This window comes from Scatophagus argus, chromosome 4, assembly GCF_020382885.2.
Source record: "Scatophagus argus isolate fScaArg1 chromosome 4, fScaArg1.pri, whole genome shotgun sequence".
NCBI lineage: Eukaryota > Metazoa > Chordata > Actinopteri > Scatophagidae > Scatophagus > Scatophagus argus.
Window position 1 is genome coordinate 4,432,114 of NC_058496.1, and position 288,358 is coordinate 4,720,471.

General features: G+C 41.6%; 5 protein-coding genes and 2 long non-coding RNA genes across 27 annotated transcripts; 2 read left to right on the top strand and 5 right to left on the bottom strand.

Moving 5' to 3' along the window:
* Positions 1–11,570: 11,570 nt before the first annotated feature.
* Positions 11,571–34,481, top strand: LOC124058107 (ras GTPase-activating protein 1-like). 2 transcript variants are annotated; one of them, XM_046386983.1, is made up of 25 exons: positions 11,571–12,842; positions 23,587–23,739; positions 25,474–25,609; positions 26,582–26,652; positions 27,417–27,534; positions 27,799–27,830; positions 28,246–28,298; positions 28,458–28,608; positions 28,732–28,810; positions 29,196–29,319; positions 29,444–29,600; positions 29,717–29,804; positions 29,914–29,994; positions 30,444–30,601; positions 30,727–30,803; positions 30,929–31,101; positions 31,187–31,346; positions 31,614–31,756; positions 32,130–32,245; positions 32,395–32,481; positions 32,635–32,702; positions 32,794–32,882; positions 33,033–33,110; positions 33,192–33,326; positions 33,410–34,481. In XM_046386983.1, the coding sequence occupies exons 1-25, from the start codon at positions 12,298–12,300 to the stop codon at positions 33,491–33,493; spliced, it is 3,156 nt and encodes a 1,051-aa protein (XP_046242939.1). In that variant the 5' UTR covers positions 11,571–12,297; the 3' UTR covers positions 33,494–34,481. The 2 variants fall into 2 exon arrangements, with proteins under 2 accessions (XP_046242939.1, XP_046242940.1); XM_046386984.1 differs by having other exon boundaries at positions 29,199–29,319.
* A 119-nt stretch (positions 34,482–34,600) lies between these two features.
* Positions 34,601–39,358, bottom strand: ccnh (cyclin H). Of its 2 annotated transcripts, none has more exons than XM_046386986.1 (10): positions 39,144–39,358; positions 38,892–39,016; positions 38,680–38,802; positions 38,529–38,602; positions 38,017–38,230; positions 37,733–37,896; positions 37,316–37,386; positions 37,111–37,216; positions 34,935–34,998; positions 34,601–34,851 (listed from the first exon to the last, which is right to left on the bottom strand). In XM_046386986.1, exons 2-10 carry the CDS (start codon positions 39,006–39,008, stop codon positions 34,825–34,827), a joined length of 960 nt encoding a protein of 319 aa, XP_046242942.1. In that variant the 5' UTR covers positions 39,009–39,016; positions 39,144–39,358; the 3' UTR covers positions 34,601–34,824. The 2 variants fall into 2 exon arrangements, with proteins under 2 accessions (XP_046242942.1, XP_046242941.1); XM_046386985.1 differs by having other exon boundaries at positions 39,139–39,357.
* Positions 39,359–78,600: 39,242 nt separating this feature from the next.
* LOC124058110 lies at positions 78,601–83,326 on the top strand. The gene is made up of 3 exons (XR_006843214.1): positions 78,601–78,807; positions 78,927–79,007; positions 79,588–83,326. It is a non-coding gene; the product is annotated as an uncharacterized LOC124058110 (long non-coding RNA).
* Positions 80,965–98,193, bottom strand: tmem161b (transmembrane protein 161B). 2 transcript variants are annotated; one of them, XR_006843213.1, is made up of 13 exons: positions 97,955–98,193; positions 93,920–94,023; positions 92,683–92,763; positions 91,099–91,196; positions 90,837–90,993; positions 88,839–88,990; positions 88,678–88,738; positions 88,423–88,563; positions 86,622–86,735; positions 85,624–85,798; positions 84,177–84,273; positions 82,511–84,083; positions 80,965–81,961 (listed from the first exon to the last, which is right to left on the bottom strand). XR_006843213.1 is itself a non-coding variant. In XM_046386987.1 (12 exons), exons 1-12 carry the CDS (start codon positions 97,955–97,957, stop codon positions 83,788–83,790), a joined length of 1,479 nt encoding a protein of 492 aa, XP_046242943.1. In that variant the 5' UTR covers positions 97,958–98,193; the 3' UTR covers positions 80,965–83,787. The 2 variants fall into 2 exon arrangements, 1 of the variants encoding a protein (XP_046242943.1); XM_046386987.1 differs by having other exon boundaries at positions 80,965–84,083.
* Positions 98,194–112,750: 14,557 nt separating this feature from the next.
* On the bottom strand, positions 112,751–147,273 carry LOC124058111. The gene is made up of 4 exons (XR_006843215.1): positions 147,120–147,273; positions 134,498–134,593; positions 116,520–116,618; positions 112,751–113,083 (listed from the first exon to the last, which is right to left on the bottom strand). It is a non-coding gene; the product is annotated as an uncharacterized LOC124058111 (long non-coding RNA).
* A 9,290-nt stretch (positions 147,274–156,563) lies between these two features.
* mef2cb (myocyte enhancer factor 2cb) lies at positions 156,564–236,735 on the bottom strand. Of its 18 annotated transcripts, XM_046386991.1 has the most exons (12): positions 236,482–236,735; positions 226,239–226,363; positions 202,663–202,876; positions 192,641–192,844; positions 170,898–171,041; positions 170,582–170,719; positions 167,836–168,025; positions 166,993–167,040; positions 161,819–161,991; positions 160,236–160,365; positions 159,671–159,806; positions 156,564–159,397 (listed from the first exon to the last, which is right to left on the bottom strand). In XM_046386991.1, exons 3-12 carry the CDS (start codon positions 202,714–202,716, stop codon positions 159,049–159,051), a joined length of 1,566 nt encoding a protein of 521 aa, XP_046242947.1. In that variant the 5' UTR covers positions 202,717–202,876; positions 226,239–226,363; positions 236,482–236,735; the 3' UTR covers positions 156,564–159,048. The 18 variants fall into 18 exon arrangements, with proteins under 18 accessions (XP_046242947.1, XP_046242952.1, XP_046242951.1 ...); XM_046386996.1 differs by lacking the exons at positions 226,239–226,363; positions 236,482–236,735 and adding an exon at positions 223,894–224,545 and having other exon boundaries at positions 156,564–159,301; positions 167,836–168,022; XM_046386995.1 differs by lacking the exons at positions 226,239–226,363; positions 236,482–236,735 and adding an exon at positions 223,894–224,545 and having other exon boundaries at positions 156,564–159,301.
* Positions 175,698–181,157, bottom strand: LOC124058112. The gene has a single exon (XM_046386988.1). It carries the CDS (start codon positions 180,371–180,373, stop codon positions 175,703–175,705), a length of 4,671 nt encoding a protein of 1,556 aa, XP_046242944.1. The 5' UTR covers positions 180,374–181,157; the 3' UTR covers positions 175,698–175,702.
* Positions 236,736–288,358: the final 51,623 nt, after the last annotated feature.

The following is a 288,358-nucleotide window of genomic DNA, read 5'->3' on the forward strand; positions in this document are numbered from 1 at the left end:
CGCCATGTGGCACACTCACACAGACGCACCGTGACTGCTGGCATTGTTGTCACTTTAGGAGGACGTGACTCTCATCAACACTGCCATTGTGAGGCGAGACTCAGATAATGTGACTATTTCATCTAAAAAAATGCATCACATTAGGGTACATCTAATGGGAAATGGTGTTGTGTGCATTATTTACTATTAGCCACAATTACTTCATGAATATTTTCAATCAAATTTCTGATAAGTGACAGGCTATATTGTATACTTTTTCCCCCCAGTATTACTGAGACAAAACAACTTTTGTGTGAGGGTTGCAAGATCTGACCAGCAGAGGGAGCTTTATTCACACTTTTCCTCTGATGGGAGTTTGATGTAGCACAAAGATGGCAAGTCACAATGTCTTGCTGTTAGCTGATACTTCAAATGAAATTATTGAAAATTACTGAAAAGAACTTCCATTCCAGTAAAAGCATCTTGTAAATATGTTTAAACTGTGCATCTTTTTATAACTGGAGTGTTATCGTACCTACGTTACCTGTAACATCGACAGAATCTAACTATAATTAATAATGTTGGTGAGCAGCAGGATCAATATCTCTCTCTCTCCTCACATCAGACCATACGTTGTCCTCTTAAGAATAGCCTGTGCTTTTGTGTGTGTGTGCGTGCTGCGAGCGTCCATCACGCCCTTTTATCAACCCCTCTGAATGGGGACGGGACATGAAACTAAGCTCAGAAATGCAACAGGCCCTCAAGGCACGGCTACTGAATGCAGAGCTTTACTTCTCATTATGGTGCTCATAAAGAGGCTTTTGGATGCTGCTGGCCTGCGGAGGTCTGTGGAGGAAAGTCATGAAAAAAAAGAGAGAAAGAAAAATGAAAAGGCAGATAGGAGCAAGAAGCAGCAAGACTAGCAAGTCTGGATTTGCCAGTCACAAGACAAACATAGCACACAAATAAAGGACTGATTTCCACATAATGAGTTCATGAATCTGTCTGTCTGTACACACTCTTTACAAGTGCAGAGCAGAAGGCCACAGCAGTCTTCTCTTCTCAGGGCTCCTCCATGTGGCCTTTCATGACAGATGGGAATCTGTCACTTTCATTTAGTCTGATTAGCAGTTGATTCACTCTCCCAGACTCATTTAAATTTTATATACTTCAACATCACTCTCAAAAACTTACTAATGTTATAAATGATGCCATAATTGCAGCAAAACTCAGAGAGAAAAGTGAGTCCTCAGCTTACACTCTATACCACAACATGCAGTATGTGTATATTTATCCAGCCCTGGACTATGAATTCATAAACTCCCATTGTCTTGGAAAGTGAGAGAGGACGGATGGTGAAACAGCATCTTTCACTGCTGCAGTTAGTGTCTAGAGGCAGTTTTACAGCCTTTTTGGAAGTGAAAGAAAGGACGGATAAAAATAGTTCCTGTCTAGCCAGTAATGATAAAACCATACCTGCTGAGCCGGAAGCTAACCTTCATCCCCTTTGAAGACAAAAAGCCAAGAGCAACATCGAGAACTCCTAGTCTATTCAATCATGCACAAAACACACAACAAAAGTCTACAGGGAACACTTCTTTGCATTGTCTTGAACTCTTATTTTTGATCTCTGTGCCAGAAGAACAACTATAGATCAATATATTTAATATGCAGCACAAGACTTAAATTAAGTGGGCTGGGATAATTTTTGCACTCTGATTAAATTTGCTGAAGGGGCACAGGAGCTCTGCAGCTGGAGTTCAGAGGCTGAGAGAGTGTGTTTACAGTACATGTGCATCTGTGTGAGGGGCTGCAGGAACATTAGAGCAGGGAATAAAGCACTCTTTAATTAATTGCAGAACAAGTTTTGCCCTAGAGCAAAAAACTATGCCTGTTCCTGTTTTAGAAAGGCTCTGAGAAAATTGCCACTGGTGAAAATACAAGGACTGCGCTGTAGGCCTTTTCCAGTCAGAATGAGATATGTCTGAACATCAGCATTAGGATCATTACAGCAAAGAGTCAGAGAGGCAGGCTACAGATTCAGCTGCCTGCCTCAGTGGATAACAACACTTAAATCTATTTTTCCACTCACTGTTGGCATTTATTGACTTTTATTTCACATGTATTATTCTGATAGATCAGAGCTGTACATTTATGTGTCCAACTAGGATTAATTTGGGCCAGTGAGGCATCTGGGAATATGAGCAGAGCAGTGGAGGAAGAGGCATTATATTAAATAAAGTTGATATTTCAAGCCTGTTTCTGCTGGAACACATAGCTTAAGTGCTGAAGATGAATATCTCTCCTCATCTAATGGCTTGTCCTAGATTTCCCCACCTGCAGTGCCCCTATTTTTCGCTGTGGTGTCTAATTCACCATTGCTCCTCCACTTAACACAAAACAAAGCTTCCTGCAGCATTACTTTAAGCAGCTCATGGGAGCTGGCCTGTTGAGACCCAACTTCATCACCTTGCAAGTAACATACTTTGTATGACAAGGAGAGCATTATGCCAGACAGATAGCAGACACTCACCTCTTCCCTCCAAGCACTTTTTTCAGCCAGATTTGTGTGAGTTTATTAACATCTCCTGTCATAATGTCACAACCAGCAGTGGAAACTGCATTTCTTGTCATGCAGAGGTCTCTTGATCTTACAGTGGTTTCACTTCATTGTTCAGGACAGCCTCCACTGCTGTACATGCAAAAATATCAATAATCATTGCAAAATCTAACAATTTCTTCTTCTTCAGCTGCTTCTGGCTGAGGGAATTTATTGGACTAATTCAAAAACTACTGTGAGTCATTTACACACCAAAATGTCGGCCCAGGTTTTATAATACCAGAATTCACCTCTAACAGACCCATAAGCGTATGTTATACTCCATAGGTGCAAACCCACGAAAATCCACTATTTCAAACAAGCAAATAAACAAAGGTAATCATGAGTAGACTTCTGAAACATAACAGTTCAAAATCATATTTAAAGCTGCTGTTTTTTAGTTTTAAATAAAAAAAGTCAGAAAGTATCATGATCACAGAGCAAGTTGAGTATGTTGTGTGAGGTGCTAGCTCCTTTTTTGGTAAAGAAGCTGATGTGTATCATAGGAAGTAAAGAAACGAACTAGAGCAGACATTATAACATAAATGCTATGTTTACTCATACACACACACACACACACACACTCCACTACAGTATGTACATCCTGAATAGGCCGCGTCGACAGCCTCAGGGAGCCAGATCAAGCAGAATTAAACAACATTCACCTCAGTGCTGAACAGTGGGGGGGTTTCACAGGTGATTGTAAAACACAGTCAGCCCAAGCAGCGGATTTGCTGAACATAGCACGGATCAATAAGGACACGGTGTGTTGCCAGGTTGTTACTCCAAGAGATTTCCTTCATTGGTGCAATCATCATGACAGTTAGAACGCCTCACTGTCTCTCTCTTTACATGACACATATGAAAACACATTTACATATATGTGCAAACATGGCACTTAATTCTGATGGGTACTCACTTCAACTCAGTGGAGACACATTACTGTAAGGAAGCTGTTATTGCATGTCATCTGTCTGCATAAGCGAGATACTAAAAATAACAGCATCACTGGTCAAATATGACCAAAGCCCACTGCAAAGCTACAACACACACACACACACACACACACACACACACACACATATACATCTCTCCTGGTGTGTCTTTTAAATAAGAAACATTCAGCCCCCGCAGTTATGAAAAGTGGTTGTAAAAGGTTTGCAGTTTGCTCCATTGAAGATTGAGGGGGAAAAAGAGCCTATCAGCCTGGTGGTGGCCTTCAAGGTGGTTTCAGTTTATTTTTATTCCATAGTTGATTCAGTTTCTATCTGAGTTTCACAGCATTAAGCCTCCTTTACATTGCTGTCTTGTTTGCCTAAACATGCCTGATACCCTGAAAATTGATCACGGACAAATCCTGCAGGGTTAGCGATGATGTTGCAAAGAAAGACATTATGTTTGACTCCTGGAGCTTTACTGTCCTAACTAGGCTCATTCGCCCGCCCTGTTCAATTCTATATTGATGTACGCAGAACAAATAACCTAAAGGTAGATATCTGAGGAGGGCTAAAGGATCTTTGTAGTGTTTGAGGAATTGAATTGTTCTGCTTAACAAGCACATCATTTTAAGACTACGCCTCTAAAGACTGCCGTGTGAGAATTAAATGAGGCCCTTGCTTCCTTACCATAGCCGCAATTTCTCATTTTGTCTCACAACAGTATTGATCTGAGCATCCTGCTGCGGGCTTTAAGGAAGGATTTCACAGAGGACCGCTTATGGGATGTTGCTTTGAAACCAGCTCTCTTGTCAAAATGCCAATAAAACACACAGAGATGGTCAATGCTAAAGATTTTAGCAATAGGAGAATGTTGCATGTTTGATAAATGAGCCTGGGGTTGTTTTAAGGAGGGGATATGGGGTCATGCAATGTTGAAAGAGGTGCACACTTATTTCTTTACATTTTAATTTGTCTGAATATTTATTTATGTATATTATGCAAGCAGCAAAATATCTGAGAAAGTGAAACATGGCACATCAACACGACATGTGCTTACGGAAGCTGGTTGCCCTACTGCAGCTACACTTTCTGTTCACCATATGTGTAGAAATAATGTTATGAGCATGGCATATGTGTTGGAGAGGCACAGAAACACAGTCTGTTGTCCTGTCCTCTCCATGGGAGCACATGGTGCGCTGCTGTGACACTCAGCATTGAACATGTCTTTGGGGATGCTCCATTATTTACACTGTGCCTTCCTGTGGCCCAGATGAGACATGACAGGAGCCACAGGAAGCTTATGAATTAAACAGAGTGGCCTAAAAGCACAAGGGGAGGGTAGAGGGTGATGGGGAGGCCCGGGGAGAGAGCAGAGCACTAGGGATGCAGATTGCAATGCACATGTCGCCACAGCCTGAGGGGCTGGAGGGAGGTGAGGTAGGGAGGGAGTAAGAGACACGCAGGGACAGGAGGGGAGAGGGATGACAAAGCAGAGGGAAAGGATTTTGTTGAAGATGAAGTAGGAAGAAGAAAGAAAGTCTCAATTTAGTCAAAAAAGACATTAATCCCTCACTGATTCATATAAAATACAGGACTGATGATGTCAGGTTTCCAGTCGACAGTTAGTGAGGTGTGTGATGTCTCAGGTGTTGCTCAAATAGGTTGAACAGTCAGAAGTTTCTCATTTCATCCTGCGTGTACCAGATAGATGGGATAACCTCATGTGGGCTGTGACTCATCACTTTATGCAGCAAACCATTACACAGTAGCTGTGTTCGATAAAAGACTCCCATTTTAGCTCAGTGAGAACATTGGCCAACGTGTATTGAGGACGCAGATGTGGATGTTGAATTTTGATGGTGAATTGCCTGCACATACGTGAGTATACAGAGGGTGTTCACTCTTCACTGTGCATGTTCTGTGTTTATAATTATACTATGATGTGGATTAGTACAAAATACAATGGTTATTTGCAGGATAAGACCATGCTTTTATGTTTTTCTTTTCTCTCTCACACACAGACACACATGCTGACACACACTTATATGTTTTATGAGTCTGATATTTACAAGTAACTTTTTACAGGAAGTGCCTCTAATGACAAGCCCTTTCATTGGCCCCTGGGGAGCTGCTGTCCATCTCTCATGGCAACCCCAGACGGGAAAGGATCCGCCCAGACCATTGGTGCCAGGGTGATATCATCTGATCATCAACCTCAAACGTGGGCGTAGAGCCACACAGTACATTTTGATATAGTGGAAAGTCTTCATCCATCACTTTCCCCCTTTTATATTCAGGACCCTTTTATCTGTAAATATTAATCCTGCAGAACAAGTGAAATTGACTTGTCATATAAAAATGGGAATTTGTGAGCGTTATATATCTGAATGGGAGCCAAGTGAATTAGGCTTATTAACTTGAATCTGTAAAATCTTTTTTTAAACCTCAAGATGAATGTAGCTTCTCTTATTGATGCAGTCCATTAGTTGTAATAGTAGTCTGTCTGTGGAGTATCAGTTGTCGTTCTGCTTGTGCTTGAGTGCTGTGAATTCCCTCCAGAGCCCATCTGGACAAGCATCTTTTCATACAATATGACAAAGTGGTCGCAAAATATAGATGCAGGCATCGCATGTGATGGACATTTCAGTTGTTCAAACTAAAGAAATAAAGTGTGTATGTGTGAAAAAGAGAGACAGAGCAATACAGAAAGTTTTTCTAAATGTCTACATGAGTGTTCACATATATTTTAGCAAGAGAAAAAAGCTGTGATCACATGTTTCACCCTATCTTTAACATCAGCCCTTGCTGCAACAGAGCTCTACTGATGTGTTAAGTTGTCTTTATTAGAAGAAAGCTTTAGAATGACATTTAGAATGGCATTTAGAATTTAGTGCTTCCCCTACTATTCAATTTATGTTCACACAGTTCAAGAGGTCAAATGTGGTTTTCATGGCAGTGCAAAGTCATTCAACTTAATCAGTTCCTTTTCTTACAGTTGCCTTCATATCACAAATTGAAAAGTTGTGCATGCAGAAAGCTGCTCATTTTTAACCACTATCCATCTCTAAAAGTGTGACTGAGGGGGCCATGTGCTCTGTCCCCCACCCCCATCTCATTACCACTCTGCCCATAAGTGCATTCGATGGGCAGCTGCAAACACCCCCGCTTACTCTCTGAAAAAAGAAAGTGAAAAACAGGCCCCTACACCACAGCAAAAGGAGGGCAGCTTTTCTGTTTAGGAGGTGACTGGCCATGATTGTGAGTGTCAGGAGGAAACACCTAGAAAAAGCTGCTGGTGTCTATTCTTGTGGTAAAAAGTTAGCCTGTCGTTCATGAGGACTCTGGTGTCTGCTTGTAAAGTCTCTCTCTCTTTCTATAGTTTCACACTGTTTCTTGATGAAGTCGTTGAATTAATTTTGTGGTTGCGTGTGCACAGCATCACATACTTGCAGCCTGCAGTTATCCACTAATAGAGCAGAACAGTGGCCTCACCATCTGCCTTCGTCAACTCCTTTTGGGGGCTGCAGAAGATGTAGAGCAGCAAACTGTGCCTGCTTGACGCATTTGTAACTCAGTGACACGAAGGCCGGGTGAGCACATGCTGAAGCAAGGCCAGTGGATGTCTCATCCTGCAACAATTAGAATATTACAAGACAAGTCTGCAGTCAGAGAACACATGCAAGAGTTTGCTGCACACACAGGTATGAATATGAAGCAGGCCTCATACTTCTGTCTCTTTCACACAGTCTGTTTTACATACACCACAACCCTCAATGAAATATCATCTTATACATACACACACACCACATCTGTTAAGTCACAGAAGGACCTGCTGCCTCCTGCAGCATAATACCCATCTTGTGCGAAGGAGGAAGAGAAGTCATGTGGATTCTGAGTATACCAAACAGACCAAACTAGATTTAAAAACAAAAAAGTTAAAGCCAACAATGCACTGATAACATGAAACTTAAGAGGGAAATGTCTTGTATGGGTTTGCATGATTGATTCCCTTGGATTTTCCATTAGATTTCGATGTGATCTAATGTATATGCATCAACAGCAGCCATTGCATGGTACCTCCTGGCATGAGCTGAGACATATTTGCAGTTTGAGGGTTTTTTTTCTGTCCGATGACAACTGAAAATTTCATGGCACATCTCGAGATTCACATTGGTAATTCACATTGGACATTAAGTTTTAAGCATCTTAACATTGGACATGGTACTGGAAGGTTTCATAAAGGCCATGAATGTTGGAAAAACAAGCCCACTACTCCCAAGGACCTTTGCTCACGCTATCCATCCATGTGTCACTCACTCCCTTGTTTTAAATTTTTAAGTTAATCTGGTTATTTATTCACACAAGTCCTCTAGTATGGAGTCATGAGAGTGCCGTAACGAAGAATAAATCTGTAAAGGAATAAGAAAATGAATGAGGAAATATAAAAACAAACTAAAGAATAAATAAGTAAATGCAAAAGTGTTAGTGGTAAGGAGAAATAAAATCATATAAAACGTAATCATAAGCATCTCTATTTTCTCATTTATTTTGTATATATTCAGTTATATATTTTAAAAAATATGTTTATTTGTTGCATACATTACCAGAATTCAACTTTTATTTATTTGTATTATATTTATAATATCATATTGTTTTCAGCATTTCTCTCAGGGGACAATCAGTCAATTAGCTCTCTTTGGACAGTGAATTCCTGCATATGTGAATAATTAGTAAACAACAGAACAACAACTTTCACACTGGACATGAACTCTGATCTCCTTGATGAAAGTTCTGTGCTCACTAAGCAGATTTTGTCTTTTTACACTACACCACATAACTACCTTTCAGCCTTTCTGAATAAAAGCCCTGAAAGGAAAACAATATTTTGTGTCTTTATATTTCAACATTTATTTATTCTTTCATGGATTTCTTTTTCCACATTTTTATTTACTTATTTATTATTTTTATTCGAAGGTAACTGTATATATTTCCACATTTATTTTCCTATTTTTTCACAGATGTTTTCTTTTTTTATGGCAAGCCTTTGACTCCATATTGTTCCTACAGTTATCATGTTCTGGGTTTTGTGCAGTGATGCAGGAACCTGGAATATATATTAATGTGTGTACTTAAATGAGACACCAAGGAGTGAGTCGGTTGTAACCCATTATGAAGATTTTGCTAATGAAGGTGTATATAATTATGCTTTTGTGTGTGTGTGTGTGTGTGTGTGTGGTCCGTATGTGAGAAGAATGACAGAAAGAGAAACTGAGAAAATAACTCTAAGTGAATGCATAGTGGTATTTAACTCACTGCCATGTCACACTTTTTGTCCAATGTGTGACTTGTACCTTATATATTGTCACCATACAGGGTGAAAGACAACCGACACACCGAGGCCAAGTATATCCAAAAGCAAAAATAAATGTTATTGTCTTGTGTGTAGGTGGGTGGAGATTTTCCAGTGTGTTGTCTCTGAGGGCACTGAAGTGTTATGATAACATGATAATTAATATGGCTGAGAGCCCTCAGTCGACACCCAGTCAGGCTCCTGTGGTACACATATCAGTGCCCATCCTCAAATCTGACAAAGCAGTTATGGTGAAACAGAGCAGAACAGCCAGGCTGCCCGGCTGTTCTCTTTCACACATGCTTCCTCCCCTTTGGCACACTATCAGCGTCAGCCCCCCTCCTGTACATGCAAAGATACAGAGATGAAGACAAAGACATGAAGGTTTACACAGGTCCAGGCAAAAATTCAGAATACACACATGGGCTGAACTCTTGAGGTTAGATTCTGGATTTGATTATTTAACCTCTATGGCTATCAAATGAAATCTTTTGTCATACTATGTCACACACGTATGCAGAGTCTGCAGCTGAGGCCAGACTGGAGTGGTTACTCCACCTCTGAGCAGGTATGAGGCAGTGACCCTCTCATATGATTTGTCTGCCAATGAAAAGTGATTAACCACATCCTGTCTGCAATCTCATTACGCTCTGGGAGGATCCACAGGACACAGTAGCACTGGCACATAGAGACAGAGGATGACCACAGCGCTCCAAATTACATCACCATATAAGGCCAAATGATGAGTGGGGACTGCTGGACGTAGGCCTGGCCATACGGTAAATTCAGGGGCGATGATGATGCCTTGATGAAAAAAAAGACCAGGCTGTTGTGCCACTTCAGCAGGCCACTTACATTGGAGTGTCCTACGTGCCTAATGAGCATGCCTCAGTGTGTGACTGTGGGTAGTGGTTCATGTTTGTCTGCGTGTTTACATCTGAATATTTGTGCGTTTTAAGCTGAGTGGCTTTTATGGTTATGTGTCAAGTCAGTGTCAGCCTTAAGATTTCACAGTTCACTGATCTTCTGTGTCATAGGACTAAAGGGAAGCCTGTGCTTTAGTGGAGAAAGCATCAGCTCCCTGAGTGACCCATGGGAATGCCAGGTATGCTTTCTCCTAAGTGGCAAGATACAGTTTTTCACACCCTGGCCTTTCCACCTCTGACATGGCGCATGTCGAGAGACATTTGTCATGAGAGGAACACTCGGAAAAGAGTTGGAGTGGAGTAGAGGAAAGGGACTGTCACTCACGTTAGACAAGACAACACTGTAAATCAGCAAAGATTTGGATACACAGATGGACAGTAGATGCCACCCAGATCTACTTAAAAATCCTCATTTATCTATGTATTTATTCATCCATCTAGCTTGTAAGGATAATCAAATCACAGTACAAAGAGACAGAGCAGAGGGATGGGGGCTCCTACATTGTGAAAATGACTTAGAAAGTAAAATGGTAGCAATGAGAAAGTGATCCAGACATCCCTTTTTACAGTGCCAGTTGCTCTAAGACGGATCAGTGTGGAGGTAGAAGTGTGGCAGCTGCACCAAAGGCATGACCGGAGGCAGTGGGTGGAGAGCAACACTGCTGTATCAGGTCAAAGTTAGCACATGGCTGACTTACTGCAAATTACAAATCAACTTCCCAGCTTGCAAACATTTGAATGTTTAGTTAGGTGTATGTGTGCTAGACAGAGCAACATCTCAGTGCTCTGTTGAGTTTCCATTGGGTTGGTTTATGTTTTTTTTAGTACTCTTTTTGAAACTGAGCATTGAGGAAAATCAGCAGACATTCGTTATCTTGTCTGGTGATGTGCTTGCTTCTGTCATGGGGCATTTTTATCTTCAGTCTGGTCTTTAGTTTTACTCTGGCTATACATCTGACTTAGCCAGTAAAGCATTTTGTTATAAAAACCTTGATGCCTTGCCTGCATGTTTAGGAACATTGTCTTGAGACGGGACAACTACGTAGCCTACATAAATCGGTTCAGTCTATCACTATCTTTATACAGTCTGGATGCATTTTAAGCCGCTTGTATCTTTGCCAGTCTGTCGAACAGAATACAGATAACAAATGAATGAAATTTCAATGAATTAGGCCTAATCAGGCATCAAAATGATAATCAAAATCTCCCACTAGAATATCATCCATCCATCCATCCATTTTCTGTACCGCTTATCCGCCAGGGTCATGGTGGGGTGGAGCTTATAGAATATCAATATTTGATCTTGTAATCAGCTGTCACAAAAAAGAGACTGAATATTATGTAAAGTGCCAGGCCAGGAAGACTGAAAGATAACAGCCTAGCAGACTGTCAAGCTTTACGCTGATCACCTAAAAATAAGAATCCCTGGATTGAAGCAGAATAAGGAGCACTTGTAAATAAATCCTTTTGTCCCCATTCTTCAGTTTTCCAGTTCTTATTCATGGTATTCATGGTAGGCCTGGGAAATATGCAAAGAGTCAAAGTACCAAGAAACATCTGTGCCTGTCCAGGTATGTCTTCTGAAGGTACACCTATGACAACGTTTTTTAAAAAAAATTATGAAGCTGTATTTTAAGCAACCGCCATCATATTAATTCTAACTTCACGTCAATTAAGATTTAAGTCCAAATTTCTAGAGTACACTGAGTGAAGATGTCATGGATTGAACCTGTGCCGCCGCTCTGTGTTCACTTGGCTGTGTCTGCTCGGTGACTGGAGAGGAGTGGGAGAGGGAGGGGAGAGAGAGCAGCGCAGCAGCGGGCAAGCCACCAGCCCTGAAACCCAGAAATAAAGGCGAACTTGCCTTGTATGCGCAGGAATAATTTACTGTGGTTTACGATATGGTAGTTTGCGTAGAACAACACACCGTTCCGGCATTTAGGTGATAGGGCTGCTGGATCATTTGTGGACTTTACCCGAGACGGCTGGAAACTGAGAAGGAAAGAAAACAACAACACTGGAAAAAGACGGGGGTTACACACACACAGTGACAATAAAACAACACTCCGCGACAAGTGGTCTGCCTGGTGCCGAGGGTGAAGTCCGAACAGAACAAAAACAGGAAATATTGGTGAAGTGATATTCTATTTGAATCGTTTTTAGTGCTAATTTTCAGATAGCGTTTCTGTGTGAACTTTAAACTCAGGAAACAATGAAGACATAGCGAGCAAGAACTCATCAAGTGTCTCGAAGCTGCTAGCCATCCCGCTAGCGTTAGCTTGGCTATCTCGCAGCGAGCGAATGCGAGGTAAAGCTAACGCCTGCTAGTGGAGCCAAGTAAGCTAAGTTAGCTTGTCGGCTAATGATAGCTGGCTAGCTAATCGCATTTTAGAGAAACTTTTGCTGTTGTTTCCCCGGAGCCCAAACACTGAAGGAGTATTGTAAGAACAGAGGGGAAGGGCAGGTTCCCTTCTGGACTTTTTCCCCTCTACACATTTTCCTAATATGATGGCTGCGGAGGTCAGCAGTGAGGATACGGGCTCGGTCACGACAGGGACAGGGGTGGCAGGCGGAGGAGGCCCGGAGACGGCCCCTTTTCCCTACTGTCCCAAGTCGAGCAGAGTGCGAGTCACTGATTTGGGACAAGGACCAGCGCCAGCCCTCCGCCAACATTCAAACACCTCTCCGGACTCACTTCCCGAAATGAGCATAATCTATCCCATGTCTGCTGGAGATATGGCCGGATCAGTGTTGTCCGCAACAGGGAGTGGCGGAGGAGGAGGTGGACATTTAGTTTTCCAAGGAACAAGCTCAGGGACTGTGGGCGGCATTTGCTGCTCGCCCTCTTCGGAGGGTCCAGCTAGTCGGATTTCACCCACATCAACAGGCCCTGATGGGCACAGTGACTTCCCCCCACTGCCACCACCTCCTCCTCCCCCTCCAGGCTGTGGGGGGCTCGGCGGCACTATGGATGAAAGCGACATGCAGGATGGACCGGAATACGAAGAAGAAGAGGTGGTGTTCCCCCTCTCTGCACCTCCCTCCAACCAGTAAGTACATTACCACTAAAATGACGTCTTATTCATTGACACCTGGAAATCATCATATACAAGCATCCTGTGCTTTTTTGTTCACTTCCTTCCTGTTAACATTTGAGCTCACAATTTGGCAGTTTCGACTCCTTCATGTTCAGTAGTAAGATATGCTGCTCACAGGTATCATAAGTCTGATCTACAGTTTTAGTCATGTACAGGGGATTTTTATAACCAATTGTCAGAACAGCTGTAACCATTAAACAACCCAAATTCAACAAGATTTGCTAGTATTTTTTTAAATTTGCAAACTTGTACTTTTCAGAAGACTCACATTTACTCAGGATTGGATTGATTTCAGTATGTAGAGACACAATGCATTGGTGATGCATTGTGTCTTTAAGAACCTAAGTAACTTAAAATTGTTGTTGCTTCTAATTGTTATTCCTCTGTTCAAAATGAAGGTGACAGGGATAGTAAAAATGCCTTTTTACAACCAACATCAAGAACCTTACCATGAGAGGCATAAAAGTGGAATAAAAGTGCCAAATATAAACATTCTGAAAGACTAAAGATCCCATTATTTGTCTATACTTGACCAAATATAAAAATTGTATTGAGTGTGCTGAAGGGCATCTCATTATGCATGGAAAGCTGCATTTAAACAGCAACACAGGCCAAGTAATTAGTAAGTATACAAATAAACACAAATGTTTTTTTGATGAATTAACAGGGAATAAAGCAAAAATGGTCATCAAACAAATTACTTTTCTGCTTCTTATTGTCTTGTTATTATTCAACAAATGGGCTAAAAATGTAACAGAGTCAACATAGTAATTGTGACTAATATACAAACTTGTGATTACATAGGTGAGAGGAGGCTAAAGATACAAGACACTTTAAACAAAGCCTTACTTGGGTTACTCTAGAGATGCCTGTATTAGGTAGAAAACTGAATGGGTTGTTGCATTCTCCTTACATCTTACTGGTTTTTGTTCACAAATAACTGACCAGTTTCATAAACAACAAATTGCCCAAACAGTGTTGCCATAAAGAAATGGTAAGAGGAAATGGCTAAAGTGAACTGGTTTAATAAAGAGCTGCAGGTGACAAGTACTTACATCAGTGTGGGTGATCTCTGGCATGTTTTCTAAATAAGCAATAACTTTATCTGTGCCTTTTCTGTTATATCAAAAACCAGTTTTGTCACAGTTGCTGCATGGGCTGTGATTACAATTGCACACAAATTCATGAATTTCAGGTACAGGAGACACCAGCATAGATAGAACTAATAGTCAGTGGATACTCAACTTCCTGTCCTGCCAAAGTTTAAGATGGTCTGTTCTTGATGAATGGATCAGCACTTACACTGCTACATTTGTAATCTTGAGTAAGGTCAATCAGTTCTTTTTTGGCTGACTAATGATTGCAATAGTGTCACTCTGCAGCACCATAAAACATCTGTTAGTATATCACTGCAATAGTAGCTACTCATCTCCAGTGAAGTGCTGTGCTCTGTCATATTGCAAGGGAGATAGGAATAGATTGAGTAATGTTTCTGCTTGTCTGCATGATTGTCTTCTTACAGCAGATTGTAGTCATCTGATAGGCATATGTCAGAAGTATAATATTTTGCTTGTGATTTAAGTGAAACAAGCAAACAGCACCGTATTTCATTGTAGCATGGCAAATACATCATAAGTATTGTATTTTAGAACTGCATCCCTAGTTATAGGCATTTCTATGAATTTACTGGGCATGTACACAAGCGCGTGTCCAAACCCGTGTGTGCTGGTGTTGTAATAACGTAAATATGGCCCTCCCATTTGTTGAAGTCTCATTAGAGAACTGCTGAGCTTTGTCATTTCTGGCCCTGATACTGTAAGATATGGAAGTGACTGGGCCTGGAGTGTGGATTCAGCTCTTATTTTAGGAGCCACCCTATATCTCTCTGTCAGATTACAGAGGAAAGGGAAGGCCATCATTTCACCAGTCTTACTTGTACCGGTAATGAACAACCTAAATGGAATTAACTGTGCTTGAATCAAAGTTCTGTTGTGGAAATAGTACTTTACCAAGATTATACTGACTTTTTTATGGGTTTGCATTTGGATTCCAGTTTATCAACTTGCCAGGTTGCCAGTGAAGCAGTCAAATTCAATTCAGTTTATTTATATAGTGCCAAATCACAACAAAAGTTATTTCATGACACTTTCCAATCAGAGCAGCTCTAGACCAAACTGTTTAAAACAGTTATCACTTGTGTATGAATGGCATTTATTTTCTTTGGGCTTGCTTGTTTCACAATGAAAGACTTTTAGTGGAATGTTACATTGCCAAATTCACTAACACATAACTTTACACGTTGGTGAGAGTCAAAATGAATCTGCTCACTCTCCCACTCTGGCCTACTCTGAAATGTTTTACTCCACTGAGTTGTGCAACGCATATACACAGCACAAGCTTTCTCTCTATTTTGGGTTTGTGGTTTCAGTGAATTGCTTATGGTGGTGATGAATGCACTCGAAAGCTGGTCCACGTATCTTTCTTTTCTGGTTATTATTAGCCTGCAATTTCCTAGTAGGTGAGGTGAAGTATGAGTCTTTTATCAAAATGTCGACTGCCCTTATGGTCTTTATGGGTGTTGAACTTTGTCCATATCAAACTGAATGATGCAGATCTGTGGAGGGACCGGTGTAATACTTTCTTTTCACGGCTTATATTTAAAAGAACAAAAACAAAACAAAACGAACAAGAAACAGAGCCTTCAGACATCCACTTGTCGAGCAGGCCATTGATTTTCTAGAACAGACAAGTTCTAAGTTGCTGTCTTTCATTATAATGATGACCCAGTTAAGGCAAGGGTCTGTCCCTTTTTCAGGATGTGCCACTGATCGACTAATAGATGAAGCTTATATGTGACCCCTCTGCAAGGTTACTGTCTAATCTAGTTATGCTGTCCTATAGATGATGCCTGATCTCTTATGCAGTAATTCAGGCAAAATGCATCGCAGTCATTCACATGGCTCAAGTTCATGCCTTGAGGCAATAAGCTTTGACTCATGGCCACATTTTATGGCATAAAATCAACTTATCTAGTCTCACGTTATGTATGTGAGCATCCAATCTACGTGCAATACACAACATTCTTACATTTGTTATTTCGTGACAGATTTTTTTTTTTTTTCCCCACTATGCCTATAATAGCATATGCCAGTGGTAAATCTACCCCTGGCAGCTATGGGCTCTGCATTCACAGCTGACTACCCTGAGTGATTCCTATTCTCACCCTGTCCCTTCAGCTGTGTAGCTAGCTGTGTATGCTGTCTGTAATCAGGCTTCTAGACTGATCTTGTATATCTTTTGAGTTATGCTAGCAGCCTATGAAGTGCATGTTCGACAAGGGAAAGGGGAAACTTCCACATTGTTGGAAGTAGTCCTGCTGTGTGTGTTGCACAGTGACTGTGAAAGCTAGACCTGGTTGGATTTTCACAGTAGAATGAAAATGCTTGTGAGAGTGACAGTACAGACAAACAGGAGTCACATTTATTAACAAACTTGGCAACATTGTGTCCTTCATAAACAATAGATACATAGGCTAAATACAGAGACAAGAGCAAAAATATGCGGTGGCCCTAACAGTGTGCGTTCCTGCTGCCATTAGAAACCTCCGTCCCAGTGCCTGAGCTTAAACAAACAGCACGTTGGGAAACGAGTCGCTGAATTTGAGTTTCCACGAAGATTAGTGAGGATTTTAAGTCATAAAGGGTTTCCCTGAGGAGGTGGTGGCAGGAGGAAGGAGAAAGGGGGAAGGAAAACATGGAGTTGAAGATGTGAATGAATTTAACAGCAGTAGGTTGTGGAAACATCTCTTTAACTGCGGTGTTAATTACATACCCACACTACCTAATTACCCTCTGTGTTGGGTGGCAGAGAATGCCATTGAATTCTGAAATGGCAAAAGAATCGTGTCAAATAGCTTAACTAGGCTATTCCCTGATGGAGATTGTTCCCACTAGCCAAAATATTAGAACACTTTTGTAACAGTGCATGGTCTTATTAATGGGATTGAATCAGTCATTACACAGTTTTGATGACTGGTGAGCCCAGCAATTAGTATTAGGCCTGTAGTTTGCTGTTATACATTTATGAAATTACGGCAATCCCCCTCAGTCACCCAGCCATTATAGCGTAGGATGCACATGCTTACTGTTGGTTTGCTAGACCCACTGATTGAAATGCCAGTCCCACTTTTATTAGTGTAAACTCTGTGCTGTACATTGATAAGGCAAAGCCTATGCTTTCTGTGCATTTTCAGTGTGTTACACAATGTCCTGCCATGCCCTTCCAATACCCACACTGCCCTGCCTTTTCTCTCCTGCATCCTGTTTTCAAGACTTCTGAGCCACTCATTGTGGCCTTAACAGGATCCTCAGAAGCATTTCAGATAGTTTTGACAATACCCAGGACTTCTGATCCTGAATGACTTTTAACATTAGTTAGGTGTGCTGGATAATAAGTTAGGCACTTCTTGTAGAAAATGTCACAGTGCTGGGTTGAATGAATGTGATTTACCAAATGTTTTCTTTGCATTGTCCAAAAGAGCAGTTAGCCTCACAAGTGAAAGCTAGTGTTGAATATTTTCATTTAATTGAGACGTTCTGTCTTTTTTGTAGGATGTTTGTATTAGTTATCCCAGATTAAATTTGACAAGAAATGATTAAATTCTGCGGGAAGATAATGCTCTTAACTGGACACCCCTGCTTGTTGAAATCAGAAGCACAGAAGGAATATGGGTAGATGACAGTGAGGCCTATTATCACTGATGTAATGATGTTATTTCAGGGAGGCTGATTCACAGCAGGAAAGTCAAGATGTCAGCTTTGGTACCTGCGTGTCTGGATGAGCATTAAAATGATGATAGTGGGTTAGCGTTCAGACTGAACAGGGATCAAGATTCCCATCTCTCCATCTGTGCAGTTCAGTTTCACCCCTGCATGCTGTCACTATCCTGCCCCGACTGAGAAGCTGTGGCAGCCCGTCATGTGCAGTGCAAAACAAAGCCAATTCACAGCGGTGTTTGGACACTGTACCGTACCTCCCATTTATGTTTTAACTGTGGAAACTTGAGCACCCAAATACATTTAAGTACAAATAGTTAAGGGATTACAATTTCCGTTCTAGTTTTTTGGCTACTTGGTGAGTGCTTAAATTCAAACTGTTTTAAATTAAAATCTGATGTTCGTTCTTTTACTAACAGAATGCTCGGTGTACGCTTGAAACCAGTCTGAAAGTGTGAGAAATGTTCACATCGCTGTGTGTTTTAATCTTTAAACATGGTTGAAGCAAGGTGAATATAAGGTGCTCTCTGAGGCCACTGCAGGTCACAGGTTTGTTTCCACTAATGCATCTTTGTGTGTTTGAGTGTTCATGGGCAGCACATCAGTGTGCATTCATAGAGTCCTCTGCGTGTGCAGTGATGCCACTCCCTACCCTTGCTGTCCCACTGCTTCAAAAACCAATAGGCAGCATGCTCATGATGCATGGCTTTATGAGAGAGAAAGAGGGAAGGGTATGAGAAAAAGAGAAAGTCATCGCAGGATGGAGTGGGACCAAAGACTGCAGGGTTACAGTTTGCCTCAGTCGCTGAAAGATCAGCTTCTTCAGGTCAGGGTGTAAAGAACGATGGAACCAGACACGATCCTCAAATTTTTTTCCTCAAATTAGTTAGCACAGCTAAATAGATGTGGGCTCTCAGTCTGCCTCTCTGTCGTTCTGTTCATCTCACGTCCATGGATGTTGCTTATTGACCCCTGTGATGGGAGATGACTGTATCAGGGCGGCAGCAGGACATCATCATGCCTTGTAAGGATTTAGAGCTGCCTTTGCTCTGCTTTCCACATCGGTGCTCACTGTTTTTGCCTGGCCAGCAACCGTATCAGTGGAGTGGGTGCACCTTGTGAGACCACGGGACACAGGAGAGAGATGCAGCAGAAGGCGAACTCGGCGTAAGTGGGGCATCAAATCACCCATAACTTTGCCTCTTTAACCATGGGCTGGTAGAAACACCCGACAACTCCTGCTTTTCAGCCAACTTCTGTCTTAGATCATGTTTGTGTGCTTTGGTTTATCAATTTGATGTAACAGTTTTGTCAAATCACACAATTCTCACAAGTCAGGAGAGGTCATATTGCATGTACAACTAAAGTACAGTACAGTACATCAATGGTTCTATTTCATAATGTTAGTAATGTTTACTGTGCATTAAATTTGTGTGTAGAAAACGTGTTGTGAACAGTACCCCCTATAGAAAGTCAGCAGCTCCCCTGAGGTGCATTGTTAATGTACAGTAATGCAATGTTTCATTACTTTTTGATACTGATGAGGACTGACAGTATATCTGTGGAGATGTTTGAGTACAGCCGCATCCATCAAGACAGAAGAAGATGAAGAGAGACAGACGCTGGAGAGACAGAGCTCACAAAAGAGCCCAATGAGAGACTAGGAGACGAGGTTCAACTCACACTAATCTGTGTCTGTCCTGTTAGTCTTCTTACCATTAGAGACAGAAAAAAGAAATGTAAAATAACTAAAAATCAGTGTATTGCAGCATTTTAAAGAATAGATAATGTACAACTGTCTCAGCAATCCATTAACTTTGGTTTATTAAATGGTTAAATCCTACCCAGCATACTCTGGGTATCATTACTTTTTAAAAATGGTTATGCTTGACTGACTTTGGTCAGTACAGTATGCAGCGTCCTTATTTTGAGCACACAGTTTTCCAAAGACTTGGTGTCCTTTTCAAACCTTAGCTTTTCATTGCTTTAACTTCTGCGCTGTTTTAGCAATATATCCACTGCATTATAATATTCTCAATCTATTTACTACTGTTAATCCATTGCTTAATTTCTCCTGTGGGGAATATACTACATGCTTGCCTTCATATAACCCCTGTCTAAAAAGTTATAATCATGCGTTGGGTGCACATTAATGAATCAAACGATGCAAGCTGCATATGCTGTTTAGAGAAAACCATTGTGAGGGTTTGTGTGGCTCAAAACTACAGGCATAATCTACAAAAAGTATGTCACGCCTGTCCTGTCAGTGCTCTTGTGATGCAATATTTTTAAAGCATTCATTCAACCTTAAATATATAGCCAGAAGGATTGTACACACAATAAGTCATGTTTTTATGCTTGCTGGGGCCTAAGCCCTATGTTTTGGCATTTTGCCTTAGATCGCTAGGCTTGGGCATGTTTGATTTCAGCAGTGTGCGGTAATATTCTTCTTGACAGCATGACATAGTTAGCTGAAGTATGCATGTATCTTAACCTAGTAACTGCTATACTCACAGGAACAGCTGAAAGGATTGCCTATGTCTCTTTTCTCATGGTGAAATGATTGAATCGTTGTCCCGTGTGAAAGTGACACAGGATGTGGGCATTGAAGGTGGTGAAGAATAACACTGTGGGTGACTCCCCTGCTCACTCATCTCGACAGTTTGAAATATTTTGCGGTGGTGTCATTCACAAATAGTTGTGACTTGTTTAGTACAGCACGCACCCTTGTTTGGTAAATATCCTAGTTTCCACGATACCATGCATGTAGATTTATATGTACTTATCAGTTTGCATGATTTAGTTTTCTTTTAGTTGACCATGGGGGAACTGTATACAGTGAGATAAATGCTTTATTGTGAGTTGAGCGTCAGTAGAGCAGAGAACGTCACTGGGCTTCTTGCTGTTCGTGTACTGACATGACAGGGCATTCCTCAAACTGATGGCAGCACTCTGTGCTATCACTGCTATCATGGCTTATGCTCGTAGTTTGTTTATCATAACACCCTTCCTGCCTTGTTTATCCTCTTTCATCCCATGCCATCATGGACTGTGTAATTTAAGAATTGGTTAATATAGCACATAGAAGAATTATCTAAGTAGATTGTTCTGTACATATATATATATGTGTATAGATAGGTAAATAGACACTATATAGACAAAAGTATTGGGATGGGCTGTCTTTCAGGGGTTATTCCAACATGACTGCGCCCCAGTACACAAAGCAAAGCTCCATAAAGACATGGTTGGATGAGTTTGGTCACAACTGGCCCACACAGAGTCCTGACCTCAACCCCATCCAACACCTTTGGGATGAACTGGAATGGAGATAGCGAGCCAAGTCTTTTCATCCAACATCAGTGCCTGACCTCCCTAATGCTTTAATGCATGAATGGGCACAAAGTCCCAAAGAAACACTCCAAAATGTTGTGGAAAGCCTTTCCAGAAGAGTGGAAGCTGCTATAGCTGCAAAGTTATTTAGAATGCAATGTCACTGAAGTCCCTGTTGCGCCCCCCCCCCCCCCCCAAAAAAAAGAAAAACAAAACAAACTCATCTTACTTTATCTTACAGTAAGCTAAATCAACAGGACTATGTAAATAATGCAGATGACCTGAAGGCACTGTACAGCAACAAATCCACATGGCTGTGGTTGCTATAGCAGCTTAGAAAACATTGTGTACAGTGGTTAAGTAACGGAGGAATACCACAGCTATAAAATGTATGTTTTAGTGAGAGGAATCGCAATCCAAACCGAAAATACAGCCATGCAGCCCCACCCAACATGTGGAATGTTTGCTTATGCTGAATACTGCTAATCAGTTCTGGATTAAACTACACCTTTATGCATTTTATGCACCTGCTTGATTCAGCAAACCAATGAGTGGCATAACAAGGTTATTAAAGCAGTGGAGAGTGGAAACAAGCTGTTGTCATTGTCTGCCTAAAGCTAGAGAAATACACATGAAGTATGTTAAGTGGCAAACAGATAATTTGATAACTCACCTGTTGCTGAGCTCCACAAAATACCAGCAGTGAAGCCCCACTGCATCCTGCACATAAACAAAGCACTGTTCAGTGTTGAGTCCTGATTTGAATGCATAATGCAACCAAAATATCCTTTTTCTTCTACACTTGGAATTAGTGTTTTGGAAAAAATAATCAGAGTGGAGAGTCTTCTGCTGTTTTAAAGTCCCTGTATTGTCATATAAGTCATACATCAAAGGCCACATTCAGAAGAAACTACGGTAATGAAGCAGCAGTTGAGCAAAACGTATTATGTTCATCATGATATGACGAATGATCATCACACCTGTATACTGTACACTGTGCAAATTTCAAGGTCAGGAAAATACCAGCACTTCCGCCATGAAAATATGGCCTGCTCCTGTGTGTACAATTGTGTATGGGTAACTGTTTGGACTAATGTCTGATAAAGGGTTAACTTAACAACTTTGGTGTGCCTGGCACATATACCACACACTCCTCTAACAAAGGTCTAAAATTGGTGCTAGTACATCAGAAATGGTTTTGTAGTTGGTAAAATGAGCTGACCAAAAAACAGGACAGAGAGGATAGGCTCTCATTAGGAAGTATCATCCATCCTGAGGCATAAAGCCTTGTTTCTTGCCAGTCTCTCAGTTGCAGGCCTGACATTGGCTGCTCCTTGTATTTAGTTTTTACTGTGGCTAGGTCTGACCATTGAACAGATTTGTTGATGTTGTGGTTCGGGCAGTTTGGTTCTGAGACCAAGGGTCGTTTTTGGTCAGGTTTAGGATTAGTTGCCGTAGGAGTTTGTATCCCGAATGTCTTTGATTGGGCTTTAAATGTCATTCTATGAAAGGTATAATGGGTGGTGGGTGTATGTGTAGGTGGGCAAATGTAATAATTAGAACTCAGTTAGTTTGAGTTGTAGGATGGTGTGCTCAGCTGTTCTACTTCTATCATCTTTCCTTCTTCACTCCATCTGTTCCCTTCTGTGTCATTTTCCCCCAGCTTCCCCAGCCCCTGAAGGGCTGCTTGACTCTACTCTCCAACTGCTCTCAATTGCCCTCTTCAGATCTCTTATCACCCAAATCCCCCCCAAAGCCCCTTCACAGATACTTAACTCTCCATCTCCTCTTCAGCAAGCCTTCTCTAGCTTACTCCAAGATAGCAGACTTCATCACATTTTCTTTACAAGTAGAGATCTCCTCACCTAAACCAGATGGGAGCCCTTTGGGTCTCCTGTGAAAAGAGCTCCTGCAGAAACTCATTCATCTTTTCACCGTTGGATGTTTTTTCAGTCACTATTCCCTGTTCTGAGAGGCACCAGTGGCCTAAATTTGGAAAAGCATGTTAATTTTTTACCCCAGCTGGCAAGGCCCAGTCAAGTTCAGCTTTATGTGCTGAAATTTTAACCAGTGTTGTTTCTAAGGCTTCTGTTTAATTCAGAAAGCAGCAAGACTTTAATGGTGTGCTGGAAACTCAGAAAAAACTTTTGATTTTAAGCTTTTAGGTGCCTTGCTCTTTCCATTTGTTTTAGAATACATGACCTTATGAGTTATGCTCTCATCTAAGTAGGTTGTATTAAAGCTTCATATAGATTTCTTTAACAGTCTATCAGTAACTTTTGATTTTCCTCAACAAGTCAACAGAACTAATCTGAAAATGCAAAAAAGCACTTTTTACAAGTTTGAAGTGGGAATTTATTAATTATTACACAAGAACTTGCTTGTTTGGTGTGTATTATGTTTCTATTGTTATTACATTTTTGTGTTATATTTTCCGAATGCGCAGCATTTTTCCAATCTGCCATATAGCGTTTTGTATTTGTAATAAATATTGTTACACCATGATATTTTTAAACATATATAGTGGTGTAATGCACCATCCATGTGTGTCTCCAACTCCTGATTGTTTCCTCCTTGTCTGCTTTTCGCAGGTGGTACCATGGCAAGCTAGACCGAACCATTGCAGAGGAGCGGCTGCGCCAGGCCCGTAACCCTGGCAGCTACCTCATCAGGGAGAGTGACCGCCGGCCCGGTTCCTTTGTCCTGTCTTTCCTCAGTATGACCAATGTGGTCAACCATTTCAGGTATGACCGAGACCATGCAACAAGCAGCAACAACTTAATCTCAGTGATCTGAATCTGAATCTGCACCAATAAATGTAATAGGGAGAAGAATGTTCACATTCACATTCAGGTGTTACCCGACTCGGCTTACGGTGTCTGTCCGGTGAACAGTTTTTCTTTATCCACCAACAAAAGTTGGTAATCCTCAGTTGTTTCTTTAATCATAGTAATTGTGCAGTGTATGCTACACAGACTGGCTGTTTTGTCTAATATTGTTGTTCTAACCTGCTAGGCAACTGTGAGAGCTGTGTGAGTGGAATAGTTAGAATAGTTTGGTGTGTCATGGACTGTTGAATCTCTATCTCTAGTCCTGCTAGTAGGTGAAATAGAACATTGTGGTATCTCTCACTAAGTCTGCCTCAAGTAGAAGATAAGGATAGGGGAACCACATGAAGTTACTTATTAACTGCTAATCAAAAGGGCAGAAAGCCACTAACACTGCACTTCAAAGATAAACCTCCGAGATGAGCCAATACTGAGGTGAAATTGTTGAAGTTTGTTTCCCTCTCTCGAGGCTGGTTTCCGGTGGCCTTTCATGCCATTTCAGACTTCAGTCTTTTCACGTCAAAGTCATTCACACAGACACTACACACTTTTTGAACAATATTTTTCGAATGCATTTCAAAGTGGATGCCAATACACATGACTGTAAGTGTGTTTGAAATGCAGAAGACCTTTCTTACGTACAGTTTGTGTGGATGGGCCTGAAATAAAAGAAAGAAGCAGCAGTAGCAGCAGTATTTTCATGTATTTTACAACCTTATAGTCAACAAAACAGATTAGGCATTGCAATCTCCCGAGGTCATTGGTACAAGAGATCAATAAGCAGGCTACTGATAATAACATTCACATGTAATACCCAGGTTTCACCATTCCCTGATATGTATTTAATACGAACTGCAAGTGCATGAAGACACAGTGTGGGCGTGTGATGAAAGTCTGTCTATCAGCACGTATCTGTCTGAGCCATTGTGCCAGTTTGGTTGCACTCTACCACCTCTTTTCAAGCGCAGAGGAAAAATGTGCAGATTTTAATTCTTGTTTATCTTAAGCTTGCTTTCTTTTCCATGCACTTACAAGAATATGCATTTCCCACAACTACTCTGCTGTTCACTTAGTCTTTTATTTTGCACTTCAAAAAGCAAAAGATTTGTGAATCCCCCCCCCCCAGGAAATGCACTTTTCTAATTAAGTAACAATGACATCATCTCCTTCACTCACACTGGTTTAATATGGACTCGTGATGTCATTGATGCTGGAGAGATGGAGTCCTTCGGTAAAGGAATTACGAGTGTAAGGTTAATTGCGTGACACCTACACTTCAAAAGGCTGATGTCTTTAAATTGTGCATCCAAGAAGTATTAGCACACATGGCTTTATTATAAACCCTCAATAATAGATCTGCTCAACTGATGAGCAGTGAATTAGGATTAGTGGTTCTTCAATGGGGTATGGTTTAGAGCAGAACTTAAAGTATACTGTTGCAGTCAGTGTAGAGATTCACAGGTTTTTATCTGAGTCCGGCATTACAAATGACATGGTTGTGATAATTGGATTCCAACAGGGCAACCTCAATCTCAGTTTTATTGCTGAAATCCTCTTTATATGGAAATTATAAGGATTGTGGTACATTGTGGTAAATTTTTAGTTTTGTTTTGTTATTTTGTATTTGATTATTGTGTTTCTCCTCAACAGGATAATCGCCATGTGTGGGGATTATTACATTGGCGGTCGGCGGTTCTCTTCTCTGTCAGACCTGATTGGTTACTACAGCTATGTGTCTTGCCTGTTAAAAGGAGAGAAACTGCTATCACCAGTGGCGCCCCCAGAGGTGAGACTGACTCCATGGCTGGAAGCATACAGTTTATTCCAAAATGCTAAGTTTAAGGTCAAGTCCAGTGTATTATATATTTTGCTGCATTTCTTCCCAATTTTACATTATTATAAACTTTTTCCTTTGCGTGTGTGAGATGACATTACTTGATATTTGTTATTTTCCCCTTGTAGTCGTTTTTAAAATTAAACACTGTGAAATACACATTGTCTAAATGTTATGAGGTACACACAATAGGTTACTGGCGTGAAGTTTGAGCTGAAATTGTGCAATCTTAGATATTCTCTTTATGTTTCATTTTAAATATATATAATATAAGAAACATCTTTTTTTGGCTTTTCTGTTGACTTGACTGGGTTGTGACTGACTGAAGTAATGTCATTAATGTGGTTTGCTTTGAAAATATAAACCTTCTTGTTGTCAATACGGGCTCACGTTGACTGAACGGTCTGTAGTGCTGTTTGGAGTGGAAAAGGAAGGAACTTTCTCTAGATATCTAGCAAAACTGAGTTCGAACTTGTTTAAATATGCAGAATGCATGCAAAAACTGTGACAGTAAGGTATTCAAAATGAAACATTATCTCCTGAGTTTTTGTCCAGTAAAAATACTTAAACCTGATGGAATGTTTCAAGGTTGAAAGATGAGTAGAAAAATGTACCCTTTTGAGTTAACTTGAAGTCAACCATAATTCCTTTATTCAGCCACTTGCTTAATGTGCAAGAGAGTATTTTTCACATCTTCCTTTTCCCATTTTTTGGTACCTGCAGGCAGTAATCAGAGCTGTTTAAGGCAAAGCTCGAGCTAATGCTAATTACCTTTTTTAGCCGAATGTGATGTCTCCCTAGGGTAGCTGTAGTAGAATTTTCTTTTTTTCTTTGTCTGAATAATTGGAGTATTTAAAATGGATGTGGTTTTGGAAGGTCAGGGCTACAGCTGAGAGTTTTATTCTATGTGTGCATGTTCCACAGCCTGTAGAAGACAGGAGGAGAGTCAGGGCCATACTTCCGTACACCAAAGTGCCAGATACTGATGAGATCAGGTAAGCACCTGTGTATATCTGTACAAGATGGACTTTTCTACTCTCAAAGCTGTAGTATACCATTTTCACACCATATCGGTCGCTTTCTTAAAAGTACTGTCACAAATATCATGCATAACATTAAAGACATAGACAAGCACTGATGGTTTCCTTGACTTAAAAGGATACTATCTGACTGAATTGCTGCCAAAGAGCAGCCTAGTTTCCCCTTTGATTTTGTTTTTCTTTGGCATGTCAGAGGCATGCTCTTCCCATCACAGCAGCCTGGAAAGTACATCATCTGACTTGTTAATGAAAAACAGTCTTGTCTGTGCCATTATGCTGCAGTGGGCACACTTACTGATGATCCCAGCTATCCCTGATTTCCTAAATCTGATAAACATCTGTCTGAAGTCAGCCTCTAGACTGTGTCTGCCAGCAAGCCACAGTCTAAACTGAGTGGACAGACATTCAACACTTACCTCAAATATGATGAGCTATAGGGGGCACCTGCTGGTGAAGCTTTGGTATTACAATCAACACAAAATAATTAGACACACACCAGACAGTCTCTTCCACTGGAAAATTTAAATTGGACATCTGCTGATCCTCATATGTCTTTCACGTTATGAAAACGACTGTGCCTAACAGAGCAACAATGTAACAGAGATATTGTAACAATCTGTGTACAGCAGTTTCTTTATTTTACATTTATCATACAATCTGCACCGTGTCATAGTGCTTCCCTTTCTCTCAATCTCCATTTTGACTCACTGCGTTTTCAGCTTCCTGAAAGGGGACATGTTTATTGTTCACAATGAACTGGATGATGGCTGGATGTGGGTGACCAACGTTCGCACAGAGGAGCAGGGGCTCATCGTGGAGGATCTGGTGGAGGAAGTGGTAAGTGCTTCATGTTTTAGAAAAAAACGTATCGAAAATTCTAAGAAAATTTGGCAAAATTGATAGAGCAATCTACACGGGGTAATGTGGATCAGAAGAAACCAGTGTGAGGTGACAAGAGTATATCTTAGTAGCATCAGCATAGCACGGGGGGGTGATAAAATGTCTGACTTAGTATAACAGTCCATAGATGTCACAAAGACCACATTCATTGGTCCATCAGGGTTGGTGTGTTGACAGACTTATGTTTCTGATGTTTTTCAGGGGCGGGAAGAGGATCCACATGAGGGAAAAGTGTAAGTTGTGTCTCACAGGTCTCACTTAATGCCCAGTATCTGATCAGTGGGGAAATTTTCCTGCATTCTTCATTCTTTCAGACAAGATATCAAGACAGGATAATATGCACCCTGTTAGCTCAGCCTCTTTGTTTACCTCCATTCACACAACCTTGTTTGCTTTATCCTTAATGTATTCATTTTATTTTTATATTCACTTTACCAATGAGAATAGCAAGAATAATACTTAAATGTTAGTGGACCCCATTCGTTAATTTTACAAACATCAGACAGTCATTTCATGTCCTGTCAGTAATTTAGTATTTCTCTGTCGCGAGATGTTGTTTCTCCAGTAGGTTCTGCATTTTGTTGATCAAGCTAATTTTATCGTCTGCTCCACTTTTGTTTTGTCTCTCTTGTTCGACCTTCTGAGCAGCTGGTACCACGGAAAGATCACCAAGCAAGAGGCCTACAACTTGCTGATGACAGGTACCATTCCTCTTTGCCTTTCATTAGGCAAAGGTTATTCATCACTTGTGACATTATCATGCATTCTCTTTGTCAGAAATAAGTTGTGAACATCAGAGTACATTTATCAAAATATACTGCTGAGCGTGCGCTATGTTGTCTCTTTGTTTCTTTAAATAGTTGGCCAGGTGTGCAGTTTTCTAGTCCGACCATCAGACAACACACCTGGGGACTACTCCCTCTTTTTTCGCACCAATGAAAACATCCAAAGGTTTAAGATCTCCCCCACCCCCAACAATCAGTACATGATGGGGGGGAGGTACTACAACAGGTATGTCTGCCAATGTGCCTGTCTTCAGCAGTAGCATAAAGAAAAGTTATGTTAATCGTAGCATTTTGAAGTTATAGCTGCAGTCACTGACTTTCTTGTTTGCTCTCACGCTATCACTGGCAGCGTTGATGACATTATCGACCATTACAAGAAAGAGCAGATTGTCGAGGGCTACAACCTGAAAGAGCCTGTTTCGGTGCAGGTGGGTACAAATGATTACTGACATTATTTAGCCTGTTGGAGGGCATATATTTGACTTAATTGGATGATATTTGACAATTTAAGGGGTTTGATAAGACTCTAAGAGCTTATGTATCCAAATATTGATGTCTGTGCTTACTAAATTTGACAAAGGTGAGAAGCTTGATACCTGAACTGCAAATGTATACACTGAGGAAAATCTGTTGCATCAGACATTTTCCTGTTTGTTTTCTTCAAAATTTTGGATGTTTATTCAGGGCAGCATAGGCTATACAGTATAGCCCCTTATTTATAAGAACATTGTAATGTAAGCTGTCTCTTCAGGTAGAACTGATTTTGCCTTTGTGCTTGTGTGAATGCTTGATTTGTTTTTGTATTTACTGTAGCAGCAGGAACAAGTTCTTACTGACACAGTGGATGGGAGAGAAATTTATAACACTATCAGACGGAAAACAAAAGATGCTTTCTACAAAAACATTGTCAAGAAAGGCTACCTCCTGTTCAACAAAGGTAGATGTAACATCTGTCTTGTTTAGGATTCTTTATAAAAGACTTTCAGTGGCACCTTGTGATGTCATGAATAATATAATCTCAGTTTTGTCATGTGATGGCATTTGGTTCCTCTTGCCTTCAGGCAAAGGCAAACGGTGGAAGAACCTTTACTTCATCCTGGAGGGTAACGACGCCCAGCTCATCTACTTTGAGAGTGAGAAGAGAGCCACCAAACCCAAAGGGCTGATCGACCTAAGCGTGTGCTCCGTGTATGGTGTGCATGACAGTCTGTTTGGCAGGTGTGTTGGGAAATACATTTTCTTAGTCAAATTCAGTGAAGTTGACAGGACATGCTGTCACGTGTCATTCAGTAAAACATTATTTAAAACTTTGTCTATATTTCCAATTTTTTCAGGCCAAACTGTTTCCAGATTGTGGTCCAGCACTTTAGTGAGGAACAGTACATATTCTACTTTGCAGGGGAGGTTCCAGAGCAGGCCCAGGTAATAAGAAGGCCAGCACCACCTTGTCACTAATGTCTATCAAACGGGCCACGTGCCCACATGTGCATCTGTGTTTTGCAAATGTTCTGAGGGTGGTTTTTTTTTTCAGGATTGGATGAAATGTCTTCAAACTTTCTGCAGTAACTTAAGGAAAACCACTCAGCCGACCTCCAACAAGAGGCTTAGACAGGTGTGTATACCATCGGCAGGTGTGTTTATGTTGACCAACTGAAGCAGGTGATAAAATCCAACAAGCCAGTAGGAAGGTATTCATCACTCAGCTGAAAGAACATCAGCAATGAGTAATTGTAAAATCAAAAATTGAAGATCAAAATTAATCCAAGTTGAGCATAAGTGTGATGACAGACTTTTAATGGTTTCAGATGTCCTAAGATCAATATCTGAAACAGTGAAGTGCATTAATCAAAAATACTAGGACACACTCAAAAACTAAGTGACCTTGTATCCTGGCTGACTTGACACACATTAAAAAAGTTCTTTGTGCTACCATTGCCAAGTCAGTCTTAGTACTGCATAAGTTCACCGTCCCTGCACTTAGCTTGAATCAGATCGTTTGTTTGCTACAACCCATCACTGCACATGTGTGGTTTCGTGTGTTAAATCCTTTTTTCCTCTCAGGTGAGCAGTCTGGTGCTGTATGTGGAGGAGGCCCACAAGCTGCCAGTGAAGTATTTCACCAACCCCTACTGTAACATCTACCTGAACAGCGTCCAGGTTGCCAAGACACACCCCAGGGAGGGGCAGAACCCCGTCTTCACTGAGGAATTCATCTTTGAGTGAGTCTGTCACATGTTTAGATGCATATTTTCATTTCCCACTGTTCTTTCTCCCTCTTTCTTTTGTTCTCTGTGCATACATTTTCTCCACTTGTTTACAGAATTGTGCTAACCTTTTGTTTCAGTGACTTGTCAAGTGAAATCAACAGATTTGAAATCAGCCTGAGCAACAAAACAAAAAAGAGCAAAGAAAGTGACATTTGTAAGTATATCCGTAGAGTTTCACAAGTTATTTAATTCTAAGTCTCCTACATTCTCCTAATGTCTGTTTTTGGCATCTCTCCTTTTCTGTCCCTCTACCTCCATGCCTAAATCTCTCTCCATCAGTGTTCATGCGTTGCCAGTTGAACCGTCTGCAGAAGGGCCAGATGATTGATGAGTGGTTCCCTCTCAGCTCCCACGTGCCTCTGAAGGGCATCGAGCCGGGCTCCTTACGTGTACGTGCCCGGTACTCCATGGAGAAGATCATGCCCGAGGAGGAGTACAGCGAGTTCAAAGAGGTCTGTCCTACTGAAAAGTGGTTTTTCATTGCAGTGTCCATTAACTGCCGTCATCCACTGAAAATGACACTGATGTCCTCTACAGATGATCTTGCAGAAAGAGTTCCATGTCATCTACGCTCTGGCCCATGTGTGTGGTCAGGATCGCACCTTACTCGCAAGCCTCCTTCTGCGGATCTTCAGACATGAGAAGGCTGAAGCCCCTCTACTCAGGACACTCAATGACAGAGAGATTAGCATGGAAGGTAAGCTTGTACAAGTAATTAAAAAACCCTGTGATGTAAAAACAAACAGAAAGCACTGCTGAGTTGATGGGTTGGCTTACCTTTTATCTCAGGATCTGACAAAATACAAATGTTGAATAAAATGACTTTTTGAAATTACTGTTTTTGCAATGTTTTACAGGGTTAAGTTTATTGTTTTGTTTTGTTCCTTCAGTTGCTTCAGCTCAGAAATATGCACCACCACAAACCTGTGCACTTATATAACCTCTGCTTGTGTACCATTACCAGATGAGGCCACAACATTGTTCAGAGCGACCACACTGGCCAGCACACTGATGGAGCAGTACATGAAGGCCACAGCCACACCTTTTGTCCACCATGCTCTCAAAGACACTATCCTCAAGATCATGGAGAGCAAACAGTCCTGTGAGGTAAAGACCTGCAAAGGGCTTTTCTGTCTTAAACATACCAATATAAACCTCTGAGTTATTTGTCCCTGCTCTTGCTGTGGTACAACAATAAGTACATGACATTTATATCATATCAGCAAAGAAAAACAGCACTGGCACAACATCGACATGGCTTCAAGGCTGCTGTGTGAGCCTTAGTTACAGATATATATGAAAACACTGCAGTGGAGTTCAGAGTTGTAGGGTCCATACATCCATTGAGACAGATGTCTACTCAGTGTATAAGAATAAAATAAGAAGTATCCCATGTATTTACCAGTCACGGGTCCTTATCCACAAACCTATAATTCATTCTCATTTGTTTTCCCTCGTCTCTGCCTTTGCTTGTCTTAAGCTGAACCCTTCCAAACTGGAAAAGAATGAGGATGTGAACCTGAACCTGACTCATCTCCTCAATATCCTGTCGGAGCTGGTGGAGAAGATCTTCATGGCTGCTGAGATTCTACCACCGTAAGAACAAACACACATACTGTATACTCACAAACAGCATTATCCTGTTTTGTGGGTGGTTCACTTAAACTGACTGATCAAATGGAAAAACAAAGCCAAACCAGAATAATCAAGCCTCTCTCTCTCTCTCTCTCTGCTGACCCTTCCAGGACATTGAGGTTCATCTATGGCTGTCTCCAGAAGTCTGTGCAGCAGAAGTGGCCCACCAACACCACCATGCGGACGAGAGTTGTAAGGTACACAAACAAAAGTAATCAGTGTTGGACAGACTTAAATATCAGTCAATGCATTGCTTGTCTGTCTTTCCATTTGGATTACAACTTTAATTTTAGCACATTATTTAGTGTGTTCTTATTCAGCGTAACATATACCATCACTTCTTTTCCCAGTGGCTTTGTCTTTTTAAGACTGATCTGTCCTGCCATCCTCAACCCCAGGATGTTCAACATCATTGCTGGTAAGCACTGTTTGGAAAAAGCACACGAAATGGCAGCTTGCCATGTGACATGTAAACAATTTCTATTTCGCACTTCCATCTCTTTTCACAGACCCTCCATCTTCAGCAGCAGGCAGGACCCTCACACTGGTGGCCAAGTCTGTCCAGAACCTGGCCAACCTGGTTGAATTTGGTGCTAAGGTATGGATTTTATGTACTTATGACAATAGCATGCAGGTGAAGTATTGTTTCAACAGTGGCTATACATCAGAGGAGTCAGTCACATCGGTCAGAATTCACCGCAAGTTATGATGGACTCATTGAACAACTGGCTTTGATGTCCTCAAACAGGAGCCCTATATGGAGGGGGTGAACCCTTTCATCAAAAACAACAAACACAGGATGATCATGTTTCTAGATGAGTTGGGGGTGAGTTGAACGTTCTTTGATTAAAAAATTAGCCTTACAAAAGTCTTTCACACACGTTAAAATTGTCCACTGTGCTGGCAGAATGTCCCTGACCTCCCTGAAGCCATAGAGCACTTTAGGACAGACCTGTCCCGGGACCTGGCTGCGCTGCATGAGCTCTGCGCCACACACTCAGACGAGCTGCGGACGCTGAGCAACGAGAGGGGAGCACAGCAGGTCAGAGCCAGACGATGTGTCACCTGTGCACAGCCAGGACGATCCTCTTTCAGCCTGATCTAATTCCTGTTTCCTCTCCGCAGCATGTGTTGAAAAAGCTGCTGGCCATCACAGAGCTCCTCCAGCAGAAGCAGGCTCAGTATGCCATGTCCAACAGCAACAGGTAGTACTGCACTCCTCCTCTCCTCCTCCTCCTCCTCCTCCATCTTCCCATCCTTCCGTCAAGTAGTCTCCTCCGCCGGACTGCAACGCAGAGGAGACGTAGCATGCTCTGCCCTCATCACCATGGCAACCCCCTCCACCACCACCCTCCATCATGTCCTCCTCCGACAGTCCCGCCCATCCCCACCCACGTGCCATCTTGTCCCGTTCACCACAAGACAGCTATGCAACAACAGCAACGAGTACAACAGCCGACGCAGTACTTAAAAACACAACTAAAGAAAAAGACAAAAAACTTGCACCAGTGACTGACAGCTGTATGCGCAGCAAACAATATTTTCCCTTCATAAACTGAACTGTGTTCACGAGTCTGACTTGGGTACATTTCATTCCCTTCATCGCGAGGGCCAAATCTTAAGATTTCAGGAGAGATTTCTTTGTACCCGCGATGTGTTTTGACAGCACAGGTTGCCAAAGTGTACCCTCCCCCCTTCCTGCTCAATATGAGGAAACTGACATGAAGAAGCTAGTTCTCAGTCCCCCCCCCCCTTCTTGTAACTGGATTATGAGCGATAATGCTTTTTATACTGTAATTGACTGATTCATTTTAAGGTTATGACAATATCCGCAAAGTGCTGAAGCTAGCCTTTCTGTCTAACTGTTCTTTTTTTTTTTTTTTTCTTTCTTTGTTTTCTAGATTGGAACAAAGTCTTTCAGAAAAGTATGGTTATTTTATATTAAGAATAAATTCTCTTGCTGGAATCATGAGTATATAAGCGAGATGAGCGGAAATTTTTTCTTCTAATTGTATCAGCCTTTTTTTTTTTTTTTTTTTGATTATTTGGCCTTTTTTGAAGTTTTCTCAATGCCAAACAAGACACATAATCAGAAACCAAGTAAAATGAAAGTGTTTACAGCAGTAATTTTTTTTTTTGCAAATAGTACAGACTGTATCAGACATGCATGCACTTATTAAACAGTTTTTGTAAAATAGATTATGGAGTTGTTCATTGTTCTCTGATGAAGGTGGAGAAAAAGAAGCGTGCAGTGACATGTGGCCTGGTTACATGTAAACATTATAACACTGTTTTTAATCTGCAGAGGCGAGAAGATAACATGTAGAAAAATAGCTTTATTCTTCCTGCAGAACAAAGGCAAATCCAGGTTTCTGTTACCATGTAGAAAAGTAAATATATAATAAGGTACATTTATGCAAACTGACTGTGCCATTCTATTCCAGGCTTGGTCAGCTAACCTTTACAGCTCAACACTGGAATTAAGTAGTACAATAACTTAGAATTTTGTTTCAATCTGAAACAAGCTTTGAAGTAAATACTCATAATAGGTCTTCATCAGTCCATTCCTGCAATGGAAAAAAAAAAGTTCATTTCAGAATGACAATGAAATCATGAACAAAGTTTGCCTGAATGCAAAATGCTGTCCCACCTCTTCTGTCAAACGTGGTTCTTTTGCAACATGACCATCTTCTTCATATCCTCTCTTTCGTTTGCTGTAATACAGAAAGTATGTTACTAGGAATTACCTATGTGGATATCACGTTGGTCAGAACGAACTTTGCAAGCTGTAATTAATGGTGATCTCTGTTCCTCACATTATGTCTGTCACCAATCCCTTCAAGTCCATTGTCAGCACTCATGTAGGTACAGAATGTGGCATCCAGTTTCCACTACACCTTCATGTTCACCAGTAGCAGCTGTAGTTTCACGAGTCTTCATTTAGATTAGTTCACACCGTGTGTGAATATGCAGAATGATTCTCCAAGCTCGTGCCCTTCACAAACGTGTCCACTTTACCTTACAGGACCGAGTGCACCATCATGTCACTGGCTGCTGCCATCCAGGTAATGTGAGTTTTACAGATTTCCGCCTGTGAATCGAAGTGTGGTGGTCAGACCACACAGCCAGCCAGCCAAAGTGATGTCTCATCCCACGAGGTGCACGACTGAAGACTAAAGTGACTTTGTATTTATAAGCATGTGGCCTAGATTCCTGGCAGTTCAAACGCAATATGGCTGCTCTGTATGGGAAAGCACTGGCCGTATATCTGAACACTGTCCTTCCAAAGCCCTCCCCGAAACGCTTCAGACACCAACAGTGTGTTGAACTGATTCAAATTTGACAAGAAGCCTTGTCACGCAAGACTTTGAAGAGACGATTTCTATGAAGATGGACCTGAGCTATGCTTACTTCTTTCATTCTGGTATGCCTGCCGCTCCCCTCAAAAGTTTGACTGGTTCTGGTTCATGACTGACATGGAATCAGACAAAAGGGGCACCCTGATCACTACTTTCCTACGAGACAACCTGTGAGGATTACAGGGGAGGCCATCCAAAGCACTGAAGTAGCGTTTTCTGCCGTCATCAGGGAATTCAAACACAGCACCTCTCTCCAAGATGACACAAGCCTTAACTCCCTTTCTACGCACCAACAGACTGCCCACCTCACCTGGTTTTATGACAAGCTCTTCCTTCAAACCATCAACTTCCACTGTCTCAGTGTATGAACTACCACGCAGCACTGGAACCACTTGTTATGTTTTTATACGCTGCTTTGTTTGTTAATATTATATACTTAAGCTTGTATAGCAGTAGAAGGTGTTTGTGTATGACAATAGCTGAACAGAGCTGAGAGAAGTTTGTAGGAGATAATCTGTAACCTGTCCTGTGCATGTGTTAACCCTGAATGGATCCTGCTATAGTGTGTGGGCCTACATACATACATGCTGCTCTAACAACCATCACCTGAACTCCTTCTGAAGCCTTCGGACGTGATTGAAAGCTTTCATGCATTTGCAGTCTCTCTTGCTCTACCGCCAACCACAGGAGGTGTTTTGCTACACCTCTGCACCGTCTGTTTTCATACAGATTCATCCTGCGAAGTCATGCCATGCACAGATTTATCAAAGTCATAGTTGTAGAGGTGGGCCTTACGTGCCTCCTGATGATTCAAGCAGCTGCAAAGTCTGAATCTGTGCCTGTCATAGCTTAAGAGTTTACCAAACTGTTTACTGTAGTTGCACTTAAGATACCACGGACCTCACCAAGTGTTAAACAGACAACTCGCGTCAGACATGTGATTATGAATGAGCCTAAAAGTCTCATCAGCAATACCAATATCAACTGTGCTACATGGTATGGGTGGTGTAGGTAGGAATGTGGCGTGCTGTTGTTCTTCCTTTCTGTATTTCATACAGCTGATGATGTGTTCCTTTTTTATTTTTCTACCTGATACTGAACCTTGAACCTTTTTGCATCTTAGATACAACAACCTGGCTAAAATAAAACTGTTATTACATATGGCAATGGAAAATCTGAGTTGCTCTCTTGGGTGTGTGGGATTGAAATTGCAACTATGCTGCAGAAACGCATTTTAAAATTGTTAAATGTTGAAGCTAAATGTGTGCACAAAAACCACACCACTTTGGTTCTGTCTGAGTAAAAGGAATGGATAAAAAGACTTTTCAACTCCACACTAAAGCATATTCTGACCTTTAATATGAGTGTGACAGTATGTTGTGGGGAGCTCTGATTATTAGAAATCTCTAACTGTCTTGTAAAAAAAAAAAAAAAAAGAAGCCCAAACAGGTCACTTCTTCTCCTTACTTGCTTGAGGTGGCAAATTCAGCATGAACCCTCTCCAGTTTCTGTTTGTAGGCATTAACCTCATCTGCTTTTGGAAGTTCATACTTCTTGAGGAGGGTTTTCATCCCTGGATGAACAGAGAAAATGTTTATTTGAGACTTGTGAAGCTCAGAACAGCCCCATATCGCCACCTTGTGGTGTCATACAGAAGATGCAGTTTACTCACGTCTCATTGAGTCATACATCTTTGAGAGAGTCTCTTTGTCCCCTTTCAGTCCCAAACATTCAGTCACGTAGCTAGGCATTTGAAACAGTTAACAAAAGGTTTCCACTTTAGGTCAAATCCAGGGAAATACACCCTTATACTATACATACTAAACATTAAAAATAAATAAATAAACATAACATTTGATTCCGTGATTAGGATCATAACTCTTATCTGACTGTGACTGTCTGCAAATACTGATACTGAAAGCCGTATTAAAAAAAAAAAAAAAAAAAAACACTAAATGATACCAAAGTGAAAGTAATCGGTTCTCATCAGACTATTTAAGTAAATTTCTAAATCTAAATTGCTTCAAAAATGACTTTTAAAAACTCTGCAGTGTTCCCTGTGATAAGCTGAGCTCAGCTGGCGACCCACCTCTCCATGCTGAGTCCAGCTCTTGAGGCGCTGTTCAGAATAGCCGTCAGAGCGATCTGAGAGGGAGAGAACAGCAGACCGGCGTCGGTCATGGCCGCCTGGGTCAGAAAGTCATCAGCACTCTTCCTCAGTGTTTCTGGGTTCTCCAGTGTGGGGTATCTTGTCTGAGGGATGACATTTGTGAAAAGGTAATAATTCAGCAAGACAGGACAAATAAACTGAACTAACTGAAGTGAATTTGTAATGAAAGATTGACATCGGAAGCTCTCCAGGTGTTCACCTACCTTGAGGTCAATGAGCAGGCCCTCCATGGGTCTGTAGGGGTTGTGGACCACCAGGTGAAAGTTGAGCTGTTGGATGAGCAGCAGCTCATACTCCAGGATCTGCTCCAGGACCCTCTCCTGCCCTGCGGGGCTCTCCTGCAGAAGGTTGCCTACAAACTGGGTGCTAGACACGTTGAACTCATCCACTTTACAAGACAGGTATGCACATGTCAGCCTGAAACAGGAAGGTGAGCCTGTATTAGGTTGCACAGACCATATATATTCCTTATAGTTGTCCCACATACTATATAAATCATAATACAATAATAATATAGATATATTAACGTGTCATTCACATGACACCACTTATCCTCATCAGTTTACCTGCACCAACAGTAAAAGACTTTCCCAAATGGAGCCACAGCAAGCGTTACATTATATAATCAGCTCGACTGTGACTCCTGTGACTATTACCCCCAGCCAGGACAGCTAATATGCTCCCATCTCATCTCAGTTATTACCGTGACACTCACATGATAATGCGAGGGTGGTGCTCCATGATGGAGTTGTTCAGGTAGAATCTTCTGAAGTACATGATGGCTGTACCCTGCACAGGTGAGAAGCACATGGGTCATCTATCTGCACACATTAAGGTCACATGCTACAAGCAAAGCGCGTACGTACCACGACAGACTTGGGCATGGCCGGCTTGAAAGCATTGCAGAAGTCCAGCATCCTCCTCTCATAGTGTCTGAACAAAACGTCTTCCTCATGGCGACCCAGGAAGGCGGACTCACTCACCCCAGGCTGACTCACACAGAGAGATGACCCGGGAGGACGTGAGGTAGACAGTAACGTATTGTTCTCTTTTGCTCTTATCTTCGTGTACTACTTACCTTCCCGCTTTCTAGTGTTTTCTTACGGAATTTCTGATTTGCCTTGTATCTCATGTGCTCAATTTCATCTTCACTCTTAAAAATCCAGTATTTTCTGTGTGAACTATTGTGGAACATAACTGCTTCTGAAAAAGGGAGATCAAAAATGGCCCACAGAAGAAGAAAAAAAAACAAAAGTGGTGACGAAAATGTTCAAGTTAGCCTGCTACTGATTCTGACAGGTTTGCACTAGCATCAATTAGCTTACTTTACTTGGGTCTACAAATACGATCGTCCATTCAAATCCGGATAACGTTGTCAACGAACACGATGATGTAGTGAGGCAGTGTGCAGCTCTCAGTACAAACAGCCTCTTTGGTTCCTCGTTTAACTTCGAAATTACAGCTTATTGTACAAAAACAAGCTAAAAATATAAGCGATGCGCGCCGCCACTCTTTCGCGTCAACGTCGTCCCTTTCTGATGACGCGCTACTGCCGTAATTTATGATACAGTGCGCAAAAGAAATGTACGCCTCATCAGCAGCTCCTCTCTCTCTCTCACACACACACACACACACACACACACACAGATAGATAGATAGAGAGAGAGAGAAAAAACATCGATCACGTTTCTTCTTTCTTTTCATTTTAAGCTATAAATACATAGTAAAACTGTACGGATAAATAAATACACAGATAAATACAGAAAGAAACAAGTAAAGGCCGCATCATATTTTTCTGGATGTTTTCCCGTTTGTTTTATGCTCAGGTCTTTGATTTTGACTCAATTTAACTTCAGTTTCAACTGAAACTTCAGAATAATTGTGCAGGACTATGTTGATCAAATGCTTAGATTTTTTGGATCATTTTAGATGGAAGAGTGTAACATAAATCGAATCACACAGTATGTTTAGAAGGAGCCACTCAACCCCCCACCAGTTTTTCCGTATACCGTAATTTGCATAAACATGAGTAATTTATGAATAATAAATGCACTTGCATTCGGCGGGAGTCGTTAATTTGCATATCGCCACAGCTACAGTTTTATTTCCTTAGTGTGGTGTCATCATGAAGCCCTTCAAGTCCGCCTAAACCAGAATCAAAGAAATAACGCTTTAACAGGTATGTGCTGAGGACTGATTTTTAAAAATGTCTTAATCTCCTTGTCTCCAGGCGGACAAGATTTGAACTTTTCCGTCTGTCTCTGTCTGTGACGGGCTTGTGAAACGCTTTGCGCTCGCTGTGCGCCAGGCTTCACACCTACAGTATCCATCGCTCGGTCTTGCTCTGTAAATTGCATAAACATGAAGTGCCGATGCATTATTGATGAGTCCGTCGCAACGTTTACTGTATTGAGCCCGCGTGTGCGCGCACCGACGGGGCGTAGTTGGGTGCGTGCGTGCGTGACTGTGTGCGTGTACGTCCGTGCTGTCAGTCGAAACAAACACTTTCCTTTCTGCTGTTTCGCTCAATTGCGCAGCGTGCTGCAGATGACTTATTTGTGTCTTTTGTTGTAATGTCTTAAAACACGTTTTGTCAGTAATGAGACTTAATGCAGCCTCTGGTTTTCTCACTGATAAGAAGTGCATGGATGCTATTGACACTCTGCACTTGTGTGTGTGTGTGTGTGTGTGAGGTGTGTGTGTGTGTGTGAGAGAGAGAGAGAGGCGGTTTGGAAGAGAGAGACAAAATGTTAGGTCAGACTTGTGTGTCTCCGTGACTAAAGATTGTGCCTATATAATCTGACAGACAGTGTGTCATGAGAAATCATAGCTGGATGATTTTGTGGCATCACCGGATCAGCTAAATGATCTTTGAGCCTCCCTGATCAAGTTAGCCTCATCCACCCAGAGTCGAGTCTGCACTGTCTGTTTCAGTTCAGCTGCATATTAAAATCTGTCCAAGCATGGTAAAATGATTGCAGTTCACGGGCACAAAGTCAGCCGTTGGCCGATGGATTGGTGCCGCGTGAAGCATCACCTTGGCTGTACGCAGCTTTGTAAACTATTCATGATGATGATAATGTTTAGGAGCATTAGGTGCAGAAGGAGGAGGAGGAGGATCCTCACCCTATGGCCCACCTCCCCACTGTCGCATCCATTAAGTTACTTTCTTGTATGTAAGAAAATAATTTGGCAATAACCTTGACAGCGATGCAAATGATTTCTCTGACCAATGAGCTTGCTTAATCTCTTTTCTGATATTCCTCGTTTTTGCTGTGGTGTTCAATCCATTTCAGCTTCACACACCAACAAATACAATAATCCTCATTCAAACTCCCTGTATGTGCATATTAATTATTCTGCCCCCCATCCTTCTTCACCACCAACACCACCCCCTGCCCCCCATTTTGCAGCGGTTGCTGTGGCAACCAAGGGTGGCAGCGCTGATGTCAGAGACTCCTCCAAGGACACTCATGCAGGCGCTGGGTCAGGTGATATGCACTGCTGCTGGGCATCGACTAACACCCAAGAACAAAATGGCTGTCTCTCTCCTCCGCTCCCTCTTTACTTTTTGCCACACGGGAGAGTCTCTCTTTGAACTTTAAGCACGAGAGGAAGTGCACCTATGCTTGCCTGATACCTTTTTGTTTTGATGATAGGTGTGACATAGATGATGTGGGATATTCTCAGCGTGATTGGTGAGACCGAATCGCACCACAAAGCTGAGCTGTCTGAGCCCCTCAAAGACCAGCTGCCTGTCTGAAGAATTTAGAAATATGCCTGGTTATTTCAGTGCCTTCAGTGCCTTTGTGTTCGAATGTGGCTATACATTGGTCTCCTCAGGTTGGCATTAAGCAGCCAGGGGTTTTTATTCCTTTCCCCTCCCCCTCCCCTGCAGACACTTAATGCTCCCCCACAATCTCTCTCTCTGTGTCTCTAATTGAGCTTTGTGTCTACCTCCATCTCCATTCAAATCCAGACTCATTTGCATACTGCCGCCGCACGCCGGACAGCTCCCCAGCTGTACAGTACAGAACTAAATGAGGAACACAGACCCACTTTACGTGATGTGAATACTAAGCAGTGAGGAGGAGTCATTTTCCCGTTTCCTGAAAATACAGCTACCTGAGAGATGAGGGGTTGAGAGGAAGGAGGATGGTTGTATCGAATCAGTGCATTCGGAGCAAGACAGGCATTACCAGTCTGAAGGGAGATGCTGATGTAGAGGCAGAGTTTGTTGTTATTAATGCAACAAGACGCCGCAGAAGCTGTTGTGATTATAATATGACATCAAAAGAAGGCAGATAAACTGTGATATATTAAGGACGCTGGTGATGGAAGTCAGTTTCAAATCCATGTTAGCATTCAGACATCATTGCTTCTTTTGTGCTCCAGTTCAAATGCGACTTTTTTTGGAGAATTGTGCTTTAAGTTCATATCAGAAACATTCCTGGGGAAAATACAGGATTTACTCAGCTTTATTTTTTGGTACTATTCAGACACAATAGCTGCGTCTGCTTCGGCCAAACATTTCCCGGTTTAATTTGCACCCAGCTGCCCCTTGGCTTTCCTCTCGCCTCAGTCCTGAGCTCTCTTGCGCTGCACCAGAGAGGCTCGGCTTCAGTATATTTTAGAGACATTTTGCTTGAGTGCACGTGATTATGTTGTATTTTTGATGCACTCCAACCACACTTAACAGAATGTGTTAAGCACACCCTTAATGGGAACCTTAAAACCCCAAGGCCAATTTTCATTTCTAGCATATTGGCTGGGATTTGTGACATTTCAACTCATTTCAGGATTCAATCAAAGCCATAGCCCCAGGGAGAGCAAAAATGGCATGCTCTTTATGGCAAATCCAACTGTCCTTGGTGTGCTGTATGCATACATCTTCTTCCTCCACACTAAGACCAGTGAGAATTGAGTGAAATTTAATGACCCATTTAACTTTACCTTGAAGACAAATGCAAACGGTGCAAAAATATTTTAGATGTTTTTTGCCTTGGTGAGTTTAGATAGAAACGTTTTATTTAAAAATCAAAGCAACTCATGCTCATTTGTAAAGGCGAGGATTTAAATCACGGGGGACTGAAAAACACACATTGTGCTTCATCATTCTGTGCACCTTAACTTTGAATGAAATGTAGAGAAGGGCAGATAGATTGATGTTAAAGTGAAGCCATTCTGGTGAAAATCCAATCCTTTGCAGTACGAAGCTGCAACAGGCCTCCAGATGACCCTTCATATCAACATGCAACGTCCTCAACTTTCCAAATAATCGGGCCATTTGGGTGAAATGGGTGCATGTACAGTGTGCTGAGAGAGCACGCTGTTCCCTTGGAACGAGAATGTTTCACTGTTTGACTTGCGTTTTGTACTGTGTAATTGAATACCAGATTTTTTTCCTCTTTGAATATACTGAATTTGTTTCCATCACATTTGTGAATTTTTTTTTATCAGAACTACAAAGATAAGCTTGAAACTGAAAAAAAAGCCTAATTTCACTCTAAAATAAACCTTTTGGTTTAAATGTTACATTAAAAAAAATTACATTCTTTTTACAAATATTTGGTAATTACATTAAAAATTATATAACCAAAAAAATAAATAAATACATTTTTTGCTGCTGATAGCGACACTGTTAAAGCAAAGCTATATATATAAATATATAGTGTGTGTGTGTGTGTGTGAGTGAGAATGAGAGTGAAATGAGAGGGAGTGAGAAATCTGCACATACAGTAAGTGTGAACGTGGGGTTTTTTGCATCTTAATCTAATTAAGAATTAGATGTCTGAAATACAGAGGAAGAATTATGAGCTGGAAAATGGGGGTGGGGGACCATGTTTGATCAAGCCAGGTTGCCCAGCAACCCCAGCCATTTATTTCAGGCAAAAAAAAAAAAGCCCTTGAAAATTTAATAATCAGGTTGTCTGCATTAAAATGCAAAGGAGGCTGTCAGGCTGCACCTGAAGGACAGCAGAAATTAGGCAGGGTAATTTCTCGACTTACAGGTGAATTGCTGACCTTCTGCTGTGAGTGCCTGTCAAAATCAACACTCAAACACGGCAAATCAGCCAAAATAAGCCTTTAAATGTAGCTTGTAAAACTTCGGATGAATCAAATTGAACCAGCGTGAGCACACAGTGTATTTTTCTCATTTTGAATTTTGTTAATTGAGCAAGCTCAAGTGTGTCTAAACGCAGTCATTATGAATTAAACACGATGTTCGTTTTTAATTTCCCACTCAGGCAGGTTCACAGTTTGCATGCCTCGTTGATTCCTGGGAAATACAACCACATTTACTGACAGGCAGATATAATAACAGACGGGGAAGGGGAAAGAAATGCCAAAATATATATGACATGTAGAAAAATAAAATCCATTTTTGCTAAACAAATACATACATGCTATACAAATATATTTCAGTCCTTTGCTCTTTGCTGCTTCTCTAATTGACAGTGTGGAAGCTGGGTGTCGGCTGCTGAAGCGCTCCTGCTAATAATCACTGGCACCCTCCTCTTTTGTTTTCCTAATTGCTGCCATCTCTTTTGTTAGAGCATTCTTATAAGTGCATCAGTCCCTGCTGGAGAGCCCTGAAGGCTTCCTGTGGACTTCCTGTGGACTTCAACAAAAAGCCCTGTCAGCCATTAGTCTCCAGTCTACAAATGTGATGTTTAAAGTACATGCAATTCCAAAGCACCCCGTGTGCTCCACAAATTGCAGACGTTTTATCCAGGAAATGTCATGCATGTTGTGCTGAACTTTTTTTTTTTTTTTTTTTTTTCATTTTTAGCTGAAAACATGTTGATACAAAATGCTGATTTGAATTTTTGCTCAGTTAAATCTCATTGCATCAAAAGTATAGGAAGAGCAAAAATCTCTGTTTCGGCATTGTCAGCAGTGTTTGATGTTATTATCAGATTGCTCTGGGATGAATTAGTGATTTTTTTTTTAACAGTTTTTTTTCCCCAAAGAAAAATTTTCAATTGGTAATCTAAATTTAAATTCAACAAAAATTGTGCTAGCATTTATAGTATTCTGGAATTTGTTTTCTCTTAATAATAATAATAATAATAATAAATATTTGTTTTCAGCCATTTGAAACAGTCACTTTTTGTCCGCTTATCTGAAAAGGTTGAAACTACATTATATATTTGTACAACTTCTGTGTAATCTGGATTACATTTTGCTATATTGTCCTCATTAAATAATGCCCTCTTGTGGTCTTTGTGAAAGGAAAATTAAGCGGAAGCAATATAGAATTAATATCACGCTAATCGTTCAGATGCGTTTTTGTCTGCGCTCTCTTCGTTTTTATTTGTCTCCAAAGTAACTCCTGTACTTAAACTTTTGAATTATATCCACATTTTATTTCCTTTTTTAATTCTGTTTCTTGGGCGTTTTGAGAGGTTCATTTATGAGAAACTCCAAACACACACACACACACACACACACACACACACACACAGGCTCTGGCATGATGGGAATTACTCTTTCCTTTCACTAGATGGGGTAAGAGCATCATTTAAAAGGCTTTGAAACTGACCATTTGCTGCTCCACTGCACATTTGCAAATAAAATTGATAAAGCTGATAAAGCTGTACTTTAATTCTCATGGCTTTCTAGAAATCCAGGTTGTTTGTGAAGGCTGAACTTGCATCACCTTGACAAGTTGCACATCTTTAAAATCTCTTAAGAGGTGTTTGAATTTTGATTTTTTTCCTCTTAAATTTGTTTCTACACACGGCTGAGGAGTAACCACTGCCAAAGTCTCTAAATACAAGGAAAAATCTAAGCTGTGTATTGTGTATGTGTGTTGCATTGCATTTATGTCTTTGCAGCCTCTCCTGCAGTGTGTGAAGGCCCACTGCAGGTATTTGTATATAGCTTCTGTTTGTATTAAGCAAAATAACTTTCTGAAAAACACACTTTAACCCCCCGCAGTACAATATTTTAGAATTTTCATTGCATTTTTTTTGCATATATATACAGACTCTCAAAATTGCATTTCTTTGGCATCCACCGAGTTTTTCCTCTCGGTCCCTCTTCTTTCCCATCACTCCCTCCCTCCCCTGCTTCATACATTCATTTCAGAGCAGCATATCATTATCTCATGGTTGTGTTATGGCCCGCTGTTGTTCGTCCCGTCCCAGCTCCTTAGTGTGTCTGAATTGGCATGGGAAAGAGAAGGGGAGAGCTTAACCATCGAACTGTGAGGCTCTGTGGAGTTGACAAGTAGCTCCTTGATTAACCCGCAGGCTGGTTGAGCGGACACACTGTGTTCTTTATTCATTTCCCTTGTCCTTTTCTTTCAGAAAGAGACCCAATAGGGCCCAGCAGGTGAATGTAAAGAAACGCGAGAGGACTCCCCTCCGATCAGCCCTTTCAGACCCAGACAATGGGCCGGCCCACCTCTTGTACAGCTGCATTAAAACCCTGATTAAAGTTCTTCCTGTTAGCGATTGATTGAGGATGCAAAAGCTAAAACCAACAAAAACCTGCACTGCTGAGGTCTGATAATGACCGAGTCCCACCTACAAAGGCTTCAGATGATTAGTGGGGTTTTGTTTTCTTAGTAGGTGTGTGAGTGTGTGTTTGTGAGTGAGTGTGTGTGTGTGTATTAGAGGAAGAATGAGAAGTGAGAGAGAAGAGGTTGTCTAATCATACCAGGAGGTCTTCAGACAGATAGCTCTAATTAATCAACGGGTTCTCTGGAAAAAAAAACAACTCTTTCTTTCTTTCTTTCTCTTTTAGAAACATCAGCCTGTGTCTGTTTATTAGTGAACGTACATGTTTGCGTGTAACGTTTCAATATTTTGATTGCTGTGCCTTGACCCAAAGGGGAATAAAAATGAATATTGTATAATACCTAACACCAATAGCCCATATCAAATAATTGATGGTTCAATTGAATTTATTTTCCTGGTTTTCTTTACCAGGATTTGTACATAATCTGCTAATAATAAGAAAACAGGAAGAAAATGAATGAATCAAGGAAAAACTGACTTGCATGTAGCTGAGTAAAAACACTAATCACCGTTTGAAGAGGTAAATATGTTGTACTGCAATCGTAGTCCTATCATAACGGGTGGTAAAAGAACGAAAATTTCCCACATATGCTAAAGGTCTGTTAGGACGTTCACATGCTCATCATAATCATGTTTTGAAGTGTGGATTTTTAAACAATCTTGTCATTGTTATGTAAACTGCCTCTTTTGCATGTTAATCCTTTTATGAACGAACGCTCAGGAGACACATGACGACGTGGGAAATGATTTGTAGAGAAGAGTCTGAGAGGAGTTTAACAATATGCATGCATTCGTGTGTGTGTGTGTGTGTGTGTGTGTGTCTTGAGAGAGAAAGACAGAGGGAAAGAGGTTCTTCAAGAATCCATAAATATTGCATTTCTTTGTTTGACGGATGTGTGACACATTTTCATGTTTCCTCAACAAATTCCACTGTCATATTTTTCCTTTTGTCACTCATCTTCCAAACAGCAGATCCTGACAATTATTCCAGAGAAACTCCTGATCAAAACCACCTTATTCTGTCTGCCACTCAGCCCCATCTCTCATCCGCACACACACACACACACACACACACACACACACACACACACACTGATTCTGCATCACTCTCTTCTTCCTCTGGCACAATCTTTATTTGATTCCAGCTCTGTATATTGCACCGCTCATCAGTTCAAATGCAAAAAATTACATTTACAAAGTGTTTGTGTCATCTGTATTTCGCACATTTTATAATGTCTGTTTGTTGCTGCGGAGCCCAGTTATTACAGTGCTGCTGCAGAGTGATTGTCGTGAGGCTTTGTTCTCTCGTAACGAAGCAGCTAATTCGCACTTTGAACGGAGGAGGGCATTGTGCATTTGGCCTAGCTTATGTTAGACCGCTCTTAATGATGGGCATTAATGACTTGGAACAGTCTTATTAAAAATATTTTTTGTATAACTGTTGACCTACGTTACCTTCAAGAACAGCCAGTTAGGTATGAATTTAATTTTAGAGAATTATATTTCTTGCTCATCAAGTCAAATCGCAAAAATGACAGCATTTTTATTACTGATTCAAATGACAAACCATTTTCAGAGTTATTTAGTCAGAATTTCCTACAAATCCTTTTTTTTTTCTTCTTTTTTTTACAAAATTCACACATTGGAAACTACAAGAAAATCCTTTTTATTCCATCAGTCCTGGAGTGTTTGAATAGCTGGCGAGTGAAAAATAGAGACAGACAGGTAGAGGAAGGCACTGAGGAGGCCCTCAGGCTACAGTGAGGGTCTTGGGCAGATTGGCTCTGGGGCTCCACAACGATCCTCACATCCCACACATTTATCAGAATGGGGTTAGCGTGCCACACTGTGCCTACACTTACACTGTGCCCTCAAACAAGCATGCACACACACACACATTTCAACACCCGCCTACACCCACTGGAAGCCTTATAGCCATTTTAACGTCTCATCTGCGCACCTCTTCCTCCCACTCTGCTGTTATTAGCCTCAGACAATCAGACTACCTGACTCCACCTCACTGCATGTATATGAGTCAGAACGACCTGCAGTCTCGGTTATTTTCAAGATCATAATTGTTCCATGCGTATGGTGTGCATCAGATTGCCACTGCAGAATCAAAGGAAAGGTGCAGGAGAAAGACATTAGGAAGATATTAGTAGAGTGTCTAAGACAGTGAAATCATTAGAGATTTTCCAAAAAATACACAGGGCAATATGTTAGTTAAACAGTTACAGGAGGTTTGCTTTTATTCTTGCAACTTAAAGCCTTTGCAGCTCAGCCAAAGCCCTGAGATTTTTTTTTTTATTATTTCATACATGACCAGGGAGTCTTTCATGAGGCAAATGTGGCCTCAGGCACATGAAAAGAGAAAATGTAACTTTTGACAGCGAGTCGATCTCTCTTTCATTTGCACATTGTACATGTCTTTGCTCTTTTGAACCTTTTTGCTTATAGAAATGGACATTTACCACACCTGGCAGGCAGCGAGTGGGATAAGAGCAGGGGTCTGTTGATAAATCCAGCTTGGTTTGTAGTCAGACACTAACAATGTCTGCACCAAGCCCTTCGAGTGAAAAGCTAAGAAATGCAGTTTCTGTGTACCGCTGCTGTTCTGCATTCAAACTGCTGATTTATTATAGATAGGATGCAGCGTTACTCTCTGACTACAGGTCTGCTTTTCATGTAAATTTGTAGTGGGTCAGAGACAAATGACCCAAAGAATCGCATGATGAGAGACGTAGATAAGACATGTACATTTTGATGAAACCTATCATTTAAAAATATTAAGAAATCACTGTTGTTCTGATTTATGTGTTTTCTGGGATAGATCTGAAAATCAATGTGTTGTCAAAATGGTGGCAAAACGCTGTGTGTATTTCTATGCTTTACAATAACCACAAAGACTGGCAGTCTCGACACAACCTCTGTCCTCAGCTCCAACCCCCAGACTCGTCCATGCCCCACCAACCCACCCTCAACAAACCGTGGTCGTCTGCAGCACAAACAGCAGCACGTTGTCACACACTCGACCCTTTGTGTCAGTACTGGGGTCATGGAGGCTGGCGAGAGGCTGTGTGTACCATCAAACACACATGTCAGTGTGAGGGACTGCCAGATTGTCAGTAACTCTTTGCATCTGACCCTAAAATATTGCATAGTCCACTTCCTCCCCCTTTCTTTCTCTCTCTCTCTCTCTCTCTCTCTCTCTCTCTCTCACACACACACACACACACACACACACACTCACACTCAAACAGACTGGCTCAATATCCTGATCTGTCTGACCCCGGTGGATGTGGATCAGTGCGGAGGCACTGACAACTCAGGCTCTGACTTGCCAACAAGTCTGGTGTCGATGAAGTGATGCTTTGAATTAAAAGTACGTTTGACGCAGCTAACCTGATTTGACTGGCTAACGTGATTTGAGTGGGCTCAGACAGAGATGGAGCACTACTGTGTGTGGAGAGAAATGGATCTCTGCCAGTCGGATCTGCTTATTCAGTTGATAATGGGAGTAAATGCGACCAAATGAACCCAGAGGTTCAGCACGGAGCTAATCTCAAATGTTAACAGTTGCCCTTGAATTGATTCTATTTTAGGTTTTGTCACAATGGTTATCCAATAGCCGTTGCTAAATGCTCTGGAGCGTTGCAAGTATTTAGTGTGGTGCTCTTAGATTTGTTTTTTTATATATTGGCATTCAGTAAAAGAAAGAAATCAAATGTAATCCCAATGCACTCATATGTGTGTCAATGGTTTACTGGATTGTATTTTGAAAATCTATGTTTATCTCTAAAGCTATATTTGTTTATCACTGGATATATTCACTCTTAAAATAGTTTTTCTCGCCCATACTGTGGATAATTTTGTTATAAGAAAAGCTTTCGATGAGAGAGGCCGGGGTGTTTCCAGAGGTGAGACAGTGTCTGAAACAGTGAGATACAAAGAGCAGAGGCGTTGATTGGGGAGAGGTGGGTGGATGTGGAGATGTGGCAGAAAAAGATCTGACTATCAGGAGTGCACATTTATATCCATGTCTACGAGGAACCATCAGCCTGTGTATTTTCTCTCTCTGGCACTTTTTCTGTGGCATCACTGTTTGTGTAGGAAAAAGCAGAGTCTTTTGCTTTTTATGTAAAGAAGCTGAGTTGCAGTGCCCTCCCCCAAAAAAATAAAAGGACATTAATCATTGGTTCTCAAAGACACAGTCTCTCTGAGGAGCAGTCATTCACCCCACAATGATGAGACACACATGAAAGCTAGCAAGAGGGGGGTTCAAGATAAGGTATAGTGAACTATCCTGCAGGAAGAAGAGGGGGAGGATTTCCCCTCTCATTAAAGATCAACTGCTTGGCTCTCGCCTAACGAGAACTCCTTCTTGAAAGCAAGCAAACAAACAAACAAGCACTCACATAATAGGGAACCGTACAACAGAGGAGAGGCTTTCCACAGTAGACAACTGCACATTGTCAGCTCTGTACCTCCAATAAACTCACCGGTGAATGGGTACGATGTCTGTGAGGTCATAGGTCACAGGTGGTCTCAGGAGGGAAGCAGACCAAAGCTGAGCCTTCTTCTGCTCTTCTCAGAAATGCCTTCATGATCTCCAAGCGTGAGGCCTTGCTCCTGAAGACCACCCCCTGCTGGGCCTCTAATCCTGTCAAAAAGAACCAGGAAGATGGCTGCTCCTTCTCTGGTCTTTGGGTCCTCCCAGCACCTCCCTGTATATGAGGGGATTAGCAAAGCAGACCTCAAGCACCCCTGCTGTCTCAGTGTGGAGTTGACCCTGCAACCCTATGGCCAGGTGGAGCACTGTGATGGGTGGATACCAAGGACTGAATTATTTTTCTCTTCCTCTCTAAATGAGGTGTCCTGACAGGCGGCAGGTAAGATAGGTCACAAGGGGTCGACAAACCCCCGTGGTCTGACACAAAAAGAGGCAGAGGATCACCTGCCGCTTGCCAGATCAAATGAGGGCTTAAATAGGGGGCTCCTCTCTTGTCAAATCTCTCTCCATGAATACTCAGGAAGGCCAGAGACTACTGTATAGCCTCCCCCCAGTCTTGGCCTCCTGTAGACCTGAGACCCTGTTGACTTCTAACTCCCCTGTACTTCAGCCCAGGTCCCCTCGCAGTAGCCATCAAGCTCTTAATTCCTACTCTCAGCCCATCACTAAGTACTATGTGCATAATGGACCTATAATCAACCCCTGGCCAATGGAGCCTTTTCTCTCAGCATGTCTGCACTCATGTTGAGCTCGCATGTCGAGTTGCAATGAGATGCTAATTAGACTTCATATCTACAGGGCTAATCTGTGTGTTCACATTCAGGTGCTTTTAATCCACTCCATAGCCGAGCAGCTTGCTAATTTGCAGGTAGTATTACCATAGTGGTCAAGGCAAAAGGGTAAAATTATCTTATGAATTGTTATGATGTAGATGGGTTTGAAGGTGGCTATTCTGATATAATGCGAGGTACTAATTTCTAAGTGTATGTACAGTGTTTTCTGTGGTTGTAAGGTGGATGGTCAGATCCTGTTCTCTCTCACCAAATAACCTCATCAAACTGCACCACATGACAGGGTAAGTGAGGGGTGTGGCGAGCTAGGTGCCCAACACAATGCCCCTTGTCACTCAGCCTCATTCCTGGGGGGTGAAGAGGGACGAGGGAGGGTGCGATGGAGGCAGCCACAGGCCATTGGGTCTTTGCGATTGGCCTTAATCCGCCAGCTAATAAGTTCAGAGAGGGGCCATATGCTGCGGTGCAATGTGTGGGGAGGGGAGTGTTGCCTCATGTTACTTACACCAGGCCGGCGCTTTCTCAGGTACCGCCCTCCCACGGTCTGTTCCTTTGTACTGGGGGATCAGCCCTCTCCACGCTGTGAATGGTCCGAATTGATTAAACCCCACCGTATAATTGTCAGCAAATCCCAGCGAATCATTTCCCATCCATTTGAAAAGTACAATGTGCGTTTCTCTTTTTCTCCTCACCCCCTTTCTTCCCCACCATCCCCACCCCTCAATGTCCTTCCCCTCCTATTTTCTTCTTCTGTTTTTAAGTCTCAGGTTTGTCCCTGCGTGCCATTCCTTCCTGCATTAGAGAGAAAGCAGAGGCAGAAGGAGAGAAAGCAGAGGCAGGAGGAGGATGAGGATAGGAGGAGGCAGGGGTGAGGAGACATAGGGTATGCTTGGCTGGATAGTTGGCCTTAGATGAAAGTGGGCAAAAGGGAGACCTGTTTTAATCTGGGGCCCTGGCCAGCTGATCTGAGCTGGTACCTGCCTGGGCACAGCCTGGGCTGAACCTGGTCACAGCGCCAGGTCAACGCTAGGCAGTCAAGGTTTGAAGGAGTCAGAGAAAGTGGAACAGGTAACACTGTAATATATTATTTTTTTTTCTTCTGTGTAGTATATTTTTCCAGTCTGTCCTCCTTGGAAGGTTTGCCCTAAAATGACAGAATCATATGTTTTAGCTAGTGTGCTAAAACAAAATTGCTTTTGCATTCAAGTGACAAATCTCTCTAACAGCCATATTAATTATGACATGAGCAGGGGAGGAAATCAGGCGAAACTATAATTAGTGAGAATTCCAGCAAATCCAAACATCAGAGACCACACTTTGAGATGACTGTAACCACAATGATAAAGATCACCTAAAAACCTTTTTAAACCCAATGCATGATCTTTCTGTGACCTAACGAAATAATGTTGTCCTTCTGGTAGAGGCATTAGTGCAAAAAATGTTTGTAAGTGCTGTTTCAGAGGGCAGTTACAAACAGCACATGTTGCCTTTTAAAGTTGTTTTTCCTCTGCATGGTAGCTTACAGCTCGACTCGACTTTTTGTTCTCTTTCCACTGTGGATGGTTACCAGTTTTTGCAACTCAGTTGATGTTGAATAGCGTGAAATGTGAAAACCCTGTTGACCACTAACTGGCCAGAGAATCGTTGTGCAGCTGTAGCATACTGTATAAACCCTGTTTTTTTAAATGCTACTTAAACTACTTTTTCTTTTTTCATTCAACCCAGATTATAATAAAAGACAGCCCACAAAACCGTGTCGTGTTCAAATGAAGTGCAGACATATCAAGAACACTGTCCCTTTGATATCCTCTCTTGTAAGGCTAGCGTAGCTACTTTGTGTGTGTGTGTGTCCACAGTGTGTGTGTACCTGAATGAGAGCAAGAGTGCGAGCAGCACAGAGTGACAGTGAATGTGAGCAGAGGAAAAGGTTAGCAGTGAAGTCATCAGTTTAGCAGTAAATGTACAATCTATGAATAAAGGCTGCAGCTTCTCAAGACCAAAGTAATAAGGCCCCCGTGTGTTGTTTCCCATTTGCAGGAAGAGTGAAGGCGGGCAGCACCTCCATGTGTTTCTGCACTGAAAAACGAAGTAGAGAAACGAACCAGGCAGAAAAAGCGAGTAAAGTTGAGTCAAGTAGAGTCAAACCTTGCAGCAGAAGAACAGTTTAAAGAGACATTTTATGTGAACATTTCTTTTAGCATTCAAAATCTTACCTTATTTGTAAACGTCTTTAGTATTACAAACTTATTTACACTTTTTATATTTTTGGACAAAGAATGAACAACTAAATCACTCTCTTTGACACTAAACAGAAAACAATCAACCCCTCTGACAAGCCCCCATTATGAGTTCACATGTTCAACACCCTTTCATTGATCTGAGAGGTCCCTAGGATGAGAGGTTCAAGGCCCTCTGACCTTAGCCATTTAACCCTTGACCTTGGCTAAGGGCTAAAAGCATGTCCCAGTCTGGGTATTCAGTTCATTTCAGGTAGCCTGTGAGTTTAAAAATATGTTTTTTTGATCTGTTGATGAATTAAGAGGCCCAAATTTCTTTCAAAAAAGTTGATCACCTACCAGTTTGAGCGTTGTACAGAGCAACCCGTCATAATGGATTGTACCACATATCGCATTGCTCCGGATCCACACCCTTTGAAATTCCTCTTATCATATAGGGTCATATACAAACATGCAGGCCCCACAACGAATCTCGTAACCTGACATTGATCTTCAACTTTGATGCCTGGCTTTCAATACTGGCTGAAGGGCGTTGTTTGTGAGAGTGATCTTCATGTAAAGTGCTCATAAACGATCACAGGCCATGCAGGCAGATTTATGATCATGGGGGTTACAAGGAGACGTGGGACAATGCAGCATCTCATCTATACTCGTATAAATAGCCCGGTGGTGTAAGTTTGGGGCTTGTATGCGGTCATGATAATCATGATGATGGTGATGATCAGGAGGAGGAGAAGATGGAGAAATATGAGGAGACTGGAATAAGAGTAGAACAGTGAGTAGGCTGTATCACAAGAAGCTGTGGTTGCGATGCTTTTGGATGGATACTAGAACCCAGCGGGAGCAAATTTATGTTAAAATTACCATGCCAATGCTCATATGGATACAGAACACAAATTAACATGCTAATTCTGGAAGTAGCTTGTGGTCAGGAAATGCTGCACCTCTGGCCCCCTTATTTCCATGCAGAATAGTTAACCTTGAGATCAACACTGGAAAATGCAATCCTCAAAGAGTGTTCCTCTACAGACCCCATCTAGAGTTAATTATCATTTTCCCACTCACAGTTCTGCATTGTTAATGACTTCCCATGCATATTTTTCTCCCCTTTTTCAAACTAAAATGCTTTCTATCGTGGTGCTTTATCTAGGCAGGTGACTGGGAATTCAGCGGCTACAGCGTGGACTTATTCCTCCTCTGTATTAAAACTAATATTGTATTTGCCTATACTGTAACAGCATAGTATATCAAACTCAATGGTATTCCCTCTTGACATGAACAATGCACATGTGCAACTGGTGCGATACTTTAAAGCATGCAAGTGCCATGCATTTATGGCTTCAACCTCCTGGTTATTTGCTGTCATTACTGCATGTTTTTCAGAGCTGTTTAGTCATAACTTTGACTGCAAGGCTAGAACCTCATCATGGCAAGGATCAATAATCCTTCACTTGTCCAGCCAAAGTTCTTAATGATGTCCTTTAACTAGCACTGGAGTCCATCAGCAAACGTCTCCCGGGAATTAGGTCGTGGGGTTTGGTTCGCGAACTGTGACCTCCGGTGACCACAGTGGCCTGACCCACACATGTGCTCTTGTACCAATGAGGTCAGCAATGGGACCTTGTCAAGGTCCTTGAGCAAACAGATTAGGCCCATTGTTTGTCAATAGGATGACCTGCTGCCTCACTGCCCATCACTGTAATTACGTGACCCGTGAAGAAGAACACTGACACAAGGTCCAGTTTATTTGGAGCTCAATTGCTTGTCCAAGTAATTAAAGGGAATCACCTGATAATTTTTTTTCTGCTCTAATACAATTTTTAACAGAGTTGATATGACACCTTGTTATTAAGAAAAAGCTGGAGAGCATAAATATTATGTTCTATCCATGTTAAGAGACCAAATATAAATTAAAATTTTATTGTTCCACAATTATAGCATTATACAAATATAAGAAAACAGCCCCTATCAAGAAGATGAAATGCACAATCTCTGTAGTATCACAACTCAAATGTGACTCTCATTAGTCACACATGAATCTCAGCAAAAGTCATAGCCAAGAAGGGTTAAGTCAAGTGTTGCTTAGTGCCAGTCATTCTCTCGTTAACCCCCCACTTCCCAACAAATTGCCCTCCTGCCATTGCTCAGGACCCACCCTGCCTCTGGTCCATCCAGTGCTGCAACCCTTCTGACCCCTTGGAGGGCGCAGTGTGGCTCACCATATCCTCATTTGACCTGCATCTTCTTTATGGAGAGAGGCAGTGGACCGATTGTGAGGAGACACTGCCAGAAGGTCAGAGGTTAAATGACCAGGACTGTTTACAAGGCGATGGGGAGTTCAAACAGCAGACGCATGTCCAGTCTTTGTCCTTATCCTGCTAATGGCTCCATTAAAGAGTACTTGAACCCTTATTGATCAGCTAAATGAATTTATATTTTTTAAAGAATAATCCACAGTGAATGATAAAGATTATCAGTAGCGGCTAATAGAAAGGAAATATAGAGAAATGCAGGAGGAAAAAAATCAATAAACCCTTCGGTCTAATGAGTAAGCAGCTACCAGTCCAAACCTAAAGTTTCCACACTTCGGCTTCCATGCATCTTCTCACATGGGTTATGAATCTGATTAACACAGGGTTTGCTTTTGTTTGGACACCCTGTGTTTACATAAAGAGGCCCAGTGGGACCAGCCCCGGAGGTCAGGGGGTCGAACCTCGGTTGTCAGAGAGCCTTGTGACATTTCTTTCCCACGTTTCCCGGCTCCCATTGTCCACAGCGAGGAGCCCCCGTTAACGTTTGGCCCTGGGAGGTAGTGTGGCGTGAGAGGGAGGCCTAGGGGTATTGGACCCTCAGCGGGTCCCTGGGAAACGGGCGTAACCAGGCGGGGCTGAGGCGAGCGGGGACAGCATGGGGTCATTTTCCGGCTTGCTGCCCCTCTAAAGGGCTTTGGAGCACAGTATTGGCCCCTGGAGGAGAGCTGGTGTGGAAGACAGTACAAAGGGCTTTGTCTAAGAGAGAGAGAGAGAGAGAGAGAGAGATGTGTAACTACACACTTCAGCAGGTTGGTGTGAGTATCAAAATTAGTATTTTACATATCAGCTATAAATTCTGCTCTCTGGTTTTATTAACATCTAATTGTGATAATGGATAAGGGAGTTCAATAATGTCACGGTGATTTTAGCAGAGCAGAAGTGCTGTTAAACAAACTGACCAAGTTATGTGATCGCAGAATATGGTGTGATGTTGCAATAACGATGGTAGCTGTTGTTGACTAGTCAACTTTGTCATGTAATTTCTGATTACTTCTAAATTAATTAGAGCACAATGCAGGTAGAATGCCAAAGTTGAAATCAAACGCCTTGAATAATAAATCTGATTAATATTCTGTATGGGAAAACTAATTTCAGAGGTCACAGGACAAAATATTTGCAGTCTGACACAGAATTGCAGTATTATAAATGGTAATTTCTTTAATAAAACATGATTTATTAACTGATTTAATCACTATAGCTGGACTGTTGGAGAGTGATTACATGTGTTTCTATCATTCAGATAAGAAAATGGGGACATTTCATTGTGAATTGCACACCTTCTTTTTCATCTGATTATAATCCCTTTAAAATTTGTTTGCTTTAGCTAAATTTGGGAATTATGCAATATGTGTATTTATATGACAGCATGATCTTGAAATATTAACAAACAAGTTCCTTCTTCCTTACACCTTTCCTCACTAAGTAGACGCACATTTACATTTTCTCTCTTGTAGTTATAGGATGTCATTTGAAGCTAACACACCGAGCTATTGAATAATAAATAGACATCAGCAAAATGAATAAATAAAACATATCACCCTGCCATTATCACCTTTTTCTCTGTCTACATGCCAGAAAAAATATAACCGACGTTCCTGCTTATAATAAGGTCATCCTTTTTTAATGTTGGCCTGCTCGTGTCTTCAAGGTCTCTGACGGGTTTTCAGGGGTCTGGTTTTGCAGTGGAATCGATGTGTACAGTAAGCGTGCGACTAGGGCTTTGTTGATCTGAGAGGGGTGCGCAATCGCTAGTTTTGAGAAATGATGGCAGAGAAAGACCTCCCTCCAACCCACAATGCTCCCGAATGCTCACACACACACACACACACACACACACACACACACACACACACCACCACAGCTCCCATAGAGAGCGAAGCAGCAGAGGATCTTGAGGGAGAAAATGATCTCTGGTGTACAGTGTGCAGTGTGGATCTGCACCATTTCTCTCCTCTTGGTGCAGCTTGCTTGTTGTGGTGACGGATGGCAGCCATTTTGTTTTATGCATTAAAGGTTCACTGCATCCCACTCATATGTTTACATTTTTTGAGGTCATCCCCAGGGAGTAAATAAAAACAAAACCCACTGATCTGGTCATTTATGTCTTTATTATTTGAGAAATGACTTCACATCTTCCCATTCAACATCATCTCATTTCTTCTTCATTAATTGCATTTAAATTGAGTTTTTTTCTCCAACACAAAAATACAGGTTTGGCTACAATCTGCTCAAGGTTGAGAGGGAATGATAAAGAAGAAGAAAAAAAGAAGAACACTGGCAGGGATTGAAATTTTTACATGTGGAAAAATAGAGAAGCACGCTTTGTTTGTCTCTAATAGACCATGCTAGCTCCTGAGTGCTATGTATAAAAGTTTCAATAAAATGTCTATTCATCCCAAGGCTGAACATATTACCAGTAGCATATCAGCCACAAGAACTAGGCTGATAGAATCTCTCCACTCTTCCAAATCGCAGACAAAACATTGCAATCTAGTGGCTGATTGCAGCTATTTTCTTGTTTCTCTCCTTAGCAGAATTGTTTCCTGGCCCTTACGAATTGAGTTTATCAGGTGTTGAACAATGGAATAGGGATGGTTTGTCAGGTGTTAAACAACAGAATAGAATATTGTGGAAAAGGTCACAACTTTTTACAGAACTCAGAGCAAAACTTTGTTTCAATTTCAACGCAGGAAGAGGACACAAAACCTTTAGATCTAAAAAAAAAAGAAAAAGAAAAGTGGTTTGGATGCACTCCAGCATTTCCACAAATTTCTTGTCGAATGGCCCTGACGCGTGGGAGGGTGCCATTTTATTTTCAAATGTATTTATTCATGGATCTGACATTTTAAACAACCTCTGCGTGCCTGCAGAGTTACAAAGCAAGCTAATTTTCTATCATATTCCATAGGTTTAAAGCTCTATCACGTTCCATAGACTGTTAGATCTGCGGACTATTGACTTGCTGTCTCTCTTTCTTCGCCTCCTGCACTCCCAAAGCCTGAACCTGAACTTTGGGAGTGCATGCATAGATTTATATGCATGCCCCTTCTTTGATGACAGGGTAAATATTCACACAGACAGCCAAGGTGCCCCCGTCATTACCCATGTGCTCTGTGTTTGCCCACCAGTTAAATTCTTAGGGGATTGTTTGGTGAGATGAATGGGGCCAAAGTGCTGAAGGACGTATCGGAGTTCAGCAAACAAAACCTCCCTAGATTGGCTCAGCAACAGCTCGGTCCAGTGGGCAAAGTTAGCAGGGAGGAGGTGTGTGTGTGTGTATATGTGTGTGTGTGTGTGTGTGTGGGGGGGGGGGTTGTAGGGTTTTGCCTGTCAATTAAGGCTGGTGTGAATGGCTGGGAGGTGGAGAACGCTCTGCGGTGCTTGCCGGTCTCGTTGGATCAGTGGAGATAGCTGAGGTGCCGTTCACCTCAAATGGGAAAAACCCTGTCAATATTCAACTATTTAATAACCCTGAATGTGCTGCTCGCAGTGCCTTTTGAAGACTGTGGGGTCTGCATTTCCCTTTGATGTACTTTCATTGTCAGACTCTCTATCTGAAATCTTCGAAGATGGAATTGGTGACATTTTCTCTTTTTTTCATTCATTCAATCCAACCTCAAAGGTTTCCTGCAGTATTTCTCTAGTCCAGGATGCTTTGTTGTATGGGTGGGGGGGTTGAGGAGGGGGCATTCAAGTTGGCTGTAGTCCTTCACTAGGATTTCTATCACTGGGTAATGGAACACCAGGAGATTTAACCATGGATGTTACTGACAAAATATATATTTTTATGTGCCTTACCCACTAAAGCACAGTCCCTGGTGTCTAGATTGCTCCAGTTTAGTTCCCTTTTCCAAAGTCAAAAACGCGAAGATACTCTGAAGCCCATTTACACACGTGAACATTCTTTCTCTTAAACGCACATGCAGCAACTACGCTTTACAGTTGACTTTTGTACTCACCTTGACTGCAGTTAAGGCATGCAAACACATGCCAGTTTAAATTTCACCTTTTATGCCTCCATGCCACGATATTCACTGACAGTGATAGCTAAAATAGTTAGTTCGGTCGTATTGTATTAAGACAAATTGAAATTGTTACTGGATTGTATTAGAGCCTTCATTGTCTTCTCAGACTTTGCTCGTATCTGCCCTTAAAGTTAACATGTTCCACATACAGGAGTTTAATCATGAAACTTAAAAGAGGTGGTAATCTATTCTTTGGCCCCAAACATTGCAGATGAGAAGACAGCTATTCTTGATGTGTTCACATATTTTATTATTATATCACTCACTCGCTTGTGGCACAAAAAAGGTGGACACTGTTTCCAGGTCAGTCAGGGTTGTCAGTTTTCCTCCAGGTTGGGTCACTTTGCCTTAAGCTTCTGTTCCATTAAAAGCTTTTTCCTCTGTAATTTATAGAACTGAGTTCAGTGGTGCACGTTTTTGATTAAAAAGGCAGTTCTCTTTCTGTTTAGTGTGATGCAACGTTCACACCTGATTTTTTTTGTTTGTTTGTTTTTGTTTGTTTTTTTTTAATAAATTTGCAATCAGTGGATTTTGCTCATTTTTTACTTGTTGAATTTGTGGTATTTATGGTACATTTGTCATAAATGAAGTCACAGTTGCATACAGTGCATACTCAAAATCTATCTTAGAATGACATATTAAGATGAGTTTTTAGTTGCAGCAACTGCAGCCACAGTCACAGCAGTGTATTTCAAGACTTTGTTTATTACTACTGGTTAATGGTGGCAGCTTTTGATTTTGCAGTGAGGAAAATCACTGCACTCACCAGGTAAAGTGACCACAAATGCAAAGCAAATGAAATTAAGTTCTCATTTGGTTACTAAAATGCCACTAAATTTACCTGATTTACTTTATTTGAACCATTTATTGTAGGTATGGAATAAACTAAACCAAACCAGACTGATGTGTCAGACTTACTATTAAGCAAACTGTTAAAGAAAAAGTGCATTGAGGAATGGATTTAAATGAAGGTTTGGTACATTTTAACAGCCAGTGCCTTTGAGAACTTTAAACTTTACCACAATGTGGCCAAAGTGTATTATATGAATAATGTACACTATGTAAGTGTATTTTTTGATGTATAAAAATAGAAAGTATAGAAAGAATGTTCAATTTCTTTGGGTGACTGTATAAACACTTTTCTCCCTTTTACCTTGGATTTCACCTCACTTTTACATTTACTTCAAAGGTAGGCTGTTATACAGTTTTCTTCAGTTCAATGATAGCAGCCCCTCCTTGACCTTTCCCTTCAAAATATCCAATAAACATACAAAATGTGTTTATTAGGGCGCTATAAGACACCTGAAAAACTCAAAGCAGAACCCTGAGCCAAGGCAGTTATTGGAGTCTGTGCAGTACCAGTACAAGCAGAGTCCCTGTGAAATGAATAGTTTGGACTTTCCCCCACTATAAAGTATCTTTCAAGGTCTGTCTGGAGGAGGACATAACTAGAGCCCACACTCCAGAGCATGCAGCTGTAATGTCTAACAACTTCCTCCATTTCTCCTCATCATATTCAGCTAATTTGAGCCTTGCCGTCTCTCTGTGGTGGTGTGTGCTCTATACATCTTCACCCACCATTCCCTCACATTTGCACTCCGTGCACTCTCACTCTGGAGGACCTATACACTGCCAGATAAGAGGAAATGAAGTCTCGTCTGCACAATTTGAAGCGCTGCTTTGAAGCTGAATGTGAAATAGCAGCTCCGCTCCTCTTCTGCTCCTCTCTGGCTGGTAAAATAAGGGCCCTCTCGTTAAAAGCACTTTACCTGTGCTCCTTCCATGGATCATTGCTCTCATTAAACAGATTTGGGGTTACATTCAAATCACAATTACTCCAAGCACTAACTGTTAATGGGCACAAGGGTTGAAAGCGTAAGAGAAATGTTTCTGACATTTCTTTTTATATCTCTCTTTGAGCTGGGATGAGACCACATCAGAAGGTGTAAGGTGAAGCATAAACTAACCTAAACCTGAATGGGGATTGATTTCAAATATGTGCAATACTGAACTTGTACCTGACATCACAGTTAAAAAAATTTAAACTTTACTCTAGGTTTAATCTCATGGTCTGCTGGAAACAGTTACTTATATAATGAATTTATTCTTAAGATACTGAACTGTATTTTCTCTCCAGACTGAACTAGTAACTGGAGCACCTTCTTGACCTTTCAGTACTAGAGTAAGTTCTTCTGTACCTGAATATGCGGTAGTAGACATTACTCTGTGCGTGTCTGGGGAGTGTTGTATATGTACCAGAGTGTCGAGAACACCCCCGAGTCCTACTGCTCAATGCTAAGAAGAGTGCAGGCAAGATACTTTCATCTGCTCACCACAGAGATCCTCCTGTGTCTGTGTGTGTGTGTGTGTGTGTGTGTGTGTGTGTGTGTGTGTGTTGGGGGGGGGCATAGATGTGTTTGTGTGTTTTTGTGTGTGGTGTTGGTCTCAATAGTAAAAGAAGGAGATATTTCACTTTGGGCTCTACAACACTGTTCTGTATTGCAGACATAGTAACTCTTCTAATTGTACACCTGATAATTTAGATTTAAAAAAATATTTAAATGATGGTTTACAATTTACATCAACTGTTCCTCTGATGAAGATTGTTTAGGGCTCACAGACTCATTGCGTCCTCTGAGAGTTTCTTTTAGTTTGTAACCTGCTGACTGCCTCAGGAAAGAGACCAATATGAAGTTTTTCATTAAAAAAAGAAATCAGTGTGTGCGTGTGTGTGTATGTGTGTTTCAGAAAAAAGGACAAATACAATTTTGCAATTGTGTTTGTTTGTGAGCATGCATGTGGTTGCACCTCACCGCCACTACACTGCATGTACTTGCGTCTGTTTTTACTGTATGTGTGGGGGCCTCTCCCAGTGACTGCCTAGGGCAACAGCACAGGATGTAATCCCATGTATGCCTCCAGTCTCTTAGCTGCCTGCGTAGATGTGGAGGAACGTTTTAGCCCCTGCAGTGTGCCGTAGGGCATAAGTGCTCACCCTTCTGTACTGCTAACAGACAGCAGCTGCCTGGTGCAGTTTCAGCACAGTTTCCTCCAGCTTTCACCATTTTTGTGTGACTTTCTCTGCACTCCTTGTCTGTGTGGCACAGTTCAATTTGCAGCAATGAGAAATGTCTTAAGGAGGGAGAAATTTGCTTTTGACAGCCAATATATTAAACCATGCACACAAATATGTATCAGTGTCTGGAGGTGAGGAGCACTCTTTTCCCTGAAAATCAAATCATCTACTTAATGTATGGCATTATCTTGAGTGGCACTTGGTTGTGCAAAAGCTAAGAAATATAGTGAGTAAAACATGCTTAAAGTGAAGCCAAATGTCATGCATTGAGTGAAAAAAAAGAGTGCAGACATCCTTTAGTACTCAATTCTGGCTCCATGACAGGCAATCAAATTTCATTTGACAAATGAATTCAAGGCAACAGTCTGACATGAATAGCTTTATTCAGGAGATGCATAGAAATCACATCGCTTCAAATAAACATCAAGGAGAATTATCCAGGCCTTTTTCTGTTCTTAAAATAGTTGAAACAGGTTTTTTGATAAAAACTAAAGCTACGCAAGCAAGATTTTTGTGTGAAAATGCACACCTAAATTTGGCCTAAATCACAAAGTGGGGCTGCATCATGGAAATAATCCCATCCTCCCTAACTGAGGTTCCATAGGTTTACCCAAAACGCATTTCACTGAAGCATTCACTATAAATATTTTATTCCATTGGGTGAATCTCTGGACTTTCCTTTATCTATTACATCTCTTATCATTTCTGCACTGTGTGAAATTAAAAGCAATCACATGACTGGTCTGCACAGCATCCATGTTGTAATGTGTGCTTTCTAGTTTCTGAAGCTTAAAATTTGAACATAAAGATACTGAGTAAACTGGCAGAAACACCTTCACCATCTGCATGATCAATATCAAGGTGTTGCTGAATTAATAAGATGGAAGAATTGCATTCTCCTGATATTGTCACTGGGGCTTTTGCCATTTTCATTAAAACCTGTCATAGCCTATTTCCTTTCTGACTATGTCCTTATCCTTTCAACTGGCTTATTGTTACCATGGCCTGACCCCCCACGGTGTTCATCGAGAGTTCTGATGAGGTTGTCGAGGAAGGCTGAAGGAGTGACAGGTGGTCCTGATGATAACTATCCATCCACCCCCTTCTATCTCACCACGGTGCAAGCTTCAACCACTGATCTAACCTCTGATGCCCACAGGTGCAACAGAACACAGCAGAAAGGTAGATCAATAGGTGTCATGATCGATAGGTCAGAATGAGGAATCACTGAAAGGTCAGTGAAATCGATACCCACATTTTTGCACTGCAACCCCTTTGCTGCTGCGTGTTGGTCATTAACTATGAAACCCTGCAGGATGCCAGCACCCCCTGCCTGCTTTTAGTAACATCAACTAATCCTAATTATTAGTTCCTCTCTGGCTGGAGGGGTATACCACGACATTTTCTTCATCTGTGTGATGTGTTATGTTATGATATCTGCCTGGCCCTTACACCCCTGACCCGTCTCTCTGTGAGACAGTTCCTCGTTAGGAGAAGTCAGCTTGCCCCCTGCTGCATGTATCCGCTGCCATACAACCATCATTAGTGAGTGACAGTGCTGTATGTGGCTGCCACGTTGTAAGGTTCTTGGACCGGCATTCTTGAGATCCAGGAGGGCTGTCCTGGAGCTGTTTGGGGTCCAGATCATGAATCTTACACCACTCAGCCTAGACCAATCTTGGTCTGCCATAGAGCTTAGCAAGACATCACCTAAGCTCTCAGCTCTGTAGGGGAAGAGGAAAGGATCACCCAGTTGAGCCAAATCTGATTTTCACCTCTGTCTTGACTGGTGTCAAACTATGATGGAGTTTTGACTGGCTTGACAAATGCATTGTCATGGGGGTGAGAAAATGGATGTCAGGAGTCAGTTTAGGTAAGATTTTGTGTCTTTCCTCTCTGTGTTTTTTTGGGATCTTACAGCTCAGCTTTTGTCTCTTTACCTATGAGAACTTCTGGGGTTAACAATCAGAAGTTTGTTATTTTTATTGGCTGTTTCTCTTCTCTTGCCAATCAGAACTTCTCACAATAGGGGAGAAAATGACTTTGTGCTTCTACCCCCCCTCGATGAGCAGTGACCGCAAACACACTCCTCTTTGGGCAGCCACGTCAGTTTGTGCCTTCCTGTTTCTACTGCAAGTCCGCGACAACTGAGTTTCTGGTCAGGTTCAGTCTTTGTTCTATGTCTGACACAGTGGAAATATTTAGTCATTTAGAGTCTCTCTAAACTGTCTCTCTCTCTCTCTCTCTCTCTCTCTCTCTCTCTCTCTCTCTCTCTCTCTCTCTCTCTCTCTCTCTCTCTCTCTTAACTCAACCGGTCAAGGCAGATGGGTGAATAGGTAGCTTGTTTCTGTTTGTTTAAACTGTTTTTCCACTGTACTGTTGGCAAGTCAAGTAAATTAAAGAGCGTGATCTCGACCTGCTCTGTATGAAAAGCGTCATGAAAAACTTGTTATTTGGCACTATATGGAAAAAAATGACTTGATTTGACAGTCGAATGTCCAAGCTTCACTGTGTGGGATGTTGTATAAGCAGAGTCTGACACTATGAGGCTGTTTTCACATTCCTTGCTGAAAGTGTAAATCTCACCATCACAAGTTTGCACGTCCTTCTCCAATATTCAGCATACAAAAGTGTGATGTGGAAACTTGAAAGTTCCAGTGCACATACACTGAGAATATTTAAACTTGTGAAATTAAAGATATTTGCATATTCATACATTCTGGATTTTTCGATCAGGCCAAAGAAATAGGTTCCATTTTAAGGGTTTTAACGTGGTTAAAAAAAAACATGTCTGACCCACATAAGAGGATTTTTATGTCTGCCTTAATACATGTGTGGAGAAGATCTTTTATAATCTTACACCAGGTGATCATATGACACATCAAAGAAGAGCACAGATGTGAATAACCTTAATGGCCTGTGAGTTTGTGTGGAAATTATTCTACGATACAAATTCAACAAATTGAAAACCAGATACTGACATGCATGTTCAGTGATGGAAAAAATCATGCCTGTGCCATGGCCAAGCATCTACACAGCTTTTTTCTGACCCTCTAAACCCCTTTTTGTCCAGCACTTCTTCAGTGAAATGGCATTAGCATAACTCTCCAGCCCATAGAGGTAATGATGGCGTGAAATTATGGCTGCCTCAGCAGACCTTATTCCCCTCTCTGCTCTCCCTCCCTCTGGGTCCAAGGCCCTAGCCTTCGACTGAGACCATCTCCCATGTCTTCCCTCTCTCCTTCTCCTTTGCTTCCACGTTCCATTCAAAGGGAATGTGTAACTGAATTTGAAATTGAGTGCCCTTCTTTCAAGGACCACAGCTAATGAGACGTTTTGCCTTGAAATCTAGGCTGGATGGAGGGAGACCCTGATGGGTGGAGATGATAGCTGCCCTGTACGTCAGGTGTAAGATGGTCCAGATCACTCACCGCTGAGAAGGAAAAAGGTGGTTTCTATAGGGGTGAGAAATAAGGATAAGCCTTTATAGAATGAGCACCCTTCGCCAGGTCACCTGGGGCTGCAATTGTGAGTCCAAGAGCCGACCTGAAATAGTACGCCTGTGTGATCTGCATCTATGTGCAAAGAGAAGACCGACACCAACCAGGCCTCCCCCTTTTGCATACATGTATTAGGAGCTGTATTGAAAAAAAAGAAGCCCATAAGGGTCTAGAGAGAGATAGGAGGCGACAATTAGATTGAGATGGAAGAAAGTACACTGGAGTGGGTCAGAGTGAGTTGAGGAAGGATGGGGTGTGGAGAGATGGAGAACAGAGTCAAAGAGATGGAAAGGGGGTCGGGCCCATAGAAACAGGTATACTTGACAGTTTGCGGTCCGGGGATCATCCGTGAGACGCCGCATGGGTGCAATGATGAAAGGAATCGAGAGCTTTGCGTCCTAGGGGTTCTCCCTTTAATCAGGGGCCCCAAGGAGAGAACCTTGCAGCCTATGGGCCCCTGGCCGCTGCTAGCCACTGTCATGCTAATGAAAGAGGCTCAGGGTGTGAATGGAGAGGCTAGCTTGTTACCAGCGTGCTAATTAATGCATGCAGCAGGGGTGTGTGTGCGCGAGTGAGGGTTTTATGCATTTTAATGAAGTGTCTGTGTACGTGTGAGTGTGTGTATGCATGTCAGGATGACAGGGATTTGAGGCATCTAGTGAGACGGATATGCGACCAGTTTTAAAAATAGGGGCTCAAGAGTGCAGAACACAACAGATGCATCTGGGAACAGTATGGAAATAATTTTTTGGGAATTACCTCAAGTTGAGATTGCTCAAGTCCGCCTCCATCTTACTGCTGTATAATAAGATACTCTTAAAAACACCCCAAGTGCACCACTAGCCTGCATTAACTAACTCAAAACAAAGTGTGCAGATTGCGTATATTTTTTGTTATTAACAAAAACCGATCAAGAACTGTGCTAAATCAATATTATTATTACCTGTATTATCTAAGAATCTCGAGAATCTAGCTGCAGGCTCTACTGTCTCAGTGTGGTGGAAACAAACCTGTCTGATTCACTTTCTCACAACCAGCTACATGTTGACTCCTGTTTATTGGCGCTCCTGTGCTTGTCATGCCCCAGACTATATGACAAAAAATTATTATTGCAGATCTTTTAAGGGTCTCAGCCCAGACAAACCTTTCTGTCTACCCGGCGTTCCCACAGACGAATGGATGGGGCGACTTGTGGATGGCCATAGACACAGCATATGGCCCTGGGCAGCAGCATTGTCTCAGCTGTTTGGCTAAGAAAGGAAGAAAAACCCCGCATTGTTGCACGTGTCACTCACACAAGACGTAGGGGCGTGTGTCAGAGCAAAGGGAATGTCATCAAAGTGCGTGACCTTTTAATTTGCTGGTGGCCTCTCCCACAGTCCTCTGTGGCGGCAGTACATGCCCCATTCTGTGATATGGGCCTCTATCAATCTCTTTGGTATCGACAAGGGACACGTTTACTAGGATCAGTTTGAATGATGTCACCGAGGAGGAAAATAAGTTGCAAGTTTGATTTAAAAAAAAATGCTGATATGTATAAAACTATTTTAAACTAAATTAGGTTAAATGCTGCGAGGTTACGGCCTGTGAGAGAATTACCACAAGGCCTGAAATATGAAATTGTCATCTTTGAAGAATTTAAATTATTTTCTAGAGCATCTACATGAATTTCTCAGAGGATGTGACCCAGTGTAGATGTGATACACTGCTCTACTTTTCCCCATCAATCAGTTTATGTGCAGTTTTGAATAGCCACTTGGAGTTTTGAGCAGCTTTAAGGTTATGTTATCCTCAAAGGCTTCAACAAAGCCAAACTTTCATTCATTTTATTGAACATCGGAGTAATATTAACATATAAATTATTTGTTTTTGGCAACACCCTCCATGCATTTCCAATCTGTCCACATTTACTTTTGTGTGAAACTGTGTATAACAGAACATACTGTAGGTGACTGTCTTGTATCACGAGTGTTACATCTTATGTTTTGTTCCAACAGCACTGTCGCCCATATCCAATCCCACCCCCAGCCTTGTCCACCCTGTAAAGTGCCATTATAAAAATGTCAAGGGGTCCCTCTCCCTCTTCCTGCCTGTCAAAATCATGTGCCATTATGCAAATCAATGTGCGAACACACTCTAAAAGATTTACATAGGCTATATGGGCTATAGGCAATGATGAATTCAGATGATTACAGAATTAATCCTAGAGATACATATTGCATATGTACATTTATGAAAATTAGGGAATATTTTACATTTGCCCTTGAAGGTTAACACATTATCATTGCATTAACGTGTATGTGACAGCTGTGGCTCAGGAGGGAGAGCAGGTCGCGCACCGATCACAGCGTTGGCGGTTCGATCTCTGTGGCTCCTCCCGTCCACATGTTGAAGAGTCTTTGGGCAAGTTGCTCCCGATGTGCAGGACAGCCCCTTGCATTGCAGCTCTGTTGCCATCAGTGTGTGTGTGTGTGTGTGTGTGTGTGTGTGTGTGTATGAATGGGTGACGGTTTAGGTAGAAACCATTATATAGTTGCAGACCATTAACCATCATTTTTAACAACTTAATTGTTTTCTTTTTCACCTAAAGGATAATTGCTGTAAACAAAAATTTCACATTTCTTAAATCTCACATTTGTGTTTACAGTATTCCTCCATTTTCTTCAGCTCAAGAAGAAGCAACTGTTCACTGTTAATTTTTCAATGTAAGTAAAACTGTCCTCAAAAAAGGCATAGCTTTAAAGATTGCAAAATCTATAGCTTTTTAAATCAAAATTTTAAGCAAAGAGACATATGAAAAAAATCCACATCTGTTTGGCCTTCAGTCAAATGCAAGGCAGTCAGATGCATGCTCAAATTTGAATATATTCTTCAAGTTAAGAGGATTTTCATCCATTGATAGTTTTTATTGAAGAGATCATACTAAATGGTCCAATGCCACCACGCTTTTAAATTGGGTTTAAAATGATTTTCTCAGTGTCTATTAGATAGAAGTGCATATGTGATTTTATCCTTTTACATTTCTTAACTCTTTCCTCTATGGCTGGTCTTAAATGTCTGCGTTTGAATTGCAGCGTCTGGAGTGGTTATGCAGCTTTGCAGAAATGGAAATAGTGTGCACGAGAAAAGAGGGATGGAGAGACATAAGGAAATATGTAATTTTTGGTGGAAAGCTTGAATGTGCTTGAAGTGGAGGTCAGCCCTATAATGTAACCATTTTGAGGGAGAATCATTAAAGCCATTTACCATGACTTTCACTGTGCTGCTTCTTAAGTAATGACAGAGGTCTGCCTATTGAGGGCAAGTGAAAAGAGTTATGTGTATCCTTCTGCTGCACCTGTCCTATACAGAACGTTTCACTGCCGGAAATCATGAAAGGACAGATAACTTCACTGCTCTATGACACATCAGGGTATCCATTAGCTGCAGAAAGAGCATAAGAGACAGGAAGGCAGAGGGAAAGAAATAGAGATCAGGCCTTCTGTTTTGACAGCCCTGAACCAGATTGTTTGTTTCTCAGTGCAGAGGAGTCATGGATGTGGTTTGAGTGACAGTGAGTCCGATGTACACTGACATGTGGAGCTGCTTCACATTTCCTCTAATTGCTCCGCATTGCCCAAGCTTGGCACACATGTAGAGCATGGTAAGAGGCGCCTCTTTTTAGGTCGAAACAGAGGGTGCTGTGATTTGGCATACAAAGAGAAAAGGAGGCAGAAGGGGGGGGGGACAGGAGGAGGAGTGTAAGAGCTTGAAGAGGTGGTATTCTATTATTCCTGATAGACTACTTTGAAGGACAGAGAGGTGATGGCCTTGCTTGTACAACTCTGTGGCATAATAATGTCCTGCATTAAATCTCCGGCCAGTTAAAGCATAGATGTAGTGCCTGCACACCTGATATATGACATCAAGTGCATCCCACCAATCAGGTGTCAGTGATGCCAGCTGTACGTTTTGCGGAAACAAGCAAATGTAGAAACAAAGAATGTGGGGACGTGACAAGTACAATACACTGGCATACATAGCGTCAGTTTTGATTCATGGTGTGCTGAAAAGCACTGAGATTGGAGGAAATCCTTGCAAGGGAGGGAAAAAAGCTTCTATCCTCGCTGATGCTATTTTAATTAAATAGTTGCTAGGTTACATCGTGCAGAACGACAGGGGTGGGTGGTGTGGCACAGGCGCCCGGGCGAGTGGAATGGTGTGTGTGTGTGTGTGTGCGTGTGGTGTGTGTGAGGGGACATGTCCCTGAACAATGAAAGCACATCCCTTTTTTCCACACCCAATCTATAATAAGGATTTCAAATGTGAGACATATTGACATGAAATACAGTGAGAGCGATTTTACACTCTCTAAAACTCTCTCTAGCTCTCTCCCTCTCTTCCCATATTCATCTGCCTTTTTTCATTTTTCTCTCACAGATCAGAGGGTGGTGGGGGGGAGCCCCCTTTCATCTCTGTGACAGCGTTTTTCACCTCCACTGGTGACTTACTGAGCACTAGTGCTCCTATTGCACCCTGGGATGCCAGACGGTGGAGAATGCCACGGGCCTGTGTGCCCTGGCAACCGCCCCTGCTTCAGATACCCCCCTCCCCAACACACACACACACACACACACACACAGACCTCCTTCGCCGTCCTTTAGCTCTCCACTCCGTGGCTCCATCCAGGACTCTGACCACACAGAAACCCAGACAGGGCACTGATGGATGGGGCTGGAGACAGCAGAGAGTCCCTTGATGTTGGAAATAAATCTGACAGGCCCTACTGGATAAGGCCAAGCATAATCTTTCTCATTGACTTCAGGCCGAAATGTGTGTGTGTGTGTGTGTGCGTGTGTGTATGGGTTTGTCCTTTTTTCCACACCCTTTTCTTTATTTTCACCCTCCCTCATCTCTACCTCAGCCCTTCTTTCTTCTTCCCCTTCTTCCCTCTATGCCAGCAGAGATAATGCTATAATTTACAGCTATGCATTGTAGAAGATGAATGATAGTTGCTTTTCTTGTTTAATATGCATTCGCCACTATCAGATAATAGTCTTTTTGTAGGAAGAATAAAAGAAATACCTTCAAAAGGATTTGAGCTTTTTTATGTTATATTCTCCCCTAATGTGCTAAAAGTGATATATAATTCTCAGTCTTTCATTAGAAACAAAATTGATAATGATGAAAGTGTGCTATGTTTTTTTCTTTAGCTGTTCATTTTTCATATTCTTGAGTGAAATATTACAGATGGAAAAAAAGTTAGCTTTCAGTTTTTATCCCCCAGTCTCCTGAGTGTATATGGAGCAGACTTAAAAAAATAAAGCATGAAAAACACACACACACACACACACACACACACACACACAAATAATTTTGTCTTTTGCAAAAACATCCACTATACAACATAAATATGTATTCCATGTCTCAGTCAAAAACAGCTATTTCTCTTTTTAGGTTCACTTCCAAGTCTCCCCAGCCAATAGTGTAGAAGAAGAGACCTGAACTGCAGTATGTGTGTGTGTTTCTGCATCAAGACAAGCTGGGACCTGATGTCCAGGGGCCACTTTCCCTCGGGACTTCCCTAAATGACTCCAGTTGCCTTCCTCGGCGGACGGCATGTGATCCAACAGGTCACAGCGAGAGGTCAGGGGTCATTTGAAGCAACATGGTGTCAATATGTGTCCTTCTCACACACAAATGGGATCGAACAGCAAATTAACTCTCTGAACAAGGTCATGGTTTGAATCCTGACTGAAGGATTGACAGGATTACTGAGTTTATGGAAGTGACCTCAAGCACAATTATTCATGTTCTTTTGTTGCTGAATTTGGCTATTTATTATAACACAACACAACTCACATCTCAGGAAATGCACAAAGCCTGGCTAAATTTTGCTTTAAACCAAAAAAACACACCTTTGTGTAGCTCCTTGGGTATATCCTGTTTGACCCAACATGGTGAAATTGGATATTATTGCTGAAATGACCCTATAATGTCACACACTGTGCCACCAAGAGTTAGTGAAACACAAACACAATGCTTTATTCTCAAACATGTTCCAAAAGAAGTGTCACTACATTCACACTGCACGTACATCAGTGTCACCAGAACTGATCTATAAGGAAAGTATTCACAGGCATGCAGAAATCATTTATGGTATTTAAGGTACAAGTGACAGGCTTAAAATACATTTCTATTTATATCCAGAGTAATGATCTGAATTTGCTGCCTTCATTCCAATCAGTTTTACATTTCCTGAAAGCAGTACGCAGTTGCATTGTCTTAATTAGGAACGCAGGCTGGCTTTCCAACAATCTGTGTGAGGACCTGGAGGTTGAAGTGCTCCGCGAATGCAATGTGCATCATCAGCTTAATGAAATATAACACTGAAAATTAAGTCTGTTGAACCGGAGGCACGCAGAACAACAGGATCCCTGAAGCAAAATGTTGCAGGTTTCAGTCGGGAGTGTGTGTTTATGTAAGTGCATTTGCTCCAATGTAGAACCACAAAGAAAGCAATTATAAAGATATGTTTGTTGCTGTATTAATTCTCTCTTTGAAATAGAAAGCGGGCAAAAAAAAAAATCCTGCAAAGAAAATGTGATGGAGGCTGCAGCTCCTTTGTCCTAGTTTAAGCACCACATTCGCCAAAGTGCATCAAAGTATCAGCAATTCAAACATGAAAAATTGATGGAGACAATGGTGCATTCCTCACAATTTTTCTAATAAACTGTCAATCAAACTGCAGCATGAATGACACTAATATCATATGATGCAGCATTCCATATCAAAGATCCCATCGATGCTCGTTCCCCCTTTGGCTCAATCTGAGGCCTGTCCTCCCCTCTTATTATCACCATCATCATTCGGACATGAAAGGAGAGAAACAAGTGCTGCACCATTGCCAAGGAGAAACCTTGATCTCGGAGCATTTGCATTCGCCACCTAGCTTCAGTGGATGTGTGAACGTGCTACCCAAGGTGCTCTCTGATTGGATGGCACTGAAAAGCTGGCATTCTACTAATGCTCAAAGCCAGTGGGCTACCCCCCCCACCCCCACCCCCACCCCCCCTGCACTGTCACACTCAGTTGGTGGCACTAGGGGGCAGTCCACTCTGTTGGTTGTTATTGTTGAGAAGGCATCCTCAGTAGGATTTTCATCAAGAGAAATAGGACACAAGGAGAGTTAAAATAAATAAAATAAAATAATATATACATATATAAATTATTTATTAATTCGTGTTGATTCCTTGGAAAATCTGTCGGGTTTCTGTGAGCTTACAATCCTGCTTTTTTACCATGAAAGACATTAAGCTGTGTATAGTCACGCTGCTTTTGCTAATTAATTTGGAATGTAATCAGTTGAGTGGTTTTGTTGTAAATCATGGATTACCTGTACAAACACAGAATATAAAATTCACTCCTGTTGATGTGAATATTCTTCTGCATCTTAATGATACAATATGACATAATTGATAGAAACACATTGGCTGTCTGTGAAAAGGGCTGCACTCTTATCACATTGCATTTCTCTTTAATCCTCAATAATATTGAAAAAGGTGATAGTGTATTAGGAATAATAATGCAAAATATAATCCATATTAAATTAAAAGAAGGGCAGAAATGTCATTGTTGGTTCACACTAAGCATCAAAGAGAAGCAATTCATTTAATCACTAAATACACAGATACACACACACGCACACACACACACACACTTTTGAAGGAGCTATACTGTAGCAGTGTGTCTGTGCTGTAGTATCAGGAGGCTGCTGATTAAAGGCCTGCAACAATGAGGCATGGAAACCCCAAAGGAACAATGTTCATCTGGAAATGAATTAATGTAAGAGCACTGGTGATTACCACGAGGGCAGTCAGCCATTTCATATTTCTAGCACGAAGCGGTGGACCTCAAATTTTAACCATGACGAGATTTAAATGTACTTTGTCTGGTGAGAATCTCAGTTTCATTCTTTTTTTCATTCTTTCTTTTTATTTGTATCTTTTTATGATTTCATCCTGTGTTCCACTGTTAACTGGTGCACGTTTAATTCCATTAGGTCATAACACACAGACAGCTTTATAGATGACCAATATTTCCCACCTACAGGAGTTGCGAATGATGGGTCAGAAAATGTTTGTGTGTCAGTGGGATAACGTGGACCAAAGTAAAATATAAAATCGGTCTTCTACAGCGTCACGTCGTCGTTTGGCTTTCTGATTCTGATTCTGCCTTCTAAAAGGCAGTTTTTCCTCGCCACCGTCGCCAAGTGCTTGCTCAAGGGGAATGTTGGGTTCTCTGTATTACAACTTAATTAAAGAGTTTGGTCTAGACCTGCTCTAATTGAAAAGTGTCATGAGATAACTTTTGTTGTGAATTGGCGCTATATAAATAAACTGAATTGAAAAAAAAAATTGAATTGATTCTTGTATTATGCTCCATGTCAACTGATTTGTCAAGACAGATTCATGTAACACTGGATGACACACCTGACCCTGTGTATTTGTCTAAAATTATTTGAACAAAATCCCAACTTGTGTTCTCCATTTTTCATTATTAAAAATAACCTTCTCACTGTCATATTTCAATACAGTTTCAGAGTTTTGTTTTCTCTGAGCATTACTCAAACACAGCTTGAATACACTGTGAACTGCTCGTATATTGGCTACCTGTCAATGAACGGCACATTCATTTCAATTATCAGCAAAATTGTACCGGCAGTTTTTGAATTGTGTCATTGTGCTTCTCTTTTCTAAATTCTTTCATGCGTTTTTGCAGAATTTAAGAACTCTTTTGAATGTGTGCTAAATGAAATGTCAGCCAGCCCACTGCAGCTAAAGTCACTTAAATGTTTTGTGTTCTAACTTTCTGTCTGTTGTCATGGAAATGATTGTGAAAAAAAAAAAGATAATTGCATGTATTGCATTTAAGGTGACTGCTGCGTGCTGATCTCAGTCAACCCATCTGTAACTGCAGCTCTAAATTCAGCGGGGGCCCGTTGTGTTCTTCTTATCTTTGTCGTAATTTGGAGGTATCATTGAAAAGAAAGTAAAATTAACGTAAAAAAATGGGTCAAAAGCTTTGAAGCAATGTAAAATGTTCTCTCTTAGGCCATTCACGATATAGGGTCAGGTCAGCCATGAGGTATAGCTACTGCTTCTCACAATCGCCATGAATGTGGGATCACCATTCTGTGTCAGACAGAAAGCCCACTATTGTAGAGTCACCCCTCCAGAAGCTTCTCAGTTCTTCTTGGCTGTGCCGGGGACGAAGGGTGGGGGGTCTCTGCTCTCCTTCTCGAAGCGGAGCTCCACGCAGCTCTACAGAGAGAGGGACCTCTGTGAATAGGCCCCACTCAAGAGGAATAAAAGAACCTCTCCACTGGTTTGTTTTGGAAGCTGTCTTATTGATCTGTCTACCTATGAATGAATGCATTGGCCCAATTTTCCCGCTCATGTGGACAATGGCACTCAAGGCCTGCATTAACTGGCCGCATGTTATTCTCAGAGAATGGCTTGCAATAAGAAGAGTTTGGGAGCGTTTGTCATCCCATCTCTTAATTCATTCCACTAACCTTTCCCACAATAATACAGAAGCCAAGCTTTAAAAAAAAAAAAAAAAAAAGCGAATCGATGCCAGTTTGCACAAGGACATATTTCATGAGTAGAGTATCTACCAAATCACAATCACAGTATTATTGACCACCATCATTTAAGAGACTATTAAGTCTACTGAAAAAGATGCAATTTTAAATCTTTCCTGAGACCTTGAGGACCCAAAAAGAATCCGATGTAAATGCAGAGAAAAGCTTTAAGTACAGACCTAATGAGCTTGTACTGCCCAGATACAGAATAAAACAGTTTGGAAAGAGGCATCTGTGTGGGATCTTTTTTAAAAACCTCAGTATCCATCATTTGAGTTTGAATAGAGCATATCATATCCTTCAAGCACATTCAAGAATGTATTCCATGACAAGGCCATACCACAGAAAAACAGCTCTGCAATAAAAGCCAAAAGGATATTAAAAAAACAACACCACTTTATTCAACAGTTTTCTACACTCTATTGTTGGCATGATTTAGAGAAAATGAGAGACTCAACAAGAGAGATTCAACAAGGAGACAGACTGAGTCAGTTGACTATTTCACAGACAAGCCTTTGGAGAGGCATCATTTCTGAAGTTGTTACATTCTCTTGCATGGGACAGTGTGTCATCAAACTTCAATAGAAATACCAACTTGCTGTCATTTCGGTAATTTATAGACTCTTAAATTTCATCAAAGTGAATATAGATATATTAAATATCTAAATTTAGGTTTGCTTTTTAGTCATCTGCAGCGTTTAATGACTGTGACCAGCCTGAGAGTTCTACTAATATAAGATTGCAAAGACAGTCAAAAAACAAAAATACTCTTACGCATCCTTGCTCTGACTTTACAAGGCGGTCATAACAAACACAAACCTTAAGAGCCAAACACTTCTGAAGCTTCATAAATGAACCCATCTCACTGTGTGACTAATGCTAAGGCCATGTGTGAAGCCACACTGTAAATGCAAACAATGTCCTGACTTATGATGAAATAGTGCATTTAACTTAATACATACTAGTTTTTTAAGTTTACTTTTTCTCATCGAGTTTTCCGCACTTTTTACCCGCATTTATACAATACTTGTGTTTTCTGAGTGTGTATCATGGTTTGTGGTATGAAACCTAAGTTACAGAGCTGTGCACCACAGTGCGCATGTCCATTTCCGGTTAACGCGCATCTACCGCTACCGCCAAACTCGCTCAAACGCAAGAGGTCAAAGTCGTGCACCTAGCCCCAGTGCTCTCACCGAAGGCTGCCTTCAACGTTGATTTCGATAAGTTTAAAGCTTTGGTTTCTAATCTTGTCAATATAATTTAATGTTTGGAATGAGAGTTGTTCGAAGAAAGCCGACATCTCTGACTTTCCGACATCTTGTCGGCATGTTAGCTTGTGTGTGTCTGTGCGGGTTCACAGAGCTGACGTTAGCTGCAGTTCAGTATGAGCGAATCCGATTAAAAGTGCCTTGACTCTGTCTGGACCGAGCCCCAGTGTAGTGTTCATATTTAACATGTCTCCACCGGTTCCTGTCTGTTAGCTGCTGGATTACGACGAGCTGCTAATTTAGCTGTAGGAGTTAACCAGTTAGCTTAGCAGGCTATGGTCGGCGGCGGCGGCTCCGTGCTTCAGTTCCAGGCAGCAGAACTTACAAGTGTGTCGGGGTGAAGTCATGCTCGTACTGGGACGTAAACATTAGCTAAGGTCAATCCAGACGCTGTGTGTGTAACGTCAGTTAAGGTTTGTTCGTCGCAGTTTATAAACACAACATTCAAACTGAGCGCTTCCTCTCGGGCTCAGTACACGTCCGATCCACGGCCGTCGCCGGCAACTGGAGCCGCGATGAGCACGGAAGTCGAGCGCTGCCGTCGTACTTTGCTAAAATATCATATTATCATAGCCGTTACACTCAGTAATTTTTACACTTATTTATAAGTACAGTATTTTGATAAATGCTGACGCCTGGCACAGACTGGTGACTTCACCCAGTTTGGTTTATTTCATGCAAGTGGTATGAGACCCTGAATACCAACAGAGGAACAACACATTTTGTCTGAATAAGGAGGTTTTCATACACGCTGCTGTCTGTTTTAATACACTAATCTGGAAACATTATTGAAACAATATTAACCAGTTCATCATTTAATCTCGCTTAGATATGAAGGACATGAAAATGTGGTGACACATGACTGTTAAAATTGTACTGATTTAATACATTTTTTAATTTTACCTACCTTTTTGCCTACCTTAGGTGGTGTCTGTGACAGTGAAGTTGGTGGCAGTTGGAAAAGAGGTACCCTCAGTCACCAAGACTGTATTGGCCACCAGAGTACCAGGTAGCTGTCTTACCAGGCCAGACCAGACCAGCTCAGCAGCAGCCGCAGCTTTTCGTCCCACTGCGTCTCCTCCCTCACTGCTGCTTCATTGATAAGCTGCTACTACAGTACAAGTAATTCTTTAGTTCAACTTTGTAACTTGAGCACACATATCCACCAATTTTTTTTTTTCCAAATAAGTTTGCTTTCATATAGTCTTGTGCTTATTCTTTTTTGTCATCTTTTCCATGAGACCAATGACATCACCACAGTCCTGCAATGTCTGCACCTGTATCTTGGAGATAATTCCAGCAAATTCTTCCTCAGCAGCTCAGTAAGTACATTTATAATTTAGGACATCATCAGACCTCAGGTTTAGCCAATAGTAAAATTCCCAAAAACCGAAGTCAAGTTTGGTTATTAAAGCCTGTATTCACACTTTGCAAACCAAACATATTTAAGTGGGGATGTCACAACATTAAACAAGTGACATATTTTTAATCAGTTGGGAGCTACAAACAAATTTGATGCTTCACATGTGATGCTGAAGGAAAGTAATTTTCCATCTTAGTCTATGGTGAAAATGTCTCATTTCAATTTCTGCCCGATATAGAATTGCGTTTAGAAGGTTATATCACTAAACTGCAACAGCACATCTATGTTTTATATCATTTTCAATGCATTCAAAGTTTGAGCCAAATCTGAGCTTCCCAGATGAAGTTGTATAGCCTTTTTTATTTTTATTCTTTTTGTTAAGACTTGGTGCTGAAATGCAACCATTTCTACCTGCTCATAATCTAGAGAGCTCTCTAAAACAGTATTCCAGAGTGCTTGTTTCTATGTGATGTTGTGCATCATAAGAGTGAACACACTAACTACCTTAATTTATTTATGTTCTTTTATTTTTAATGCAGGATTCGGACTCTGCATGTGACTTCACCCAGGTGCCTATTGGGGTTCTTAGAATCATGACTGAGGACACGCCACCCTTGATTAACAGCATTGCAATCATCCTTGAAGGAAACATTGTGATTCCCACAACCTCTCAAGCACTCTTCCTGTCGGCTTAATGTATGCACCCCATCTGGATTACAAAGGTATGAAGAACACATTTGAGTTCATCCAGAAGATGTTGTTGAACCTCGGACAACAGAATATGATGTTTAGTATTAGAGTTTAGTGTGCTTCTGCAACAAAGTTGTTAAAGAGCTGACTTACATTTTATGCTGCTTTGAAGGTGTATGTATAAGTACAGTTCTATGTAATAATCCAGTTTTAATTATAAGGTTTTATTCAGATTTTAAATTTTTACAAACTAAATGTTGCCAAGTCTGTCTGTTGCTGTGAGACATTCAGGAAAGTGTCCATTGTGAATCAAGGGCCTTCTGTTAGCTTATACCCAGACTAGTCAGTACACCTCACTCATGCTCATTCTCACTTTTAGGTCTCACTCATACTCACTGACATACACTTTCTGTCTCTCTCCCAAACACATAATATTGAGGAAATAATTTAGAGAAAGGCATAACTTAGCAGGAATCTGAAGCAATCGGCAAACTACAAGGAAATATTTTACTATTATTCAAATTACAGTATATGTATTTTTTTGATAGAGGTCAAATTTGGTAAATCCCATTAAAAACTAAGTATATGTGGTGCTAAAGAGATATTCTGACCTTTTATTCACTTATCCCCCCAATTGTTCAGCCAAACTCAACCTTTGATTATCTCTTTCTAGACAAGTTTACAAATGAACAGCATGTTGATTATTATTGTTGTTTACAGATACTGAAATAAAAAAAACATGTTTGTAATGCCATTTTGTGAATTCTTATTTTTAAGTTAGCTAAACTAAGGTATGTTAAGGGCATTTGTTTAAAATTAAGTACTGCTCACTTTCTTTGGCACAGTATATTAAGTTAATGTGACTTATCTTTATTGAGTTTCTGTCAACTTTATTGAAGTTACAATAAAATACCTCAAGTGAAATATATTACAAATTTCAAGTGATGTCCGCTTGTTTTGGCAGAATATATTAAGTTAACGTGACACAGTATTTGAGTTGTAACAACTTGATTTGAATTTAACTGTACTGAGATATATTAAGTTCTTACAACTTCAAAAACAAGTAAAGCTCACTTAAATAAAATAATTTCACACTACTTCACACAATTAAGTGTTTACTTACTTTTCTCAAGGTAATCGGTTTCCTAAATTTCTTTAAGTAAACTCAACTTGTCAGAATTTACAGTGCAGCAGAGTGTGAGGATAAAATAAAATAAAAAGACATAGTAAAGAACATAATTTATTTGAGACAAAACCTAAAGCAGAAATAAATACATGAACGATCAACAATGTGTGAAATTTACTTGGTGAACCCAAATAATAAACACTTGGTAATGGTAACAAACAGAAGAAACAATGCCTCCGTAGGCCACTGAATTCTGAGCATCAACTTCAGCTTCTTAACAGACCAGATGGGACCATTTAAAAAAAAATCAAAACAAAAATGGCTTATCTGCAACTGATTTGTAAAACACTTTTTCAAAACCGACTTAAGCCATCATGCACCCCAATAACAAAACAAAAGACATGTTTGCAGGCCAATATGTGTAATAAATACAAAACAAAGATAAACCAATCAATAAAAACAGTCATTAGGACAAATTAGATTTTGTTCGAAAGGTAGATTAACAGATGGTAGTAGACTGGTAATGAGCCGAGAAAGTGTGTGGGGGAGGATTAGATCAATTCACCGTACAAATCATTTTAATGGAAACAATCTATAAATTAGGCAGGATTGATACATTCATTATGTGCATATTCCCCAGCATTTAAAAACAGACAAAACTAAAGCTAAGACTTTCCACATCAGGAGCATAAAAATGTCATATGGTGCTGCTTGACTTTGTAAAATGTTTCCTGTACAAAACTCATAGAGCTGGGATTCATAAATTACAGCTCTACGATCATAATAATAAATCTAATGACAAAATGAAATGCCAGAGAAACATCAGATCACATATTCTGGAATTAATCTGACATCACATACCCTACATTCCTGAACAGACCGGACAATCACATTGGGCCAGTGCTTCACAAGCACAATGACTATTTGTGCATACATTTCCCACTGGAGAATTACAGCATGCAAAGATGCTGTAAATAGTTATGTCCTGTTGTGAACCAGGGCTTGTGATTCCCTCTTTATGAAGATGGATATACAGAAAACAGAAGGCCGCAGAGTTGTAGTTCAGGTGTAGTTTCAAATGCTAGCAGACACCAAATCTACAGACATTGGGACAGGGGAACAGAATCACTTGGCACCATTTTAAAAAAAAAAAAAAAAAAAAAAAAGGAAACGTGTGTGTGTGTGTATATATATATATATTTAGAAATACTCAATTTTATCCATTAGAAAAAAGAATAACAGATTTTTCCCCCAAATGATTTTAAAATCAATGGATGAGTTGTTTTGTTTTGTTTTTTTTTTAAAAAAGAGAAAGCGACATGAAGGCAGTAGCTTATCAACTGTAGCTGACATCACCTCCTTGTGATCACAATGCCCTTCCAGATTACAGCTGACCTACAGTGAAGATCCTACACATGCAGACAGACACACGGACACAAGCACATAACTTGTCTTAGCCCTAAGTGCTGTCCTCCCTTTAAATGATCGCTGCTGCTCAAAAAAGAGCTTAAAATTCTCTCTTAGCTTCTAAAATGGCTCAGATAAAACCAGGGAGGTCACAATGCAAATGAAACATCACAAATCTGGTGGAACACCGTTCATTTAAAAATCTCAGGTTGTCCTTGATGGTAAGTTCAATCAGATACCTTTAAATACAGCTTCAAGTCAATGTGATGACTCCCCATGAGTCTGACATCTCCTCTTCCTCCTCTGCAGGCTCTTCTTCAGTTGTCCACTCTAACCCTGGTTAGCTAGACCCAACCAGACGTTCTGGGAATAATCCATGGGCTCCTTCCTCCCTCCTCCTCCTCCTGCAAAAAGAGATGCATCGGTCCTTGCCGAAAAAACTGTAAGACTCTCAGACACATTTGTGGTCCGTTCCAATGGAATTTAGACATTTGAGTAATACAAGCTATTTTTGCGTGAACACAAATACCTTAAAGTTTTGATCAAAGGACAAACATTGGGCACATGCATGCCAGTTAACAGTTCTCCAAAAATTTAGGAAAACAGAAGGGAAAAAACACTTGGACTAATACAAAATCACACATTAGCCTCCATGAACGTCTCCAGATTCAAAGGTAATCTGTGATCTAAATCTTTACAAAGTATCCTACTACATGGAAACTGGCAGTACCTTGACTTGTGATACAGATTGAATACAGATAGTTGCATGACTCTGTATGAAGACCCTGCACATGCGCACCAACCAATAAAACTTAACAGCATGTACCCGGTCATGCAGAGTGACCCACAACATTTTTTATGGATACGTTGAAATATAATCATTAACTTGAAGGAGCCTAAGTAACCACTGAAGACGAGGGAAAAACAACAGTCAGACACGCATGAAGCTTTAAGAGGCTGCACCTTCCAAAGTAAGAAATATCATGAATCTGAAGATGTTCATGGAACAAACTCATTACTTGAGGAATTGTTAAAAAAAAAAGCATTAAAAAGAACATTAAGTAATGTTAATTCAACTCTCCTCACAGGCTTCCCTAAAACTGGTGGAACTGAGTCAAACTGCCACATCATATTTCAACACATCATTCAAATTTACCAATTTCTCATCATTATCCCAATACACCACTGACACCAATTAATATTCTTCTAATTTGTACTTTAGTCTGTTATTAAGTGTTATAAATCTTGTTCTCCAAAAAAAGGGAGTGTTTTTAGTTGTAAAAACAATGACGAGTTCACTCGTCATCTGTGGAGGAAGCACTGGAAGTTGAACCAGGAGCTCTGATGATATGGTAAGTCATTGTGAGGTGGTCAGAGGGAGGGAAGAGGGAAAGGAGGAGTTGTGGAGCACAGTCATTAATAGGCCTCTGTTGCCCCCTCGCTCAGTCCTGTCTGATTAGGTCAAACACACAGTATCCCTGTGGGGGTTTGGCTGCCGCTGCTGGTTTTGGTGATGCTATGCTGCCATGAGATACTGATGGTAGAAGAGGCCGAAGAGGGAGGTGGAGAAGAGGCAGGCAGCAATCCACCAAGCAAAGAAGGAGAAGAGGCCCCGGAAAAGCAGGGGGCTGAAGACAGTCCGCAGGCCTCCCAGAGCCACTGACAGCTGGGCTACTGACACCCGGGCTCCTGTTTCTACCACCGAAGCTGGGGTTGGGGCTGCTATAGGGGCTGCCCTCATCAAAGAGTCAGAGTTCATTTCATGGGTGCAAGGCAGGTCTTCCTCAGGATAGACCCACCAAGAGTGTCCACCTGTAATAAATAAGGCAAAGGACGAAATTAGCCTGAGCTTGAAGGCAAAGACATTTTCTAAGTTGGAAAATCATGAAGTGGTTCATGACTCACCTAAGGTTTTTAGCAGCAATGTTGTATGCAGCAGCATCACCAGTGGTGCCACATACTGTAGTGCGATTACACACAAGTAGTAAAAAACACGCGCAACCTGGGTGGGCACAGTTAGAGAAGAAGAATCGCATTAGTATGGGGGAAGAAGAGTCAAATTTGACGTAAACAAAAACATGCCTACCCGCACACCCTTGTGCCCTCATTGGACATGACATGGTTTTCCACAAGTCTAGGAGGACATGCTAGCTTGACGGCTGTCAGCACTAACAATAGCTGTTTGTTATGTTCATTACGATAATGTTAGGCATTTTTTTAATGAATTAATATTTATGTAATTAATATTTTGGCTATGGTTAGCATTCACAATGATTCACTGCACTCACAGGGCAGCGTTTTTTGAACTTGCTCGCATTTATCAGTTTATGTATTTATTAGACTAAAAAAAGCTAAGAGAGCTTGTGGAACATAGGAAACATACCACTCACATACACTTCTGAGCCGGAGAGCAAGCTACAGGAATTTGTGTTTTGAGGGAGTGGACTTGGAGGTAGGTCTGAAGGGATGGGGTGGGAATTTTTTTTATTATTGTTATTATTATTTTTTTTTTCTGTTAAATAGGATGTTTTGAAAATATAGTTTGCTCTCACTGTTTTCTCCAATGTTAGCTAGTTAAGCATCTTCTAATGTAAGAATGCAACCCATTGGCCAATGTCAGTTTTAATCATGTTATATCTTATTAGATAAATGACATTTTTACTGACAACAAAGCCCACTGAATGCATCCATTCACACAACAATCACATTAGTGTTAAAATCAAGCTGAAATAAAAATCAGTAACTGTAATTTTACAGAACATCAACATTTGACTACATGTACTGAGTGTGATCAGTCATGATAACTGACAGAAACTTTCTTTCGTTGTTATTCTAGAAATGAAATTCCACTAATTATAGACACTGGTGATAGCATACCTGTATTTGCAGTGCCATATGTTCATCTGTGTCTGTGCACATCCTGAACAAGAGTTCTAACACAGGAGAGGCTGATCTGCACTGGACCAAAATGTCAGTATTTCATATTGAGGAGGGATTTCAGAGGCAGCGACAGGAGCTGATGTGTTTGGCCACAACTGATGTCAGTCATACACTTACTCACTTTCTTTTTTGGCTATTCTTTCATTTGCAAAGACCAGACCCTAAATGTGTCTGTATTTACTTTTCATAAAGCAAAAAAATTGCTTACTCCTGAATTCATCCATCTCTGAAAATCCAGTGAAGTGGTTCCATCTGAGAAATTACTCTGAATTACTGATATTAACAGTGCTCTGCCTTTTAATCCCTTCAACAGTATGCTCTGTGTTAAATGGGATAATGATATACTTTTCCTTGAAACTGATGAAGATTTGCAGAAGGATATAATAAGGATTATTTTATCTATCTTATTCACCATCTTTTGCAGGTCAACAGTACTTATCCGTCCTGCCTCCTTCTTCATCTGGTCCACACCCTTCTGGGCCAGGTTGAGGTAGGCCTGCAAATGATGCCTCATCATAGCGAGCCGGAGTATACACATCAGTATGATGGTCCACAACCGCAAAGTATCATACGTCTGCTCAGTCATCCTGATAACAGTAGAAAGACAGCAGTGAGTAAGCGAGAGGAGGTGAAGGAATGACGGGATTTCATCACAAGAAAGTTTGACACATGATGACATTCAAACTTGAAACAAATAAAAGATGTTATCTTTGAAAGAGCTAACACATGAGGTATGACTAAATTTGTTTACAGTCTAATTTTAACCCAAGCTGACAATGTGTGTATTGTCACTTCATCTACAGGATGAATAAATTCTTTATCTCACTAAATCATTGTAAATTCCATTTTCATAACTGCTGTTGCATTTTTTTTTTTACATCCATTTTCTTCAACAAAAGCCAAATTACTTTAATTTTCACAGCTTTGCAATGTTGTTCTGTCCCTCTTGTTTGAATGGCAGGTAATCAGCTTGTAAGATGTCAGGGGAGCCCAACTGGCTTGCCTACCAAGCACAGACCACTCAACAAAAGGTGTGGGCATGACAAGATTTTTTTAAGCTTTATTTATTCATAGAAGGTTCTCTTTTGGGGTTAGGGGTCTTGCTCTGAGGAACTGAACAAGCCACCTCCAAGTGAAAAGCTCACTTTGCTAACCTTATGGGCATCGCTGCCCTCCTACATGCACAACAGAGGATGAGCTCACTGTTCAGGCTCAATCATCAGAACTATTAGCAAAAACTCTAACTGTGAACTTTCAAGTCACTAGATACATCTCCTACAAATAATGCAATAGAAAAAGTTTAGTCTTTGTTTTTGAGTACAATTTCTATAACTGTATAGACAAATTATTTAAAGTAGAAGTTGCAATTTATATTCCAAATTTTGGAACCAGAGAATTACTTTTACTTACAAAGGCACACTCTCCTTGTCCAGAGCGGGGTTCATTATGTAGTCCTTAGTAATGGGCTTCACCCACAGCAGGACCATGATAAGAGGGGACAGGAAGTTGATATGAAGAAGAGTCCTTTAGAAAAATGGAGGTAAAGCAGAAGACATCCAGTTAAACCAATCCAAACATCTAACAACTTGCACCTCCCCTTTACAACAAGTATTTCAGAGGAGCTCTGAAAATTAAAAAAAAAAAATCTGAACACCGACTCAATTACCCCTGTGTGTTTGAGAACAAACAAAAATAGCTCACTGGAATCTACAAGTTAGCATAGTGAGAAATAAGGTCCATGCTATCAATGCAACTTTTCCTGAGAGGGGTGAGAAGATAACCATAATCTGAAGAGCTCGGAAATAATCCCCGCTAGTGACAGGGTCTGAGGATGTAAGCTCATGACAGTTAAGAGTGGGGAAATGGAAGAGGAGGCCATTTTGGAGAGTCTGCTATGCCAAAGTGGATTATCTGGATGCGACGTCCTCCCTGCTCTGCACCTCCTATCATGGTCGTAGACATGCCACCCAGAGAGTTCTGAAATAGAAATCCGCCCCAACTGAGGAAGTCTTCATCTAACTCACAGGGTGCTCGCCATCGTACCTGACACATGGTGAATAGTAGGAGACAAGTACAAACACACCATATTTGGCACTATATTTTTTGGTTACTATTTCAGCACTGTGTTTGCAGCACATCATGTATGCATTAAGTGTATTATTATTATTATTATTATTGTTTTTTTTTTTTTTTTGGGGGGGGGGGGTTATCATAATATTGACATATATGTTTCCAGTAAAATAGTTCCAGTGAACAACATGCTGTCTTCACTTAGAAGACAGCATGTTTTTACAGAGGAGCACAGAAGACTGACAGTGAGCTTTGTCACATGGTGCAACAAGATTCACCTGAGGCTCAACTGTGGTGGACTCTTGCTGTAAGTACATTAATGTGTAACTTCACTGAGAAAAACAAAAAAAAACAGTCAAATTCTTTGGATTCTTTACTTTGCAAACTTGGCCAGTAAAGCTGATGATAGACAATGAAGAGGATACAAATTCTAAAACATCTCCAACCCAGTACCACAGAAGATCTAAACAGTCGCCACAGTTTCAAGTATATGCAATCACCAAGATTTGAGTCACCAGTTCCAGTTACTAACATTTTTTTTGTTTTGTCATTGAAATATGTTTGGTGTTTGTGTGAAATTGCATATGAAATACTTTAATATGGACAGGTTTTTTTTTTAGGTCACTGTAACCATGAAGTTTGACCTTTTACCACCAACATTGAATCACTCCATCCTTGAGTCCAAGCAGACAAAATTCCCTCCAGGTGTTGGAGGTGTGGGATGGATGTGAGGTCACAGTGGCCTTGACCTTTGACTGCCAAAATCTAATCAGTTCAGTCTCAAATCCAAGTGGATGTTTGTGACAAATCTGAACAAATCCCCTCAAGACATTCCTGAGATATTACTTTCACAAGAGTGGGATGTATGTACAAACACACAGTATGTACAGACTGAAAACCTGGAAACATAATGTCGCTGGAGTGGAGGCATGCAAACTAGGGTGCAACTACCAAACGTAGAGATTAAAACACATTAAAAATTTTTCCTGAACAGGAACTGTACTCAAAGATCTTGCTTCAAGATTGCCACAACTTTTCACCTTTTACATCGTTATTATTAAAGATAAGCAAGACATCCAGTATTCAATGAAAAATACATAAGTGACCACAGAAGCGAGGACAAATACTGCAGTAGACTCACTGTGTAAATTTGCCTGTGGTCAGATTGAGTGCATCAAGGTGCATTTGGGCCAATCGCAGACCAGGGAAGGTCAGAAATGCTCCAATCAGGGAGCAAAGCAAGGCCAGGATCAGCTTGAAGGTGAGTTTAGATATAGGACCCCTGTGAGAGAGAAAACACGTAGTGAGAATCTACTGGAGTTTCATGAGTCATAAAGAATTCATGAAGGCAGAGAAAACAAAAACGATACAGTGAGAATACTGATTTCATACTTACTGGGACTCTAAGCCCTGATGCTGTAGAAAGTGTAGGGCACTGTCAGAGAAGTTTGCAAACCCTACAAAGAAACATTTGACAGTGACTAACTCTCTGGTACTACATGTAACAAAATTTGGTTGTGACTAACGGAGTCATTTGCGAGAACGTTGAGCACTAACCTGTCTCCAGACCAAACTCCAGGTAGTTTTCAGTGACGATGAGAATGGCCATGGCTTTGACAAAAAAGAAAAAAGCAAAAGTGATGCAGAGTGAGCGCTCCCCTCCTTCCTCCAGCTTGAAGTAGTGAGCCGTTAGAGAAAAAAGGGTCTTACTGTGGGGACAAGGTCAAGGAAAAACATTTCCAGAAGAACACTGATATAGACAGCAAATACAAACTTATTTGCAGATGTATCGTGAATTCCAGGTAAAGGGAAACAAAATAACTGTACGCAATAAACACATACAACATATTTAGAAAAACAACAACACTGTTATCCACCTCACCAAACGCGCTGTGTTTACACAGACACACAGAGTCCACCCATTAAAAAAGGACATTGAGCATACATGGGTGGGGGTCTTTGGCACAATGCCTGCTACTGAGGTTGTAAAAGTATTTGCTTCTGACTCCAGCAACAGAGAGCAGAAGGTGAAGGACAGAGCATGTTCCTAAGCAAACTTTGGTCACCATGGAGACGAATCCCTTCAGTTTCTGCAACAATTCAGGTGACAACATGGCAATTCTTCAGTCAGTTTTAGTCTATTTCAAGAATCTATCCAATGGAGTTTTTCCCTTCTATTCAGCTCTGTGAAGATAGCTGTGTAAATACTCACCAGACAAGTTCAAGTCAACATGAGGCTAAAAAGAGAACTTCATGTTTGAGATATCATGTGGTTGGCCACAAGTAAAATACTGCTGGAATGGCCTGTCAACATTGGCCAAAGGTGAGGATGTGCAGTCGAATTTATAAATTTTGGTAATACAGTGGAAAAAGTGAGGCACCCGAAGATGTAGATACTTGAAGAGCATGCTGCTCCTGGGTTATCAGTGAAGGTTGAGGCAGTACAGCTGATCTCCAGGGCAAGAGTCTTAAACATATCATCACAGCTGAAATAGGAAAACTGAAATCAAGTGTCCCATTAACACATATATTGAGCCAACATATTCCCTCATCTTCATAGTCCCATTTCATCTGTTCCACGGTCTGTCCTTTTCCCCAAGCATAACAGTCTGTTGGGCTGTGAAAATTGGGCCTCCAATCTCCGACGTAGGCAGGAAATGACATACCATCTGACCGCAGTGAGCCGGGCCTGACCAGGAGCACTGGAAAGATTGATCCCTGCGGTTGGTGGCAAGGATAATGCATATTATTTAACCATCATTCACCGTAGCAAAATAGCAGGTAGCTGTGGAGCATAAAGGCACTGGAAGTCAAGCCAGTAAGGGCTTTAGCCGTCACTTTGTACTTTCTCTCAGCCGCTGCTGCATCCACATAATCAAGCCTGAACTATTTGGTCTCTTTAAGACAAAGAGATGTTGGTGGACGGTGGTGAAGAATGTAAAGCAAAAATAAAGGATATGAGTGATGAGAGGAGTCCATATAAATCTTCAAAATGTGTTATCAATTTACAGGACAGGCCACCCCACAACCAAAAGTACATATTTTTCTTCTTACCGGCAATGCTATTAATCTATCTAGATTGTTTTGGTGTGACCTGTGTAGTCAGCTCAATAGCAATGTCTCTCAGTGAATGCTAGTGATTCTCCTATAATTGTGTAAGCCAACAGCGAACTGTTATAGGTGAAACAATCATAGATAATTGAAATTTTAGCTGGTTCGGTAGAGATAAAGCAGCTCTCACAAGGTCTGAGGGTTATTTTGAATAACCTGGTCATAGTTTCTGGAAAGAGACACTGCTATCGAGTTTTCCTAATGCATTTTCTTAGCGCTTTGAGCCGAGTGACATCTGGTTCCACTATGTTGAAGAGACGGCTGACATGTTTACAGCCAGTGACTCAAAAACTTGGCCACTCACACACAAACAGTCTAGATGGATAAATAGCCCTGCAGGTAAGAGGACAAAAATTGTATTTTTGATGTTGGGGTGAACACCAGAACACTGATGAGATGAATGAATAGTCAGTCAGATATGAATCATCACTGATGTAAGGATACATGACAAAAGCGAGTACTAGCAGGCACCAGACCACGCTGATGTTCATCTCTCCTGAGGCCTGAGCCACACTGTAGTAGAGTTCTGTTATCAGATACACCACAGTTGCCGCTACTGTGAAGTCCACCAGCCACTGGAACTCTGGGAAGTAGTGCAATGCTGAGGACATAAAAGAGTATAATTCAGCTCAAACCACAGAATTTAAAAAAATGTTAACCGTGTGTGACTGAAAGGTTACGATTCGACTTGTCCTCTTATTTATACCTAACGTGTCGACTTCTGTGATACATTTCGTCTCCAGCTGTAAGTCTATGTCCTTGGGAATTGTAAGCGGCTTATTGTCTATGTGACCATTGTACTTCCTGAGGCAAAGAGGAGAAAACAGTAAAACAACAGACAGCATCAGCACAACAGAAAAAAAGCAACATGAAAATGTGAGTAAACCAAATAATAGACCATTTAAACTGAAGAGATGCTCATTATCAATTTGCTGAAAAGAAATTCTTTTAGTGCAATCTGTTCCAGCAGACATTTTGTTTAGGTTTTTTCTTGCCTTTAAAACAACTGAAAAGATGTAGGACTTCCACACATTTTACACTAAAGATTTATAACATTGGCTGGTTTAGGGAGATGGCGTCCGAACTGGAGAGCTGTCCTTCAACTTGAACTTTACATTTACTTGTAAAAGTCAAGTTTCCTACATCCAAAATAGCCACTGGCAGAGTTACTTTTATTACAGCCAACCCTACCCAACTCTTCTATGACAAAGAGGGGCAATGCATAAGCAGTGCTAAATCGCCAACAACAGGCCAACAGAGAGCTGTTCTTTAGGCCTGAAGAACTGTCCGTTTGGCCTCGACAGTTCTGAGTTTTGTTTGTTCAGCCCTGTGTGAACGCTGGATTCACAGGACAACACAATAGCACTGTAAGACTCTAGGGCCAAACATGCCCTGAACAGATTTCATCTCTGAGGCACCTGACAGGAAAAAAAGGAGGCTCAGCTTCGCCTCTGACTGCGGGAAACAGACTGTTAACAAAGGGAGTGGAGCTGCATGGCACGAGCTGGCAAAAGGACAGTGGGCCCATCTTTTTCTTCAAGGGATTACTGAACATGTGGTGCTAGAGAGCCTTGACCTGCCTCATACAGGGTCAGAAAAAGGACTGCGACACAAAACCGCCTTAAGTTAGGAGCAGGACACCACGAGGAACAGTAAGGATTAACTTTCAGTTCTGACTTCAATTGAAATTCACATTAAAAAAAGGAGAGTACAAAGGAAACGGCACGAAATTCACGCGTTCAACATATGGTTCAGCTTCCACCTGCAGCTCTAAAAATTGAACAGTAGTTTTTTTGAATTGCAAAGTAGCCTTGGAGGAAAATCATGTTCCAGAATCAATGCTTGACATCTGACCACTTTGAAGACATAATGTTGTTTGGAAAATTTTGATTTCAGAGAGGATGCAATCCTTTTAAACTGTCACCCCCTAAAATAGCCTAAATAGTAATGGCTCCAAAGACAAAACAGGACGAACTTTCCTCACATCAGCGAGACAGAGCCACTTCTAAGCCAAGTTGCTGAGCCTCGATGAAGAGCCATACAGGAACAAAACAACAAAAACAGACTTCTGTCTCCTTACTTCAAACAGGCCTTAAATGAGCCACATAAACACATCAGCTTCATCTGTTTGCTGACATGCCTGTGGTCTCCATCCATCTCAAATGTCTGCTTCTCATCTTTTCTTTCCTCTCTGATGAAAGGGGCGCCTTTCCTACCTGCTCTGTTCCACTGTGTTTCCCCAACCCCCAAACAATGACTCTTCTTCATTCAAGTCCCCTATCCTACCTACCTGTCTTTCCTCTTCTGTCCTTTTTGTTTCCCAGCTAAGCTCCTCAACTCATCTTCCGTAGGGTGCTGATACCACCGCAGACTGCGAACAAAGAAAAGGACAGAAACGTGAAATCAGGCTCAGACATGGACAGAAGAGGAAACAGTAAGAAATGGGACACAATAAAGCAGCTATTTCAAAGTTGTGGAGGCAGAACAAAAAACAGACAGCAGAGCTGGAGGTGTCGTCCTAGTATGTATTTTTTTAATTCACACAATATAAAATAATCAAGCATGTTGATTCTCAAGTATGGAAAGATTAGGTTACATAATTAGGACTAAAACAAGAGACACATTGGATAATCACTTGTCAGTTCATTTCCATTTCTTTTTAATCATAAGAGGAATTTGCTTTGGTGTTTTAAACTTAAATACACTCCTTAAAGCAAAAATGTCAAAAATCTGACGGAAAAATTCTCTTAGAAGCAGTCCTATCAAGTTTCAACTTTGAACATGGAAAAAATAACTTAATTCGGAACAGCTCTGAGCTGTATGTTTAACTCGCAAACTACACACACAAAACAGACATTTCTGAAAGTGTTCCTTTATATCAGCCACTCAGCTACACATCACTACTCAGCTACGCTTTACGACAGCGAGGTTATCTGTCCTTAAGGACTGAGTTTGAAACAGGAGCTAATTTAAGAGCACCCTTCAGAAGACAGCATTTTAGGCACCCTCCTTAATTTTGTTTCTCAACGCTCATTCCATCCTGAGAAGCACTCCGTGTTGTAGCGGAGTACAGCTTGTTTTTCCACTATGAACATTTATTTAATACGGAAAATTAATCACAAAATATTCTAGGGGGACACTCCAGGCCTCCTGCTTGGGGTAAAAGTTTTCAAAAAATGTCCACAGTGCCCTGAAAAAGAATAATTAATTAATTATTAAATGTGTTCCAAGAAGCTGTTGAAAAACATGTGTGGCACTAGTTAGAGGAAATGAGGCAAGCACTTTATTTTTATGCACCGTCCTCTCGGGTCATCCCAATATTTTGATGTCGTTTGGTCTTTGCAGAATGATTTAATGATTCTTTTTTTCCTTCTCCTTCTATCTTAATTCCTTTGAACACTCTGTCATTTGAGTAAACATGTTGATCCCCATTGTTCTGGACTCTTTTTGAAATAAACTTCTCAGAAAGCAAGTGAACTGTAGGATGGAGAAAAACAGCATGTACACTGTTCAGGATACTACATTACCTGCCACTGCAGAGTAGCCACCTTGCAAAGGAATAATGAGGTATGATTTTCTGAATTACACTGGCCATAACCATGGTAACCACCAGCTGCACACCAATCACACCCTGTGGAAATAATAAAAAGCAGTTAGACATAAGAAATATATATTCATATACACTTTAAAAAGTGTCCTAAACTCTTTGAATAATCTAAGATCAAAAGTGATGGAGCTACACTTTGCAAGTGGGGATAATATTCAATGATATATTGAATATTCATCGGCTACTTGAAAATTGCACTACATGTTCGCAGAAGAGGAAAAACGTTTTAAACACAAGAAAACCTTATTAGAGAATATTAATATAAAAATTCCCATTTCAGGGCGTGATGATGATTTCTCTGTCCAATCAGGTCCATCCCTGGTTTTCAGGAATGTTAGTGTGAATGGAAATTAGAAATTAAAAATAATTAAATATTAAAATGCACATCCTGACGAGCGTGATGCATGAACTTTCCTACAGCTCCACCACCAGGGGTTCCACTTAGAAACAAAATCTAGGCGTGCATTGATGTGAAATGTGTTGAGAACATTCACAGTCCCAAGAGGATAAACGCTTTTGAACTGCAGGGCCACATGGATTTTTTTTCCCCCATGTGAGGTGCCAATACAGCACAACCTGATTTCAACCACTCTACATGAAACACCCGGTGAAAGCACGTTTTCATGGTAAGTACTGTAAAAGGATGTTGGAAGATAAAAGCTCTACCACCTTGATTAAAATCCAGAGTTCAAACACAGAATGACCTTCATTTCACTACAAACACATACAGGAAGTGCACAGCGTAGAACTCAGGAGTTAATTGCTGCAGTGTTACTCAGTGAAGCCAAGAACATACCTTCGGCCATAACAACACATCAGTTTTTATTACAGTTATAAGAGATAAACTATTAACTACCCAACTACAGCAATTTGAGCAAATACTGTTGTGTAAATACAACAGTTAATAAATTCTGTTTTGTCTGCCACATTCGTCATAATGTCAGCATCTGTATGCCAAGAAAAATGAACAGCCAGTACTGCTGTGGTAGGTACCAAAAGATTTAGCAACATAAGGAGCTCAATATCAACCCAGCACACTTAGATCAATATTCACTTAGGCTTAAGAGGCCAGAATCGTTCCCATCACGCTGCGCTGTTATCCACTCACTGTAGGGTAAGGTCTGCAGGCTGCCCTATCTCTTTGCTAATCAACAGGAATCGTTGATATCTGTGCCTACACACATTTGAGCAAACAGAACCAATTAGCAAACTAATCCACAGTAAAACAGTTTTCTCTTTTCCAACAGCAGTCTTAAAGCAATCTTATAGTTAGCGCTACGGCTTGGACCACTGACTCTGTACACAAACCAAAAACTGCTGTAGCCTTTTTTATTTTCACAAAATTATGTTTACATATTATTACATAATAGTTAATATTAGGCTGAACAAAACTCTTTCCTGTCACTCAGTTCAACTAAAACAACAATTTCTAACATAATTTCCATTGTGGCTAACATACATCTTGGTGGAAAATTTGCCAAACCTCAAACCATTATGGGGTGAAATAAAAAGCAGCCAGACTTCAGTAAGGGCAATACAAGAAAAGACATAAATTACTGGTGCATCTCAGCGGTCAACTGTCCTTCTGCCCAAGTCACTTTGTGAGGCAGCTGGAATCACAAGGTTAAGATTAAGTGAGATTATTGGTAATGTTTATAGTGCCTGTGCACAATATTCTCTTCTCCCACACACAGACACTGATTAAAAAGATGCCCCATTCTTTGGTTTCTGTGCTTCTTCTACTCTAAGCGCTTCCTGTAACAAGTCCTCCTTTTTATTAATCAGCATCTTTGCTTCAACTTGCGGCTTATTTTTACATTAGCCTCACGCAGATATTTCCTGAAGTAGTTGTCTGCTTTGTGATTTTCTGAAATAACAAGATGACAATGAATTGGGTTTTGGGTGGCACTGTGGACAGTTGAACATGAAAAAGTGAGCTCACACATATCCTGCTTCTAACATAAGGTTAGAAAACAACCTTACATTCATCATAATGAACAACCCTGCACATAATAATATATCAAGGTCAGACCTATGTCCGACTACAGTAGGTGTAAAAGGGAAAATGAATGATGTGTAAACAGGAGAGGTGATGAGGCCAGACCTGCTTACTAGACCTAGATTCTGGATTTGTCATGGGGATACCCAGCGTCTCCCAGCATGGGGTAAGCTCCAAAAGCTCAAGTCAATACCTCTTCTGGAGTCACAGAGGGGAGAGCAGGCACCATTAATTTGGCAATCGTGCTCACTCAAGATGTGACGCGTGACCAAACACAACCTCTCTGACTCAAGACATTTCTCCGTGTGAGTAATGGTCAGGATATATAGGTCAAAAGCACACAGACTTCGTTCGGTGGATGCTGACCATTCCCTGTGGGGGCCCTGCAAGGATCCCAGGCCTGGGGGAAATTGAGCCAGCATGAACTCTCTTATCTTGCTCAGTCCGCTTGACCCCCTCCACACAACAACCAAATGAAATCTGTAGGGGGTGGGGAGAGGGAGCTGCAGTGATAACCACCATCCATAAGAGCTCAAACACTTCACTACTATTTTGTCCAAGAAACTAACTCTGAAGCAGTGAAACCCCTTACTGACCGAGGATTCCCCAGTTTCATTCATCTTGCCCACTCTTGGTGCATTTAATCTCCCTCTGTTCAAAAACGAATTGTTAAGTGTATGCTTTCAAAAAGAAAGACTGCACCTTTGATTAGAGGTAGGCCAAAGTGTATATCAAAATTGTAAGTGTTGTATCAATATTGTAATAAGAGACTAAATGCCATCCTGGATACGTGTTGTTTCTGTGGGGGGGGGGTTAGGGTGTATGTGTATGCATGCTGTAGTTCAACTTTTTCCATTTTCCCTCTCTCTTAGTTTAAGTTTTAAGTTTAGTATTAAAATATACCCTGGTGACACTGCAGGAAACTGAAAATGCTTGTGCGTTATCTGTTTGTTCTACCTGCTTGGAAAAACGGACAGCTCTACCTGTCAACTAAACATTTCCACAATACTAATGCTATGCCTATATTCTATCAAGTCACTATTGTCCTGTCTTACCTGCCGTAACAGAGGAAAATATTCAACAGATTAGGCCATTCAGATTATCTGAATAGCACAAACGACCACATCTAAATATTTATTTAACACAAGATAAACTAACAAAAATAAATGTCATCCTGTCCCTACTGCGGACTTCTCAGATTTACTTGTGCCAGTTGCTGTGAGATTGCACATAACAGCTGTGTTTCCCAGGAAAATTTAAGTAGTATAACAAATGCGGTGGTGGATCCCCATTCTATGACCAGGGTACGATATATAGAAATATAATGAAAAATGAGCCTGCATTTCATGTCTGTCTACTTCCCTCAAGTAAAGATGCAAGCATTTCCATGACAGATTTCAATAAACACTTGGCTTGATATTAGATTGAAGTATCACAGTGTTTTACATTACGGTAATCGGTTTCCTCAGAGGGCATCCTGAGGTCAAACTGAGCAGGTCCGGTTTGTAACACACCTTGACTTCTCCCAAAGGTGTCCTGCTGCCAGCCCAATGCTAACTGCATGTTAATATGATTCATTCAACTTACCTTCAACATTGTTCCCCTGCAACTTGAGCTTAAGTCGGCTTCCCAAACACTGCAGGTCATGGGACTGAACACCACTCAAAACTGTAACCATCGTATACTCTTAACGTCACAGGACTGCAGACATTCACTTTTAGCTAATACTAGCTAAACAGCTACACTGACGAGCCGGATACACGCACCTGCTATGGCTAGCAAGCTAAGCTAACGCTGCACTGCAATCACAGTAACAAACAGGCCAAACACATAAATGGGCGAACAAGGTCGAATCACATGTACACATAAAAGCCAATGTTAATAACTACTGCTCGAATACAGTTGTACAACAAATCAGAGACATCTTTGCGTTCAGGTGCTCGCTGCCACACTCACCATGTTGATGCAGTGCAGCTGAAACGGACTCTTCCCCGACAACAGTGAACACCCCGAGTCGGAAATCGAGCGGCGAGGAGCACATAAGCCCTTCTTGCGATGGCTGTGCACAAATGAAGGGGTTTCTCATTCAAACTGTCATTGTATCATTGCAGAGATGTCAAAATTCAATGGATCCAGTCTCGGCTTCCAAGTATTTTCAACTGCAGTAGAGGTCACGCTAAAATTTTGGGTAAGAAGGTGTCTTCAGATATGCCTGCGTAGATAGAATAAAATACGTGGATTTATTTATTATATCCTCTAAGACTAAAGTTAAACCGCGGTCATAAAATATATTAAATACATCTGTATAGAACTGCATTTTTATTTAGACTGAAATACTGTATAGATTTCGTAATTTTCTATAGGATTTAACAAGGCTGATATAAGTAGGAATTAGGACCCCTGCAACCGGAAGAGAGTAAAGAGTCACCACTGCACATGACAGATTGGTACCTCCATCAGATGTATTGAGGAGAGTTCAGTTCAGTTGTCCAGTCAAGGCAAACAACTCAGGCTCCCGATTTCTGCTTTGCGATTATTGTTACGTGGTTATTGACACTGACATGGATGTATGAGTTGATGAACGAGCCAAGCACTGGAGACGTCTCTGCCCTTGATCAGTGTGACTGAAATTAAATGTAACTGATTACAGCGATTTAGGTTTAACTAACGGAAAAGTTTTAGAGGGAAAACCCCATCCTGTATGTATCTTAAAGCTTGTGGTCACAGGAAACCCACAAAAACGGCAAAGCGTTGCCTTTAGTGATTGTTGTTTGTCGTCCATTTCATGTTATATGTGATCACAATTTATCAATCACAATTTTATTTTAATTTACCTTGGAAATTCATTGTAGCAATGCAGATAGGCCTAGGTTGCACTGTTAGGAGGAATAATGACTGCCTCATGCTTATGTAATCATAAAGTACCATAAGTATTCAATTAACAACAGTGGTTTGTCTTTCTTTTCCGTTCAACATGCAGGAGGTGAAAATCAGGCCTTTCCTATTTATTAAAGATGATCCTGAAATTTGCTTTCTTGAGTGTCAATGTTTTGTCTTACTTTATAGATTTCCATCACTATTTCTGGAATTTATACATTACTGTGTACTCCTATATATGTATCTGAATGATTTGCTTTGCAGAGCGCAGTTTAGGACATTTGCAATACAATTATATTTTAGATTAGATTAGATTAGATTCAACTTTATTGTCATTACACATGTACAAGTACAATGCAACGAAACGCAGTTTGGCATCTAACCAGAAGTGCAATAAGCAGTAAGTGCTAGATACACAATAATTTACAGTATGTACAGGGTATGTACAGGTGATATTTGCATCACATACAGCATTAAAAGAATGAATTATTTATTGAACAATTTTAAAAAATTAATACTCAAAAATGGACAATTTCTCTGAAATCATACTGTTAATATGTAAATACATTGCAGGCTATTGCTCATATTATATATATATATATATATATATATTCTAAAATGCAGCACTCAGCATACTTCCTATAGAATATTTTTTCCACCACTACAAATGAGATTTGGTTTGTTTCATATTGCAATGAGGTGGAGAATGAGTGAAGATCCTAATATAATAATCCTGAGTGTGGAATTATCTGTAGAGTTCACCAACACTTTAAGGACAGTTTCATTACTGACAGAAGCTCGTCTGGTGAATTCAGTAAAATTAGACTTTTTTTGTGCTGCTTTAAGCATTGGATGACAGTTGTTGTTCTTCACTGTATTTAGGAGAAGATGCGACACTATAGTTTCAACACCTAAATATATAAATTGAACAAAAAATTCTAAGAATGATTATGATCACTCATGAACAGACTACAGGTGTTTGTGCATTTGTGTTTACAACTGTGCATGTACAGTTTCATCACATTTCACATGTACATCAACATGTGGATATATAAGTGCTAGGCTGCATTTGCACATGCGCATACATTGGCTAAGCCCTCCTCTGTTATTGCAGGGATACCTACCCCACACCCTCGATGCATCGTACCAGCCCCTCATGGCATGTAGACACACACAGACTGCAAGACGTTGCTTTCACATCGTCTCTATCTACTCTTGCATATTTCCCCTGTTAATTACCATTCTGCCCTGAGGCCTAGGAGGTGTACCTCTAAAGATGGCTATTCAATAATGATGATGTCAGCAATGAATGCAATTAAGTTAAAGTGATCTAGTAATTCACATGAGAAAATAAAAATGACGCTCAGACACATGAAGTCTTTACAATTTTGAAAACACTACAGTGTTTCACAAAAGTGGCTCCAGAGGGACACAAAAAATGTTTTATTTCCGTATGTGGGTTATTCCATACATTTCACACTGATTTCCTTTTCATTTATAATTGAAGGGAGTCTCATACTGTACATTCCTGTTGTTGTATTCCATGTCACACTCAGCACTATTACTTCAGCCGTTTGAACTTTATTCTCTCTGGAGCTTGTTTTTTTTCTTTTCACATTCAGTGTTGTCTGTTCTTTTTAGTCAAGCTTGTTATTTTTAGATGAAACATAATAGCCAGGATCTTCAGTGTACTGTGAGAGTTTCACAACCCTTCCTAGTGTTTAATCCATATGACATCTCCTTCGTGCCTACTGGTTCTTTTGAGTTTCAACTCTCAAGCCTTACAATATAAATAAAGATGATGAGAATGTTACAGTAAAAATCTCAGCCTAGTCAATCAAATAGACTCATTGTTCAATGTCGCGATTCATTTTTAATGGCAGTTCTTTTTGGTGTGTGAGTGCTGGTGAGCATTATACATCGTTTCCTTCTTTTATTAATCAAACAACAGTTTGAAATGTGTGTCACTGATCTCAGCAGTATACCTCGAAGCAGTGGAGGAAAATAGAACAAAAACCCATGTCAACTCCTCACCAGTAAGACTGAAATTGGTTCAGAATGTAATTCTCTTTGGTGCAGCACCTCCTTCTCTATTCTCTGTAATCTACAAGAATGCAAATTACAATGCAAATGCAAATACTACTGAATAATTTATATGTAGCGTAGAGTTCCTCTACAGAAAGCGGGAGCTTTTTGCCTGAATCGAGTAATGTGGCATTTGGAGCTCACATGTGGCTAACCACAAAAACACACCATAGAAATTCATTGTGTGAAATTCAGTCAATAAAGTATTCTGATTCTGACTTTAGTGAAGGTTTTGCACAACCTCCATTTCCGAATGATCTCGAATGCAGTACCTTATATGTGTTGTTGATGTGGACACATTAACAACAGACATTATGTTCTACTGGTTGAACATTAAATTTAATTTTACCTATCCTTGATTTGTCTTTGGTGTTGATGTGTAATTTGGCCCACTCTGTCCTGATGAAATACAGGTTTGCAATAGCAAACAAAATTTTACCTGAGGTAAAACTGAGGTACTGCAGGTTATAGTCAACAGCAGTTCAATCAAATGTTCATTTATTCCCATGTTCACTGCAGTTGATAGTTAAGTGCCTCCAACATACTGTGTGTAAATGTCAATCCAAACCACTGTTGACATTAGATCCAATTCTCAGATACTGCAGTGCTTCTGCAGCCAACACAGTAACAAGGCTTTTCAAGAACCTCATTCACTATTCACTATTCGTCAGTCTAATTTCTGTAAATCAAACTGAAGCACACGCAGAAGGCCTCCGTATTTTGGATGGAGGCTGGGAAAGAAATTACGACTATTTGCAATTATTGGCATTCATATGCACTTGAACACATACCTTTTGTGTTTTTAATAAAAAATAAATTAAATAAAAGCTTCAGGTTCTATCATAACGTGTGGCTGCGTTCAGGCCTTTACAGTCGACGATTCTGGCTTCTCCCTCAGCGATTTTTCCATTAGGGATTGTAATTAACCAACAGCATTCATGAGTGGGCATGCTCATTTAGCTTGTGTGTGAGCTTAGAGAGCTTTAGAGGGATGAAAGAACAAATCCTGGTGGAACAAGGAAACGTATGCTATAGCCAAAGTGCATACATTGCATGCAGAATAACAATTACTCCAAAAGTTTGTATGAATGTTTTTTAGTAACATTACATATTCTGCACTATCAGGGAAATGCCCATCTACTCTGTTGTTGTGTGTAAGACTACATTCTATTGTTTTTAAAACAAATATTAAGTCATCCATATATTCTGAATTATTTCAGTATTGTTGCTTGGGCATCATGTAGCACAAAGAACCTTCCGTTTTATAAGTTTGGTTTCATTCATTTGTATAATTTTATGCCATCTAAAATTGTGACTGAGGTTAAAAATGTAAATTGATAGTTGGGCAGGAGGAGCAGTTGATTTGGGATGATAACATTAACACAATAACATAATGATAAACAAAAATATGTAACCGTGCATTTCTGTTTCCATTTGAAAATAAAATACCTATGTAATTAATTAGTTAGATGATTTTGGCTCTTATCATAAAACATAAATATTAAATTATAATAATTTTCCGGGGTTTTCTTTTTTTTAAACCATGAGATTAATGTGTTAGATCACAAACTTTGACATTAAATGGTCCTGCATCTATTTGAGTCTCTCTTTAATTGTCCTCAGGATTTTGAAATTACATACTAAAAGTATTCAAAGATACCAGGCCTTGTTAAGTGTATGTGTATACATTTTACTTTCGCTAGTTGGGATATGGAAAATATTGCTATGCTGACAGAGTTTATGATTTTAAGGTGTACCAGAATGCTCAATTCAGAGCTTTAAAGCAATTAAACTAACATGATGTATGACTGACAGCTCCCGAATGCATCAAAAGAGGCTGTAGACTTTGATTTGGTTCTGTGGTAGGTCAGATTAACCATGTTTACTTTTTCATCCTCATCTGTCTGAAATTCACCAAATCAATTAACTGAGTTTTAGGTTGAGTGTCACCTTGACTTGTTTTATCGTATTTCATTGCTTGACTTCATATTTTACTTCCTCCTCTAGAACTCTTTTGTCACAGGGTTTCACCAAACACTGCAGGGCACCGCTGCAGCACCAAAAAATATTAATGCTTGGTTTTTTTTTTTTTTTATTCAGACTGATTTATATCAGAATTAGGCTACAACAGTGTGTGTGTGCATACAGTAACAGACACACTGAGAAATAAAGGCAGAGCTATAGAGAGAGAGAGGGAGAGAGAGAGGGAGAGAGAGAGAGAGAGAGAGAGAGAAGCTCATTATAATCAGGCAATTATGCTGGCAGAATTAGAAGCGTCCTTATTTTCTCTTGTGGCAGCCTGAGTGTCGAGACGGTTTTTTAAGTGACTGCAGACTAATCCATGGATGTGACTGACTATCCTGTGTTAATATGGAGCATCTGTAGTCGCATATGACAACAAGATTTGGAAGTGAAAGCCTGTGATTTGGGCTTTTTTGGAGAACCGGTGATTCAAACAAGGCTCCCCAGGTTCTGGGCTCTAATTTGCATTGATGAGGATTTTTTTTTCTTCCTCTCCTGGTTGAGGTCTTGGCTCAGCGGTAGTGAGAGACAAGGGCAGTTATACACGCCTACAACTCAGGACCATGGCTGTACACAATCAGTTTCTTCACAGCAGTGGTATATAATTATATTGCATGTTTTTTTGAGGCATTTTATTTATTGTGTTGTAGTATGAGCATTGCTGCTATTGTTGATGTTGTTAATGTCAATGCCAATGTCAGAGAAAAAGCTTGTGTGTGTGTGTGTGTGTGTGCAAGTGAGTGCATTATCTATACTTTAATCCCCAAAACTGGATACATTTTTCAAGTTCATTGTAAATTGAATGAATCTGAATAAAAACCAAACTGTTTTTTTAAGAAATATTGTAAAAAAAAAAAAAGTGATATTAATGACTCTTCTCATATAATAAAATGTGTAAAAAATCCAATAAAAGGGTCACAGTTGTCATTACTGAGTCAAGATTTGACACATATGCGATGCACCAACGGCATGTTCACACTAAAGACTTTGACCTTAGGTCAAGGGTGTTTGACCAGCATTTGACTCTTGACCTCTACTAAATGTCTTATCAACTTGCCTGTTAATGTGTATTGATCATACCTCCCTTGAGGCAGAATTTCCTTTTTTTCAGTTTTCATTATTTTCAATCTTTCTGTAACACAGCCGGATCTAGTTTTGTTCTTAGTTTATACATGCACTTACAAAGATATAGAAAAAAAATCCCCTCTTCCTTTATAATTTAAAAAAGCCTGACAGTGAAACAAACAATGCTAATTTTGTCCAAAATATGACAGGGTATTGCAGACAACAAAACATTAACTGTCTGTCTTGAGAACACACAGACCCAACACCCCACATGTCGCACCCATTTTCCACCAACAAAAATGTTGAATTGTGCATGGAATTTGGTAATAGGGATTGTCTGCGTGTGTATGTGTGTGTTGGGGGTTTGTGAGGGGGTGTTGGTGTTAAGATGAAGTGGAATGACGACTCCCTGAAAGTTCTCAGGGAAGTGCTTGTGTCTGGCCGTGGAGCAGGCAGCTGATTTGGGATAGGGTGTTAGCATAACAAAGGGCCTGAGCCTGTGAACTTGGGGCACCTTTCGACCCTGGCGCTGTGGGGATGAATAGTCTCTGGGCCTCCCCATAGAGCACCCCCATGGCTAGCCTGATCGTGGCTAAATTGTTAATCAGGGTAATTTAATATAGTTTTCAATATGCCGCATCTCTCATTGGGAAAGCATTCACCGCCTTCTCGCCTTCCCGCCCAAAAAAAGGCCCCTTTATTGAACCAGGCGAACCAGGCAGCTGCAGGTCTTATAGCCTCCTCGAATGAAATGTTCAAACAACATGTAGGCCTCAGCCCTGTGTTTGTGCATGCATATGTGTTTGTATGTGTGTGCTTGTGTGAGCCACTCCTCTGTCTTGACTATTCATGCGTGCGTAAATGCGGACACACACAGAGAATTACACAGAGTTAGTGAATGACAGTGTGTGTCTGAGGGTGAGAGACAGAAGACAAAGAGACGGGTAACAACTGTATAGTTTCCAGCTCCTGGAACAACTTTGTTTTCACAAAGTGCAATGCCACATATTTACTCTGACCTGTGCTTGGAAAATGAGGAAATGAGGCAGTGTCTTTAGGCTCCCACATGACAGACAATCGCTGCCCTGTAATCTGTAACCTGGATCAAAGTGAGGTCACTGCGAACAGTAACTCATGGTCTCTGGACAGGTGACGTCAGCTCTCCTGGTCGCAGCGTCCAGTAGCAGAGATGAGTCATCGGATTCAGGGCCCTAGTTTTGGGCAGTGTGAGTTCAAACACCCTTACACTCACCCATCTACACACACAGACATGCACACATGCACACACAGACACTCTCACACATGTATGCACGCAGGGCCTGGGCCCTGACTCTGCTGTCTATAAATACATACTGTAATCGCGAATGACTCAGACACTTCATGGCTCTCTGTAGGGAGGCAGGAGATGGAGTGGGGACGACAAGGAGTCTGTAGGAAGAATGGAAGAAAGCTAGAAAGACCATGCGTTGCTTTTATCTCTGTGTGCATTTTGACTCCAAGCTCCAAGCTGGCATGGTGTTATAAAATGGAGGACAAAGAACAGGAAGTGTGGTTTCCCACCTACTGTCGTGAAATGCAAGGTGCCACTTTTGTGGAACTTACTGATTAAGAAGTAAACAACTCAAATGCAGCTACATTTGCAATATTGAAACAAAAAGACCTTAAAATTTTTTTATTTGAATTCAGCTTTGTCAATTTGTTGCAATTTTATGATCATGAACTGCTATATTATTCTTTTTTGTTTTTATTCATTCATTGTCTGTTTTATTACATATGCTGTCTAAGAAACTGTGGTTTCCCGAGCAAGTCTCACCCAACATGACGGGAGTAATAACAGCAGATGATACAATGGGATGTTCTGTCAGATTTTTAATGTTGGCATGCTGTGGTTGACTTAATTAATCACTGTTGTTTTCACAGTATCTCCCTTTGTTCTCAGATTTTCTCTCTGTTTCTGTTCCTGATTGTAGGCCATTTATGCAGGCCACCTTATGTTTTAAAACTCTTTGCTTCCACTCAGAAAGAATTGAGGTAGATATATATATATATGTATTGATTGCAGGGTGCACACATGTATGTGCAAACACTAGCTAATTAGCATAATACCTAGCCATAAGAAGGCCGGGTGCTAAAACAGACACTATGAAGAGTCTCAGGCCAGCAGACCGTGTTCCCTTGTGGGCAACTGAATAGATGTCTCCTGCTCTGGTGTACTCTGTCTAAGGCTGTATGTTAATTTACACCGTGCGACTAGATGATAATTCACGCCTAAATCTCCAGGCTGCACCCCTCCACCCAAAAGACATTATCCACACGTGCGATTATGGGAACCAAGGACCCGTCGTCAACATTACACAAGACGTATTCGCGTGACCTGCACGAAGACAAATCTACTCAGTTCACCGAAGTAAAACAAACAAAAGAATTATATTAAACAGTTTTATTAAAAAGATTATTTTTTAACATCAGAATTTAATGTTGCAAATTGTTGGTACATTAAATAAGCAGAATTTACTCAATGTGTTTTAACTAATAACAGTGTTCTCAAGCTACTGTTTGGCATCATATAGCTTCTAATTTTTTCTGCTCTGAGAGCCACTAAGTCATTTACTGCTGCGTACATGCCTGTAGTCCAAGTTTCCAAGTTTGGATGTCACAGTGTTTGCTGTGCGGCAAGCAGGACAGGAAATAGAATTTATCAACATGGAAACAAAGGTATTATAGGCCCCTGGGGGGACAGGGTCTAACTGGGGTCAGGACTGTGAGGCCTTGTCTAGACAGCCTGCTTTTGTGGTTCCAGGGTCTCAGCCTCTATCTCACCCTTTCAATAAGAGAACTTGACCCGTGTCGAGCTGCCGTGGGACTCAGAGACAGGGAGACAAGGAGACAAGGACTGGCGAGACAGTAGGACAGGAATAGAAGAAGTACATCTATGGCAAATGAGTATTGGTGAGACTTTTTAAATTACGACTTTTGTGAAACACTAGATAAACTCTAACAGTGTGGAAAAAAATATTTTGACTTTTGAACTCTCAAGTTTTTTTCACAAAATGGACTTCAGATCTTCTTTTATCACTTAGCTTCTAATTTTTTTCCAGTTCCATCATGTGGGTGTGCAATACGCAATACAGAAAATATCAGTCATACACGGTTAAAACCAACCAATGGCAATACCAGCACACAGGAACACCAAAACACCCATTAAACACCAAATTCAAATCAATCCCTCCTACTCTCTTAGGTCCCGTCTCGGTGTGTGTGGAGGGTGCAGGGTGCTGCTGCGGGGCATGGTATAATTGAAAGGCTGAAAAAGAATGCTGCTTGTTTAAACCAACCAGCAGGCAGCAAGGGCATGATGGGAAAACAAAGCCGGAGCCCCAGGAGTGGGTGACACGACATCACTAATGGCGGAGCAGAGAGGAACACTGCCTCTGTTTTGTTACCCTCATCCTTGTGACAACCAGCAGGTTGAAGATACTACACAGTACAATTCAAGAATCCAAATGTGAAGTTTGCACAGCTATATTGAGTTGGTTCAGTAGAATATAACAGGGCTCTCTTGGGTGCTGTTTCCAGAGTTATTTTCTTTTTATATGGGAAATATATTTCAATCTTCAGTGCAGTTTAAGGATCAGTTAAAAGGAAATTTTTGATTTAAAAAATAATTAATTTGTATTTTTGTTGCTATGTTGGCTTCACAAGTGATGATGTAAATTGAATTCTGTATTCTCATCTGTGATTTAGTTTTCAGGCTGCCACAAATATATGTTATAAGGGCAGAACGAGCACGTACAGATTTATTTTCTACTGCACATATAATAGAACCTCTTTATTTATTCACTCCTGTGCACGTACAGTAGCTATACACTGTAAATACACACAGCTGTGAACACTAAGTGATAGGTGAGTGAATAGATTGTAGTGAGTGCCAATATGGTATTTCATTTAAACATTATTGAAAATCTGAAATGTTCCCTGAAACCTTTTCACTTCACATACACATTTCTCTCTTCCTATGGATGAAAGTTTGACACTGACTAAATCTCAGCAGTATAAGCTACAGCAGCTGTGAATTCCCTCACAGCAAATAACCAGGCATGTCTGTCGCTTATTGACCCACATCGGGAATCCCAACCCACCACCTGCAAGACAGCAGCTCATTTTAGCCAGCAATAAATATCAATGTTACATATCAATAAACCCATCAGTGAGGTTGGTAGAAATAGCACGGAGGAAAAGGGCTTAGATTGAAAGGGGGGTGATGTGTGGAATGAGAGAGGACAGAGGTGGGAGAATGGGGAGAGAGAGAGTAAGGAGAATGAGAGAGAGAGAAGAAGAAAGTGAAGGCTGCTTGTTTCGGCCCTGTGGTCTCGTGCCTCCTGGGATAGCTGAACACTCTGTCAAGATTCTACACTTCAGAATCAATCACTCTCGACTGAGCACAAAGACAAAAGATGCACACATTCACAACCATGTGCACACTTGCACACGCATACAAATATACATTCCCACAACATGTTACAGGCAATGTCTTCTGTCCTTGTCCAGCTGCAACAAGGCAGCCTCAGCATGTCACGCCAGTGTGTGATTGTGGGCTCTTGCGATTTCTTGACAAGAGAAGAGGACGTCAGGATCGCCAACATTCTCCAAAAACAAAGACACTTCAGGGCTGTGTTGCCTGTTAGATGCTCCGATGAAATGCCGAGATTGTGTACGTATTTCCGGGGTATTTCTGTGGTTGCCTGTGGATATGCAGAGAGTGTGCGCTTCAGCTCAACTAAATTAAATTAAAATAAAAAACAAAGTCCCTATACTGAGTCAGCTGTAATATGTGATCACTATGTGCCGCGAAGAGCAGATGATTAGCTAAAACCATTGGATAAACAGACCCAAACACCTTTGGAACATGAAGTTTGATGTTAAAGAAGGGGTACCTGAGTTCATCTGACAGGCATTTGGAGGTACATAAGACAAAATAGGTTCTGATTTAATTATCTTTTGTTGATGTAACTGATCAGGACTGATCCGAAGCCTTTAAATTAGGCCAACACTGAATAATCCAATCAAACCCCAGCACTAGATTTCACAGGTCATCTTAAATAAGCTGCTTTTGAAAATCTACACACATCCTGATATTGCGTTTCACTGTAGTATCGTAACACCATGCAGCCAGCAGCCTCTTTGGTTTCCAGATCTTCCAAGGGAATAACGTTAGAGTTAAACACACACCAAAGGTAGTTTCAGTAAGACCTCATTTTTCTCAGAGTTTCCAGACTTGGAGTTCTGTATCTTGTCGTCTGTTGGGATCATGGGGCGGATAGTACTTGAGAATCTTCTCCCAAACAAAATAAGATAACACAAAGTCCTGGTATCTGTAGATAAAAGTGAAATACTGTGCCGTCTAGTGGAAAAAAAGAAGAGGGAGACAAAGAAAGGGGTAAAAAAAACCTCTATCACATAATGGAGTTTAGAAGTTTTATTCTTTACTTTCCCTCACCAGCAGCAACCAAGGTCATGTTCCTGAGCCAAAATAACACCTTCATATAAAAAAGAGGTTTTTTTTTATAGCTCTGAGTCAATAGAAGAATTGTTGCACTTATTTTTTTTGCTACCTTCAGGAGATCAATCTTAAGTATGTGCCATCTGAGATCTTTGTGGTCCCCAAATGCTCTTGGCTCAATTCAATTGTACTGGAAGATGTAGAAAGCTGCACTGTGATTCTAGGAAGACCTATTTAAAACTGTGATCCATGTCTTCACATGTTTGAATCTGTCTCTATTGGATTTCACTTTGCATCCATCCAGCAGCCAGTGTAATACAAAATGATCTGTTGTGAAGTTTCTTTCATGGATAAAGTATTCATCAAGATACAAAATCATGTTGTATAGTACACATGACTCTTTTTTTGCATATTTTCCAACCTTAGGTCCTAATGAGAAAATATTTTTTCCATATTTGCATGCTGGAACCCAAAGTCATTAAAACGTGATAGTATTCTTGTCATGTCAGGAAAAAACAGAAACAGGTTTGAAACTTATTTTTGGCTCTGATTAAGCATTAAACAATCCATGATCTTAACAATTTCTACCTGCTTAGAAAAGTCAACGCAGCCAAATTGCTGTAATTATATAAATTTATGATGGAAACTTTCACAATGGAAGTTTGGCCTCAATTATATCAGACAGCTTGTAGTGTATGGATATTTAAACTGATAAAACCAAAGGAAGCAGGCCTGTCACTTACTGTATCTCTTGCCCTGATTCAGTCCTCGTGTTAACAAGCATATGTTGCACACGGTCACTCCTGTGCACATATTGTAACGGGAGCATTTAGTAAGACTCTGCTCCGTGTTTTAAGATAGATGTTAAAAATAAAAACATTACTAAACAAAACTACACGTGCACACACTATGATCAGGAATTGTTTGACCTTTTTTAAGACTTCAGAAATAGTGGTACAGTATATATAATTGTTTACCCATAAACACACGTGTGAGCAGGCTTCAGGTTCCACTGGTAAAACAAGATTATGAAGACCAACAATAGGATAAACCATGTAAAACTATGCTGTATAATTATACTGTATATCCACTCTATAATGGTTCCCAACCTGTAGCCGACCCCTCAAGGTGTAGCAAGATAACTCTTGGTGGTCACATAGTGGATAGTTTTACATCTTTATTATTCCATCATTAGTCATTGATTAAACTGCTCAGAAGTCATACTGGAAAACCACTGCTTTGCTACATTACATTACCTTCATTATGATGGAGCATTTCTTCAGAGGGAAGATCTTAAGGTTGTTCAGCTGTGTGACAGACTGTGTTCTGTACTGTGTGCTGTCTGTGTACTGGAATTTGACACCAGTACTGTAAAACTTATAAATAGTATCCAGTTCACTTACTATTGGTTCATACTAAGGTTTTGGGCATTCTAAAAATCTTACATGCTGTTTTAGTGGACTAAATAATGTGGAGTTAAGGGATTTGAACCCTCCATGAAATTGGTGCCAGGGAACTTGACTTTTGGGCTATCAAACATTGCACACTCTCTGGCTTTTCGACGTATTTTGTGCTTTTTCTCCTCAAGGTTAGACTGTTGTCTGCATTGAGTTTTGAAATCTGTAACTGTTAGCCACATTTGGCACAGTGGCACAGCATTGCTCTCTTTCCTTTTCTCTCCAAGTTCCCCCCAGATCTGCTTTCAGGCACCGATATGTGACACTGATAGAGTTAAGGTGAAGTGGTTTTCGGCAGTACCAATGCAACTCTATTGGTACCCTTAAAAGAGTTCAGTACCCAACACTATCAGTTAATTGTTACAGTATATTTTTGAAATTTAGCATTTTCTGCCAGTAACAGGAATGACTGTGTATCTTGCACAAGATTTCGTATTGCATCCGTCAAGTTGATGTCAAGACATGTTGGAGCTATTTTAGCACTCGAGAGACACTTTCGTTGATGTTTCCTTTATTTTGCTAGTTACCTGTAGATGTGACACTGCTGGCTCCAGGGCATCCTTTGTTTCATCACAAAAGCCACTAGCAGTTGATACAAACATCATTGGGCACTCTTGGAATACACACCATCTCACCTGTCAAGCTGTAACAATCACATCGGCAACTTGGTGCAAACATGAGGCGTAAAAATGTGCACAGACACAGCCATCAGCTTGGATTCCTGTCCCATACGACCACTGACGAGTGTGTTTTTGTGTGAGCGTGGTTGTGTGTTGCTGTGAGTCTACAGTATGTGTGAGTATCTGTCTGTCTGTGAGGGGATAGGTGGAGGCCATCTTTCATCTTTCGCTGTGATCAGATATTCTACATGATATGATATGATGATACAGGCCCAATTAAGGGATGGGGTTGTGTGAAAAATGTGATGACAGGGCAAGCGGAAGAGTAGACTGTGATCTGACATCTGAGAGGGGGAGAAAGAGAGCGAGAGAGAGAAAGGTAGAATGAGAATGGGTAAGGGTGGGGGAAGACAAGGGGGACAGACAGGACTGAAAGTCGGTTGTAGGAAAGAGGGGAAGAGTGATGCGAGTAAAGGAAATGAACATGGGGAAAGTGTGAGAAAAATAGTGAGAATGAATGCTAAAGTAGGGAGAGAAAATTAATATGATTAGGAAGGAGAAGGGAAAATGGAAAGGCACATACAGATGAATGGAGAGTAATGAAAGATAGAAAAGGGAGAAAAATTAGGCTTCATTCCCACAAGAAACAATTTGTCTGAGATTTTATGGATCCTACTTTTGAGCTTTCTTGTTGTAGTTTGAATAGAATTCAAGGGAAACTTTGACAGGGAGACAAAAAGTCTGATTGTCCTATTTTTCTTTAAAAGTGACATGCAGCATAGAGAGGAATATGCGACCAAAATATGTGCAGAAAAAGCATAGAGCTTTCCAGTTTTTAATTGTTGTTTCGGTGTGGATTGGAGCTGATTTTAAGCAGGGAGGCTTTTTGGTGCTGTCTGAAATCTGTTTCCCCACATTTCGTAAGTCTGTCTGGATAAAGTATGACTGTGTCAGGTGTATGATTTTGATCAGGGCGCATGGTGCTTTGATCGCCCTGCCAGCTTTTATCAGCACGCATGCTCTTTTCATAACCAAATAGGACCCAATTATGTCAAGCACATTGTTCTTTACCTGGAGTGCCAAAGCACTACACAAAGAGGAGGAAATAACTCAACTGAAACATCACTTAAAGGGAAAAAAAGCTTTATTTAGCTGTCAAAAATATACTTGTTAGACTCAATCAATTACATGAAATAAATACAAGTTTCAATGTGCAAAATATTTTCATTCCATTTTGTGTCATAGTGTTCTCTATGTAAAATTAAATAAATAAATACTTTTTTTTATATTAGTGCAAGGTCACAGTAATTGTCAATGTGGGCAACAAGGTTATAAAACCAGATGACAGAAATACAGAAATAAATAGCACAGTCTTGGTATTATTGTGAGTGGGTATCTCGAAGCTCCTGTCTTTGTGAAATTCAGGCTCTTCTCCAGTTGACTGAGAGGACCTGTTGACCTGCAAAAGAGAAATATGAAAATGATTCAAACGATTTAAAGAGTAACTGAAAGTTCCATTAAAAACTTTCAGTGACACACTGAGAGGCTTAATTGTCATTTCCAGTCAGAAGGTACAGTATGTTACAGCAGCCTCTCAGTTACAGTTTTTCTGCAAGAGTTTGCTGGACTGTGTGTACAGTTTGCCATTGCTAAAGCTTGATCCACTGCACATGTTGTAGAGTTTCATCGCATCCCAAAGCAAATCTTTGAATGAAAGGAGTTCAGTAAGCTGTGAGTTCCCGGTGTACTTGACGTTGACAAAGGCCTTGACAATAGCCGCTGACATCAGTCCCCCCTCATATCACACTGCACTTTTCTCCCATTGTTCCTCCTGCACTTCTCACATGTATTGTCTTACGTGATATCCTTAGAACCTGATAAGACGCCGGGTGAAGGTTTTTGTGGCTGAGGACACAGACCTGGGAGTGTCTCAGGGTTACAACTGCTTATTATTCTCTCATAGAGGATACCACAAGACTGCAGGGTCTTGGGAACGCCTTATCGGATCCCCTTTACACCAAGTGTAACCTGGGTTACCTGCACCTCTAGCCCTTCCTCCATTACTCTTGCCATACCTGACACTCCCTTCCTCCAGAAAGACATTATGGTATTATATTTCCCCGAAACTATAGAGTTTGTTGACAAGCATGGGAGGTATTCTGGGGCCTATATGAATGTATAGGCTATACAGAACAACTGGGATCATTTGAGACAGTACGGAAGCCTGACCGGCTCAGTTAAATCTTCAGTGTACGGTGTTATTGTCTGCATCAGACAGCAAAGGCAGAGCAACACGTCTCTTTAGGATCCCATGACTTCAATTGAGGTGTTTCCTAAATGTTTACTCCAAATGTATTTGCTGATTTATCTTGTCAGACACTTGAAATCAAGTGGATGTGTCCCTTGCAAGTTGCTATAAGTCAGCAACTCCCCTCAATTTTTTCCAGGAATTCAGAATGTACAAATGAACTTTTTTGGCCAGGCTGTCTACTTCAACAAATTTCTTTGATGTTTTCTTGACAGTACAGAACAGTTCACAGTTGGCAAAGGGTCCCTGGGCCATCCACAGCGAAAACTCAACCAAACTCAAAAAGATGAAGGGTGGTGGTTTCAGACAATTCAAGCACACCTCAAGAGTGCACACTCCTTACCTGGCCTGCCTGTCTTTCTGTAACAGCTGATGTTAGTCAAAGTTACATGTGCCTTTCTCTGCATTCCCCTCGTCTTCTCTGCTGACATTGCAGTTTAAAGTTAGTGTGGTTAATGTATTTTAGAAGCATTTCTTTGGTATATTTGTTGATATTCTCTTCAAATCTTGACAGCAATCAGTGAACCAAATGCTCTGACAAAAAATGCAGCCCATCCAATAATTTCATTTGGCCCAAATGAAATGACTGGATGCCGTACCTGCCTGTTAACCTACATAGACACACACCTGCCTGTGTGCCTACTTGCACAAACATTGGCAGCTCTCTGTCTGATCAGTTTTTAAACATGTGGCATTTCTTGCTGTCAATCAATGGAGGATGTCAAATCAGATGTTTTGCCATGCATGAGGAAAATTACATTGACTTACATGTTTCTCACATCCGCCTACATGTACAAGTGGTCAACAGCAAAACTTACATACCATCGTGGCCTGAAATGAAACTTACTGATAAACTTCTGACTTGCATAAAGTATTCAAGTCAACAAGATGCCTTCCACATACCACCTTCATAACACATGACACAATAATGGCTGTCGAGTCATCTCTTACACACTTGGCCATATTTTTAGATTTTTTGGCCTTCAGCTATCAGTTGTGTAAACATTTCATTAACTAAGTTCACTGCAGAAATTTTCACACAGCTCCAGAAAGAGCTTTACAGCAGCTAAGAGTTAAGTATCTGTAAATACATTTTTCTAAATTATCCAAACCACTTACACTACTTAGAAACGAGGGCAAAGAATAACAGTAAATTTGCTATAAGTGCCAAATTCACCCAGTTTATCTGAATCAAACTGGTGTCTAACAGTGTCATTGTCTTGGTTCCTTGACAATGAAAGTGGTAAAGACAGGCCCATATAAAACTCCAAAACGTGGAAAAGGAAACTTTTGTCAACACATCTTGTAACTCACCAAATAACACATCTAGAATTTAACTTTAATTTTAAAAAAATACAATAGTAATTCTTTTGTCATTATAATTTTGAAACTTCTTCATTGTAGTAGACCCAGATTTTCCCAGACCACATCCACAAACATGGATAGTTGCCATGCGTTCCATCACAATGCGCATTTATGTGGAAAAATACAAAAATCTTTGGGAGTGGTCTCCCCTCATCCACAAAAAAGGATTTCATGTCAAAGTGTCCCTTGGGAAATTGATAAAGGCAGAAAGTAGTGCCTGGCGTAGTGCCCTGAGTCTGATAACAGGGTGGAGGATTTGTATGCCTTGCTCTCCTTCTGCTAACTATTCCCAGTAGAGCAGCAGTCAGATGCCTCCACTCTCCATGAGGAGGCAACTGATGCTACTGCTGATCTGCTGAGAATAAGGCTCGACTGAAGCCACTATCAGAGCTGGAAGAGACTTATATCTACTCAGTGCAGGAGAAACCAAATGACTGCACATGAATGCTTGCATACAGGTGCAGACTGGTGTTTGCACTATGTGTAAAACTACTTAATTTACATTATATGCAATCTAGGACTGGGTTCAGTCTGGACTCACACAACTGTACATACAGATACCAACAAACAGACCAGGGGGAAAGATACATGCACGGAAATGCACAGATACAAACACCAAACATGCACAAATACGTGATTGACACACACCCAAACACATCTCACCACCATCTCATTCTCTCCCTCTCCTTCTTTCTCTATCTATCCCTGTCTGTGCTTCTGAACCTTAGGGAGACATATTCTTTTTCATCTGTCAGTATGGATGGAAACAGACATGTTCAAAACACACAACAATGGCCTCCCCAGCACCGAGGAGGCTCTATGTTTTGTATGCTTGAAGCACTGCATTATCTCCTAAGTGTCTAGCAACCCCAGTATAGTAAATAATGGATGCATCTCTTCCTTCTGAAAACCCCTCTTTCACTTCAGGGACTAGTCATGGTTTACCTGTATAAATGCCCCTTCTGTGTCTTTGGAGAGATGGATAGTACTAAAGGATGTGGGTCAGACGATTTCATTAGCACAGCATTTCTCTTTGTGTCTCCTTCAATCAGCCGTTTGACAGAAGCAATGTCATTCAAAATGTCTTACAGACACTTTCATATAGAATTCACTGAGAAAAAGGACGCAGACACTGCTGATCCGTAGCAGGGAATTTGTAAAATATAGCCCATATAACAAGAGGGCAGAAATGGTAAGGCTTGAAAGGAGAGAACTCAGTCACCTCTGAGATCAGCTGGATATCCTTGATGTCTTTAGCCTCGAGACTCCAGTCATTATGCCATTTGTTTCTGGGTCATGATCTGCGATGTCTCCATCCAACCTAGAAACACAGGACAGGCATAATGTTTAGTGCTGAAGATGTACATAGCACATGTACAGTAGATGACATTCGTGTCTTTGTACACATTTTACAGAGGCTGCATGCATCAGGCTTTATTAGATGCTAAGAGTCCTGTATGACTTACTGGTTTTTGACCTACTTGTTTCTTTATGCTTTGTACACTAAAGCCAAAACACCAAATCGGATTGGACCGGACTATTGTGTGCCACTTTTTCTCTTTGGTCTCCCTCCCCCCATTCATTCTGAGGTTACATCGAAAGAGTTTCAGCTATTGTGAATTATTTACTTGACTCACCGTTAGGGCCTTTAACCCCTGAGCAAATGCGCAAGCAGGGAGGGTTAAAAATACACTCCCACAGGATCTGAGTTTGACTGTACATGCATGTGTATGTGGTGTATGTGTGCGTGTGCTTGTGTGCATGTGTGTGGGCAGGGATATGGGTTTAAAATATAAAACAGTATATAACCTGTGACACATAACGCGCCTTTCATTCTCTCCTCTCTCTCTCTCTCTCTCTCTCTCTCACTCCTACACACACACACACACACACACACACACACACACACACAGAGGAACTCATCAGAGCGTCATTATGTGGATACTTTCTGAGTGAGAATCCAGGCCATCCCAGGTGGGATTATTATAACACAGCTTGATCGGTGCAAGAGCTACGAGTGTGATTGTGTGAGCCTGTGTGTTTGCCACAGTGTGTGTGTGTTTGTTAGACAGTAAGTGAGTCCTGACCTGTGCTTCATGACCTCAGTGAATGTGAGGGAGCACCTCTCTGTGTCTGTGAAAGTATAAAATGTATAGTACAAGCATAAAACTGTGCCATGCTTAACCATTAGTGAGAAGATGTTTTCTCTGACAACTGTTACAAACTGCAGAATCTGACTTATATTCAGCCACGAGTGAGTACTTATGAAGCGAAGAGTAGTCAAAGGCTGATATAAAGGTGTCTGTGATGCATGCCTGTCTAACAGCAAACTGACGGAGGCTGCACCAGCTTCCCTGTCTGACTGAGTGAATATTAATATCACCAAGATATGTGGGCCTTAATGGATCTGCACACACACTCACACACACACAGCATCCCTACTCGGCCATGTTGCCGTGGTATGTCCCTGGCATGCAGCAGTGTTGTCATGGATACCTCCAGACACATCCGCCATCCCATAAGCGGGGGGATGCTGAGCACTTCAGAGGGGCTGGCGCCAAGCACCCCCCCACACACACACCCACACACACACACACACCCTCCTCCCTCACAATATCAACCCCCATTTTTCTATCCCCTTCCCCCCAAAAAAACTGAATCCCTGTCCCTTATTCTTCCCAAAAACTGGCTCAGCCTCAAAAAGCCTCTTTGCTTGTCAGCTGGGGAGGCCTGGAAGCACACAGCACCTATCTCGTCCTAGTGCTGGGGCCTTCATTGCTCTTAACTTGAATGGCTCGTACTGTGACTGGAACATGGAGGCAACAATGACAGGTGAAATAAAGAGAGAGCCACTACTAGTTTAAATCTTGTCTCAGAAAACCTAAAATAGATGTCGAACAGGGGAAATGAATGATGTTCTCTCCCTCTGTCTCTCTCTCTCTCTCTCTCTGTGTGTGTGTGTGTGTGTGTGTATTAGCCCTCAGGGCTATGGTTAAGCCTGTAGTTTATCCTGAACTGATCCTTTTCATTAGCCATTATCAATAATTCAGGATTGCACTTGCTTTAATGGTTTAATGTGGGCAAACCCTCAATCCACACACACACACACTACTTAATAGTGCTCACTGGCTTGGCCTGCACCCGGTGCTGCTGAAGTGAATATAGACGTGTAAACCTGCACATAACACAGTTAGTGCACCTAAAGCTTTCAAAGGTAAAAACCTATCAATCGGAAAAACATTTTGCCCCACTAGGCAGTCATAGGATCACTTGATTTAGAGAAGAAATCATTTATTATTCCCCTACAAAAGTCTGTTTTTAGTGTATATCAAGTTATATATCCAATAAAAAGGCACATCAAATCCTCCACTCTGAGACGAGGAAATGAAAGGGTTAATCTTTTATGACGCATCCCCTCCCATTTGTGCTCTCTTTTGCCCTCCCTTTCATATTCTCCAGTATGGCAGTACTCAGTGCCTGCACATATGCTGAAGAAAAGAATCCTCTTTGATTGGAAGGCTAATTTGAAGTGTCAATTATTCTTATGCAAATAAAGGTACAGTTTCTCACGTCTGAAATGGGTTGGAGGGCACAGATGGGTGCGCACATGTGCGTGTGTGTTTGTGTGTGTGTGCATGCACAAATCTCCCTCCAAAAACATACAGAGCCAGTCCACCCCCACCCACCATCCAACTCTTCATCTATACTCTTAGGGAAGAAAGCTGACATACAAAGACAGCCAGTATAATAGGACGAGGATATTTGCATGCACATTGTCCACAGTGAACGCCAAACGGATCATAAATTGAGAATACAATGCCAGAACAGTAACAAAGGCGTAAAAGTGCAAGTCAGCGCCCCAAAACATTCAACAACACATCGGTACGGTTCTACGTTGTGATGTAAATAATAAAGAGCTGTTGGGTAAACAGGAACAAAACAAGAACTTGGATGTATCACGGGAAGTATTGTGGATGAACAAAACAATTTACTAGAGCTTTTGTCATTTAAACACTTTGCAGCATCATCCTCTTTTGCTACTGGCATACCAGAGGTGCAAGGGAGAAATATAATCCCAGTGTCTGCATAGAGAGAGTGGTACAAGAAGATCCTGTTTAAAGAAGGAGTGAGACAGGAGTGAGAATGAGGCAGAAATCGAGAGCGACAGTGTGCCCTGTATAAGTACAGTATGTGAATGACTGCACGCTCCTCTTTATGATAATTAAAGCTTCAAACTCAAACCTAAATCTGGATGAGAGGTTTAGACTGACAAAGAGAGAGGATGAAAAAGAAAAAAAAACTAAGCAGAACAGACAGAGGACTCTACAAATAGAGTCTGTTGTCTGACCCTCTCAGCTGATGTGGTGGCTCAAGTAAAAAAAAAAAAAAAAGCCTTTTCAGGCCCAAAACAGGATCAAACAACCTGCTGCGGAGTCCAGTTACACCATAACAATGGCTTACATTCAGTCTCAGCCTCAACACACAAGCTTTTACCTCAAAGTGTGTAGAGGGAGAGAGTAAGTCTAGTTTGGAGGGTGGGTGCATGCGGGTTTGGAGGGGAGTATAGTGATATCTTAGACGATAATGGTGTTCAACAGATTAGTTGGTATCAGCCTACCATGTTTGTTTTTAACTGTCAGCTTCTGCAGCTCTGCTGAGATCTATGGTCAACCCCACAGGCACTCTCAATCTCAAGGAAACTTTTAGATATTGTGCTGTGATAAATAGCATTCAAAACTTAGATAGAGACAACTGGTGAAAAGAACACATGTGGACACATCAGTGTCTATAAGAGATACAGAGAGCTCTTTGAGACCTTTGAGAATCTGCCATCGCCAAAGTCAGTCATTGTCTAACTGATTGCATGGAACACTTGATGGACTTTTAATTGAGTTCTGGATCAGTGAGACATGTTTTTACTCTTCCATTCATTAGCTCAATACTTTAGCCTCAGACATATTGATGGATTCCTGAAGATATCCTATAGTTAAATATAAAAGCTGTCCCTCTAATCTTCTCTTGTCTACATCAGACAATCTGATTAATCACAGACAAACAATAGACAGCTACTATCTGCTAACCTCCTACAACCCTGCTTCTCGAGCAATGGAGAGCAGCCGTGGCAATTTGTATTTGTTTTGCATTGGTTTAGCAGCTCTGGAGAAATTAGTATGCAGTCAGGGATGGGAGAGCTTGTCAAGATCAGGGGGAAATCTCTACCCACCCACTGGGTGGATCTACATTCATGAACAAGGTTGACAAGAAAGCTGGCTAGTGTAAAGACAAGGAGCAAATAAAATGGCGGAGAACACCATGAATATTCTTTTTCATATGAGTGCACCTTCATAGACAGGCCCTTTCTCTATCTGTCTGTCTTGCATGTCTGCTCATCTGTCAAGACACAACACACGCTCTCCCTTTTTCTTTCTTGCACTCTCTTGTCTTTTCCAAAAAACTGTGTGTCATGCGTCTCAGAATGCTAAGGCCAGTCCTTTTGAGGGTGTTCTGCTGGACCACAGGGCGAATAAACATCCATGTCGGGAGAAAGCGATCTGGGGCCCTTCTCTCACTGAGCCCGAGCTCTCCTGGGAAACACACAGCTCATACAATGGATAGAGGAGGCCTTTTGTTGAATCTCTGGGAGCTGCAGGGCTAGCTCTGGATCAAACAGTGGTGCGTGTGTGTGTGTGTGTGCGCATGCGTGTGTGTACATTTCTCCATTTCGCACACACACGCACACACATGCACAAGCAAATCGCACTGACACGCGAGGGTGAACACACACACACCTTCGCCCACACACACAGAATCACAGACTTTCCTCATCTCCCTAAAGTCACTGTGACTAAGTAAACTTCTTCACCCTTTTGCAGTAGTTACCGAGGGCAGGAAGATGAATTTGAAATAGCCAGCAGGAGAAAAGAGAAGAGACAAAGAAGAGAATGGTGACGTAAATCAGTGTTGGACTGATTTAGACTGGTTTAGTGTCAGTCTAAAGGGGCTTTCTGTTGTACTATATACAAATCACAGTTCAAAGCCTGTGACTGGGTTCCCTCCTGGGGTCCAAGGCAGGAAAATCCTGCAGGGAAGTGTCTAATACTTATGGGTTATCTCTGACTGTCCGTATGTGTTTGCACAGTTGTCTATTACATTGGCTTAAGGAATATAAGATCTAAAATTATCTGATATGTTTACTATTAGCATGAGACGATGGGGGATGGGCTGCACAGAACTCAGTATTACATGATTGCAATTTCAGGTCTACAGAAACTGTTTTTAAAAACCTTAGGGCAGAAGTTGAGTGAGTGCACTCTATATCCACATGAGTAAAGTGTTGTCAGCTGGCCATGTCACCATTGTCTAAGAATTGTGTTTTTCAAGGCTGAATTGTGTGAACAACTGTGACACAGATGCTAGAATACCAAACTGCAATAGTTCATCCCTTCTTCCCAGAATGTATTTTAATACATTTCCATCTGAGCCACTGCCTTGCTCCTGGCCTTCTTCCCCTGGTGTAGGATCTAAGGGAATTCTCCTCGCTGAAATGAACTCACACACTCTGACCCTATTCATCCCCAAGACTGCACTTTCTCTGGGACTCCCCCTTTTCCAGTCCCCCGGTTTCCCACAGACCCCCCCACCCCCCCCAATCCTCTTCTTTCTCCCCTACCTTCCCACCGCTTGAACCCCTCCCAAATCTCTGCCTTGCTTTCAACTCCAATTTTGAGCACAATGAAGTTGTTCTGGCTGACAGTTTGGCCAGTAGAATAAGTGTTGTTTGAGCCTGCTGTGTGGGCCTGTAGTGGGCTCATTCTCCCCCTCGCCGGCTCAGTTACCGAGAGCCATGTTGGTGGGACACGGAAGCCATCCGTCCCCACGCTCCCACCCTGACCCAAACAATTAGCCTCAAACCACACTCAGGCTCACCTGCGTCTGCTCTGTTACACTCTGGCATAGACACATGGTTACATTCAAATGCAAGCACACAGAAATAGTTCTTTACTATCTAACCCTACGCTTCTCAGCAAATAAATGACATTTTTGCATCATGAGATCTGAAAGCGTATAAAGCTTTCAGACTTCTGTCTCGTTTCCTCTTGTGTATATTATGACTGCATCAAGATACCATGTGGTTCTCCTCCATATCACATCTGTTATGGTGTAGACACTGCTACACCACAGCCAGGTTGGCCTGATTTACTCAGTTACTCCATGTCTTGTAGGACGTGTCAGAAAGGATTCTGTATTGGGGTCAGCTGGAAAGACAAAGCCTGCAGCCCTCTCTCCTCTGTCGCTTTCAGTAACCATCAACCAGCCTCTCTGCCCCCCCCCAACACCACCCTCAAACTCTCTGTGTTTCTTTTCCAGTTCTCTGTTTCTCTGTTCCAATGAGTTATCAAACAAATAAAAAAAAAATCGCACTATAAATATTCTTCTTGTGTGTATCCCGTCTGACACAAGCACAGACAAAAGCACACATTCACACACACACACACACACACACACACACACAAGAGAGGACATGAGAAAGTGGCTGGGAGAGGCCGTGATGGGGGGACCATATGTCCAGGCGTTGTATATCAGTCGGCTCGCCCTCAGCGCTCTGCCAGACCACCATAACTTAGTTTGTCTTCAGCACAAAGTTTGGTCCAAGCTTGGCTGGGTTCATTAGGAACCTATTCTCTGGAGCCAATGAAGCTCAACAGACCTCCAACAAAGGAGCTAATCACACCCACTGCTGCTCTCTCTTTCTCTTTCCCTCCCTCACCTTCGCCCTATCTCTTAAAATCCTATCTCTAGTTTTTCCACAAAGTTTCAGTCATTTGCTGAATAGAAACCAAACATGAGTAATCAGTCAGTGCTAAACAATAACCGTTAACCAAAAATTTAGACAGTACATCAAAATTTGTAGACTACCAAGAAGAAACAATCAGAGTAAAAGAGGTGCAGAATAACTAAATGAAGACAGAAAATAGCAGTTGTCCAACAGTCATACCTTTCATTCTTTTGTGTCTGAACGGTTTATAGTACAGAGACAAAAATGGATAACTGTGTCTCCAATGAAGATTCACACCTGCGACTGTTTGTGTATGTGAGCGGACCTACGAAGTGCCATCTTCTCACCTGACAGACACTTCGCCGTCTCGCTTATGAGATGTGGTGTGTTGAACATACGCCTACAACGCTGTGTTGAGCACGCATGTGTTTGTGCGCACATTTGAGTGCATGTGTGAGCAAAGGGATGCGGTGCTCTGACAATAGAGAGCCCCAGGCTGCTGAATACTTGAAATGACCTTGAACCTCAGCATTCTCCATTCCCATGGCTGCAGGGACGGTGAGCATGTCTGTACGTTTGTGCATGTGTGTTTGAGGAGAAGAAAAAAAAAGGAGGGCTTCCACTTTTTGCACATAATAGCCCTTCCAAAAATTCTGTAACACAGTCAGAGTTAAAATATTTCCAGAAAATCCTTAATGAATAAAATGTAAATTTATGGCCAATGAATTTATAGAGAAGTTAGTGTTGTTGTCTTGTGGAATTGCAAACATTTTTTAACAACAAAGATATTTAAGACAAATTTGTCACATTATCACGTCACACTGAGCTATGCACTTTCTCGTGTGCCCTACTAGCTCCCAGCCTGTAGAGACTGTATTTGCTCACTCTGCTTCCAGCAGAGAAAGAGGCTTGCTGCATACCATGTCCCCTACTGTGCACACAGGCTACAGGCTAGCATGAACGTGGCTGATCTGGACATGGCTTAAACACACAGACACTGTACACAGAGGATGGTCCCAAAACACACAGATACACACACAAACATACACACATTCATGAGCACGCTGATGAAGAGGACTTGGTGGGTTAAGAATGGCAGTAGGGGGTAGAGATGGTGAACGGCCACCCGGTGAGGAGTGGTAAAGGCCATATCACCGGGCCCAGCTTGGACACAAATGTCAGCAGCATGACTACCTGTACATGGAGACCCAGCAGTGAGAAAGCAGGGGATAATCAAGAGGAAACAGATAAAAAGGAGAGGGAAAAAAAAATTACTGGTGAAAACAGACGAGATACACAAGGTGGAGCGAGTAGCTTAACAATATTAAGACCATATTTTGAGACCAGATTTAAAGAATAATTCTACCATAAACCTGAAAGGCTGAACTGAAAAATGCAACACTTCACAGAAGTCAAGCTGCCTTTGTATCATCCATGCTTTCTGTGCTTTCTGATTGATTTTCAGAAAGGGACAGGAACTATTCAAAATCGAAAGTGACCTCTCTTCATGTAACACCTACAAAACAATTTTATTAGAACACCTAGTGAATATCAGTTGATCTGACTTTACTCATCAAAGCAAAGGTCTTTGCAACATCAACACACGAGGTATTATACTAAAACCTCAGTCAGATGCAATACTGAGTGCCTCGCCCCTCCCTCTTATGCCCTGTGTTACCATTCCTGCTCCCCATCCATTAGATGTCGAACACTTCAACTTTCAAAGTGGAGAGAGAACACAATGCCCTCTGCAGTCTAAAAACACTGAATACATTATAACCATTTTGCACTTGCACTTTAATATTCCAAGAGACACAAACAAACAAGCATGCATAGAGTACACACTGTGATTGTAAGGAAAACATGTTTTTTTTCTCTCTCTCTCTCTCTTTTAAAGGTCAAACCACAACCCCGTACTACTCTGAGGCACTTTGAAGACCAGCAAAACACTTCTACACATGCAGTCAATGTTAAAAGAGATAAAGTCCACTTTACAGCTCCTCAGGTAACAACAGAAGGTATGTACAGTACATTGTGATGCGTTTTCTATTCATCCATGCACTAATGAAGAGCTCTTATAGGCAGTGAATGCAGGCTGTAAGCACTAGCCTTGTATTTCATGTACAACGTCATCAATATGTGTGTGTACATCTGTATGCGGATACAAAGCGCACCAGTGTTTAGAGGATTTAAGTGAAAATGGGAAATAGAAACACACACGAGCAAGACAAACTCAAAAACAGTCACAAGGTTACGAACATTCAGACGCACAAAATGGAAGCAATACAAGCGTGGGACAAAGAAGGGGCAAAATCAGAAATTATAATACATAAAATAAGCACGCACACACTCAGAATTTCCAGATGGCCATAGAGTGTAAACACGCTGCCAAACACAGCAAATAGCAAACTCCTTCAAGCCAAACCTGAGGCCATCTTCCTCTCAGTAAGCACCACCTTCGAAACAGAAACAAGTCCTACATCCTGACTGACTGAATGCAGTTCTTCCTTTCTTGCTCCACCTTTCCCTCATTTCCTGTTGTTTCTAACCTTTGCCTTGAATCACAGAAAAGTAACTCAGTGAAAGCAACGCGTTCTACTCATCACTCGCACTTTTACAGATCTTCAGTCAGACAGTGGTGATTTGTGCCTGCGTTAAGGCAGAACTACTCCTTGCCTCTTTCACAATACAGATTGCTGCCATTATCTGGAGCTATTCCTCTGGCCGACGCAAAAGAAGAGGAAAACATGGCAGGAAAAGGATGAAGGAATTTCACCCAACCGCTGTATGAAATGCTGATGGGACCTGAGTGACAATTTGGTATGCAATTGTCATTGTCGGTCACAGAGACATTGTCACGTCTGATTCCCATCTTGTGGAGGCAAGCTTTGGTGAGTACAGTGTGCTGTCAGAGGACAGTTTTCCACTGAAGAAGTTGAATCAGCATCACAATGAATTTATTAGTACAAATAATGAGGTTTGGGGATTAATTTGGTTAATAGATGCGCTATTACTTGAATAGACACATTCAAACACACACTAACAATTTACACTGACTGTCGCAGAACTTGACTAATGTATAATGTGGAGTGAATGTGGCAGAAATGCAAATTCGATGCTGTCGCCTTTCACACTGAGGAATTAAATCAAAGCTTTTAGTGATGGGCGTTGAGGGTGGGAAAAACTGCGAGGTGAGGGGTTCCTCGGTCCACTCATTTGGGCTGTGAATGAACCAGTGCCCAAACAGGAAAGATGGTGTGCCAGTGGTGTGCTCTCTGCTAATTGATTGCGTCTACTAACAAGAACATAATGTATTCTATTGTGATCATCCTCTGCCCATGTTCATTAAGCCAGGAAGCAGCGTGATCTTTTCTTTCAGTCTTCCTGCAGCCCCTTTCCTCTCCCCTGCCTCTCTCATCCTCTCTTCCAAATCCCCCCTTTCTTTTTCTGTCCTCTTCTCTCTGCTCCCGTGCTGGATGGGAAAAGTGATGCAAAGATGCTGTGACAGGCAAAGCATCCCTTCACCATCCCAAATGTAAAAACGAAGAGGAACAAAGGACAGGTGGAAGGAATAGAGTAGGTGGCTGGTAGGATGTTGGATGAAAGGACGAGAGGAAAAGACAAGGAACGGAGACGATGTCTGAGAAGATAGAAGACTACGGAAACAAAAGGAAGATAGTGGGAGAAGAAGACACAATGCAAGCGTGGACAAAAAAAAGCAAGATCTGAAGCACCTCTCACCATCTCTCTCCATCCCTCTCTTTTTCCCCACTTCCCCCTCCACCCAGTCCTCTGTTCCTGTCAGGTTCCCACTCGCTCCTGCTCTCCTCCACACCTCCTCTTTTTACTCCCCACCCCCCTTCCCCTCTTGCCCCTTTTTCACCCACCTCCCTTCCCCGCTTCTGCTCCTCACCCCATCTCTGGTTCGTCTCCTAATAAGAGCAGGCGGGACAATAGTACCATTGTTGCCTGTGTTTGGGAACCCTGGACTGAAACAATCGCTGTTTACCCAAGCAGTGGCACAGCCTGGACCCTCTCCTTCATTACAGCCGGGCCACTTCTGATTAAGTCTGTTCCACAAGTGGTCCAATAAGCCACTGAGGCAGTCACTACAACTCATCCACTCTTTTCTGTCTTTTTTTCTCTCCCTCCATCTATTTCTCCAACACTTCCTCTTTCCTCTACAGTCATAACTTTATTAGGATTTTCTCTCTTGTCTCTCTTGCATATGCTTGTCCTTGCTTTCCACTTGCTAGCACTGTCGTCCTGTGATTTACATATCGTTCATCATCGGTGACCAGCAGAATCGCATTTGCCATAAGAGGGGTATGAAAGGGAGAAATAAACACACAGAGGGAAAGGAAACAGGGAAGAGATGGTGTGTAAATGACAAAGTATTTCAAAAAACATTAGCTGAATCTGATCTATTTTCAAAATGACCTTCATAATCTAGGACAAAGCTAATTTCTTTATTAAAAATTCCCACTAGGTTTGAACATGCTGCAGGCGCTGGCAAAATGACTGACTGCATGAAATAAGAGAAAACTCACTCTCCATAATGGTCCCAGATCATAAAAAAGAAAAAAAATATTCGCATGGAGGTAACGTTATCAAGCTGATGCTTGTGGCGGAGACACACTGAATCAGTGGATTGAAAGCCTTTTCACTCAACCACATCCCTCAGCTCTGTGGCTTGTAACAGAAGCATGCTACCAGCACTATGCAAAACAGCATCATGAATATGCGTAATTAGGTGGGACTGGTGTAATTTTTCTGGGTTATAGGATGTGACATTTGTGGCGCAGGAGCATACATCAGCGTAAGCACGACTGACAAATGCATAATCCCTTTCACTGCAATAAGGCACTTTACACTTTGCAATACAAAATATACAGTTTGGCTTCATACACTTAACAGCTGCCTGCAAAAATGCACAAAGTCATTTGGATAAACACACACACACACACTCACACAGTCACGCAGGCATAGACATACAATAAAGACACTGAGAAAAGCACTGTGCATATGGCACAAAAAGAATTCTGTCCATTTGAACACGTATAAACTCGAGATCACACCCCATTACAAAAATAAGCTACGCACAGAAAATACAACATCAGAGGATACAGATTTAATGCACCTGTGGTTACCACTGGAAAGGACAACATTAATGTTGGGTTGTGTCTTAAAGTAGCAGAGGATATCAGAGGGACACAAATACTCATTGCTAATGGAGAAAACCTGAAATATATAAATAAAAAAACTAAATACAGTAAAATAATACCCAACCTTGGAAGGCATAGGGACACAAAGACTGCTATTGCCAAGCAACAAGGTTAAAAGAAGACTGATATGCACAGATTTTTAAAATAATATGCTACTAGATATCAGCAGGTAATGAGCTTGAGACATAGACGCTAGTCACCAGGAAATGCAACACAGCTGATGAGAGAATCAAAGAAAATTTCTCTCTACACATGACTGTGATGTTGAGAAATATGTGGAAATCTTGGAAGATTTTCTGCTTTTGAATTACTTAGTAATTCAATGCCACTGAATTACTAAGCATCTATTATAATATATGGTATGTTTTTTTTTCTTTTTTGTTTTGCATTAGAATTCAATTTAGGTGAATCTTCAAAAGAAGTGAACATGTGAATGCACAAATAAGGACGGGCACATGGGAACAGGTACACTGACAAAAGCATCTATTAATAATTGGATCATATTCTTACACACACACACACACACACACACACATCCACACTTTCAACACACCTCTCTAGCTCTTCAGAGAGAGCCAATTTATAGATACTGTACTGAACCCCCCCACACACCACCATCACCACCTCTCTCTTTGCCTTGCCATGCCCCTTTTCCTTTCCCCATTCACCCATACAGACATAGACACACACACACACACAGAAATACACCGGCACACACACGCACACACACACACAAATACACCCCCCCCTCACACACACACACCGCTCTGCCACAATCCACCACCCTGCCACGCATACCGAAAGGGAGGACACATCCCTCATAGCACCCAGGAAATTAACTTGACATTTGATGCAGACAGAAAAAATATATTTTGGTCGGGGGGAGGGGAAAAAAAAACAAAGTGTACTAAAGCAGAGATAGCATAAACCCATCCCTTGTTCACCCTTCCCCACCCCACCCCCCCTTAAGCCCAGGGACGCATTCGAGGGGGATTTCAGCGATCTGCAATGCAGACGCCACTGGGTGCCCGTGGAAAAATGAGCTTCATCTTTTGCCTGTCCTTCTCAGTGTATGCTGTCTGTCCCTCTTTGTTTCCATCTTTTATGATGCTGGCACTCCATTTTCATATTCGCTTCCCCTCCCTTTCAGTTTGCGCCTTTCTATTTGGGAGGAAGTTGAAAAAATATATATAAAACAGCACTGGAGGATCTCTAGATGGTGCTTGCTTTTGAAATTAAGGCACACCCTTTAAGCCACTCCTTGTGAATACAAAAAATCAGATTGAGGATATTTTAAAATGTTGTTGCCGTGCAATTTCTTTCAATATAGAATTTATCTTCTAAAATCCTGGCCACTGATACATGTTAATATCCATTTACCGTGGTGTTGTATTTAAACAGCTGTATAAACTTGGGCAAAATGAATTGAGAAAATAAACAACGTAAGCATATGTCCACCGGTTACAATTTTGTACAAAGCAATAACAAGAGTTGTTCCTTTTACCCAGATTATAGAGCACCTGCAATTTCATACGAGCAGACTGGAAAATAAAGTGCGTTGTGATCTTGCATATGTTTGATAAGATTAACGATCGCATCAAAGGCCATGTAGTAACCTCGGCATGGAGCCCAAACACCACAAGTGAGAGCAGGCCACAATTAATACATCATTATGCGCTGCTACAGTTTATATTCATGAATACACACAATGCACAGCAAGACCGCCGACCAGCTAGTGTCTGTCTCAATATCCCCTGCATTAGACATGCAGGAATGTTAACATCATTATGCACAATTGTCAATGTCTGTCTGTGCCCTCCCCCTACCATATTGTGTCTGCCGGTTTGTCCACGTGTGTGTGTGTGTGTGTGTGTGTGTGTGTGTGTGTGTGTGTGTGTGTGTGTGTGTGCTGTCTGTAAGAGGACGCAATTATTAAAATCTGGGGTTTTTTTGTATGCAAGTAGAAACAAATTACTGATTGTTGTACGGCCACGAGAGCCTCTGAATGTAATGTTGTTAAACCATGTGCGCATTGATTTCAGCATTTTGTGAAAGGAAGTGATGCTGCAGGAATTACTTTCTGCTTACATGCTTACAAATTGATTCAATTTCTGTTTTTGGATTTTATGACATATGTCTTTGATTTATCTACAAATTAGGATTGAATAAAAGTGTTGAATTAATATGTGATGAAACACAATGGTATGTTTCACACACACACACACACACACACAATATGAACACTGTGCTGTATCATGATTATAAAAATGATATGTAATTTTATAATGAAAGCAGATGTATTTTTAACTTCCAAGGACACAAATGAATCTTTTGGCATTTCCTGTGCAGATGCATTTGTGATATTATCCTGATGCAATAATGCACTGCTAGTGCTTTAAATATTCATGGTGAGAACCAAGTCACATATACAAGCAGATAAATGTAAGTATGTTTTTCTTTTCACGGCTAAAGGAAAATGGAAACTGACGTAGATCATCAATACCTGATCCCTACAGACACTGAACACACTGCTGAAAATGTCACACCTTCGATAAAGTTCTAAGTGGGAGGTGGAGAGGCGACTTTCATTAGTGTTGGCGTTGCTAATATCTGCTCTGCGTTTCTCTGATGCGCTACGGTCAAAATACTGCATCATCCCAACACATGCATAGGCACTGCAAAGCTGTTTGCAGCCACTGTATCGCATTTGACTTCACTGTGTTTTGGAAGAGCCTTTTGAATGAACACATTTTGCTTCATCATAAAAAATGAAGAACAATTTCCAGCAAAAAAGGAGAATGATACAAAGCCACATATTGTTTAGCCATTCGGAGTAAACAGATCTATCTGCTATTTACAAGCAGAAGAAACTCAACCAACTCTTGCTTTTATGCCAAACAGCGTGCAGAGGAGATTTAGAATCAGATTCAAAACCAATATATTTCCAGTTATCTGCCACAACTTAAAGGAAGATTGTCCAGCAAGTGTTGTATACAAAGCCCTTGGCATCCCTCTGCTTATACAAACTCCCCTCCTACCACCTCGCTATTCCTTGCTGCCAGCGATTTGCATTCATTTGCATGATTTTACGATGTGCATATCCTTTGTTCTGACTGTATGATGATGCAGAAGAAGCCCTCCCTACGCAGCACTATTACACAGCCCCCTGAAAGCTACTGGATATTAAATTAAAAAAAAAAACAAAAAAAAAAAAAACTGTAGTTTTATCTGTTTTAATTATAAATTGATAAGAAGTGATTTCCACAAATACCAGACTGATCCCATGGTACACCAGTGATAATGTAGTGCATCTGAATGAGAGTAAAAAAAGATGAGTATGTTCTAGTTTCGTGGAATTTTTGAGCAACCATGGAAAGGACATATTGTGCTATCGCTAAGAGGCATGAGCATCTGCAATATATAGAACGGGGAAAGGGCTGCATCCAAGCATGAAATATGGAGTTACTTGACAAATAGGAAACAGGAAAATTATAGATGGAAACTAAATCATTGAAAAACACCTTTCACATATTTTCCAATATTTTCATAAATAATGTACTATTTTTCCCTCAGTTGCCTGCCTGGTTTTAGTCATCATTTCTAATTGTTTGCTGCTGCATCAACTGATCTTAGAAAATTTTGAGGAATGGATTTTGCATTTAGCATGCAATCTTTACCGTGCAAAATTGTTCATTTGGATGTTTGTGTAAGGACCTACTGAAACGTCTTCGTATGCTGCCATCTTTTGTCCTCTGGTGTTGTTTTAGCTGTGCAGACAACACACACACACACACACACACACACACACACACAGTGATGCTTTAGCACTCCTTAATCATGCAGGCACATGCAGACGACTTCATTAATCGCTGTGGGCTAGCACTGGTGATACAGAAGCCAGCCTACAACACTGGAGGGTTTTAATTCACGAATGTGGTTGCCGCATTATAAATACTCGCCCCCACAGGCACCCTAATAGTAAGCAGCTGTACTCCAAATATGCACGTCTGATAGATGATTATGAGTACAGAGGCCATGCAGTGTAAACAAACTATACTGTATGGTAAACCTTCTGAGTTTTCACAGTGTGCTTATCTTAGTGTTTAGCAAATGGTACTAAGACAAAAAGGGATGTAACCTCTCAACAAAATCTGTGCTCTCAAAGTCTCAAACATGTCCTGATTTCCTGTTTCAGCTTCGAACCCATGACCCTGGCTGATCTGAATAAATAAATAAATAAAGACTGCCTTTCCAACTGAATAATGCATATATAACGTCACATATAACGGTCTAATGACCCTGACACACTATAAGGGCTGGGCTTTCAGCAGAGAGTGATGTCCATCTATGGTGACAGCTCTGTATGTACATAATGTTTCCAAATATGCTCCACATATCTTGTGTGTTTATTCTTAAAGGATTTGCTAGAGAGAACTATGAACACTGAAACTGATGAAAACAAGATTTTTTTGAATTTAAAAAGTCAGCTTTTTAATGTTATTTAACAACACATTAAATGTATAAAGCTGTTGGCCAACTTTCTCATGCAGGTCTGTTTCACAAAGGGCTAATGATTTTCGCTTTACTCCTTTGACTCCTTTAAGTCCTTTGGTCAAACTCATTAAAGCTACACTCACAACAAGCCGTATTTCAACATGTTGATTTACAGTAAGTGCAGAAAACACCAAAATATTCACTTGACGCAGAGCTATGGTGGCGTGAGTGTTAATTCTATACAAAAAAAGGTAATTTGTGGAAATGTACTGCAGAGTTCTTCATAAGACGCATCTCTCTGTGGTACAGTCAAGATGGCTACAAACTCGAGCACTTTTCCTACCCAGTGACTTGCCCTGCCCTTCTAATTGGTCCTCCTGAGCAGTCCACAAAATGTGTGTGAGTAGTGGGGGTAATTAGGACAAGTAACACCACCGCACGCTGAGGCCCATGGGCGCTGACATACCACCACTTCTCTTCAGCCACTTTTTTTTTTTTAGCATTGTCAAGAAATAAACTTTAGACTCAAACTTGCAACACAGAACATGCCGTCACTGGGGCAATTTCATTTGGTTTTTCATACCAAATGTGCCATGGTGTGGCATTGCATCTCACGATCAGAGCATAAGCATGGCATAGTTACCAAGGGCTACTGTGTTCCTGCTGACAGTGACAGATGTCAACAGTTTCAGCTAGGTGTAAGAAAAATGGGTTCAAAGTCAAAATGAAGCAAGCACAGATGGTGATCAGATGCTGCTGCTGCTTGCTAATTTGATAAATATTTCCCTGTCACAAGAGCAAGTTCAGCTTATTAAAATGTTTGCCTCTCTTCAAAAACATAAAATGTCACATGTAATAATAGCTGGAGGTCTAATTGATGGAGCAAGATGTCCTACATGCAATGCAAACAATGCCACTTACTGTTACTGCATGGGTTTCAATAACTAGAGGACATTTTTGAAATCACTTCCTGGTTGTAGTTACTGTTGGTGTGTCTGTGTGTGTGTGTGTGTGTGCGCGTGTGTGTGTGTGTGCGTGTTGTTGTGATGATGAACAGTGAACAGTAACCTCTGTTTCCCCTGTGCTTCTTGTCTTTGGTATGGACCACAGGGCAAAGAATGGGTCATGGGATTTGATATTGCCCATGATCACATCGCCTGAGCTCCTTTCAAACCGCTGTTATTCTGTTTACTGTGTCCTCTGGACCACTGCTAACATCCATGCCTTCATCCAACACACACACGCACACGCACAGGCTAACTTTGCTGCAGGCAAACAGGCACACATGGACACAGACTCACACATCAGCAGAGAGGGGAAAAACATTCAGTCAAAACCCCTGCCAACAAAGAAATCTGGCAAAAATTTCAAAACTTCCAATACAATTGGTATTTACGTTTTTCAGTAAATATTTCAGGGCTAAGTGATTTGTGAAGTGAATAAAAGAAAGAGGGGCACATTCCTAGAGTAAGTTTCTTTTAAATCAGTCACTGGGCTTGTTCTACCAGGGGTCACAGTCAGAACAATACAGTTTTGGTTTGATTTGGATAAATTTGAGTTGTTGTTGCTTAATAAAAAAATGGATAGCAGGCAAATACACAAAAACTAATTTGGCCCATATTGGGTATTATGCTGTAAACACACAAGCGCACACACACACACACACATATATGCACACATTCTGGTTTAATAACCCAGTCTTACCTCGTGTGGGTCCAGTGGAGAGCAAAATCCCGGAGATCTCGGGTGGCCCTCGACTTCCTGCAGCCTGCACTTTTCCACAGCTCTCATTCTCCATCACTGCAGCAACGAAAGACACACACACACACACACACACACACATACGGGGAGTGAATACATTTACCGAGAGGTAACCTTCCTGAGCAAATCACAATTAACGTGTTTCCATGAAGAAGAAAGGAGCAGAAAGCAAATGCACAGTCATATGGTTGAAAAACGAAACAGAGGTAGCATTTACCATAGCTCAGTTTAAGTGCAGGAATTCAGATTGGCAATAACTTTGTGCAAATGTCGCCTCAATCTTTACACTTTGCCACAAATAGCAAGTCAAACTCGGGCCCTTGATGGCACACGAGCAGCTGTTTTGCAGATCATCTGAAGGTCATGGGAGAATGTTTTTTCATACTTCAAAATGTTAATATGAAATCTTGTTTAAATGTTAACTTAGAAATCTAAAACGGTTTTATCAATGTATAGATACTTCAATATTAAATAATTCTGGTCTAAGTAGTAACGTATGCCAGCCTAACTCTGGTGCATGATAAAACTGTTGGCAGCCATGTTGTTGAACCCTTCACCTCTGTCTCCTCGCGCTGAGGTGAGGAGGTCAAAAGTCAAATGTCAAGGCTAAAGGACAAGTCCATTTGAAGTCAAAGGTAATCATTATAGATTGTAGCAGCCTATGTGGTGAGTTGGAGACCCTAATGTTTGACCTCACACAGCAGCATGCCATTGAACTTGAATGCATCTGCTGACATTCTGCTCATATGAAGACAGCTTTAAGCCTGTCTTCATATGAGAAGCCGGTCAAAAAATGGTCAGATGTCAAAAATATCATCACTGACAGTGTGCACTTCGTTACAGATTTCTTTTTACATTTTTGGTTTTTATTCAGTGGTTTTGGATAGTTATTATCCAGTTAATATTTTTTATATTCATGTTTATTCATGGTTATGACTTATTAGAAGGTTATATATATATGTGTATATATATATATATATATATACACACACGCAGGAACATCTAATATGCACTGTACGTAGTTTCTTTCTTCTGGATCTCTTTTCGTCTTTGTTCCCAAGTGATTGTGAGGCTCTTCTGGCATGTCAGTATCAAACTGACAGATGCCACATTTTATTAGAGCTCCATATCAAAGCACGCACATGCGCACACACACACACATACATACATAACCACATACTTGCACTGGCACCGTCACACACACACCGTCAGGATGCTATTGTATGTGGCAATAATCAGTAATACAAACACACAGGATTCTTCAGATTCAGATGTTGATTTTATTTATGGTTATATTGCATCAAATTAAAAAAAGAAAAAAAAATCAAGATTTTTTGGAAAAAAAAATACATCAGACAGACATAACCTTTAAAATAAATTAACACTTCAAGAGTAATAAGAAAAGCACTTGAAAGCAGTTAGGATATCCTTATACAGGGCACATTCTCATCCCCCCATTGCAATGTTCTACACTGTTCTGACTCTGTTTTGCGGTTGTATGGCAGAACAGGACACGTGTGTGTGTGTGTGTGTGTGTGTGTGTGTTTCTAGCCCTACGGCAGGGTTTAGGGTAACTATACAGCACTTCCCCCTCCACCTTCACCCCGTTCCCTTTGCGGCTTGTGTGGCTTGTCTCATTCCATCTCCCTCGTGCTCCTCTATCTCCCTTCTCCCACTCCCTTCTTTCCACCACTGCTCTGCTTCTAGTGTACACGTGTGTCTGTAGGGTGGGTAGGGGGTTGGTTGTGGTGGTGGTGGTGGGGGGGGGGGGGGACAGGCTACACTGCTGATGACAGCGCCAAGAATCAACCCCTACTTTCTCTAAAGCATCAGTGTCGTGCTGACACGAAATCTCATGCTAATTGCATATGTATACATATCACACACACACAGGCAATATGAGATAACATAAAGAGGGACGTATGTAAGACCTATGAGGATTGTTTTGTATTGAGTGGGAAATTATACGTTTAACTGAGCTGAACTGATTCGAAAGCACGGTGTAAGAAATTTTAAATTGGAAAAAACAACATATATCTTGATTTAAGTGATGCAGAACTGACTGTGCCTTTCTCACACTGTGTGACTCCTAACCAATTGTACCTACCCACTGCATATGACAGAAAGAAATAGTCACAGAACAAAAGCATTTCCTTTACAAGAGGTGTGTCTACTCTCCACCTTGGTGGCTTTCAGTGTTTCATTATCCAAAGTCAAGGTCTGCTTTGCCACCCAGCTCCCACATGCCGCCTGTTTCATTTCCTCCTGGTAACAACCCATTAGCCAACGCCAGGCTCAAACATGCAGCCGCTTAATTATTCTCACTTCTTTGGCAGCATGCCGGGGTGTACCACTCATCAGAGGAAACAGGGAGGTAGGGAAGGCAAACAGCTGATATTGTATGTATATGTTATGCGCGCCAAAAGGGACAACAGGCTGGCTATGCAAGGACACACAGCTCACACACGACGTAATATCCACACACACAAAACACGCTGATTACGTCCAAATGAATACACACGCACGCACGCTCAGTGCAATATAGAAGCACCTGCAAAAAAATGTACAAATCAGCAACTAATTTTAACCAAAATTCTAATTGTAACGTCAAATACCTCCTGTAACATAATCGTGTGTCTGTGTGTGTCTGTGTCAGTGGGTGCATGTGTCGATGCCTGAAAAATGGGGATGATGTGTGTTATAATTCATCTTGAATAATTTCCTGCACATTCTTCTTCATGCTATGCCTCCGAAGCACTTCAGGATGAAAGGGAATGCTAATGCTGTGTCTGTATCTCACTGAACAAAGTGTGTGTGTGTGTAGTGTACTTGTGTGTGTCTGTGTGCGCGTGTATGCCGCATCACTAAGCACATTTATGATAATTAACGGGTAGGGGAGGTCAGCTACAGTGTGTGTGTATGTGACAGCAAGAGTGAGTAAGAGAGAAGAAGACACAGAATGATAGGGGGGACAGTATAGCGCCGATTAACATTAATGGCCAATGTTGTCAGTGACTTCCTTTCTCTGCTCTGTAGCATTCGCATTATCATTTTTGGTAGAACAGCTCGAAGAAAGGTATGATCCATATTTTCAGAAAAAGAGCACATTTTATCAGTGACTGCTCACTAAAGCTAAATTGCTGCACCCTTATCCTGAAGGTTAAGTACATTCATACATTTATATGTTGACTTTTGTGTAAAACTTCTAACTAATTTATTGCTTCTCTCTGTAAATAAACACAGAAGTAAATATAACATGAAATATTTTCAAATACAAATGTGTTGTGTGCCCCATCAGAATGTTTTGTCAAGCTGAACTCAAAGAAAAGCCAGTGCACAAATTGTTTCTTGGGTTGAAAATACAAAGAAATTCATTACATTAAAATTCTTAAAATATTAGCAAAGAGCAGTTTACTCCTGATAGTCCTGGTTCTAGTTGTAGCGCTCATACCCAATAAACGGCGCAAAGCAGAAAGCTAAACGCGGGCCGATCCTGTAGGTGACAGTAATCGAGGGAATTAATACATGCAAATGAAATTCTCAGCATGCATAGCTGCCGATGACAGTAATTGAATAATTGACTTTCAGAGCTCCGCGTTCCTGTCCACATATCGCACAGAAATTTGTATGCGTTAATGTGTATGCGTGCGCTTGTCTATGCCAGCGGACATTTTAGGTCTACCCTCCTCACACTCTCACTACTGCCAAACGCCTTAAGATGGTGGCACCTTGAGGCAGAGAGAGACACTCATAGAGAAAGCCAACCTCCTCCTCCTCCTCCTCCTCCTCTGTCTCCCCCTTCTTCCACCTCGGGTCCTCACGACAACACAGGACAGGCCCCCTTTCCTAACCCTTAGCCCCCTAATAAATATTTAATTCACCCCTCTCTAATAAGGATATTAGGCGAGTACACCCCAGCCCTGGCGTATATGCATGAGTCCTTTCTCATCAAATTTACATAAAAGGGCCAGATGCTAATGCGAGCGTAGCAACTACTGCTCACTATTCTATAAGCACTGGCACTGGCTCCCCAGTCCGAGAAACCCATATAATTTAATTGCCGAACAGCATATATTTTTCAAATGGTTCCCCATATTCAAATTGCATCTAGGCCTCGATAGCATATGCTTTACAAAGAGCCAAAAGACGGACATATTTTAATTGTCGTGGCGGCACCTCTACAGTATTTATGCTCATTCAGTGTTTTCTGAAGTCCCGCCTCTTAAGAAATGGTAAATAATACAGACATGCTTCGGCACAATATAAAAAATAATAAAACCCGGGTGTTCAGATAGTGACTACAGATAAGTTATGTCTCACAGATTCTGAGCTTGTTCAAACAATAAAAAACAATTAAGTTTCAGAAACTACATTAAGCTGACAGTATTAAGAGCACACTATAGTGAATACAGTGGGAGACAATTGGTCATATAAAATGTAATTATGATTTAGAAACAGGCACCTTGTTTTTGACAGATCGTGGACACTGTGCATGTGCACTGTATGTAACAACAACAACATGCAGTCCACTTGAATGTAAAGTATAGCATTAAGGCATGTTCAGGCTGAGCGCCCCATTGTTTGTAATTAATACAGGATGAATAATGCAGTGACACGAAATATATTATTTACACCCTTTCATCTTCAAGGAAGATTCAAAGCATATTTCAGATGCAATTATACTAATTTATTTATAGTTCATGGTATTTGCATAATCAAAAGCCAGTGGAGCACAGATATCCTGGAAGACAGACCAGCCAGCTTTAGACATGTAGAGCAAAAATAACATTTATGCACACAGCCTTATGGTGCTCTGCTGCTGCCAAAATATTGATATCAAATCATCAAGCTACATAGCTGAAAGAATACTAGTCGGTAACATTATTATTGGCAGTATACTTACAAAGTGTACAGTGTTCCATTTTCATTTTCTGCTGAAAGTACTACAACTTCTTCAGTTTGATTTGATATCAAAATTGAAGCAACAGTTATCATAAATTTGGGGCATTTCAAACATTATCATCAGATCACACAGCACTGCTTGCATTTCACATTGTGATCATACAAATATTTTTGACAACACTATTACATGTGGACACACTGTAAAAAAAAAAAAACCTACCACCTACCACCATCTTAATGTGCGTCCATCTTACTGTATATATATATATATATATATACACACACATGTATATACACACTAAAATAGCTTGTTATTTCCCACAAATCAAAATAATTATAAGCCTGTGGGAGAGGTTAACTTATCTCTAAATATCTCATGTTTAAAATGAGCCTTTGTGACAAACAGTGGCCAGGTCCTGTATTCAGCGCTAAAATATAAGAGAAGAGTAGGGAGTTGTGTCAATTTATGAAGCATACTGATGACGATTTTCAAATAGTGAGGCAGACTTAGGGAAAATATAGACTTCAGTGTTAACAGTGTCAAATGTGGGACAGCAAAATTTTGTCTTTGCTTAGGCCTTAGATGTTACAACTGTCAGCCTGGTAGATAATGAAGTGAATAAACGCAAGTTCACGTTTTATATTTATAGATAATCCTAAAAATAGTCCTGGGAACATCTGAGTCTTAAAAGTATTGCTTCACTGATGCATTTTTTGTCATTTTTAGCTCACTTAGTGGTAAAACTAAAAAAATCATCTATGTATCCATTAGTTGCATATTATTCTCTCCTTGTGCCAGACAACTACAAACCTACACCATGCAGACAAGACAAACACAGTCACATTAAGTCGCATATAGAAGAGATCTTTGACAACGTGTAAGAGCCCGAGGTGCCTGTCTAACATGTCGGCCATGCATATCCACGCAGTTAGCTGAAAGGGAGGGCCGTACAGCGTGGCAGAGCACAGCATGCCCGCTGGTCCCCACAAGACGCTCAAGTGGCCATGCATGATGTCATTAAAAAGGGCCCAACCATGACATTCTTCAGTGGATTATTGGCAAGTTATGGCTGGCTGGTCTGTTATGGAGGGAGGTCGATCACATTCCCGTAAATGGGCAATGATACCATTAATGAAGCCAATGACACCTTTTCAGTGTTTGTGTGTGTGAAGGGCTAATGTGGAGTCCCAGACCTTGTTTTGTCCTATATGTACACCACAGCCTTAGACTCTCTCAACTCATCCCGGCGCTAAATTAACATTATGACCTCAATTGATAGTGAAAACTAGAGAAACTTCAATTAACCAATGGATGCACGGTTACCTGACAGGAAGCACATTTGAACGCTGTAATATGTGTCTACGTTGAGCCATGGAGACAGGGAGTGGGTGGCATTCTAGTTTTCTTGCATAGAGCACTCTACACACACACACACATACGTGCATATACACACACACACAATCACAGAAACCAGGAATCTGTCCTGCATTGGCAGGGGCTGATGCTGCCATGCGCACGGTGATCTCACCTACCGTTGCCGTGGTGACACCAACCAGAGGGAAAAGCCTTATTGTGTGTGCGCATGCGTGTATGTGTATGTGTGAGTTGCTTGTGATTGTGACAGAAGCTTGAGCTGGAGGAAGAGAAAGAGGAGGAGGAGAAGGAGGGCCTGCAGGAATTCACATTGTGCCTGGCTTGTTTAAGGTTTATGCCTCATTCACTTACCACCCTTTATCGAGGGGAATACTGAACCAGCCCTTTCAATTATCAAGGCAATAAATTCAGCATGGCTGTGTCGTTAAAGTAGCAGTCCACTGCTTTAAGAGGGAAAGGGTCAGTGTTTGGGAAGGAAAAGGGTGTATGACAATAAATTTGCACAATTTGTATGGTGAGACAAAGATTAGGAAGAAGGAAAACATGCAGGGCTTTAGGCGTTCACGTTCAAACACTGACAAGCATACAGACGCATGCAAGCACGCGTACTGCACAAATGCATGTGAGCTCCACCACTGCTCTTATTTCTCTCAGCGGTCAAAATAAACTCCCCTTCTACCAGCTGGTATTGTTGAATTCTATTAGTGATGAAGAGCTAACTCAGACTATAGGGGTCATCTGCTCATCAATGGGTGGCGGTGGCCTGGCTTACTCTGCAGTCATGAATGCACTGAATTCATTACCCCTAGTGCACAGATGGTGTCTGGCTGCCTGTCTCAAGTTCAAGTTCATGTCCATGAGACACACACACACAGCAAGAGAGAGACATGGCCCAAGCCAGACAGACAGACGTTGTTGACTGAGACACAGCTATTGTTCCCCTTCATCAACATGATGTAGTGGCCTCACTAGCTATCCAGGACGCCTGGGTCAGTTAATCGCAGAGGCAAACGCACGGGAAATCATACACACATGCAAAGGCAGACATGCATACGTTGATGCACATGGAGCTCCATGGAGGATGAAACAAGGCCCTGAATTTCTGTTGATTTAATCTGGACAAAAATACTTTGGCTGTAGCTGCTCAATAGAGCAGATGATGCTTCACGGCAGTTCTGAATATGACAACTATCCCTACTGAAAGAGAAGCTACATATAGCCTCTGCCTACTGCAAAACAATCTGGCAAAAGGCCACAACGAGTAGCAAAAAAATACAGCCATGAAACACATTTATTAACAAATGGCACCCGTATGATGACTATATTCATATCCTTTGTCTGGCACAGAAATTACCCTGAGCCGATACATATTATAAACCTGCAACTGCACCTGCCATACACAGCACAGAGGCACAAGGGAAGCACATAAAAACTCCGGGCACGCTCACATAAAATATGCTGATTGCCCATTCAGTGAATATGAAAACACCTTCTGCGGTCGCCATGGTTTTGTTACTCAACATATCACGTGACAACAATGGCTGCGGCACACCGTGTGCGTGAGCATGGAAGAAGGGTACAACCAAGCACGTAGCCCCCATTTACTCAGGAGAAGGAAAACGGACTGTCACCACCCATTTCCTCACGCATAGTCAAATCACACGCCTATATCCATAAATATATGGAAATGGGGCGCTGCTGGGCCTTTCTTTTCCAGCACCAAGCATGTATGGCATACGTTTGGCCACCTCACACACTACAGGAAACAACAATTTAGCCACATTTATAGACACACAGGAAAGGAATAGAAACGCCCCTTTACACTGTCAGGTAAATTTGAAATTTAGATATGCGGGTCACGTCATCATCGCCAGGTACAAAACACAGGTCGTTTTTTCAAGGACTCAAGAAAGCTGTGGTTGTCAGTGTTCATAAGAAGCACTAATGTGAAACTAATTGTTGAAATTTCCTTCATCTCCAGAGACAGGCAGTAAAGACCAGGCAAACCACTGCCAACCAACACTGTGCAGCCCAGAGAGAAAATACATGCAAGTGTGTTTTGCAGCTGTGTGAGCCATGTGATGACGCTCTCTCCTGGTGACATTACATCTCAGCATTCAATTGCATTTCCTGTTGATGGTTTGGATTATGGTCCCTTTTCACTTGATGCTTTGAAGGATGGAAGGAAGGATAATTCAAGCACGTAAATATCTTGTGCACAAAAAGTCTTGACCTCCAAAAATATTCTAAATCTGTTAAATATGAGCTTCAATATAAATATACAATAGCACAATTTGTTGCAATTTATTTCTGAGTGAAAAACTCAGTAATAAAATGTCAGAAATAATAAGCAGATTTTCTTTTTATTACAGGTTTTGTAAAAGAAGCATACTGGATGTACTGCTGCAGAAAATGTAGTGACTGATATAAGATGGTGTCATAGTCCTGTTGTCCCCCTACTCTGGGCTGACATTTAGTGTGGCCAAGAGACTTGAAAACAGTGTTTCCTTTCATAAAGCCAGACGACGATTTCAATCGACTTAACTGGGCACAGTAAGACTTGTTTTATTCAGCCCTGCTCAGCCCAAATTGTGTTCTCAGATTTTCTTTCGGGTAAACGACCCAGTATTGTGTGCCTGCTTTGACAGAGGTCAAAAACAAGAGACACTAGTTTTGTCTGACGGTGTGAGAAAGTGAGAAAGGTGGGGTTGAATTCAGCCACTGGGGCTGCAACCCAGATCTATGTTTAAAACTTAAATAAATCTTCTGCCTCCTCTCCCCTCCCAAAAACGCCAGCTTCACAAATTTCTGAACGTATGATTAACTTAAATGGATATTTTGGAACCTTAAACTTATACACTGCCAAAGAGGGTGCAATAAGTGAAAATAAATTCTTGAATTGTCAAACCATGTCATTAAAACAATAAGGCTTGCTTTACACACCTTGTCTATACTGGAAACAGCCTCTCGTCTAACAGATCCAGCAACTGTAAAGTGCAGAACTGTCACCTCAAGCTGCGTATGAGCTGGGAAAAAAACTTCATCACATATGTTTGATAAAATAAGTGAAACACAGCTAGACGTGCACATTTTTTTCATTAAAACATTAATTAAGCTGTACCCAAATAATAGGTGAGATTTCTTGATATCTGAGAAAGGCCATATTTAACCTAACACGTTGGGCTCGTTCTTGAAGTACAGATCTAGCAATATTCCCATGTTTTCTCACACAGTTTCATGCTGCCCATGGCACTAGGCTAATGATATGCTCCAAACAAAATTTCTTTCAGCAACCATCTCAAATCGCTGCGGTCACGGTCAAGTTCAAATACAAACAATGCACCGATGTATGTCACCTATTCAGTTGGCCCAGACAACATTATCTGCGCTGTTACTAATTCTCAGAAGTACAACGCCTGGCACTCAAGTGGGGCCATACAGGATCAGCCTGCATGGTTGGAGCACATCCCTTTCAAATTCATAAACCCGTATAGTTTTAAGATAACGACCCAAAGTCCTCATTATCAGTACAATTGGTGAGACATTAGGCATTCAAGACCGTTACTACTCCAAGTTTAGGAGTGCCGGTCGCGTCAGCTGGGGCTGGGAAACGTCGCCTCTTTCTTTGGGGATGCAGATGAGTCTGGTGCACTTGACGTCTTTTCATGACCCCTGTCGGCCCCCACCCCTCCCCCCGCGCTCCCAGCTCCACAAGGCCCTCACAGCGCTGTCTGTCATATTGGGCCGGGGCATGGCATTGCCACTTGCCCCACCGAGCGTGGGAATGGGATCGTCCAGTCGTTCACATCTCCTGCACTGCGGTTAACGGAATCAATTAAGCTGGGCCGACCCCCCCACCACCACACACACACACACACACACACACACACATCTCCCTAGTCCCCACACTCCCTCCCTCCCTCTTCTGCCACCTCCCTCCTTCTCCTAACCCCATTCCCCACCTTTCTCTCTCTCTCTCTCTGCCTCTCTCTCCTTTTTTGTCAGTTCAGTATACGTCCTAATTATTACTATTTGGGATGCCAGCGCCGTTTCCTGGCCGGACTCGATCATGCTGAAATAAAAAGCATGAAGGCGCACACGTGGGTTTCTACAGAAACCCTAAATGTCACTCTTTCATTCCCATGAAATTCTCAGGATGAGCCTACGCTGAAATTTCATCCAAATTAAATAAAATGTAAAATCACACCTCATGTTAAAGGATCAAATAGGCTATAAATATTAACATGCAATATCTGGCCTGAAGAGAAGTTCAGTGTGTGTGTGTGTGTGCAGCTGTGCGAGTGTGTGTGGCTGTGTGAGTGTGCGTACATGTTTAAATGTAGCTTCATGAGCTTGCCTGTGTGTACAGTGATACACTTTATGCTCTCTGAAAAAGTTATTAATTAAATAGGGGGAAGTTCACAAACAAATCGGCCCATCACTGGTGCAAAACAACACCCAACAAACAAGCTCCTGAACTTAAATGACAATCGAAATAATAGCCACATCAAAATAACGTCAGTTACATGAATAGCATCTACAATCTCTGGTCCGTGGGAAAATTCAGTAATATGTCATGAGTGCTCCACAAGTCCCCGACGAGTCTGGAAGTAGTTTTTACTTTCGGTTATCTAGCTTTATGACGAGCAGAACACTCATACAGCTAGATAACCAAAGATAACAACCCACTTCCCAATCTTCAGCAATAATCCACATGTACATTTCCTCTTCTGGTCTCCAAGTTTCCATCTCTCAGCACTAAGATTTATTGAGCAAAAGTCATCAGTATCCCTTTTCAAGTCACATTGTGCATTATATTCCTTATATTCCCTTTTTGCCATTGAGGGAGACTACTGCACAGCACATAAGTGCCATACACCCGGTGTAAAAAAGCCGCAATTCTTCGAAAAAAAAAGATATATTATCCCAATGTTAATGTCATATTCACTTGACATTAACCAATATTACTGAGTTGAAGTAGGCCTTGAAAATCGCGGGTAAGGTGCAGTCATCCTTGCACAGGGGCCCTAATTTGCAATGCAAATGGATCCAATCCCACAAAAGGCTCTTTCGCCTCTATTAAGTCGTTGTGGCAGTAGCAATAGATATCCTGTGAGGCCGGCGGAGAAGAAACACGGCAGAGAAGGGGGGAAATCCGGTTTCCTGTGGAAAGTGCAATAACGGCACAGGGAATTACGACGCAAATGTTTCGGATTATAAAGACAGGAGCTTGCTTTTTGGCCAAAGAGTGTCAAGTTGTCCTTTCATATCCAGCATGTACTTAAGGAGAGATAAAGGCGAAGACTCTGAGCCAAAGGGTCCGTTCTGCAGGTTGCATGGTCGGTCGGTCTGAAAAGAGTGGGGGGAAATAAGGGCCATCCCCAAACGATAGGGGGGCTGGGGGTGGCCAAAATATGGACCAACCCCGGTGAGGTCAAAGGCCTCGGACCACGACAATGTAACAGCGATGATGTCATGAAAAAAAATCGCAAATGCACCCTCCTATCCATGCACAATCTCCATCCATTACACAGAGCGCGCTGGAATAAGTCCGCCTTGCATCGAGCAGCCTGCACGCCTTCTCTCACACAGGGATGAAAATGGATGACAGGGAAACCATATGGGTTTTTTGGGGATTTTTTTTTACACAGAATGAGAACGATTCAACTGCTCTTAACAAGAGACGCGGTCAGCTTTAGCACCAATTGAACAATTAAAATGAAACAAGTTAATGACGAGAGCATCCTGGGGCTGCCTGGGCGCCAGCGTCTTCTCCGTCCGGTGTGCCTTATATTTTTCTGTTCGCAATAACACGCTGCTCGCTTGCTCATTGCTCTCCTTCTCATAGACGAGGAATCACTGCAGGAGTTCACTTGCCCTCACGTAGTCGATTTTCCGTCGAAATCCTCACTGTCCTCGTCCGTGTGTGTGTGTGTGTTTTTGTCATCGTCGCATCCGAAGAGGTAGACTACAATGCTGCTCAGGCTGGCGAAGTCACCTCACGCGAAATGAAGCCCAGGCGCTTCGCGTGTTAACCCGCTTACTTTTCCACAGAAATGTAAGTAGTTAACCGACAGCTCAGCACAAATGGGTCAATATGTAGGGTTTTGGTAACTGAGTCAACAATAACAGGCAGCGGAACATGTGATGGATCATGCGCAGGAGCCTGCGACTGCAGGTTACCGAGTCAGCACACAACTTTGACTCTGTTCGACCCATAAAACACTCAGTAAGCCAATGAATGAGTGTGTGTGTGTGTGTGTGTGAGACGAGAGAAGAGTGAATTACCAGGTGAAGACAAATTAACGCCGTATCGCTTGTCAATGGCATCATCAGCATTTTTCTTCAGGTGTCCCATTCACTTGCTACAGTTTTCGACCAGTTTACTCTCGTTTGGTCGGTGGGCGGGGCAAAGCACAGGTGTTTTAATGAGAGCAAATACGAGTCACACGGCCCGTGAGGGATTACTTTCATTAAACAGCACCTTGTCCCTTAAACGTTTAGTCGCAACTCACTGCGTTCTTGTTTCTATGCTTCGGTCATCACTTTGTGATACACACTCCACCTGCGACATACGACACGAGCTAGCAGCCTGAAATTGTCAACTGGACTGTGGAAAATACTCGAACAAAATCACGAGTTTACGCGCACATTGTTCATTCCTTGGAATCCACAGTCATTCTTTCCTCCTGATGTGGATCTGATGGATGGCAAACCGCAAGGCCAACTTGACATCATTAAGGTCCACATTATGAAGCACACCTCATTAGGGTAAAGGAGGCTTCAGAATAGGCCTCCCACACAGAGGCCACGCTTTAATCACCGCACACCATTTTTTTTTAAACTTACAACCTGCTGATCCCCTTGAAATTATAACAAGCTGTATTTCCGTGAAGATTAATGATACAGTGCTGAGAAGTCAAAAAACACAACAAGAGTGTCTTTCTCTTCGCGTTATTGGTTATAATATTTAAACAAATAGTGTCTTTCCCGCGTAATAACGCGTGCACACACACTGCAAGGAAGGCTATTGTTTTCAAGACATTTTGTGACGATTTTGGTGACGTTATTCATTCAATGCAAAACGAACTGTTTACTTTTGTTCCAGCACCACGCTTCTAATAATCTCGCATTTTTTATGGGCTTAGCTGATGTGCCTTTTGTACGCAAATGTTTCCATTTTTAGTTTTTCTCTGAAAGAAGCTCCAACACCTTGCTTCCGAAATCACATCGTATTTAAACCACACTAACAAAACAGAGTGTCTTCGCTGATGTGCCTTTTATCGGCCCGATAATAATGAGAATTTCAGGCAACAACAGTTTTAACAAGATAACAGAGGAGCAGAGGAACATTAGCAGAAAACTAGATACTCTAGGGATAACGCCGAATTAACTCTAAAGTAAACTTAATTGCAGAAAGCAGAGTATAGCGAGACAAGTCGGCCATAAAGTGCACAATATTGAAGCAATCGGTTTTAGTAAATACCACAGAGCTGAAGCAGACTTTCCTAAGATACTGATTAACTGAAGCATATGTACCTGCTCGTATAAGGTGCCAAAAAAGTCTGATCAGTGCGCCCTAATTCCAAAGTGTGTGAAGAAACGTTCACAGTCACAGACTTCATATTTCCTTCTTAATACGTGCAGTCTCACCGCAAACCATCACTCCTTATCAGCTCTTAACAAAAAAACAAAAACAAAACAAAACTATTAATACTGTTTATTTCTTATCCATAGCCTCTCATTTAACTTTTGCGCCCAAGGGAAACCTTTACGCACACAATTTGCCTCTACGCAGCCTATTAAAGCAGGCACAAAAGTTGCACTTACTTCCTAAGGGTGAGTAAAATCACTGCAGTCGACCAGAAAGCGTCCCAAGCAGGAGAAGAACAGCGCTGTTCAGTTGGGTCCGTGTGTACCGTGGTGTGGTATATGTTCCCCTCAAATATCCCAGCCGTATTATGTGGTGGGGGGGCTTCACTTTAAAATTGCCGCTAACACTCAGTAGCCTGCATTAGGCGTGCTTCAGCTGCTCTGTGCAAAGCATAAGCATATCCCAAGCACATGATAGACGAAGAGAAGGAGAAGGAGGGAGGGATGGGGAGAGGGAGAGACAACTTTCCTATAACGTCTACAAGCACCAAATAGAAAAGTGCATGCACAGTTGAGCTCTCAGAGCAAGTTTTTTTCCCCCTTGTTGGTGGTGGGGTGTGATGAGGAGGGAGGGGGGTGATGATGATGATGATGATGAGGAGGAGGAGGAGGAGGAGAGGGGGGAGGATGTAAAGTCCATCCTTCTGTGTGAGGAGAGGACGTGCTCTGAAATCCAAACAAGTTCCCTCGGTTCTTTTGTTGCACGCACGAACTGAGGCAGCATTGTTCGCGGTCTGGCGTGGACCTCTCCCTCCTCTCCCCTGACCAGGTTACGAAGTGAGCCTCGCAGTTGGCTGGTAATGAATTTGCCGCAGGCGCTTCTCTAACACACTTTGACAAACGGAACGCATTTACCGGTTTGCAGACAGAGGGGAAATGATTTGCTACATGCAATTCTCGAACTAAGACTGGAATTAAGTCTGTAATAAAAAAAAAAAAAGGAAAGGAAAAATTGCAGCACTTTAAACTTCACCCAGAAGGTTTGGATTGGATCTGTGTGTACAGTATAGGCCTTATGAATTCACCTTTCTCCCCGTAGCCTAATAAGAAGGTAATCTTATAAGAGTCGTACACAAGCGCGCTTGCCCCCTCCCAAAACTGGACACACAAACACACACACACACACACACACACACACACACACACACACCAATCCACACAACCCAGAGAGAGAAGGGAAACGACAGAAATGAGGAAAGCTTTCACTCAAGAAAAGTTAGAATTGGGTGACCTACTTGTCAGTAGCCCACCAGTAGCCTGTGTCTTCAGCTGATTCTCTTGGTGATGATATACGTTTTTGTTGTTTTTGTGAATATATCACAGTGCTCATCGTTTTCTGCAAAACAAGTTGCAGGGCTTTGCTCTCTTTGCTCTCCTCTCCGTCTGTGGTGCAGAAGCCCTGCTTACTGCTGCACCTGCTGCATTTTCACCGCTCACAGTTTTCATTATTAGTTTTTAATGTTATTTATCAGAATGTCTTAAAAATAGTAAATGTCAGAAAGTCGTCACGTGACTAAATGCAAATAATCTTTTCTTACCCCCCTCCCCTCCCCTCCCACGCACACACATACACACACACACACACACACACACCTCTTTGCCTAATTGCAGGCGTATCCATTAGATTCAACCGGATTCACGTTTTAGTTTAACAGCGAGGGCACGTTCAATGACGTAGACAAGCATATCAGCTACGTGCAGCCATATTTAAATACATCAAGGCAATTAGCGCATCAAAATATGCAAATCCCGCTTACTACAGAGTCCGCCCGGCCGCAGTCGGAGTAATTTCCCCCCCAGCCAGTTCTTGGGTGTTTGATTGCCGTTTTGAGAGCCAACACAGCCTTGTTTGTTTTTCCAAGAGGCTTTGTGAACGGGACAGAAGGGAGACGTGAAGAGAAGGGGAACCGTGGCTCCTGCGCGGAAAGCCGCCCATGCGTAATGAGACGACCCGCTTCGCCATTCTCACTTCCCCGACGCCGTTGGCTCTGGTGTGCGTATTATTTTTAATATTGATGCATATTCAGTGGACAGATTTGCATTACATACTTATAGCTCAGTGTTTATTTTACATGCCTTTGCGTTTAGATAGATGCAAAACCCTTGTTCAGCCTGTTATAGCGGTGGCATTTATTGCCTAAAATGTCAGTCCTCATATTCAAATTGCAGATTAATGTGATATTTGCTGCAGTGACACGACGTCGGCGGCACTGTGGTCTTAACAGCTCAGTTTAGGGTTGAACGACGGAAATCGTTCGAAAGTCTTTGAATACCCAAATACAGCATGCATGAACAAAGAGCTCGGTGGGCAAACAATAGAGGAGATTCAGAGGTGATGCTGAGGAGGTGATGCTTTAAGATCGAGATGGCTCGTGGCAAGAGAATGACACGGGCTGTGCGGAAACTAACAACCAAAAAAAGTCTCCTGCCCAGTTTGTAAGAAATCCAGTGACGCAGCGCTGACATTTAGGCTACAATTGCTCAGGCTGTCTCTTCGGTGTCCGTGCGCGCGCACAGCGGTGCCAGCGGGGCGAGCGCGCGCCTGCAAGTGCACCGCATTTAGGGAAACACTGTATATCTGCAATTCTACCGTAAAACAGAAAAACATTTTCCATTCAATCATCCCTACTTTGGCATTTTCCTCTTTTTTTTTAAAACAATCTGCACTTACTGCGTCTTTGTGATCTCCAGAGAGAAAACCTGTCCTGAATCAAACGTTTTAACTTACCTCCAATTAACTAAAAAAAAAAAAAAAGAAATCCAGTGGTGTCGCTGCTGTTTCTCGGTGTGACCTTCCTATCAAATCTGCTTGTTTTCCAGGAGGGCAAACTTTGTGGTATCAGCCAGAGCAGATCCAGTCCCTATAGGCTACTCCCCTCGTCATTGAACCTTGCTCTTAAACTGCTCGTGGCTCAACACCACTGGTCAGACTGGCTCACGTAAAGATATTCAAAGCCACGGGAGTCCGTTAACCCACCTATGCTTGGCTCCTCATTCTGAAAAAGTGTTATTTAGGCCCACTCATTAGGCTGCTTGGACAGAAATGTGAGAATATTTCGTTACTTTTAAGTTGCTCCCGGGGAGCCTAAAAAGTCTGCTCATCATCCTTTGTTGTGGTGCCCATGTTTCAGTTAGAACCTCCCAGCATAAGGGACACACACACACACACACACACCTTCGTTTACCTTCAGAAATCAAAAAAAAAAAAGAAAAGAAAAGAAAAAAAAGGAAGCTCGTAAAGGATCAGCAAAGTGTTAAGGGTGCGCAGAGTTTTTGCTTTACACAAATCAAAATCAATTTCTTCCATGTTGTTCTGTTTGATGTGAGGAAGGTGGTGATTTGTAGATAATTTACCCAAACTAATGTAGGCTCGTATTCTTATCTTTCGGGTTGGGGGTTTAATATTCTCAGTTAAAAATAATAAAAAAAAAAAAATCAAGGTCAAGTAATTCGTTAACATCACTTCGTTCTTGGAAAGAGGTGGGGCAAAGCACGTCTTTGAAGAGCCCTGAGTTTGTGGGTTTGAACATTTGGTAGAGGACACAGTTTTTAATCGGGGCTGGAGAGCACAGCAGTCTTCATTTGAACCAAGTGCAGGAAACGTCCGGGTTTTCTCTGCGCTCTTCAGCTGGTTAAACCACTCGGTTGTGTTTAATTTGGTGTGATAACAGAACCGCCAGGCCTCGTGCTCGAGCCAAAGAAACGACGAGAGGACGTGGTTTAAAACAACGACAAACACAATAAGACTGTTGCTATTATTTAGATTTTTATTTTTATTTTCAGATCAAAATGCTCTCACGTGGAGATGTGATGTAAGCCAATAATTCAACTCAACAACAAGCAGATTTAGTAAAATATAAATCAAAACCAAAAAAGCAAAATAAGCGTGGGTCGTCATTTCTCCTCGGAAATCATCACTGAGGCGAAAATCATTTATTAAAATCCATGTTTTTTCCCCTCCCAATTTCAGGCCACACATGAGCCTACGATGCGGGACGTGATAGGAACAGGGGAGCTCGTGTGGCAGTGGAAACAGCATTTTTGAAAATGATGTAATGAAACACCTCCAAATTAAAGAAGCAGCCAGACCGTTTCCCAGGATCGTACCTGTGCTTGTCAAGGTGTGAGGCGTCTCGTGTGCTTTGCATCATTAATACTTTTTGTCCTTTTAGGGGACAAACAGAAAGCCAACTTAAATGTGTGTGTGAGAGCTTCAATAGGTTTACATTACTCCATCATTAATATTATTATTATTTTGTTGTTTTTCGATTGGTGTCCCTCTTTTTTTTAATCGGATCCTCATAATGCGTAGATTTCAGTGATGAGGAATGAACGATGAGTAATATTCTCACGCTAAGTGAGTCAGATGAGCAGACAGGCAGGCTTATTTATGTTTGTTCTATCTACATGAATAGCTTTGGAGACTGACGAGGATGTGTGTGTGTGTGTGTGTGTGTGTTGGGGGGGGGGGGGGGGGGGGGGGGGCGTGTCGACTAGATGACTAAAGGGTGACATCTAGTGGTGATTCTAGAGAATGTTGCTGATTAGAACGTGGCCAGCCTTCACGGTCCATGGAGCACATTCACACCTGCGGGCCCCCGCCAGCCCACCTACCTCTCATCATGCAGTTGCTGTGTGTAGAATTTCAAACACAATACATGTACATGCACAATCCTTAAAAAAAAAACCAAACAAACAAACAAACCAAATAAAACATAGTTCACCTCGATGAGATGTCACACTTACTACAGAGTCTAAAAAATACATCTAAATTAACCTGAACTCGAACACGAAAGGACACTTGTTTTACTGTATTTTTTCTTTTCTTTCTTTTGCTGTTAGTAAATGTAAGTAGCCTGTGTGCTGACCTTTTTAAAATCACAGCCAGAGGCTCGTTCTTCCGTATTTTCCCATATTTTCTGTCCTCCATCTTGGCCGTTGGTTCTCTCGTATCTGTCCAGTTTAGAGGTGGAGCAGGTTCACACATCGTGTGTGTCGCGGAAGTCTGACCTTTTGAGAGACTGTGAAAGGTGTTGTCGCGACAGATGATTTCTGAACGATACTAAATTATATTGTCCAGGCAGCGACTGAATCAGCCTTCTTTAATTAACCCCACAAACTCCCTGAAACCTTCAATGACGAAGCAACAGAGGGAAGAAATGGAGTGCGGCCTAATTAAACACCTGGACGACACATTAGAGTACGACGGTTTAGAAGGATTCATTTACGGCAGGAGTGCAGTCGAGATAAACATTTACCAAGAACTGTAAAACCACAATAGTCGCCGTTTAGCAGCACACACACACACACACACACACACACATCCCTCTCTGAATACTGCAGTAATACAGCACATAAAACACACCGTCACCATAATGTCATGTAAACTGACTCTCGAGTGTCGTAAATCACAGATCTTATCATCGGCTTTATAAAGAGAACATTAATAAAATGTGTGTGTGCGTGGACTCTGAAAGGATGAAAGATTTCGTTGTGTTGTGTTCGATTTTGTCACAATGAAGATGCGTTAAATGTACTCGTGATTTTTCTTAAAAGAAAAGAATCGACCCAATCTACAGGGCGTAATGGGACGGGCCCGCTTGTCGGATGGAAAATCTTAACTCCCAGAGGAATAAATGAGTCGCAAAGAAAACTGGAGTTTAATGTTGATATTTCGAAAGGAGAACATCGCTGCGTTGTAATTCCTTTAAAATTAAAACCTGAAATAGTGACAATTAATTTTAATCTTCTGAAATTTAAATTTCCTCACAGAAGAGGCAGACCTACGTTTACAGGTAGGCTACCTTCAGTGAACACGGTTTATCCTGTGAATCCGTTTTTGCTTTTTTGATCTGATTGGCGGGACGTGTGGACGAGCTTGCTGAACAGTCAAATGTCAGGAGAAAGCTTTGATTTGAATAGCTTCTTCTGGAGCTATGAGCTCTGCTCACAGGATTACTTAAACCGGATTCTGACGAGAAGAAAAAGAAAATCCCAGATCGGCACAGGCCTGAACATAAACTGCAACATGGACACTTTAGGAAAACGGAAAAAGCTCGAAAAACTCGAGCTTAAAAATTTTAAAGACATTTCGGGTTTATAAAGAAACACGTTTACTTGAATTGGTTGATTTTATCTTTGTCCACCAGTCCTTAAACTGTTAAAGAAAAAAAAAATTAGATAAGAAAAAAAAAAGACTCCATGCAGTGGGTAGAAATGAAATACACGCTTAGCAGAGAAACACAAAGGCCTGCCGGAAGACGCTCAGCTGGGATAAAACGTGTCTGTTCTTTTTAGAATTAATGCTTGCGTGTTTACAACGACCTGCGACAATTTCAGCAGCTCTTAATAAATGTGTAACTATTGTTTCTGATTATTGTAATTTCAAAAATGTGTCATTCACCGCCATTATAATTTAACAGGCCCACGCAGCTCTTATCTGCCATTCCGTTGCATCAGAAATTCCCACCTGATTGTTACAAGTGAACCAGACAGAAGAAAAGAAATTCATGGATTTTACTGAATGAGCTCTTCCTTCTTCTCCGTTGCTTTTCTCTTTTTCTTCCTTTATTCAGGAATGAATGAGTAGGCCCAGATCATTAGTGTGTGTGTGAGGAGGATTTTCCACAGCCCTCTGATTTATAGGAGCAGATCACAGTGTTTGGATTGTTTATGAACATATGTATTTCCCTGTGAATATGTGCTTTATGTGCAGCATAATGTATCACTGTGAGACATGATGCCACTGTAATGTTAAGTGAGATAAACCTTGGATTTAAATGTCAAATAAATGTCTTCAGTATGAATACATGGCCCATTTTTTAAACGTGAGCAGAAAGAATCAAATGTGAAAATAATGTCATTGCCATTATGTCAATGTCATTCAATTTTTCTGTGGTCTTAAAGTGAGGCTGTTGTGGCACCATAACTTCCACTCATGGAAGATTTTCATGTTTTATTTGTTTGTTTTGAGTCTGCACAGTGTGAAAGGAACTTCCTTTTAGAGATGCATGCAGAAACAAGTCAAACACAATGAAATCACACACCAAGCCACATCAGGATAACTAAGAAAGCCAGTAACTTTACTGAAATCTCTGTAAAATACAAATAACCTTTCCCTCCAGCACAGGAGACTTTTTATTTCATCCCCATACATTGTCACTACATACAGCTGAATCAAGTCCCTTGAGTTACAGAGATGTGGATTTAATTTAATACCATCTTCGTCTCAAGTGGCGACAAAGGCCAGCTTATGCCGCTGAAAGCCGCTCTTCCAGAAAACATTAGTTCCAAACCTCCCTCGTTTTCAGGTTTATACAAGCTACATTTGATACTACAGACTGACTATTTTTTTAAGCAATTTAACATGTTATTCCTTTTTTTAAAAAAAAAAAACAAACAAACAAAACCAACAATTCCTTTTCAGCTTTTGAATACAACTTAAACCACAAACACGCTGGGGCAACAAAGAGTCCCGTGTGACTGCAGGGACCTTAAGCAATGGTGTTACATGGTTATTACACATGGCTGTACAGTTGTATGGTCTCCCCTTTTCACTGCAAGTGACTTATCAAAACATCAGCTGAGGTACTGCTTGACTGGGTCAATTCTGAGGTACCGACATTTAGTCTATTGTAATATTAACAGAGAAAAACTGATCAACAGGTGCTGAAAAAGAATGGCTTCAAATTTAACACAACACAAAAAGAAAAAAAAACAGCTATAAAGACAAGTTTTCCTCCGTGTGTCTTTGGTTCAAATTATTGTCAAAACGACACCACTCTAATTAACCAGCAGGACACGTTGGCCTCACTTCAGTGTGCACGATAATAAGCGTGCAATGCACTTTCATCAGGTGGACAGCAAGCATGCGTTTCACGTGATCAGGCCTGAATGCCTCTGCTGAGCGAAGAGCAATTTTGAAACACAAAATAAGTTTTGCGTATAACCTTTTCAATGCAATGCAAAGGGGGACAAATGTGCAGAGAAACGGGGAAACTGTTGTGGTCGGTACCGACTATGCAGCTTGACACCTGAAGCTACACTTGACTGACTGAAATTGAAATGTGAAACCAATTGTACATTTGAACAAATTCTTTTATTGTCTTGTTTCAATGCTTGCAAAAACCATAAATGAATGTGAAAATAAAAGTTCAGATTACAACACAGAAATGCCACTGGCTTTGGTTTCTCCACACTTACGCTGCCTGAAACATCATGTTTATTTTTTTCTCAGCCTTTTTGTATTGAATTAAAAAAAAAAAAAAAGAGAAGAACACCATTATAGAGGCTCTGCCCCTGTTTGACTACACAGACTGTATACAGTAACAACATAGTGAACCTGCATGAAATATGCACATAGAAATATCATAACACTTAAGTGACAGCAGATACGGGAGTGGGAGGCAGAGAGATATGTGGCTAGTTTCATTGTTTAAAAAAGAGAAAATCAAAACAGCTATTTATTTAAAATAAACAATTGTGCTTCTTTCATACCAGCATGATCATTTTTGTCTTTTTGTGTCTGACAATGAGCTGTCAGTGACATGTGGTAAATGATGTGGAATCCTGTCCTGAAGAGTGGAACATGAGGAGTCACAGGATGACACAGAAGCGATTCAAATTCGCAAATGATTGGGGATACTTACTCACAATGCGCTTTCAAAATTATATAAATATGATCCAAAAGGAAAACTGAGTGGACTGCGGCTCGGTTTGTGGAACATTTCGAGAACGAGCCAAAATTGTGGTGAAGATCTGTGACGGAGCAGATCATCGATGTCAGAAACGCGAGCTTGACTCTTAAATTAGGCTGTTACACTTTGACTGTTAAATTAGATCATTACACTTAAGAATGAAGTCATCAGATGCATTGAATTGCACAGACAATAATAATATTTCCTCATCAGTGAGACAATCACGTACACCGTGAGTCAACATTTATCTCTGTGTCATCCTCAGTTCCAGTCTCATGACATTTTCCACTAACAGGTTGATTTTCAGCATTCAGGCTTGTCCTGCCCTCCATCACACAAACCCTGGCGATGCTTCCCAGCTGGTTTTTAAGGTTAGACTAAATACACCCCTGAACAGCTCTGTTCAGGGTTCAAATTAAACAAACCAGACAACATGTGCAACTGCACATAGAAACTCCACTAAGAAACCAACAAAAATCATTAGTATATATATTTATATATTAGAAAGCTATACACAAGCATGTTAATTTCACAGATTTTTTTTTAAAGATTCTTAATATTACCATTATTATATATAATTAGAAATACACGTTTAAAAACAAACCTCTACAAAGATAAAACAGTTCAGCAAAGCATTGGATCTCAGTCTGTTTTTCATGGCTTAGGGCTTCAGAGCCCTGTCATTTCCCCTCTGGGTGAACTAACCATCTCTTATTAGCAAAGCTATCAAAAAACACATTCTGGCTTATAGAAACTACAAAAAGCCACAAAAATGCTTTGCATTGTAATCCTTTCATATGAAAATATAAGCAAGTGTATCGTACAATTGTTTTTTATTTTTCCTTTTTTTTTTGTTTGTTTATTAACACTGAATATTAATACTAGATCCAGAGTTTTCTCGATTACACTAATGTAGCTCTTAGATCAAAGGGTGGTCCTCGCTCGGCTCCGTTCCTTAAGGGGAGCGTTAAAATCAAAGGTTCCACACGTCTAACATTGGGTCTGCCTGTTGACCTGTACAATCCTTCAAATGTTGCATAATAGCTTTTTCATTTAGTGAGTAAATAAATCTTGTAATGTCTGGCAACTTTTGACCCCGGCCCCTCCCCCCCTCCCTTGACCCTCTATTTACATAAATACGTTGAACCTGCAACATGACATCATCTAATGTTAACACACATTTTTGCAAGGGAGAACTGCAGAGAAGGTATATAGCAATGAAACTGACACTGTACACATGTATTGTTTGTCCAACTCAAGTGCTAAGGTGTCTTCCACTGGACACACTCACTCTCATGTTAATGTTTTTTTTTTTAAGTTTTTCTTTTTTTTCTTGTCTCTAGTCACTGTTATATCGCTGAGGCAAAGTGTAAGTAAGTTGTATGAAACAGAGTACCTGACTATTTTTTTTTGTTTATTTGTTGATATGCATATATGTACACATACACACATGTGTAAAGATATATGCATACATGATTCTTTTTAGCCACACACAATACAATTAATGCATAGTTCCCCAACAAAAATAGCCCCAGATCCCATCCCATCCAACACCCACCCTCCCAAACCCCCATTACAACACCCCACTGCTTTATATAATGTCAATATGTATAGCACACTCAGCAAAAAGAAAAAAAGAAAATTAAAAAGGAAAAGAAATTACAAACATATTCTTGAAAGGGGCTGTCCCTTTTTTTCCTTCAGCGTTAAAGAGATAAAAGGAGGGAGGCCATGGGGTTGCGTGGTGGGTGACTCGTGATATCGAGTGAGAGGAGGAAGAGGAGGGAGTTGACTTTGGGAGCATTGAAACGCTGCGTTGTCGGGAGCTCGGGGCAACACGGGGCACCGCCGGGGAGAGGACAGAGCTATCATGTCGCCCATCCTTCTGACAGGCGCACCCGTTTGATGGAGGGGCTCTCGCGCTCGTCCAGAGCGGGCCGAGCCAGTCCCAGAGGTGAGTGGAACTCATTCCTGTGCTCATCACGGTCGCTGCCCTCGTGGGAGCTGCTACAACTGCTCAGGCTATCAACAGGGGAGCGTCCCGAGTCCTGGCGGGACGAGGGGTTCTGGGGAGGTGGTACCCCTCCACCGTAGCCCCCCGGCGTGCTGCTGGTGCGATCTCTAGGAGGAGAAACAGGTTCGGACTTGATGTGCAGGCTTTGAGCAGAGGGCAGGGAGAGATTTGAACCCTGACATAAGTGAGAGCTAGAGCAATTTCTGTAGGAAGGAAAGGAAACGCAAGGGGTTACAGAGTTACAGAGCAAGAATAAAAGTGATTTTTGAGTCAGTCCATCACACACAAACATGCATGCAAGCACGTATACACACATACTCATTGAAACAGGGAGGTGTCGTATTTGTGCTCGACTTCGCAAACAAAGATTGAAAACAGTGAAAGACTCTCGGTGTCTCAAAAATAATCTCTAGTGATCATTGATGTGTTACATCATGCATCCACACAACACCTCAAATTAAGTTGAATGCACTCACCCTAACTGGCCAAGGGCTGAATGCTGCATGTTCTGAAGGTGTTGCTGTTGCCACCCGCTCATTGAGCCAAGGTGAAGGGAGCTGCCGCTGTTGAAACCGGACAGGGAGGACAGGTCTGCACTGTTCAGCGAATACTCTGTGAACAAACGCGGGGGAAAAGATGTACATTATAGATTTGTTCAAAACAAAGTTGCAAAGACAATGCGGCTTTGATAGAAGTTGATGAGATGATGCCACGATTGTGTTCTGTGTCAGTTGGTGTGGCAATAGCACCCTCTGCTGTTAGACTGCTGTATGACATGTAAGTTTGGGAAGGAGTTTTCAAAGGAACACATAGCAGCAAAACATCAAATCCACTTACAGTTATTAGCCACAACAACTTTTTAAAGCTGTCCAATGTATAGTCGAAATCAATTAAAACACAATTTATGGTTTCATTTGGGTATAGAGCAGGATTTAAATACATATATTACATTATCTAAAACATACCACTTAATTACAGAGAATGAGTCTGTGTTAATTGGCATGTGAGAGTTTAATGTGTATATGTATGTGCGGTACATACCGGTACCATAAGAAGTAGAGATGGCAGATGGGTAACCGCCCATGCCTTGTCCTGGTAGAGTGGGAGTTGCTACTGATACCACTGGGGTGGCCAATGACTGCGCAGACTGAGAGTTGTTTATTCTCTGGTTCTGTGACAGAAGAAAAGAGGACACAGAGAGCAAGAGAGAAGGGAGAGGGTTGAGAACAGGCAATCAATTCCCAGACAAAACAAACAGAAACCTGCAATAAACCAAGAAAGATCTTTTTTTTTAATTTCCTTTCATTTCTTTTTTTTCTCACTCAACAGATGCTGAGAGAATGAATGTGATGCCAACTTCTGGGGAAATTAATCACTTGACATGCGGCGCGGCTGAACCCTGCCAACCCTATCATTTACCACCCTTTCCGAGGGCCCACTGTCGCTATAGTAACACCATCGGTCGCCACAGCAACGCAGGGTAGCGGCGGCAAGGGAGAGGCACTTTGTTGTAGCAGAGGGGAGGGTTTGGCAGAAAGCAATGAAGGTTTGATGCAAAATGAACATACTCCTTTCTTGTTCTTCATCTCTACATTCTGTGTAATAAAAGCTGCGAGTTGTACGTGTGAAGCGCAAGCCTATACGCAGGTGAAAAGATGCAAACGGTGTAAGGAAGAGGGGAGTAGACACACGAGCGCTGAGGCAGAAAAGAGGCCAGGCTGTTTTTACTCTGACACACCACTGGATGGCACTATGTGTCCTCACAAAATGTCATGTGAGGTGACTTTGGAGCCTTCAGCACAGTCAGCAACAATAAAGGTGAAAGTTTCTCTGGAGTCGGGACTGCTTTTCTTTAAAAAACCACTGCACCTAGCTGCAGTGATCTCAGTAGCAATAAGAAAATCTGAATGCAAATAAGAGGTTAGATTCAGGTGACTCTGTTCCGCTTGGCACATTATGCTCTCGAGAACTTTCTGATTGGAAAACCTTTCTTTGGATTCTTAAGGTTGTTGTTTAGATTTCTTCTGGCAGTCTCACTTACCAATAGCAGATCAACATCCTCGGACTGACAGCATTGAAAGGGGAGGGCGATAAATTCAAATTAGTGAGTGTGAGTGAGAAGATAGGAGGGTGGCAAAGCGTCCATATAAGAATGGGGCTGTTGTGGGACTAACCAAGGAAGAAAAAAACACTAAAGTGCAAAGACGATGGCTAAGAACTACTCTTACTGTTCTAACTTAACTTATTGGACAGACAGGAGAAAGAAATATCAGGGGCTGTAAGCGCCAACATACGCACACAGACACAGCACAGGAAATATATCTGACATATCCGACTTGGGCCAAAAGTTAATTTTAAAGAAGGCTGTTGATTTAAGAAGGCAACAACAAACAACAAACATTCAATGTACCTAAACTCAAGCTTATCAGAAACACAACCTCGTCAACCCAAGTCTGATATGAAGAGATGAAAGCCGCAGAGAGGACTTGAAAGGAAATAAACAATAGCTAACAAACCGGAAAGATGCACACCCCCGCCCCCCCCCATAGATAAAAAGATATCAGATGTGGGGGTGAGGAAGGGAAGAATAATGACATGAACAGAGGGACAGAAAGATTACTCACAATGGAGGGCATGTTGTTCTTGGCACCAGGGGGGATGAGCACACGCAAGTCGGGTTTGCGGTTGTTCATGCCTAAGTTCATGGGTGGGGGAGACTTAGCCTGCATGTTCTTGTTCATGCCACCTGGAGAGACCAGCAGACCTGGTGAGTTGCGGTGGTTCCCATATCCATTTCCTGAGAGAGCACACAAAGGTTGGCAGAAAGACAAGAGAAAAACATTAAATACGCTGGTATTCTTGAACGATATTTGAACCATAAACACAGCTAGGTATTATTAAACCTGTTTTAAAAGTTTAAAATCCTGCTGCCCATGATGGTGTAGCATAATGAAAACCTACAGGAATCCATTTTTAGCTTGTGCGCTTTCTCAGTGCTTCTGTCTCATCTCCACTTCCTGTGGTACAAATTTTATTAGCTCACCAGTCTGAATAGACTTGTAAATTGTGTTTCACGAAAAAGGTACACACCGGCAGAGGAGATAGTTAAACAGACATCCTGTTTTTGTCTTGGTGATCACCACTGTTTGCTTGGTAATCATACACTGAAGGCATCCACTTGAAAAGACCTCACCCTCCACCTCTGTCAGTGTCAGTTAAGGCTACATGTGCCCTGCAACAGCCAGCCAATCGTGTAAAAACATCTAATTACGGGTAGCAAGACCACAGAGGGATGGGGCCCATCATTTGGCCATCAGAACTAAACACATGTGTGATTCTTTGAGACAAAGACCCTGCCTTGGGGTTGCCACCAGATCTGCATTCCCCTAAATATGGACGGTTAAGTGCAGCACCCATTTCCTCCTAAAAAAAAAAACTGGGCGAAATCCCAGCAATATCATTAAAAAAACTGAGAGTGGAGTATTCTTGCAAGCAACATAGTCTTTGTTTCTAACCCAATCCCACAGGCTGTTTTTCCCCTTACTTGTCCTTCCTTCTTCCAAGGGGTAGAACACAGGGCACTGTGTGGACGTTCCCACTTGAAAGACAGGCAGGAATTATACGTTAGACATAAATGAATTTCCTAATCATATACTCCAGGGGAAAATGAGTCGCAGATGTCTTCCTGGGCAATTTCCCTCGCTGATTTTTGTTTAATTTGAGAGCGAGGTTTTTGTTGTTTGGAAATGAAAAGTCTCAAAAGCTCAATTTGAACAATCTGAAGAGTAAACGACCGCTAGCGGTGAGAGAAAATGAGGCCATCTGACAGAAAACGAGAAAAACAGTGTGTGTGTGTGTGTATGCGTGCGACTGCTGTTATGTGTATGTGTTTGTGCCTTTGCTGGCATGTGTGATGCGTGAGCTTGTGTAAGTTGATGTTAACAACATAGTCTCTGTATGCTATTGCATGTTTTGCCATGTACAATTTTGCATGTGCGCGTAAGCACAACTTTTCTGCCACACTGAGCGTACATAAGCGCAGTACAACTTGAGAGGAGCTGCGCGACTGCTTATACACGAGCCATGCATATGGATGCACGTGTGTGTTTTGTGTTGGACCCTCTTAGTTCCAGTGTCAGTCTCACATTAGCAAAGAGGCAGCTGCCTCTTCAGTTTTCCCGCTCTCCAATTCTCGTGGCTGCCCCTTTGTGAGATTGAGTGGGTGCATGTGGAGACAGATGAATGAGGCCTCACACACACATAAAACACACGCACACACCATGCATACACACACTTTGGTAAATAACCCAGCAGGAAGTACATCAGTGTTTCTGTATAGATGAATAAAAAGAGATGGAGCTATAGAGAGACATTAATACACACTTTGGTCAAGATGACACGGACTTCATCTTGGTGACAGTTAATCAGACATCTGTGTATTGCTACCCTGTGGAGATGGCTGCAGTCCAGTCAATTATCTGCTAGATGACTATGATTATGAGTGGCATAGGCCAGTCCTTGCACTTGAAAAGTAAAATCATTAGCTAATTAAGCTAATGAAGGAAGAACTGTGACTCAAATCTTCCTATTCTGCAGCTTGATCACCCTGATCTTGGGACAATTGCGTTCAATAGTGAGATACTGACTTGATTAAGACATCAGCTTAAGACTTCCACTCTCCTCCTCTAATGCAACTGTGCATGGTCGAGCAGCGGCGCAGGCTGCCGTCAACTGTTTAGAGGAAGTACCAAAATGGAACACAGCTTAGCCAGGAGTGTTTTTCTGCTGTATAGAACTCACACATTGAGAGCAACATCTGATCTGAGATTGAGATAAACAGCTTTTTGCTATTTCTGAGGTGTGCAGGGACAACTGAGGTCAAAGCCAAAGGACTGCGATCTGTCTCTATGGGTTCCATGGTCACAACTCGCAACTTAGCGCACTTCGAGATGCATGTGTCTGAGACTCCCACTCCATCCCCCCAAGAGAGTTTGTTCTTTCTCCTTCTCACACACACACACACACACACACATGCACGCACACACAAACACACATACCCAAAAGAGAGGTGTGGTTAAACTACATTTTACTGTTACTGAACAAATTTCTGATGTCCTGTTGTGGTCTAACAGGCGCGCTCCATTCTATTCCCCATACACACACTCTTCCGTTGCGGTTTGGCCAAATGTGCATTCAACCCTGAATTCTCCAACTGAACTAAGGTGTCACACTCACACTTACAACTTGTACAGTTGGTGTGAGGTTGAGACACACGCACTGTTTGATCTGCTGAACCTGGCTTGTCGTCAGTTCTTGCATGTTTGCTTTTAGTTTTTATTTCTGTGTGATTTTGACCACTAATGTCAGAAAGATGCACCTTGCATGTAACTTATTTAAGGGAGTAATTGGTGTGTGATCAAGGTGAGAGGTGACATGAGTTTCTCGTTAATTCCTCGCAGTGCTGTGGCCAGCAGAGTGCTGATTGGAGAACGGGTGACAGCTACATAATTGCACAAATGGAGGTGGGAGGCCTTCATCCTGAGCTTCCTTTATCAGCTCTCTTTCTCTCTTTCACTCATGTTCGATTTCTTTTCTCACTTCACACTCTCTCCCAGCCAGCATAAGAGTTGACAGACTGAACACATACTATATATAAATGAGCAAACATACACACGCATGTACACACTTCAGGTACACACAAAACGAGACATGGTGACTCAGTCTTTCAGTAACGTGCCCTGCATGCACTGGACCAGAACAACCTGGGGAGCCTGTGTCATTTAGACTTTACCCCCACGTCTGGGGTCTATGTGGCGTAGTTGCACAGAATAAACTACAACTAAAGTCCATGTTTCAGTCAGGTTTACAGATCAACTTCCAAGGATTTTGACCTCCACATGTGACTGAAACATACTGAATCTTCATGCTAATGTTTCAGCGAAAAGGTAATTTGTATTTTATACTAGGGAAGTGGAGTATACGATATGTTTGGAGTTAAACTAGCTGTTGCCAGGCAACTAAGAACAAAAATGACTTTGCCCTGTTCCTTTTTAGCAAAGGTGAGTGAATTATTATTGATATTTCATAATTATTAATAGTATACAAAAAAGTAACTTGCATCTGTCGACATTTTCACAAAAGAAAAGAAACAATACATAAGACTAAGACATGACAATTTGCACTAATTCAAAATTACCTGAATACTTCGGTGAAATATGGCAGGAAATCAATGGTGAAACCGACAATTGGACAACATGGCAGACTGTTACAGGATTAATCCACCTTGGGGGATCCAATGTTAATTTCAAGTGAATTGTCATTTGTATCTCTTTACAGACAGTGGAAACATGACATCTGTGGCACAAAAGAGGTGTTGTGGTTTAGTGCATGTCTAAACCACACACACATACACATACACACACACTCACACACACAGGACCCTCTGATGTCATTTAGACCATGCCATTTAAGACACTCACCCAAGGGAGAGACAGCTACTTGTACAATGAGCTTATCAAAACTTACGGTGAGGAGAAGAGGAATATTAAAATAGTCTTTGCGGTGCCACAGCGGCTGGGCCACCTCACACTGACTCACTTAGAGGAACATCATTAAAATGGCTGACCAAGTTCACAGAACACTTCCATCTGTGTTCCCCGACTATTTCATGTTGCACACATGCTTCCACCATATTCATCACCCCCCCCCCCATATGCTCTTTCTCTCTCACCCCTAGATGAGATTTAAGAGAGCTTTGAATGGAATCTTTTAGCTCCTCGTGACTCTCTCTCTCTCTCTCCACGTCGTGTTTTTTGCTGCTGCCGAGCGACACACCACTCTCACAGAGCGCCTCTGTTCCTTCATCGCGGTGACACAAAGGCTACATTTGAAGCATGCTCTGCAGCACGCCGTCGACGGAACACACACCACAACAAATGGTCCTGTTGTGTGTGTGATGAGTGACCAGACAGAGAAACCAGGCATTGACCCCTTGTGATGGAGCCCTAGGGGCCAGACAAGACTGCCCAGCTGTGCTCCACTTTCTCCCCCCCGCTCTCCATTTTTACACTCAGCACTGTATTTCCAGGCAGTAAAATGTAACCCTTTAAAAGGGAGTCTCTTTGCCATAAACTGGGCCTGACGTGTCCTCAGGGACAAACCCATTGACACACAGAAGCTAACACATAAGATTCCTTACACGTGTTCCTCAAACATGGGTTGCTCCACTCTCCACAGGTTCATTATGGCATGGTGAGCCACTCTAAACATTTAATTAATTTTGTTGCAGACATATGATAGCTATTACTGTGTAGTAAATTTGTGTGGCAAAACAAGTTGCTCTAAATGGGAGCTGTGGGTGGTGACATTTAGAATTTACATTCAAATCCAAGAGGCAGTAGAAAAAAAGAGGGGGCTCATCATGCAGAAAAACAGACACAACTCAAATGTACATTCAGAAGTCCAGCATCTCTTCTGACTGCCTGTCAGTCAATGTGCTGCTTCAGTTTATAGCGCAATTTTATTTCTGTTTCCCCCCCACTTGTTTTACCATTTTATTGCTGAATGCAGGCAGGATGTGTCACAGCCCAGCACTGGGCAAACATTCCCAGATGAACTCCATGACCACAAACATCAACACATCATGGACAAAATCTCCACTTGGGTTTGGGCTACTATTAGTCATGCATTTTATGGCCCAGAGTGGGTGAGTGGGTGCCATGTATGTGTGTGTGTGTGTGTGTGTGTGAGCATGTGTTAAATCAGACAACTGCGTGTGAAAAGAGAAGGCCATTCTTACCAGCACTGGTGCCTGCGCCAGTGGTGAGGTCAGCACCCATGAGGCCACCTGAAAGATGAAAGCGAGAGCAGAGCAGAAGAGAGAAACCCATTAGAGGATAGACACCCACATAACATCCACTACGCCTCCTGTCTCTTACCTTGCTGGCCTTTGAGAAGCTAATTCAATTTAATCACAATCCACTGTGTGTGTGTGTGTGTGTGTGTGTGTGTGTGTAAGCGTGTGTTCATGTGTCAGTACATCACATATGGACTGATACCACGAGTAATGCTCCTTTGCACTCAAACCTGGACACTCTGAGCGACTGGACGCTGCGAGTGGTTACATTAAGCCGCCGTCCAAGAAAAATGACACATTATTATTTTTAAGCCATGTGAGGTGGAAGAGTGGGAGGGTCCAGAACGTGTGCGGTTTGGTGTGGATGCTGCGAACGCCAAAACTCATATTTAGTTTGTGCTGGCGCTTCTAGTATCCAGTTGTAATGACAGGGTGAGGGTGTGGGCAGCAGCCTTCAGACCAGAGGGACAGAAAAAGGACTTTGGACAACAATAACAAACCAACAGGCCTGATTTGCTTATGTCACCAGTGACTCAACGCCAGTACACAGGGCCAGACATCCCATGTGTAGAATCTCACACTAAATCAATGAGACTGCGGACTGGGATTTAATGTGATATTAAATCATCAACTTACTTTGAACAAAATGCTGAACAGGCAATATATGAAAGAGGAGTAGGGAGTGTGAGTCTGTTGGTATGTCTGACAGGTGCGCACACAGTCAAGAAAATAGACAGATGGGATAACAGCATGTGTATGGGTGCGTGAGTGCACGTAAAGCCCTACCTGTATTACCTGCACTGGGGGGTCTGTGAGTAACTCCAGGAGACATGCTGTTTCTCTGTAGGCCATGGTGCGCCAGTGGCAACAGGTTGTGATTGCCTAGGGAACCTCCGGGATGACTGTAAATGAGATTGTTCTGGTTGCTAACGGGAATGGACACGGGCATGTCATAGTTGGATGGGGGCACGGCCTGCTGAGAAAGAGAGGGAAAAGGAGAGAGAGACATGGACACAGATTGGATTAGACTGCAGTGAGTGAACAGACTAAAACAAGGCCTTTGAGTGAAGAGATGGACTCCGAGAGAGGGAGAGATAAAGAGACATGGTGATTCAGAAACACTCCAGGAACACAAAGGAATTTAAAATCCTACAACAGTATTACTCTGAAGCACTCAAACAACAAGAGAAAAAAAAGACAGACAGCCAAGTTCAAAAGGACAAATGGACAGCCGTGCACAGATGAATGGTACAGAGAACGACTGCTTAGAACAAAGGCAAAACAAACCCAAAAAGTATGGTGATGGGGACCGCTGCACAGAACCGAAAGGGTAAGCGCCTAGAAAACTCCACTCAGAGTTACACAAATTGCTCCCAAGATGATATATGGTTTGGCAGCAGTTAGTCATTACAGCTTGATCCGGCATAGGTAGGTTTCTTTGGAGGATACTAGTATCTTCCTGCTACTGACATATTGTGACATTTGTCACTGTGAAGGCACGAAGTTGACCTGAAGAAATAATGTGATGTGGTCACTGCATTTATATATCCTGTGATGCATTCCTGGTTTATTACACATAAGAAATAAAAAGGCTTTGGTTTACTGGGAATAAAGCCAGTGGCATCCCACTGTTCTAAAAGAGCTAAAGATAATTCAGTCTGTCTTCACCTCACTAAAAAAAGGCTGCAGTGTTTCTTGCAAAAGTAGCTTCAAGACTGGAGAACTGAATGCAATTAGGAATAATTTATTATTCCATCACACAGAGTTAATACAAAGTGTTTTTAAGTGGGAGACTCAGATCAGTCAGCAGTCACATCAGGAACATGAGTAGAGGTAGCCTGTCAGCCCCAGGCGTCTAGTTTGTCATGTTTATTGTGTCACTTGGCAGAAGGGCTTAACCTTGGGAGTGCCCTGGAAGTGGTTGATCTTGCATGTTAGCTTTAGGAAGTAGAAAATAGGGCCCTAAATTACTGCCATGTGTCTCAGAACCACGGAGGGAGCGCATCAGTGGGATCATCAGCCTGGCTTACATAGAAGTGGGATATGCGCACTGCTTTGTCTTCTCCAATTTTCTCCCGTTTGCTAATGTACTTTTTGCAGGCCAAATATTATTTCAAACTACAAAGATGATTACTTTGAGCATTTTTCACTGTGGGCCTCTGCACTTTTTGATTTCACTGCAACTTAACACAGGAGTGGGCTAGCCAAAAGCTATGGATGCTTTCTTTTGAAAGCAGCAAAGAACTGTTTCTGGTTTTGTTTTTTGAGGACTTTCGGAAATTTCTTCCATCTCAGATTCCTCGTTGGAGTTTATACCTCTTGACTTCTCTGTGTGGTGAGGGAGAGTGGGGGAGCTGCGTCTGTGAACACATTTGCGTGTGCCCACACCCCATCGCTGGGTGTAAGGGCCCTGTGTGTAAGCTGTCCTTTAACCGGTGCCATCCTTCCTGTTTTCACTCATCTTCCTCCTCCGCCTCTCCCCGCAGTCCCCTCAACAGTCCCCTGCAATCCAGAGGCCCATTGCTTGGCAGCCACCCTGACCACACACTGAACTGCCACTTGTTGTGTGCAGAGTTCCCCCCCAACACCACCACCCCTGCTGTTTCACCCCCACCTCCACCCAGCTCCAATCCCAAACCCACTCCACCCCACCCCACCAGCTCACCAACCCCTGCCTTGCTTCTAACCACATCTCCCCCTGCTCCACACGTCTTAGACACTACTGTTCTTCTCTGAACTATCTACCATGGAATTATCTCTTTCTCTGTAAGGCTAGGCCCTAACTATTCCAATATGGTGTTTTCTGAATGAAGGGTGGGCTCAGTTTACATAGAGAGCTGCCTTTATTTTGTGGTTTCTGGCAGCTGGTTATAGATTAGTTTCTTCTGTGAAATAAAAAATATATGATGTAAATGTAGCAGTCAGAATGTCTTGACATATCGAGGTTCATTAACAAAGGTGCTTTCATAAACATGATGTTAGGCTACACAAGACTTTGCTTTCAATTATTTCAGCGAAGATGAGAGATAATTAAGTTTCGGGAGGTGCTGCGATGTGCTTAAGATTGCCTGAAAGTCTGCTGCTGTTTCATTGGCAGTGTCTGTCCTTGTTGTTGCGGGTGACTGAGCACTGTGTTTTGGTGCAGGAAAAGGAAAAGCACATGCAGACCGCACCTCCCCTGAGAGCCAGGCAAGGTATTATGGGTAATGGGTTCAAGGAGGGAACCCAGTAAGGTTAAAATTTGTCATGAGCGAAAGTCTGCAATTACTATAGCAAAGATGCCTGCTGGTTATGGTTACAGTTATGTCAAATTAGAGGACTATTCCTCAGCTGTAATCAAGCAAAATCAAAGAACTGTCATTTCTTTCACTGTAAGTATACAATGTAATCCCACTCTAATCTTACTCTCACTCTCACTTTGTGTATTTAGTCTGGTGGCAAACAACAGCGGTTAGCTGGGTTAGCTCAACAGTTACTGGCCAGTCAGCATTTTGTTAGCCTGCTGAGGGTGCAGTGTCAACCCAGTACTTACAGGAATCTTATGAGTTTTAATCATGTGATCAAACTCCTCATTAATCTGTTTGTACTTCTCCTCAGTGCGTGGGGTGAGGATGAGAGCGGACTCGAGCTCCGGGCTCTCGCCGCCTTTGTTCTCCTTCTTGCTCAATGCCTGCCAGGTCCCACAACCAGAGAGACGGACAGAGGGAGACACAGATGAAGGGATGGGTGGTGGGAACAGATGACGAAAACGAAGAGACGGACGAAGTGACAGAAAGCACAGGGGGGGAAAAAGAAAAAAAGGAAAGAAAGGTGAGAGCAAGGCTCGGGGTTCAACAAGAGGTACTTACACACAGTCTCTGTCTGCTGATCATCAGATCAATGTCCTCGTTTATTTTCCTGTACTTGTCCTCGGACTCGGGGCTGTGGCCGACCGAGTCGTCTGCGTCGGGGTCTGGGCTGTCACAGCCGTTTAGGCCCTTCTTTCTCAATGTCTGCAAACAGAGCAGTTGCACAACATAGTTGAAGGGCGTTTGGGGTAGGGAACAGTAAGCCAGGTGAACAGTTTGGGAGGGACGAATGGTGATGAACTGTGAGAAGGCCCCTTTTAGAATCGATCCTGACAAAAGACCAATTAGAGATAGTTTGGAAAACCATTTAGAGATATCTTTAGCAGAAGTATATCTCTAATACATCTCTTATTTCAAATTAAATAATTAAGTGGGTCTGAGATCGTTCTCAAAAGATGTTTAAGCTTTTCAAATGATTTTGGCAGGTTCCATTCTAACCTCCATCAACGTGGGGTGACACGAGGATACACTGACTGCTGTGTGAACAAATAAACATGCAGCTAAACATTCAAGATGGCACAAAGGATTTCGTTGCATCCAATAACGAGACATAACAAATGATCAAATTCTTGACCAAAATGACAAATCACGGGACCGTAAAACCTCATAATTACACAGGAAAGGGAAAGTCATAAAAGTGAAACACAATTTTATAACCATAATCATCAGTGGTTTGTGAAATAAAATTAAAACACTGCAAAGGTGCTTGAGTTCACGACTGTGGTATGTGTGCTACCGAATGTGGCAGTTTCTGTTTTGGCCACCTGATGGCCACCTGCCCCCATTAGAGTGGCCAGAAAACAGTAGGCAGAAAAGCACACTCTCCACTCGCTCACCACTCCCTCTGGAAGAGAGTGGAAGAGACGCACAGACAAAGAGAGAGAGAGAGAGAGCTGCCTCTGTCCTTTTTTAGATACTGTTGACAACTATAACAACATGGATAAGTTTCAGAGCACATTACTGTGTGTGATAGCACGAAGGGTATGTTTGCTTGAGCAAGCAGGCATGTACCAATAGGTGCTGTGTTCATTTGCCTTGTAAAGTGAGAGACAAAGACAGAGCAGAAGAGGAGAAAAGTACAGTAGCTGACAGTTAGAGATCTCATCAAAGGCACCCCCCCTCCTCCTCCTCTTCCTCTCCACCCTCCTTTCACTCTCTCTCTCACCACACACACTCCCAACTCCCCTTTCCCTCTCTCCTCATGGCTTTAATAAAGGGAGATTAGTCTACAGGAGGAATATCACGGGCCTGCTCCTGTCTATGCAGTCGTCGCTTCACACTGCGCTCTCCTACTTTCATCTGAAGCTCCATATCAGACAGACGTAATTAAATTTACTTTAGCACACCCTGTATTTGATGCTGATCAAGTGTGTGAGTGTGTGTCTCTCTCTGTATGTTGTAGTGCGTGTCTACTGGTGTGAGTGTGTGTGTGGGAGGGGAAAGAGGAGAATGAGTCTGTGTTTGTGTGTGCATGTGTGGGTGTGCGAGAGTGGGTGTTAGCGTCAAGAAAAAAGAAAGAGAGGCTGAGCAGGAGAAAGGAGGAAGATAGATGCTAAGATAAGTTAATCTCAGTGAACTTCTCCTTCTCATTTGTTTGTCTCTGTCAGTACTCACTCACAGAAGAGATACGAGTGCTAGCTACTCCATCACAACCAGCAGCAGAAGTGACAGGGAGCGATCTGGCTGCTTAGAAAACAAATAACAATCTAGTCATCTCTCATGTCAGCACAACAAAGGCCTGTTTTGAGTGTGGTTTTAGTGAACTTAGAGGGCTTCTTTTGTGTGTGTGATAACTGTTTGATTCCTGAGGCGTCTCGTGGTGAAGCAGCTACTGTAAGCGTGTCAACATTTGCTGGCTCTCCTCTTCTCTCTCTGAATCCTCACTTGGCCCCCAGAGTGGAAATCTGGAATTCTGAATTTGAAAGCGTCTCTCACATCTTTGACAGTCTTCAGGAAATCACACCACACAAATCAACCAAGGCGGTGCAGGAGATCTGACTTCTAACAGACCTACAGTGAATCAGGCACTCTTGCTCTATCTGAGGTGGATGAGTCAAAAGAACAAAGGGGTTGCAGAGGTTTAGCATGCTGTCTTTTTTGGCAAAGGCGTGAGATCTAAAACTTTTGCTATTTCTTTTGTGTAGTTTCATTCTGGCCTTGGCTATGCATCATATCGAACTGACAAGAGCTGAACCGCTGGCCTTTTTTCTTACACATGAGAATGCATGCAAGTAAAAAAAAAAAAAAAAAACCAACAACTTTTCTTCCTACTTGAACAGATTTCCACCACCTACTGCCACCAGCACAGAGTGCATGAAAGATTCACTTCCATTCTGGGAAGAGAAGCAGTGGGGCATAGGGTGGAGAGAAGCGAGAGGGCTGGGGTAAAGATGACATCCATATGGGGCAACTGAGCTGGTGGCCTGGCAGGGGGTTGGGCAGCTCTTGCTTTGGGTGTTGATGGGGTGCAGCCGGGGCGCGAATGTTATATGACTACGAAGCATGTGGCCCAGGCTTAGCTTTCCAGCAGGGCTCAGCACATTGAAGGTGTGGTAAAAGGACGGTATGCGGCTCATCTCAGTTATGTCCACCTGTTTAAAGAGATCACACCTGTTGCCAAAGGGCGTCACACAGCTCAGCAACCAATCGGATTCACTGGAGTGCTCATATAGCCATAGAAGGGCCTCTCACTCTTGCGCTCTCCATCTCTCCACTCTGCCGCCCTGTTCTTGTCATCCTATATATTTTCCCCATCTGCCGTTGCTTTATCTGTGCCCCGAATTTGTTATGTATTTTATGACCGTGCTCCATAGAGGCATGGACGGCTGCTCCAAACAACGCTCCGAGTCTGTTTTTCAGTGACATCATCACTATATAAGACACATCAAAGACACATATTGTAGTGGCACTCCGTTTCGTGCGAGTCCTCTTGTACCACTTTTGCTGCCAGTCTAACAACCAGTAATTGAAAAACGCGAGTGAAACCGAATCTTCTTTTTGAAGGTTTACTTAAAAACACAAAAAATACACAAACATTAGACTCGATATAGCTCGGTCAAAAAACTGTGTTGCTTCCGACGTCTCTAGCTGCAATCTGACCTTACGTGCAAGCAGTGTCAAATGACGTAATATTGTCGGAAGCCGAAAATACATAAAAGTTCAAACGTTACTAAATTATGCATCTTAAAAAACACAATAATTATGAATTCTTATGAAATTACCTTAACTATATTTTAACCTTTTTAACTAACTTGTTATTACAAATGAATTAACTCTTATTGGCTCTTACATTACCCGGCCTCTAATTGGTTAGGCTGCAGGTCTAAGCAATTACAAACATAAAACCTTAAGAGCCAAACTACTTAAATGTCAAATGTCCATAAGAATCAACTTTTTTCCCTTCGTCAGTCTTCTAACGTGGCTTCTTTCAACAGGCACAGTTTATTCACAGGCCTTTCCAGAGTGCTGGTCTTGGTCTTCAGTTTCACTCTCCGCACCGTTCCACTGGAGTCTGGCAGTGTTTCAACTATCCTCCCCATGACCCAAGAGTTGCGGGGAGAACAACTGTCCACCAATAGCACAACATCACCCATCATGAAGTTTCTTCTGGGTTTCAGCCATTTCTGGCGCTCCTGAAGAAGTGGAAGATATTCACGTGTCCATCTAGTCCAGAATAAATCTGCAAGATATTGGACTTGTTTCCATCTTCTTCTTGCGTATGTGTCATCCTTGCAAAATATGCCTGGAGGCATGAGTGGCTGAGACTTCAAAAGCAGTAAGTGGTTGGGAGTTAAAGGCTCAACGTCGTTTGCATCCTCTGAGACACTAGTGAGTGGCCTGCCATTGATGATACTTTCAACTTCACACATTATTGTTTGAAGACAGTCATCGTTTGCTGCTTGCTCCTTCAGTAGGGAATTAAGGATTCTTCGCGCGGTGCGAATTTGTCTTTCCCAAGCTCCGCCTTGGTGGGAGGCAGCTGGGCTGTTAAATATCCACTTTATTCCCTTTGGTTGCAATGCTCTTTCAATCTTGTCATTATCCAACTGTTGGATGGTTTCCCTTAGCTCTCTTTCAGCTGCCACAAAGTTTGTACCATTGTCAGACCTCATGATGGTGACTTGACCTCTCCTACATATAAAACGGCGAATTGCGTTAATGCAGGAGTCCGTGTCGAGGCTGTCAGCTACTTCAATGTGCACAGCTCGAAGAGTGAGGCAAGTGAACATCACCCCATATCTTTTAACGATACCCCGGCCCCGTTTAACCTCAAACGGGCCAAAGTAGTCAACGCCGGTGTTTGTGAAAGGAGGTTGGTCTGGGAGGAGGCGATCTTCAGGTAGGTTCGCCATCTTTTGCTCACCAACCTTTCCCGTCATCCTACGGCACACTGTGCATTGACTGATGATCTTCCTGATTGCAGAATTGGCTTGTGGAATCCAATATCTGCATCTCAGTTGTGCCAACACATAACTGCGTCCACAGTGGCCTGTTCTTTGATGTATGTCTCTCAAGATCAGGGTGGCAACTTTGCTATGTTTAGAGAGAATTGCTGGGTGTTTAGCATTTTCTGGCATAGCAGATTTGTTAAGTCTTCCGCCGACCCTAAGGGTGCCATCTTGAAGAACTGGATCTAGTTTAAACAGCGAACTGTTGCGATTGAGCTGAGTACCTTTCTGCAGGACTTTGATTTCCTCTCCAAAATACTGTCTTTGACTGAACTGTATTATTTCTGATTCAGCTGCGTTCAGATCATCCAACGTAAGTGATTTCTTTTCTGACGTAGCTTTAAACTTCTTCATATGCTATTCTATCTTTAATCTTCTCCTTTCGGGGTCCTGTTCGGCTTGCTTGATTGTTGTTAATACCCCTTTACTTTCCTCTTTCCATTTCCACAGAACATCTTTTACCTTTAAAATCCATGCCACTGATCGTTTAAGCTTATTCCAATCTGAGTAATAGCTGATCAGCTGGTTCATTGGATCCATACTTTCTTCAACTTTCACTGTGTTAACAGCGACTGTGTTCTTGACTTCTGGGTCATTGTCAAGGCTTTCTTTACATACAAAAGGCTGTTCGGGCCAATCATTTTCATTTGGTAGAAAATCTGGTCCATTTATCCATGTTCCTCCCTGAACCAAGCTCTTTGCTTTCAGGCCCCTGCTGGCTTGATCTGCCGGGTTTTCTTTTGTTCTGATGTACTTCCATTGCGATGGCTTGGTTGCTTCTCGGATCAAGGAAATTCTGTTCGCAACAAATGTTTTGAAACGAGCAGTTTCACTGTCGATGTATCTAAGCACTGTGGTGCTGTCTGTCCAGAAGACAGATTGTTGCAGTGGGACCTGAAGTTCCTGATGCAACATCTTGTCGACCTTCACTGCGACAACTGCTGCGGTCAACTCAAGTCTAGGGATCGTGACTCGTTTGAGTGGAGCTACTCTTGACTTCCCCATCAGAAAAGCACAGTGTTTCTTGCCGTGTTCATTCTCCAGCAGTAGATAAGACACAGTGCCGTATGCATACTCTGAGGCATCCGAAAAATGATGTAATTGTGCTGCAGTGGTGCATCCAAACTTGATGGGTTTTAAACATCTCCACACATGGAAGTTGGAAAGGTGAGCAACATCTTCCCTCCATCTCTTCCACTCTTCTGCATGCTTTCCACCAACATTCTCATCCCAACCAAGTTGCTCTTTACAAAGATCTTTCAACAAAAGTTTAGCAGGCAAGATGACTGGAGCCAGAAAGCCAAGAGGATCGTAGATAGAATTGATAATTGATAAAATGCCTCTTCTGGTTATTGGTTTGTCTTGCAGCCCCATGCTGTAGGTGAAAGTATCAGTTTCTGTGTCCCACTGTACACCAAGTGTCCTCTCCACTGGTAGAGTGTCGTGTCGTAAATCCAGGTCTTTCACTTCACTGGCTCTGTGCTCTGCAGGGATTGACAGTAACACCTTTCTGCTATTGCTCATCCACTTTGTTAAGGTGAACCCTCCACTGTTGCACAAAGCTCTAAGATCACTGACTAAGGTCACTGCATCATCGTCTGTCGCCACACTTCTCAAGCAATCATCTACATAAAAATTGTGCAGGACTGTCTGAACAGCGTCTGGAGATGCAACGTCTCTGTGATCCTCCGCTGTTCTTTTCAGTGCATATGAGGATACACTTGGAGAAGAAGTGGCTCCAAAGAGGTGCACTGTCATTCTGAATTCCTCTACAGGCTCGTCCAATCTGCCATTGGGCCACCAAAGAAAACGGAGTAAGTCTGCATCGTGTTCTGGCACTTTAACTTGATAGAACATTGACTCAATGTCTGCCATTACTGCTACTGTCTCCTCACGAAATCTCAGTAAGACACCAACCAACGTGTTGGTCAGGTCAGGCCCCTGAAGTAGCTCACTATTTAGGCACCTACCCTGAAACGAGGATGTGCAGTCAAACACCACCCGCAACTTTCGTTTCTTCGGGTGGTAGACGCCATGATGTGGAATATAGAACACCCTGTTGTCATCTCTGTTCTGTTGGTGTGTCGGAACCTGGACAGCGTAGCCCTTTCCAATGATGGTTTCCATGAAACCCTTGTAATCTTCAAAGAATTCAGGATTCCTCTTGAACTTCCTGAGCAAACATGCTATGCGCTGTTCTGCCACACAACGGTTATTAGGCATTTGGAGCTTCTCATTCCTGAGTGGCAATCCAATGCTATAATGTCCGTTCTCAAAAACTGTCGTCTTTTCCACAGACCTCAAAAATTGTTTGTCTTCCTGAGACATTTCTTCCTTGTCATCATAGTTGCGCTCTGGAAAATCAGTATTGTACTGTTGGACCAGTAGCTTTTCAATCTCCACCAAAGAGATTCTGTTTACCGAGAAGTGAGGCTGTTCATTCTCTGTGTCATTCAGATCTTTCCTTACAGGTCCATTCACAACCCAGCCAATGGCTGTCTTCACTGCATAAGGACCTCCAGCTTGACCATTAATGATCCGCCAGGGCTCCATTGCTCTTGAACAGTTAGCTCCAATAAGTAGGCCTACATCAGCGTCTATCTCTGGCAAGCTCACTTCATGAAGGTAAGGCCACTTCTGAATATCTGATTGCTTGGGTATATTCCCAGCATGGACAGGTATGTTGCTATGAGTGAACACCTTGGGTAACTCTATGAACATGGTGTCCTCCAGCCCACAAACTTCTAGGTCTGATATTGCAAAGCTGTTCATGAGCCTTTCTCCTGTTTTATCTTGGCCCATGGTGCTAAGAAGTATTCTTGTCGGTTTCCCTTTCACGTTCAATTTCTTTTGCAGGTCTTCTGTGCAGAACGTTGCTGAGCTTCCCGGATCCAAAAAGGCATATGTTTCTACATGCTTGTCACTGTTCTTTGACTTGATTTTTATCGGCACTATTGACAGCACACATTCAGCTTCTCCGGCCCCCGTAAGGCCACAGGACTCTTGTGTGATGGGAACTTCAATGCCCGACACTTTACCTTGAGCACCATCTTTCTTTTCTGATGAAACAGAACTTTCATCCTTCAGTTTATGCAGAATGTCAGGGTGCTTTAATGTACATTCTTTGCACTCTAATTTTCGTTTGCAGAATTTGCTGAGATGGCCAGGAACCAAACATCCAAAACATAGGCCCTTCGATTTCAGAAATTCCACTCGTTCTTTATGTGGCTGACCTTTGATCTTACTGCATGAAGCAAGGGTGTGAGACTGCTGGCAGTACAAACATGGTTTATCAAAGGCATTCACCATTTTACCTGTGTTAGTGGGCCTGACATGTGTTTCTTGAGGCGCTTTGCCTTCAGCAACAAGATTGGTTGCGAAACTGCTTCCACGAACCTCTTTCCTAGCCGGTTGCTTTTCCTTTTGTTCCATCTTTCCAGCTGTGATTGGGCGGCTGTCTGATATATTACCAAAAAGGGGATCCATTGCTATCTTGGCTTGACGGTCTATGTAGTTCACCAAATCAGCAAACCTCGCTCTTCTCCCTTTTCTCTCTTTGAGCTCGAAAGCTTCAGCTCGCCAACGTTCTTTCATTTTGTAAGGCAGTTTGGATATCACTGTCCGTAGATTGGTAGGATTATCCATCTCTTCTAAAAATTCAATGTCCTCCATTGAGTTACGGCATGCAATCAAAAACATTGCATAAGCATTTAATGCTTTCCCATCATCTGACTTCACTTGTGGCCACTTGAGCGCTTTATCAATATACGCACTGGCAATCCTAAGCTCATCTCCATAATGTCTATGAAGTAGCCGCTTTGCCTCGTGATAGCCTTTACTAGGTGTCATGTGAGCGCAGCTGCGAACAAGTTCTTGAGGCTCACCATCTGTAAACTGTTCCAAAAAGTACAATTTATCTTGATCATTGTCTGTCTTCTGCTCAATTGCGTGCTCGAATGCCCTCATGAAGGATTTGAATTGGAGCGCATCACCCTTGAACACAGAAATGTCCTTTGTCGGTAGCTGAGAAAGCTGTTGCTGCTTTACAAGTAGCTCGGTGATTTCATTCTGCTTTTGCATGACTGTCAAAATGTCATCATCTCTGTTAGCTTGAGCTCTGGTACTTTGATTGGAGACTGGTTGTGGCTGTTGTGGTATTCGTGGGTATTGCACTTGTGCTGGTGCATGAACATTCACATTATCTTGTTGCGGTAGCATAATGCTTACTCTTTCCTTCTTCATGTTCCCACTCAGTGATTGCTGCACTGATGCATTACTACTCGTACCATCTTCGGACCTTTCATATTCTTTAAGCACTTTTAGTTTTGCTTGACTTTCAGCTAACGCAGTCTCCAGCGCTAACTCTTCCTTTTCAGCCTTAATCCTAGCTGCTTCGAATTCAAGCTTTTGCCTTTTCTTCAGCGCTGCTGCTCGTTCCAGCAGAGCTGCATGTTCTGCTTCCTGTCTAGCACGTGTGGAGGATATACATGAAGTGCTTGATGTACCACTTATATGAGATCCACATGGGCGAGCTTTTGCAGCATTGCTGAACCCTATCTGTGAAATACTGTCGTTTGGTAAAACAGCCTCTTGTTGTTCATCTAACACATTGAGTTTTTCTAGCTGCACAGTTTCATTCCCTGTGGACTTATGCTCAACTGCAATCCATCTTTTAGTTTTTTTTATGAAGTCTTTGATTAGTGCCATTTTTGGTTCGAACCAGTTATCATAGTCAAGCATTTTTTCATCTTCAGACAACAGATTATCAAGTTCACTGTTGAGTCCATTGAACTCATTTAGAGACTGTGCAAATTCGTTTTCCATTATATCTTGCACATTTTCTACATTTTGAGCATCACTCATCATTGCCTCCATCTCCTTCATTTGGCTTGTTAGAGTTCCCAGAGTTCGTCTTCTCAATGCTATGAGTCTTTGCAATCTCTCCTCTAAACCCTTCTCAGTTAGCTTGCGTGATCTTCCCTGCCCCACTCTATCTTCAACAGATCTTTTTTCATCTTCATCAGCCATCTTACAAATAGCGGAGTTAATGCTCACGTTGCGTGCACAAAGTTTAAAGCACTTATTTCAAAGTTGCCTTTCTTAATGAACCGAGTGCAAACAACCTTTCCACTATCGCAGAAAACTCCACACTGACCGAATCCACTTGTGCGATTCACATCCGCTGTCACAGGGCGGAGATTCAGCTCGCTACTTCGTTCCTGCAGTTATGTTAATTCCTTTTCGTCCGAACTCACGGACTATATTCACACTGCTCAAAGGTACAAAGGAATTTTTGATACCTTATCCTGGAGAGTGTTTCAGATGATTAACAGTTTCATTCTTAACTTCTCCGGACGAGCTATTTTCCACACAAGCCGCGTTATCCAAGCAATCCAGCGATGCTCCGTGTAAGCTAGTTTTTTGACTTTATGTAGTGGCACTCCGTTTCGTGCGAGTCCTCTTGTACCACTTTTGCTGCCAGTCTAACAACCAGTAATTGAAAAACGCGAGTGAAACCGAATCTTCTTTTTGAAGGTTTACTTAAAAACACAAAAAATACACAAACATTAGACTCGATATAGCTCGGTCAAAAAACTGTGTTGCTTCCGACGTCTCTAGCTGCAATCTGACCTTACGTGCAAGCAGTGTCAAATGACGTAATATTGTCGGAAGCCGAAAATACATAAAAGTTCAAACGTTACTAAATTATGCATCTTAAAAAACACAATAATTATGAATTCTTATGAAATTACCTTAACTATATTTTAACCTTTTTAACTAACTTGTTATTACAAATGAATTAACTCTTATTGGCTCTTACACATATTTTAAAATGACTGAGGGAATAACGATCATTGGAAAAAGAGCTGGTGCCCTTATACTGACAGAAAGAGGAGTATGGGAGGAGCTGGCATGAAAATAGAGTCTTTGGGGAATATGCTAATAGGATGAGGATTAAACAAAAACACTTTGGTGCAGTTCACTTGTGCCAAGAATTTTTATGCACAAAATATTCACCCAAATTATCATTCGTACATTAAAATTATTTAATTTACCAAGAAACAGGGATTTTCAGTATTATTAGGAAATACTCATTATTTTATTTTTACAAAATGACTGCTGGCATAAAAGGAAAACTTTTTATAGAGCACTGTTTAAGTTTTTTTAAATCATTTTATTGCCTCTCTTTACCAAAATGACATTTTTTGACATTAATTAATTTTTGGGACGTTTTTTTTTTTTGCACTTATCAGACAGGTTTTGAAATACCTGACATCGTGCTGCAGGTCAACACAAACAGAAAAAAAAGACAAAATGTGTATATGAGAGAAGCATTGATGGAGAAATAACTATAAACTACAATATGAGCAGTCACGGGGCACAATGAATGTTAGAGAGAAGAAGGAGAAAAAGTATGACAGAGAGGAAAGACTGAAAGACTGAAATAAAAAAAAGCTGTGTATGCTTGCTTGGCTCCATGTCTTTCTCTGTGGCCCCTTTGGAGGCTTGCTCCTAATTAAACTCCTTCTTCATGATGCTCCCTCATGACTCGACTTGTCACAGGGCCTGTGTGAAGCAGGCACAGCGTAGACACGGCGTCCTACATATTTAGACACCCGTCTCATCGGTACCCTTCAGCACTGTACCGTCAGCTAGGCTGGCCTAGACTAATCTGGACTACGGTGAGCTAGAGGACTACAGTGAACAAGGCTTGAGCTGCAAAGAAATTGTTTCCAATTATCTATTGCTCGGTGTTTTAACGGTATGAAAAAGTCTTTCTTAGTTTGGGGTGTGGGTAATAATTTCATCTAGCTCTTGAGTAAAACTGTGGAGGGTATTTGGGTGCGAATTCTGGGCGGCCCCAGGGGGTCTGCTAGGGACAGCTGACGCCTGCCCAGAGCTCCTGCCATACCAGGATCCGTCTGCTCGGCATTCTGCCACCCGGCTCACCCTCTCTGTCCCTCTATCCGTCTTTCTGCCCCTATCTTTCCGTCTCAGTCTGCTGCTCAGTCTGTCTCTGTCTCCCTGCCTCTGTCTTCTTCCCCTAATTTTCTGCAATACAAGTCTCAACAGAAGCTGAGTCAAAATATTGTTGGCTTGATGGGTACATCTTTATTTCTGATACACTCTGGCTAGTTGATGGGATGTGTTTGGAAAGAGCTTCATCGCTGACCATTCCCCTCTGCAGTTATCTTGGCAGTGGTTGAAGGGTATGACATATTCAATATTGTGTTTATGGCTATTGGCGACAGCCAGGCCAATGAATGTTTCTCAATGTCTTCAACCCAATGGCTGACTGCATCAGTGCAAAAACCCTCTACAAAAACAGCCAGTTTATAATAGGGCTTTTATATCTTTGCCAACAGTGTATGGTCTTCAGAATACACACACTATTGTAAGCAAAACCAAGACTTATGAAAGAAGATAGTATAGTACAAGGGAACAAAGAGATTTTCCCAATAAATGAAGGAGTTTATGGCTTATATTTCAGCAGTCAATGGAAAACCATATAAAAGTATTAATAACTGTGCTGCTTATGGTTAATCATGATTGTTGTGTTGTTAAAATATAATAAAATGTTACGGGAATAAACAGCTTTGCCTGGCAGGGTCTCAGCCTCTGTTTGTCACTATGTTGAAAGTGGTGGGCAACAGATTTATTGACTGACTATCAGAGTTATTCCTTAAAGACATGACAGTATGTAAACTGTACCTTCAAAATGTGTGAGAATTTGTGTAGGTTGAGTATGACCACAGGATGTATGTACTACAGTCTTTTCAAGTGGGATCCAAAAGTGAATCACAATCACAATGGAATTCAAAAGGGCTTACAAATAATCTTCAAGAAACTGTCATCCAGGTCTAGGGGCTACAATAATTAAACAGGCTTTTGTCAGTGTGCTTAAGTCTGAATGGAATGTGACAGGGTTAACCTAAAAAAATGTACAGTACATTTTTTTGGACCGGTCTTTGCAATAACTTACAAAGCTGAGATTTAGATCATGGTTGTTGTGGGGGAAAAAGGCGACAAAAAGAGAAAAAGTTTGGAAAACCACAGGACAGCAGGGAGCTCTTTTGCTTTTACCATTTGACAAACTCAATTTTGTCAGAGCTGATTGGTAACGAGCAATGTGGCTGAGTGTCAGTAGGGGTGAGGCAGTGGGGAGAAACGTTGTCCCATCCCATCACAAATAACAAGATTGAGGTGGTCATGAAGTGGACCCGCCAGTGGATTAAGACCCCCCAGCACCACTGCACAATAAGCACACTCAGGGTGGCCTCGCTGGTGGCAGGGATGGGAAATAGTATGTTTGAAATGTGCTCTCATTCGCCTCCTTATTTCTACTTCTTTTTCTGTCTGTCTGGCTCATTCTTATTTGCTCTCATTTTTGTCTCTCACTCTCTCTGTCTGTCTCTCTCACTCACTCTTTCTTTCTCTTTGCTTTTCAGAGTGGAGGGAACATCAGAGGGATCAGGCTGGCTTAGCTTATTGGAAGCAGATGGCAGACCAAAGGCAAGAAGGCCACAGTTTCATGAAGCGTGGTTTGAACATGCCAGGACCATGTCGAGGGGCATGCCCATGGATGATGGCTGCATGGTGTGTGTGCGTGTGTGTGTGAGGGAGCATTTGGGGGGGGTAGTTAATTTTGTAGGTTACCAATGTAAGGAACGGGACCCCAAATCACAGTCCACCCCTGTCTGTTTTATCAGTCTGTCCATCCTTATGCACTGGTTGAGACGACGCATCAATGACTTCAGTGATTTGGTGGCTTTGAAGCCCCTTACTCCCGGTGCCCTACTGCAATATAATCAGGAATCAAAGGCTGGCGCCTGGGATCCATCATCCCTTGGCAAAGTGGTCGTGTGTTCAGTAATAACGCTGGCTAACTGTGTAATTACTAGCCGTCCAAGGATTACTAGCTTGACTAAACATTAAAAAAAAAAGGAAATGAGAAGTAGTGCAAAAAATAGAGAAAAGTGTTAAGAGTAAGTGAGAGAGACAGAACGGCTACTATGCGCAACAAGGTTTCGCAACATTTCTTCAAACTGTGGCATTTTGATGGTGCTAAAATCACTATTAAGAGGAGCCCACTGCAGACGAGAGCCCACTCACAGACAGACAGTCTTAGCAAGCCAGGACACAGCACAATACCAGATGGTGCAGTGTTTCCCATATGGAATAGACAAACTCTAAGCACATGTCAGAATCCAACACTGTTTGCTACAGCAGCATCCCAGCCCTGGGAACAAAGTGGTCATTCAAACTAGTCACTACACTGTATAATTACCCAGATAGACATTATGAGACACAATGCCAGCTCAGTGGAACTGAATAAAGAGGGCACTCATGTCTGCACCCTCAGCCTACCCATCTTTCATCCCATCTACACTCCAGTTGCATAATACATCTATATGAGAATATTTCTATATGTATTTCCAATTCAACATAAAAATTTGTCGAGGCTAAATTTTACGTGGAAAACACTCCTGCACTTGCTTTGTAAAGTAAGTCATGCCATATACGCTTTTAGTTGATGTCATGTTACATATGTCACTATCTGCCTGCACTGTGACGTTACCAATAAAGCCCTCAGTTTCATACTTAAGTTCATCAGACGGTAATAGTGTAACCAGTCCCCTTAGGGTGGTAATGGGTGAAACTTGAAGTGCCCCTCCAGCCATCTTCTATTCCTTCTTTGTCCCCACACCAATCGTCACTTATCGTCTTTTGTCTCTCTGTCTCTTATCGCGTGGTGCCACAGCAGGAAAAGGGAGCCTGAGGGAGGCCTTGAGTAACAATGACCAGCCGGCTGACCTCTATACTGTGACCTTGAGTTTCCACACCCTGTCCATAGCAGCAATCACGGCAGAGGAGGGGCTGAGGCCAGGGGGGAAGCTCCAGGCAGGGCAGGGAATGCCATCGATAAAAATAGATCTTCATTATTCTGAATTTTCCACAAATAGTTTCAAAGAACAAGGCATCATTTCATCTTAATGGCTGGCGTGAATTGTTTTGGGCTGTGTAGTGGAAAAGCCTTGCCTTTTGGCAGCGGGTCCTCAGAAGTGGCCTGCCTTTTTCACCGCTCCACACCACAGGGACCACATATTGGCACATTTCAAACAGTCTATTTTTAAAACCTCTTTTTGTTGTTGTGTGAGTACCTCAGACTTCCGCTTCAGTATATTGACCTTAAAAAACACCTCTGACAGAGATCCAAGTGCTACTTAGTTTCTTGTCTGAGGTTCTGCTTTTCTGGGCAGCAGACGTCTGATGTGGAATAACATGCTCAGTCTTTAGATCATATACATTATCTGTCATCTTGCTTTTAGCCTCTCTTAAAATGTGGAAGCAAATAGTCTATAAAATAGGAACTCAGTAAACTTGCTCTCTTTATGTCTGATGCTGGCGCCGCAGACAGATGTGTTCTGGTGAGGCTGCCTAAAGCTTAGAGCAGACAAAGTTGAGCTGTGTGAGGAGTCTAACTTGGTAGCACGAGGGTGACGCCCCTCAGATTTTGTGACGTGTTTAATAGGCAAACCTGATTAAAATGCATTTACTTCTACTGACACAGATAATATGACTTTCCGGTATACTTTCTAATAAAAAGGTTTTTGAAAACAACAAGACAGGAAACCTCTGTTTGGGAGAAAAAACAAGTAAATTAAATAAGAGGCTTCTTTATCCATGGGATTAAATGTTCATCGGCACCAGAGAGTCTAAGACCGATGGCCTTATGCATGCGGCCGCCACGGGCAACGCTTCACGGTCAACGTCAGAAAGAGAGGCTGAATGAATAGCCCGACACTTTACTTACTCACTCCTCTGTTTCAAAAACAACCCCCACCCACCCTGTTTCAAACACGAGGAGGGGGTGAGTGAAAGAGAGGGAAAGAGAGAGATTCCATGCCTATTCTTCTACCCTCTCCCAGCAAGGACCGCCAGCCAGCTAACTATTTTTAGCTTCACCACACGCTATTTTTAGACTGCTACCACTTTTTGAGGCATTTAATAGGAAAAAAAGTACATCAAATAACAGAGAGTGATGGCGGTGGTTGTTTTGGGCTTTATTTCGACCTCTTAACAAACTGGAGGTCAGAATACATTCAGAGGATAAACATGGACAGCTATATCTCTCTTTTTCTTTTTTTTTTTGGTTTTAGTTTTATTAACTCGTTTTCTTAGTTTTTCTATCTGAAGCCTCAAATCCAAACAGAAGCAAAGAGTGAAGACAAGAAAAGGACAGGGACAAAGACACGTCTCTGTTGGTGAAATTCATAACACTTTGAACACCGGAAAGACATTTCACATAAAAAGTATGAATCACGTAAAACAGATTTTTTTTTCCACCAACCTTTGACCTTGTTTGTAGTTATGTGAAAAGCCAACACAAGTATGAACTGAAAGGTGTGTGAAAAGGTAATGACAGCAGTTTCTCTCACTTGCTCTTCAACATATTCTTCTTAACCTCGCATACTAACTGGCATCCTATGTTTTTTTAAGATATGCTTAAGCATGTATGCGGCCTGTCATCAGAATCTTTGTTTTAACAGACTGCTGTGCTATTAGCTTGCCAATGTCACAAGGTTAATTTACTTAGTCAGTCAAAGCAGCTTCAGACCTTAATCCTCAGCTCCCTGTGAAAAACAAGCCGTGTTGCTGATCTCTTCGTCACTAGTAAACACTGAGGCACTGTGATCGCTGTGACAACCCCACCCCTTACCTCCGCCTCACGTTACACCACATGTACCCTATCCTTAAAACCTCATAATGACTCCACACAAAATTACCGTGGACAACTGAAAGACAGGAGATATGACACGACTCCCTTATTTGTCTTCGATGCTGACATATGGCAAGGTGGTAGAGGATAAATTAGTGAAGGCATTCGAGCCAGAGTAATTATATAGTGTTCGAGAGGCCATGAGAAGAAGTCATTCAGTGAGTTGATCAGCACAGAAAACTCCTTAAGGCTAATGTTCTCCATGCTGTTTAGAAACCAAATAAGCACAAAGAATAGCACACATGCTGGAAAATATTTTCACAAGAGCGAGGCAGAACATGAGCACACTGGCACTGCAGAGAGGGAGATCACATGTCCTGTTAACTTGCAAGAATATGATGAGAAAGCATAGAAAATGGTGTTTAAATTAATAAAGAAGGGCATTTTGTAGATGAATTAGTCCCTGTAGTATTTAGAATATGTGGAAATTGCCAACTGAAGCATTGTGCAAGGCATGTAGTGAAGAGTGTGGATATGCTATATTAACTCGTTTTCTTCAGGTCCCAGACAAACCTTCTTGATTTACTTTCTCTTTATGTTTCTTCATTTACACCCCTTCCCAACCAGTCCTTACTTTCTCTCCTTCCTTCCAGTGGACTGTCACTGAGCTGAAATCACACCTGCACTTCTAACACATCTCGGCACACGGGTGAAACATACGCAGGGTGAAACATGGTGAGGGAGCTTTGCTGAATCTCATTAGCCAAGCGGGTAGTCATTAACAGAATGACCTTTGGAAATAATTACCAGCCTTCCTCCCCCATCCCTCTTTCCCTCCCCTCCTCTCTTTTCACACTCATCCATCCCTCTGTCCCTCCCCTTCCTCCTCTCATTCAAATACTCCTTCTAGGTGAAGACAGAGGGAGAGAAAGGAGAGGAGAAGTGAGGGGAAATGAGCTGGAGATAGGTGGAGAGCCAGATCCTGCTGCTGCTGCTGCTGCTGTTTAAGATTACAGGGTGAGCTGAACTTTCAGATTAGGTTAATCTGCTGGAAATGGGATTGGCCAATGGCCTTTCCTCTGGCAGGTAGGCAAGCAAGCAGGCAGGCAGGCAGGTCAGCTCAGTACCAAAAAGCATGTGCCATTCCATGTGATACTTGAGCCAATGGCATCAGAGTGTGCTGGCTGAGGTCATCACAACGCCATCAACTCCGCAGGGTTCAAGCCAATTGTCACTGTGTATGAACACACGCATACACCCATACAGTGCATGTGCCTTTGCAAGCAAGCACACACTTAACATAGGCCGTATACGTTTTTCTGTGTGTGCATATAAGCATAATAGCTCATGCTGTAGGCTATATGCACATACAGTGCACACAAATATTACAGCACTCAAGTGTATCCAGGCATTGAGGGGATATAGCTCCCTAACACAGCCCTTTAGTTGTTTCACAAACCTGTGTTCTTTGTTTCACCAGAGGGGAATACAAACATATTGTGGAACAGGGATTTGGCACAGCCCGAGTGTGTTGTTGGATTTGGGGCCATTCAATCACAGCAAAACCAGCCAGCACTGCTTAGGTTTAGGCTTGATCTGCAATCATCGCAAGGGGGAAAGAAAGGACCCTTTCATGTGCTATTGCAATTAACAACCCCCATACTTGCATAATAAATCACCAATAAGACCTGAAAGTGATTGTTCTTAAGCAGGAATAAAAAGAAAGGAAAAGGGAGCGAAGGATCCGTTCTCCTGTCATTTCCCAACACGGCTTCCCATTTCTCCCCTAATGCCGTTCACATGTCCAGGAAACCGGCCTGGCAGACAGCAAGTATAGGAAATCTATCTGCATGTTTGACTGTTTTATCTGGAGCCAGACTCAGAGTGTACTGTAGACCTGCCAGGACGACTCACTTGGACATCCAGGGATGGAGGATCAACCTCTGTGTTTGCTTTCATGAAGCTGCACAAGCCTGGATGAGCTTGCATGTCTCTTTGAACAATTAGCATTAATTAGGTGGACCTTCACACTTGTTTATGTAGCAGCCGATAACACTGTGCAGTACATGTTTTATTACAGTCTCGGGGGGGGTCTGTTTCAAGTAGTGATTGTATTCATGGGTTTCTGGGTGTCATGCATTGTGAATGAGAAAATAATAATTTGTAGCCATTTTGATTAGCAATACTTCTTTGGTTTTACAACTTGTGCTCAGAGGAGGGTTAGCTTTGGTTTCTTGGTCTTTTGCTTTCACAGATATTTGTGGAAGTGTCATTCCCAGCTGAGACTGTTTTCAAATGAGTCATCAAGACCTTCTTCACCACTCCTCTCTCTCGCTTTATCTCTCCTTCTCTCTCCCTATTTCTGTCTCTCACATACATACACCCATTGACCCATACATAGATTCAACATAATGAAGAAAAAAAACATTTCTATGTTCAATGAAAAACTGGAGAAAAAAAAAAGAAAAACAGAAAAAGAGTGCAGGAGAGAGAGAAAAAAGCCCTCCAGCCTCTTGTAAACATGCTGTAGCTAGAGAGGCTGTGCAACACTCTCAGTGCCACTCTCTCAACAACGCTAATTATCAACCAAAGACATGCTAATTACATAGAGCTTTATTGCTAATGTAGCAGGCCTCTATGCCAGCCGCCCACACTCTGAGCTCTGCTCCCCTACCTCGGTCTCTCCTCCCACTACACCTTCAGGCAAAGCAGCAACAGAGGGAGTGAGATACATGCATTTAGTATACTTCTGAAGACAAGCGCTTTCTACAAATTTGAAATTAAATATGCCACATATCAGATGTCACATCTAAGGTCTCATTGCTCCTCTAGGGGGGAACTTAGATTTTGTCTACACCCCTAAATCCAGCCGTTGATCTTGTTCTTGACCTCCTCCTCCTCACCATCCTGCCATCTCAACAGGAAGTCCGCTTCGCTCCTGCCTCCTCCCAAACTCAACAAACCACCCACGTTCCTGCACCTGTGACGTAGCCTAGCAGCGGCACACAAGCCTCGACAGGAGAGATCCAACCCCAGTTCCCCTCACACTCCCTCCCTCTTCCACCCATGCTAAACGTGCTAGTATCAGCCCTGTGGCCAATCCCGTTAGCACGCCGCAGCTAAGGCTGAAGGCCTCTTCAGATCGATTTCTCCCGCTGTGAGTCGCTCAGACTTCTCCAGGGATCACAGTGTAGGTAGTGCTCCACAGCACTCTCCCCCACTAGGTCCTTTAGCGTCTTCCCCTGACACGGCTGTTTACACGTTAGCCATCCTCTGCTCTCTAATGGAGACACAGTTAAGGAGAGAGCTTCAAAGCGTGGAGCTCTTGTCACAGGCACTTGCTGAAACATGTGACAGCTCTCTTCATGGGTTGAGCTGGGACAGGGTAATACACTGACTATAGAGTGGCTGAAGGGCTTTGTCCATCAAGGATATCCATAAGGAAGTGCTTGTAGGCACACTAGGGGTATAAGTGGATGCTAAATGGGTTAATGTAAATGTTATAATGCATAGAGGATTATTTTTTATCCCTTCTGATATACTTGGATACGATTAATTTTGCACAAACTGTGCAAACTTCATTTGATTTTCTAATAAGACTCCAATACGCTTTGAGGACAGAGCATTTATGTAAACAGCTTTACTGATTATTTTAATGTTTTAAAATTGTCAGCATATTATAACAGTGACAAAACTGATTTCATGTTTTTAAAAAAGAATCTTAGCTTACAAAGTTACAGCCTCAGCCACTTTAATAATGTAAAAAAGTTCAATAACATGAATTATAAAAAAGGGAATGAGAGCATATACATCTCATTGTAAAATAAATAAATAAGAGAATAAGCTGTTATTCTGTGCCTAGTGGATTTATTTGTGCCTGACCATGATAATGCACCCAGTCACTTTGTTTTCATCATTAAGATTAGCCATATGTTGAGTGCTGCATGTCTTGATGTATGAGCTACATTAACACACTACATATTTGACTGCACCTAGTGCAACTGGTGAGCAGCAATAATGACAACAGTAAACCACTGTTATGTTTGCAACATGTTACAGTGTATTTATTTATGATGTTTTAACCTTCAAACACAATTTGAAGGAAGGCATAATTATATAAAAGACTGGAATAATGTGAGGTGAACTCTCTACCAAAGCATAAATTCACAAGGTTTATAGTCAGGTGCATAGTGCCATCTGGAATAGCAGGAGTATTCCCACTGGGCATGACCACCCATGGGTGGGCAACCAGCCCAGCAACACCCATATGAAAAGATAAAAACATGCTGCATGTTGTTTGAGTGAGTGTCAGATTGGGCAGCCAGCTTTGCTTACAGATGCCTTCGTCTTTCCTGCTTTCCTTTCGGTCTTTTTAAATCCTGAGCTGACAATGACAGACTTAAATGGTTGCACAATTCTGACCAACTCGATATGACAAGTTAACATAATGAATCTTAACTGAATGAGTGTTATTATAAAATAATAAATAAAACTGACTACAGATGAGATGGTTTTCTAAATTGTCTTAAAGCATGCATTTATTATTTTATTTTAAATTAATATTCTGTAAATGCCCAAATTTAATTTAAAATATTTCAGAAACTGGGCAATTATCTCTAACAATTATTCCACTTGTGTTCAGACTGTGAGAAGTAAGGTGAGAGAATAAGAAGAACGCTTAATTACATGTATGAAATGCATACACATCTTATTTGTACATCTTTAATTCTTTATTTGATGTAATATTGCAAAAGTGTATTTAACGCAATGTGAGCATAATAATGCTTTAAAGGATCTAACAAGCACACAAAGAATACTGTGTGTTTAATTCAACATTACTTATTTTGACAGCTACAGTTTAACAAGCAAACATGGTGCGCAAGCGTGTGTGTGCGTAAATGTGTGTGTGCAAGAGAAAAGGACAAACTCTGCGTGAATGCATGTGTGTCTGTGTGTGTGCGTGGCCCACCAGGTTCGTCAGAGCCACAGTGTGAATGTTGCATAACCGATTCACGTTGAGAGCTTAAGGATCCTGGTGGGTGCCAGCGTCATTTCCTGCTTTATCTACCTGCCTACTGGCTAGTCTGACACACTAAGCGTCGCCTTGAGCCACACTAGCGACACGTGTCCAGAGGAAGCCAGATCAAGAGTCTCGTCTAAGAGGCACATCAATGGTGACAAGACACCAAAGGCAGGGGCTGGTGATTGCACACCATGGTGTGAAAGGTCCAGATCGATGACAGACCACCACTTTTGTGTCACAAAGTACACACAATGCATGGAGGCAACTTAAATAAACATATATTCCTGGAATGTATGGTATTCTGTGAGATATTTTGTGAAATGCCATTTTTGGGGATGACTGATAATCTATAGGAGCATTTATTTCTTGCACTATGTTAAGTGTGTAGACCAAAAAAAGGAGAAGTAAGTGTTGCCGAATGAGTCACAAATGCTGTAACCATCTGTCTGGTCGTGCGTTCCAGTGTGTTTGCATGAGCGTGCGCGTGTATGTGCTCCCGTGCTTTTGTGCGCGCATGCGTGTGTGTCGTCTGCATATCCTCGCAGCTTACCTCCACGATATCGGAGTTGGTCCTGCTCTCATGGGGCTCGTTGTACTCCGTGTATTTAAGCAGGACCTTGTCCATGTCTGTGCTGGCATACTGGAACAGCTTGTTGGTGCTGTTGAAGATGATCAGGGCAATCTCACAGTCACACAGCACGCTCAGCTCGTACGCCTTCTTCATCAGGCCAAACTTTCGCTTTGTAAATGTCACCTAGGAAAAGGAAAAAGATAAAAGAAATTAGAGGATAATGAACAAGTGAGGTGAGAACAATGTATAAATAAGTTGTGCTCACAATGAGGGATTGAGGATTTATGTGCACACATACAGTGTTACTGAAATGAATCTGGCACCCACATAACCATTTTGACCTGTGGTAATCATTTAATTACAGCAAGTATAGTCCCACCCCACCCCATGTCTGACATGTTCACTGTATAATGAGGGAATAAATAGCAATCTGGCACAATAACTTTTCCTCTTTAACATAAGCAGTTTTCAGGAAAACAGCATAAAAGTAAAGCGAAGCCTGCTGATGGTTCAGCACAGACTAACTGTAACAGTCCATTCACTATACCAGGAAAAAAGAAAAAAAAAAAGAAGCTGGACTCACATTTAAGGAACTGAAAACGCTCTGTCTCAAACAGATAACGGTAAAGAAGATCAGTTATTGCTTGTACATCAAAGCAAACAAAGACTCGTCATGGAACATACGTCACCTTAAATCACACCTCTCATTCGGCCTGATCGTGCTCGCTGTCTTGCTAAACAAAAGAAATACTCATGCCAATAACTTTCTCAATCTAAGAAAAAAAGAGCTGAGGAATACTATTTTCTCAGAGTGACATTAACACACATTGTTGTGTTGCCCAATTAACCGCCTCTCATACTGAATAACAAGTCATTGATATAAATAAAGGATGGGTTCCCTGCCTGCGCTTGAAGCTGTTTGTGTGTGCTCAAATAGTGACAATGCACTCAACTTAAACCACAAAAATGTCTTCTCTAATGGGGCTTTTTTTCCTCTCTCTCTCTCTCTTTCTCTTTGTTTGTGTGTGTGTGTGTGTGTGAGAGAGAGAGAGAGAGGCCCAAGACTGGTACCTTTAATAACACACACATTCAAGTGCCCACGTTGTCAAAATAGAACAGCCTCTATTCCTCTATTGTTTGGATCAAAACTAGAGCAGTGAAAGTGAGTTAATTCCAGCGAGCTGCACCTGGTTTCTTTTCCAAGCCATGTGTGTGTAAGCTCTCTGGCTGTATGGGAAAAAGAGAAAATGTGTCGCTGCCAGCTTCCTTCTCCCAGCAACACTGCTTTTTCTGTATTGAACTTTCTTTTATTTTCTTTTGCGACTGTGTGTATTATTTACATTGGAGATCTGTATCGACAAGGCTTTTTGCAGAGAGGAAACACTGCCAGAACTGTGCCCGGCTGGTAGCTAATGATCTCAGTTTGTTGATTAACTGCATGTTTGTCTATTCTCTTCTGACACTTAAGTGGGCCAAAAAATACAGAATGAACACTCAGTTAAGCACGCTCTGAATACACTAATAAAGACTAGAACTGTGGCTTATAAAAGCCCTTACAAAGAGAGGCTATAAAGAAGAGATCTTTGTGTGTGGTAGATCAGGGTAATGTATGAACAGATTTGTGGCATAAATCTATCACATTTTCCTTCACATTTTCTCTTTACAACTCTGAGGTCTGAAAGTGGAGATAGGGTTCAATGGATATTGATAGATAGTTTTGGATTTCCTGAAATCATATCTCCCAGGATGCACCAGGGAAACTGAATATCAAACTATGCCTCACCGCCAACCTGTCTTTCTCTCTGTCTCAATCTCTACTGAGGAGTGGGGAAAAACCTTGGATGACCTGCTGTATCCTGGACCAGCTTACCCACGTAAAAGTTTTCCAGTGATGTCATTGCGTCACGCCGAGCTATGTGTCAGACAACAGAGGCTGAAACCAGAGACACGGCTCTCTAACTCCACGCAGACCTGTGTGTGCAATGCCAGGCTCTGTACCTAGCCACAGACACTCATATGATTCACTGATGGCATGAGGCGAAAAAAGCTCCCCTGGGCTCTAAATACCATGCTGACATTTACACAGTCATAATGAAATGTGAAGAAAAAAAAAACAAGTCTCATTCTTAACTCTGTAAGATCAAAAGGTACCTTGAGACAATGAGAATAATTGTCATATCCGACCTGCTCTGAGATTTACCATCCAAAACTGAAACGTGCGAGCTCTAAAGGGGTCTGCCAGGCTTACAACGGCAGAGCTACAGAACAAATCATACACGAGGGAGTAAATAAGATGACAGGACTGTAGGACATGAGGTCAAAGCAGACTATTCAGGAACAGGACATATAGAGTGTTGTCTTCCCCCGGTGTTTTGATGCAAGGGGCACCAGGGGCAAACACAGGACACTGCAAGCTGCCTGCCCGGCTCCGTTATCACCCACTCACTCAGTCACACACTCGGCTGGGGCCATTAATGTTTCAGAAGGCGGCACGTGGCACACACGGAGGGCTGGGTGTGAGTCCCAGAGGTCCAGAGCTGCCAGTCTCAAAGGGGAGGTCCACACACTGCTCGGATCGCTCACAAGTATCAGGGTAACCACACACACACACACACACACACACAGCAGTGTAAGGTATCAAGCAACAGTCATCTGCTGCTTCTTATTTCAACATGTGAAAAAGAAAAGCAGAATCCAATCAAAGTTGTCTTGAACCTCGCACTTAAAATGAGGAACTGTGCGTGCATTTCCCACATATTAAAATTCACACATAGACTGACTTCAGCAACACCACAGGAAGAGAATGAGTGTGATTATGAAAAGCCTTAACTGACCAAACAATAACACCTACATAAATATCACACCGCGCCCCCACATCTCAATCTGACACATACAACCTGCTACCTCCAAATCACATGTATTACTAACGCCATGCACATACATCCATAAATACCCAAGCTTATATACAGAGCACGCTTGCTTGAACAAGCACATGCACACACTTTAAAAGACAGTTGGCTTAAATGCTGTCTTGATGGTAAATACTGGTGCAAACATCATGTGGGATGTGCTAATCCGCACTGTATCTTGGCTAAGCAATTTTTTGTTTGATATTTAGTTTCACTGCTTAGGGTGACTCTGTCGTGACTCCGTGGTCTCACATGATGCCATCATATGATCCTTTTAGCCCATCATCATCATTCAAGTTGGTGATGTCATCACTAGCCTTTTCCTGTGCAAGCTCAGAACAGCTCTCAGCCCACGCAGCAGCTGTAAAGAAGCGCACTAGACCCGCATTTGAGGACCAGAACTGCTCTGTACTAAGATATTTAACTCAAAATACATGGAATACATGCACATCTGATCTACAAACATTTACAGATAGCTGGCCATTAGTCAAGGTTCATAAAATAATAAAATATTAGAGTAATGTGACATTAAAAGTTTTACTGTGTGCAATTATTTCTAAGGGAACTAAATAGTATTGTGCACATATCTACTTTTGTGTTTTGTTTTTTTGTGCTCCTTTAATTCAGATGTTGCATGGCCTTTGGATTAAGTTGAACAGTATCTATTTGTTTCACTGAATGAGGCCTCAGTCTTTGTTGTTCAACTAAAAAAAAACAACAGTGCAAGCCACGCGTATGTCAGTGCGGGCGTAATTTTGTTTCTTTGGTCAGTGGGTGCTGTTAGACACACCACTATGTTAATAACAGAGAGCACGACGTTACAGCGCATTTGTAACTGTATGTTCTGGTAAAAGAGAGCAGTCTAAGTGTGTGAGCGTGAACCCAACTGTGTCTTTTCACAGTAAATTGGTAACCATGGTGTGAAACCTATCTTCACACACACGCACACACACACACACACACACAAACAAACATAAACATAAACACACAAACACACAGGAAAATTTTGTGAACCGTCGTGGCATAATGAGACATTTAACTTTAAAACTGTCATTGTGTGTGTCTAAAACTGGGAGTCTGTGTGTTCTTGTGAAGTGGTTAAAGGCTTATATTCTCAACTTAACACACATACATCTCTTAAAAAGATTAAAAAATATGTTTATAAGGATATGATCAAAACTCGGCACAATGTATTCTTGTGCTGCATCTACGACAACAACAAAAAGATAAAAAAAGGAATTTTGGCTTGAATGTCATAAAGCTGCCTTGAATATATTTGGAATTTGGAAACACTGTCAATACTAACTTAACTAAATTTCTACATTAAACCAAATTTAAATACATTTCACAACAACAGCTTAACCCTCTCAAACATTAGACACAGCGCAGTTTCCCTTCAGATTTTGGGATCTTTCTTTTACTTTGGGAGGGAGACCAAATACCTGCTTATATACATGTAGTTATCTGGTATTAGTCTCAGTTACAGTGGAACATAACGAGAACTCACTCACACAGTGACACATAAGCCTGATTTGTTCACCCCTATCCTCCTCCACAACCCCATCCCAAGAGAGATTCAGTCACTTGCACACAGATGCATTCAGACACACACCCCTGTAAAACACCTAAACATGTCACCATCACATTGTCAGAGCATATCCCTCTATTTCATACATTTTATTTTTATTATTACTTGTCCTTTTTTTCTTTTTTCTTTTTATTCATTCTCTATCGGTGTGTTTAAATGTAATTATATGTATGCTACCACTGGAAAATGAATATAAAGACAATTAAAATATGAACTGAAATAATCAGTTGTATTTCCTCTGGCAAGAAAAAAGAAAAGCAGAAAGAAACGCCCAGCATAAAGATAGGGCCAGAAAGAAAGGAGGGATAGTTGCTGATTGTCTGCCACATGGGTGACAGGGGAGAGAAAAAGAGTGGAGGGAGGAGGAGGAGGAGGAGAAGGAGGGAGAAGAGAGGGGGTGGACGCACAGGAAGCACATTTGTATGCATTTCCTCTCATAACAGGAAGAGGCCAGTGGCTTCCCCTTCACAATGGCTTCGCTTCTGCTTCCCACCTCCTGCCTGCTTCCCTGGGGGAGGAGGAGGTGGAGGAAGAGGAGGAGTGGAGAGACAGGCACCAAAAACTGCTGGTTAGCAAACCAAACATGGCCATGCAGGGACACACACACACACACACACACACACATTAATGTCAGTCAGCTACAGAGCAGCACGATTGGTCTTGAGACAAACACTTATCCCATTGTCAGGGGCCAAGCAGGAAGACACAAGCTTACGCAAAAGGAATAAGAGGAGCCCAAGACCTGGGCCTGAACTCTGCCTCACAGCCAAAGAAGCTGTTAAGAGGGGCATTACGACAAAAGAGGCTTTGTCTCACCTCTAATATATGCTATGCTCTTCTCTCTCTTCAAAATGTCACTTATCATCTTTTTCAGTGCGCCTTCATTATACAGCAGGAACAGGAGGAGGCGGCCGACTCAAAACATTTCTTCATTCAGTTTCTGAATCGAAGGTGTCCACTCTGAGTTGTTAAAAGCTAACCTGTAGAACTGATTGAGTGGTGTCTTAATTATGCCAATTGTAGTTGCCACTTCAGACTGTTCTTCTTACCAGAGCTTGTAATTACATTTCAGGACAGCACTGCAATAGCTGGTGAGGTTCCGTCTCTGTATGCTCCTGCTTATGCTGAAAAACCACAACTGAAAAAGGATATACCCACTGACGAAGGAAAAAGTGGATGTTACATTACAAACCCCAATTTAGTGGCAGGAATGACAAAAATAACTTTGTTGTCATTCATCTGAGGTGAATAAACTTTTGCCCCAGGCTGCCATTTTATACTTAAGACATACTGTTTTCACTTTTTACCATTTTTCACAAAATAAAAACAAAAAAACAAAAATAGGAGTTGACTGGTTTAAAGTGATTCTCACACAGATTGTATGTCCCTACGCGACTAATTGTTTTAGTGATTTCTGCTGCAAGAAGACCCTATTAACCCCAGTTCTCCATAAATGGAGTCTTGTTATTACAAGCACAGCTCAGACGTCTGGTAGTAATAAGGGAAAAGAAATACGGAAAGAAGATGTAAATGAGCTGCAGATTATGTGCTAAGTAATTTCTATAAAAGCAAAAAAAGCAATAAATTGTTTATACCCAGTCTGTATGCATGTATTTTTTATAATCTGATCTATTTTTTACCCATACTTTTGAATTAGAAATTTTTCATAGAATTTCACAGTTTAATCTTCTTTTAAATGCTTAAAATCCGCTCTTACAAATAAGCAGATTTTTTCTTTTTAAATTAAAAGAGCAACATAATAAGCACTGCGGCGGACAAAGGAGAGAAAAGAGAGGAAGCCAGACAAACTATCAAGACTTAGTTTCTGGTGAGTGAAAATTAGAGAGTGAGGTGAGAGTGCAAAATGAACCATGTGAAGAACATGTGAATGAGGAACGGAACAAGAAACAAGTTGAGAAGGCAAAAGAGAATAAAAATACAGCAGGGAGAAGGTGAGAGCTTAGTGAGCCCTTTTCAGGTGAGGTCTTGTAGCGCCGAACATATGACGGAGAGGAGTGCCACTTGCTGTGGAAAAAGAAGGAGATGGTAGAAGGTGGGAAACAGGGAATTAGAGGAGGGGTGCAGGGGTGAGTAGCTACCCTGTGGGCCTCATTATTTTCCTGCTGTTAATTTCACTTGCACATTTTCTCACCCCAGTGCTGTTGATTGGAGAGATGAATGCTTTGTCGCAGAAACAAAAAGACCCCTTATTTCAGCCGCAGCGCTGCAGTTAACGCGGAAGAGAGAAAAAGAAGCGGCACACGCAAGAAGACATAAAAGAATTCTGTTAAATCTTCTTGCAGCCAAGTATGTGTTAGTGTGACTGTTGTTTGTGGGAGTTGGGAGATCCTGTTGTTTTACTTCCTGTCACTGATGACCTGAACCATGTTTAACCTTTGGCCCTGGGTCCCTTCCCGTTTGGAAACCAAATGTCCCACACACACACACACACACACACACACACACACGCACACAGCTTCGCACAAACAAGTCATCCTAAATTAAGCCCACTGCGTGTACTGGCTGGAGAGGTAACACTAATTAGAGCCAATTGCAGTAAATTAGTCGATCTCCAAGACCGACTCCAGAGAGATGCATGTGTTTTAGATAGGTACATGTGTTTACAAGCATGCATTTGTCTGTGCTGCTTAAACAAGACACTAAATACACCATCTAAGTATGTGTCTGAGTGTATGATCTGCTATGTCTCAAATTTATGCCAGTGTGTGTACGCATATACACACACCTGTGTGCATATCTTGTACTGTGGGTTTGTGTGCCTATCTGTGTGTGTGGGTGTGTGTGTTAGCTGGGGCGAGAGAGTCTGCTCTCTGTGTGCAGCCCATGAGTTTATGGCACAGGGGGCTCTTTCATGTGCCCGGGGCTGGGAGAGGGTCTGAGTGGTCAGGGGGCTTGGAGCCAGGGCTCACACACTGCCGCCCACTGTCCAGAGCTCCGGGCAGCCAGTCAACGCCAGGGAGGCCTGGCCCTTCTGCCCCTGCTCTGGGGAAGTGTTTCGGGGCCTGGGGGTGGCAGCCCAAAGTGGCCGCCCAGAGAGAGCCAGGCCCTGTGCCCACTATGATACCACTGCTGCAGGGAGGGCAGGGGTGGGGAGGCAGTGTAGCCCTGTAGGTGGCAAGGTAGCGTTGACAGCCACACAGAGTGGTGCCACTCCAAAGACGACTGCAGTATTTAGCGTGCATGCAAACATGCAAGAACCAGGCGATTTCTTAGAATAGCTTTGTATTGTTATGCTGGACAGAAACAGAAATTGTAACTTTATTGGATATTCATATTATGTCACCAACTACTTCTGTATTCTGTGTATTTTATACAAGCCATAAAAAACAAAATCAAGTTTTTAAATGCAAAGACCACAGAAAATCTTTTCAGAAAAGTATGTAAAGAATGCGAGGTTGAAAGCAACACTACACAAATTCCTCTGATGTTTATTTGGCTTGGGCTCTGGGACATTTCCTTAAAAAGGAAGTGAAAAAATGCAAATCAAAGCTTCCGTTTTTTCTTTCAAGAAGAAAATTTAAGTTTCTGTGTCTGCCTCTGTCTCTGTCCCTGTCTTGTGATGTCCGCCTCTGCAAAATGCAGTGACGTCATTTATCTAGGCCGAGGGTTGAATGACACTGAATGCCATATTTTCTCAGTGCGGTGTGGTGTTTTCCACATGACTTGATGACATCATATCAGTAGGAATTAACAGCAACTTAAACAAACCATATTAAGTAATCTATCATTTTAGAGATCACAACAATCAAATCCAGTGATATATTGATTTTCCTTTCCCTGAACCCTCTCACTCCTCTCCTCCCTCCTCCTCTCCCTGTAAGTAAAGCCCGGATATCTCAGGCATCGATTCCCCTCAGGTGTCCTTCCTGTCTCCCTCTTTCCCTCCTTATCCGCAGGAGCCGGAGTGCCTGGTGTAACTGGCGGGCCCCGTCTAAGGTGGGATGAGAGAGAAGGGCTGAGATAACAGTAAGAAGGAAGTGTGGGTGCTGCTGCAACACGATAGCTTTAGTCCTCATGTAAAACTCTGTGACCTCCTCCTTGCTCTTCCTCTGTCTCTCTCCCTCTCTCTCTTTTTGAGCTTGTCTCTCTTTCAGCAACAAATACATAAATCAAAGCGCACAGCATTCATAGCACATAGATGCATACTGTTTTGTATATGTCTTGCTCTCTCCAATTTGTGCTCCAGGTGTGACTCTAAGGGCTCTAAGGTTTTCGAGATGAGTACAATGAAGTATCACAAACAGTAATATCATGATTAGTGGACTTTTTGTTTTCTTTATCTCAGATCATCTCACATTCTTACTAACCTCTTGCTACTTGTAGTTATTGAGATGAGTCACGATGAGGTTCACAGTCGGCTTCAATTACCCCTCCAGTATTGAACAATTGATTCCTCGAGGCTCTTTATGTCACTTTACTCTGGCCACAAATGACTGCGTTTGATAAAGCGCGCTGTGCGAAATGGTTTTGCAATATCATTGTGGATATCATTGTGTCAGACGATAAAGTCGTGGCAAAAGCAATGAAATGGGTCTGTGTTCAGACAAGGTGTGTGCGTGTTTGACCTGTGATCTGGGGGCCACATTAGCAGCGTATGGATCCAATTGGGCTGCCAGGAAGCTGACAAAGTGTCAGTGGTCAGTCGTGCCACAGGAAGTGATCAATTGTGGGCCTTGAGGGCAGTAAGAAAGCTCTGTCTCTATCTATTTCCTGCCACAGACGGTAGAGTCTGCTTGAATCATGCCGTCCACAGTTTATTACATCTCACTCAAGTAGTGCCAGCTGTCCTGTATGAATTCCAATGTTAGCTTTCTTATTTAACTATTATTGTCCAAAAACTGTATCGCCCGTGCTATGTAGGAAAAAGCTACAGCAGTTCTGCCGTTACTGATTTAGCTCAAGAAAAATACTGATTCAGTGTTTGTCTCCCAGGCAGCCCTTCATCTCCACTCTGCTAGCCCAGCCCAGTGTGTCACTTTCGACCATCCCATCTCTGTTTGTTTGTTTATGTTTTCTCCCAACCCTGCCTCTCCGGTACTACCACCCTCTTCCCGGTAATATTCCACTGTCAGTGAGCTAAACTGGGTGGCATTGTGTGAGAGTTTGGGTGTGTGAAGGGTGCTACAGTTGTGTGTAGGCCGCAGCCCTCAGCGTGGGCTGTGATATGCAGAATGGTTTTTGAGAATCACAAATGTTCTCATGCAAATCCCTTTATGGAAAAACTCCTCCTGGTGCCCTCACACTTGTTTGTTAGACTGAGGGGAAACAAACCTGCCATTAAGCGCCAATGGAACTCTTCCCCCCAAAGCAATATCCCCGCACACGCTTCTCTGTCGCCCAGTTCACATATTGCCCAGACTCCCAAAAGACCTTCATTGTTGAGGGCTATGTGGGGTGTAGGGTGTTTCTCCTTCCTTCCCCCCTCCACCCCTCCTCTTCGCCACCCTCATACTCATCCATCCTGCCGTCCCCCAGGGACTTACCTGTCTGTTGCGTTCATCCATAATCCGCGTGATCTGAATCTTTTTCCTCCCCATCGTCCCCGTCTCTTTCTTTCTCTCCTCTTTCTGAAGAACTTTATGCTTTCTTCACTCTCTCCTTTCTTCTTCTTTCTCTTCTCTCTTCTGCTCTTTCTTTATCTGTCTTTTTTCTGATTTCTATTTGTTCCAATCAACTCAAAGATTCCAGCATCCGTACCTGCAAGAAAGAAACAGGGGGAGGGGGAGGAGAGCATGAGCATTAAATGAAATGAAATATGGCAAAATACTGAGGGAAAAAAAATAATAAAAGTGGCATCATGGCAGCCACAAGGGAGGGTGAAGAAAGACAAAGAATCTGTCAACAATGTTGTGAGAACCGCTGTGTTTTTCACTGTCGATATCATGCAAATCAGTTTTTGCATTTTTTTTTTCCAGGCACCGACTATGAGAGGAGACAGCGCTGTCAGGATCTCGCTTCGTTCACAGAGAGTTTGACAGTGTTTTGGAAGTGCCGCTAACTTAAACGCTCTAATCACACACACTGTAACATTACCTCCAGACTGAGAAATACATTTTGTTTCTTCCCACGAACTGCATTGTATTGACAGTGAAACTGCCAGACACAGTTTTTCTACTATATCTGCAACTCATCTCCAAAATGGCAGACATAAAATCACAGGATGGAATACAGATGTAAAAGAAGAGTCTTACCATGTTCTGGTAAAAAAAAAAAAAAGGGCAAAAAACAAAAGAAGAAAAAGAAGGAACAAGAGTGATGTTTTGAAATATGGTGGACGGACATTTCTAAGAGAAAGAAATCAAATAAAAAGAGAAAAAAATCTATCACCAACTTAACCCTGCTGGAGCCATTGCATGTCAGTGAGTGCATCTGAGGAACATCTGAATAAATGCACTTGCGCATTTGCTTGTGTGTGCACAGCTCAATGTGTGTCTTTGAGGAGTGGAGGCCAGCAGCTGATGAGCTGGACTGCATGTGTGAAGAAGAAAGCTGCGCTCCAAAAAGTTTGCGTGAGTGAGCGACTGTATGTCCATGTGTGCTCGCATGTGTGTGTGAGTGTGCAAGTGTGTGTGTGTGTGTGAGTTCCTGTGTGAGTTTGGCTAAGCCAGAGCTCCAGTGCATCTCTCCAGAGTGCTAAAGTAGGCCAACCCAATCTATCTCTGGGAGGAGCAGAAGAACTGTTGTTGTGTTTTCTTTTGACAGTAGAGGTGATAACGTCCCTCGTTATGCAAATGAGCATCCCATTATTTAAGCTCAGTGCAATGCAGGGGAGCTGTCAGCGCCGTCACATAAAAAAAAATCCTCCATCTACCCTGCCTTTTTTTCTCTACTTTCCCCTTCTTCTCTCTTCTCTCCTTTCTGAACCAGATTTCCGGCACCTGGCAGCACAAGCATCAGACATTGATGTGGAAGACGACACCGCTTCACCAAAAGACATGTCAGTCTCAGTCTCTCTCTCTATCACTCTCTCTCTCTCTGTCTTCTCTCATACACCCTTGCTCTCTTCCTCCGTCTCTCATATTCTCTCCTTTGCACATGCACATTGTAATGCACTTCCTTTCCTCTTCTTTCTCTTTTTTTTTAAATCTCCCCCTAACCTGAATCCATGTATTTATTGACTAACATGCATGAGAAAGCACAAGAAAAGCTCTAAACTTCTGAGGTGAGCGCAGCACATTGCTATGCACTTGACCTCTTTGTTCAAGAGAGTAGGACGTTCATAATGAAACATCAGGGATATCGTAGCTCTTAGTGACAGGCCAGGGCCTGTAGCAGTAGTACAATGTTGTAGATCTTTTCATTTACAGCAGAGAACACAGAATGTGGCCTACCAGCCGGATTACTTCAAGATCTGTTGTACCTTAGTGTTTAGTTTAATTAGGGCTAGCATGATGGTGTGTACCTTCAGAGTCCATATGCATAACATGGATTCAGAAAATAAATAAAATTTTTAAATTACATGTCACTGATTATTATATATATTAATCTCTACCAAAAAACCTCCATCACATGAAAATGGAAAACAAAGTGAAACAATACAATATGAACAATGATGAAATACACGACAAAAAACTTCCTGAGCTGATGGTTTGGAAGACGCCCACTTATGGAAGAAATGAGATACAAACATAAATGCATCATTTGGCAGTTAGGACAACAGCCGGACTGCACCATCATAATAATAACAAAATCTAAAATAACTCTGTGGCAGCTCTGAAGAGGCTATCCAAAACATTTTAGCACTGCTCTGCGCAAACACACCCATCCACAGACAGAAAAACAAAGAGCTGCCCTCAGGAAGAAAACAAAGAAGGATGTTGTCAGACAAACTAGGATTACAAGCCAACACCAAGGCGCTTGGCACAAGACAGCCAGACAAGGATATCAATCAAGCCGGCGTACCTCAATCACAGGCTGACAGCATCATCCCCTCCCAGTCTTTGTACTCAACACTACCCAGCCCGGGCATCGCTCCAAACAAGGAGGCGTTACCTCTGTGATCCCTGCCTCCTGGCCTCCACCTCCTCCTTGTTCCTCCTACAGCCCACTGAGTAGAGCTGAACCTCTCAATGTCAACAACCACTGGGGCAACACCTTAGGCCTTACGTAACATAAACGCTAAGACTAAGCCCATGTCCTGAACATTTAATCCTTGCTTTCGGCTCCCAGCACCAGCCAACACTCCCTGAAGTGAGGCGCTGCTGCTTAGCCCTGTGTCAGTGCCTCCCTGCCTTAGCCACCCGCCCCCCCCCTTCCCATCCCTTCTCACTATTGCCTCCTCTACCTCCTCCTACACATCAACACAAGTTTCCTTCGCTCTCTCCCCAATTTTCTCCTACCTCTCTCGCCACCACCCCCCACTTTTCCTCACACCCGCCCCCATCCCATATGAGTGCCAGGCAGCTCCTGGATAAGAGCGAGTACCCACCTCCTCATCGGGCTCCCTTCCCTCTCCTTCCATCTCCTTTCCTCGTGGCAAATAGAGCATCACTTAACAGATTACCACTGAATCACTCAATCCAATTTAGCCTCATGACGCCAAGACAGTGAAATGTAGGAAACAAGCACTGTTTAGTGAACATGGTCAAGCAGCACAGGACAGTAATCCTCAGCTGGAATTTTTCACAGGGGACTGACATTGACACCTGACCTTGAGAGGGCAAACAAGGTGAGAAAGAACCAAGAAGGATGATGAAGGCACACAACACGAGACAGAAGAAAGAACTAAAAAGCTTGTACAGACTAAGTCAATTTACTTATCTCAACGTAAGGCATAGGGAGAGGGGGAACGAGCTGCGTAAAACGAAGAATACACAGAAGAGTTTCTATATCTTCTTTGCAGAGTCTGACTAATGGTATGTCTGCATTCACACTAGCCCGGTAACTGGATGGAGGTTGGAGCGGGAGGCTGCTAAGGTCAGGGAGCATGCTAGGCCGAACATACGGAAGGACAACGGTTGCTCCTCTGCTTGCTTTATATTGGGGGCCCCAGCTCTTCGTACTTTGAGTTGGAGAGGTAACAATGCAAGAGAAGGAGAGAGGAGACAGAGAAATGGAGAGAAGAGAGGTAAATGGAATCAAGCATAAAGAGAGATCTTTTTGAACAGGCACCATGTCTCTCCAGGGGGAGGGGAAGAGCTGTATCCACGACCCTCCCATCTGTTAAGCAGACGGACGAAGAGAGAGAGAGAGAGAGAGAGAGAGAGAGAGAGAGAGGGATGAAGGTTGGGGGAGGATGGGAGAGATGGAGAGGGAGCAGCAATTCAGCACATAGATCTAATGAGCATTTTCTCTCTCTCTCAACATGTCTCAGAAGTGGAGCTGAGAGGACGATGAGAACATATACACTCAGTGCACCACAAGGCTTGATTCTAGGTCGCCTCTCTCCCAAGTGTTTAGTCACTAAAAACTAATATACAGCACACGGTGCTTTTTCACATTCTAATAGAGGGTCTGTAGGGTGCTTGTTAATGTGGCTTTGTTATCGAGGACATGCACCAGAGACAACTCCTCTGAATCAAGAGGGTGACAAAATAAGAAAAGAAGGAAATTTAAAAAAAGGAAATTTGCCTCATACTCTGGACTAATTCGTCACTTTGAAAGACAGCTGCAGATTTTTGTTTGCAAATGAGGACAGGGAAGAAGAAATGTACACGAATGCCAGTTCCAAGAACAAAAGTTGCACCGAATTATCTATCAGAATGTTTCTGCATTCAGAGAATTTGTGACATAAAATGAAACTGATACATCTGAGAATGCAACACTGTACAGTTTTGCTGATGTTGATGTTCTTGAACCTTAATTCTACACGTTATAGCAAATTGGGCAAGATTTATCATGACAGGATTGGCAAATGTTTTTCCAAGAAACCCCTGCTCGACAGCACAGCCTCAGCTCATGGTACATCTGCAACACATTTGGTAATAGCATGTGTCTTGAAAAAAAAAAAATTATATATATATATATATATATATATATATATATGTGTGTGTGTGTGTGTGTGTGTGTATACAGTATAACACCAGTATCCCCTATCCTCCTAGGAAATGTGGTTGTGAGGATTTGAAATAACATATTACACTGCAGTAAGTAAACCTTTTAGGAGGTGTATGGTACATTAAATAAACACGCTCTCTTTTTAAATAAACTCCCATTTCCTTGAAGAGGAGGATGAAAAAATAAGCGCTTTAATATGGTTTTCCAAATACAATCTCAGTGTCAGTACACACTCTCAGTGCTCCGTTTTTGCTTGAGCATCTTGTGGAAGATTTTTTTCCTCAAAAACATTAAAGTTTTTCTTTCTTTTTTGTAGATTTTCGAGGGTTTCTTTCTTTTCTCCATTGCCGGTATAAATGTGGATGTGTTTGCTCATGTGTTTATGTGTGTTTGTGCTTTATTTGGAAATAGTGGTACGCAGCACTTTATCTCCTGTCAGGATGGATGGAGACATACCAGGAGAAATGAGAGGAGGGGAAGGATCAAGCAAAGGAGCGAGTCGATGGCCAGGCAGGATGGGAACAGAAAAAAATGTGTATCAGGTCTCATTGTGCCTCTAATGTCATTACAGGCAGTGACTCCTCTATGTGGCACGCCGCACTACCCATCTGTCAGAGTGAGATAGGCAGGGTGACGAATGGCTATCACTGCTACTTCCCTCAACCCACCGCCCCCACCCCCACTCTAATGTCTGTATCTTTTCGAGTGCTGGTGGAGAAGAGTGACCTAAACCTGGGCGGTAGCCCATGTGTAGGTGGGCCTCTGTGGCTCTGAATCTCAGCAGATATTAGGGCTAATTTAACATGTTAGCGGCTAAAGAGATTAGCAACATGTACATCTGGGGATTAGAGTGATAGCAGTGGATCATCTTATAATGTGTTCATTCCTTTTTCTTTTTTTTTTTCTTTTTTGTACCAGTGAGCGCTCTAGCTAAACTTAAATTTGAGAGGCTGTAGTGTGTACGTGTTCTTATGTGTGTGTTGGAGGATATGTCTTCACCTGTCTCCCTCTATTAGCTCATGATTTAGTTGGATCATTAGTGAGACAGAGACAGTTTCACATGTATTCTATTTTCAATCCCTATGTGCCTTTGAACTGAGACACCTGTCTATTGATGAGGAGGAAACTGAGCCAATAGCCTGTGTTTGGCACAAGTTTTACTCACTCTGTCAAGCACTCATAAGTGTGACTGACATTTTGAATCCAACTATATTGTTATAAGTAGCAGCTCAAGTGCTACAAGATGAGCTCTCAATTTCTCGCCAACCCCTGTTCAACCAGTTTCTCAACTTAAAACTTCATACTTAAACTTGAAACTTAATTGATTTTTTTGTACTAATGAGACTGCCAGCCCTGTTTCCCCTCTTATCATTCAATCCAACAGCTCTGCCCCAGGGTCTTGGAGGACAGAAAGACAGGAAACCCATAGAGAAGGAAAAAGAGCGACAGAGAGAGAGAGAGACAGACGGCTCAGCAGTAGGATGTGACATCGGCAAGCACGGACAATCGGAGTTGCTAAAGGTGCTTCTTTCCCTAAATCACTCGCAGAGCATAAGTTGAGGATCAAAATCCAATCGCCAGCAGTAGACGATGAGTGCAAATAAACAGAAGCCACATGCTGTCTGAAAACAAAACACTTTAGGCCTCATAGTGAGTTCCACAAAACGTCCTGCTTTATATGGCCAAGCACCTGCATGCTCGTGAGGGAACTCTTATCATAAGCAGAAAAATAAATGTACTGAAAATCTTCAGCGAGGAAACAGATATTTTGTAGAAATTAATATCAGCATTTGTTCTTAGTACCAATTCATTCAATACTTTGGCTGATGTACCTAAAGGAATCATGTCAGCTTTTAATGAAAATTGCAACGTGCAAACATATAAAACTTTTAGATACTTAATGTATGCAGTATGCACAGTTTGTGAGGTATTTTTTTTTCGTTATGAACTGAAACACAAACAGCTTACAACATTAAATTGAGTTGTTCAAAAATTGGAGCTTTTCTAATTTCTACTCTCTACTATCTGATTACAGCTACATTTTCATAGAAAAAATACTGCCCATTAATCTTATCTTATCTTATCTGGAAAGACATTTGTTAATAAATTTAATATTGTTAATCCAGGTTTGTGTTTTTAGATTTAGATATTGTAATGATTATGAAGGGCTTTGCTGACTGTAGTATAACAGCATCAGGTAGTAACAATTGGGTAGAAATGAAGGCAAGCGAGAGCACACAGCCCTGGCCTTCATTTGGGCAGCTGCACATCTCACTCAGCACCAGCAAACAGGGGCCTTGGGCCATCAGAGCCGCAATGGAGACGTGTAACCATCCGTCAGAGCCAGTATGGAGACAGGTGAGAGCCATTTTTCCGTAGTCCATTGCTGACTTCCCCAAGGACAAAATTACTTGACACAATGCGTCAACCGTGCTCTTTGAATGGGGGCCAGTGACTGTAAAGCCACAGCTGCTCGGCCAATGGCAGACGAGCAAGAGGGCACGCATGAAAGCGAGGCAAAGCTAAACAGACGGGACAGGGAGGAAGAGTAGCTGTCAGGGTTAAAAAGGTATTCCTTGTCCATTGTCAGCAGCTTTGTGTTGTGCCAGTGGCCAGCCCTCTAGCTATAAACAAATAACTAGAGGGCCGCAGTGACCAGCCTGACACACGCACATCCATCTGCCAAGCTGGAAAAAAAAAACATGGTATCAGAGAAAAGGAGAAGCGAAGAAAAAGCAGAAGCATAGCCGAGCCACAATACGGAGAGGCCCCGGAAAGGCTAGAATGAATCACCAGTTTGATGCATTCAGTCTTTCCATGGCATGAGCCTAAGAATTGGCAAAGGACACATTCAAGTACCAAAAAGAGATAGAAAAACAAGACAGAGAAAAAAATGTAATCAGTGTAATAGAGGTGACACAGTCCAAGGTGGAAACACAATGAAGATGGACTTAAGAGGAAACAAAAGAGAGGTATTGACGTGGTTTTGAACGTGGAAGTGGTGCAGATTGTGGTGATACACACATCGGATGTTTAAACTTAAATAACTAACACATAAGTTTCATTTTATCAACACTGCTGCTGTTTCTTTCACTTCTTCCTCTCCCTTTCTCTCTCTCTCTGTTTCTCACCCTCTCTCTCTTTCCAGTCACTGTAAAGTCACTTACAAAGCTTTGCCGCAGGTCATGTTTTCCAGCGAGCACAAACCACTGTCTCAATTCACATGTTGCCCCGTGCACCACAGGACCCAGGTGTAACCAACTGCTGACACCGAAGGGACGGGAACAGAAAATGAACACACACACACACACACACACGTACATGAATGATCACATTGTACGTTTAGGTGCACAGGTGACTTATTCCCCGCTTGTCTGTTATGTTCATAAAACAAAAAGCGAAAAATAAATAAATAAAGCAACACCGTAATGAACAATTCAGTGGGATTACTGTATAAACCCTTCAATGAGTCTACCCAGCCCCCCCACAGGAACAGCCGGGAGTCATGTCACTAAGAACACAAAGCACTGACATATTCACCCAATTATGTTCCCTGCCGAGTATGACAATGTCTCAGGATGTTAGCAATATTCTCCAGTGGGGGGGAGAAGGGCAGAGAATGTGTGTACGTGTGTGCGTGTTTATGTCAGAGGTTTGAAACTGACGCTAAGGGCTCGTTGTTACACGGGCCACACTTACTTACTCATGTTCAAGCACTGCAAACTTCTCAGTAGTCGTGTGCCCCAACTAACATGCCGCCACCCCTCCAACGCACACTGTATCAACACCAGACATCATGGCTGATGCGCTGATGATTTCATCACACCCACCCGTCCCTACACCCCTTACTCTTTCTCTTCGCCACAGCATTCTAATCACCCTAATTAAAAGCTTTGTTCATTTAGAAATCTCTGATGACAATTTGTTTCACTCTACCCTACAGCAGTGGTGGCTGTGAAGAGAGGAGAATTAAATTTGATCTTCTGACAGCAATTATTAAATGCTCCCTCCTGGCCTCAATTAAGGCCCGCAGGCTAATGCTAACATGGCTAAACCTCATGCTAACATGAGATGCTGGCGCACTTCCTTTTTCTTCACCGGCTTCATTTTGTCACACTCTTTGGCACAAATGTGTGTAAGTGTGTGTGTGTGTGTGTGTGTGTGTGTGTGTATGCATCTGCCAACAAGGTGGGTATGGAAATGCGTGCCTGCTTATGGGTCATTATCTGTTTTGCATGCTTGCTGATAGAAAGAGGCAGATAAAATGATTTCCTTTTTTGGTTGTTTGTTGTAACTAAGTCAGCATATGGGAACGGGCGGATCTACGGGGAAGTTGTGGAATTTACTATTTTCCCTTGCATTGCTTTATCAGCAACTTTGGATTCCACAATGATACTATTACGTGATTGTTTTTGAAGCTGTGACCATAACAATCACTGTAACTGCTCAACACTCCTCTTCCTCCCGACTGTTAAGTGCGCTGAAGTCCTCAACTTGTAATGTAAAAATCAATCAAGACACTAATTACCAGCACACTGTATTGCACAGGGCACATGTTTGTGTCGTAAAAGGCCAATTGAAGAAAAAAAAATCAAAAACTACGCATTGTGAACAGTTAACACTGTGCAGAACTCTGCCTCTCCCTGCCGCTGTGACACTCAGCAGTATTATGTGTCATGGTCGCAGCCTTGCTGAGCTGAAGTGAGAGCCACAACGCTGCTTTGAGTCTATGCACAGCGTGAGGGTAATTTGCAGAGAAGTAGAAGGTTGCACACTTCAACAAGGATGTCCTTCATAGATTCGACCTTCTGTTTTTTTTTTTCTTCCTCTGGTCCCTGTGCTCTGCTAGGAAACCGAGTAACCTAGATCGTAGAGTAGAGAGAGAGAGACAGAGAGGGGGGGGGGGGATTGTAAAACAGAATAAAGGAGAAACAGAGGTAGAGAGACAGACTGAGCAAAAGGAAACAGTGGGACAGTTTGAAGGGAGACAGAGTCATAATTTGCCATCCACCACCCCACCCAACACTTAAAAAGAAAAAAATAAAAAGAAGCTGGGATGATGTCAGGTTCACTCCTTTTTTTTCTGGTTACCGCAAGCTGATTGTGCTGATTATTGGTGAGCATTGTTTCCCTGTTGACGCTGCGCATCATTAAACAGAGATTGTTCCTCTGTTAGTGTTTGTTTAAGCAAGGCTGGTATAATGTTTCCAGGCACTTTCTCTTCACCACAGACACACACACACACACACACACACACGCAATGTAAACTTGAGAGCGACGTTGCCTGTAATGAAACCTTTTCCATTCTTTATCATGAAAAATGACATAAGAATCTTTTTCAGCACATTGCCTGAACTACTCTTTTACATTTCCCAGAGATGAGCCGGTGGTGGGGTGCATGAGGCACAAGGTTGTATGGATTGTGAAGGGTGTGTTGTGGCATACGGTACCTACAGATCAGCCTCTGTTTAGGGGAGTGGCCCCACCAAGGCCAGAGCCGGGCCAGACCCAGTTCAAGCCTCTCATTAGTCATCGGCTGGGTGCCGCGCTTCTTTTTGGAGTGGTTAAGGGGGAACCAGCGAGGGGCTGGCAGTTCCACTGTACTCCACTCCCAGCACCATCACAACCCGACCTCATCAAAGAAAGCGCTCGTAATTTGTCACAGAAAGCAGCCAATTAACATATGTTAAGGGAGGAGGGGCAACGAGAAGAAGGGTGGAGAGGAGGGGAGGGCGAGTGAAAAAAGATAGCGTATGATTAAAGAGTCTGCACAGCTGCACAAAATCAAGATGGCAAAGAGAGGTTTGAAAGAGACCTCAGACCCAGTAATCTGATAAAGCTTACTGTTACTTAACCCCCATAAGCAAGAGAGGAGGGGGAAGGAGAGAGCGGGAGAATGAAATAATAGAGACAAACAAATATTAAATTACTGCTGTGAAGCTACAAGCTTTGGCAGAGCGCCTCTGCTCTCAGTATGTGGCTACAGTGAAGGCCACCGAATCACATAGAGATGACCCATCTTGCCAAATCACTACTGCGGTTCAATCTTTTCGGTTCAAGCTGTTTTTAGGCTCAGTAGTTACCATTGTGCTGAAGATAGCTCAGAGTTGGGCTAAAATCTACCAGTAGTTTCTTTTTTTCCCCACTTTTTTTTAAAAAAGTGAAAGAAAGAAAAATTGAATGTCTGTTGCACCACAGCAATTTAGTTCCCTTTTCTCCTAAAACAAAACAGGCTTTTTCATTTTTCATTTATTTTTCTGTCACAAAGTCTCAGGCAAGTTGCTTACATTCTGACTTGTTTGTTTGCTTTCAAATTCCTGTTCCTCATGGTTGGTTTTTAACATGTTGTGTGTGGTTATTTATGCATGTGTGCATGCCTGTGTGCAACTGTGCAACTAGCACACACACACACACACACACATATACACGTGTGTGTGTGTGTGAGTGTGTGCATTTATATGTCTGTTGTTGTTGAAGTTGTTGTTGTAGGAACATCTTCTGAAGTGAGTTGTGTGATATTTCGCCTTGTTGTTGGATACGGTGGCAGGCTGAATGCATTAGCAGTGCACGCCGATGCCATTCTGTGTTCTGTCGTCGCTCAGCCACCTCTGCCTTGTCTCTCTACAGCGACTGATCACACACGAGCTGACAAGCAAGTTTGGGTCTTCGTCTGGCGCGCCATCCTTCGCGACGTGGGCCCTGACTCTTTCAGCGAGGAAAATAAGAGAGGCGGGAAGGAAGCTTTAAACAAATTTGAGTGATTTTGGAATTGTGCATCAAGTTTTGGGGAAATCCCCCCAAACAGAGAGGCAGCAAACTTGAACAATTCTGTATTCTTAATACAGTTATTTGAAAATAAACATCATTAGTATGATTATCATTGTTAACATTATTAATGTTGTTGTTCTTAAATGACTGAAAATGGAAAGTAAAACCTCAAATGGCCACACGTAAAGCATACACTATACACTATATAAATTATGACTGTTTCTTTTTTCCTCCTCTTCCTCTCTCTTGCACTCTTATCCTTGCCATCAAGCGTCAATCGTTATTTATTTATTTTTCCTATTTGGGAAGTAAAGGGCTAGAGTGGGGGAGTGGAGGAGTGAAAGAGAGGGGGGTGGAGGGATGGCGGACAGAGGGGGCGGCGGCGGCGGCGAGTTGTGTTTGGTTCACAAGGCTCACTGCTTGGTTGAAATTTTTATCTTCTCTTCTCCTCTGTGCTGCGAGCTGGTGGTTCAGTGAAGGACCTGGCTGCCTGGAGTCCCCCACCCCCCCACTCAAATCCCTCTGCTGCGCACACAGCTGCACCGTTCACATAACCTCGCCTGCCCCCTCCTACTCCCCCGCCCCCACCACCACCACCACCACCACCCCCACTAATGATAGCAGAGCATGTCCCCTCCAACAAGGCAACAGCTTTTTCCACTTCATGTACATACACAAATACACACACAAAGTCAGCGCACACGCACACAAGAGCATCGCGCAGAATAGTGGGCACAACACATGCCTTTCCCTTCTCTTGGTTCCTTCCCTTCATTTTTTCTCATATCAGTCAATTTCTTCCCCTTCTCTTCACCCTGAGAAAAATCCCCTAGCCTTCTGACCCAAGGAAGGCCTGAGAACGTTTGCCCCCCTCTCCCACCCACACACACACACACACACACACACACATACACAAACTCACTCTAAACTCACTGCCGCAACTCCAAACTCCCCGTCTTTCTCTCTCTATACAACCCTGCGCAGCAAGTGATCTGCATCACAGCTGTGTGTGGGAATTTGTATGGGTGGGTGGGTGTCTTTGTAGAGGCCCTGAGTGTGTGAATGTATGTATTTGCACATACCTGTGCACGTCAGTGTTCACACCGCGTATCCTGTGAGTACCCTGCTCTGTAACCACATGTGTTATACATTTATTTAATGCACATATTTCTGTTGTGTGTCGATGTAAGCAGGCGAGGAGGAAGGAGGGAGGTGAGGGCAGCTCTGGGCTTCTGCTGCGCCTACTGTGCATTATCCCAAATAAACAACTCATTACACGTGTACTTAACCAAGAGGAGCTGGCGAGCAGTGGAAGCTAATCCCCGTTATCGTTCCCAGGGTTTCTCTTCCGATTAGGCTGCAGGGAAGAGGAGCCCAAGAAGGTAGGCTGCTCAGTGCAGGAGGAGGAAGAGTGAAGAGGAGGAGGAGGAGATGAGAGGGAGGGAGGGAGAAGAAAGAAAAGCATTTGAGTTAACTTCCCACAAGTGCCTTTTTTACTTATAGTATCCCTTCTTGCTATAGCTCTTCTTTCTCCCTCTCTCGCTACCCTCTCGCCTTCTCTCCTTCTTGTTCCCTGTGGATTTTGCACTGCTCTTCCTTGTTTTCGACCATCTCTCAGAACTGGGTCATCGACAGACTGCGCGGCAGCATTTTGAAGAACATGGGAGGAAAAAAAAAGCGTGTTCTTTCTATGAGAACAATCCGAGGCTTCTTTAACAAGTAGCCCGCTTATCAAATTAAGCTGTCAAAAGCACATTAATAACAGGCAGCACAATTCCCTTCACAGAGAAAGGAGAAAAAAAAGGCATATTAGAAAAAAAAGAATGATTTCTCTTTTGCCATGTAAAGAGACAGTCCACCAAGGGCAGTGAAACTTTTACAAAGACCCCCCCCCCACCACACACACACACACACACACACACACACACACACCTCTTTTGCGATTTTTTTCTCTTTCCATCCCACTTCCAATATCACTATTATAAAGGGCCAAGATGTAAAGTGCCACTGGTTTAGAAGGTGAATAATATATCTCAGGCGAGGAGTGATGTTCATGGTTAATAGAATTACAGACTTCACATGAAATGTTTTTTCCACTTTATGCAAGGTAGACTCAGCCACTTGTGATGGATGACAAACAGATAAAAGAGGATCTCAGGATGACAAAGAACAGGAATGAGATGCCCACTGAAGGATATCAGGAATAACATAACTGACATATTAAACATTAGTTTGACTATGAAGTAATCTGAACTTTTTCATAAATAAATAGGGGTATATTTTGAAATATAAACAGGCTATAATAAGTCAATTTTGCTCTCAGACATCATTATCAGTAAGGCAGTAGTTTCTTCACACATTCTTTTTTTTTATTGAGAGCTCCATGATTCCAAAATTCTCATTACCCTCCAAAATGTGGAGCCATATCATCCTGTAAGAAAGTGAGAGCAGAATGTGAGCAAAGAGAGAAAGTTAACACTCTCCGTGCTGTTCACATGGCATATGCCTGAGATGCAGAAATGAAATTAACAAGACACCTCAGCATACAGATGGCAGAGAGGAGAGAAAACCACCTTATGACCTTACACTCACTCACAGACTAAGTGTCTAACAAAACACAATTCTCATTTTGAAGACATGCGATTGCATCTTGACGCCCCTCTTGAAGCCTTATACGTTGCTTGGTATTTGTAAAAAGAAATGAACTAACCCGTACTTAACAAAATCTGACAGCTTCAGCGTGGATGCTCATATATAAGTGCGAGTCTGTTTGTGTTTTGCTCCAGAGACTGATTTTCTCACACCCTCAATTTGAGTCCCATCCTGTTTGCGCGGCCCCCGGGGGGGGGGCTGCTCTGCCGTAGCCCGGAGTGGGCCGGCGGTGGATGGATGTGACGTGGAGGCACTGGGACTCTGGAGGGAGGCTGCAGCCATGACAGGTATCCCCCGCACTTCCTCAGCTATTTATAAAACCATGAGTCCAGCACAGGGCCAAAAATAAGACGGGGGCCATTTTTATCCCAAATAATAAAGGTGGCTCGCTGCTTTACTCACACGTTAATGCTCACAAGCAAACACACACACACACACACACATTTATACACACAACAGGAAGAGAGAAAAATTATTCCCGCATATGCCACACAAAATTTAACAACAGATACTAACAAAGTGAAAAACTTCACGAGACAATGAAACCATCTCTGTCCTCCTGTTGAGCGTGCTCAAACATGCACATCCACACACACACACACGTTAAACAGACAAAAGTCAATATCAAGGCTGAGCTATTTCTGTAGAGAGCACTATTTAGGAAGTGTGGGCCGGGTGCCAGTATTCTCCTCAGTATCGTCTCGGCCTCATAGCACTGCTGATGTTATACAAACTCACCTCTTTCCTCTCTCACCCACTCCTCACCCTTTCCACCCAAGCCCTTGTTCCATTGTCAGTGCTCTCTCTCTCTCTGTCTCCCTCGCTCTCTCTTTCTCTTATACACACACAAGGTTATTTGTTTTTCCACTGGGTCGAACCACAGTGCCAGGTGAAAGCATCTATTGGCAGGATAAAGAGAGTGGCTGGTGTGAGATCACAAGGCCCCACTCTGCCCAGCAAACCTTGAAGTGAAGCGCCGGGCTGGAGTTTCAAACAAAGTGCCCCCTCATTCATTATACATGCAACTGCACTGAAAATCTCCTTCCGCAACACCATCTCTTCTCTCTCTCTCTCTCTCTCTCTCTCTAGTCTGCTCTCTTTCTCTTCCTCCCTCTCTCCTCACATCGTCCCTCTCTCTTTTCTCTCATTTTTTTTTCCAGACAGAGCATCCATAAAGTATGAATAAAATTAATGACATCACGAGCTGCACTTTGGAAGAGCCACTGTAGGAAAAAGCCATACATCACGGGGGCATAAGGAGCCAGGACCAAAGAAATGTAGAAAAAAAACTGACAGAGTGAGAGAAAAGGGTATGGGGGGGGTTGCTTCACCCTTCTCCACCCTAAGGGCATTTCATATTGCTGTATGTTATTGTGCGTTATTAAGTTTGATTTCAAACACACTTAGACTGAAAAGTTCATTATTTTCTTTCTTTTTCTAAATTCTTTATGTAGCAGCAACGCCCGCTTTTCTTTTCCTGCATTTCTTTGTCCTGCTTTCTGCTTGAGTTTTTTTTTTTTTTTTTTTCCTTTGGTCAGCTAAGTAGCGTTCAAAACAGTCCTGTGCTGCGCATTCTTTTATAGGCTGGCCTTTGGTGTGGGAATGGCACAGATGACAGTGGAAAAGGAACACTGGTGTGGACTTTGGCAGGACACCGCCTGGTTAAGCTGTGTGCTCTGCAGAAGAGGAAGAGCACTGAGCGTGGATTCTTATATAGCTGTTTCTCGACTTAGATGGTGTTAACAGCATTTTCAACAGTCAGGTCCCCTTGGAATTGAACAGCGAACCTCCTGATGTCACAGAGACTCTGTGGTGAAAAACAAGCACCGCATTTAAGACTGTAATATTCCTCCTTAGAGCAGGAAAAAATAGATGGATTTATCAACTGCGCTGCCTATTATTGGCAATTCAGAGTGACACTGTTTCATTACAAGAGCAACATCACACAAAAGCCTGACTGGGTCAAATTCAAGACCATATTCCTCTGAATCCAGTGTGAACACAGGATCTGCTAATAATACCCAATAGCAACGTGGAGCTCGGCAGCAGCGTGGCGGCAGCGGTGCAGATTGTGGCAACCGAGTGAGCAGGGGTTTCAGATGGATGTGAGCTTGTGTGAGGCCAAGGCACAGAGCTACCTCTGTGCGTCTCACTGGACTGTGTTGCAGAATGACTCGGCTATGTTGCAGTCATGACAAAGATAAATTACATCCACTGGAAAACATTTCTAGATTTTTTTTTTTCTCACTTTCTCCCCTTCTCCACACCTCTTTTTTGCCATTGGGTGTAGTCCAAATGTGTGCCACACTAAAGGGAGATGTTTGGGGGGAGGGGGGTCTATGAAAATATATTATGGGGTAAGTTGCCCCCTCTCCATTCACAGTTCAGGTACTGTGTTTTATGATGGAACATGCCTTCTGTTGCTGGATTCATGCATGTGGAAGCCAAACACGTCTCCCTCAATCTAACCCAAAAAAACTCACCAAACAGGATTCCCAGTTAATTCTGGATTTGCCGCACAACATGTTTAGAGCAGATATACACTGTGTGTGGCAATACAGACTAGGCTGCCTGGCTCCTGAATAAAAATTTAAAATCTCACAGAAGGCAAGTAAAGTATCTGTCTGGTGGGGAAGTTAATGAAATCATTTACAACTCTCATTTCAACCTTTAAGTCTCGTTGCTGGGGCATTCAGCCTGATATGAACCATCCAATGTTTAGACAAAGAAATCCAACCTCTGTTCTACTCTAAATGTTTCTCTTTGTCTTATCTTTCAAAGTCCTCTGCTCCCTGCACTCCTCAAGCATTCTGGCCTCCCAGGACTCTCTGCCTGTCCAAATATTTCAGGGAGCAGGCCTCAAGTATGGTGAGGTGTTTTGGGTGTCTCTTTAGGTGGGCTGCAGCTGACGATATGACTGTGTGGTCAGCACCGCAGAGCACAGACCACCCAGCAGGCAGCTGCTGCCATAATGACCCACAGGCCGGGCAGGAAACAGGAAACAGGAAGAAGAAGGCAGGACATCCTGTTCATCTAGATCAGTGTGTTAAGCATGACATCACGAAAGCATCAGTCTTTAATGAAGAATACCTGATGAGAAGCCAGATTTTATGTTGCTCTGCTCTTGAATCGCCCCAGCTCAAATAAATCTCGATCTACGTTCCTCTGTGTGTGTGCGTGTGTGTGTGTGTTTCTCTGTCTCTCTGTGCATCTGTCTTCTCGGTTTGCCTTTTCAGCACTCACTGACACTGTTTTCCAGACTGCTCCATCATCCAAGACATCAAATCCAACCCTCCTCAGTGTGAGAATAAAGGAGAAAAAGAAATACACGCATTTTCATTTGAATATACACCAGCAACAACCTCACAAAACTCAGACAAAAAAAACACAAAAGCACAAACATTCCGACGCGCAAACAGACGGAGACAAGGCGCAAACTTGAATGCAAACACACACACACGCACACACACGTCCCAGACACACAGCACATACCGACAGACAAACACACAAAGAAACAGCAAACACAAAGCACAGCACAGCCAGAAGTCTACTTTATGCAGAAATATTCTAAAGTGTGTTTTACAATACAATTAAACATCAAAGGCTGATATATTCCTCTGTGATCTTTAACACCCCAGTGAACAAACCCCATACACCCCCATCCACTTACAGCATACAGAGAAAGTTGCTGAACGTCACCGCTAATTACTAGATAGAGACAGAAGAAGACTTTGCATCATTATGCAAAAACCAGGACATATTCAAATATATGCATTCAATCCTCCATAAACCATTCAAGGACTGTGTTATTTACTTCAGATTATTATTTTTTTTAAGGGTTTTATGAGTAATTGCAGTGCTTATCAAGATATACAGACAGAGCTCCTAAGGCAAAGAAGCATTTGGGTAAACATTTTTAACATGCACAACAGTTAGGACAATGAAAGGGAGACCTGTTCAAAATGAGTAAATAAACACATGGTGAGGCTGAGCCCTGCGCTTTTCATTAGCACTTTAAAAATGTATGAAAATGGAAACTTTTCCTCCCATGTAGCAAACGAGGGAACACCTGCCTTGTGCAATAAACAAGAATACAACAAGCCCTTGAGTTATTATAAAAGTTAAGTGTTTTCATCTGCGCATAAGCAGCCGAGAAAAAAGTTATTCCAAGTAAATGATTTAGCATTTCTACATTATTTGCGTCTTATACATTTACTAAAAAGAGAGCTTATCTTTATACTATGAGATATGGATTTTAGCCATTCGCATTTATTTTAAAGAGCAAAACGCACTGTATTATTTACAGGATACACAGGGACGTCTCTTGACAGTTTAAGATATTACGTGCTCCTTGTATATGAGGTAAAAAATCATTCTTTACAATTGACTCTTATATTAACTTCTCATTTGAGCCAAAGGGCACGAAGTCCAATTACAGTACTTCAATATCTGCCTGCAGATCTTGCCAACCTGCAATCTGCAAATGAGTGTTTTACTGATGTTTAACTGAGCAAACTCTGTAAACCCCTTCAAAAATATTTGAAACCATTAGTGAAAAAAAAACTTTAAAGCATATCAAAAGGGGCCATTAAATTATTTGCTTAAACATAAATGCTTCTGATGTTTCCATTAAGAATAATGTTTTCATAGATCTGGTTTTCCATAAGGGGGGAATCTTGAAATAGGCCTTCTGTACAGTATTATATGTCTGTCCTCTGAGGAAGCACAGTGGTGTACTTTACTCCTTTTATAAAAACAGATGTAAACCCGATAGCATATCTTTTAGTATTCACACATTAATGGGCATCACATTAGACATTTAAAGTCACAAGCAGCCCATCCTGTGCTGATTTTGTCTGAGCCCTTTTAAAATATATGACAAAACCCTGACCACGGCACACAATGTGTCCCTTCCCTTCACTTAACTAAAGCTTTGCTGAGCCCCTGGTGTACAGCAAAGTGCCCTGACAATCGGCTCAATGCCCTGGCCAATCACAGGGACACGTGACCTTCTAATCCCTCTCTGTGAGAAGGGTAAGAGTGTGTTGTCACTGTTGGTTTTGTGAATCAGCGCCCAAAATCCCAAATGATTTGTCAAGAGGGAGAGGTCTTAAGAGAATAAGAGAAACAAAAGCAGCGCAGCCCAGATAGTGTGGGTGTCAGTGTGTGCATGTGTGTGAGAGTGTGTGCGTAACCGAAAGACAGAGAGACAGAGAGAGAGGAGGCACACTATGCTTTTGCCTATGCATTTGTGTGTGCGTGTGTGTGTTTGAGTGCGACTGCGTGCGTGCATGTGTGCATGTGTGTGTGCATGGGTGTGTGTTTGTACAGGGTCTCTGAGATTACAGAGCTTGGCTGACAGAGTCCTCTGTGTGTAATCGTGGGTCCACATGCGAGCGCTCACCTTCCTCTGAGCGGATTAACCTAACACTAAATCCCAAGAGAGCAACAGGCCAGACAGGCCACACAGAACAACTTCATTGACGATGGGCCGAAGGGGGAAGGCCATGTGTAAAATCTTTTCAATAGATTAACGCACTCTTATATATATATATTTCACCATGGGTAAACTGTACAAGACAACATAAAGAGTTATAAAGGGACAACCCACAGGACACTACATCTATCAAAATTTAATAATGTATCTCAAAATGCAGCATATATTTTACATATTCTGTATCTTTTATTTTTTTGATAGAAGTAACTGTGAGAAACAATCAAGCAGTAAATGACTGAGTGCAAGCAGTACGCTTTTCACAGAGTCACAAATTAGGTTGATATGTTGTAACAGACAGCAACTCTTTATCACTTCAGTTATTTATTTTTTTTTTTACTTTTCCACAGGGCTCACTCATAAACCGTATTTCAAATTTAACAGTTGTTCTAAATCTTGAAATGTCCTGTGAATATTAGATGACTTTTATTAATTCCAAGGAACTGGTGCAGCCATGTCTTCATCAATAACATTTTAATAAAGCTTTTAACATGGACAGTATTATGAAGATTTGAGCTGCAGTTTGGTTTTATAGCAAATCTACATGAATATAGAGTACAGAGATTTTACTTTTATGTTTAGATCACTGAGTGTGATTTAAATGCACACACAGCCCATTCAGTTTCACAGCCGGTCTAAATTAAAATGAAGTGTCCTGGAGTCATTTTAAATTTTCCAACCCTCCCTGGTTCATCTTCACATTTCATTAGTGGGCCTCGTATCCACACTTTAAGCACAAAACAAATAAGTCCTAATTTTATTTGGAAAACTACAACCTGTGAAAGTTGCCACAGGTTAATTATGGTGTCATTATTATTCCCCTCACTGCAACAGGTTCAACTGAGCCCCACGAGACTGAACTAAACTCACCTTTTACATATATCATCCCCGCTGTGGTGAGATAAGTGTAAACTGTGTCAATTGCAAGAGTCACGGAGAACAAATTAAAATGAAATGATATCACAGCGTCTCCGAGTTTGACAAACTGTGCTCTGTTATTATGAAGTTTTCATGATTTTTCTATATTTCCATCATTCATTCTTCTTTAAGTTGCCTATGCACACGTTGTCCTGATTTAAAGCATAATAGCACAGGATAACCTCAGTTTAGTATGTTTAAACAACTGGTTAAGAATTGTGTAAAGTTAGGCCATATAATGTGTAGCGACTTTCCCTTACATTCTGTTGTTTTAATAAAGCAAATTATCTTAAATTTAAATACTCCTTAACTGCAAGAATTTTCCCTTCATTTTCTTTGACTGGGTTTTCAGAGTTTCTTGTCACGTCGTTTGATAAATTACGTTAAAAAAAGTACATATAAGTAAGATTAAAGACTATATTTGAAACTTGTGGTGTAACTTTTCCTGTCCATCCCTCAGCACAGAGGAGTCGAACAGACTGTATTGGTCTGTGTTAAGGAGGGCAGCCTGTTCAGTAGCTGTAGCTTTGGGGCTTTGCGCCTGCATGTGGACATGAGAAAGCTTCACAAGGTCGACACAACTGTAACACTGCCTAAAACACGAGACAGACCTTGACTCTCCTAATAGACCATAAACTGCTATTTGATGTCAGGCTGTAATTATATGACATAGTTGTCACCGACATAAGTCGATCAGGGTCACAACAAATCAATAGACGCGGTTACTGTAGCCTGCTGTGCTGGGGAGGCAGCGCGCATCAAAATAGACCCCCCCCCCTCCAAGTTTCTCTCTGGGTGATTAAAAATAAAGATGAAATGATGCAGCGTGTCTTGTGGATGTTTGCGAGTGAGTGGCAAGTACTGTCTGTGTGAGCGCGGTACTTACTTTATTTCGCATGGAATCTTGTCCGGGTTAAGTAAAATACAACAAGCGGTCCGCCGGTCGTTTGGCCCGGCCGATTGACAAGAAGGTTGAAGCCGCTGCTTGATGGTGACGGACTTCGCCAAGACGCACTTAAAATCCAGGAGCGCAACTTAGCAGAGGACGTCGCCGGGAGGGAAAAAAGTAACCTACAGTACGCGGTAGGAGTCTCTATAATGTCAGAGAAAACTACTCTCTCTCTCTCTTCTCTCTCTCTCTCTCTCTCTCTCTCTCTCTCTCTCTCTCTCTCTCTGATCGGACAGTGTCTGCTCAGGAGGCGGCGAGGACGCTTCGCCTGGTCTCTGTGCGAGGTGCCGGAGAGCGGAGGAGGTCCCGGTGAAGCGCTGTAGCGGCGATGGTGGAGGTGGTGCTGGTGCTGGTCTACTGCTGGACGTCTGGAGCGTGATGGTGATGTTGAGAGAGGCTGTTTCTGTTCCTTCCCACAATCCCGACCGAGTCTTTCCCCAAACCCTCTCCTCTCCCAGTGCGAGATGAAATAATCGATTTTTTTCCTCCTTTTTTTTGACTCCTGAAAAGGGGCGGGCTCACATTTCCCAACTCTACTTTAATGAAAGAGGCACGGCTCTTAATGCTTTATTATCGCACCAGCCACGATAGAGTGGACGCGCAATTAACTGCTCAGAGAGGACCACTAGAGGAACATGATGGGGAATGTGTGCTCTAACTAATGAACCAACGGAGAGCCCGTTAAGCGTCAACGGCCGACTTTAGACAGCTACATCCGAGCCAGGAAAGTTCATATTTTTGCACGGGCCGGTTGAATTTACGCCTTTTGTTTCACTCATGTCACATAAAACGGGTGCAAAATAAAATCTATCATGCTTATAATCAAACATGCTTCAAAAACATCAACAAGATATACGGCAAATCTCTTTCACTTGATTTCAGAATCACTATTCTAAAACAATACAGGAAAGGGAGATTTTAGGACTCATAGTTAGATTATATTGAAAGAAATTATATGCTCCTTGTAGTGTGTTAACAATAAAAATTAACAACTCATAACTTGCTTAGTGAGCCCCAAATAACACCTATCATTCAGTTCTCAACAGATTTCCTCTGTGTCTGTGCAAGATGAATGCTGCCTCCTTTCTGAGTCACTTCAAACTTTCCACCTCCTGCACGCCGCCAATCATCCTCCCAAACCCAGCTATCTCCTGCAGATAAGCCCTGACACAGACAGCAAGCATTGGGGAATTACCAAGACTTTATCTGTCCAACTAAATGATTTCAAAACATCCACTCTATTAGTGTGAAGATAACAATTAGAACAGCAAGTTTGCCACTTCAGATAAGACACAGACAGGCAGTGGAGTGGCTTTCTGTGCAGAGATGTAGCCCAGATAGGCCTTGTAATGCGGTGGTTCTATTATACTCACATTATATGGGTGCTGTATCAGTTTAAAGACTTTTAATGGTTGTCTTGAACAACGCCTGTTATACTCCAAGACACCATCAGGCCTCACTCTTGAGTTTTCATTAATCGTTCCTCAGAAAAAGAAAGCAGTCACAGGTTTTGATCAGCATGGGTGTTTGAAGTTTGTTACCAACATTTTTTTTGGATATTCAAAGTTTTACGTACAGTTGAAAATCTTAATCATTTCCATGCTAAAAACAAATAAAGCCCCTTACGTTTTCCTTGTCAGCAAATCCACTTTTTTTTACTGAAAATATTTGTCTAATCCCTTACTAAAAGTTTTGCTCTGTGAAAAGTGAAGCATTTCCCTTATAAGCTTAGCTTTTAGCACGTCACTACAGACTGCGTGAAGTGTAAGTGGACACCATGCAGCGCCCTAATCTTTCTTGTTCTTTGAAGTTCACCTGTGAAGCATAAGCCCTGAATGCAGCCAGCCACCCGGTCTGTCAGTCAGTCAGGCAGTCAGTCAGTCAGTCGGGGTAGGAAATGGCGGGACATGAAATCAGTTAATAAATAAATCAAGCTGGCTAATCTGCTTGACGGGCGGACGTTACAGGCTGTAACTGAAGCTGCTGGTATCTGATGACTCGGGATACCACCATCACATCACCTGACCCTTTAATCTTTAATAGTATTTCCTCTGGCCTCCAGAAGTCTATAATAATCAATAAGGTGTAGTCTGTTAGACACAGTGGGTTCATAAATTCAACATGGCAGATATCAATGGCATCACATGTCATCGTGTATGAAAGGTACAGATTTGACACCCTAAACAGACACTGTTTCCTTCCCTCAGACCTCTGAGCAAGTGCTACTGGTAACTGCATTAAATATGGCACTGACATATGGACACCCGCATGATCGTACATACCACGTTCAATGTTCCTTCGTCTGCCGTCTTGCGTGCCCTCAGTCTCGTAGCTTTCTATGCTGCCTGTCAGCGATTCATCGGAGAGGACCTTTCACACAGTGCTTGAGGTTGTCTTTGGTTGGCACCTGGGAGGAGAGGCAACACAGGGAAGTGAGAGGGAGAGAGGAGCGAGTGAACCTTCTCGTGAAATGGTAATTGTTTGCATGAACCTTGCATATAGTGAGCAGGATCCATGTTAACATCTATGTGTGTGTGTGTGTGTGTGTGTTTAGTGGCCATATGAAATAGAGGGGAATAAATGGGGGAGGGGGATTGAATATATTTGAATGGTAGAAAATCATTAAAAGAGGAAAACACTGGCTTATGCATATTCATAAATGACTGTCTGACTTGTCTACAGGGATAAACTTATAGTGAAGGCATACAGCCTCATTCTCTGCTCACACATTTAATGCAAAGTAGGGAAGACCTACTGTATGTTTTGCTCTTGAGATTACTAAATGGGGGTCTACTAGTCTAAATCTGAGTAGCAGCTCATAGCATTATAGCCGGATTATTGTTACACTGTATTACGTTGTTCAGAGTTTAGTTACATTATGCCTTTTACTACTGATAAATTTAGTTAGGTACAAAATAAGTGTGTGCAAACACTTTGAGAACAGGTTAAATATCGTAGGTTGTGGCATTTTTTTGTTATCTTGAGGCAAAGTATTGTAGCCTTAATTAATACAAACTACATAATTAGTTTCTTGCTATCTGAAACTTTCCCAGCCCACCTCATTAGCCATTGTCACTCCCTCCCACTCTTAGAACATGCAAACCTGAACTCGTGTTTTTACGTGTGTGTGTGTGTGTGTTTCTGTGTGTCAAGTGTGGGTTGACAGTCATCAAAGTCTGGTGGAGAAAAATCAGCAGTTTGCCAAAATAATTATGTAATTTTAAATATGTTACAGTGTGTATACACACACTTTAGGCTTTGGACTAAATGCAATTTGGTGAGGTTTGGCACCAGCTGTGCATAAAAAAGAGGAGAGGAAACTGCTATTTCATGTTAAGTCAAACACATAAGTGCAGTTTGCTGATATTGATCTTGCTTGGATTGTTCCTTAAGCCTCTCCTGGCAGTCACTTCATACCATGTGTCACACACACACACACATGCAGAACAGCTCGCCTGAAAACGTGTGTGAGGGGTTTTTTTTGTAACGAAGAGAGAAAAGAAAGGAATGCCTCTCTCTAAAGCAAAAGATAAACACAAACACATTTCCAGGGCAAACAGGAACAACCCAGGCTCAGTGCAATCTGTTGTCGATCACGCTCACGTGAAAACACAATCTGCCTGTCACAGTAGATGATGTTGTCAAGCTCTCTGCCTCACTGCTCCTGAGAATTAGCCAGCGATTGCAGAAGCGCTACGAGACACATTTGTTGTGTGTCAGATATGTCTGAAGATGCTTCCAGCTTTAGTTGGTATTTACTGCTTTCAGTTGTTCCTCCCGTGTTCATTCCCCAATGAATTTGAGAGACATTTGCTGTTTTGACACAAGATTGATGGTACATTATGTGAAGACTAAACACTTCACGAGGGGTATAGGGAGCTGGGGATCTATAGATCTTACTTCTGCAGGTGTGTGTCTTAAGGGTGGACCAATAAAGGTGTTTGACTGTCGGTCTGAAGTTTCAAGACATCATGTTGATGTTCAGTTGGAATATTATGAATATATTGATTTTTCTTAGAAATGTACTGTTGACAGGATGGAAAAGCCTCTGAAAAAGCACTTACACCATCAGGTAACATTCAATTTTGTTCCACATATTTAGCAGTAGGAGAAACTTAAAAAATAATGCCTGTATAAAATATCATGTATGACACCAAATGGTCCATATCCACACTTGTAAAAGCTAGCGTCAGCCTGATAAATCATGTTAATGTGCAAAGTGCAAATGTCAGTGCCACGTGTTTGAGGGCATAATGTCTGTGATGCTCTTTGTGCTTGTTTATACGACACAGTAGAGTGTTTATACATTTTTCTAAAAACTAGAACACATTCAAACTGCACTATCTTGCATTCAGTCTTTGTGACATCCATATTGTACAGGACTTGATTAGCCTTGATTTCCCTGAGAACATCTGGGTTCTGTTCTCAGGGAAAACGTACCTACGTTAGAAGTCATCTCACACTTTGTGGGAGAGATGAGAGACATTTCTCTACCAATCTGCGCTTGGTCTTTGTGTAAGTCATCCAAAGTGTTATATTACACATGAGTTGGAGCTCCTTATTAATAAGGTTTATAATGAAACTCAGAGGGCAATATCATCAGTAATTACAGTCACAGCAATTGTACCATTGTACAGTATAATTAGGGGAGCAAAGGTGAGAAAATCACTTTTAATTAGCTGAAATCATGTGTCCTCATATTACAAAATATATAAAACAAAGAAATTCGGGAGTCTGGTGAAGTATTTATTTGTACACTCAAATGAGCTTTGGTAATATAAAGGTGACATTCCCCTTCCTCAATTTAGACTGCAGGCGATATTACCTCTGTGATTGTACAACTAAATGAAAGCAGTAAAACATATATGTTTAAACTGTGTTTTAGTCAGAACTATACATTGCTAGCAACTTGTGGTAATTGCTTTTGCAAAAATAACGCTATATGCAAATATGTTATTGTGGAAAGTGCCGTAAATGACTGGTCTTGAACTTAAACAACAGCGCGTTAAATAGTAACGTTTCATCTCTCTTCATCTAGATCATTTTTAAAAACTAAATAAATCACTCTACTATAAACATATTTTTGATCTGGACATTAAATAATCCCACATATCTCATAAACCATGCACCTCAGCAATTTACAACTTTGGCCAGCTGTAATTCCTGTCTGTGACAAAGAAAAATATTTTTTTAAAAAAAAATAAAAAAGAGATCTGTCTACTTATCATTAGCTACTGTGTTCCATAATGGGATGACTCACTTTTCAGTGAAACCACACAAAGCCTTATTTTCAATAACACAGTTTTTTTTTTCTGTGCGGTTTGGCCATTAACTGTGTCTGGCCAGCATGAAATTCACTGTACCATTTCATGCATTTCCTTATCCTTACAGTTCAGTTTCAGACCAGCATCACGTTGGATAAACAACACGAAACAGAGCTGAATGCAGTAGTAACAAAGTCAGAAAGCATCTGTAACTGTAATGGCCACATAACGACCCCTTACTGAGCAGTGTCAAATGAGAGGCAGCGCTGGTGATTTGCATGTGTCGTGTTTAACCAACAGTTTTCTGTCTGTACACCTTTTATGCATTATGGATGAGGCACAAGCTGAACAACAAGCTCTCCTTTTGTTCTGCCTGATGCTCCAGTTACATCATAGGAAAAGCGCCGTGGTCCTGTGACTGTGCTGATTGGCTGAGACGCAGAGCCGCTGGGGAGCTGTTGATCAGACCTGTTGCTTTTTCATTTTATTGTCCTGTCATGCGTATGTGTGCATGTAGACACATATGCACGCACAGATACACACTCACACACACTAACTAATCTAAATGAGAGTCTGTCACTTATTAAACTTTTAAATCGGCATTATGGATCAAATATAATTCAAAGACCAGACCATGTCACATCTTGAAGTTAATGAATGGTAATAAATAAATAACAGTAGGATATTTAGAATCCAAAGAGCAGCTGTTGACTACATATATTATTTGATTATTCAGGCCTGAGATCTGCAGATTAATTAACTTCATGAAACTGCCAAGACTGCTTATTGATTGCACAATCAAAATGCTTTAAAGTCATGTCTGTCCTAAATGTTTAGGTGGTAGGTGCCATCAGTTCTCCACCTGCTACATATGAAACACATTTTGCCAACAGAGGTGCACTCAGGCGCTGATGTGTAATTAAATGTACTGCCTGCAGGGGAGCTCTGCATCCTTCTCAGCGTAAACTGGGTTAACTGGAGGTCCCCCAAAAAACACTGTTGTATATTTTAACCCTACATATTAATGTTAATAATATTTTCATTTAGCTCTAAATGTTTAAGCAAAGTTTTTTTTTATTTGAACAGAAAAAAAATCAGTTATCATTATCTTACTACAAAAATTATTATTATTATTTTAGTTTATCTCATTTTTTTTAAAACATAATCCCTGACACTAGCACTTCTTTCTGCCCTCTTCCTGTGTCTTCTGCTGTAGCTGCTGTAGTTGCTAGGGTTCAAAGTTCTCAAGGGTTCAAAGTTCTCTTTGTCTCCACTAGATTGCTTCATGTGAGGGGGGGAAAAAAAGAAACTCACTTTCTGCTAATGATTTTTCCTCCTTTAGAATGGTTGGAAAGTAATTCCCTATGAACTGCTCCAGCACAGGCACAGTTAGTTCATTGTTCTGACTGCCCTTTCTCTAATTGTACCCATAAAGAGGAGATGCCAGTGTTCCTTTCTTTTCGTTTTCTTTTCTTTCTTTTTTTTTTTTTTGATTCAGTCCAAGGGGTACGTACCAATGTTTCCTAAAGTGGCGCAAAAGCTGTGTCTGAAACATCACAAGAATGATAGAATAAAGATAAAATGATTTGAAATGAGAATTTCAAATTTGAACTTAATCCTCACCAGAAAAATGACAAGAGGGATCTACAGTAATCCCATGTTTAAATTTACCTGACAAGAACCCCTTGTGGCTGTGTAAATTAATGCTCTTATTTGTGGCCACCATTGCTATGACCCTGGGCATGCAGATGTGCAAAAACTGCACTACAGGAAGTGTATGAGGTCACCAGTAGTCACAAGACAAAACATAAACAAAGCTGTTATCTAAATTTTGTCAGCATATTCACACCCCCACCAGAGAAAGTAATAGCCAGGACCATAACCACATTCCTGGCTGCTATAAAGCCCTCACACATCCTCATTTTGGTCTACCAGATCACATTTCTCTGTTTTTCCTGCCTCCTTGCTCCTAGCTGATGAAGTAAAAACTGTTTAAATTTGGGCAGACAAAACTGCAACAGTTCTACATGACTGTTTTTATTGATAACAACATCAGATTTGACGTATATAGATTTTATGATGATATCATACATCCGCAAATTTGTTGATGATGTGGTGATCGCAGCGACAGTAAAGTCACTCCCAGCTGCAGAGCCTAGATGAACTGACAGGGTTAGGATTCTATCCAGAGCCAAGAAAAGCTGCCTTTCTGTTGGCTGATAAGGAAATATAAAACACTGCCAGAGCAAGACTGAAACCCTTCATCAAGGAGGGAAGGGGAAGACAACAGCAGAGACTTGAGACCTCAGTACCAGCAACACCACGGATATGTGGCAGATGATCCCCAAAATCACAAGCTTTTGTTTGTTTTCTTTTTAAAACCTAACAACATAGTGATAAACTTAATTAATATGCCGTTTCATGTTAAGGACGTATTAGAAATGCCTTGTGGCAGGAAAGCTTTGCACGCTGTCCACAGATCCAAAAAGGCACCTTGTGCATCTGGATGAGATGCAAGGGGTGTTGACAGAGCATCGGTGTCTGGTGATTATGGGATGATGACCTGAGATTAGAATGTGTTGCCACAGTAGACATGAGAAGTACCTATAGGCTTTATAGGCTTTTCTCTTTAGAGGCAGCCTCAACTACTTAAATAGTCTGTCAAACAACTACCACCTTGTGGCACTCACCCCCATTCTGATGCTTCTGCTTTGAGAGACTGGTTCCAGAGAGTATAAATAGACAAGATCCCAGCCAACCTGGACCAGTTTGCATTCAGAACCAACAGATCAACAGGTAATGCCATTTCCAAATTCCCGAGGCCTTCAGAGTGCACCAGGCTCACAGAATGATGTATAATATTATACGACAGAACGACAGAATGTAATATTCTAGTGCTCTTTCCATCTCTGACCTCCACTCAGTCTTCACACACCTTAAAAATAACAGCACCTACATCAGTGTGCTATTTGTTGATTTCAGCTCAGCATTCAACACAACCCCATCAAACTGATTGGGAAACTTGGCACTCTAGGCTTGAGTACCACACTCTGCATTTGGATATTGGACTTGCTCACAAACAGACCCCAGGCAGTTCGGATTGGTGGCCACTCCTCCTCCACTCTCATGGTTGATACTGTAGCCCCCCAGGGCTGTGTGCTCAGCCGTCGCTTGTTCACACTGTACACCAATGACTGCAATCTCATGGAGAGAACTCTGTTGTGAAATTTGTGGCCAACTTCTTCGTCATCAGCCAGGTTTTAAACAAAAATGCGTATTTGTACTGGCAGGGAATCAGCAGTCTTGAAGGGTGGTCCACAGAGAACAATTTACAGCCCAGTGTCAACAAAACCAAGGAGCCAGTTGTTGATTTTAGGGAAAAAATGAGGCAAAGGCATATTCTACATTAGTCTACATGATTGGAGCTCAGGTGGACCAGTTGAACAATATTTGGCGATACACCTCCACCCAGGTTTAAAAAAAAAAAAGCTCAGAAACAACTAAGAAACAATTAAGGAAACGTATAAAATGCTAAAATTGCTGTGGCACGTTCTTGTTAACTTTTACAAAGGTGCAACATTACAAACTTTGGCATGGGATGTTTTCAGTCCAGGACAGGAGAGCTCTGCAGCACATGACTAAAACTGCCCAGAACATCATTAGTACCGATGATAGTACCCATTCGGGCCACAGCCTGTTCCGCCTGCTGTCATCTGGCAAGCAATATAGAAGTATCTGCTACCATACCAACAAACTATGGAGCAGCTTCTTTCCTCAGGCTGTGAAACTCCTCAATTCACACTCCATACTGCAACCTAAAAATAGCTTATTTTCATGACTTTTTATTTATCCATTTATATACTTTTTGTTTTGTTAGTAGCATTAATGGACCACAGCTTGCATTCTATTCTATTCTTCAACCTTGTAGTATAGAATACATTGTGTAGAATATACAGTATAGTGCCATAGTGGGTGCAGTTCAAAAAACGGTTCCTGGAACCACATCAAAAAATGTGGCTTATTTTGGTGTCATAATGGCAATATATTTAGTTGTTTAGCTTGGAGAATTCATAGGCCCCTTTACTTTTAAGTCATTTTCTATATGCTGTTGGAAAAAAATCATTAGACAAAATGAATCATATCATAAATACTGTAACTGAAACTTTAAGAGGCTTCCTTCTCTGGGGCAGTCGTGGATCAGCGGTTAGGGTGTCGGACCCGTAACCGGTGGATCGCTGGTTCGATTCCCCGTCCCGGTGTCCATGGCTGAGGTACCCTTGAGCAAGGTACCTAACCCCCACTGCTCCCCGGGCGCTGCACGCGGTTGCCCACTGCCCCGGGTTTGCTGTGTGTGTGTGCACGTCACTTGGGTGGGTTAAATGCAGAGAACAAATTTCATTGGAGTGAGTTCCCTCCAATGACAAGATATGTCACTTTCCTTTCCTTTCCTTTCCTTTCCTTTCTCTGTGAATGTATGGGGAAAAGGAATTTCAAGCTATAAAAGACTAAAGTATACCTTAGATCTCAGAGTTTAAAACTTAAAAATCTGTTTAGAGGGTCATTTTATCATTTTACCAATACTGATATTTTATTATTGTACTCTTGATTATTATTTTACTGACAATGTGTTTGTCTGACCATATTACATTCAGCTATAGCATGAAAGCGTACAGTCATCACTGTTTTCAATTCTCATAGTAACCATTTCACAGCAGAAGTCCCTCCCGCAGCTGTTGACCTCAGCCAACTCCCTTGACAATTAAAGATCACTCAGCATGGCTATGCAACTTCTCCCACACTCTCAACAAGCAGCTGATAGCATCTCACTGTGAAGAAAAGCAAGTGGAGCAGAATATAATGTGTGCCTAAATGAGGGCTCCTCAGCTCTCATGTGTGATAGCGAGGCCTAGCGACCATTGGCGTAGGCCCATGTTACATGGTGGAGCTCTGCAGACGAACGGCGGCGTCGAAAGCTCTTTGTGCCTCCAGGATCACCCCGACTCATTCTTATTCAGACATGATCAGAGGGGAGGCAGGCAACTGAGATTAGTCGCAGATCAAAGGAGCTGCCTCGCGCCAGCACTCATGTTTTGTAGATTTAGGCGGCCCTGGCGCACAAGCTTTTGTATAGGGACGGCGGAGCGTCATACTGTTTTCTGGCCTCGACGGTGCTCAGGGGGGTAAATGGAAAGAGAGTTTTCATGCAGGAGGCTGGACCGCTGCTGGAAATCTTCCCAAGTTAAATAATAAAAACGATAGCAGTGAATGAAAAGGAAAAATAATGGCAAAATACTTTGTTCTTAGTATAAGTTATTATAGTGGAACAAAGATACATGAACTGTATGTTCCAAGCCATCGCAAATGAAACTATTTCCTTATGTGTAGTAGGTTTTGGTTCAGTGGCAATTTGTTTGAAAAATAAAATGCACTTTCTACACTAGATGTCTTAGTTTACTCAAAAGCATCGGGATCAGTAGTGCCCACCAAATAACCATGGAAACTAAATAACGCTGTAGCAAATTACTTCTCTGCTGTATCCTCACTTTTCTATTAATTTACACGAAAAACATCTCAAACAGCATACCTACCATTAAATTACACTTCTGTAAAAACTGAAAAAGCGGTAACTCTTTGATACATTTCAGCAAATTGCAACTTTTGTGTCATGACTGACATTACACTAATAAAAGATTATCTTATCTTACATGTCCTATCTTAACTTATATAAACAAAATATAAAAGAAGAGTAACAATGAAACTAATGGCAGAGTGTGAAGGTGAAATGACAGGACGGGGAGAGTTTCAAAGGCAGAGAAGCAACTGCGTAAGAGCGCTCGCCACCCTACAGAGAAAGAAAACAACGCACTTCCTCAACTCTGCTGACCATCAAAGCCATGGAATTCAGAGGCAGAAAAGCTAATAAATGAGGACTGAACAGTTCCTGTAAACATGGGTCAAAGTTTGCCAGGTTTTGCCTTTATGCTAATACCAAGAGGATAGTAGCTGTCGCACGTATGAAATAAGGGACGTGAGTGCATGTCTAGTTTCTAGTTACATCTCTCTATGTAGCTCTCTATACACATTTATAAAAATCGGTTCATTTCCTCTGTTTTAGTTTGTTAGAATTTATTTCAAGCTCTGCTCTGAAAAGTGTTTTGATTGTCGTTGTACAATAAAGATATGAGGTGCTAGATACACACTACAGGAGGATATCAAATTCAGGAATAATATTACTTCCCCTATTATGTTATCCTAATGCTACAGTTAAATCAGATATTTAAGGAAAATGTCCAACATTCATTCACCACTCATTACAATCAAACAAAGCCTTTCTTTAGTATGAAATTCCATTTCTTTGCTTTGGGACAAGTGCCCAACTAGAGACCATTTTTAAGTCTCCTGCAAAGCCATTTGGATAGGAAAAACCTTTCTTTGTTCATTTAATACAACAAAAGTTTCTCCTTCCTTTCAAAAGTTTGCCCAATATGTCTTACTTAAACACCAAACTGTGTGACACACATTGCTACTGAAATGTATGTTTACCACTTAGGTAGCTACCTCGAGGGAATGAGTCATTTCTCAAGCAAACAGCACATTAAGGCCATGCTCTTTCCCTCACTGATAATTCCAGATTGTGCAATGAGATGTTCTAAGCAATTACCCTTAAAAGTACCCGTAACCTAAACTGACTGTGAAGAATTAGAAACAGAGAAACTACACAATATAAAGTTCCACTTTAGTGACTTCAACCATTTGTCTTGCCTTAGACAAATAAAAATACAGACGTAAAACTTAAACACGCAGAGTTCCAGGAACCTCAATCTGCTATTCCGCAAGTGGTCCACAGAGGTGATTGGCAACAGCTGGGTCCTGAGTCCTCCTTCAGCAGTTTTAGAGCTTTTCTGGTGTCTTTCCACTTTGTCACGAGCAGGAAAAGCTCAAAGTAAACACCAATTAAGTGTATCTTTTGGCCGTGTTCATACCGGTATAGTCATTTCTGTGTTGGACTACATGACAAAGAAATCATTCATAAATCCAGCAAGGCTATAATGAAACAATTAGGCAAGAGCACTTCAAAATAAATTTCAGCGCAGTTCAAATTGAGCAGCTCAAATATCAAAATTACAGCTTAATCTGTTAAACATGTCATGACCCACTGTGCAGAGTATGGCTTGAAATCCTGACAGAGACAGGTTTTCCACTGACAGAATGAGAACCAGAGGAAAGAGAAAAAGGGAATCTGTGTACCGCGAAAACTCACCCGTGCCGTTTCCCTGCTTCCCCAGGAAGTTACACCCTGCGCTACCAGCTAAGGCCCAGCTCAGTTTAAACAGTTCAAAAATGTAAAAAAGGAAAGAAAAACAAAGGGAATAGTTGAAAAAAAAAAACAAAACAAAAAATAACAACAAATTGCCTAAAATAAATGTCCTGCATGTGATAAAGCCAGACCAGCTGGCTTTGAATAGAAACCCCTGATTTGGGTTGTGTGTTTGCCCCCCGATCTCTGTCTGAACTGAAACAAGGTCCGGTTCTTTCCAAACAACCCCCCCACCACCCTCACAACCCAACCCAACCCAACCCATCACCGCCACTAACACCACCAACCCTCTGTCCCAGCTGAATCCACCTGTTCCCATCACTCCTGGGTAAATTTAGCCTTTGAGGGATCAGTGAGTGCCCCCACAACAACCCAGTCTAGCCCCCCCCCACCGACCTTTGTAAATCCTGGCATATATGCCCTGGATTACTGCCCCCGCCATGAATGTTGCCATCTTCACAGTGGCAAAAATAAGACTCCCTTCCCCCCCTTCTTCCCCCTTCACACATCCACAACTCGAAACTGCAGGCTACAGACAATATTCTTCTCATTAGTCGTGTTCTTTTGAAACAAAGCTGTTTCTGGTGGAGATAAATGCAGAGACTTTCAATGTGTTTCCTTAATCTTTCTGTAAACATCTGACAAAAATATATTGTGCTATATTAAATGGGCCAGAGCTTTAGACTTCTATTATGGATGATCCCAAAGAGGGGAAGAGCTCATTTGAAACGTTATTATTTCTTTAATTCGATGACCTAGGATATCACAGCTGCAGAACATATTAAATAAACTTTGCTGTAGCAAATACTGTTAGCTCTTTCATAACCCAGCATCTGCGTAATCTATGTGAATCATAAATAAATTATCCAATGGAAGAGATTAGCTGGCATTGATACCATCTCGTCAAATGTCAAAATACCAGGTGCAATGGTATACACCTATAATTTGGTAATTATAAACTCATTTAACTGAGTATATCTATGACTAAAATCCGTCTGCAGTCTTGTTTTTTCATAGACCTTCAATGCTCAGGAAATGTTGTTTTTTCATTAATACCTGATAAAAATCATGCATCTCCATCCAAGTTTGCAGTTTCCCTAAGCTGCTGGCATCCTAACTGTAAGCCATTTCTCCTTCTAAATGATACATTCAGTAGAATGTAAGTATCAACAAGCTTAAATCGTAATATCCTCTGTGACTGTTTTCACATTAGTCGAGTTTTGTGGGGGTGGCACAGGGGTAATTGTATTTTTATTAAGTATTTTCCAGTCAGGGTCTTATACCTGATGCCAAAATCTAATGTAGGTAATGACGCTGGATGATACACCCAAATTAGTGTTTTATATATCCCTCTTAAATCAGCCAATTTGCTAATGTGGAGACTGATGACATTAAGGAAAGATGAGTAGAATATAGATTGGTATTTTCCCAGAATACAACCAAAAGAGGAAATCCACTGTGAGGGGAGATAAAACAGTGGTGTTCCCATGATGATGGGTACTCACACTCCTCTGACAGTGAAATATATTTTGTATTGATCAGGTTGTATTGTTTACATGTTTCTGGGCACAGATAATCAACTAATCTGTTTATTTCTGTCACCATGACTACCTGCACCCCTAAACATTTGGATGATCAGTGTCTGCACAGTCTGCTATTTGTTATGACCTCATGGACAGGAATTCAGTGATGTTTTTGGGTGGTGATGATTGGTGTTGATGGGAGTTCATTTAATTATGACAGCCCTAGATGAGAGAGGGATTCGGTGTCATGACCAAAGTAACTTTAATCCGATGACATGATCTACACTGTACACACAACTTTTAATGCCAGAGTCCAAACAATACACAGCTACTGGCACATTGTGTTGCTTTCATTTATTGGCTTGTGTATTTTGGCTGAGGACTTTCTCTGAATACACTGCCCTGCCAGTAAGGGTCTGGTGAGAGGGCATTTTAGCTGTGTCTCCCTTTTAATGGGACTTTGGAGGTAGTAAGTGAGCTGACAGAGGACTAAAGCCCCGCTGTCTTTATGAGTGTGGCAGGGTCAAGAAAAATGGACAGCTGCATGGCAGTCTGTGGCACGCTGTCGACCACAAGAACCAGCAAGTCTGCAATACAGTCAGTAAACTTGAAGAGAACATCCTGTCCTAATCAAACAAGGACCAGCCAGTCCACATTTACTCTGTTTTGTACTTATGTATGTGATCATGTAAGTATGGATGCACACGTATATATTTGTGTTTTTGTGCATGTTAGCGTGTGTCACTGAGGGTGAAGCTGTGTGTCCGTGCTGTGGCTCATACCACTGTGGGCTATGCCAGTGGTGAAACACAAAGTGCTCTGTCAGTTGAGAGGTGACAGGCGCTCAACAGGAAACATGGCATGGCGTCTCCTCTGAAAACTCCTTTCGCTGTTTTATTTTCTCTCTATGTTTCTGTTGCTTTATCATTAAATCATCAACAGAAAATTAAAGTAATTATTGTAATGAACCCACTGACAGGTTTATGTAACTTCGGGTGGATTTATGAGCACTTTTCTAACAACTCTACAGTAGTCTGGGGCAACCCTACAGACTGCCTGGGAGCTGATGATTATGAGAATCGCTTGTAAGAATACATACACGTGTATGTTCATTTTCTAAATTTCTTTTTAAATGATAATAATGCAGAATACCGTGGCGATTTTTGGAGTGTTCAGAAGGATCATTTCATTTTTTGCCAACAGTGCACTGTATGGCGTGAGCTGACTTCAGCTTGTCTGCCCAGCCCTCTGCTCCACACAAGGTCGCTCTGTGTGTGTTCGGCCTCGGAGAATGAGGGGAGGCCGCTGCACACAATCACCACTAAGCACATACCTTTCTGCCCCACAGCCCCACCAGCCCAGACAGAAACCCAGGGGCTGTATGTTTATCAAGCGTCTCAGGGTAAGACTGCTGATTTAGGACCGCTGCTCAGGTCCCTTTAACCATCGTTTTCATCAAAAATCACTCTCAATGAAAAGGATTTGAGGTGCTGACTTTAAAATCAGCACTCAAAATCTGATACGCTTGATAAATACCAGGCAAGGCCTTAACCCAACCCGGACCGCAGTAGATTAACAAGGGTTGACCGAACCGGTCCTCTGAAGCTCGATCCTGATGAGCTCTGTTGGTTTTATATGAGGCCCCCTGTGACAGGATCTGATAAAACACTGCAGGAGGAGGGTTTGAAAGAGAGCTGGAGAGTACAAGAGAAAAAGATTGAGAGAGACAAGGACACAGAGAGATTGAGAGAGTGCGAGAGTGAAAGCACGAGTACACACCTCAATCCAAAAACAATATTTTGACTGAAACCTTACCCTCCCCATCTGGCTCTTTTGAAGGGTGGATTATGACTGGTGCCATGGCTAACTCTTTATCCCACACTGTTCCTTCTGTAAGTCCACTCTGACATTTTTCCTAAAGGACAGTTGTACAGGAAATACATGCGAGTCCTGTGACTACTATCAGGCGTATGTACAGGAGTATACAGAAATCAGGTCAATGTGCATGAATTCAAATATACAGAAATCGTACACACTGTGCATATTTTGAAATTAAGTGAAAACTGGTGATATACTGCTGCATTGTTATGTTTGCGGTGGAGAGTACAATGAAATAAAATAATGTAATATGTGCTTGTATAAGGACTGAGTGGCAGAAAAAAGCCCCATCCTCTCCTCTCCCACTTCTTACCGTAGTGTGATTCAAACTATGGCCTAAGGCACCATCTTTAAAGTGACGGGCGGTCCAATTGAAACATCAGCCACATATCTGCAGTGTGGGGAAAACGTCAAAGATATTAGCAAAAAGAGTTAGAAAGGGGCAAAAATAGGATGACTTCTCGATTAGCCACATTTCATATGCTGTCAAAAGTAGATCGGACTCAAACTCATAATATCATAAATGAGCACTTGATTAATATTCACGCTTTAAGTTTTAATCATTGACGTTGGATACAGTGCGACCACATCATTCAATTAAATCTCAATGCTCATTTTCTCCTATTATTGCTCTTTGAGTGTTTTCACCCCTGAGTAAACCTCCATGGCAGATGTTTTGATGCAGAAGCCAATAGGGAGTGAGGCAGTGATGAACTCATGATGTCATTTGCACCCAACTTAACAACACATTGTACCATGTTCAATAATTTTACATTAGCTCAGTATATGCTCCTGACTTCCTTTGAAAGCATGCCAAGCGATTGTCTATTAGTGTATTTTTCAAAGTAGGGCTATATTTAGCATCAGTACACAAGGAGTTGATCCTTAGCTTGTTGAATCAGAGCCCTACACATCATAACCATACATGTTTGTCACGTCAGTGCATTTCACTTTGTAGAGCATCTTTGTAAAACAGCTTATTCAATTTCTTTGTAAACATCGGCTGTAGGCTACTGAAGCCTAAATACGACAATGCAGTACTGTTTGAGAAGTCATTAACAGTATATTTACTTAGTGGACTGTGCATTAGTGCATACAGTATGTGTACCATTAACATCATATTGCTCTTATGTCCGCCCAGTGCTTTCATGTCAAGGCATGATTACTATTGGTCCATATGGTGAACCTCTTGGGTGACCACATGAAGAATCCTAAAATATATGGAAAATCTCTTTCTCTTAAATGAATCAAGATTTTTGCACGTTATGTTGAAAGGACACTCACATGTAATGAGAGATTATGGTTGTTTTGACAATTACTGGCAGACACTAAGAGCAAAACATCCTATGTCTACATATGCTGACAAAAACATGCAAAACCCATTTTAGTTTATGTATTTTTACATTTTCGGGAAATGGAGTATAATTTCATGGAAGCAATTGTGAAAAAAAATAAATGTAATGGACATTTCTATGTGTCTGTAGTGAGGAGAAGTGAAACCATTGCGATGTCTATAGGATCACATCATCCCACTTGGTGGATTATTGGCGTACTCTTAGGGGAAATCATTTGCTCTTTTTATTTCTTCTTATTACATACCTGGTAGAAAATTCGGGTCTGCCAAATATTCCAGCCTGTTATTTCCGTGTTGTTATATATCACATTGATAGCTCACTTTCAGTTTCTCTTAAGTACGGGTTCAGTTAGTAAACTGCCAACACCATATTAATTTGTCACCATCAACAGCTAAGGTCTAGCTCATTTGGATATATCAGCGCTTTCATTAGCAAATCTAGCAGCTCAAATTCCGAAGATCTTTGTGACTTTGCTTCAACTTGCATTTTATAAAGTGGATGAGAAAGGTTTCAGTTCACCCAAGGCCCTTTGGAGCTAGTTCAAACTTGGGTTAAAATGTTTTAAAAATTCTGAACCTCAGGCTGAAATGAATTGTTGAAATTTTGACCTGACCTTGTTAATGTGACCTGATATACGGAAATGTGTGACTGTTATGTCCGGTTTAGGTTTGGTTTTGTGGGTGCTTCTTTCAACAGAACTGAATGGAGTGACAAGATCAGAATTTTACCAATAATTTACACATCTAATTTCCAGTGATACATCTTCAATAGTAATGAGAAATAATATGAGACATGATAAAGTTTCTATTCTTGCATTCACCTTGCAGCATTCCTAGTAATGTAAATTTCAAGCAGCTACGGTCAATATTTGTACTGTGAGTGCAGTGATAACTGAATAAAATATATATGGAGACTGAGTCTATCCATACGTTGCTACACTCTTTGAAATTATGATGACAAACGAGTGTAAAATTAAATGTATGACATGAGAGCGTACAGTGAAACAGCCACAGCCTGCACAGCAGACCAAAGCCTAAGGGAGTACAGTACTTTGGTCCCAGGGAAAACAAAGTCTCAGGCCAGAGGTTTAGGGTGTTGCCTGGCTCTTCTGTCAACTGCATTTAACATGACAGAACACAACTCTGACTCAGACCACATAGATAGAAAACTCTGACTATGTCAGGGGAAAAAGTGATATGTCAGTTGTTTCATTGTGGCATATTCTGTATGAGTGCCACGCATGCAATGCAGTGGAAGTCGTAACTTGGTTAAAAAAAAAAAAATACAGAATTTCAAGAAAGTCATTGTTCAGATGTTCTGTACAAAATAACCCCACCTATAGAAATGACAGCAAAAAATGAATTCTGACTGTATTAGCTTTATGTACAATATAAAAATAAAATATATCCTGATTTTCTGAATTTCTCCTAAAAACCTTTTGCCTGTGCACACAGACACAAGCAAAACCTTCACTGAACTTAATTGTTCAAGATTACAAAATTATTTCTTTTGCCCACATGCTGCTAGAGATATTCTTAAATTCATTATGACTGTACAGTATGAATATACATAGGAGCTCTACATTTGTATTAAGTAAGTAAGAATTTGAAAGGAAAATTGTTTAATTGAAGGGCATTGTTAGATACAATCTACTGAATACAACTTAATAAGGTGGGACATCCTTGTGTCAGGCCATGTCTCCCCCTCCACTGCTGCATCTTCATCGGATTTATATTTATATTTTTGATTTATATTTCAGAGCTCAGTGTGATATTTCTTAAATTAGCGTCTTCGTTAAAAGGTGTCTTGTTTCTTCCATTAGATGCTGTCATGGTGGCAGGGCTGCTTTGCGGCGGCTCTGAGTAAAGGACTCCGCAGGGCTTAGACGCACGCCTGCCAGATTCATCACGCGCACTTTCACACATCCTGATAAACGTGCACAGGCAAAGACACACATAAAGGTTTATACAAACCCATACACTGTGAGCATACATACACACACACACTGACACTGTATGCATATAGGTTCACAGAAAGAAAGAAAGAAAGAGCGAGGCTTGTCATCCACCTGTCAGGAGCAGTAATCATTTCAAAGCGTTTCTCTCGATGGCCTGTGCCACACGCCCTCCATGTTGAACACTGGAGAATAATCATTTAAATGTCTCCCAATCAGCCCTTTTGCCATCTTCAATTACACCTTTCCACCCTCACATTTGTATAATTTTCTAATCTAGCCGAGGCGAGGGGGCTGTCAAATGTGCCACAGAAAGCAGCAAAGCGCCGCCAAAGGCTGACAGATGGATCCACCAAGATGGAGAGGCATGTCTCTGGATCTTCCATATGCCCTGGCACTGCTGGTGGATTATGGTCACATCCAGGCTGGATTTTCACTATCACTACCTGAAGTGCTACTGGTGGTTTTCAGTATGTTGATAACAATGTATTTGTACCAAAAAAGCAGGGCAGAAATACAAGCTTTCTAGAGGAACAAGGTTCAGGATGAAAAATGTTATCATGTTATCAATTTGCGGAAGAAATGACAGAACAGAAAATGTTAATTTCTTACTCGGTGTAACTTAAAGTATTACACAGGATGACTAGTTATTTCAGCCTAAGTACGACAGAGTGATTACCTGTGCTCGCAGTACCTCTAAATCTACTCAGTATTGATTTTCTGTCATTTCACAAGTCTAAAACTTAGTACCTTAGTGTCGAGCCACTAAGGAGTAAAAGCATTTTGAAAGGGCAGCTCTTGGTTGAGCTTAGTTTCTGGTAGTGCTGTTCTGAGTAGATGGATGTGGAGTGCCAGTATAACCCTGAGTTGTCAGCCATTACGGTGTTTTAGGTTAAAGTGCCCAACTGGCCACCACTCTCCTAACTTAAAAAAGAGCCCACAGTGAAAGGACAGGGAATGATGCAGGGCACTTGTGCTCTCTCTCTGTTTCTGTTTTTGTTTCTGGAACTGATAAGTGATTAAAAACTGTACTGCAAGACATAGATACTTCATAGACATATTTTCTGACATTCAGTCTTACTTACATTTTCATATACAGTTTCCCCGGGTCCTTTGTGTAATTATTATGTATTTACGAGAAAGAGGAAGAACACACACGAGTCACTTATGATTGAGTCTTTACCTGCAAAAGGGTAATTGTTCAGAAGCTCCGTTTGGAGAAAAGAAAAGGTAATCAGTGTGATTGCCTGGCGCTAACAATGTAAGTAATATTTTAAATGGTCTCCAGGTATAGAAATAAGCAATTAATAATTTTCAAACATTAGTCAAACACACACACACACACACACACATACACAGATTAGTTAATGCAGCTTTGTGAGGATCAAATGTGAGGTTTCAGCTCTGCTGGCAAATCAAACAGGTTTGGCTTATAGTTTCAGACTCATTAGAACAGATCCAAGAGATCTATTAAAATGGAACATGTGTCCTTGGTTTTGACTCAAATACCTGATCCAATCCATCAGCTCTCTGAGTGAGTCGGAGCCAATGCCGGCACATCAAGACGCATTCATCTGCTCTAACACTGCAAATGGAGAAATATACAAAAGGATTCACTCCAGTGGAAAAAGCAAGACTTTATGTGAAATGCATATTTGTGATAAACAAAAAATCTAAGGAATTGCATTTTTTTCATGACATGCAATTTGATTATTTATTTCATGCAATTAATCGACTTTTAAGACAAGGTGTTCTTTTTCATGATGCTCGCTGTTTGTCTGATGTGCCCTCTATAGTAAACATCAGAGAGAAGCTGTGACTCCAGCAATTATGACTTAAGCTTAATATCTGCTCCTCGTAAACATGTTTTTTTCTTCTATTCAGTGGGGTCTGTGTAGCCTTCTGAATGTGGAGGACATCCACTGATATTCTTATGTGTTTCATGTCCCTCCTTTGGAGCAGAGTTGGCTACAACTTTACAACACAGATGTGTCAATTTATAAAGACAAACGTGTGGTCTGCCCATTAGAAAACAGCCGTTCTTTTGTAACCATCTGTTTAGAGGAGTTCAAACCGTTACTTTTTGTTATATTTAGCGTCACTCTTCATTTCTCTTGGGCCGTTTGATTATTGCTGAGAGATAAGTATAATTTGGCCAATTAAATTAAATTTTGGCCATTAAACAAAACAAGAGAGAATATCTTTACCTTTGGCTCAAAATAAAAGGCAGAAGAGGAATGAAGAAATGGAAATAGTAATTTGTTAAGAATACGTATTTTCAACAGCTACATAAAATGCATCTACAACCTACGAAAGACAGACAGAGCAAGACAAACACTGCCTGGAGCCATTTTGCACCAAGCCTATTGCTTCATTGATCCCATCCTCATCAAAACTTCTTCTTCTCCTTTTTTTTTCCTCCACATACTCCTGTACTCTGATCCTGTACACATGCCGGATCGGGTTATCAGATAAATAATGTTTCCTGTCCCAGGCCTTCCGTGTTGAACAGCCTTCTGTTTGAGGACAAGTGTGGCTGTTTAGGTTTTCCCAACTGGACTACTGACAGACACTTACACAAACAGAAATGCAACACCTCTGCATCAGATTCCTCACCACGGCTGAAGGAAGGAGTGAGAGTGAGAGAGAGAAAACCAGACAGTGTCGTTACTAATACATATACGCTGTGCGTGTGCGTATTATATACATTGTGTGTGTATATATACAGTATATACATATACATATATACTAATATACAGTAACTATTATTAACTATTACGTGTCTATTCAGACAATACACAGAGTCGGTGCACTGATGAACATTCTGTTCAAAACACCTTCTGACTGGCAGTGAATACGAGTCATCTGTCATCACTATTTTCAGACTCGCTCTCCTGCGACTATCAAAACTAAACTGGGTTTCCTCTTAGAAATCGGGAGAAAAAGTAGACACAAATCACACAATATAATCTTTATGTTTAAAGACAGCTGTTCTAAATCCTTAATTGAAAGTGGGAATCAAATGCACCATGAACATGAGCGCACAGAAATGTGAAGTAATCCATTGGAGCTGTTTTATGTGTTCAGGCGTAGCAAGGCACTTTTATGCTTTTCCAATAATGTAAAATGACACTAAAACAGCAAAACCAATGTTTAACACTGACATGTGGAGGCTGAATATTGTTCTTTACATGAATTTTACATTGCAGGGTAGTCAGTGACTCATCGAGCAACTCGGTTTCCTGCTGTTTAGCACAAAACCTGTCAAGGGGTGAGTGTTTTTTATCCATATATTAGGCTTAAGCTTGACTTGCGATTCAACTCAGTGGCAAAATAATGTTCTATTTCCTATCCAGTCAAAAAGTTTAATGTTTCAGTAATGTGACCAGATTTTTTGAACATACAGTAACTTTTGTCTCCTTCTGTCACATTTTGATAAGAGAAATGCCAACCTTTTTAAATACGTTTTTGAGTTGTTTGTTTGCTGTGGCCGTTTAAGGCTGAGGGTTTAGCTTGTGAGAAGAGGTGAGATGGTAGGTTTGCAACCCAATGGAAGTGTAGCATTTGGTTGGCTAACAGAACTGATGAATTTTTGCAATCTGCAAACACACGGTTTTGTGCTTGGGTAGTGGATTTTCACCTTGCTTCAGTGAAGTTTCAGGATAAGTCACTGTTTGAAGGTGCTCAAAACGAGCCACTTACATTCCTGCAGTACGTTACTGTCCACATGATAAGGTAAACTTGCGTCTGCAATTCTGCTGTAATGTGTCAAACACATCCCTTAGAAATTATGAAAATATACAACTAATGTGCAACGGGAAATGTGTTTTAAGAGAAATGTAGTGCCAACCAAATTATGGTTTCTATTAACATAATGAGGAAATTTTGTTGATACTGAATATATATGTAAAACGCTCACTGACATGTATTTCAAAAGAGGAAATCTTGTAATAGGCTTCTATATGGTTATGTTTAGTAAAACTAGCATCATCAACCACAAATTCTTTTGACAGTGAATCTGAAAATAGGACTAATAGGACATACTGCTGTTGAATGCAAAATAAATATTCTTTGATGACTGCTAAAATTATACTTTTTGTGTGCTTCTGTGCGCATGTTGTCTCTATATGATAAGCTTTTGGAGCGCAGGTACACAGCAGTCATTCTTGTGTACTCAGAGCTGACTCAAAACTGTGTGGTTGATAAGAAATAAATCTGTGCATACCCTGCGCTGACCACCACTGGATCATTATGGGAAATAATAATAACAGGAAGTGTGCAGTCAAACATTCTGAGAAATTAAATTATACATGTGTAACTATGTAACTGTGTAATTAAAACTGACCTTAAAACCATAGTCATTGTCTCTTTTGATATCATAAGAGAATCTCTTGAATATTTTTGATCTGGATGATGATTTACATGGAGTGATACATTTCTCAGTATAGTTACGGATAAAACTAACTAAAAATATTTAGTATTTATACTAAACAAGCAAAGAATGTTCATCATAGCGTAAATACAAAGAGCTCTGCGTGTATAGACTTGATCTTGCTTATCTAAAAGCAATATCACAAAACAAACATGCTGCAAAAACAAGCACACAAACAAATTAATATTGTGCAGAAATTTAAAAAGCTGAAAGAGCAAAAGATGGGGCGGAAATCATCAGCCTGGTAATTGTCTCAGCAAAACTTCCTTCTTGAGCTGAAAAGCAAGGGCTTGGACCTCCGCTGAAGCTGATAAAGCTTTGTTTGGAGTTATTTTTTCAGGCAGTGGTGCAACCCGACTAAGAGACTTTATTGATTCAAATTAATTAATCCACTTACAGAGGAAGGGGATTCTGTAGCTCTGCAGTGACTTAAATAGTCCACACAAATTAAACTGCAAATTTGTTGCCTTTAATGATATTCCCAAGTAATTGAATTGCAGGAATGCTTCAAAATATGTGGCATTAGCATGCAAAAACCATGTGTTTTAGCAATGGATAACCCAAATAAATTTGATATTAATTAATTTTTGATACGGTTCAAGCCTGTTTAGTGTGACTGTAATTACCATCTCTGCGGTAAACTAAATACATGTGGGTTTAGTGAAGAAGCGCAGATAAAGCTAATATAAATCCATGTTTCAGATGTAAGCAAATAATATACAGAAAAATGTATATGAAAAGAGGGTTACTTGTGCGCTTTTTACAGCACTACATAATTTCAGTTTATATACCAAGATATTTAAAATGGTGCACTGACAATAAGAACTGTCAGTGCACCATTTCAAAATATCTCAATGCTGTATTTATTATTAATTTTGTAACTTTTATCAATATGTATAAGAATTCGGCCTGGCAGTAAAGTTGTAGGTGTCCCATATTGCTACTGTTCCTCTTTTTGCCTCCCTAATACTTTGTGACAGCCGTACCACAGCATCCTTGGTTAATCCCAACAGGAAAGGCATAGATTAGACATTTTGTACCTGCACAGATGATTTTACATGCACTCCATGACAACTGCCACCACCCGTGCCAAAAACGAAAAAGTGAAAAGGATAGACACGGTAGAAAAATAAGTACGACATAATTATCCCTTTCTAATTTACTGAGTGAAGTTAGTAGGATAATTGATGCAGCGTTGTTCCTCGCACATCTGTTTTCCTTAACTCTTAGCGCAGTGTGTATGTGTGTGTGTGTGTGTGTGTGTGTTTGTTTGTGAGTGAGTGTTTGGCATGCTTCTGGCTTGAGATAGGTGAGAGGGGCCTCACACCTTTGCTATCACACATAAACACTCACATGCTCACACATTATTACCCACACAGAGCAGTGACACAAACTCATCCTACCTCAAATGTGCATATGGACACAGTGTGCACTGCATATATTGTGGATATTACACCACACTGGGCAGTAACTTACACTGAAATTTTAACACTGCAATTTGAATATTTCTGATGACAATTAAAGTTCAAATTCATGGGTGTTTTTTCAAACATTCCTATATAGTTTTAGCAATCTGCAGTTTAAGCCCATGTTAAAATAATATTGTTTATAAGTAAATAAAATTGGGTTAAATAATTTTGTCATCTCAGACATTGTTAGCTATAATTTATGGATGTCAGATTTGGATCAGATATGGATTTTTTCTTGATCTAATTAAAGGGATAAGTTGAGTTTTTATGAAGTTTGGGTTGTGAGGCTGAGGTACTCAGTGAATTACCTACAGTAATACAGTAATGTATTTTAACCACCTGATAAAAGGTCCAATATCAGTTTGAGAATATGCCATATTTAGACTATTTCCTTTATTACTGAACATTACCTTTCAGTCCACAGGACTTTCTGAGGCCCATTCGACATAGGTCACAGAGATCAAACAAAAGTGGTGCTTTTATACATTTGGATCTGCTACCTCTCACAGTAAGAATTGAATCACTGTCATAACCTTGAAAACCCAGAATTGACCTTGAACCAGAAATCCTGCTTTGTTGGCTATGTTATGTCTATCGATGTATAAAATAGAGTGGAGTTACTGCTCTAATTGAATGCAGACACACTGTCCCTGTTTACACCCATTGACAAAGTATGTATAATATTTTCAGACCAAATGGACATTTGGCAGCAACTCCCAAAACAACATGAGTAAGTGAAAGTAAGTCAGTAATGACTTTTGGTTTCATGCAACAGCAGTCTCTTGGGTCAAAGTCCTCTGTTTGACCCACACATCCAACTTAGACTTCCTTGCAGACTTCCTCACACTTTACACCACATCACCTGATTTCCTTTTTGCTCCCGTCATAATTACTATGGCCATTAATGGTTGCTGCCAATTTAAACAACAATCATTTTAACCCCCTTAAACAATCAACCAGTGTTTTCAGTTTCTGGCGAAGATGGAATTTCTGTTCTATATAGTTTGTAGTGTTCTCAGCACTGGTGTGATTGTTGAGATTTGTGTCCTCGTGAAGTCAGAGCTAGCTGTAGCCATTTTGGAGAAACTAGATCATATATCTCTCCAAAGCTTTGTAATCCAGCCTTGAGATGGCTCCATAATGAACACTGTCACTATTATCACTTCTGCCAAGGAGGTCATGTTTTCAGTCTATTTTGTTGGTTTGTTTGTTTGTCAATGGGATTTTGGACAAACTACTAATCACTACCATGGTGTAACCCATTTTACAAGTTAATTTAGTTAGAACTGCCCAGCAGCTACCAGGCTACTAGTATTGCCTTGGCACCTTAACTTGGGACAGAACTTGGCTGTTTCTGTTGATGGCGACCAGTGCCAACCAGAAGGAAGAGTTCTAGGTGTCCACCAAGATGGCCTATGCCTTCAGTCCTGTGTGGAGTAAAAAAAATGTGCTTCATATCCATCTCCTCTACATTACTGTACTGAGTATTGGAACAATCTTTATAATCCTTAATACAATGTTACTTTTTTCCCTGCGTCAAATGTATCTTTGCCAACAGTGCTGAATCACAGTTGATTGTATGCCATTACAGCAGACGCAACAGGATGACCTCCCCCAGTCAAAGCTTCATTCCCCTTCTTTAAGAGGACCCTATGGTGAGGGCTAATGAAATGCAACTCCTCTCCAGCTCCCCAGTGAGTGGAAGAGGATTTTTCTGATTGAAAACTTCCTGGAGGTGTCTTGCTTGGTTTGTGAAACGTTGTAATTACTGCTGGGGGTCTCCTCCCGCTCTGTTTGTAGGGGGGCTGAGCAGCTTTTGCTCGCGCTCCAGGGTTCTCCCTCAGTTCAGCACACTAAGGCCCGTCTAATTAGAGTCTCTGCCACGTCTCCGTACTGCTGTCTCCATGCGCAGCTGGGGACAACCTCCAAATCAAGCTGTGGCACACAAACGCTCTCAGAACGTCGGTCGACAAGCAATAACAGGCGACGCTCTCAATGCGATGTGAACATTAGCTCCTTCCCTCTCTCTCTCTCTCTCTCTCTCATTCATCCCCTGCCTTTTTCCTCTACCACCACCTCAGTCCTCTTTTCTCTATCCTTTTTTTCCCTCACTTTGTTCTCCCTGTTCTCCTCAACAAGCTCAGACACAGCGGCTACAAAGAGCCCCACATAGGAAGATGAGAAGGAGCAGAGAGTGAGGAGGGTTCAGATGCTGCACAGAGCTTGTGTGTTCATACGTGTGTTTGTGTTTCCGTGTGTGTGAAAAGTCTGAGAGTGTGAGGCGGCAGGAGATCGCCAGGGTAGTGAGAGTCGGTAGAACACCCAGAGGCACTGAGAAAGAACAGAGAGAACACTTGCCCCCCCATCAAGAGCAGTTGTTCAACCCCCCGAGGCGAGGTGATGCAGGGATGGGGGGAGTAACGCAGGGCAGAGAGGTGGCAAGCAGAGCTGCACTCGTCTGCTTTTCTCTTTCACCTGTTCACCTTTACAGTCTCTTCAAACTCTCCCCCCACCCGTTCCTTATACCCAGTGGGTTTGTGGAGACTGGGGTGTAGATATTTTTTTTTTTTTCACTTCTCCTTGTCTCATATAAAGTTCAGAAAACAGCAGCTGCCTGTGCACTTGCAAATCTGTAAGATATAAGCAGACGCGCTAATCTCTCGTACAGGTGAAAATTCCATGGATGTGTGTGAGCATAAGTGTGTACATGTGTGTGTTGAATTAACATTCAGCATGCCGTAAGTACCCTCCACTGCAGTGCAAATACACTCTTGGATTGTCCATGTGCTTTTTTCATGCTTTGAGCATTTAATTTTACGTGGTGGCCTTTGATTCTAGCTGAGAAAAGAGGTTTGTAACTGTCGTTGTCAAACCTCACCTTGCAAACCCAGAGAGAGAGGAAAATGTCAGCCTACACTAAGGCTCTGTGTTCTTTATGTCGACTGCTTGTATGCTTCTATATATGCAAGGATGTGTTCGCATGTGAGTGTGTTTGCATTTAATGAGGGTGTGTTTGTTTCTTTCATGGGAGGGGGGTACATAAACACGAGTGTTTGAGTCATATACAGTGAGGGATGAAACAGTGTGAAACATAGAGCATGATGTACCCTCTGGGAGTCATTCACGCACACACACACACACACACACACACACACACACACACACACAAAGAAAAACATACATATAGACTGTACATCTTAATCAATTGGGTAAAAACAACATAAATCAAAGAATGGCCCTTGTTCTGATCAGTTGGAGGATGCATATGTGTGCAGATATTTCTCTTTCTCTTACATATCTTATATACTGTATCTTATACACACACACAAACACATAGCATAATGGAAGAAAAGAGCAGATGAGAGGGACCTTGTTTTCCTCCCAACAATAATATGATCCTGCACCTGGAGAGTGGAGGGAAGTGACCATGTCTACCAAGAACACTTTCAGTTCAGCTCTGGCTTTTCCTCCATTCCACCCTCCCTCCGTCACTCGTGTTTGAGAGCCCACACCTGCAGCCAGCCTCTAACCACGTGCCGTGCTTCAGTAATCTGCTGACTCCCTGTGATTTGCAGCTTTATGTCTGGTGAGTAGTCAAAGAACTCTAGGTGCTCGGTAACGTGACAGTGCAGACCTATACCTTTTATTTTTAGACCCACTTGCCGACACCGTATACCATACCAAAAGGATGGCAACCAATAATGTCTGTTAGGTCTGAGGTTTCTGACAGAAAGACTACCTGTATCTGTGTGAATGTGTGATGTCAAAGACAGGAACACATTCAGACTTATGGTAAAGTATATACAGAGACATGTGCTACTCCCAACTATATATCAGTGCATATCATACCTGGAAAAACAAAGGTCAGTTTTCATTAGAATTTTGATTGTAGTGTAAAATGGTAAATAAATAAAACAAGAATGAATGAAAGAAAATATTGCGTAAAATAATTTCTTGCCCTAACAGGTTCCTCTCCCTCATGATTTCACCAATGTCCTTACGCTGTCAGTTCACAGTTCTTAAAACTAAGTGTGTCTTGCCTTTTCCCTCTACGGTGTCGGTCGTGCGGATGAAGTTGTCATCAGTTTAGTCCTCACCCTTGTTTTAACACATCTCCCGGGATCACTGCTTCTTGAGCAGACATTTACATTTACTCTTTTTTCACAGATTTTTTTTTTTCCTCTTTAAACTTGTTTCTTGGCAGGTTGACCTGTCGAGAAGAAGCCCACGGTGCCTCACAGCCAGTTGAGCTGTGTTCAAAAGCTGTTAGAACTGTGTTCATAAATGCCTCCTCTGGTTTCAGCCTCTGGGGAGTTCTGAATACCTAAGAGTGGAGTTTTTCTATCTATATGACAAACTTAAGAATGTAAGTAAAAAAGGTTTTAAAAAAATAGCTAATTTGTTGAACGTATCTCAGTTTTCATGATATTTGATTCAGCTACACTGTGCAAACTGAGATATGCTTTCTATGAACCACAAATAAAAAGAGGTCTAACATGAAACACATCTCAGGAAGACCTTGATGAACAATATAAGGCAAAGACAGAATGAGAAGTCTTTTGCAAATCTGATTTGTAAAACTGCCCTTAATACTCTAAAAGCTAGAGAAGTGAAAATCAGCCAAGGTTTGTGAAAGAGGGAGCATCTCTATCTCCTTGTCCTCAAAAGCAAAGATAATTAAATGGAGGCGCATGTGAGAGTGATATTAAAAAGAAAGTACATTCAGGGTAAAACATACAAACCCAAGCATGAATGTGCATGCAGCTGCAGAAGCACATACATGTACAAACACATACTAAATTGACAACCAGCTTAACTAAGCAATAAAATGTGTGTGTGTGTGTGTTTGAGAGAGAGAGAGAGAGAGAAGCAGACAAAGAGAGAGCTGCACGGCCTCCCATCTCAAGGAGGGAGAGCGATACAACTGAGAAAGCAAGAGGACGTGGGAGGCAAACGGGTGGGTGAGGGGTGAAGGGGAGCCCATCTAAAGTCATTTTGAAAATCAGAACTTCTTTTCTAAAGTCAGCATTTCAAATCAGAGCGTGTCCCCTCTCATTTAATGCATCATTTTGCGAAGTGATAAATTTGTGAATTAGACATACATCCTTTTTGCTTTTAAGATACTGGGCCTCATAAGGGAGGGAGCAGTGTGGAGGATTTAAGAGCGTTTCGCCGTGTCAAACATTAAAACCCACAGGGAGAGCATCAGTGCAATTAGACTGGGGTGAAGGGAAGAGAGAGAGAAAAAAAATCCACAGACAAAATCAGGATCTTAAGAGCAGCAGCGTTATTCGTCTGTACAGTAACGTGGTTATCTGTCGCGGGTGATCCTTTTAAACGCTTCGTTTGCAGGGATAAAAGCAGAGCGGAGGAAATAAACTTAGTTCTGCCTCCAATCTGCAAATCCTTGGTGGTCATGGAAGATGATCCCAATTTGCTTCTGAGCAGCACTGTCAGATCTCACAATAATAAATAATTTAAGACTTTAAGCGGCAATTATGCTCGATAAATGTGGAAAGCCTGTAGACCACTGCTTGCCGTAGCCAGACGGTGCTGAGGTTCCTGCAAAAATACACCAGTCACTACTTATGTCAGAGCCAATAAATCATGCAGAAAAGGTTAATGAGAAGTGCTTGATTTAATATCAGGTACATTCCCTGAACCTTTCAGTTTATATAAGGTCCGTAAATGCCTTTATACATCATTGATAGATGATTTGTTTGTAATCCGGTCCTGTAATCCTGACTCTGATTCACATTTTTGGGTGTTACCGTTAACCCTGGAGACACTGGGCTCTCTTTGACAGGCTAAAAACCATGCTCCTCTTTGCTTTTGTCAGGTCATTGACTTTTAGTCTTTTCATCAGTTTGCCTGTAAACAACAAGTGTTTCAGATGTGCTCTTCAAATTGAATCTAAACATAATATGCAAGATAATATACTGAACATGGCTTGGGCTGTGACTAACTTTTTGGCAGAACAAAAGGAATATATTTTTATTTATTTATGTTCAATAAAATATAAAACATGAAATGTCTCTCTGACATAATGATAATGCACTGAGTCACACTCACTAAATGTGAAAATCCAATTTGTAATGTAACAAACAACTACCAGGCCAGAAGAAAAGAAAAGGAAAAAAGAAATATGAAAAAGAAAGTGTTAGACAGTAGTGGGGTCTGTGGGACCCCAAAAAAGACAACTAACAATTATTTTCAATATTGATCAATTTTCAGATCATTTTCTCTATTGATCAATTCATCTTAAAAAATAGTGAAAAAAGCTGATCACAATTATGAAGACCAAAGCAATGTCATTTAACTGTTTTCCCCCTCATCAAAAATATTCAGTGTGCTATCAAATAACACAAAACACAGAAGCAAATTTTCAACAATTAAACCAATAACCATCCAGTTATTTTTATGTTGATCAACTAATCAACTAATTTTCTCATCTCTAACCCTGAACAATGAGGAAGAAAATGTCTATTGCAAAGTGCAACATAATCAGAACATGTTCCAGTAGGAAACTCAGATCGTAGATGTTGTGATTTATAATGACACTTACTGTACATCACTGACAGAAAATGTCACGTCTTACTGCGAGTGTTGATGTGTGAGTGTGATGCCACACACAAGCAAAGTCATATGTATAAGTGAAGGTGTTTGCCTTCACCTGAGGATTAACAAGCCTACCTACCATATGAATTTACTATGGAACAACAATATTTCAATACACGCCAGAACAGCAGTTTCCTAAAACACGCTCCCAGAAACTGTGAAACATGTAACTTCAGATCATTACACTCTCGGTCTGGATTGTAACCAGTGACCCAGTCAGTGAACCAGCCAAGTACACGATACGTAGAAACAATCAGTGTGGAGAGAGACGTGCGGGGAGATAGGGCTGTCTGGTTTCAGAAGGCTGTGCTTGGGTTTGATTTCTTTCTCTCTGTGGTGTGGTTTGTTCTCTCATGAGCCGTCAGCCTCCTCTGTAGCCCCATGTTTGCCTTTTGTCTCTGCCAAAAGTATGCTAAATCATCAAGTCTCCTCTAGCTTCCCCAGCTGCTTAGGTGAGACACTAAATGTAGAACAATAATTACACAATTTAACAATAAGGGATGGGGAAATTACTCTCTACAGCTTAACACGTTTGTTCTTTTTTATAATGTAATGTCATTCGATTAATCGTTTAATAAACGCAGACTTGAAGTAAACCTCCCCCCAAATCATCATTAGTTCCTTTTCTAGGAAGAAAATAGTGCCAACACAGCATTTACATTTATTACTGACTGGGAGCATTTAACTCCAGGATGTGAGTTTTGAGGTCTGTTAAACAGCATGCTCGTTTTCATTTTTAGGCTGGCAAATGCTACAGAGGGAAACAAAGCCAGAGAGCAGCAGAAAATGAGACTTTGGCACAGGCCTCTATTTACCTAGAAGAGTCACTGTGTCCGTACGGGCCAGATATTTTGGTGGCCACTGGAATCCAGTTTGTGAATACCTGCATTGAGCCACTGGGGCCCAGGCAATGCTGTGAGGCCACGGACAGGCAGGAGCCACTGGTCGCCACAGTTTGAACATGGTGCCCTCATGCTGTTTGCTCCTCTGCCGCCTTCTCTCCTGTATGGCCACCACTGTGTTTGCTCATGCGTGGATATGAAATAGCAGCAAATATGATGTGATGTGTGGAACTGAGTGCCACCTTGCAGGAACCGAGATGTTTACTTTATCTTATAAAGCTTTTCTTATATGTTTGTCTGACTTCTGACAGTCCTGGTGTGAGTACGAGTAAAGACGTGTGTAAAAAAAAAAAAAAAAAAGGATTAATCATAAAAATAAAAGCTAGTTTAGTTTAATTTGATTTTGATGATTTTTCATATCATATCCTGTAAAACAGTGTAAAAACATTCCAGTGTCAGATGTCATTTTAACCTATTTGTCAGATTCAAAATATTTAAAATGTAACTTTTAATCAAATTAGACTGAGTGGCGAAAGTGCAGAAAAACCTAATTCACGCAAATAAACAGCTAAATAAGCAGCAGTTTCCCAAAAATGTTTACCGTCAAATAAAGCAGTTAATTTGAAACCACCGTTATTTCGGTGCACACAAAGCATCAATGTTGCCAGATAGCAACGACTATATCAGCTGCAGAGGTTGCACAAGTATCTCATGCACTCAGGCGAGCATCGAGCCTGAGTTTTCCTGGAATACCATGGATGTGGCCACAGGGGAATGAAGGCAGCGGAGACAGGAGGAGAGGACTGGAGTGTAGGGGTTTGAAAGAGAGACGAGGGAAAAAGAGAAAATTCCCAAAGATTTAATTCTCCTTCGTTCTCTTTTCAAGATCAACAAGGTTTCTGCTTTCCCTGTCGTTAGTAAAGCTGGGATCCCACAGTGAAAAGCAGAGAAGAGAAATGGCATTATATGAAATGGCATTCTGACACATGCGCTGTCGACAGAATCTTTTAAAGTTAACAGGCCATATAATTCATCCACTAAAATATTAGTGCCATTGCCACAGGCTGGGGTTAGTCATGGAGAGCTGGAAGGGCTGTTTGCTGTGGTTTGTTGTGGTGGGGGCTGAAATAAGCTTATTATCAAATTTGAGTCCGAAACTGCCTCATTTCTTGGATGCATGAAATGCTCTGTCTCTTCTGTGAGGGTGGCTGGTAATGCTGAGTGGCAGGTACTCCAGAAAAGCGCCAGAGTCCAGTCTGTCGCCTAGGTGATGACGTTATGGCAACCAGCTGTCAAACGGCTGGATAACCGCCATCGTCGACGAAGACGCTGGCCAGAACCAGATGCTGCTAGCATTTCCACCAATTAGGAGTCAGGAGCTGGGTGCCTGTCGAAGGAGATGGAGGCCAACACAGAACGGAGGAACAACACCATCACTGTCAGACACAGGGCTACGATCACTGAGGAACAACAGAGCTGTGGTAGAAGAAAAAACAGAGGGAAGAAAGAGAAAAACACTGAACCTAAAAGAGAAAATGAATTCCAGTGACGGTTGCCCATGGTTACTAATTAATTAAGGAACCTCATTAACTTGTTCCATGAATGAAAGAGAGGGAGGGGAAGAAATTAAATAGAAAAAGTATAATCTGCCACATAGGCTTGCTGATGTTTGCAATACGGCTTTGGAACTTTTCTGACAGACGGTCTCCTCTCTTGTCATCTTTACACTATGATTACAAGATAGATAGATAGATAGATAGATAGATAGAAACAAAAGCCTACTACCTAAGTCATCACTGCCATCAACACTATGGTGTCAGGGCAATACTGAAGTAATGAGAGGGAACAACAGGAAGAGACATGCAGTCTGGCTTTTGCACAGCATCGTTACTGCAGCATAAATGTCCTCCGAACATGAAGAGCTCTGTTGTCTAGTCAAGCTTGTTCTGAATGGAGAGTAATTTCATGTCCTTGTATAAAAGTATACCCTATTGTTTGAGAATTAAGCACAGCGTATAGGCCTGTAATTATACCTCCACAATAGCGGGTTTTCAGAAAAGGGCTGGAAATAGCATTGGAGGGTTCCGGTCTGAGCTTCGAACTACAGAGCTACTAACAGGCTGACAGACTGTAAAATGGCAGAGAGCAGAGAATAGAATCAGAGGCTGCTATCGTTTTACTGCCTGTGGATTGGAAGGGGCCGCCGCCATTGTCCAGTGACTTCCTGATTTGCACTGTGGTGCATGGTTTATAAATGTGGGTGCAGTGCTATGAAAGCTATTGTTAAAGGCGAGACTATTGTAAAGAACGCTTAGAGGCGAGGACATCAGGAAGAGAAAGAGAGAAAAGTAAATAAGATAAAAGAGGACCGAAGAGGAGACAAATAAACGAGGTACAGAAACAAAATGTCGAGAGTCCAAATGAGACTTTTTATCAGGCTCACTCCATGGCCATTTTGTATCCTGAAATAACATCATGCTTTTACCCCAATTTCATAAGTGAGCCGCCTGGCATGGTGCCTAACTACCCAGCAAATAGAGAGAATAATATCATTATATCATATACAATACAGGGAAATCCCAGTGGTGAGCAGACTGCATGAGCAGCTGTCTGATAGAGACAGTAGGCGTGCACACGTCTCAGAGTTTGCGTGTGTGTATGTGAATGTGCTAAAAAAAAGTGTGTGTAGAGATATACAGTAGTTGTGCATGCATGTGTGTGTGTGTGTGAGTGTGAGTGTCGTCATTGACTTTGGCTTTATAGCAGGCTCCCGGGCAGTGCTTTACCTGGGACCTAATCAGTCAGTGAGCCTCACTACCTCCCGGGACCTCCCAGCTGGAGGGGTGTGTGTGTGTTGTGTGTGTGTGTGTGTGTGTGTGTGTGTGTGAAAGACAGAGAGAGCAAGGGAGGAAGTCTAAAGGGGTGCTGCAGACGGCTGTGCTGAACAGAATGGCCTTCTGGGAGCCTGTTCAACCCCGCCTTCTCAGTTTCAGTGCCCACGGCTCTCTCTGACTGGCCACAGTCAAGGTGATATTCTGCTCTACCATACACATCTTCACAGGTACACACATAGACACACACGTGCACAGACAATGCACTTCTACAGAAATATTACAGCATAATACAGACAGACTGAAATGTCATAGTTATATTGATGTATAGGAGGTAAATCAAACTGCACATTCACATGCACACATATTGCACACACCCAGACACAGATGGCACAAATTTGCTGAATGGTGGCAAATTTGGTCATATAATTTCTTTCCATAGGCAAATCTGGTTTGCGCCCAAATTTTGAGGGAAATGATCTGCACAAATGAATCAACCATCAGTGTAACTCCTAACTGCTTCTGACAGTATTTACAGGACATGGCAGCTTTTGTCTGGAACTGGGAGCGCTAAGTGTGGCCAGGCGGTCTTACTCGATGAGGAGATGCTGGACGTCAGCCACACTGAGCTTCAAGAGCCCCCCGAGCCCCAGTCCCTGGGGTGAGCATGGGTTCAGGGAGAAACCGCGAACCAGTCAACTGCCAGTCCACAAGCCTCCAAATGGCCAACCTCCACCTGGAGAATCACTTTAAATGGAGAAAAGAGGTGATGAATTGGAGGGAAGGAGACCAGAGAGAACGAGGATGGTGAGGAGGAGAGGAAATATAGCAGGTTGCCATGACGAGGAAGTGGGGGAATAAAAAACAAACAGAGGCGGGTGGCACCAGGGTTGTCAGCAGAGAGAGCAGTGACAGCTTCCCTGGCATGCTTGGCACCCTCTGTTACAAAGGTCTGGTGGACAGAGAAACTCAGACTCTACTCCACTCTGCTCTCTCTCCTCTCTTTACAAATCCATAACAGAGTCTCACATCGTACTACCTTTCTCTGTTGTTTTCATTGAAACTTAAGCCTCTCCGTCTCCTAGCTAATATAAACTGTGTTTTATGGTAGTCACAGTCATGGTCCACTGGGTGTGACAGGAGGACCACCTGTGGCCAGGCAGACTGTGACCTAAATGGAGCTTATGGCAGGTCAGCTATAGCATGTGTGTGTGTGTGTGTGTGTTGGTTTGGGGGGAAGGGGTGTGATCATCTGTGCGTTTGTGCTCAGTCCTGTATTGTTTCAAAGCGCACTGCATGTGTAATGTGTGTATGTAAATTTGATTTTCTTTGTAGATCACATGCTTCCATCAAATCTGTTCTCCCAGCTCGCAGATGGGTCTGCCGGAAAATGCTGGAAAGACAATAACTACTGAGGACAAGCCGACATACTGTGGAGGACCTGGCAAAGGAGAGCCTGCTATTTGTAATGGGGGAAAACAAAGATGATATAAGATTTATTGAACCAACACAACAGAGCAAATGAACAACAAATGAACAGAGCTCAGTGAAGGATAAAATAACACAGTGGAGAGGAGGCGTCCACAAACAGCAGTAAAAGCAGATCTGTATCGATCTGGAGCAGTGAGCCTGCCAGCTACTGCTACCTTCCTCTTTCCAGGAAGACTCTGCACATACAGGATAGGCCTTAAGGCATCTCATTGTGTCCTGTTTGTTTGTTTGTTTGTGTGTGTGTACACAAGTTAAAGAATGTGTACATATATTCCCCCCAGTCTATAATCTTTGAACTGAGGAAGGGTCCATCTTTGTATTTACATATATGTGCTGTTCATGACTCAAAAGACCAATCTATACTATGTGATATGAATGCAATAGAAGTCACCAGAGAGCATTTTGTCCATAATGAATATCCATCACTGGGCAGGCCTGCACAATATTAGTTGAGACATGGTATAATCCTGAGTGCATATGGATTAAGTGGAAGTGGGTTGAAATGTCACAGTGCACACAGTGACTCAGTTAACCACCTGGAATATATGACACCACGTCTCCTCTGGTGAAGACAGGACATCCCTAGCATGGGGGAACTGGGTCAAGGCTGAAATATTCATGGTGTGTAGACACCCTCTCTCTCTCTCTCTCTCTCTCTCTCTCACACACACACACACACACACACACAATCACACATATGCACACTGGGACAGACTTCTGAACTGAGAGCTGCCAGCCTGTTGCTGGGGTGCAGAGCTGAGCTGGGGCAGCTAAGCTTCCTGGTAGTGTATGTGTGTGTGTTATGTGATCTGTTGTCAGGAGATAACGTGAAAGCAACTGGGTACACAGACATATCCATTTTGAGTCTGCTTGCTAATGTATAGTTGCCAACTTGGACCGAAACCCGACAGACCCTGAGGTTATTTACTTGTCCATGGCAGTTCAGGTCCATCACTACATGCATAGAGAGACTTTGGTCAGGTTTGAACCTTAAATATAAATATTATTATTAAACATCAAATGCTGCTCTTAATTTAACTTGTGTGGTTTTACTATTTTGAAATATTAGAGGGGAGGGTAATATATGTCAAAACATTAATAACTTTGCGGAAATGTGAAACACTACCTTCACGACTGACTTCCACCATTAGTTCCATACTATTCAGCAGTGCCAATTCCTTTCCTTTCTGGCATGAGTTTTTCCTCTTTCCTTGCAGCTATAGTTTCTTTAACAGTCACTATCTTAAATTAATTCACAACTTGTTTGGTGGTGTGAGTTTTAGAGATATCAGCTATAAAGATGAAACTGCCCTCAACAAGTTCTGTGGATTATTTTGAGGTCATGATTTCTGGAAAGAGACATTGCTGATGAGTTTTTCAAATATATTTTATTCGTGCTTTAAGAACCACAAGCTACACTATATAGACAAAAGTATAAGAACACCTGAGCATTACACCAACAGGTGTAACTTTACTGACATCACATTCTAAATACACAGACAGCTTTGCAGCTGCAACAGCTTCCACTCATCTGGGAAGGCTTTACACAAGATCTTGGAGTATTTCTGTGAGATTTTTTGCCCATTCATGCAATAGAACATTTGTGAGGTCAGAGACTGATGTTGGACCAAAAGGTCTGGCTCTCAATCTCTGTTCTAGTTCATCCCAAAGGTGTTGGATGGGGTTGAGGTCAGGGCTCTGTGTGGGCCAGTCAAGTTCTTCCACACCAAACTCATCCAACCATGTCTTTATGGAGCTTTGCTTTGTGCACTGGGGCACAGTCATGCTGGAATAGAAAAGGGCCTTCAAAGTTGGAAGCGTAGCATTGTCCAAAATGTCTTGGTATGCTGAAGCAATAAGATTTCCCTTCAGTGGAAGTCAGGAATGTTTTTCAGCAGTTGGGCTGAAAAACATCCCCATAAAGAGGTGTGTCTGTATACTTTTGTCTATATGGTGTATGTGCCATCTTGTTTCACTGTATTTAAGAGAAGGCAGATATCTTTTCAGCAGATATCTCCAAAACTCTGCAGCTCACACTGAAAACAGCCAAGAAAGACAAATAGAATTTAAAGTTAGGAGGAAATTTTTTATTTTTTCTATTTTTGATTTGGCAGTGAACTGCCCCTTTAAACAAGAGCAAAGGGATCTCTTTATAGTATGTACAGTGGTGGCTGCTGTTCTAGTGCTGCCGCCTGTGTGAATGACGCCATGTCACAGAAATACTTCACATCATCATAGTGTGGTATTTTGTCATAGACAAACAATATACCATGCAATTTAAAAGCAATTCCCAGGATGAAGTGAAAAGGACAAATGGTTAAATATGACAAGGTTTTAAAAAGTTTTGTTTCATTATTATTTATTCAACATAGAGTGTAATACAAAACGTAGCAAAACTTTTATCCAGCACTTTTATCTAGTATCTTAAGGTGAGCGGTAAGTTACACAAGAAATACTCATACACATTACATATGCGCTGTAAATGTAACACATTTTAATGAGACTACAGTCGTTTCTCCCACGCATTTTATGGCCTTTGTATGAATCCCTGACAATATGTCAATCAGTAGGAATTAAAATGCATTTATGTGGAAGATTTCTAATGTGTAAACTCTTCCTACTGAAAATGGATACATAATTTAATGACAGGTTTCTCCCAGATTTATTCCATGGATATGAAGGGCAACAACAAAAGAAAAGTACAGAGGTTGGGTTAAGGTCATTGTTTACGGCATTTCTCAGAATTTGCAGAGTGGTGTTTTTAATTTTCAATTTATTTATTTATTAAAGACTTTATAAAGCATTTGTCTATTGTCAGATTTTTGTTTTAATTCTAATTAGGCCACTCCTCGTTGTTCAATCTTAAAAACAACATATCATGTTTGTGTCAACTCTCCCTATTGCCTATAATTATAACAAGAAAGTGGGTTTGCAACAAAGTTTGAATCAACACCATCTACTGTACCTCCACATCCTTACATTATGCAGTATGATTTTTAAACATCTTGTTGTTTCACCTCGCCTGGTGTTCACTATGTTCAACACTGTAAACAGATGTTATTGCTATACAGGAATAAAGTTTGTGCTCCCCAAATGCCACAGTGGAACAGAAAGAATCAGACTCAGCACTGTTCCTACCTCTGCTTTACACCCCAACATGTGTACATGCCACACACACAATCACACACACAAACGCACACGCGGTGAACCGAGAACACAGCGCCAGCACAGCGGCACAAACAAACACACTAAAAATACAAACCACGCATATCCAAACACTCTCACTCCTTAATGAGCTAGCACTTTTAAGAAAAGACTCTGCCACGACTCTATACCGCACACTGATACCTTGAGGAGAACTCGCGATCGGAAGAGACGAACAGAAGAAAAGAAGCACTCTGGGATATGAAAGAGGAAGAGAAGAAGGGGAGGTGAGAGGAGGAATCAAAAAGCGCCTGGAGAGAGGGAGGAGAGCAGGAAGAGGAAAGTGTTGCACCTCGCTCCTTATATCTCCAAGGAAGATGATAGAGGGGATAGGATGGGGGGGGGAGAGAGCTGGAGTGGAGGGGTGTCTGGGTGGGGGTGGGTTGGCGGTGTTGGTGGAGGAGGGGTGGTATGCTGTCGCTCTTGGCAAACAAGCGGGTGAGTAAATAGACTCTTGGGCGTTAGGGGTGGTGAAGGTAGGTGAGGCAAGAATGGGGGGGAATGCACAGATGCTGTTGTGCTGGGGGAAACTCAGCTGTTAGGGCTCCATCTAGAGACCCAGGCCCTATATGTTGATGAGACTGGCGTATCTGTCTTGTTTACACGCATATCGCCCGGCCCTCGTATCCCTCTAACCCCCCACTCTTTCGCTCCTTGCATTGCACTCATCCCATCAGCACTTCCCCCCGCTGTCTTCAAACATCACTAACAACCCTCTCCTCCATCCTCCTACCATCTCTCACCCACTCCCGTCCTCCCCAGCCCTGCAGGCCCTTAACCTAGCTCTCATCTCCCTATCCCTTAAACCCTCCCCCATGTTCAGCAGCCTCCTTCATCCCCTCCTCTCTCTCTCTCTCTCTCCATCTTCTCTGTATGTCTGTCTCACCCACTCCCTGTTACCCCCCCCCCGCCGATCATGTCCCTTGGGTCTGTGCACTGCTGCTTGGCTGATGAGGGGGAGGATATCGCTGCCAGTGCTTTGATCCTATGAAAGCTGATATCCAGAACAGAGCTGCAGATCCCGCCACTGGGCACCCTGGCATTTGAACGACATGGCTGTGTGTAAAGCCTCGGTGAGAGGGCCATTCCCTTATAGCCTGCCAGCTGGGAACGTTAAGTCTAGACAGGTGGAGCTGGCTGCTATAGCCACTCATACCTGAAAGTTGTGGGGCTAAGACACCGCAGTACCCTGGGCAACTTGTAATTAGCTTATCTAAACTAAATTGCCTGTACCAAACTTTGCCTGTATCGGTGTCTAAACATAAAGCTCCTTCACCTCACTGACTATCGTGACTAATTTATATTTACTTACACTGAAATAAAAGAAACATGTTGCTTTCAGTAAAAAATAGGATTACCAGCTTGGGAGACTATTTAGCAGACAACTGGGTGATACACAGCATAATTACTCTCTTTGCAAGTCATCCAGTAGCTGTTTAGAGAAACTGAAAACAACAACAAACTATAGAAAAACCACACTGAGATCACTACTACTGCTCCCCGAACTATCCAACAGCCAAACTCCAGAGCTCCGTATAGATGTTTAAGAGTGGCAGGGTGTGTATACACAACCCTCCTTTCTTTTTATGTTGTATGTTTCCCTAATCTAATTATAGAGGGGCTCTACTCTTTGTTGTAGTTCAAACTGATTTTATGTCCGTTTGATTTCTTCTGCGGCTTGGGCGTCCTCTCCTACCATAAACTTCTCTAAATACAGCAGAGTGCTGATCAGGCAGCTTGAGACATAAGGTTAACGGAGGAATGTACAGCCTGCTTAATTACAGAAAGCCCCGTGAAGAACACAGCTCCTTCTGCCCAGCTCACTCGAAAAGCCATTTCTGTTATTTCACTCAGTGCAAGACGAGTGATTTCTCTGTTAGGTTTTACAAGTGAAACCAAAGGAAGTAAATGAGCGCTTACCACAATGTGAATAAAAGGTAACTCTGCCCAGCAGCGTCTAAGAAACTAGAAAAGTTTGTCAGGAGAAATAAAAATTTGAAATATGACTAAGAAGAAAGTGGTACATGTTAGCAGGACATAGACAGTATCTATTGAATTTACTCAAATCCACATGTGGGAAACACTGAACTAAAATAAACTTTAGTGGAATGACACACAATAATTATATATTAAAAGAGTGTAATGGAAAATATTCAGCTTTCGACAGACTTCTATAAGTGTCTTGCTGGTTACATCAAAGCAATTGTGAAGAAAATAAACAATTAGCCATGGACTGGGAATATGTTCATAAATAATGGATTTCTTTTCTCTCTTAGAAAATAAGTTCTGCAATGAGTAACCTTATATAGATCTAAAAGTTTCATGCTGTGAATTGACACACAAGATATTAGCCTTTCCCCCACAGGCCACCACAAGGGGAGAATAAAAGAATGCCAATGACATTTGTGAATAACCAAACAGCCACTGAAAATTTAGGAACGAGCTTTATAGCCACATAAGAAGCCGTGATATAATTGAGAGAAAATTGCTAATACAAAGGAAAAAGAAAGAGGAATAAAGGAGAATTAATTCACAATTTTTATTAAAACTTTTTTTGTTTTATGTATGGACTTTTTTCTTGCTGCTTCAAGTTTTAGGGAGACTGTTTTCTTCATTTCCAGGATTCATCAAAGCAAGATTTCATTTCATAATGCACTTTCAAATAAAGACCAACCCCCCCACTCAATCCAGCAATCATAAGTAGCGCACAGCAGCACACACACACACACACAAACACACACACACTTCTAAGCTTCATTTACAGCAATAGTATTTGGGGGGGGATGGGGAAAAGAGAGCAAAGGAAAAAAGTTTCCCGGCTGTCCATCACTGAGCTATCATAGTGTTATCTGTGCCAGACGCCCACCATCCTCAGCAGCGATACTGAGACAGCATCCAGGACCTCAGGACGCCGCGGGAAACACAGCAGGACACCGAGAGAGGTGTGACAACGTCACTGGATACAGCAGGCACAGAACACTGAACACACATGTGAACACTCTCTCTCCTTCACACACACACACAGTCCACACATGTCTGCACAATGGATACACATTTTCAAGTACACATGCACACTCTGAAGGAAGACACAACGACAAGCACTTACACCATCTGATATTGCAAAACGATCTCGCCTACGCAAAACAGACGCTAGGAATACGCTAAGACAGATATATGTGATGCCACATAATGTAGACATTAATTAAAGTTACTCGGAACAATAATACTTCTAAAATACAGTATATCAAAACTGAAATGCATATATTGTGAAAACTCAATTTCCCCTTGTTTATCCAGCAAGAAAACCCACAGCGGAACAGCTCCAGTAGGCAAAGTAAGATTAACACTAATAAAACAAAGAAAACGTAACAAGTAAATGATGTGATGTGCGGAAGATGAGTTGAAAATTATTTTTTAGATTATTTTTTTTTTAACTGCAGAGTTTGTTCAAAAAGAAAGAGATAAAGCTAGAAAGAGGGACAGCAGAGGGAAAGAAATGAAAGGGAGGGAGAGTCCTGTTCGAGCCACACATGTCCTTCAGTATTGCACCACAAGAAAAAAAAACAGAAACATGGAGTCCAAAAATCGCTTGGAAAAAAACAGCTACTGCATGTTGTTCAATATTTGGAAGACTTGGTGACTGTCTGCTCAAATATTGCCCCGTGGCTGTTGGGCTTGAGAGAGGAACAGAGTGGCAGTGAGACTGACAGTGAGATCTCTGTCAGTAGCCAACACTCTGTTTATCCGTCTGTCTGTCTGTCTGTTTATCTGACTGTCAAATTATCCCTCTCAGCAAACAGCTCACCATGAGTTGAATGTAAATAACACGGTCGAAGACGGTCACGTGAGCCAGCTGGTTGGGCTCCTCTTTGGTCAGCTGAGCCATCACACTGGCCTCGTTCAAAGGAAACACGCTTGGTTGTAGTTGAAGTGGTAAACTGATTCTGTGAGCAAACTTTGGGCTATTTTTGTGATGTGGCTGGTGACATGCTATTTGAATTGCATATTAGGGGGTGAATTTAAATTACAGGTACATTGCTTGTACTACACAGAATGGAAGTTAGGTATCTGTATGTTGTAAATGAAGTTTAACAAATACATGACACACACAAAAAAACTCAGAAAGTGTATGTTGTCAGCATGTGTGCGTGTGTGTGTGTATGCGCTCCCCTTCCTCTCAATGCTTGGTTTCACCTGAACATTATAGGCCTGTTCGCCTGCCATTTTCCCTCAAGCCAGAGTATATACAACAAATTTCACAGGTTAGCCCTGTGAGTGACAGAAGCTTTCATTAAAATCAGGATGATCCCAGATGAAAATATCTTCTGTTGAAAATCTCGATTCCATGCGGATTATACAGCAAATATACAGCACGCAGACATAAACAGACACATATCAGTGCATTGATTCATGAACACCCTCTTCATTGTCAAAATGATCTCTCTTTAGCATCAAAAAACCTACACCAATGTCTCACACGTCAGCTTTTGAGATAAATGGGTTCAATACACAGCATGTCAGAATTCATTATGAACGCCTTTACGAGTGATTGATGTGCATTTAAAGCATAGGTCATATTAAAAGAACATAACATCAGTTAAAAGGTTTGGGAAGAAATGTGTAAACCAGAGTTAAATTATTCTTACATTTAAAGAAATAAAATAGTCACCCACTACATGTGTATTGTTAGAGCACTTGTTAGAGCATAAAATTCACTTTGGTTTGGCCTCAGGAATAGTTACCACAAGCCGCTTTTACCTTCTTCACTCAGCCAACCAACTCAGTTTGGAGTTGTCACTGTTTGTCTTACCTTCTGCCTCCAAAGTGTTCAACACACAAGCACGTCTAGAAGTTTTGACAGACAGCCTAACAAAAAGCCCTTGTTTAAATCAAACTGAGGTCCACACATACATGCAAGAGAGTTAATACTGTGCAACTGTGTTTCAGGGTGCCACTGATTTTATTAAAACAGTAATGAAGTCTTTTAAAAATGGAATACATTGAAAAGTATTTCACAAATGCAGACTAAGAAAGACTTGAATGATTCACAATGCAGTCCAATACATATCCAACTGCGATGATAACTGAGACATCACTAGTGGAAATCTCTTACCAATCACTAAACAATATCACTGAACAATAACTTTAGGAACTGTGATTTGAACAGTACAAAGAGTGCCTTTGTGTAATTAAAATATGGTGCCATAATACACTTGTCACAAAGACAAAAGTCAAACAGGAAGCGCTCTGACAGAAGAGAGACTTCGCTGTAGATCTCCACGCAAACTGCAGAAGTTGACACATTTGCTTCATTTTAGCATTATCGACTCTCATAGGATCCTCTGAAGGAGGGAACTAAATTATCTCAATTATACAGTCCGCTGAGACGGGGAAGTGGTCAGAGAAGGTGAGAGGAGAGAATGAAGCATGTCAAGAGTCAAGCAGACGTCCCTTTGACTGAGGCCTGAGACCTGATGCCACCCAGAAACACATGCCAGTGAGCTGAAAAAGAGCAGAGAGGGAGAGAGGGACCAGAGTCTGACCACTTCACAGGAACGAGCAGGATGTTTGGACACAGCTCTGTACTTCACAAACACCACTGGAGTCTAAATCCTCCACAGCCACCATGTCAAGGTCGACGTACAGTATTGGCCAAGACAAAATATATGGATGTCTGTGTCCTGGGCTCCCTACCTATCTATGTACATCAACAGACCTCTATTTACCAATGAGACTACCGGCGGGGCTTGTCTGTCAGTGTCTGTGCAAGACTATGTTTGATTATGTGTCTGGATGTTTATGTATTAATGAAATAGAGATTTTACTCTGTATGTGTTGGTATGCCCAAACTTGTGTGTCTGCATACATTATCTGTATGTCTGTGTGTGTATATGATGAAGGAGGAGAAAGGTGGCGTGTGGAAAACTAGCCTTGCTCAGAGCTGCTGCAGTCTGAACCTGTGTGGCTGCCAAAGAAAACTGTGGTCGGAAGAGTCTGCTAATAGAGCATGAGGCATGTCACCTGAAACTAGAATCATCTGAAACCCAGAAACCACAGCAGGCAGGCATCTCCTTGGTCCTCTATTAAAGGGCCGCCAGAGGCCCTGGGTGCGTGCCTCCCTCCCAACGGGGTCCTCCCATTAGCTAGGCCTCTTCCGTTCGCGTGCCCAGCTACGCCGTGGGACATCTAGTCGTGCTAGATGCGCTATTAACGCCTGTTCCAATGTCTGAGCTCACCTTACCACAGCTTCCCCAGGAAGAGCCATCACGCAGAGTAGGAGACATGGTGAGATCCTGGTGAGTTACATGTCCTCACATCCATGCTACAGATTTACAGTAATGTGAATACAAGAGCGCAGGAGTACATGTGAAGTGACACTTTTGGTCATACACTTAGCACATGCTCATGCAAGCAATCTCACATGTTCATGCTTCTAGCTTCTATATGTCTCATAACACACATGTCTGTTGTGGTGTGGAGCTCGACCTGGGTCTGTAGGAATCAACGGTGTCTTTGTGTGAAGGCCAGGTATCTACAGAAGAAAAGTGTGCCCAATTATACGTGGGGGGTATATATGGGGGTGTCGTGACTCTCCCACCTCGTTACCCAGCTTCTTTTTACAGCTAAGCGGTGTCTGATTTATTCCACAAATCAGATCACTTCAACTTTTAGCTCAAGTGCTCTTTCTGGTTGGCAAATAATCATTCAGATGAAAAGGACAAAGAATTTCAATATCTGTGGCTATTTATTCAGTAGCTGTTTATGAAATCAACTTCTGCTCTCAGGTTTTATCTAACAGAGCGGATAGACTTCGAAGACTTACAGACTTGCGTACGTTGTCAGTTGATCAGTTGAGGACCTCCCAAGTTGCTGTAGTTTTGACAATAGAAATTGCCACTTTCTTTAACTTCTATCAACACATAGGAATCACACCTTTCTAGGCAAAACTTCTGAGAGCCAAGAATGCACACATCTCATCTCAGCACAGGTGCAATAAAATGTATCCCCGCTGCAAGAGTAGCAATTTGGTGACAGGCTGTGGGTGGCGGGGAAGACGAATCGTGTCAATGGCGGCCATTAAAAAGGACCACACACTCTCCAGTCACTGGCGAGGCATGATGGATGATTATCTCAAGGTGTGACAGGTGCTGCAATGGTGGGGGAGCTCTCGCTATCCGTCCCTTCCTGCCCCCCTCTCTCTGTCTTTCTCTGCCTCTCTCAGCGTATCTTGGTCAATGCTTTAACACCCCACTAACATGACTCTATTGACACACTCCAGATAGCGTCTGGTGGCTAATGAGTATCTGAGTGCCTCTCTCTCTTTCTCGCTCCCTCTCTTTTTCTTTCTTTCTCTGCTCCTCATCTCGCTGTTATCCTCTTTTCACTGTCAGAGCAGTACAGTCTGTCTCCTATCTCACACACAAAGCCATTAGAGCTTCGCTGGTCTTACACACACACACACACACACACACAAAAAAAACACATAAAAACACACGTTCACTCTGAGGTTCATATATACCAAAACCCATTTGCTTTTTGGGGATAATTAGTACATCAACATCAATTATCACTGTACAGTGTACCTTATGTACTCCAACAGTAAAGCTAATTTACTAATAAGTAATAAGTGTTCACTTGGTACTGTGATCTTTACTGAAGCAAAAGTACATATAAAATAGCATATAAATAAAATGCTGCAGCAAAAATGCTGCATTCAAAATTTTATTTCAGAAAAAATACAAAAATAATAGCATTTAGATATACTGGAACAAGTGTAAAAGTACTCATGTAGAATCGTGACCTATTTCAAAATAATACATACTATGTTACTGGATTAAAATTGTTGATGCATTAATGTTGTCATCACTTTGATGATGCTGCAGCTAAAAAATGACCTTATTTAAATTATTTGATGCAGTTTATTCTATAATAATAATTTATCATAATGTATTTGTAAATAATATTTTGTATTAATAATTTGAATCTGCTAAGTAACTAAAGCTTTCAAATAAATGTGGTGGAGTAAGAGGTACAATATTAGTTAAACATGCATAAAGAAGTAGCAAATGGAAATGCTCAAGTAAAGCACAAGTACAACTAATGGAGTAAATATACTTAGTTACTTTCCACCACTGTCCACACAAAGGCCTGTAGCAGAAAGAAGTTTATAAGAGCTGTTTTTCTGGTTCACTCACAAACCAGGAAGTTTGTGCAGTCTTTAACTTTTGACCCCAGACAAGAATAAATCACTATGTACTGTATCTTCCCCTGTGACAGGGAGTCAGGGGAGTTTCCAAACGGAAAATTAAAATATTTAGGAAGCACAAGGATAACAGCTCCTAGTTTTGAACAAATGTGACTGTGTCATTCTATGTCCTGCCATTTGCAACTGCACAATTATATTTGAGCATTGAAAACTGAAAAAAATGATTTTTAATACACAGTGGTGGGTTATCACATGGCAGTGATAGGGAATTTGCCTGGATTAGAAGCACTGTCAGAGGGCATGAAACAAAACATACGAGCATCCAGTTGTATTGGCCTTTAGATAGTCACAAGCAGTTTCTCAGCACACTTTAAATTATGGCTCATTGATGCCATTAAGTCTTAAATTCCTTATAGTTTAGTTCAGCTTCCACTATACGCAGTGGATGACACAAGCTTGTATCCACTGGCTTCTATGAGGCTGAAAGAGATTAGCAGCAGAAATTGCATTTGAATTGTGTAAATTAAAATTTGCGACGCATCACCGAACTGCTGAAAGCAGGTCCGTTAAACACTCGATTTGTTGACTGTTTCAGACACTGAATTTTTATAGCGCTACATAAAATTAATGCTGTGCCTTCCTTTCAGTGTCATTGTTATCAATTTTAACTTTGACGTGCCATTTCAAGATCAGTATTGCAAATTCGAATTCACGTCTTAATTCGTACTGCTTTCTGAGACACTCAGCCCTGAGTGTCGACTGGAAGGTAGCCATCTCCTCTGAGGCTGCCAACATTGGGCTCACATTCTTTGGCCATGTGGCACCGAGCCGTCCTCGTTTCCTCTGCCAATGATCAAGACACATTCTCCTCACTTGATGAAAGAGTTGCAAATCTTGTCATTTGTGTTACACTCCCGAAAATCTAATCTCACACCTTCAGCTTGAACAGCAGAGGTCTGGAGAAATTTAAACTGGTCAAGTAATATATTGCCAGGGCAATGTTAGCATCTTGCTGAACTTCCTGTTTCTGCAGTTAGAGGCAAACAACACAAAATAACTAACTTTGAGCTATTTCAGCTTCAAAGTTGAAACATTTGTGTTGATTAATCCCTAGTGTGGAAAGTCACAGTACCTTTCCCCTGCCAAGTTTATGACGTGTATTGCTCCAATACAAAATGAGTACAGGCAGGATGTGTTAAAATTATCACCCTTTGTTTTGTTTTTGTTTTTTTCATCCATTTTACTTAGGGTTAGTTTAGTTAAACAATTTGAGTTGTCCTATGTAATGGATTAATGCCAGTCAATCGAAGATAATTATTTCCCTCGTCAGCTGTGTAACCAGTTGAGAAATAGAGTAAGTAGCTTTTGCACTTGCCTGCCTGTCACCTTTTGTTTTTTTCATACCATCAGATTAAAATGAATCACCTGATTTTGTCACCAAGTTAAATTATTTTTAGAATATTTACATTATGAGTAATATAACAGTAATTTATAGGTTATTTACAATAATACATGGAGTTTATATTTTTATTTTTTGTTTGTCGTGTTTTTCTGATATACAACCTGTTACCAATACAGTGTTTTTGAATGTTCTTTTTGCATCATTACTACTACTGCTAATACTACACTACACCACCAATATGATTTTTTAGTTATCGTCAATCTCAAGTTTAAAGTTGCACTGAAATAAACAAATAAACCTAACCTCTAATTATGCAGCAGAAAAGAATGAATTAATTGCAATGCCCTATTTTGAAAAAAAAAAAAAAAAAAACTAAATGCAGAAATATGAAAACAGCCAATTAACATGAAGAACAGACCAAAAATAACACAAATAAATACAATACGTTCATTAGTCAATGTTGAATAATGGCTTTTAAGAAAAAGAAAGTGTTAATCCCCAGACAATAAGATCCTTCTGATACCTTCATTAAAGACTTCTTCCCTGCACTGTATGCTAATGAGATGTCTTAGTCATATTATTATTTGGAAAGAGTGCATTTTAATTTCTTTTGAATCATATGAAGAAGAACTGGAAGTACTTAGATGAAGGTCTGCGACCTGTCTTTAAGGTCAAGAATGGATTGATTATAAAGCTCTCTGTCAAACCCGTTGTAGTGCATATCATAGACCTTATGTACATGTCCTAATTGACCATGTACATCTGGAAATTGTTTCTATTTCTATGTCAAATACAACAGATGGATAGATAGATATGTGATAACTGTGGGACTGATAATTGCGCTTTGATTTGGTAAAAAATGAGGTGGTTTTATAGAGACTCCTCCATGGCTACCATAGTTAGCTAGATTTAAGCCATGAGGACAGACTGTGAAATAAGCTGGGCCCCCCGACTCCCCACCCGACCCTTCCCTCTGGGCTGATGGTATCTCCCTCACTATATCAATTTCACTGTTACTGCCCAAATTTCCAGGCTCTGTGAAATGGTCCAAATAGCGTTACAAATGGAGAGAGATAAAAGGGTTAAACTAATTGCAGTTAGATAGTAATAAAAGTGATTCTTTTTATTCTATGTCTACTATGCAAGACTGTCTGCACTATATCCTCAGTAATACCCAGCCTGATTAAACTTTTTTCCCCTCGTATATTTCATTATTAAATGAAACATGGCCCTATAAGACACACTGCCATTGCCTATCTCAGAAGACAGAGAATTCGACATGCTAATTTTGAATTATCACACTTACAGTAGCGCCATATACTCAAAAGATACATGCCTACAACTATCTCTCTTATTCTCCAGTTAACAAATCCTATTGTGTTCTTGGGTTTTTAAATCAATTCCACTGACAAGACGTGACCAATCCAGAGCCACGTACCTATATATTTCATTTTAAACTGCACAATATGCTGACATGGCTTTCATTTTCGTGGATTCAGACATTTTTACCGCTTTTTATCCCAGGTCTTTGTTTAAGGCAGTCAGTCAAATGTCACAGACAGTATTGGCAATGATAGCTGTCATCAAACCTTGCTCATCAATGATTCAGCCTCAAACTACAAAGAGAGGAAAGCAGAACAACAAGCTGTGTGGCTTGCAGCTCATAATTTACTTCTTGACAACTCAATTTCTGTTCATATTGTAGAAACAAATGGTGATGAATGGATTTACGAGCGAATTTACAGCGCTGCTCATTTAAATCATTGTGCCCAGATTTGCAATTGCCAAGGAGATCTCTTGCTCTGTGACAGGCAAATATTTTGTTTGTAATAAATGTTTGTTTTTTTTAAAAAAAAAAACACATACTGTATCTAGATTATTTATGGCCACATGTGAGTGACAGGACCGGTAGGTCTTTGGGCAAACAAAGCCTTAGCACCCTGCGCCTCACACTGTGCTGGTGCTGTCAGTGTTTATGTAATGTTGGGCAGAAATCCATTATGTCAAAACTCATTTCCTGCACAAGAAAACTAAACAGGACCTATCCAAAGAGGAAAGAGAAAATGGTGAATATTGCACTTTGAAAAATTGATTCAGCTTTCCAGACCTCCACTGAGTAATGAGCTTGAGAGGGATGCGGCTGGGTGCTGTTTAGAACATATAGATGGTACATTATGTCTGTACAGTACTCATTAGTGACGGTGAGAACAAAATGTGGGAAAAAAATATGTTACATATGTCCAGTGAGTTCCCTGGCAAAAACAACCTTATCAGAATCAGAATCAGAATCAGAATTCCTTTATTAATCCCTGGAGGGAAATTCTTTCCTTTTATTGAGTTTAGTTAGTTTCTACATTTATCTTTTGATGTATTTTATTATTAGTTTGCATAATTAATTTTTTTATTTTTAAATTCCTAAAATTTTGATCTTTATGTCTAATTAAGATATTTTAGCAGCGCTGTTACAATATTCTGATAGTTAATGATGTTAAAGTTTCCTTCAAACCTTCAGTCCCACAACAAAGGAGCTGTCACATTGCAAACATTTCAGGAACTTACCCACCTCAAATAAACTTTTCGATAGTTCCCCAAACAGAACTAATGACCTTGAAAGGAGAGCAAATTAGCAAACATACAGAGCCATCTGTGTGCCCCGCAGGCAGGCGAATTATTCCGTCTTTGCCAAGGTAGTGTAATGAAGCTCGTGCATTTTACATGCAAATCTCTGCCTAATCTTACTCCTCTCCCTGCCAATGTCTCCACCAAATAAATATATAAAACCCAATTATGATTTAATTAATAGAAATCTACCGTTCCGTGGAATTGCTACTTTGGCTGGGTCGACTCTGGGACTTGGGCATATTAGTTGCACCGTTAAACCACTATGTGGCTTCACAGTGAAGCCTCATCAGCTCTTGCTCTTCAAACAGGCCCCCCGGGCAGTATAGGAGGCATCCTGAGGTCTAAGCACCACAAACCCACCGACCCTTACAGTGAAAGCAAGACAAACCGCTGGGACAATGCTGTCATTCTCGCTTGATTCCCCTCTCGTTCTTTCTTTCTAGTGCAGATGTACAAAAGACATTTGAAGTCATGCTCACTATAGTGACCTCCAGAGAGCTCTTGTTCTGCATTGCTCTATGTGCGTGCTTGCTTGTGTGTGTGTGTGTGTGTGTGTGTGTGTGTGTCCGCCCTCTCATTCTCTGTCAGGATGAAGAAAGCAGACATGCTTCATTAGTCTCTCAATGGCAAGGTGTTATTAGAGCAACCAAAATCCCAGAGACACTGCTTTTTGCCTCGTACCCCAACATGCAGAGGACAGCAGATACACACACACACACAGCAATTTAAAACTTTGCTTTTACATGGAGAGACCTTGGGCTCAAGTGAAGCCAGCTCCAGCTCAGACAGCCTATTTCAATCTGCATGACTCATTCACTCAATCAGAAGCTAGATAGACAGCTCTTCCAGACCTCTGTGATTTCCACCTTATATGAGTCAATCACTCATTTGTTCCAGGTCCAATTTCTTGACGACATAAATGTGAGTCAGATGAACCCTCTTTTACAACTTACACATGCACACAGGTGCTGTTTACATACAGAACTTTAGAGTTTACATACAAAAACACACATTTGTGCCTATAAGCACAGTGTCATCACTCACACAAGCACACACAGATGTACATATGATGGTTTCTGCATGCAACACCATCACACACACACACACACACACACACACACATACACATACAAAAAGTTTATCCTGGTCTGTTCTCTGGAAGTCATCCACTAAGTGCCCTGGATCTGGCTGCTCATGTGTCCCCACTGATAGGAGGCCATACACAAGCTTAGCACCACTGAGCTGGCCTCTGCCATGCCGGTCAAGTGTCTGCCCATACAAGGACATGCCTTTGTACCCCTTTCCCTATCCCGTCCTGTCCTCCACCCTGGTTTGGCCTGACCCGCAGACCTTCTGCCCCGCAGCCTAAATGACTGGCTGTCCCTGTAGGCAGTGGGGAGGAGATGACGGCCAGCGAACAGTGCCTGAAAATAACTGCACTATACAGGAAAGTGCACAGTTGTCTACATCTGAAGTCTTTCGTTTATATCACTGTGAGATGCATAAAATCCTGACACTTTGTGTTGGAAGATGGGATTCTTTTCTGTCAGACAGTGTAAGCTTTGACTTTAGAGAGGCTCATGTGCCGTGCCTGATATCTGCTACTGTCTCCTCTGGTAAACAGCATGTAGAGAGTAAGACAAAGACTCAGACACTTCGTCTTCCTTTTGTCTCTCTCCGAAATTTTCTCTCTTTGACAGTCTCTGTCATTCCCTCACAGCTTTCTCTTCTTCATGTTTTCCCTCTTTAACACTCTCTAGGTGTCTAACCTGCCTTTCATTTTCTCTTTCTGTCTGCTCCCTCTTTTCCTCTCTTCTCTCTGTCTCAAGTAAGGGATCCAGTGACTGATACGCAGTGATTTTCCCGGGACTGTGGGGATCTCAGAGCAGCTATCAAGGCCTTTCAATCTCTCCGCTGTGCAGGGCGATAGCAGGATCCTAATGGGCCTGTTCTATCAGTGAGCGGCTGGTCCCTGCTCTGGAAGGAGACAAGGGAAAGGAGAGGCATACAGAGAAAGAGAGTGTGTGTGTGTGTGTGTGTGTGTGACTGATCATTCTGACGCCTCCATCTGATAGCACTGGAGAGGTCCCCTGTCAAATGATACAGCACAGGCTCCTGTCTTTCGCTCTCTTTCTCTCTCTGCTTCTTCTGTTTCTCTTTCTAGTCAGTTCTTTCTTCTTGTTTCTTTTTTCAGACAGTATTTGTCATTGTAAAATTTGTGTATTGATCCTCCTGTGCTCACTGATGTTCTCTTCTCTTACTTCTTTATCCTTCACTCAAGGAATACCTCAATGAACGCACATCATATTCATAGTAGGACATTTTAATTAAGGGTGATTCAACATGATTCATTTCTGCATAGTACAAACAACGAATAACAGAGTAACAAAACCTGAAAGTGGTAGCCATCTTGCTATGTAATTCACCATTACACTTTTCCTAAGTGTAATGCGTTAAATCTAAACTTTGACAAATATGCTATCTGTATCGCCTCTACTGCACAGAGACAGCTACTTATTTCCCATAAACACCTTCCACCCACTCTTTCTGTTCTCACTTTGCAGCAATTATTAGGAGCTAATAGATTTGCAGTGTTGCCATTCGGTGATCCAATTACTAGGATCTCCATTAGCAATTAACTTCTAGCTAAAAATAACAATAATGCCAATTACATGCACACTTAATCACATAATCAGCATATTCTGTCACTACACAGTTATTGTGATTACCTCTATGTTTCATGAATTGCCTTGCCAGAGGGACGAGAGCACACATCAATGACAATTTTGATTACATGAGAATTACAAATGCAACATCGTATGCTAGGATAATGAGTGGGCCAGAGAGGCCATTCTCTGGTTCCTAAATTGATTTCTGTGGATGACAAAGAAGGATGGGGTTTGGGTTTTGTAAGTGGATGGACTGTAAATTAATTGTGAGCACTAAGCTGACAAATGTTCATAGACAATCAAGCAATATTTTCACATTTCTCTGATTTGGGTTGGTTACTCACATTCCCAGTCTGTTCATAAAATGTGCCTTTATTCTTGCCAGAATTTGGGAGACAAGATGGTCGGAAGAATAGAATCCAAAATATACACGGAAAGTTGAAAGCTCCAGTTGTTATAGAGGCAGACAGCCATTATCTGGCTGTTTATAACACAAAAGATGGTGGCCTAACTTTTATTTACTTCAAAGTGCACAGTAGTCAACATGCAGTAGTTAACAAATACTTCAGCCAAAAATGAAATATTGAGTATAAACACTGATAAAGTTCATGTCTACAACATACCGGCTTTGCACGCTGCACTATTTTCACTTTAAACACAAAGCAGCTTTTTCTAACAACAGCCGAAATAGACGTGATTTGTTCTAAAAACGGCAAAAATCAGTAACTTTATTGCTTTGTGGCCTAAGCTGATACCATTTAAATAGAGAAGTGGAAAACCTTCAAAGGCATCCACTTACACTTCAGATTCATGTAGATTCAAAATTCAATCGTTATCTATTAGATTCTAGATTTTATTTCATAAGAAATTGTTCTTATTACATATGTGTCATGTTTGCAAGCTTCTACTGCTGACATTGACGTCGAAACCTTAGCATTGTTTCGAAATACTTAAGTGGATGATGACTCACCTCAATGAAGTCCCTTTTAAAATTAACATACTGTTTGCATCACACTCCTCAATGGTCACTTTGGGATATTCAAGTTTTTCCTTTTCTGCTTGTTTTTATGTAGATATACCCCAGAGATTTGGTTTGATATTAATAGTGCCCAACATGGGACTTTCCCTGTCCACTTCTCAACAGTTTGCATCTGACCACAGGAGGTGCTGGCTTGGGGACCTGGTACTGGAGCACAAGTAGAACATGAGAAGATGGGAAATGTTGGTGGTCTGCCAGGAGAACCATGGAAATATCCAAGTATGAAGCTCTGAATTATTTGTTTGTGCCAATTATATGAAATAATTAACTGCATGCATTGTGAATGTTACTTTTCTTCTCTGCACCCTAAGGCTTGTATCAATCTCTAGCACCGCCTGCATGAGCCTACCCACCCCCACTTGCACACACCGACGCATACACAGGGGACATGGAGTTATGATGCCTTTTATGGGAATGTACAGATGGACGGACAGACAAGAGACTGAATATCTTGATGGTCATTAGCGTTTCTAATGTGCTACTGAGCGGAGCTGAGCGTGACTGTGTAAGTGTATGTGCTTCTTGACATGTGTACATCTGCTGGGAAAGTGTCTCTGTCCACAAGCTACTGTATGGGTCTGCAGCAGCCATGTGGGCCCATCTGTGGGGCTTCTGGGAGTGAGCCTGGTGTGTCTACATGGTGTCTGGTGTCTGCAGTGACGACCAACAGGTGTGTTCTATTGTTAGCGCCTGCAGTGTACTGTATTGATAGGAGAGGAGTGCACAGCCATACACGGCCACAAGTCTTTAGTGTGTCTAATTAGTGTGCAAGTGCACGCTAGCCAAAATCACCACCACTTTTCTCCCCTTCTTCTCATCAAAGGTGTGTGATCACCACATGCAAAGCAGACGCCATGTCTGTTGCTGTTTTCGCCTCTTACTCATCCCTGCCCTGGGATCAAAACATATTTAAGAAGTACCAAATATTTTTTCCCTGCCAAAGTGTGGCCTCTGATTAAGGCATAGCTTTGGACACCATGTGAGGGCTGGTTATGACAAATGCAAGACTTCAAGAAGCCTCTAGAGTAAAAATTTGGGAATGTGTATCATTGGATTTTGAAATGTGGAGGTATGAGGGAGCAAATTCCTGGTGGCAGGGTTTGAATTCCTCCACCCAGACTTGCGTACAACCAGACCAGTCTGATGGTTGCATCAGTCCTAGAAGTTAAACTGTTCGTAGGGCATGTTGGCATGGAAGCATGCGCACATATCATGTATTTGATGTAAAATAATTTACTATTTCATTTGTTTATTAAAAAAATATCCACAGATGGAGATATTCTTTAAACAAGCAAGAAATACTTGTGTGTGTGTGTGCGTGTGTGTGTTCATGTCACAACATAAACCTTCCAAATTCAAATTATGTTGGTCTTTATTCTGTGTAATTACCCCGTGATACCATGCTATTACGCAAATATACTGGTTTTATTTGAATGAGTGTTTCCTTCTCTTTTTTAATGCGAAAAGTATGCTTTGTTCATAAGCCATTAGAGCCACTGGGTGTACTGTGGTCAGGGCCAGTGAACCAGGTCAGCAAAGTGGGTTGTGAGAACAACAAAGCCGACACTGCTGGAGTAGATGAGGTGGCACTGAGCTGGAAGCTGGTATAAGAAGAAAGAACAGAGGTGGAGGCTGCAGCAGCGCACTGTAATGGGGATAGTGAGCTAGTGTGGTGGCACCATCCAGATAAAAAGAGAGGGAGAAGAGAGCCTGAGTAAGCAGCCTGGGCATCCTTCCTCTGTGGTACATGTGTGTGTAGTCTATTACTATAGCAATAGAACTCAGTCAACTTTTCTCTCTCTTTCTGTCTCTCTCTCTCTCAATGGTGACATGTGCTGTCTACTGTGGACACACTCCATAATTCAAAGGGAGTTTATTAATAGGCCCTGAGCAAACACAGTGAAGTCTAAAAGTTTCCAAAGGGCTGTGCCACAAGCTAGAATTTCATAATGGGATAATAACATGTATGGATTATTACACATCCCCTTTATTTATCTGTAATAATATTAGCCTCAGTCAAGAGATGTCACTCACAATGAGTGGCAGCTTGCAACACTTCATGGCATGTCAGTGGGGAAATGTTTGGTTTGTTTCGATTTGTGAAGCAGAGGATTGAAAACTGAAATTGTGGTCATTCAGTTTTTGCTGCCCAGCCAAACTCAGAAGACTTGGAGTACCTAGTAATGACTCCAGTTAGGTGGAGGCATTTGTTGTGGTTATTAGATCTCATTCACCTTATCCATCCACTTTGAAATCACCACTTGTACTTAAGCTGATACCGTCTAAATGGAGAGGAGGAAACCTTCAAAAGCATCCAAAAGAATCAAAAGAATTTCCCATTTGCAAGAAAGCAGTATGCTTCACCTCATATAATTTTGGGGTTTTGCCTGTAAATAATTTTCAAACTCCTACTTCCAGTGAAAAGCCTTTTCATGTATGTATGTAATGCTGTGTGCATGGCTGTATGAAGTAATAGCAGTCATTTGGTCTGCATCATTTGACGGTCCAGCAATCAACAACGCATTATTATAAGATATGAACAAAAAGCAACTTAATAAAATGTCTGCTACTAAAATATCTGCAGCACCTGTGGTTGACTTAAAGTAGTTACAGGCATTGCATGGAGAAAAAGAAATTTTTGCATATGACAGCTGATTTTCATTGAATTCTAACTTTATTCATGTTGTGCGCTGCCTGAGAATAAGAAGGACACAGCAAAGGAAAGATAAAGGAAGGTAAGTCACAGTAGTTTCCACATGTTCCAGACAAGAAGGCGTCCCTCCATCATGTCAAACCCACATTCGAAAACACACCAAACATCAAAGGCTCTTTGTTTACATCTGAAGAAAGGCAACCATATTGTTTCATATCTTCCTTTGACTACGATCATGATCTTTGCCACATGATGAAGGCGGTAGACCACTGTATCCCCAGCCACCACAGGACTGACCACTGCGCGTATCTAGACAAACTAGACAATCCCATGAGAACTGGCTGGATGACTAAGCCAAAGAATGAAGCACGCAAGTCTCAAGGGAGGCCAGCCATCCTTTGGCGAGAATTGTGCACGAACCCCCTGGGGCTCAGGTGAGCAGGATCCAGTCTGGCCAGCAAGTGCTCTCTGTGAAGTCTAAAATCCAAAGACTATGATCTGTGACCACTATGCTTAGACCAACCCAGCTGCCAACTTCAAGTCTGATTCATTTAAATTTTACATTTCTTTACATTATGTTTCAGTTTTCAATTTTATGCTGTGACAACGCTGTACTGAAGGCCTGGCTAGGTTTAGGTGCAAGAACTACTTGGTTATGGTTTGGACAAGATTATGTTTTGTCTTAAAATACCTGTTTTTGTCACCACAAACATGGATGGAAAAATGTTGCCACATCTCGTTAAAAATATCTGGTCTTTGACTGGAAAATTGTTTGGTGTTTGGTGCAAAAACAAAAACGGCTGGAAAATTTTGATTGAAGTAGTTTTGAACAGAGGTCTCTCGTTTGACATCTTATATAGGGTTCACACCAGCACTGCCTCTTCCTCCTCCTCCCCCCCAATGAGAAAGTCAGCTCATGTACATGTAAACTGAGCACAGCATCACACATATTGTACAAATGTTGAAAAGCTACGTACGGAACATACACATTTGGGGTATCAGTGGTTTGCAGAAACGTATAGTGCTAACCTTTTATTCTTACAACTGGGCTCACTGACCACTGTGACTGGTGACAGCGATGGATGCATTACATCTCAGCACATATGGAGAATTATTCTGCAGTATTCTCTCACTTTTTATATATATCTATATTGAAATCTTTACAGAAAATCCAACTTCAACGTCAAAGTCATGAACACAGAAACACAGGCCACATGGTCGACTCGACTTTAGATTTCCTGAAGTCATACACACGATAACCTGTAATTATTGCTGTCACATGATCTTGAAAGGTTTTGCAACAACGATACAATCCCAACAATCTTAAAAGTTAGTTTTGGCATGATTATGTTGTAGTTTGTGGTTCGCAGTCAGGTTGCAGGCATAGTGGGTTATTAATCTAAATATACACATGATCCGAACCATACTGATGTTCATTCAGAGAGAAGAAAATGTCTTTATTTTTATGCGTCCATTTCAAAATCCAGTCTTTTATGGAAGACTTTCCGTTCGAGAAACATAATGAGACCCCAGCTTGCAATACTGGAACATATATACCTCCATGTTAAAATAGCAGGAAATTTGAAGGCTAGCAAAGTGTGCTTTGAGTCGAGAGTTTATTGTCGACAGCAGGCCAGCAAACATGAGTGAGGTTTTGTTTTTTTTTTGTTTTTTTTGTTTTTTCTGAAATGGGGGCAAGAAGCTCTGTCGTTGTCTGACCACAGGAATCGGGCCATCTAGGCCAGTCTTTCTAATGTGGCTCGCCACCACAACCTCATGCATTCCAGAGCGCACAAACATGTTGACCAAACGGGACTCATCAATCCAGATTATTCCAGCACCCGGCTCTTAAACATCCACACTGTTTTTCACTTGTTCCCTTTCTCCAAACCACCTGCCCATCAGGCCAATATGGTTCTCATTAAGCTGACATCATTCTCAACACCACATTTCCTCAAGCCATGCTTCATTATTTTCCAGTAAATGTTCAGAGTGATAGACCTATAATTTGGGGTCTAAACAAAACTACAAAACAAACTCAAAATCCAAAGAGCAAGTATAATTTGTTTTTCACTTAATTATGTCAAATTTGATCAATAATGCTGTGTGAATCAACTTGAACTTGACCGTGCACCGATATAACATCCAAACAATGCATAAAAAATGTTCTGCACTGAAACGCCAGCCATTCTGGCATTGTCAGAACAATTATATTCAGAGTGCAGATGGTAGTTTGCACTACAACTAACAGAAATATGTCAGCAATGATGCTGATTAAGGTTGCTCGATAGGGTCAGCCTTCTTCTATCAGTGTCAGGATCCTGTGATCACTCTCACATCAGGGTGTCTGAGTTCCAGCATTCCCATTCTTTTTTCAATTTGATAGCTAATCAATGAGGGGCCTGGAGGACGACCAGCTGAGTTCAGACGAAAGGATCCTAATTGAATCTGACAATAATTTTCACATATTTCTCTTGCTCTGTCTCAGATGCCATTAGCGACATCACTGTGATAATAGTTGCCATGACAGCATGAGCAATGCTCATTAATGACCTGGCTGGTGGTAATGTTCTGGGCCATATTTCCTTTTCTTCCTTCTCATTTTTCCTTTCTTTCTTTTAAAACCTCTCCTTTTGAGATCAAGACTTTACACGACAGAAACACTTAGGAAACAATCCTATAATCAGAAAAACATACAGATGAAATTGTTTGCATAGTAACTTTTTATTTCATTATCTATTCCAACATTTGGCTATTTTCTGGTGTGAACACAAGAGGATCTTAAGTGTGAAATTTTATGAATAGCAAAATGATTTTAAACAAGGGGTCTGGGGATAATTTTGCTGCTGATATAATCTACCCACCACAATCTCCACAGCAAAGTGGCTCATGTGGACAACAGCCTCCATAAGGATTCTATTCTTATGCTCCAAGTGCAACAGAGCAAAGTCGGCGCAAAACAAACATCTGTTGTGGACAAGGCTGTGTTTTCAGTGTGGTCTGGAGCCGCTTAACGAGAGCTGTGGACAATTTCCCAAGAGGCTTGGAAGGACAAACACCTCCTCTTTCACTAAGGACAAACGTTTCTGGAGGGGACCGCGTCTGTCTGCGCTCACTGTAAACACGAGGGTGTCAGGAACCAATGTCACATGCGACTGGTGGGGGACTTCCGGCATTGAGGGCCAAGAAGGCAACCACAGAGGCACTCTGTGGAAAGAAGCAAACAGCTGTACTCAGACACACAAACATGCACACTTGCACGTACAGTACATGCATGCACAATCATGCATGCACACACATAGACACACGTGCAAACTGTCCTAATGCAAGTCAAATAACTGAACTAAATGAGAGAGCAACAAGAAATTAAACCTTGTCTGTTGTATGGACAATAAATAATCTTTCGCTGAGCAGTTACACACTGTTACTCAGTGTGAGTACTCAGTGTGAGTAACAGTGTGCTGCCAGTAAAAAGCAATTACATGTGCTGAATTAGGGAACTGAGAACGTCTGTCTCTGTCTGTACTCCATGCCAACCCAACATTAAGAGACTAAAACCTTCAAACCAAGATCAACACCCTGGAAACAGCAAATACAGAGAATCTCTAATCAAAAGGAATGTTTTAGTAAAGCACTATAAACAGAAAGCACATGTCACACGTGCCACATTAATAAAGATGTTGAGTGGACATTAATGTCAGCATGCTGGTCACAGTCCCCAGTGGGGACTAACTTAATGTAGGGAGTAGAAAATAAGCATTTCTGAAGTAATCATAATCACCTGTTTTATGAGGGTTTTTTGCAAGCAGATATCACACTTTCGTCTTGAAAAGTATACTTCAAATTCGCCATTGACCGACAGATTGGTATTTACAAAAACACTTAAAAAGGAAAGACCTTGAACTACTTTTCAAAATTACGTGTCAACATTGGCCACCTTGGAACAAAATACTCAAGCACTCTTAACAGAAAGCTTCATAAAAGAGACATGCAAACAAGAGAGGATAGGAGATCTCTTGCTGCTTGAGTGGATGCACGTTTGAACCCCTTTGTTACAGCAGAGAAACATATGAAAAACATTTTGAAGTTCCCTGACAGATTCCATTGGTCCTGAGGCTGTTTGACGTGCCACATCCTGGCAAATTAAGGTTAAGGCAAGGTAGATGAAATCTATCAGAGCTTGACTCAGCCTCATCAGATGGAACAAGCAGCTGCAGGGCATCCCTTGTCTCGGTCTTGTCATTGCACACGTGCATTCATGTATGTGTGCAGCAGTACAGTCATCCACATATGCACATGCGCACACACACACACAAATGTGCACTCTGTGCTCACATTCTGTACATATTTGCTTTTACTTTTTTCTTGCTTTACAGACATATCTACAGTGCAATGAACAGTAATCATTCTATTTTGCATATGCAGGACAAACAACTAGAAAATTATCAAAAACAAAGGGAATTCTGTGTGTCAGATATGCTTAAGAAACAAGACCAATTGATTATCACTGGGCACAACAGCACAAACTAAGAACTATAGCAAACTACATATATTTTAAAATTTAATTTGCAAGTTAGTCCTGACAGACGTGCTTTGACGGGGTCTTGTCACCGCCACACACATTACTGTGGAACAGATAATGAGAATATAATGATAAAACATCCAAAGGCCCTGTCTCTGTTTAAGAGGAAGTGATATAATGATGAGTATGCTCAGCTTTTCTGAGTAGTAACTATGAATCACAAAACACTGTTTGACAGAGAGAAAAATAATAAGAAACTACATATTAATATGAAGAAATTTATCAAGACAAATGAATACACAAATTTAGTGCATTTGTTTTACTCCATGCCACATTTTATTTTCAAACATGCAATATTTGCAAACACTCAGTGAACACACATACTGCCTACTGCAGACATTGGGCTGCCCTGAGCCCAATGTCTGCTGCATCTCAGGAAGTGAAGTATTTCAACACTTCTGTCTCGCAAAGCAGCTGGACAGACTGTCAGGACTTAGAGGGGGTTTCCAACACACTCAAATTCTCCAAACCGTTATATGTTCAGATTGAAAACCAGACAGACTGAATAGCAAACAGACATTCACGCACTGTCCTCCCTTCTCACTCCAGCATTACGAAGAACACACTTCTGCTTTCTGTGCAGGAGTTGGTACTACTAATGTCAATCCACTGTCGCCAACCCTCTCAGATAAGCCACCAGTACCCCCCGCTGAATGAAAGGAGCACATGTGCTCTACTTTTACTAAATGGGATTATGATGACAAATTTTCACCAAAATCAGGCTGACTAAAATGCACCATTTGTTTTCTTGTGCACTGCTGAACTGTATGCCAGTCTGAGGTAGACTAATGTTCAAGTTTGGCTTCAGGGCCTTCTGACTTGATTGGTTACAGTGTACATACTGCTCTACCACTCTGTGCACCATGACAGAATGCCGACTGCAATTACATAATTTTGTCCATTTGCACATTGTGAGTGTAGCTTGGTTGAAGCTGAATTTGTCGGTATTAAGTGCAAACAGGCATTCGTAAAACTACTCCTTCTTCTTATCCTGCTCGTTCGATTAAATCGGTCCTGCACTCTCAGACTGTACCAGACAATGAAAAATAA

Bases quoted from the DNA above. Each gene is read 5' to 3' on its own strand.
- LOC124058107 (XM_046386983.1), top strand. From the start codon at position 12,298: ATGATGGCTGCGGAGGTCAGCAGTGAGGATACGGGCTCGGTCACGACA. The intron at 28,811-29,195 runs GTGGGTACAAAT...TATTTACTGTAG, and splicing joins AAGAGCCTGTTTCGGTGCAG to CAGCAGGAACAAGTTCTTAC. The intron at 29,601-29,716 runs GTGTGTTGGGAA...CAATTTTTTCAG, and splicing joins CATGACAGTCTGTTTGGCAG to GCCAAACTGTTTCCAGATTG.
- ccnh (XM_046386986.1), bottom strand. From the start codon at position 39,008: ATGTTCCACAATAGTTCACACAGAAAATACTGGATTTTTAAGAGTGAA. The intron at 38,803-38,891 runs GTAAGTAGTACA...TGTGTGAGTCAG, and splicing joins AAACACTAGAAAGCGGGAAG to CCTGGGGTGAGTGAGTCCGC. The intron at 37,387-37,732 runs GTGGGTCGCCAG...TCAAATGCCTAG, and splicing joins GCTGGACTCAGCATGGAGAG to CTACGTGACTGAATGTTTGG.
- tmem161b (XM_046386987.1), bottom strand. The intron at 92,764-93,919 runs GTAATGTAGTAT...CTTTGTTCGCAG, and splicing joins TGGCTACTCTGCAGTGGCAG to TCTGCGGTGGTATCAGCACC. The intron at 85,799-86,621 runs GTAAGTAAAAGT...TACTGTTATCAG, and splicing joins GACAAGGAGAGTGTGCCTTT to GATGACTGAGCAGACGTATG.
- LOC124058112 (XM_046386988.1), bottom strand. From the start codon at position 180,373: ATGGCTGATGAAGATGAAAAAAGATCTGTTGAAGATAGAGTGGGGCAG.
- mef2cb (XM_046386991.1), bottom strand. From the start codon at position 202,716: ATGGGGAGGAAAAAGATTCAGATCACGCGGATTATGGATGAACGCAAC. The intron at 170,720-170,897 runs GTAAGTACCTCT...GGGACCTGGCAG, and splicing joins TCAGCAGACAGAGACTGTGT to GCATTGAGCAAGAAGGAGAA. The intron at 167,041-167,835 runs GTAGGGCTTTAC...TTCATCTTTCAG, and splicing joins CCCCAGTGCAGGTAATACAG to GTGGCCTCATGGGTGCTGAC.